Below are 288358 nucleotides of genomic sequence, written 5' to 3'. Positions count from 1 at the left end.
TTACTACGAGGACCGCAGTGAAGGTGGAGGGCAGAAAGGGGTGGGTCCATACGAGTCATATTAAACTATGCAACGAACTGAAACCAGACCCTGACTCGTCCACCCCCACCAAAGACTGTATTAAACCTAGTGACTTCAAAGTACCCGAACGAGAGAAAACTCCCCAAGAGGAGTATAAACAAAAGCTTCGATCTAGCAAGTCAGACAGTTTAATTGTTTAAGTCCTCCCCTAGGTGAATCGGTTAAATAGTTTCTGACATGTATCCCCTAGATCGAGATAGAGAGAGAGAGAGACAATTCAAGAAACGTACATACTGCAAATCACTGCGTAGTCACTGTATAGTGACATTGTTAATAATGTTTTTTCTAAGTATTCTGATTATTGTTGCAAGTATACTACTTCCTATCTATTGCCCTATTTTCAAGCGTGAACAATCTGCTTACAATGTTTCTGCTGAACATTCTTTTAGTGAGTTACCTTCACATGAACTTTCTTACAGACTTGCGCTGCGCAACAACACATTCATTAGTATGCTACATCATTCCCATCAGACTAATAACGCTACAAACTGCTGGATATGTGGCCGACTCCCTCCCTACCAGAATTACAAGGGAGCTCTGCCCCTCTTTCCGTACCCGTTCACTCACAACGGCTCCTGTGGTGCATGGTTTAAAATAATTAATTCCTTAGATCCTGATATTGCTGCTTTCGACGGGAGCTGGGTTTGGGGAAACCTGAACTTAGTCCTGCTCGACGTCTGTTACCCTGATAAGGAGGGACTCCCCATTAGAATAGGAACTGATCTAGAAAATGAAGTATATGGATTACGTAATTACACAATTAACCTTATGATTCTTACTGTTGAATCCGAAGCTGCACCAGTTCTGCCCGCTATGTCAGTATTACCAGTCACTGGTGAATTATGTGTCAGGAAGAAAGGTTCAGTACACTTAGGTCATAGTAAATGTACTACTGTGGTCGAATTCAGTGATCATGGTAAATCGTCCTTTAAAGCTACCCGTCATTCTTATTTTGTTTGTGGTCATACCGCATACATACGTTTACCTCCAGATTGGGATGGTACCTGTTATATTGCATTCCTTCTGCCACCTGTTTTTCTAGCCCCTCCTGATTATCACAGAAACACAAATCTAGTAAAGAATAGACTCCGAAGAGATCTCCCGCTTGTCGACTATACAGAAACGGCATGGGAACAATACACCAATTTTAATAAAGGATTCTTTTTCTTTTTAGGCCCCGTCCAAAACAGTAAATTAATACGTAGGTTAACTAGAACACTTGAAGCCGTAGTACATGAAACTGCCTCCGCCCTAGGTAACTTAACCGAAGAGCAGTCCGCCATGCGGGTTGTTGTCCTTCAGAATCGTCTTGTTATTGACGTCATCTTGGCAGATAGAGGTGGAGCCTGTAAGGTCATCGGGTCAAGTTGCTGTGTTTTCATTCCAGAAAACGCGCCATCTGTATACAAAGCTATTACACGTCTTCACAAAATTGCAAGTTTAATACATCAGAATCCAGGCACCTGGACTTGGTCCTGTTGGTTCTGGACAACGTTGTCCGCTTGGGGATGGAAGATCCTATCCTTCCTAGGCATTGGCCTTGTCATAGTATTCAGTTGCTGCCTGTGCCTACAGTGTGGGCCGGCGATATGTGGACTGTGCGCCACATCGTGCATTGAACATTCCAGTTTTCTCTCAAACAGACAACGGAAGAGAGACGAGCAAATTATGTTACAAGAACAGACTGATCAATTCATGAGGATCAATATATCATGAAGGGTCCGTAGGGAACAAGGAGGGAATGAGGAAATATACATTTTTGGTCAAGTTATGTTCCCTATCGTGTACCCCACCGTCTGCATGTACGAGTTAATGTGCATGTAACTTCCCTCCTGTGCCAGCTATGAAGACGCAAATACATTTGCGTCCAACGTTAACATGTCCTCTTTCAGACCCTCCCTGAATGGGTTGAATAGTCCGTTCCTAAGTATGCCATGCCAACGTCTTTTTGTGGTGTACTTTACACGTTTTCAGCTCTGGCAAAGTAGGCCCTGAATTTCTGCCATCAAGCCTTTTTCTGCCTTCTGACTCTGAGAGCCCAGGCTGCCCCCGTATCTGTGAACTCTGCCTTACTTCCAGCGCGGCCCATCGCGCTTAGCTCAGCCTGCTGCCTGCCAAGACTAACTACAACCTTCGAATTATCTGTTCCGCTCCTCGAAAATACATTCCTGCCTACTAGTTTCAGTAAACATCCCCCAGCTGCAGAGCCGAAGGGCCGGCCTGTCTCCGTGCAAGTAATTCATAGCCTCTGTTACCATGCTCCCATGGAAGGCCCATGCCCCCACGCTTCTCATGCAGACACTCAGGCGCTTATACACGCACTCACAGTCAGTATAGAATAGCTTCTGCCCCAGAGACCTTTCCGCCCAGATAGCTCAGTTCCTAAACATCAGATATCAGATATGATAGAAGCACAAGTTGATCTGACATGCCAGACTTCTGTCTCTTTCCGTCAGTGTAAATGTCAAGCCCCCTGCACCCTCCAGTTTCACGCCAATCACACGTCATGCAGCTGCGCGCGCATCCAAGCCTCCGATTTCTGCTGACATTGCAACATTCCTGTTTAGTGCCACCTACCTGTGACGTTTCTAGAACAAACTTCCAGTTACGCCTAGTCCACGCCTTCTGATTACGTACTAGTAACACGTGGATGCTGTTATCTTGTCTTCTCTCAGCTGTTCCGCCTACTATATTGCTTTCTATGATGTAAATTAAGTATATAAGCTATGTATTGTCAATAAAATATTGCTCTATCCCTTCCTGAACCCTTTGTGGTTGCAGGAACCTGATATCCAGTTCCGGAACGATTCCTTTTTAAGGAATAAAACCCCTAAGAACTCTAACACCACGGACACTGTTTCTTTCTTTCCGATTGAGTTATTATTGATTAAGTACTTACCTGCATAGAAATTAAGATGGTAAATTAAATATTTACGACAGTAGTCTCGGGATATCGGCTTCGGGGGGGGCTCTCCGTTTTCCTTGTATCCAAAGACAATCCACTTGGTTTTCCGGCAATGGAGAGCACCAGATTGAGGAGGGTCACCGTAGGGGACTCCGGAGCGTCCCTTAATATTCTTTCCAGTCCTGGTTTCAACCATACAAAACAGGCACTGAATCAAAGAAAAGTTTTTATTCCATGGATGAACCCTGGACGAGTCCGCCTTGCTCACTACATCTTGCATCTCTCAGGTAAGCTTCTTTTTTTATATTTTTACACTTGTAGCACAAATGAGAATGGTTGTCACAGCAACCGATCAGTGGCATAGGACATAGAAGAGTTGAAAGAAACATGCATGTCATGTTAAAAACTTACAGGCACATGCATCAAGCGATTTGGGAATCGCAAACGGTGCGAATCGCAAAAATCGGCCGTTTGCGATTCCCAAATCACTATTTGGGATGCATCAACTTAAAAGTGAATAAATCGCTATTTTAGCGATTTTTTCAAGTGCGATTGCTTTTAAGGAATCGCAAATTTGCGATTCCTCAAAAGCAATGCATGAAACTAAAAAAAATTGCGAATTCGCAATTAGAGAGAAAAAATTACCATGAGGTTGGACCTCATGGTAATTTTGCGAAATGTCACAAAAATGCAATTTTTTCCATTTTTTTAACTTTCATGTTGTGCACACACATGCCCTTAGGGCATGTGTGTACACAACATATGTGCATTGTTTGATTTCAGGGGTGCAACAGGGTGTCCTTTGGACACCCCTGCACCCTTGAAATCGCAATCTCAATTTGCGATTAGCTAATTGCGAATCGCAAATTGAGATTGTCTTCCCATTTATTCCTATGGCCCTCTAGGCCCATAGGAATGAATGGGAAGGGATTCCTTAATTGCGATTCGCAAAATGCTAATCGCAATTAAGGAATTCTAAGAAATCGCAATTTATTTATCGATTTCTTGATGCATAGGCATTTGCAATTCCTTAATTGCGATTCCTTAAAATTCGCAATTAAGGAATCGCAAATGCCGAGTTTGATGCATGTACCTGATAGTGAATTTCAAAACGAGTCAGAATTCCTCATACCAAATAAAGAATTTAGCACCTTATTTGTTACAACTGCACAAATGTAAGACAAAATGAAAGGAAATATAATGATCATTTTGGTGTATACAGTAAGCATGTTTGAGATCCGTGCTGCGTGAATGAACCACCTCAGCGAAACCAGTGTTTCTCGGTTTACAAAAATGTATGTCAGTGAGGGATTGCATCTGTTTCACTACACGATACTGAATAGTACTTCCTATAATGACTGACAATGTTAAGTCATCAGTGCGTGATCTAATTCTTGGGTATTCAGGCGAGTGTAGGGTGGCGTTCATATATATATAAAAAAAACTCCACTTGTACAAACCCATTCCGTTCGGCATACAAAAAGGAGAGTACTCGCAGGATATTGATCAAAGTGCTGTTTTTAATGTGCTGAAACCCCCGCACTGACAGACGTGTTTCGGCCCTCTGCCTTTATCGATGTTAGTGTGTACATTTCAAAAACACAATTTTAAAGTGCATGACATGCATGACGTGAAACAAAACCATTGACATCAAGTACGGCCTAATAGCATTGATACATAATGTAAAATTCATGGCAGCCATCTTTGAACATGTTCCTGACAATAAGATGTCATCCTTAGTAACAAGTACTCCTCTAAAAAGATATAATTTCAATTAATTTGTAATGATAAAAACTTGATATATACGTACATGATTAGTTATTTGTTATTACTTTGCAAATTCATGTCACAAATTTAAGTCATAATATTAGAATATATTTCATCATTTGGTTCTCATTTATCAAAAACAATGTTTTTGGTTTTAAGGAGTACAAAATGGTTTATACAATTGGGCCCTGAATGGGCAAACCTAGTATACAGAAATAGACAAATATGGATAAACACATATGTGTATTGATATCTTAAACAGATATGACATTAAAAGTGAAAAAGGATCAACGGAACAAATGTAAATCAATCATCATGTGAGAGTCATTCTAGGTGAGCCCATAGTTACTCATCATTGTTCAGGCATAGAGGAGCTTTGGTCTGTAAGTCTATGATGTATTTTGATTCTAGTGCAGTGATTTTTCCCTGCTTAAAATGCAAATCGTGTAAATATACCCACAAGGTAACAGATTACAACATCTCAGAAAGTGGTATGAAAAAAACGAAAAACACTAACCGACTTCTTAATTATAACTCGGAATTTACTGTGTACTGTCTGGAGTGTCCATGCCCAAAAAGGTATGTGGGAAGTACTATCCATCCAGCAAAAAAGTGCATACTCGAACATATGCGCTCCATTTCAAAAACAGATGCCACTTATCCAGTGGCTTGCATTTTGAGAATATGCACAACAGTAACCGCGATCTACTAAAGTGTTTCTATATTGATCAGGTCCCTAAAAATGAAAGAGGTGGATCACTTGAATCCAAATACATCATAGACTTACAGACCAAAGCTCCTCTAGGCCTGAACAATAATGAGGAACTATGGGCTCACCTATAATGAATCTCACACGATGATTGATCCACATTTGTTGCATATAAAGTTCAGTATATCAAGGTTCTGCAGAGCTCATGCAAACGAAAATGGCTGTTGCTCTTTAAGCTCTGGACATACTTGCTCACTGATTTTGGAGTGACAACTGTTTTAGTGACTATCACTTGTCCTAGAGTTTGAGATCAGATCTGGAGGCCCAAAGGTGTATCGCAAAGGTGTGGTGATAATTATTTTTTCTGCTTAGTTTAGCTCCCCAGGCACCTGTATTTCTCGGACATTAGTCACTGCCACTGAACTATGACCATACATCTAACAATAAACCAGTTCCCTCTATCATCAATAAAGCAACTGCATCAACTCTTCCACTTAAATACAAAATGGTTGTACTGCAAAACACATATTTTGGTAAGAGATGCACACAGTTTCTGAAAATACAGACACTATTAGTGCGGACATCAAATCTTTCCAATGAGAAGTAAATGGTTTGTCAATGAAAGTATCTGAAAATCAAATCAAAATTAATGATAACAAAGTATTAAGCAAACCAAATTATACCACTTGTATTCCCATGTTGCTAAAATGAAAAAACTGCTTCTTGACCTTAACAACAGAAAGGCACAATAAAAATCTCCATATTTAAAAAAAAATGTTTATGGTCAAAGTTGCAGATACCATTAAGAATTTACTTGCTAAATATTTGAGCATAAAATCTTTGGAGAAATTTTAAATTTATAAAGTGCACTGTGCAACATCACCTTGCATTCCTAATCAATCTATGTGATTTATATGATCATCAACTAGATAATCATCAAAAACGATGCTAGAGAAATACAGTCGCTGATGGTGGATGGGAATAAGATATGCATTCAGGAAGATTTTTTCCAAAGAAACTGTTGCCATAGAGAGACATCTATTTTCTGTACTGAGGTCCATTGAACCTTGAAAATCATTGGGAAGATCCTCCATTTCTTACCGGTGGGATGGTAGTGTAGACCGGGCGTGAGGTAGTGTGGCTCACTGGTTAGAGGCGGCAGACCCGAGAGCAGAGGACGGCCCGGGACCAGGGTTCGATTCCCGGCGCGGCAGGTTTCTGGACCAGGGTCAGCGGACTCGATAATTCTCTCGCCTCGGTGCCCACTCTGATCAGCAATCACACTCGGCAACTCTGGGCATTAGCTTGCCTCATCCTCACTAACGGCCCCACCAGACCGCCGGGGATGCCTGGTCTCACCCTGGAGATACCCATTAAGGGACCATCTCTCAGGGAAGCCAGGAAGGGTTTCGCAGCGGTCGAAGCGCCTTGGGACCCTCCGGGTAAGTAGTGCGCTATATAAATGCCTATACATACATACATACATACATACAAAAAGACGGTAGTGTCGGCATTATTGCTCTCCCGCCTTGACTATTGCAATATTCTACTCCTGGAGGCCCAACAGGGGCTGCTTAATAAATTACAGGTCCTGCAAAATGCTGCTGCCTGTCTCATTGCTGGACTGCCCAAGTTTGCATTGGTTTCCCAGGAGCTGGAGAAGTTCCACTGGCTACCTGTGCGGAAACGGATTATGTTCAAATCATTGTGCATAGTCTACAAGGCGGTACATGGACAGGGTCCATTGTTTCTCCAGCAGCAGTTCCAATGGTACAAGCCAGGCAGACAACTTAGGTCGGCTAGCTTGCGGCTGATTAAGACAGCCCGCATCAGGTAGGCACGCTGGGGGGGTAGAAGCTTCATTAGAGGGGCGTCGAACGCCTGGAATGCCTTACCCCTGGCCCTAAAACAAAGTACGAACCTGCTGGCATTCCGGAAAAATCTAAAAACATGGCTCTTCACGCTCTAGACGGGAGGCTTGAAACGTAGGGAGTATCATATCAGTGCCAGGACACCGGTTGGTAACAGTGCACTTTATAAATCATATAAATAAATAAATAAAAGATGGTGGCTACAAATCATGTCTCTCTGATCTGTCCATGTTGATAATATCAAAACATTATGTATTCAGATCTTATGTTTTTCTTTCAGATTCAGGGCCCTATTTAGAGTTTTTCAGAAGGGATACCCCATCACAAACATGGTTGATGTCTCATCCACAGTATTAAATGGGTATTATAGCCTATGAATGTTTAATACAGAGGACGGGATATCCTCCAAGTTTTGATAGAGTACCCATCCTCTGAATAATCCTTAGTTGCCATTAGTTACAAATCTTGATCAACATGGCCCTCCTCTGATGGACACTGAACACCTTTGAAAATCCGACCAATAGGGTTGTGTTCACCCAAATATTTTTGAGATTACAACCATTAAATCCACTTATTCCTAAAAGGGAATGTACCTTGTTGGGAGGAAAGGGGGACTGGTAGGTGTCTGTCACTTTTCTTCCTGTGAGAGGTGCTCTTTTATATTGGGGAGTGCTAAGAGTCAAACCGGCCTATCAGAGAATCTTTTATCTCTGGGTACTGATAAATAAAGCACCAAATCATTATGCACATAGAGCGAACAGTATTTTGTAGCTGTACAATTATTTATTATGCAGTATTTATCTAAAAATCCCATTTATCATTATTATTGGAACTATTAATTACAGCTCAGCAGATAGTATGCATATTAGAACATACAATAGGTAGGCCCCATTCATACTGCATACAGTCATTCTGCATCACATACCCTAGCCGGGGAGTGTGTAAAATGTTTCAATGCTCCAACCATCATCATCTTGTGTTTCCTTTGTTCGCCCTATGTTGGCAGGGTATGCCCAGAAGTGGGTAATTTTATCACTTTGCCACTGGTTTCAAGCTAGCCTGGCTGATGAGAGGTGTTACCCCAAAACCACCCTCAGGATGCTTGTTTCTGGTCCAGGGAAGACTTGGCTTAGCAGTTCGGGCTGGACTGTTCCCATGAGGAACAGGGTTAAGACTGATTTGCATATGGCTGGGTCTGAATTAGGGTGGCGAAGTGAGCTAAAGATGAATGATTGATTCAACCCAGATCTGTGGCTGGGGGTGAGTATCTGACAAGTTTCAGCACTCTGTCCATCATCACCTTGTGTTTGCTTTGTTCGCCCAAAAGTTGGCAGGATATGCCCAGACATGGGTCCCTTTGTCACTTTACCGCTTGATTCAATCTAGCCTGGCTGATGAGGGGTGTTACCCTGAAACCGTCCCAGGATGCTTGTTTCCGGTCCATGGAAGACCTGGCTTGGCAGTTCAGGCTGGACTGTTCCGATGAGGAACAGGGTCAAGACTGATTTGCATATGGCTGGGTCTGAACTTGGGTGGCAAAGGGACCTAAATAACAATGATGAATTCAACCCAAATCTCTGACTGGGGGTGTCTGAAAAGTTTCAGCGCTCCATCCATCATCACCTTGTGTTTGCTCTATATTAACATTTTGTCAGACACCTAACTAATGTGACTGTATTAGTTTACTAACCCTAAATTATGCCAACCTAAATATAGTTTGCTCTCATACCTTGCACTATCATTCGGTCAGCAGTCAGAACTTAGGGCCTGGTTTAGATGTTGACTGTCTTCCTGCTGGACCTTCACCGTGGCAGTTGTAGGAAAACTGCCAAGCTCTTTACAGTCCCGCCGCCTGGATTCCAAAAGTAATCCAGGGTGTGTGGTGCGGCAGTGGCAGTGTCATGACGATGCGAAGGTTTGGCTCATAGGAGAGCCTAAAGAGCATCCCGCCGCTATGACAGCAGTTCCAGCACATCCGTGCATGGTGTGGCAAGCACCATGTTGTGCATGCCACACAGTGGTTGCACAACCATGCACTTTTGGGGATGCACATCATGTGCTACCCGCATGCACACCAATGGGCAGATGTGCCCGGAGGCCCTGTTGGGGTCCCCTTTACATGCCTTTTCATCAAGCATTTCATGGAGATGTCCTCGCCATGAAATGCTTGGAGGAAAGGCAGGTCTGAATATGCTCATCAGTGCAGGTATTGGCACTGCCATGATTCCCAGATGCTTTCCCCACCAATGCAGGATCCTGGAAGCGGTGGCGGTCTTGTGGCAGTCCCACTGCCATCATCGTGATCGGGCGAGAGGCCCAACGCAATGGTGGCAGTGAGACCTCCATCCAAAGGTACGGTGGTTTCAGGACCGCCAATATCTTAATAAGGTTCTCAGTTATTAAGCACCTCCAGTCATTCAGAATCTCTTACCAGCAACCCGTTCCAGTGTCTAATATCACTCCTGCATTGTTAAATTATATACCTTTATCACCAACTTGTATTATGGAGTGAAAAGGAGTTTCTCATTCTCTGCTCCAGTTTTGCTACAAAAACTGATAAAAAAGACCCTTTTACAGATGCATACATAAGGTATGCAAGCTAATGCTGCTTTTACCTGCTTCCTTTCAAACAGGCCTCTACAAGGACATCTTTCTTACAGACTCAATTATAACATGTGCACCAGGGAAGTAGTAAGTGTCACTTCTCTGCTTTACTAGTTTAAAGAGTGGCAGAAAACACAGAGGGGTATATTTGCCCCTATCGCCACCACCACCTCACTTTTCACGACGTTGTGGTCACGATAGGGGCTTTGCCTTATTTACAAGGCAGCTTAATGCTGCCTTGTAAATAAGACACCCTATCACGCTATACTTAGCGTGAAAGGGGAGGTCAATGGGCGTTGCGTTGGTCATTCCACCACAACACCCATTGATTTTGATGCTGATTTTGATGCTGATTTTGATGCTGATTTTGATGCTGCCCCATATTTACACGGGTCACGTAACTATGGGGCAGCGCCAAAATTAAGAGCAGGAAAAACCTGGTCTTCCCCTGGGGAAATGAGGAAAACAGTTTATTTTACCCTTGTTTTTGCTGTTTCCATGTGCACTGCGTTGTGCAGCACACATAAAAACAGCAAAAAGCCATTGATTGTTCATGTGCAGGAAGGTGTCCCTTCCTGTGAATAAATAATCATTACAAAAAATGACTATTTGTAACTTCTATGTGTGCTGCACTAAGCAGCACACATACGTGCAGCTCTGCATTTCAGAAGAGGTGTAGCGCTGCATTATGCCAAGGAGGCTAACGCCGCACTCTGCCACTTCCTAGTAAATATGCCCCAGAGTTTCTCAGCAGAAAAAATGGTGATTAAGCACACATTAGTTAGTATCACCATGTATACAGTTAGCCTGCTTCTCTAGGGCCTTAGCCTATCACATGCATTCTATGATACTATGTATTATTATACAAAAGTCATGATTGACAAACGCCTGCCTCTGTCCTGTATGCAGACTATAATCTTTCATAAGGTTAAATTCCCTATCAGTAAAATAGTGTAGTGTAACATATAAATTATATAGTTATGCATGGATTCCCTAGGAAGATTTCATCATTAAACCAGATTCTAAATTTTGTAATTCACTGCAATGACGTTGCAACAGTTGAGAACAATAATATTCTGCACAGTTGTTATGTCATAAAGGCCTTCCAGGCCAGACTGTCTGGTCTCTCTGAGAACCTGTGAGGACAGAGCTACTTGTCTGCTTTGCCTGATAGCAGAAAGCACAGATTCGGCAGGGGGAAGGGAGGCAGAGATAGCAGTGGTTGTTGGTTAAGGATGGCAGATTAAGTATTTTTCCAAATTCAGGGAAGGGAGGAGAGCCTATAATATGTATTTTTACCCCATTACTCATTTGCGTCAGACTACAATTTATAAGCAGGGGTAGATGATTTTGGAGGGCACACATAACACAAAATTATTGATGGGTAACTGAGAAACAGGGATGTTTTTTACCTAGGGGTCCTGATAAACATCGTATACAACTCAAGCTTCACTCTCATTGTCTATTTGATGCCACTCAGAACCCCTCTGTGAAAAACATCCCCATAACTCACACTTGCCCATCTATAATTCAATACTCTTGAGTAGAAAAAGGTGATCCGTATGTATTCAGGACATTGCTCAGTGCTTCAGATCATTATTTCATTACTGTACTATATTTAGTGACTATATGAACTTCTATGGAACAACAACACAGGTTAGAAATGCTCAAATTCACAATGGGTTTCAAGGTATCAGTCTACTTCAGCTGATGCATTTGCACCTTTGCTCATCTTCACTTGTTTCTTGATTCACACTCTAAGCACGTCCTTTGGTCAACTGAGCTTATTTGTTTCTCCAACAGTGACATAATGAAAAGTGTAATTCCACCCACTATTAGAATTGGAGCCAATACATTGAATAAACTAGATGTCAGGTATCCTAGTGTTTGTGAAGCTGATTCTGCTGTATATTTTAATATTCCTTTGCTCTTTGTCTTTTGATGGGAAACTAACCCTGCTGCATTTGAAGGATGAAAAATTGTTTCTAAGCTTTCAATAAAAGCAGAAGAGTAGATTCTTTGTAACAGCTGTGGCATGAGTGCTTCAGTGTGTGCAACCCACAATGCGTAATATTTATTTGTTGATTCTAAACGTATTTCATGTTTTAACCATGTATACTAGCTACTTTGTCAAAGATTGCTTTATTGTCTGGTCAATTAAGTAAGATACCTGCTCCTTGCAGCATTGGATACAATGTATAAGCACAACCTTCAACTATTTCACTCACAGTCACTAGATAGCGGTAGCCTTCATTTTAAAGAATAACATTGTTTTATGAATTTCACTAGTATGAACCATTTCTTACAGTAATATAATACTGTAATTATTTATAACCCTGGGAATACCTTCAGTGTACAAATGCCATTCAGGTTGGTTGTTTTATATTCAGCATAAAAGTAGTTTGTTTACATAGGAGAGAAGTTCCCAATGGACTAAAGCTATCTTTCACATTCAAATAATTCAGCTGTCGTTGTAATAAATAATGCAATTAAAGAGCGCACTTTCCAAGAATAATGTAAAACGAAATTTCCCAACTGTGTGTACCACCCTTCTTTTGTTTTTCAGGAGGTATCTTTCAAAATGTAAAGTATTAATCAGCATTGAAATATTGCCACAAATCAGCCATGTTATATTTGTTTTTCATAAGAAGTAAATGATGCCATTTCAAACAATCCTTGATGTTCATTCTGTTAATAAGGTTTAAAAAATGATTGAGTTGTTGCTACTTTTTTTAGGTACTCTACGTATTTCTAACACCTAGAAATCAGATTGCAAAGCAGACGTTGCTTCATATTTTCCTAGGGCATGATTATAGCTTTCTTACTTCGGCAGCTGACTATAGTCTATAGTGTTCCCTGAATATTCTTAGAATCCATTGTTGATCTCTGCATAAAGATGATGTAGATCCAAGACATCAGATCTCTTTTGGACATGCTCTTTTATTTTGGCTCTCAAGAAATACGTTCTCACCCATCCCTTCATGAAAACTTCAATAAGTTGTATAATGGTGTCAAATGAGCTATCGTTAACCTCTTGTTAGGACAATGTATCAATTCTAGATGTTGCTATAAACATCACCATATCTAGGATCAACTCTGTTAGCAGTGGAACTGTGACTCCTTTCACAAACCTTTGATGTATTTATTTCTGTGCAAATTCCAAACATATGTATCTTTACATTCAGGAGTTACTTCCGTAAAAGTGCCATTAGCAATTAATGCTCATTATCAATATTTTTTCAGTCCTGTAAAAAATCGGATTATCAGTTAAGGGCTGCAACTGCCCACCTTAACCCCTCCCATGCTTGTGATGGAACCGTTCCGTCACGAGCCTCGGGTGGGCTGTGCTGGTGACGGAACGGTTCCGTAACGGCCCGCTCGCCGCGCCTGTGCGGCGCGAATTCCGCACCTGCGCTGGACGTTCTGAAGAGCGGGCGGGGCCGGGACGGAACCGTTCCTTCACAAGCACAGCTCACCCGCGGGCCGTGATGGAGCGGTTCCGTCACGAGCACGGGACCGCCGCGCGGCCCCGCCTGCCCCTTAGCGCTGCGGTGGAATAGCCGCCGCAGCGAAGGGGTTAAGTAATAAACACAATCCTCATCAAGGTGAACCACTAAAGTCACTAAATGAACCTGAACCCAACCCCCTGGTAGCTATGGCATAGAGTAGACATGCTTAACTTAGGTCAATGTGTAAAGCATTTCTGCAGTATCAAAACAGTAATAAAGTCAAAACAATATAAATCCCAAATCGAATAAGAAAAAAATGATACATTTTAGTAAATGAAATGACACCAAAAATTATAAAAATCCACTAAGGGGAACCAGAGATATGAATTATTAAAGTGTTAAAGGAAAATAGCGCCAAAAAGCGCTAAATGCCCACTGTGGTCAGTTGGTCGTGGTATACCAGGACTCTAGATGTGATTCAAAGTTAATTACGATGTTGCTCGGGTCAGATTCTGGAACTAGGTTCAACCTGGTTGGAAGATTTGCCTTGGGACTTAGGGCCTGATTTAGATGTTGGCTGATCGGTTACTCTGTCAGGGATGGATATCCCTTCCACCGAAATGTAATTCCCATTATACCCTATGGGATATCGGTCACCGCTGTGACGGAGTAACCCATCCGCCAAAATCTAAATCAGGCCCTTAGCCTCTGTTAGAAATGGGATCTCTGGGTGGTTAAGGCTTGCGCCAAAGCCAGGCACAGACTACCACTATAGTCAGGGCAAGGGAGTTACACACCAAAGATAACCCCTTGTTCACCCCCTTGGTAGCTTGGCACAAGCAGTCAGGCTTATCTTGGAGGCAATGTGTAAAGCGTTTGCGCAACACCCACACAGCAGCAACACACTAGGCACACCACAAAAGCCCCTCCACACAAGGTTATATCAAAAATAGCTTTTGTATTGTCATAAACACATTAGATCATAATCACACAATGTACACTGTGCCAACTGGCACTAGGCAGTATTTACAGGGGATTATTTACAAATGACAGGGCCAATTGGGCCATTGTCAAAACCAGCACAAATCACAAATTGTAAATGTAGCACAAATAGGAAATGTAGAGCACAACCAGTAACTACTGGCAAAATACTGAACTGAGAACTAGATCCTGTAACATAAAATATAGGATGCCTAAATCATGTCAGGCATGAATCACATTAGCATAGACCACATGAATCACCTTAGCATAGACCACAGTGTGCCCCAGTCGGGGGCACCACACGCTAGAACTGGCCCCAGGCCCACTGGCCTGTCTTAGGGGTTCAAACGCCCCATGTCCAACAATGTCAGGGCTGGCTGAAAAAGCTGTAAAGCAAAGTGCGCAGATGCACAGCCTAAACATGTCAGCTGTCCACTAATTGCTGGGCAGCTGTAACAATGAGCCCGGGCACCAGGGTGCCCCCTGAGCCCTCTCTCTAGGACTCTGGAATTAAACTATGGCCCCACGTTGCAGCTGCCCGCTATGGCGGCGCAGCTGAGGAAAATAGCCACACTTAGGAAAGTCACCCCCCCCCCGGCCCTCTAGACCCCAAAGATCAATGTACTCTGATTGTCCAAATAGCGCTTTTCAGATCACCACAAGAGCACTTTTCAAATCACCCCAAGCGTGCTTTTCAAATCACCACAAGCGAGCTTTTCAAATCAACCCAGCTCTGTCACTTGCAGCTCCCAGTGGCTCTCCACCCGCTCCCACCCTCGCACGAACACAGCGCAGCTGGAAGCATTTACCTGGGCTGCTCTTGCAATGATTCCTCTATCCCTGCGGACCTCTCGATGGGAGTCCTTCTCCTCCTGCGACACAGCTGCGGCGGGACTTCCTGCTTCCGCTCTGCTTCAAGGTGAATAGCCACGAGAGTCCCGGTTGCTAGGCAACCCTCTGGCTTTAGTCCTTCGGCAACGCAGATCCTCTTGGATCATGGACCCGACCTCGGGCAGGCTGCTCAAGTAGCGGCGGAGATTACCAAATCCAATGCAGCACTCCTGGCAATCGCGGGCCGGTGGGGAAGAAATACCAGCCCTCAGTGCACTATTTTGATCTCGGGCCGGCGGCGGTCATTTCATTGCAGAGATGCCGGATGGGTACCTGCTTGTAGAAATTACTTCACAAGGCGGCTATAACACGGGGTGGGCTCCCCCTAGTGAAGCACAGATGCGGGGTGGGCTCCTGCTAAGAGGACATCAAATCGGCATGAATGCGGGGTGGGCTCCCGCCTTTCTACGAAGCCCGGAGAATCCCTATGCTGGGGATTCCCTCCCAAGGAAGTGCAGCTCTGCGCTGTAAAAGCCCCCCCACCCCCCAGGCTCCCATTTCCTTTGGGAATAGGAAAATAAAACCGCTCTCAAAAATGGAAAACAAAGCGCTCACAAGGCGCTAGAGCTTGAGTCCAGGGGGGGGCAGAGGCTGGGCCCAGGCAGGCCAGCACACAGGACCCTCCAGCAGGGAGCCAGTCCCTTGTGGTGATTCCTCCTGGAGCCCAGCCGCAGCAGGCCCCCCTCAGGTCAGGAGAACAACACAACACTTTCATGGGGTCACAGCCCCTTCTTTCATAGGATATTTTCCTTTGTGACACAGCACAGGGCTTGGGAAACCAGATGCAACTGGTTTTGGAGCACTCTGTTTCCCAGGCTCCTCTTCCCTGTTGTTAGGTGGGGACTCAGTAATCAGACACACCACAGGGGGAGGGCGCCAGCATTGTGGAGGGAAGACACAGTCCTATTCAGGTCCGAGGTGCAACTCCTCCCTCCCATCTGCATGCAGATCTCTCTATTTGCCATTGGGCTGACTCCCCCTGTTTTTTGGAGCCACCCACACTATCCAGCCCCTGTCACTCACAAGCCAGACATGCAATTCACATCAGGCAGGCAGACACACAGCACTAAGAAATGCCAACTTCTAAAAGTGGCATTTCTCCACCAGTCATCATAAATCTGCACACACCATTGCACAGCATTTATCCTTAAGAGTTCATACATACTAAACTCGCCGCCTGCACTCCTCTCATACCAGGAATTATCAGGGTCAGACATATCCCCCATGCATTCCTATGGGAGGGTAGACTAATCTCACCCTACGCAGTCAGAGCGCGCACGCACTTTACACTGGGCCACAGTTCTAAGGTGTGCAGAGGCCAAAAACTACCAATACCAGGTCACAGAAAAGACAAAAAGTTTAGGGGTGAACCTGCCAAAAGGGCCAAGTCCAACAGTCTCAAAAATGGAAGTCAAAAGTCTTCATTAGGTGAGTACCAGAGGGGGCAGGCCCAATCCTTCAGGGCTCCTCTCAAGTCTCAGACAGCCGGTTCATTCCTCTTCTGATCATCTTCAGGTCCAGTAATGTTTGGAGGAGGGTCCTAGGTTTGCCACTTTTATACCTTGCACCAGCTTGTGAGCGGATTTGACTCCTGGCTCCCTAACCAATGGGCTAAAAGTTTACAGGTGTTACCCTATTCACTTTAACAGAATTTTCCGTGTGCTCTACTTCTAAGTGAAATCCCACAATGCCAGTCGCTGCCTATATCCAAGATGGCAAAACCCTTTTCCCTTTGTGCAGGTCCTGTGTGCACACACACAGGTCTGGCTAGGTTAATGAGCAAACCATTCTCTTTGGTCACTCCAACCCAGTTATGTGGTAGTTCCTTCCCCACTGGGTTTGGTGCCTGCCTGACTGATGGAACAAATGAATTGGCTTGTCCAGGTGTCATCTGACATCTGCCTGTGACATGGGAAGCCTTTTTGAAGTCATCCTGCCAGAGGAACCAAAACATCTCTACTATGGGAGCATTCAAATCTTGGGGACTCAGAGAGCTGCAGCTGTATGCAAATAAAAATTAGCCTCCAGAGGTTTTAGGCAGAGAAAAGGAAACTTCCTAAAAGTGTCCTTTCCTTAAAAATGAATAAACATCAGACTTCACTGTGAATTAGGCTTTTAATTAATGGTGAGCGGTTAACTCTGCTATGACAGTGGAGTTTGTGTGTTTTAGAACTCCGCCCTCCGTTTGGAGTGTGAAGTTTGAAACAACTTTGCACTCACAGCCAAGGGGAGTTAACCAGTGCCACAGACTAGGACCTACCTCCTAAATGGTGGCTACCCACGGTGGTGCAGCCTGGCTATCAGTCTCTCCTAGCCGCCACTGCCTTCCTGCTGGCTGAATAGGGAGAAGCCTAAGTCTTCGCTGCTCAGACTCGGATTCAATGTGAGAGCCAGCTTAGTGCAGCAGCTAACCCCAACTCAAAGGACAGCAAGAACTACAGTGTGCATGTCTTATTGCGTGAAGGTAAGCCTGTCCCAGTGAAATCCCATGATAGGGTCAGGCATGCCTTTGCGCAATACAACATGCACATTACAGTTCTTGTTGTCATTTGAGTTGGGGTTATTTTTGTTTATTTATTTAACTTTTAAGGCGCACAGCTACCCATACAGGGTTTCCTGGTGCCAAGGGATAGTCTAAAAGGGTGAAAAGAGAACAAAATGCAGATTAAGCTCCCTCGCGTACGTAAGACCAGGATGGGAGGTAGCTCCTTTTGCTTTCTTGCAAGCAAGCACTGGAACAATCTCCCACTAGATCTACGCATGGAGCCCTCTGAAACAAGATTCAGGCTCAAACTTAAAACACACCTTTTCCCAAAGTAATAATGGTCTTGCTCCCCTGTTCCCGCGGGGGCTCCTGATCTCGGCCTCTTGATATACTGCAGCATTTCTTAGCGCGGGGACACACTGTCATAAGTGTAACCAAGCGCTTTATAAGTGTTTTTATTATTATTATTATTATTATTATTATTATTGCAGAAAAAGCCATGTCTTGAGGCCCTTTCGAAAGTTGAAATAGATGGTTTCAGTTTTCAATGAAGTAGGCAAGGAATTCCAAATCTTAGGGCCTAAGTGGGAGAACGAGTGGCCGCCCATTCTCACCAACTTAAATCTGGGAATCACTAAGTCACCCTTGGAGGAAGACCGGAGAGAACATGTAGGGAAATAGCCATGAATGAGCAACACCCTGTAAGATCTTAAAAATATAGCAAAGAGCCTTAACCCCTTCCATGCTCATGACGAGCTCAGTTCGTCATAAGGCACAGTTGAGCTGCACTCATGACGAGCTGAGCTCGTCATGACCACACCCATTTCCATTGACCTTCAGCATGGAAGGAGGATCACTATAGCAGCCAAGGTGTTAAACTTAACTCTACTTTTAATCCTGACCCAATGAAGGTTCAGGAGGGACTGGGATATGGAGACTCTGTGCGGGACATGGCATAGGAGGCGGGCAGCCGCATTCTGCACCACCTGAAGCTTTCTAAGAGCTTCATGACACACCCCAAATAAAGAATGTTGCCATAATCCAGGCGAGAGGTGACCAGGGCCTGGACAACCGTCCTTTTGGTGGAGTCAGGTAGCATCCAGAGGATTTTTTGAAGCCATCTCAAAATGGTGAAGCATGTAACGCCCTCCCTCACCACCTGCTGCCGCATAGAGAGGTTTTCATCAATGAGAAAGCCAAGGTTGCGGACCTGGGCAAATGGTTGGGGGGGGACCCATTACTTGGGGCCAGTGTTGGGGGCCCCATAGGTCCTTGCGTTTGCCCAGGATGACAACCTCTGTCTTGTCCCCGTTCAGCTTCAAAAAGTTGTTACGCATGCATTCTGAGACTTTATACAATCCCTGTTTGAGGGCTGAGATGTTATCATCTTCTGTGGCGGAAAGAGAAAAGATGATTTGTGTGTCATCAGCGTATGAAAATAGAGAAAGACCAGCATCCTCCACGATGGTGGCCAGGGGTCTAATATAGATATTAAAAAATAAGGGACTCAAAATAGACCCCTGTGTCCCTCCTTACGATGAAGAACAGATTTTAGAAGAGGCTTTAGAGGAAAAGACCTGAAAGGTTTGGCCACTAAGGAAGGAGGCAAGCCAGGCCAAGGCGGGACCTTCCACTCCTAAAAACCGGAGTGAGGCAAGAAGAAATGAATGCGACACAGTATCGAATGCGGCACTCAATTCAAGTAATATGAGTGCTGTTGTCTCTCCGCGGTCCATGCAATGACGCAATCTCTCAGTGACTCCATGAAGAGTAGTTTCTGTGGAGTGGTTAGCCCTAAAGCCCGATTGGGACGGATGCAGGAAACCAAATCTCTCCACATGGTGAGTTAATTGATTGTTGACATGTCTTTCCAGGATCTTAGAGAGCACGGGAAGTAAAGAGATTGGCTTAAAATTTGACAGTGTCTAGGGGTCAGCTCCAACCTTTTTTAAGAGTGGAATAACCATTGCGTGTTTCCACTCAGGTGGAATAAAGGCATCTCTCAGTGAGGAATTAAGAAGCTCTTTTAGGACGTTAAGAGAGTCAGGAAGGAGTTGACGCAATATTTTAGTTGGCAACGGGTCACATGATCAAGCTCACTTTCGTGAGTAGGGTCAAAAGTCAGCATAGATCTGACGGGGAGGGAAGAGGAACCCAAAGTACCATAAATAAGTTCAACCTTCTCGATGAAGAAGTCAGCAATTTTATCACATTGAACCTCATCGAGGATCGAGGGAGGCGGAGTAGTGTCAGAGCCTGTCAACTTCTTTACCACTGAGAAGAGGGTGCGTGGGCAATTTTGGGCCTGCGTGACAGTTTCAGCAATGTAAATGGCTCTGGCCATTTTGCATAGTTTATGATAATCTTTAAGGGTTCTTTTATAATCAACTTTGCGGGTAGGAGAGTAGGATTAGCCTCCATTTCCTCTCAAGAGCTTTACACTTGGATTTAATGGCTTTGAGGTTATCCGTGACCCAAGGAGCTGGAGGACAATGGAGGAGGGTATGTTTAGACACAAGAGGCAAACATGTATTTACAGCTGCGGTGAGCCAATTTGATACAGCCGGATCAAGCAAAGGCAGTGGAACATTTATGTCAGGCAAATTCTTGGATAATAAGATGTTAAAGGCCTCTACATTCAGTTTGCCCCAGCGTCTAAAACTCTCATAAGAATCTGGGGAGACCCTGCTCTCAGTCCCAGAGGTCACCAGATTAAATTGAACCGCAAAATAGTCCGACCATTACAAGGGAAAAGCAGGAAGACTACAGTCAAAAGAGAGATTAGCGAGGACGGGGTCAAGTAAATGTCCTGCCACATGTGTGGGCCCCGAATTACATAAGGAGATATTCAGGGCCTTCAAATTAGACAGGAAGACACTGCTGACATTGCGTTGAGAATTTTCTAAATGTAAATTAAAATCCCTGAGAATGGTAAAATTAGCCGCTTTCAACAGGAGAGGGGCGATAAAATCAGAAAAGGAAGCTACCCATAAACCTGAGTTTTCCGGGGGATGGTAGATCAGGAGGCCAGATAGGGTCAGCTGAAGGTTAACTGCTAGTTTGAACTGAGCGGCTTTGCAAACTTGGAGAGGCAGATCCTCAAGTTTGCAGAAATAAATAGCTTTAAAAATCACTGCAATACCTCCACCTTTTCCTATACCTCTGTCCTTCCTGACAATAACATATTCAGGAGGGAGGGCGATAGCAACGTCGGGTCCTGAACTGGCATGCAGCCATGTTTCAGTGAGAAACAGAGCGTCAGGTTTCTACGCGTTGAGAAAGTCAAAAATATTATCTTTATGTTTTGGGAGGGATCTACAGTTAATGCTCCAAAAACGAAGGCAATGGCGAGCAGGAGTCGGTAACATTTTACAACTCATTCCGCCCTGAAGACCCGCTCCAAGAACTGTCTTACTTTTGAGCATTGCCCCTAGTGAAAACCCACAGTGAGGACATTTGAAGCCATAATAATAATAATAATAAAAAACATTTATTAAGCGCCTGAATACACAAAAGACAGTGCTCTAGGATGCGTTCCAACACAGCTAAAAATCAAAGTCAATCCATGGAGAGGAGAGGAGGCAGGGGCAGTGAAACCCTAAGAATATACTAATCTTCATGAAATAGATAAGTCTTCTGTTTCTGCCGGAACCTGGTTTCTGATGGCTCCATCCGCAGCTCCACAGGAAGTTCATTCCATTGTTTGCTGGCCAGGAACCTGAAAGATCACCCTCCCATCCGTGCTTTATAAATGCAGGGTATCGAAAACTGCATACTGCCCATGGATCTCAAAAGACGCCTAGGGCGGTAAATAGTTAGCATCTTGTGAAGGTAGGCCGGGCCCCTGCCATGTGCAATGCGGTGACTAATGCACATGGTCTTGAACCGAATGCGTTCCCGCATGGGGAGCCAGTGCAGGATCTGTAGTGCACGTTTTCCTGAAGACCTCCTCTGCAGCTTTAGAACAAGCCTGGCCGTGGCATTTTGGACGCATTGCAACTGGTTCAATCCCCTTTTACTGAGGCCACAGAGCAAGGCATTCCCATAATCAAGATGGGACGTAACCAGTGCATGGACCAAGGTTTTCCTATCTCTAATAGGTAGAAGATCCAAGATTTTACGCAGGACCTTTAATATGCCATAACCTTTCCCCGCCATCTTGCCTACTTGTTGGGAGTATGTGAGATTGGAGTCCAAAAGTATCAGAGGGGGTGGGTGTAGGACCCAAGTCAGTGGGACACCAGGCTGATGACCAGATAGAGGGAGAGGAGCCAACCACAAGAAGTTCAGTCTTGTTACCGTTGAGGCGAAGGCAGTTACACTTCATCCAATTTGCCAGTGCCACAAGACATGCAGAAAAATTCTCTGCCGACTCAACAGGGTTGTGGGATAGAGTAACCACCAGTTGCGTATTATCCGCATATGATACGATATCCACCCCATATGATTCCACCATCCTGGCCAGGGGTTCCATATATAGGTTAAACAGCACAGGTCTGAGAATGGAACCCTGCGGAACCCCTTAATGTAAAGTTCGAGGCGTGGATCAACAGTTCGAGGTTGGACAGGGTATTTGAAATATTCTACCCGCCAGGAAGGAGACCATCCATTCATGTGCCGGATCGACAACTCCCATCTCGCTCAGGCGGGCAAGCAGTCTAGAGTGCGAAACGGTATCAAATGCCGCACTTAAGTCCAGCAATATCAGGGTGGCAGTCTGTCCTTCATCCACTTTCTGGCGAAGTATTTCTGTGGAAAAAAGAAGGGCAGTTTCGGTCGAATGCTTCGCCCTTAAACCTGATTGGGAGAGGTGTAGAAGCTGGTTATCTTCCACAAATTTGACCAACTGATTAGTGACCAGTTTTTCCACCACTTTTACACAGAACGGTAGGAGAGAAATGGGCCTAAGACTGTCCAACTGAGAGATACTCAGGTTAGCCTTCTTTTTAATCGGGACTACCTGTGCAAGTTTCCATTCCTCCGGCACTTGTCTGTCCTGGAAGGAAAGAAAAGCCAGATTGCCTATATAATTCCATAGAAGGTGGACATGGTTCCTAAGGATTTTAGGGGGAGCAACATCCATAGGGGACCCGGACTGAATGCTCATGATTATCTTTATCAATTTCTCCCTCGGAGGCACCATGAATTCTTTAAGGCATGCCTTCATAGTAGGTCCTTGACCAAAGTCCCTAGCCGAAACTTCTTCAGCTGTCCCCTGCTGAAAAGACACGTATATCTGCTCCACTTTGTTGACAAAGTGATCAGCGATAGATTCGCATATTTCAGTGGAGACAAGGTCTTTGGTCTCTATCCTAGTGAGTGCCGTGAGCTCCTTATAGATGGAAAAGAGCTCCTTAGAGGAGTTTTTAGCAGATTCAATCCTCTCTTTGAAAAATAGTCTTTTTGCCTTATTAATCCACCCATGGTACTCCTTTAGACTATTCTTATATAGCTCTTTCAGAACATCATCGTAGTCTTTGTGCCACAGGCGTTCCAGTTTTTTACATCTGGCTTTAGCTGCACACAGTTCTTCATTGTACCAAGGGGCGGACCTAGTCCTGCGTAAGGGGCTTTAAGGGTCCATGGGGCCACCTTATCTAAAGCCTGAGAAACCCAATCATCATACTCCTTCCGTGCTTCCTTAAAGGTTTTACTGAGAGGAGGTTTTCCCTGCATAGCCATGGATTCAAAAGTCTCCTGACTAAAATTGTTCCATTTCCTGCGTTTAGGTAAGATAGGTTGCTTAAAAATATCCCTTCTGGATCTGCCTGTTATTGTAAATGGAATAAGAGGATGGTCAGACCACGGAATCCTGATGGGGGGAAGCACCCCAATTCAGTTCCAGTTAGAGAATATGGGATCCAGAAGATGACCCGCCTGATGCGTAGGCATCTTACCCGAAAGAGTGAGCATCAGGGATTTCAAAGAGGAAATCATAGATTGGGCCTCTACACATTTCGCATCCTCAAAATGTAGGTTGAGATCACCTAATATTAGGAATTTATTGTAGCGTAAGGCCGGTTGGGTCACCAATTCTAGTAAGCTATCGGCAAACTGTGTTGAGCCCCCAGGGGGGCGATATATGAGATAGCCCATGATAGTACACTCAGGGGAGATTTTGATGGAAAAAAGGCCAGCTTCACAATTACTAATTTTTACTTGCTCAAATGAGCACTCAAACTTAGTATTGTACACCATTGCAATACCTTTGGACCCCTCTGTCGATTCTCAGCAGACTGTATGCTGGTGGAAGGGCCTCCAAAATCTCAGGTGCCGATGATTCATCTAACCACGTCTCCGTTAAAAACATCAAATCTACCTGGCAGTCGATGAGGACATCATAGATGTCTAAGCTATGTTTTTTGAATGAGCGGCAGTTGACTAAGAACCCCATTAGTTGGTCCCCACTATTGGTGTTCGTCAGGGCTAGGGCAGGATTAAAATGACACACCCTGCACATCTGCACCCCATTTCCCGGTAAAATGCTGTGCATACAGACAGCATTAACAATTGGGCAGAGACGCATCAGTTGGTCACCCGTGTACTTTATGTTATTTACCGTTTTCCCGGAGGTGGTAACAGGATTCCTGGCCCCTAGCCGCGTTCGGTCGCGGACGGGCTTGCCTTGTGCGCGCCATTGGCGCGCACTCGGCGCGCCCGCTGCGCGTGTCCGCTGCGCGGTCGTGGACCTGATGTCATTATATGGGGTCCAGAAAGGAAAGACTAGAGCGCTAACCCGAGCGCTGAGTAGGCAGGAAGTGGAGTTTTCCTCACCCTCCGCGCATACGCCCAATGCCATGCATGGGAAAAACACATATCTTACATTTTAGAGAAAGGCTATGTCTAAGTAGCTTTTAATCAGTGGCAGTGTAGCTTATCAATTTAGTGTTACTCACAAGATTTTGAATAGGGTCTCTGGCCGCTGGGCGTGGCAGGGCGCAGACGGGCTTGCATCTGGCGCGCCTCCGACTCGCCATCGGAGCGCGCGCTGCGCACTAGCATCAGGCCTCTTAAATAGCAGGACAGAACAACTATCGTGTCAACAAAAATGGGGCTCACCCGGAGCCTTCAAAAAGCGAAGGATGACCACCGGTGAGACGCGAACCTCACAAGAGTAAGACAGTACAAGTACAAAGTACGCAAATAGCAGCGAGATGGTTAAAAAGCACATTTATAACACTATTAAAAAAAATTGTTAGAACGAAATATCTGGGTAGTGTGTAAAGGGAGATGAAGTACTCCCTATAATTTTTAAAGTGCGAGTATGCGGGCGAAAGGCAGAGCAACCTGAATACAGCAAAATCAACAAGAGCAGCAGTTATAGTCTCTGACGGGCTGCGCCCTAGCATCTGCCCTCTTAAATAGCAGGACAGAACAACTAGCGCGTCAACAAAAATGGCGCTCACCCGGAGCCTTCAAAAAGCGAAGGAGGACTACCGGTGAGACGCGAACCTCACAAGAGTAGGACAGTACAAATACAAGTATGCAAATAGCAGCGAGATGGTTAAAAACACATTTATAACACTATTAAAAAAATTGTTAGAACGAAATATCTGGGTCAGCTGCTGTACTAAGCTGGTTGAGGCTCCCGCATTGAATCTGAGCCAGAGCAGCAGAGGCTCAGGCTTCTCCCTATTCAGCGGAGTGTGTGCAGCCAGCAGGAACAGAAAGGCAGTGGCGGCCAGGAGAGACTGGTGGCGGGGCTGCCCCACCTTGGATAGCCACCAATACCCACAAAGTAAAGGAGGTAAGGTAAGAAGGCCTTACTATGCATGGTTTGCACGCACGGATACACGAAGAGACCAAGCAAGGAAGGTCTCAATTGGTGCACGTTACTCTGGCAGGGCTTGGAACTCCGCAGAGTTTCACAGAGTCCTCCAGTAACTCCAAGCAATTCCGCAGAGTACAACTCAGCAAACTCTGCCCAGTCTTACTTCAGACATATGATCAATGAAGTGCAAAGTATTTTCTTCAATCCGGAAACACAACTGCTGGGCACATTGGACATGGAAGCCCTGTATAGTGATATACCCGTTCAAGCAGTAGATTGGTTCATTTAAGATATGAATATCAGTTGTGCTAGTACCTTCATGACTGTCTGAAATTAGTCCTTGAAGAGAATGTGTTTGAATTTAATGGACAACTGTACAAACAAATGAAGGGCGTCACCATGGGAGCATCATGTGCTCCCACAGTAGCTAACATCTATATGTCCCAATTTGAAAAGAAATTCATCTTTAATGAAGCGCCTCCATTTTTTGAATTAGTGACCAAATGGTCAGGTTATATAGATGATACTTTCTTTACATGGATAGACTCAAATGAGATGTTAGCAGAGTTTCTATCATGGCTGTATCTATGTGACAATAACATCAAGTTCACATCAAACTCAAGTAAGACTCAAGTTGAGTTTCTCAACATCACTATTAAACATGCGACAGGTACATTGGCAGTGGCCCTGTACACTAAGTCCACAGCACTCAATACCCTGTTACTCTATGACAGTTTTCATCCCTCTGTCCAAAAGAACAGCATACCTTTGGTCAATTTTTGCGCCTCCAGCATAACTGTACCAGCATCAACGATTTTGATTAAAAAGCAGTGATCATGAAAAAGATTCTTAGCACGAGGTTATCCATATAAATTAGTGAGAGATTCTTACAAAAGGGCCAGATATTACGATAGACAACATCTACTCACTAACACCACAATCAAAAAGACCTTTGCAGCAGTTTTTGTGACACATCATTTTATGCTCGACGAAAGGATTCGCCAAATAATCTACTCGAATTGGCATATGTTAAACGCCAATACAGAACATAAGGAAAAGATACCTAAACCCCTGTTTGCTTACCGCAGAAATAAAAATCTAAAAGATCATGTAGTCAAATCTAGAATGAGATCACAAAAGAATCTGATACAAAGAAGCATTGATGGGTCACAACTAGTGATTGGAAATTACAAATGTAGCAAGTGCAAAGTATGTCAATTAGCTTTAGAAACATCTAGCATTCAATTCAATGGACACACCATCACAGCAAAAGCGTTTTCCAATTGTAAAACTAAAGATGGTATCTACTTACTCATCTGCCAATGCAATTTTGGTTATGTCGGAGAAACCTCACGTTCTTTGAATACAAGATTAACTAAGCATAGATCAGCCATACGTACAAAAAAAATCATCGCTCCTTTGGTACAACATTATATAGAGATGAACCGTGCTCGAAATGACATAAAATGGTTCATACTCGAGAAAATCAAGCCCACACCAGGCATTACCACAGAGACAGTGAGGAAACATAGGGACGAATATTGGCTTTTCCATTTGGATACCTTAAAAGGGGGACTAAATCAGGAAATCCCTTGGGATCAAGTAATTAAATACAATTACTAAAGAGCAAACTGTGATCCCATCTTTCCCATCTTTCCTTCCCCTAAAGTCACAACTAGCCTGAGCGTGGCCACATCATGATCGATTTACATACTCAGTCCTGCTAAAGTTACGATCAGCTTATTTCAGGCAACATTATGATTGACATACATATTTAAGCCATACCATAGGTCAGTCCATATGTAATAGCTGATTGCACTGAAAATCAGATATAGAATGCAGATCTTCCCTATTTTGTAGCTTGAGAGCGACATGACTTCCAAACGGGTTATATAGGTTAGTATATCATTATTGGCCATATCATAGGCCAGTCCATCTGTAATAGCTGATTGCTCTGAAACCAGGCATGGAATATAGCTATTTCCTGTTTCATAGCTGGGGAGCGACATGACTTCCAACTGAGTCATAGGTTAGTACATCCTTATTGACTGTACCATAGTTCAGTCGATCAATAATAACTGATTGTACTAAACGTCAGACATGGAATATAGCTCTCTCCTATCTCATCGCTTGAGAGTGACACGACTTCCTACAGTGTATATCCTTATTGGGGGGTTGTAATGAAAGTTCTATATTGAAAGTAGCTAGTACTTACCCTACAGTCTCAGAGTCACAATTAACATATGTAGTTCCAGTAAGCTGTAGATTTAAAATAAGTCCTTACTAAGTTCCAGTACGCTAAAACCAAGTCAATCGTTTTAGATCCACCTGGTTAGAACATTATTTTGATTGTCGGTAATACCTTTTTTAAGTTTGCATGCTTGTCTGTTTATTTTCCGTAAAAGACTGACTGAAAGGATACAAAAAGAGCATTCCTTCTTTTGGAATTTTTAGGTATTGCTTTGCAAAGTGATTTGATATCCATTTAAAGATGGCTCATTACATCATAGTCCCCTTTCTCTGTGCATCATTGCATGTAATGACAATTAGACCACAGCCCGGAACATCTGGCGAGACCTTTGTTCCTAAAGAAGCACAACTGGCAGATTCCGGTTGACATGAACGCAAGGAGAGACACGGAAACCACCAATATAACGTAGGTAAGAACAACTGTTTCCTCCCATACCTTATCAGTTCTATTCAGTAGCTTGCCACGATAACCTTTATATCCATCTCTGTTACAGCAACGTGCACTTCATCTCTACAGCTGCGGTCATTCTTGCAGCTTGAAATTTTCCAGTCCACGAACTGTAATATCTTTCAGTGAGTATTTGCAGTCTTATAACCCTTCCACTTGATAACATTCTTTATACTGAGTATATAAGTGCCTGTCGTATTGAAGCTGGCCAAAAATTATTACTGTCCATCTAATAATTTTTAGAGTATACATCGGGCCAATGTAAATTCATCTGTTGGCAAATTATCTAAGGCCTTTTCATTGCCGCATTTATTTAAAGCATACCCATTTGGCACACTGTTTGCAACCATAGATCCAGCATCGAGTTACATATAAAATCACACAAGTAGCTGAGTGGATCTTCAATAATCTGTTGCCTTCTTTTGCCAGCTCCCAGTAACTATAGAACACACATCAAGGAAACCTCCATATGGACACTGTTTAAGGGCACTACTATTAAGGTGCCCCCATCTGCGGGCCGGTTATCAATATTAAGGTATACATCCTCATTAATATGAGGATTTGAACAACCTAACAGGTTTAAAAGGGACCCAGTTCATGATTGCTAGTTTATTTTTTACCACATTTAGGATTTACCAAGATATGACCTAACGTTAGAACTAAAGAATTCCTATGAGGCTACAGATGCCCCCACTGTTAAGCTGTCTGTCTGTTACGATCGCGGAAGTACCGCGAACTACCAATCCCGGCATCCTCCGGGACAAGACTACAACTCCCGGCATCCCTTGCGGCGCATCTCGCTTCCGAGATGCAATAAGAAGGGAATGGCGGCTGGAGCGAGTTGTCGGTAATTCCGGACCAGTAGCCTGGCTCGTTCTTGGAGTTCCTGTGAAGCTGGTGGGGTAAGAGTTGGTGTACCGCGGCGCTGCGTACTTCTATCAGCGGCGGTTTGCTGCTTATCCTTCTCCAGCGGTAAGGCGCATCTAGAGACCTGATTTTGTTCTGGTGTTTTGCTTTGGGGATTCATTTTTGGGATTTGTCCCGGTTGGTATTGTCGGCCAACGGCGGTGATTTGAGTTGTGACTATCGAACGTTGGATAGTTACTCATTTTGGAGTGCTTATTCTTTGTTGACATTATAACTATTTTGGAACCCAGCTAAGAGGCATTAGTTGGGGGTTCCCTCTTTGGAATTCTAAGAAGTCCTCTTGAGATATAACAAACACCTGTGTGAAAGAGCATCGGAGTATAAACGTTTATCCGTACATGTATGTAACTTGTTCTTTGGCTTCTCTATTAACAGGGGATTAGGAGGTGTGGAGTACACTCTACCCCTGTGAGGTTTAGTGGAGTCTTATATAGGTAGGTGCTTAGTGCTGAACTGAGCTGTCATACCGAGCATTGTGTTATCTGTTTCCTTGGAATATGTATTGCTGACATATATCTTCTGTATCTATATAGTTACTGCATCTACAAACCCTACGTGCCTCTTCACATCCTCAAGGCATTCTCTTTTCTTTTACAGGTATGAATTCTTAGAGGAATAGGGATATAAGTTGCCCAACTATTGTGTAGTGATAGTGTCTTATGCTTGTGTTTGTTTGTGTCTTCCAGATCTCCCTCCCTGCTGTCCCCATCCATTCCTTCCTGACTATTCCTTATTTTTTATTACCCCTCACTCAATCCGGTCAACACTCTGTGCTATAAAAGCTCTTCAGGTGTTGGCTAGATTCAGAGGTGGGCTTACCTATCAACAAACCGATCCTGAGGACTACTCGTAACACTGTCTTTGAAAGCACATCTTGAGTAAGCTTTTTGAATTTCTATTGCCCTTTTTTAAGGCTCCATAAGCCTTGGCATTTGCCATATTCTTTCCTTTAAGGTTAGATGCATGCATGATGTCTGTAAAGGGGAATAACATGCCCATCTTCCATTTGTAAATACATTAGATTATTTTCAGACACTACTTTTAGATTATTTTCACATTGTTTTTATTCTTGGGTATAATAAAAAGGCTGTTATTATCACTGGTACTCTACCTTCTCAATCATCACAAAATTTTCCAAAGCAAGGTCACATGGGTTCGAACCTATCCACTAAAAGTATAACCTAAATAAGATCTTCTAATAAGACTTTAGTATAATAATATAAGTGTGGACATACATGAAGAGTGTTTATACATTCCTTTATATTTTATGCAGTGAATTTTGTGACGGTCCCCTGAATAAGGCATTCCAGCCCGAAACACGTGTAGTGTCAACATACCTCTAGTCCACAAATTAATTACAGTCATCCATGCGGTGGAATATATAAAAAAATTGAATCATGTTATGTTGTGAATGACAAATGTTATATATATTTGAAAACAAAAGAAAAACAAAAAAAATGTCAATGGAAGTACAACAAGCAAGTTTTTCTATTTGCTCCCATATAGGACATTGCATTAGATAATGTGAAAGGTTTTTATGTTGAAAACTATTTATTAAAGTCCAATTAGTAATAATTTACAATTCATTTATATTGTTTATTATACTAAATGAAAATAAATATTTTGGGAGAAGCAAAGTAGGTCATGTATGGTACTTTGTTATTTTGTAAGCTAATTACATGTTGTGAGCATGTTATGCACACATATATACATTTACAGCCACTTTCCCAGGTATTTTCTATAGTTGTTATTACTTCCCTGCAACTGGCAAGTTTATCTAGTATGTTGGGGCCCCATTTTTTTCCAAATGTAGTCTTACTTTTAACAAATAGTTGTTTCTAAGTGTTTCCTAACCAAAGATAGCATTATCAAATATAATAGAGCTTTCCAGCGTTTCCCTATGGAACAGCCAGTCTTGCTTCAGTGAAAATGTGTTTTAAGTAGCTAGTCATGTTAAGGACATGCTTAACATTAAATTTCTACATGTTCTTTTAAATTCCATGCAGCCTGTCTTATGGATTACAAGACCTGCTAAGGGGTGATGTACTAACATTTAAAAGGAAGGTTTAGACCTGTCAATATGGTTTATATTGGCAGGTTGGGGTGCAGTTTGTAAACTGCCCCTGCCAGGCTACAATAGTAGGCCTGAAGCCATGTTTGCACTGCCACTGTAGTAGATGGTACAACCAATGCTGTAGTATAGTAGTGGTGATTTTTTACAGGCCCTGTGTACTTTTTCTAAAATATAAATGTTACTTATAGGCAAGTTAAAGATGCTAATTAGGAGTAAGCCAATTCAGCCACGTTAAAAAGGGTGCAGACACTTAACTACTTTCTAGCAGGGGTAAAGTGCACAGAGTTCTAAAGCCAGCAAAAGCAAATAAGCAAAAATATGATACACTATGCAAAAGACGGGCATTTCCTTCAAACCCAATCCAGAGAATACAAATGATTATGTGTAGGACATAGTGATTCTCTAAAAAAATTTACATCATGCCCATTACAAATGACCTTCCTTTAGGTTCCTGCTCTCGCCCCATCTATTGCGTCCCCACGGCCCCAGAGTCCACAGTGCCAGCACTTTTAGCAGTGCAAAGGCTTCTGTGAATGGGCTCCAAGGTTCGGCCTTACATCTTATGAGAACTATTATAAGACCTGACGAAACACCATTGGAGATCATGTGTGCATCATCTCTAGACCCTGCAAATGCAGAAAGTAGGCCTCATCGTTTTCATTCCTTCCTAGAGATATTTGCTGAACTCTCACAGAAGTTCAGCAATTTCTTGCGAAATTTGGCAGCCTTCTTCAGTGTGGTCCTATTTAAACTACATCCAAGGTCCTATTCATTACTCAGTCTACAGAACTTGGATGGAGTTGCTCCTTTGATACAGCTCCCTTGAGACGTCTGCGGGATTCCATTTGTGATGCCACTTGATTTCAGGGTCTTTTGCCTCATCTTCTCATGAGTTTTAATGCAGAACAAGACTGATCCATGTCAGTGAATCCAGCATGTAAGCAGCTGTGCAAGGTTAGGAAACCAGGACAAAAACAGACTTGTGCAAGTTATGGAAAAATATAGATTTTGATGGAAATATTAAAAATGGTCTTGGTTACTAAAACAGAATTAAAAGTAATTTTTTTACAACTTTACAGGTTTGGAGTGTCATGCAGAACAACGTATGTAATCACTTATCATCTAGAGACTCTGGGCCCGATTCACAGAATGAACTTAAGACTCAATCCTAAACTTACTACTATTTTGGTATTCTTAGAATGCACTTACTACTTTTGGCATTCACAGAATTAACTTACTACTTTTGGTATTCACAGAAGTTAGGATTTTGTCTTACATTTGTCTTAAGACAAACTTAAGACAGACTTAAGACAGACTTAAGTTAGGATTTTGTCTTAAGACTATCTTAAGTCTGTCTTAAGTTTGTCTTAAGACAAACTTAAGACAAAATCCTAACTTCTGTGAATACCAAAAGTAGTAAGGTCATTCTGTGAATTCCAAAAGGAGTAAGTGCATTCTGTGAATACCAAAATAGTAGTAAGTTTAGGATTGAGTCTTAAGTTAATTCTGTGAATCGGGCCCATAGTCAAATTAATTACTCTTAATATTCCGGTGGAGGACAACAGGGTTTTTTTTTTAAAAGGAAATCAGGTGTTGCTCGAATATGATTTTACCTCAAATAAATGAAAAGACAACAGTGGTTTGGCAAAACAGGAATACGTTGGTTTAATTAAACCCACCAGCTGGGAGAATATCAACAGTGGCATGTCTGGAGAGTGTCTCAAAGTGCAGAATTTGTGGCCTCCCATATATACATTTTGTGGGTACAATAAAGCACATTGACATTCTTTGGAAAGCATCATAGTCATAAATAACAAGAACAACCATCAGATAAGGAGGACAGAGATGGCTCTTGACCTCGAGGAGAGCCAGTGTGTGAGCCAGTGTGTGCGTGCCTAAATGTCCAGTGTGGTGTGCGCATCATCATGTGTCCTGATTGGCTGAGTGTTCCAAATTTCATGTGCATCTAACCATTTTGGTATTTTGGGAATGTTCGCCTTTGGTCAAAAGTGTTTTTTTGGGACCAATCTCCTGGGTCCATTTGTTGTGTGATTACCTATGTGAGGGATCGATCAGGGTTTTCCTTGAGTGCAGTTTTTTTTTGGGGCTAAGTGTAACCGCACCTGTGATCAGTCAATTGGTAGGCTTGTGTTGCAGGGTCTGTCTGACCACGTATCTCTGACTTGGGTTTGATGTAGAGGTCATCTCGGATAAATCCGACAGCCAATGTATGAGTTTGTGAGTGTGAACACGTGTAACATAGCGGTCATTGATATCATATTGTGGGCATATGTTATGGTGTACATCGACATTGGATTTACTAGTTTTGGCATCAATGTGCGTGCAAAGGTTATAGCGTACATTGGCGTTGTATTCACTGGTATTGCCCTTATTGGGCGGTCATAGATTACAGCGTTCATCGTATTGCATTCATTGGTACTGCGGCTGCTATGCACACATTCATCAGGGTATACATTACTATCATATTCATCAATCTCTTCACAGGAAAGAGGAAATGATTGTCAGGTGAAGAATATTATATAAGTGCTTGTGCAAATACTCTAAAAACCAAGTGCTATGTAAACATCCCTACAAAGAATTCTTGATGTTGATATTATGTTTTCTATTATTGCAGACCATACTTCTGAGAAGAAACGTCATAGATGATTATAGCAGTCCCTGTCTGAGAATATTATGCATAGTCATTGTCTCTCTTGCTCTCTTCTGCTTGTCCTCATCCCCTTTCCCGTTACAACTGTGCTTCTCGAAGTTTGACAGAGTATAGGTAGTAGCTCTCAGAACAAAGAGTTGAGAGGCAGTGCTTTCTCAGTGGGCCAAAACTCAAAGAACATTCATTAAGCACTCAAGTTAGTGACCATCACTCCTTTGCAAAGCCTAAACTTGTGGTATATTGTATAGTTTATTTCAGAAAACAAGAAATATTTAGGAAACTAACATGTAGAAAACAATGTGTCTGATTCCAAAATTTGCCAAACATCATTTCCCCTTACTGATTGTGACAGCACTGTCTTATTCCAAACTCTTGTTCATTATAGTCACACAAAGTATGCTGGAAGGAACAATGTTCTATTTTGTGTAATTTTATTTGTAGATATAATTGTCAGGTCAAACTTATACTTTGATAAATGTTTCAAGTGTGGGACTTTTTGCAACAAATGCTGGTTAACTCCCCCACATTGGCACTGCGCAGGGCTCCCACTAATATTAAGGAACCATCGTCCTTATGGCATTTGATATGTGCAAGAACCAATCAAAATATCGATTATAGCAATATAAATGTTTGCAGTTGCTAACTATGAGATGAGGCACCACAACATACACAGAAGGGTGGGGCTGTAGATCTGGTAACAAGCTTTTTGTAGTGTTTCCATCCTAGTCACTGAAATACAGTCATTTCTTGAATTGGGAGAAATTTTAAGTGCAAAACAAGTTCCATTTTATGAAATTTGTTTGCAGAACATTTTTCGGCACTTTAAATTTCTCCTATAAAAAAATGGTTGTGAAAATGAGCGTGGGGATTTCTGGTAACATTGCACGAGTAGTTCGACCTTTAGTAGCTCACAACGATTTTCACTGATCAGTAGTAGCTCTCACTACAGAAAAGGTTGGAGAGAGAGACTCCAGTTGCTGTCTAGCTCCGACCCCTCATAACTGTGACCCCACTCTCCACACAAAACACCACGGATGTCTCACACCACTTGACTACTCAAGTTGTGTGCAAACCACAAGGAAAGGCTCATTATCTCCACTATTGGCAGGTACTACTTGCAGAGGTGTATCAACTCCAGGGCAGAGGTCGACAGAGCGTAAAAAAGAACAGTGGTACGCTCAGGACAAGGAGAGGACCAGGGGGCATAAACAAAAGAGAGTGGCAAACAGACACATAGCTGAAACATGAACTCAGGCAGACCAGAGGAGTGGCACGGTAACGTGGGCACGAGCACACTCAGCCGCTTCCACAACGTAGTTCTTCCTCAAATGTGCAGTGCCTCCAAATTAGAAACAACCATTACATCGCGGCCATTACCACACATACTGTTACAATGCAAGTACCATTACCACGCTTAACATTTACAACCCAGGATATTACTACACATATGTCTTTACCACGTATGGCTTTACAATTAAATTTGATGTAAAGGCATATGCATATGTATTAGATAAGTATGTATATTAGGGGAATGTTTTTTGTAAAGGGTTTAGACTGGATATTTTTAGGGTTTAGCGTGGGTTTGGGTTGTTTTTTAACTGTAAGTATTGGATAAATATTAAGCGTTATATATATATATATATATATATATATATATATATATATATATATATAATCTTCTTTTATATTTCTACAGAACACCCCTCAGCCCTGACAGACGCATTTTGCCACTCTGGTTTTGTCAATCTCAGTTTCACATTTACAAACCACCATTTCTAAAGTGAACGGTGCATACAACAGGTAATCGACATAAACGGTGGCTCAATTCATGTGTAATACTCAGATTCTATGGCGGCCATCTTAGAAGTCTGTTGTGGCGGCGTTTAAAATAGGAAAACATTTTTTTTAACCAATTTCAAACCACATAAATCATGACATTTCATATTCTTATCCAGGTTTTTCTGCAATATTATTTACAATTAACAGGGAATATGTAGCAACATTTATGCATGAAAGATCTACCCTTGTCATTGTTAGACTTAGCATCTTTTGGCATGTTTCCCCCGAGTTTTTGCTTTCTGTCCTCATAGTTTTTACTTTGTTTTTGCTGGTATAACGTTTCTGCGGACTTTTTGTACTGCTGATCAGTGGTAAGGCGCTGTTATGATTGGATGTACGACTCACTTGTCAGCCCCCAGTAATGGGCACTGCGAGTGCCAGGGTTTGTGAGTCCTCCCCTGCTCGTGGGCCTGCAGCACAGATTGTGCCACGCACGTACGTAGCTCGAAAAAGCTATAAGTGAATGAAGTTTGGTATGCCTAAACTCACCGTCTAAAGACGCAGCCTTTAGCAAGGGTGTCCTTTTCATTCTGAGTTCATAAAGGCAACTTTTAGAAGGTGGGTATTATTTTGCTTGCTCATCCCGTGTGCCTCTGCTAGAATGTGGATTGCCTGTCTGTTTTTTGGGATGACAGATGGCTGGGAAGTGGGGTGGCTCCTGATAGTCTAGGTAGGTCAGAAAAGGGCTCAATAGACCTGGTTTGCGATGGGGGAACAGGGAGGGAATCTCCTTGCACCTCAAAGGGCCTGGTCTGCCTCTTAGAAAGCCATCTCCACCTCCTGCCAGGAATTCACGCCGGAGACGGTCCAACTAGTACTGGCCGGACAAACACACCCTCTGCCTGAAAGATCAAAGGATTTTTGGGTACAAATGCTGGTTCCCGGACGCCTGAATTTTAGAACTCATCTGGATCAAGAAGACTGCCAAGAAGAAGCGCAGGAGAAACTTCGAAAGGAACAACTGCTTTGCTGGGTGCTTTGCTGGACTGACCAGCAGTGGCTGCTTCTGCCTTGGGCAGTGAAAGGCCTGGACTGGACTTTCTGCAACCGAAGTGGTGAGACTCTCCAAGGGCTTGAGGTAGAGCTTGACCTCTGTTCACAAAGTCTCAGGAACAGCAAAGACTTCAGGTTCTTCGACCCGCAGCACTGGGGACTGTCTGTTTTGTGCTGCAGAGCGAAGAACGCCCCTCAACGATGTCTACGATGACCCTGCCGTGTCCTGAAGGCACTGTAGAGGGCACCGGCGCATGACCGCACCGCAACCCTGTTCTCACCGATGACACCTGTGGACGACACCACCGAGCCGCTGCTCGCACCACGACCTATGGGCACCACACCTTGCACCGTCTCACTACACGACGACGACGTGGCCTTCCAGACGCCGCCACTTCCCACTGAAATCAACGCCGCTGCCTACACCGTGGTTCGGGGACACCGCTCATGAGTTAACACGACGCACTGCCCTCATCTCACACCGCAGCCTTGGCCTACCGACACCGGCACCATCGACTTCAGTTCGTCAGCCGATGAAAGCACTTCAGCCGACGACGGCACTTCAGCAACAACAACGCCGCTGCTTGCACAGTGACCTGCTAGCACCGTGACGAGCACCGCCTCCATCTGACACCTCAACCCTGGTCTCTCAGACGATGCCATCTGACACCGCCACCGAGCTGCTGCTTGCACCGCGACCTGGGGACACCGCACGCTGCACCACTGCGCTTCACACCGCAGCACCCAACCGTAGTTGGGCTGCGACCCCGCGGTCAGCCAGAACTGTTTTTGGATTTATTGTTCACGATGCTGCAATAGCCCCGGATGGAGCTATCGACCTTAAGGAACTATTTTTGAAAAGCATATCTTGATAAGTGAAGCTTTTTGAAGTATAGTATTGTGGATTCTTTTTATTGTATTTGTCTTAAGCATATAAAATTGGATATTTTTCTAAACTGGTGTAGTGTCAGTTTGTAGTGCACACACTGTATTACTGTTATGTGCAAATGCTTTACACACTGCCTCTAAGATAAGCCTGACTGCTCATGGCAGGCTACCAAGGGGGTGAGCAGGGGTTATTTTAGAAGTGTAACTCTCTTATCCTGACTAGAGTGGTGTCTCAACTCGCCAGAAATCCAATTTCCAACAGTCATAATTATAAGTATACTTATAACGATCAGTTTTGCTCATTTTATAGCAACAACAACATTTGTTTTCAGTATATGAATAAATATTCACTGAGCGACATACCAGGTACCTTAATTACGTACTTGATGTTTGTGCGATGTGATCTTTCACATCATTCCTTAATCAATATATTTAATCAATTGTAAGTGTAAAATTTTGATATAACCCTTTATTCAGAATAATTCTGATACCAGGAGATAACACATTAATTATATTGCCCTGAATGGGCAAAGTTGATTGGATTTGAAATAGAAGGATATGAAAATGTTTTATGTGTCAGAGCGTTTGGAGGTAAAAAAGATGGGAGGTATATTACCATAAAACCTCTCTTGATAAGGCCCTGGATGGGCTTTACCAAATAGTGTATTAAAACGTTGAACGGACAAGGGATGGTGATGTTAATTCCTTGGTGATATGTGATATCTGAGTATATTGATCCACCCGGGTCCCCGGTGTTTAAATCTAAAATATCATCATTATCAAGCTAAAATGCAGTATATATTTAAAAGCATCAATGATGTAACATTTAACTGGTCACTCTAGGTGAGCCTACAACTCCTCATCATTATTGAGGTCCTGTGGAGCCATGTTCAAGTTCAAGTTCAAGCTCAGTAATTTGTATAGCGCACTACTCACCCAGAGGGTCTCAAGGCGCTTGAGGGAGGGGGTACTTTACTTATTGAATATCCAAGTTTTTAGTTGCTTTCTGAAGGAGAGGTGGTTCTGTGTAAGGCGGAGGTGGGTGGGGAGAGAGTTCCAGGTTTTGGCCGCTAAGTAGGAGAAGGATCTTCCCCCCATGGTGGATCTATGGAAGCGCGGAATTGCGGCGAGGGCTTGATTGGACAATCGTAGTTGGCGGGTGGGGGTGTAAAAGGACAGGCGCGTGTTGAGGCATTCGGGTCCTAGATCGTAGAGGGCTTTGTGTGCGTGGGTGAGGAGACGGAACGTTATTCTCTTGTTGATGGGGAGCCAGTGGAGGTCTTTCAGGTGGTCGGAAATGTGAGCTTGTCGGGGGTGTCTAGTATGAGTCTGGCTGAGGCGTTTTGGATGCGTTGGAGTTTTTTCTATAAGTTTGGCTGTAGTCCAGGCGTACAGGGTGTTTCCGTAATCCAGTCGGCTTGTGACCAGTGTGTGGGTGACCGTCTTTCTTGTTTTGGTGGGGATCCAACGGAAGATTTTTTTGAGCATGCGTAGGATGTTGAAGCATGATGATGAGACGGCGTTGACTTGTCTGGTAATCGAGAGGGAGGAGTCCAGGATGAAGACCAGGTTACATGCGTGGTCCGTAGGTATGGGTGCGGTTCCCAGGGCCGGTGGCCACCATGAGTTGTCCCAGGCAGAGGGGGATGATCCTAAGATGAGGACTTCCGTTTTGTCATGGTTCAGTTTTAAACGGCTGTTCTTCATCCACTCGGCTACTTCTTTCATCCCTTCGTGTAGGTTGGTTTTGGCGGTGTTTGGGTCTTTGGTGAGGGAGAGGATCAGCTGGGTGTCGTCTGCATAGGAGATGATGTTGAGGTTGTGTTGGCGAGCGATGGATGCAAGGGGACTCATGTATACGTTGAAGAGGGTGGGACTGAGTGATGATCCTTGTGGTACACTGCAGATGACTTCGGTGGCCTCTGATCTAAAAGGGGGGAGGCGGACTCTCTGGGTACTTCCGGCGAGGAACGAGATGATCCAGTCCAATGCTTTTCCTTGTATTCCGACGTTGCTGAGGCGTTGTATGAGGGTGCTATGACAGACTGTGTCGAAGGCTGCGGAGAGGTCAAGATTCCATAGAGCATAATTTCCTGACTTTATCTCCCTCTCTTTCATTTATGGGGATTTGATCCAGGCAGTAGAATGTCAGCAAATCACAATTGCTCCTATGAACACTTTCAAAGTGGCGAGCAACAGGAAAGGTGCTATCTTTCTTTGCTATCGCTCGCATGTGTTCTAGCACACGTTTCTTAGCGGGATGTATCGTGCTGCCTATGTATTTTTTCTGGCAAGTACACATTAAACAGCATATTGTGAAATCAGAGTTACAGTTCAAAAGTCGATTGATGGTTCTGGTAGATTTCCCCTTCTTCCCCTGTATGTCACATGTATATTTTTTCGTGGCTGAATTTAGAAGCTTTACATTTTAGACAAGGAAAAAACTTGGTAATGGGCTCCTTCTTTTGTTGGGTGAGTTGATAGTGGCTAGCCACTAGATGGTCTTTAAGGGATTTAGGTATTCCATATGTAATCAATGGTTGAGGTGAAATTATATTTTTCAGGATATTATCTGTTTTCAAGATATGCCAATTTTTCCTGAACATTTGTACAATTTTAGAAGAATGTGTGTTAAAGCCTGTAATTATGTGTACTGGCTCTGATTTTTTACCAGCTTCCGCCCCTCTGGTGGACTTGGGAACCAATAGTTCTTGTCTAGTGATTTTCTCAACTTTTTTACCTGCCACATGGAGAACATTACTAGAGTAGCCCCTTGCTTTAAAACAATTAAGGGCTTCAATTTTAGCTCTTTTATAGTCTTCATCCATGGCACAGTTGCGTTTTATGTGCAAAAGCTCCCCATAAGGGATATTCTTAATCATACTTCTAGGATGGAAGCTTTTGGCATGCAACACAGCATTGCTGGCTGTTGGTTTCCTATAGAGTCGGGTCAGGATACTTGAATTTTCAACATAAACTTCCAAATCCAAATAGATGACCTGGGTATTGCTGATGTGTCCAATAAAATCAAGGTTGAGATCATTTGAACTTAAGAATGTTATATATTTCTCAGCCGAGGAATATGAGCCCTTCCATACGATGAAAAGGTCATCGATGTTACGGGCCCATAATATCACCCTTTCTAGCTATTTTTCGGGCACCTCCCTCCAGACCACCTGCTTTTCCCACCAGCCTATGAAAAGATTTGCATAGCTGGGGCAAAGCACGTGCCCATGGTGGTACTGCGTTGTTGTCTGTACAGTTGCCCTGCAAAACAAAAGATATTATTTTCTAAACAGAATGTTAACGTTTTGAGAAGCATTTCATTATCTTTCTTAAATTTCAATGAACGGTTCTCTAAAAACCATTTGACAGCGTCAACTCCCTGTCTGTCATTAATGCAGGTGTGCAAACTGGTAATATCCAGTGTAATCAACAGCATATCTGATTCCCAATGTATCCCTTCAATAAGCCTTAAAAAGTCTTGCATATCTCTGATGTAAGAGCTTAGCTTCTTCACCCATGGTGCAAGGAATGAGTCCAAATACATGGAACAATTTTCAAGCAGACTGTTTATTGAAGCGACTATAGGTCTTCCCAGTGGCCAGTGAATGTATTTATGCACCTTAGGAAGGTAATAGAACGTGAGTAATGAGGGGTACTCACAAAAAAGAAAACTAAATTCATCCATGTCCAACAACCCCTCATCTTTCCAGGTTCGTAGGTGCCAATAGAAAGTTTCAATACTTGTGGAGTAGCCTCTTCTTGTTGTAGGTAAATAGCAATTTGAATCCTCAGGCTGATTCCAGGCTTCTTTAAGAGATTGTTCCTGGGGAAAACTCACAATATGTCCTCCCTTGTATGAGGGTTTAATAATGATCAAATTGTCTTGCTTGAGAGATTGAATGGCCTGCCATTGTTTTAACAGTATATTGAAAGATTTGTTAGAGACCATTTGCTGTCATAGTTTTTTCAGGTCTTGAATCAGAGCTTCATTAAAGACATCAATAGTGTCATAGGGTATCTGTGGAGTAGTGTGTGACTTTCTTTTTAGTCCACTGATGTCACTTACTTGTTTAATCCCAGCATCTGGAACAATAGCGGATTCTGATTATTCAAAATGTGTAAAGTAATAAGAGTATCCGAGTCGTTGACAGTCAAAAGATCTGTATCTTCTATTGTACCTGCTCCCTCTAACATTGCTCTCTTTTCTGGATGCATAAGATGTATTTTCCGAAAGATTAATTTTCTAATAAATTTAAACAAATCTATCCTAGTTTCCACATAGTTGCCGTCTGCCGTCGGGCAAAAAGTCAGTCTCAATTGGAGTATCTTTAGTTCATCTTCACTGAGTTCTCAGTCAGATAAATTGATAACGCTCTTTTCATTTACCACTTGCCCCTGTTGCCCCTATTGCTCTTGCTGTGTGTGGGCATATCCCCTCCCTCTTTTCCTGCATCTTGTTTGTGGTTTGTCTTTGGTTTGGACTGCATACACAGGAGCACACACAAGGATTTGTGTATAAATCTTCTTTTTCATTTGTGTAGAACCCCCCTCAGCACTGGCAGATGAGTTTCACCACTCCGGCCTTGTCGTTGTCAGTTTCACATTTACAAACTATCATTTTTAAAGTGAAAAAAGGTGCATACAACAGGTAATCAACATAAAAGATGGCTCAATTCATGTGTAATACTCAGATTCTATGGCCCTCATCTTAGAAGTCTGTTGTGGCAGCATTTTAAATAGGATAAACAAATAACTAATTTCAAACCACATAAATCCTGACTTTTCATATCCTTTTCCTGGTTTTTCTGCAATATTATTTTCAATTAACAGGGAATATGCAGCAACATTTATGCATGAAATATCTATTCTTGTCATAATTATAATTATATTTGTAACGATCAGTATTGCTCATTTTATACAAACAACAAAATTAGTTTTCAGTGTATGAATAAATATTTACTGAGCAACATACCGGGTACCTTAATTACGTACCTAATGTTTGGCGATATGATCTTTCACATCATTCATTAATCAATATATTTCATCAATTGTAAGTGTAAAATGTTGATATAACCCTTTATCTATACTACTATAATAAAGGAAGAGCTTTCAGCCTTTGAGGCGGTTAAACTCGGGAACCACAGCGCCAATCCATACACCTGATACACCGTTGGAATCGTCAGGGTGTGTAGATGTTTATAGGTTATATAAATAAAAATAAAAAACGTTATTTAAAAAATGTACAGTAAAAAAAAAGTAGTCCCTCCAAAGTAGCGCCGGCCGCGACATGCGTGCTCACGTCAGCAGCGCGGGGAGTAGCGGCGTCCAGGAGCGCGACGAGGAGCGGCGGACATGGCGCAGGGGAGGAGCGGTGACGTGATGAGCAGCGGACAGGACAGCGGCGGTGCGAGCAGCGGACAGGCGGGAGGAGCGGCGGCTGAGGTAAGGGGACCCATGTCGGGGCAGGCGGAGGACGGGCCGGGCGGGGGCCCGAGCTGCTGGACAATGTCGGGGCGGGCGGGGGGCGGGGAAGCCTGTTGCTCCCGGACAATGTCGGGACAGGCTGCTAGTTCAGAATAATTCTGATACCAGGAGATTACACATTAATTATATCACCCTGAATGGGAAAAGTTGATTGGATTTGAAATAGAAGGATATGAAATTGTTTTATGTGTCACAGCGATTGGGGGTAAAAAAAGATGGGAGGAAAAATACCATTAATAAATACCAACTTATTTAGAAAGAGCACAGCTGGAAATTCCATCCTCCATGCTGCTAGCTCCTACCCACCGAGCTTCAGATGGGGCACACCCTACAGCGAATTACTCAGAGCTAAACGCAATTGCAGCTCTGAGGAAACGTACATACAGGCCAAGCAAGAAATGAAAGCTAGGTTCATAGACAGGGGATACTCCAAGAAAGCCTTACACCAAGCTGAAGCAGAGTTGAGTCACAACATAGAGAGGAAATCCTGAGACCTAATAGAGATATTTCTAGCAAGGATAAGGACAAGCCAGGCACAAGATTCATTACCAAGTTTTGTTGTCAATCAAATCAGATCAGAAAAATCCTAAAAAACAGGTGGGATATCCTGAGACAGGACCCGATACTACGGAACGAGATAGGACTGAGACCCTCCGTTACATACGAAAGAAACAAATCACTAAGGGACATCTTAGTTCAAAGCCACTTTCACCTGAAAGAACAGAATTGGCTCAAACAGAACAGGGGGTTCCGCAAAAGCGGAAAATGTAAAGCATGTAGACACAGCACCAACATCACAGAAACCATCTTAGAGAGAACCAAGACCAAATAGAAAATACCACAAATAATAACATGCAATACAGAATTTGTAGTTTATACCATCGTCTGCCCCTGTGGTCTTTGGTACATTGGTTCTACCACCTTTGCAGTCAATAAATGCGTCCTCGAGCATTGGCGCGCCATAACAAATGGGGATCTTAGTTACAGTACCGTGAGGCACTTTGCTAAAGAACACAAAAGTGATTGGACAAAGGCCAAATTTTTCGGCCTAGATACAGTTAACCCCAACCCGAGAGGAGGCAATCGAATTGCCGCCCTCCGCAAACGCGAATCACGCTTTATTCTCTTAGCTGGTACTAAGTTCCCGAATGGCCTTAACCAGGACGAAGAAAAGTACAGTCACTTGTAAATTGTTTTTCTTTTTTCCAAGACAAAGTCATATGCAGTTTATTGATAACCTGTGTGCTTAGTGGAAACCTCCACCCCTAATCTCTTTACCCTTTCCCGATACCCCACCTCCCACATCCCCACCTTTGTTGAAAGAACGTAATTGCTGCGGAACTTAGGTCTTATTAATGTTCGTGTAAATTTCGATGGATTATGTTGTATATAATGACTTATGCCTGTAACATTGCCATATTCATGTACCTAAATTTCACTGCTCTAAACGCATATGTTTCTTGTTGTAGGACTATGGTGACACACTACGCACCGGAATAACATATCAGAGTTACCAGTATGAGCACCGGAGTCCTGGATGGCATCCTTACAAGACTTCAGTCACTTTTAAAAATTATGGTACTTGACCTTCACCTCTGTTTAATCCACACAGAAACGCTGGCATCTCTGAACACAAGACTCCAGTCACCTTTAAAACATTATGGTATTTAACCTTCACCTCTGTTTAGTCCTCATAGAAACGCTGGCATCTCTGATTACATGTAACTTGGCACACACAGGGCACTAGACCCACGAAAAACAGCTAAACCACACAAGCCAATCGGTCAGACATGACATTTATTAACATACTACATGTTAAATCCCTGTCTCACTTCCATACAAACATGACTTGTTCAATCTGCAGCAAAGATGTATTATTGCACTGTATTGTAATACACTTTCATTTTGTTTATTTTCACAAAAAGTCAATTTAAAAATATGTGACGTTTTCAACATACCAAAAACATTTAATTTTCTATGTCTATGATGATGTATCAATACTTTTCCTTTAAAAGATGTAACATGGAGGTGTGGGTCATGTAACTAAGACTACGGCTGTAGTCGAAATGCGTCGTCCTTAGCAGCTAAAAAATAAAGACATTACCTGCTAAATCAGTCTGTGGGCTCACCTGATATCTGTTCCAGCGGATTTCCCTCGTGGCAATATATATATATATCTCTTCAAAACAACTTTGCTTTTACACTTGACGAAAGTTCCACAGCAAAAAGTCCAAAGGTTCTTTTACCATAAAGTGCTTTATTTAATACACCATTAGTGCCAAGCGTGGACGGTCAACGTGTTTCGGCTCCTGCCTTCAACTGGACCATAGAGTCCCACTGTCTAGAACATCCATTTAAAGTGACACTGTGCACAATATCCCTTGTTTGTTTCCATTAAAAAAAAGACTAGCCTGTTGACCCTCATTAATATTACTTTTGCAGGCTACTTATAGCTGCCATTTTCGTAACTTTATTCCTGTGTTCCTTATGGTGAAGTAACATTACTCAAAGGTAGTCAAGAGCAGTGTTTATCTGAGCTTTTTTGTTTTTACCAAATTAAAGAAATACAACCCAAAAGGAGATATATATGAAGAAACCAAACTCCTGGTTTCCCAAATGCTCGGCGAGAAAGCAAAAACGGACCACAGTGCATTCGTTGAGGTGAGATTTTATTGCAGATATATTAAAGCAGCAACCGTAGTGCAGACATAAATATAGTGAAATCAACAAGTAAAGCCACTCCCTTGAGTTATAGCAAAAGTAAAAAGACTAGATGTAAAAACTGAACAACCCCGTTCATTCGGAACACAAAACCTTGTTATAATCAACGTTTGTGTCCATGCCACGACAAATTTGTTAACACAGCTACAGAAAATGTATATTATTATGCAATTAATACCAACAAATAGTATTGTATATACATTATAAAGCTGTGAGACAATGAGGAGCAAAAAGGCATATCCTTTGTAACGACTGCTGCTAATACAGCTGAGATGTGCCATAAAATCAAATAACATAGTCCAGTCCCCTCAATAAAGTTACAACAGTTGTGCACCAAGTCGGGGTGTCCCCAATAATATTATCGCCATCTTACTCTTAAAAAAAACTAAATTGCAAGTGCAAAAAAGTGGCAGATTGGCACATGTGTAAAAAATGCTGATTAAAATATATATATATATATATATATATATATATATATATATATATATATATATATATATATATATATATATATATATATATATATATAGTACGGGCCGTGTCAGTAGCTAAATTCATTCCTACTGTGCTATAAAATAAACTGCAAGTGCACAATCACAGGGTGAAGAGTACAAACTCGGCATAAAAATATGGTTCAAACTTGATAAGCTATCTTTAGATGTTAAAAATAGTTACACAATATTAGTCAAAACAACCATGGAAAAACATAGAAATCTCAGTTATGGGTAGTTAAAACAGCTGTCAACTCAAAATCTTCCGCTGTAAGAGTTATATGAGGTACATTTGATGGTGCAAGTCCATTGATAAACTGCACATTAGTACCATTTAAAGATGTTAGTTAGGGAATCTAAACTAGAACTAGGACTATAATCACACAGGGGGTACCAGATGCCTATTAAGTTAATATATCATAAATCTCATATAAAAATTCATAAATAAGTCTTAAAAACATTTCATAAATAATTTAAAAATAATGATACAAAATTAAGGAAACAGTTGTTAATGAGTTAATTAGTGTGGACAAAAACGTTATACCTGAGAAACACCCCATTATAAGAAGGTATATAACTCCTCTCCTGTATTTAAGCCATTCAGCATCATGGGGCCCAATAGTACAATAAAGTGGGATTCCAGCTGACGCAGTAATTTTTCTCTGTTCCCTCCTCGAATTGACTTTGGTACTGATCCAATTACAAAGTAACATAACTCATTTAGGTTGTTGTTATGCACAAGTTTAAAGTGATGGGCCACTGGGTAGTTTGGGTCAGAAATGACCACCGCCCTCAAATGATGGAGGATACTCTTAAACACCTGAAGCTTCATGCTTCCCACGTATCTGAGTTGGCATGTGCACTTTAATACGTATACTGCATACTCCTTGCGACACGTGAGGTGACCCTGAATCTTAACCATCAATTCCTCGAAGGCAGTGATATATTCAGTGACGTTTCTCCCAAACCTACAAGACCTACAACTTGTGCATTTAAATAAACTTGACCTCAGTGAAAACTATGTATTAGAAACTGCTACCTCTGGGCTGGTTCTGACCAGCGCATCCCTCATCGAGGGAGAGCGTCTGAATGTAATAGTAGAACGATTAGGCATGATCTGTGATAATGTGAGGTCAGATAATATCATCGGCCAGTGTCTATAAATAATCTTCCTTACATGTTTATCTTGGCAGTTGTATGTGGTAATTAACCTAATTGAGTCTGTGGTATTGGGTAACTGACCAGAGGATATTTTGGTGGCTTTTGTTGCAGCTGTTTGGCCCTACAGGAATTCTTGTCTTTCAATGCTATTGGCCCTAACCCGGGCCTTTTCTAAATCATTTGTCTTGTAACCTCTTGCCAAAAATCTCTTAAAAGCTTCTGTTTGACAGAAGGTAAGGTCACTCTCAGTACTGCAAATCCTTCTAATACGCAGGAATTCACCATAGGGAATACTGCAAATGAGATGAGAAGGATGAGCACTGCTGGCACGCAGAATGGAATTGCCTGCAGTGCTCTTTCTGTACAGCTTGGTTTCTATACTGTTGTTGTTAACATAAAGCTCCACATCTAAAAATTGGACACAGCTGGCACTGATGTGTGCAGTAAATGGTAAATTCAAATTGTTGTTATTGATTTCACTAACAAATTTGCGAGCGTACACCTCTGACCCCTTCTAAATGACACACACTTCATCAATAAATCTCCACCAATGGAGAACAAGTGAATCATATGCAGTTTTGTGGAGGGTTTTGCGGACCCGCTCCTCTCAACAGTCAATGTGGAGACACTCATAGCTGTGGGAGATGCACCCATCGCCACCCCCGTAGCTGCTGATAGGTCAACTTGTTGAACATAAAAGAAATTGTTGGCTAGACATTTCTCAATCATAGTACACAACATCTTATTGTGCTCATAAAATCTAAGCATGGGCGGAAAATCCGTTCCGCTCGCGAGAGTTCGCGGATTGCGAATTTACAGAAAATCCGCAAATTCGCACGCAGCGGATTTTTTTGCTTGGTGATACAATATTGCGGCGTGCGGCGTTCACTTACCGTCATTCAGCGTTTGCCGAGTTGTTTTTCTCGATATTTTGCGAGTGCTGCGCCATTTTGAATCTTGCTGCGAGATCCCGCGGGAGTTTGGCGACGCATCGCGAGAGTTTGCAATTGCGAACATGTACGGCGGGCAGCAACAATCTCGCACTCGCGAAATTACAAAATTTGCAATTCTGCACAAGAAATCCACCAGCAAGCAGCATAAACCTTCTGAAAATGATGATTTTTATCAGAATAACTCCCCAGGTTGACATTTGCCTGCACATTTTTTTGCAAGGAGTCCCTTTTGTGGGGGGCGGGGGGGGGAGGAAGGAAGTGCCCCATAGAAAAACAAGTTTTGCAAAACTGAAAGCACTCATCAGGTGCAAAAGTTCAAACTCATCATTAGTAACCATTCCCTGTAGTGCTTCCTGAGGGGCCCCTCCAGAGTTCAGTTGCCTACTTGCAACTATTATATGACCCTGCTCTGACCCTCACAGTAGGCTCATAGAATAGCTACAAGTAGGCCACAAAGGTCCTGGGAAAAAAAATTGCACTGCTACAGAAAGCAAATTACAGATAAGGAAGCAGGTGCCAGACAGGAAGTTTAAATTCAGTGACACATTAATTAACCCCAAATTAATTCATGTCAGTTGAAGCAGGGCAGGTGTGCTTGCTTTCCCCCCCCATAATCTACAGTGATGAACCAGAAATTAATTCATGTCAGTTGAAGCAGGGCAGGTGTGCTTGCTTTTCCCCCCCCATAATCTACAGTGGTGAATCAGAGGGTGGCAGTGATGTACCAGAGGGTGGCATGGGTGAACCAGAGGATGGCAGTGGTGAAACAGAGGGTGCTGTGAACCTGTGATGATGAACCAGACGTAGAAACAACAAAGTCGCGACCGTTGCGAGCCGACAAGTACGTTTGCAATTGCGAACTGGTACAAAACCCTCGCGAACTGGCAGAAACCATTGCGAACACAAAAAAAAAATATCCGCAAATTCGCGAGAGTTCGCGGATTTTGCGGATTGCGAATTCGCAAATACGCAAATTCGCGAATGCCAGATTCGCAAAATTCACCCATGCTTAATAAAATCCAACATTACGATTGCCCAAATAGTGCCTGACTGCATTAATGCCATCTGCATGATTGATGCTGGTATACAGGGCACTGATGTCCATTACAATGAAACAATAATCCTCATGCCATACAACATCCTGTAGTTTTGATAAAAATGTCCTGTGTCCTTAATAAATGATGGCAGAACCTCCACAAATTCACAAATATAGTTGTCTACGTGTTTAGACATCGGTTCTAAGAGACTACGTTGGGCTGAAATGATGGGTCTGCCAGGTACTGGGGTAGTGTTCTTGTGTACTTTTACGATAAAATGCAAAATTGGTGTTGTGGGATGCTCATCTTTACTTAGAAGCCCCAGACTTTTCCACTGTGCTAGATCTTTAAAAAATTTGTCCTTCACTTGAGCCAATTCAATAGGAGATGCTTTCCTGTAACATAGAGTGTCACTCAGATGTCACTTAGCTTCTTGCATGTATTGGTCCCTCGGCCATACAACTAAGTTGCCCCCTTTGTCTGACTGGTTGATTATCAGATCCCTTTTGCTTTTAAGTTTGCGCATGAGTTTGGAGTATTGTACATCCGATAGCTCCTGCGTTGATTTTTGCGCACAACATTTTTGTTTAGATTTTCTGGTCCTCAGTCACACGATCATTAAAAATGTTAATAGCGTCTTTGGGCATCATAGGGTCAAATTTTGATGGTGGACGAAAGGGAATTTCTGTGGCACTGCTACCACTGATTCCTATTGACAAAAGATTAGTTTGTGTGGAGTTGGAAGTAATATCCTCATCTGAGGATAAAGAATGCAAAGTTCTTAACATGCTGACATCATAAACCTGTAAAGTAGATGCAGGTACAGGAGGTTGGTTTGCATCATGTATTAAATCTATTGTATTTTTAAGCTTATAAAAATTTAACAATTTCAGCTTCCTAATAAAATTGTATAAATCCACCCTGGCAGAGGTAGAGTGAGCAAGGGACACATGTTTGGCATGCACCAACAATGGGCACTGATTAAAACTAGAATGTTTCGATTTTGTTTACTAAATTGTACTCAGGTCATTACTCCTGTGTCAAAGAGGGCTGCCAACATGAGTGATAAAAAGGTCTCTCATCCACCCTGGACAGCACATATTTAAAATCGGTGGGTGGGCAGTACGAAAGCCCTAATGATAATAGTTAATCACCACAGTAGTTAAGGTGATTGCGGAGAGGTTGATAACTGTATTGCCAGTATTGCCAGTACCACTTATTGTTGGGGCTACTTCTTCCTGTTCCTCCCTCCTCTGCCACTATTTCGTTTTCCTCATTTATACGATCTTCATGGTTATGGCAACAGGGTCTTAATCGTGCACGGAGGAACGCCCAAGGAGACCATGTCATAAGAACCAGCAAATTCCATTGAGTTTTGAGACAGCAGTGTGCCGCCATGAAGAAACTCAAGAACTTGCTTGATCGTGTTGTTTTAAATTATTGGACAACCCTTTCTACCCTACCACTCAGCTCTATCCCAGAGTTCCCAATATTTTGTGCGTTTGCTGTTACCTCTCAGTTCATCCAGGTTTCTAAACTTGTTCACTGCTCTGACCCAATCGTCACTTTAGGCGGTGATGGAAGACTACAACTTTTACACACCTCACATCTACCTAGTAACATAGCAGTAAATAGAAAATGATTCTGATTTTTACTTAAATTAATTCTAGAATCATCGTTGTCTAAAGTGCCAAATATAATAGTAAAAGCGCTTACCTTGATATTGGCATCTAAGACTTTATCAACAATCTTACCAACTGCGTGCCAATAAGCATTAAGGCAAACGCATGTGTGGAACATATGTATGTCGTTAGCCTTCATCTCGCTGCATTTGGGACACTTTTTCATCACCTGTGTATTCATCTTTGACAATTTTTTAGGTGTTCAGTACGACCTGTGCAAAGTAAAAAAGATGATTTCTCCTAAGAGGTGCAGAAACAATATTGTGCCATAAAAAAGTGCAGGATACTTGCCAAAAATATTGAAAGTCTATTTTTCTGTATATCTTCCTCCAGCTTCCAGCAAGAGTACGGTGATGTAACTTGTCCTCTAGCCCAGCTGGCCATCTGGTAATATTTAAATCTCTATATTTCATTATTGGTTCTTTCCACTGAAAACATCCCAATGCTTAAGATTTCCATTTTAAAGAAGGTCACCCCACTTCTCTATTCCTGCTTTTTTCAGAGGGCCTGCTAGGGAGTCTTTCAGACAATCTGGTGTACCCGGCGAGTTCCATATTGAAGCCAGAGGACTATAATACGGAAAGTTCCAAATTTTCCTTATCTCGAACCAAGTTTTATATGCTAATCCTAATACCTTCATTCTGGTCTTTTTGAAGTATTTAGGGTGGCCGAACTTGTAAAGACATTGATTATAGTCAGTTACAGATTTCCAGTAGGCAGGATAGAACCCATGGGCACGAAAAAGAATCCTAATATTTTTTAGTTGAAAGGCTTTGTTGTACATGGCTAAGTTTGGGCTGGCGATCCCCCCCGCCCCACCCCCCCCAGGCTTTTCTTTTGGCAGAGCTTTCTCCAGGCTATTCTTACCCCTTTAGATGCCCAAATAAAGCTATTGTTTTCGCTCTGTATCTTTCTTATACCCACTGAATTGAACAACAGGGGAAAAGAGTTAAATATAAAAGTGAACTTTGGTAGAATGGCCATTTTGATGACATTTGCTCTCCCCATGAAGGTGAGATGTAGACAGCTCCATGATTTTAACATTTTCCTCATTTTTTTCGTTTTAAGGTCCAGAATGACTTGAGCAGTTTCTTCAATATTTCTTGGGACTTCGATCCCCAATTATTTGATTTTATTTTTAGATTCTATCAGGAGGGTCATTATATTCCAGTGCATAACCTCAGTTTTTTTATGGTTAATCTGGTAGACGGAAATCCTCCCAAATTCGGATAATAAGCAGTTTATGCTAACAAGAGATTCATTCAGGCTACTCGTATAAATCATTAAATCGTCACCGTATAACGCCACTTTCAGGACCCAACCTTTAAGACTAAAAGGTGTAATTTCTTCAGAAGACCTTATCATGTTGGCTAAAGGTTCTATATATAGGTTGAAGAGATGTGGGGAGAGTGGGCAACCCTGCCTAGTGCCTTGTCTGATTTGAAAGCCTTTTGATTCCTCCCTAGATCAAGGTGATGGATAACCTTCTGCAGGTATGACCAGTTTACGCGGTCGAATGTTTATGCTGCGTCGAATGTGAAAACCGCGAGGGGGACTTTTTCTTGTGCTGCAATAAGTTGGTGCAAAAGATTGTGTAACTGTCTCCCCCTCATGAAGCCCTTCGGGTCTTGGTTGGATTAAATTATTAGAGAGAGACCCAAGCCTTTGTGCCAGAATCTGGGTGAATATTTTATAGTCATTGTTGAGGAGTGATATGGTCCTGTATGACTCGCATTTTAAAGGGTCTTTCCCAGGTTTTAAAATCAGACTGATGGTTTCCTCAGTCCAGGTTTTTGGGATCAGGGAGCCCTCTGGTTAAATAGAATTAAAAAGATCTGCTAATTTAGGGGCCAGTGATTCCTTCAAAACTAGGTAGATCTCATTGGGAATTGCATCATGTCCAGACGCTTTTCCTCTTTTCAAGCTCTTAATTACTTGCAAGACCTCCTCCACGGTGATTGCAGCATTTAATAATTAACGGGAATCGAAGTCCAGCTTCAGAGGTTGTGACTTCTTTAAATATGAGTCTACTAAGGAAAGTAGACTCGTAGCTGTTAGCCTTATAGACTGCCATAATCTTGTTTCTGTTGGACTCAATTTTCAGCTTCCACGCTAAGAGTTTGGCGCTATTTTCTTCAAATTCGTAATTCGATAGGGAACTAGCCTGACATTCTTCCCAGCCCTATCCTACAGATAAGAAGCTAATTCTTGTTTCTTTTTTAATATATCTTCCTTTATTTTATTCTGATCTTCATCATTAAGAACGGCCTCCAAACTCCTTTGTTTCCCTAATATGTAAGCCTCTAGCTGTGCTAGTTTAATTTTTTTCGCTTTGTTCCTAAATGCTGCGAGGCTAATTAAGGCTCCTCTGAGAACTGCTTTAAATGTGTCCCAAATTACCATCTTAAAGAATTCCCCATCGATATTATCTATAAAGTAATTTAACGTGATAGCATTTAACTTATCTATTACTTGATGGTCCAGTAAAAGTGTATGCTCCAAAGTCCATCTTTTCTCTCCCTGCATGTAGTTTGTGACTAATTCAAGGTGTGCTAGGGAGTGGTCTGAGAGATTAGCAGGCATATGGGATACCTTTTTAACGTTGTTGCTTAAAGTCTTATCAATTAGGAAGAAATCAATCCTCGATGCGTGACTGTACTTGTAATTCCTATAAGTAAAGTTATTAATCATGTCTCCTTTAACTCTCCAAATGTCAGTAAGCCCCAAGTCATCTTTGAGTCTATTCAGACATTCTCTCATTTTAGGGAGGTTCAGGGCCTTACCAGGGGGATACCTATCCTTTTTGGGGTCAAATAAGATATTAAAATCTCCACCTAGTTAAATTGGACAAGGCAAAGTTATCAAATGACCATAGAGGGGTTGAAGGGGCGCTGGGTCATCTGTGTTCGGACTGTAGTACCCAACCACCGATAAAGAGATGTCGCCCGACTTTATGTTGGCTATGGCCCACCTACCTCTTGAGTCCAAACTCTCCCCTAATAATGTTAAGTTTGCAGACTTTCTATAATCATTGCTACTCCTTTGATATTGCAAGATTGATTTGTACAAACGCCCTCTCCAACCCATTTTTCGCATTTTATGATTTCGAGCCACTCTTCTTTAATAAGACGAGTTTCTTGTAATATAATTATGTCGCAATTTTTTAACTACTCAAAAATCTTTTGTCGCCTAGCCCTTGTTCTTAGCCCGTTCCCATTCCATGTTACTATTTTAAGATTACTCTTCTAGCGAAAAGGTTTATCACTCCACCTTTCACATTGACCCTGATTGCTATTAATTTTGTATATCAGATTATTATTTTTTTGGTTTTTTCCCGAATGCTCCCCACCCCACCCACAAAAGTGTTTAAAGTGCACAAGAAAAAAAGTGGAGCCCCTCAAACCACCCCTAGCCCTATACTGGAGAACCCTCCCTAGCATCATTTGGGCAGGATTGGTTGCCCTATTTGAGGTCCTCAGTTGGAGACTATTTTCCTACAGGTTACCCGTCATGGCTCTATATTTTGTACTATTTGCTACTTTTGACTATATATTCTCCTCTGCCACTATTGTTGTTTCCGGAGTTTGGTCTTTGCTTTCTCTGCTGGTTTCTCTGTTGCCTTGAATTTATATACATATAAATATATATACAATATATATATATTATCTACTGGCAGTCGCCAGTAGATAGTTATAGTTAGGACCTAGTTTTCATAGGAAAATCGCAACATTCTAATCCCAATAACTTTGGCGCCGTTTGACGAATCTTTGCAACATTTTCAAAACTCATGGCCCGCTCCGGTCCAAAACGTGTTTTCCCCATGCAATTTCCCATAGGAAACTTTAAATTTCCCATAGGAAACTTTAGACACAGCTACAGCCCGAAATGCTGAACGAATTACACCAAATTTGGCAAAAAGGTAGCCCTTGGTTCAGAAAGATCCCTTTTTTTTGTTAAATGGTTTAAATCCGTTCAGCAGTTTCTGAGAAAAACAAAATTAAAAAAGTTTCGATATTTATGGCCACAGAGGATCCATGCACCCTCCCGACCATGAGCTGTATTCTAATTGGCTGCCAACACTCCACACCAGGAAGTGTTGCCAGCCATCTTGTGCCTCTGTAGAACTGAGGCACAATAAATCAGTCAAACAAATGCCAAAAAACAGAAAAGGGGGCAGAGTAGAAACACCCTGACCCCCTAGCCCTGCTTAGGGGGTCCCAGAAGGACCCCCAGGGCCCAACATTTTATTTATTTTATTAAACGGTGCAATGCGCAACTAATCTTCAGATCCGGCCGTGGAAGAAAAAAAAACAAGCGCGGGCTCCCTCACTTTGTTAATAATTAGCACCCGGTGGGCCAAGTCCCGGGGACAATATTTGTAATGTCATGGGGGGCCCAGAGGGACTCCCCAGCCCCGGGAACCGCCACCCATGGGGCTTTTCTAAAATATGTGCTGAGGGCTCACAGCCCCCCAACCCCAGGGACTGCCACCCCCAGGGCTTAAAAAAAAAAAGGGGTGGGGGGGGGCCCAAAGGCCCCCCAAGTCCTCAAAGCCCCCCCGGCCCGGGGACTGCCACCCCCCGGGGCTTTGAGAACACATGGGTGGGGAACTCAAATACCCCCCAAGCCCCGGGGACCGCCACCCCCTGGGGCTTTAAGAAAATATTTGTGGGGGGCTCATGGCCCCCCACAGCCCCGGGATCTGCCACCCCCGGGGCTTGTGTTTTGTTTTTTCAAATAACCTGTGTGGGATGCTCGAACCCCCCCACACGCCCGGGGACTCTAAATAATCAAATTTGGCGGTCCGTGACTGACCTCCAGCCACGGGGACCACCTCCTCCCAGGGCTTTGGTAATGTTGGGAGGGGGGCCACACAGCCCCCCTCCTGGAGCCTGTAATGGCCCTGGTAACCACCACCACCCAGGGCCGGCTCCTGCAGTGTCCCGGGGTGCCCACCCTGGGACACTGCTATTGCTATGGCAGGGTGGGAGCCTCGTGGCTCCCGCTCTGCGATAGCAAACTGCTTTGGTTTTTGGAAGAAAGAGCAGGAAACCTGCTCTCTCTTCCAAAAACCAAAGACGATTGCTTTTCCACACGGGGAGCTGCATCTTAGCAGCTCCCCAATGTGGAAAAACAATGATGGCTCCCTAAAGACGCTGGGAGCCGGTGGGACCGTGGGGGGATTGGGGACCCCAACGGTCCCCAACAGAGAGGACCAGCCCCGGGGATGGGGTCCTCCGGACTAGAAGTGGCCCAGGAGGCGGCCCACGCGGCCCCCTCCTTAAAATTAAATTTTTTTTAAAAAAAGGTTGGGTCCCCGTGGCCATGAGTGGCCTGAGGAGGGGGGCAACACAGCCCCCCTCAACATCAATAAAAAAAATGGCCATGCCCCGGGGGATGGCGTTCCCGGGGCCGATTATGACCTCGGGTGGGGTGCCACATGGCCCCTTTCCAAAGTAAAAAATTTAAATGAGGAGGCAGGCCCCGGGGATGGGGTCTCCAGGGCAAATTAATTTGGAAAAGAAGGGGGGCCACACAGCACCCCTTCCTGAAAAGTTTTTTTTTAAAAGACCGGCATCACGACGGAGGCCCCGCACCCTCCTTGAAGCACTCTGTAAACACGCCCCCTGGCGCGTTTGCAGATGGGGAACTAATTCCCATTGAATACTGGAGGTCCCTGGGGGCCAACTAGCCCACCAGTAACCTACCGTATGTGCCAAGGAGCTGCTTTGCAGAGAGGTGTTCTGAGGCCACACCCCTTTTTACACCTCTCTGCAACACAGCTCTGTGGCGCTTAATGGAGGTACCTGGCGGGCTAGTTGCACCCCAGGGACCATCAGGATTCAAGGGGAGTTAATCCCCCAACTGAAAACGTGCCACAGGCGCGTTTGCACAGTGGTGAAGGGAGGGGGCAGGACCTGAGTTGACATGTGTGGAAACACACACTGTGGCACGGTTTAAGTTGGGGAATTAATTCCTCTTCAATCCTGAGGGTCATTTGAGATGGCATCAGTGATGTCATGAGTGATGTCACTGACCATGTCATGAGTGATGTAATATGTGACGTCATCAGCAGTGCATTGCGGGCGCGCGAGTTATAGTTAGCTGAACTAACTATAACGGGGAAATTTCAATGGTTTTGTACGAGTGAAATGTCCAACTAACTATAACTCCCCTGAAACCCATGATTTTTTCAGTGACGTGTTGCTCAAGTATTCTCTGCCCCTCCTTAGCGAGAGTTGCGTCGTCTTTATAGACTCCTTGAACCGAGTCTAAGAAATACAGCCAAAAGAGGACGACGCTGTGTGTAGTTATATATATATATATATATATATAAATATACAGTTTATACTTACATGTAAAATACTTATATTTACTGGTGAAACCCTTAGCACGCATACACCTTTTTACCATTCATGCTTTTACAATGAAATTCGTTGTAAAGGCATGCAGAGGCATCTAAGGAGTTTGGGTGCCTTGGGTGAAAAGAATTTCAGGGCCCTTTTTCGGATTATCTTTGAATTGATAATCCAGTTTCAGCTCTTTCATGCCCCCTTTTGCCAGGTCACTGAGTCCAAATTCTAAGTGTGTTTACATCTAATATGCAAGGACAGTGACAATATTATAACACAGCAGCAGGTCATATTACTGCAAATAACCTCTGACACATCCCATTTCTCATAGGAGAGGTCCTGTTTTGAACGCAGAGAAACGTTTTTATGGATGTTGTATGAAACATGAACACAACATTTGTCTGCAAACTGTTGGATCGGAGTCTCACACATTACCCACATTTAAAATAAATTAAAGGTGAACGCTATGTACAACAATCTTTTAGGAATTATCCAAGGTCATCAGGACAAGACTCTCTGCAGAACAGAGCTGGCTCTATCAGGGGACACTCTGAAAGGCTGGGGTCCTGGGCCAGAGCCCACTTTGCCCATGCCTTAAAACCTCTGCAAGCATGGTAAAGGCATAATCATTGTAAAACATGTTTGGTAAAGATTATGTGTGGTAATGCCATGCATTACAACAGAATTAAGCATGGGCGGAAAATCCGTTCCACTCGCGGATTTTGCGGAGTTTCGGTAAATTCGCAATCCGCGAACGCTCGCGAATTTACCGAAAATCCGTAAATTCGCAGGCAGCGGATTTTTTTTCTTGGTGATACAATTTTGCGGCGTGCGGTGTAAGTTCGCAATTGCGAACATGTAGGTGCGGCGGGCAGCAGCAATCTCGCACTCGCGAAATTACAAAATTTGCAATTCTGCACAAGAAATCCACTAGCAAGCAGCATAGACCTTCTGAAAATGATGATTTTTATCAGAATAACTCCTCGGGTTGGCATTTGCCTGCCCTTTTTTGGATTTGAGGCCTTTTGACTTTCTTTGGATCACTTTTGGATTAGAAATAAACTTTCACAAGTAAGTTTGTTGGCATTACATTTGCTGTTCTGCAGAAAAACGAGTTTTGCTAAACTGAAAGCACTCAGCAGCAGGTGCAAAAGTTCAAATTCATCATTAGTAACCATTCCCTGTAGTGCTTCCTGACTGGGGCCCCTCCAGAGTTCAGTTGCTAGTTGCAACAATTGTATGACCCTGCTCTGAACCTCACAGCCGGATCATAGAATAGCTACAAGTAGGCCACAAAGGTCCTGGAAAAAAAAATTGCACTGCAACAGAAAGCAAATTACATATAAGGAAGCAGGTGCAGACTGGAATTTTAAAACAGTGACACATTAATAAATCAACCCCAAATTAATTAATGTCAGTTGAAGCAGGGCAGTTGTGCTTGATTTGTCCCCCCATAATCTACAGTGATGATGTACCAGAGGGTGGCATGGGTGAAACAGAGGGTGGCAGTGGTGAAACAGAGGGTGCTGGGAACCTGTGATGATGAACCAGACGTAGAAACAACATAATCGAGACCATTGCGAGCCAACATGTAAGTTCGCAATTGCGAACTGGTACAAAACCCTCGCGAACTGGCAGAAATCCTTGCGAACACAAAAAAATAAAAATCTGCAAATTTGCGAGAATTCGCGGATTTTGCGGATTGCGAGTTCGCAAATCCGCAAATTCGCGAACGCCAGATTCGCAAAATTCGCCCATGCTTAAACAGAATGTGTGGTTCCATCATACATCCCTCCAAATGCCTTACCTTCATTATAATATAAAAACATCTTAAGTAAAGTAACAAACACCACCTTGTCACAGATGGAATTCAAGTGACTTACCTACCATCCAGTTATGACTTCCTGTGATCATAAAAGAAGATTTTACACATATTTTCCTCGACTTCCATGCACAAAGGAAGCATTTCCTGGGCTGATTTTCCAGCCCTTGGTTCTGTGATGCAGTCACAGTTAAAAGACTAGGAAAAAAAGGAAACACAACTACACTTTTCCTTCATGTTTTCCCCTAGAAAACAACATTTTCCACAATTATATATTATGCTTATGGTGTATTCCCACTAACCATCCACTTGGCCTGTTGCCTACTGGTAATCTTCAACACTCAGAGCTCAGGTCTTCTCTATCACAGTCATAACACTGTGTGGCCTCTGCCTTCACCACAGAACACATCTACCAGCCTAAAACACCTAAAAACGGAAAGTTAAAGTACCATTATCCCCCTACCAGGAAGTCACTTCATTTATATATGTATAAAAGATTACATTAATATTGCTCCTGAATAAACCAAGCTGAAAAAGAAAATAACCGTCGAAACTTAGAAATCTGAACAAACAAAAGAACTCCTGGGCATGAGCTGAGGACTGTAAATAGGAGGACCTGGACTAATGAAAATTACCAGTAACCAGGCCATTACTACCTTTTCTGTCTTCCTCAGCACAGTCTTAATTCTATAAGGTTAAAGGAGATTAGAAATGCCAAGTAGAGTGCAATCATTCTGAAAATATGTGCATTCAGTTATTGAAAATTAGGAATAAAGAATGTATTCTTTCCAGTGGACTCAAAATATTTGAACCATATTCAGATTATAAAGAAAGTCCAACTTGTAAGTATTAATGAAAAATAATTGTATTGGGAGATTCCCACATGACTGCATTAAACATGTGTCTAATTAATACTTCATTAAATGCTGCCCATGAACATACAATTGCACAGTAGAATGGGCCTAAACAGACTTTGGCAATCCAACCCACACTGGTTGATAGGCCAGAGGGACTGCAAATCTAATCTAACACCTCAAGAGTGCAGAAGATGGGCACAGGTCTTCACTCATTGAACCAAATGTGGCAAACCAAAAAATTACCTACCAAAATGGTGCAGTCCTTTCACCATAAATTAAACAAAAATCTATGGACATAAAGAGTTTGGAGAGATTTATCCTTCTCTAATGGGGAAGAGTGATACAAAGAGGAAGAACTAGAGCTTGAGAAAATGGAAGACGATGGATCTTTTGATATAAATGAAGAACTTGGTCTTTGAACAACTTTGTCAGACAAAACATGTAAATACATTGAGGAATACAAAAATGAGGGTACATCATCTATCCTCTAACCAGAATACAAGTCAACTAAATAAACTAACATTAAACAATGTGAGATCTATTGAATCCAGAGGTTTAAAAGGAGCGTTCAGAAGCCCCGCAATAGTAGGGGGAGGATCTCAAGAAGGAATTACAGAATAAAGCTCTGGATGGCACAAACATTCACATAACATCAGACCCTCTGAAGATCCTGATGGCAGCCCACTGGCTTCTAAATATAGAGACAACATGCCCAACATAAATCCATGTCCCAGGGAAACAAGAATCATTACCAACTCACAGGAAAGTGGCTGCAGACCTTTAGATAAACACAATGACTCAAAGCTTCTAAATGACTGTAACAGGCCTTACGTTTACTAGGGTGACAGGATTGCTGAATGCAACAGGCCACTTCTAGCAAACAATCTTTGCAGAGCTAAACTTTCAATGTCTAAACCCCCAGTCAGAGGATGATCAGCATCAGCGCTGGTGGTGAATGGAGCTGGTGTTATTGGAAATCTACAATATTGGGAGACTGAAAACTGAAGTAGCAGAGGATACCAAATCTCGCATGGCTAGAATGGGGCTACTAAGAGAACATCGATTTTCTCTGACTGAATCTTTGAATTTGCCTGGGAATTACCCTGAAGAGAAGGAAGACATACAAAAGACTTCTGGGCCAAAGAATGGATAGGGTATCTATTCCTAATGCTCTGCGACTCGGAGAAAGAAAACGAACCTAAGAAGGAAGAGCAACCTGACTTTTGAACCCCTTTTAAACGGGAACTCTAACTTTTATGATGTTGAAGATGGGTTATGGAGGATCCTAAAATTAGATCTAATTCCAGTGAAAAAATTGACAGATGCCATAATACAGATGAATTCCCTCTGCATGGAAAAAGGCTTGAGGGCTACAAACAGCAGAACACAGTCAGACAGAGATGGTGCATGTACCTTTGATAATGGCTCTAGCCAAAGCCGTATTGACTTTGTTTTAATTAATTGTCAGTTTTGGCACGCACTAAGGGATATGAGGGTAGTTGCTCGTATTGAGAGTGATCATAACCCATTTTCTGTGGACTTTGAAATAAGGGCAGAAAAATGTACTTCTCATTCCGAAGGGGATCTGATAACCCTAGATCTAATTCCTACAACTAATATGAGGCGTCTGAAATGGGCAAACCTGCTAGTAAAGCCTGAAGTTCTAGTTATGATGTCAGTAGATGTAAACAACGCAACATTAGATCTGGAAGAACTCTTGTTTAACAGGGCATCTTCTGAGGAGGTTATTGGATTTCATGCAGAGTTTTTTAGATGCCTTCACACTTATTTCTTCAAGACTGCTAAAAACAAGGGTATCAATCATAAGAAGGGAAGTAAATGGTTTAATAAGGAATGTAAGGAGGCCCGTAGTTCCCTGGGGAAAGCAATAAAGGGTGATGATATGCCTATGGTTCGGTCTGCTAGGCAGAAATATAAGAAAGCCCAGGAAGCCCAGGAAGTGGCAAAGAAATCCTGGGATGATAACAGATGGCAGGAACTTAAAAGGGCCTGTGAAAATAAAAACCAGAAAGTATTTTGGGATGTAGTGAAATGGGACAGAGATCGCTGCCATGTATATAGATAACTTTATACATGACTATGGTACCCAAATGAATTATATTGTTCGCTGTACCTTCTTTATTTGTACTAAGAGTTGGGTTTATATGAGCTGTACATGAATTTTAACACTGATGTTTCATAATCTTTTTAAATGGATTGTTTTTACATCTAAGAGATAATACTTATTTTATCTGTTTTTACTGGATATTTTATGTATTGGATTCTGCTTTTATGACAATTTGTCGAATAAAGCTTTGATGATGATGATGAAGATGATGATAGGGCATCTATTCCTCATGCTCTGCGACTCGGAGAAAGAAATCGAACCTAAGAAGGAAGAGAATTCGCTTACAAAATGAACAGATCCAAAGATGAATGTCTGAACGGCCTCTCTATCTCCTGAAAAAGGTCCAGTCTCAGTGAAATCGATGACGGTAAAGGCCGACTCATGATTCACAAATGTATTCCCCCTCCCCAGCAGATAGATATCTGTCAAATTATGTAGATTTTCTCAGCCCAGGTCCTCACCTTGCAAGCTACTGCAGCAGGGCTGGGGACTGGAGAACCTCCCTGATCTTTTATATTCACTGAAAAAAACAGAGGTTACAGGGACGTTATAGTTTGGCTGACATTTCACTTGTACAAAACCATAGAAATTCAGATGTTATAGTTACCTGAGTTAACTATAACTTGTGACCACGCAATTCACTGTTTATGCCCTCAAATATTATATCACTGATGACATGGTCAGTGACATCACTGATGACATCTCAAATGACACTGGTGGTCTCCGGGCCCGCAACAGATCCTTGCCTTTGCTTAATTTGTGCCCCAGGGAGGTGGCGGTACCCAGGGCTGCATGGGGGGACTGTAGCCCTTCCACGCATTATATTCTAATGCAGCCCCCACATTATTAATAAAATTTACCCCCGGTGACCTGGCCCACACTGGCTTAATGAAACGAAGCGCAGGAGACCGGAGAAAATTAAAAACAAAAATGCTTTTTGGGCCTAGAGGGTCAGGTCTAGGGGGTCAGGGTGTTTCAAACCTTGACCCCTTTTCTTGTTTTTAAAGTTTTTTCTTGTGACTCGGTTCAACCAAACCACAAGAAGGCTGTCAATACTTCCTGGTTTAAAGTGTTGACAGCCAATCAGATCTCAGGCACGTGATCAGGAGGATTTGCAGATCCACCGCTGCCAAAGTTGTGTATCTGAGAAATGTTTACATTTCACAGGAACTACTGAACGGATCTACACCATTTAACAAAGGGGTGCTTTCTGGACCAAGAGCTACCTTTTTGCTAAATGTGGTGTAATTCGTTCAGCAGTTTGGGCTGTAGCCGTGTCTAAAGTTTCCTACAGAAATTAACATGGAGAAAACGAGTTTTGGGACCCTCCTATTCCCTGGCCCCCGCTTGACGAATCACCCCGGAATTGTCAACACAGCAGCTGAAGTGAGTGGCGTATTAGTTTTAAAAATTTTGGGCCGATTTGTCAAACGGCGCCAAAGTTATTTACAATAGAAAAATGCTTTTCCTATGGAAGCTAGGTCCTAAATATAACTACCTACTGGTGACCGCCTGTAGGTAATAACTCAGGGCAACCTGGCTGCCCGTCCGAGCACACACATCCCTGCCCTTTATGAACTGTAAAAAATGAAGAAGGGCACGTAAAATTGATGACATTTGGAAGAGTTCTTTGCTTCCTAAGTCTTCCACTGACTCTGAACAGTTGTGCTATCCTAAATTGCATGTACCAAGTGTGCGAATATAATCATATAGACGCATCCCTATAGTTGGGCACTCTCCTTGGGTTCGTCCAAAAATGACAGATTCCGCTGTTTAGTGATATTTCTTTCTTGATTTTATTATTTGAATATTTCTTCTTGCATATTCAAAGTACTTGATCAAATCATCGCATATTTTGTGATATATTCAATTGTATTCAATGAACTCAATAAACTGCTCCAATGCATTTCGGGCACGAATGCCCTTTTTCAAGGAGCCCTGAAATAAACATAAATAACGCACTTTTACAAACATAGCCCATATTGATAATGAAGAGAAACTATATATACATGCTGTTTTCTCACGTTTTTAACATGCAAATGTTATGTGCTCTGATGTGAAATCCCAGTGTGTACTAAAAGAGGTGAATGGGGTCGTGAATGAAGAGAAAACTCGAAAAAAATGCTCACATGTCCGAAGGAAACCGAACAAGCGGTGTAAGGAAGATGGAAACAAAAAGTCAGATAACGTCAGAGGTTTGTTCACAGTGAGCAGAAATGCTCAGTGTGCGGGTAAACAGCGAGATGTCACTCGACTTACTTGAGTTCAAACAGTGCCAGGTCTTCACAGTGCCGGAGGTTCTGCGCGCGACGCGAGGCGTCTGCGAGTGGATTGTGATGTTTACTGAAAAACGTCATAAAAACCGGCCAAGTCGGGAATTGATGTGACGGAGGTGTCACGTGATTAAAAGAGTGGAATGCGGACCGAATAAGATGTCAGTCGTGCGAAAGTAACGGGGTGGAACTGGATGACGGACTAGATGGTCAAAAGAAAACAGACTGAGATGGTGAAAAAAGAGATGTGTGTCAGACATAATAGGGGTACATTGGTGTTTCACAGATGGAATATATAAAACGTTACCAAACAGCAGCACAATGGATACATGAGCCAATGCGTTCACAAACTGTGATTAAAGAAAGCAACTTAGTTCAATTCGGTCATTCAATCCGAATGGTTTCTGTGATTGCATGCGATAAATGCAATCTCACACTGTAGGAGGGTCTTGTTGTTATCTCTTCCCTCCTTCTTTTCAATAATTTCCAAGACCATGAATTTGATTTGCGCCACAGTGTGCTTTTGTTCTGTGAAATGTAAAGCTACGCTGGATTTCTCATTTTTAGTTCGGATGTTAGATTTGTGTTCGTTGAGACGAACTTTGATTTTTCTTTCTGTCTTCCCTATATAAATCTTCCCGCAGGGACATTTGAGTAGATAAATCAAATTGTTGGAGTCACAAGTGGCATTGACATTTATTTTTATGTTGTAGCCTTTCATTGGGTGGTTTATGACATTGCCTTTGATTATGTTATTGCAGCTGTTGCAGTTCAAACAAGGTCTTGTACCTTTATATGTCATTTGTTCAACTGGTTCCTTGAATAAGATTTCTCTGAAGTTGTTGGCGCGGGTGTATGCGAAGATAGGGGGGTGTTTGAATAGGTCCTTGAACTCTGGTTCTGATGATAGAATTCGCCAATGGTGTAATATAATCTTTTTATATTTCCCGCTGAGTGTTGAATATTTTGAGACAACCACCATACGTGTCTCTTCTCCTTTTTCAACTCTGCTAAGTGCCTTTTCCCTTGTGGTATTGAGGGCTCTATTGGGCTCTATTGGTTGCTTCAGTGATGGTGCTTTGTGGGTACCCCCTTTCCAGGAATCTTTCGCTCATTTCTTCCATACGTTTTCTACATGTCTCTGGGTTTGAAGTAATGCGTTTAATCCTTAGCATCTGACTATAAGATAAATGACGTTTTAGTGAGTTTTGGTGAAAGCTTGAATGGTGAAGTGTATTGTTACGATCGGTGTCTTTTCTGAAGAGATCAGTCTCTAATCCTGTATTGGTATGTTTTACGCAAACGTCCAAAAAAGTTATCATTTTGTCACTTAATTGCCATGTGAGTTGGATTCTACTGTCTTTCTCATTTAGTTCTTTCAGGGCTGAAACTAAGTTTTCTTTTGTGTCATTCCAAAGAAAAAATAAGTTGTCAATGTATCTAGCATACATTTTCAAGTTGTTCATCCAATTCGGGTTGTCATAGATGTAAGTGGCCTCAAATTCTGCCATGTATAGATTGGCAAACGTTGGCGCAGCGCAATTGCCCATGGCCATCCCGGATAGTTGTTGATACCATCGGTTGTCATGCACAAAGTAGCTGTGATATAATGTAAATATCATTAATTCCATAAGGAACACCTGCATGGGTTCTGGAATCTCACTGTTCAAAATCGTCTTTTCAATAGCCTCAATTCCTCCATCATGTGGGATCGATGTATACAAACTTTTAACATCGGCTGTGCATAAAATTATGTTCTCCCCTTTTGCAATGGTGACCTCTGATAATTTTTTGAGGAATTCCGTGGTGTCTTTGACATAACTTTGGAGTTTCTTGGCCTGAGGTTGTAGATACCGGTCCAAGAAATTTCCCACGGGTTCGTGAAGAGAACCCCTGGTAGAAACTATTGGCCGGAATGGGGGGTCCATTAGATTCTTGTGAATTTTGGGTAACATTGTTATTGTTGGGCTCTTGGGGTGATCCACCACAAGATATTTTCTAGTACGGTCATCTATGGTTTTAGAATCCAGAGCTTTTGAGATGATATCCATTAACACTGTTTGATATTCCTTAGTAGGATTTTCTTCAAGCAACCTGTAAGTGTTGGGGTCTGAAATGTGTTCGATTGTTTTTGTGTGGTACATACTGGTGTTGACGATCACCAGTGCACCACCCTTATCGGCTTTGATACATTTGATCGCTGGGTTCGCTGCTAATTTCGTTAGAGTGTCTTTGTCTTTCTGAGTGATGTTATTGACTTTGCTTTTTCGGTAGTTGATTTTTTGCAGGTCTTGCTTGAGTAAGGTCTCAAAGGTATCGATACTTTTGTGACTGTTAGGTGGTATGTACGAACTAGACGGGCGGAGCCCAAGAAGTAGGTCCTGTTTTTGCTCAATGGGGGGTGGAAGTATATTTTCAAAGAAATGTCGTAGACGTAGCTTACGGGTCAATTTAAAAGTGCTTGTTTCTAGTTCCAAAAGATTTGTTGAAGTTGTGGGAACGAAGGATGTTCCTTTCTGTAAAAGTTTGATCTCATGTGGGGATAACTGAGTGTCTGAGATGTTTATGACTAATGATTCACCTTCTTTTTGTTGTCCTTCTTTGTGCTTCTTGTCGATGGAACTTCTTTTTCTTTTCCCTTTGCCCCGCCTGGGTCTTCTGTTGTGTTTTGGCCTTCCTCTAAAAAAGGATCAGATGTAGATGGGCTATCCTCAGTTGATAGGTTGGGTTTGTCTTTATCTCTGTTGTTTCCCATTGTAGTCAAATCGAATGTAGTTTTTTTTTGGTGGACGGTTAGAAGACTCACTCCCTGAGAAAGATGTATCCGTCTGTTGGCTGTAAGGTTTATTTCGTCGACGTTGGGCGTACACCTCAGGAAAATGACCCACTAATGGTGCAAGGATCATCCTGAAAATCATCAGAGCTAAGGTCAAGAGGAAGGGCAAGACTTATAACTGATAGTGTAGATCCAGAACACAGAATCAAAGAAATTCCTGAGAGTCCTTGTGAATTGGAACATGTGTGTAGGCATCTTGAAAATGCATGGGGACATAAACAGGAATATTGTCCCTAGTGTCACCATCTTAAAAGTATGTCTGGGCAAATGCACATTAGGGAGGCATAATTTGCATAATTTGGGGAATTTCACATTATGCTTATTATGCAATGTAGCAAATGAGTTCCATCCATTGAGTGCCCCAGGATTTCTTCTATTGACTACCTGGTTTTATGGATTTTACTATAAGTGAGTCTCACCGCCTGTGTGTCACCCATAGTAAATTCATGGTGATTAGACAGTGTGCTAATTGTCAGTATCTGCCTTTTATGATAAGGACTTGGCTGTCTATCGAGGGTAGATGGCTCTAGGCTGGTCACATGCAAACACATGACCACAAACATGTGCCCTCTATATGTGTGTGAGACTATCTTCTAGTGTAGCCTGATATCTGCACACAGGAAGTTTGTCATAGAAACGACTCCTCAGGGATAGGTCTTATAATGTCAGTGGACATTCACAGTGTAGGTCTGTAGTGCTTACTGAAGCTTTGTGTTGCTTACACTGTATTACACATTATAAGTTAAATATACACTAATGTACCGTTTCACTCTACATAAGCCTACAAGGTCCAGAGATGTGCCAATGTAAGCTTAATCATGCACCCTGAGTGTAGATTCACTGTTCTTACCATCATACACATAACATATACAAGGGAGACAGCCTGAGAAGGCATAGGGGAAGGTGATCTCCTGGGGGACTTGCTCACAAAAGTCTGGGAGGTACCGCTGTGAACGGGGAAATGTGGATGGGCGTTTTTTAAGATCCATTCAGAAATTGGATCTGGACCAAAACTTTAGGATGCAGTTATAATCCCCTCCTCATCTTGTCAAGAGAACAACCCAAAAGGACCCTTACCCATTGCAAATTCATAGAATACTAGACTCAAGGAGGGAGCACAGGATAAGGGGCTAGATTGCTTAGTTCACTTCCCCGATAAATCCAGTTTTGTACCCAGTCTCTGGGGACTCCCTACACATTGGGGTCTACACAAGAGACCACTGCTGGCTGCAATTGAGGGATTTCAATGACCTGAGCTGCACAACTGTGCCTACTGCTCAAGACCGGGGTAGAGGAGCCTGGGGGTTCACAGTTTTTATAGGACAACTATGTGTTTCTAGTTGTTCTAAATTGATCTATACACCGCTAATCTGCGTCCAACAGGTCCACACTTTGAGGCACAGAGTTGGGGCATTTCCTTCTCTGTACTAGTAACACAAATAACATTATCAAACTACTGGCTGCTCTTTTTCTGAAACATAAAGTTTACTGAGATATTCCAATAGATGTCAATTCACCAAAATGTCAGGAGTAGCGGAGGTGTTATTACACACCCTTTGATCCTTGATGACAGCACAGGGAAGGATGTCAGTTGAACTTTGACCGTGATGACCTCACAGAAAGTGAGAACGCCTTCTGGTGTTTTATGAAATGTACAATAACTGCAAGATTAATAAAATAGAAATTAATTGCTAAGACAGTTAAAACATAGTTTAGTTACCACCCGTACATTTACTAGGATGCTGCCATGATGTGTTTAGGCACAGTCATTGCATGTGGGCAGCTCGTGAAGCTTTTAACACATAGGACATATATTTGTGAACTGTCCATATAGCTGTAGCATATTCACAAGAAAATCAATTTTCAAAGCAGGAAAATAATTGTTTCGAAAATGAGTAAGCCTCTGACTTTACTACCTAAGTAAATGGTACTCATGGTATTGACCTAAGCCCAACTCACATGTGCAAATAGCTATAACAATAAGATCCAACATTTTCCTACATAAAAAAAACATTGTGAATAGATGCGCATGCTATTTGGGAACCACAGCTCCTTTCTGCCTACGAACCATTAAACACTTTGGGGGTGTATTTCTTACACCAGAAGGGAGTAGGACCATCTCTTTCTGAGACCATATTTATTTTTGCTCTACATCTTATCCCTGACTGGATAGCACCTTTTTGTGAGTGCTATTTCCTTGCATTTTACTGAATCAGATTTCAAAACTCACCTCTCCCTAGACTAAACCTTTAATACATAGAGCCATATAGGAACAGGAGTAGCCCGTGCAGGTAAGGGCGGTGGGTCGAGGGGGGGTGGGGGGATATTCAAAAGACGAAGCAAAGGGGAAAAATGCGTCTTCTGTCGAATCGTCCCGCCCAACCGTTCTTACTTGCATATGCCGCTCCTGTGTAGGAATACTTGTCATTCGTTGTGCAGTGCAATATGACACAATATCACACAAGACACTTAGGGCCTGATTTAGAGTTTGGCAGATGGGATACACCTTCACAAGTGTGACGGATATCTTGCCTGACTTATGATATAATGCGCTTGTACTACAGTGGACAGAATAACGAGTTTGTGATGGAGTACCCTATCTGTCAAACTTTAAATAAGCTTCCTAGACACAAGATGTAAACATTAATTGCTCACTATTAACTGCCCCGTAACAACTGACTGCCTCAGGAACTGAATAAGAAGCCATACATGGTTCCAAATACCCTGCCATCCTACAGCCCCCCCTGTAACACACACAGTGCTCCCCTTGCACTACAACAATGTATTTTAACACCCCTGATTTTTAAACACTGGGTGCACATAACATTACATATGCACCTCTAGAGATAAAATATACATTTTTCCATGTGAAAAGGGCACTGTGATCCATATTTACTAAAATGTTGTGCCTGGTTTGTGTCACAAAGGCGCAAACGGTTGTGGTGTGATTTAGGTTCCAATGCAGAACATGATTTGCGGTGGAATGTTGTTCAAAGTAACACAAAGGAGCACTATGCAGGACTTTACAGCAAAGAGGCATGCTATAGGTGGTACATGGACAATCGATTGCAACTACCCAAAGATAGTTATCAAATCCCTATCTACTAACACTTGTAGACAGGTATTTTAGGAAAACAATTATGCCACCTGGAGGCGTAACAATGAAGCAACTTTTACAAGTTTTCAAATTTTTCAACCTTTTGCATGTGTGATCCTCTGTACAGCAAACATAAAAATGAGGGAAGTATTAAAGCATGGGTTTTGTACTTGAAGGATTCCCTTCCAAGGCAAACTCTATGCATAGCAGAAGGCACACATCCTTGCATTATGACCTGACATTGACACATGGAAGCATAAAGTGCGCTGGTGCTAGATGAGAGAAAAACAGCGCCATGTCTTTGTGGACATGTTGCTGTGTTTCTCAAACCCTTTGACGCATTGCAGCACAGCTACTTTGGCTGCTGCTTGCACCAAAACGTGGCAAATCTGCCCCCATTGTTACAAGCCCTAGGCTTTGGTTTGCCACTATAATGCATTCTGTGATATATAGCAGTGATATCGTTCAAGACATCCCATTAAACTGTCCCTCCTAGAACAAATGATTTGTGAAAAGAAAATCTAGGACCGGAAAATGTATGCATTTCCAATTTGGAATCACTTGGTTACCCTATGCACCTTATTCATGATCTACAGCAATTCATGCCATTCCAATACTGACATAAGACAGAGCTGTCTGGGGTTGCTTCAGTCCTAATCAATTGCATTACCTTATATTCCAGAACTGAGGCTTACACATAGCTCTTGTCGTGTAATTTGGATCATATTTATACTTTCCCTGAAATCACTACACAGTTTGTCATATTGTTCTAACATAACACGTTTCCTTATGCCATTACTTGCACATTTTCTCTGTACCCATGCCCTGCTGCACGTACCTTGCCCACCAGCTCTGAAAAAAGGAGAAGCCTCTCCTGTCACACTTTTACCTAAAGCATTAAGTGCAGGAAGGCTTCGGGTGCCTTTCAAATCAGAAGTGTTATGTGATGTAACACAAGGCCCTAAAACTCATCCCACCGGAGCCTGGAATACATGTTTGCTTCAGATTGTGTGAAAACTTGAACAAGGTCCTCAATCATGCCTGGGGCCTGCCCTGGTAACTGTATCTTTGTTTTTAATGATACACAGCTTCCTCCTGGCATCTCCAGGTCAAAAGTATACTGTTGCTGTTCACCTGTTCATCATGATTAGGAGCGTGCCTCTCTGAAATCCAGTGGGGGAGCTGTAGGGAGACTGTACAAGGTAAACAGATCTCTGGCAGCTACTGTTGCCACCTGAACGGGTTTCTATCAGCACCACTGGCATTTTAACGTCCCAGTTGGTACAAAAATAAGCAAAATCTCCAAAGGCCAGCCTTTTTAGCCCTTATCTGTACATACTTGAACAGCAAATATAAATAGAAAACACTTTTAAATGTGTTCTAGGTCTGCATAATGATAAATGACTAATAAGTACAGTAAACAAAGCCAGAAAAGTTCCGCTATGATCCAGCGCTGCTCCAAACCAAACCTCCAAACCATCATTATATATCCTAGAAGCTATCACACTTTAATAATTAGTGGGGCCCATAACACCGCAAGTCATTCATTAACACAAATCACCCTGCTCCCAAGATCAGTGAAAACCAGAGGAGGAGATGCTAGATTAGCGGAGTGTCTTACTTCATCTATTTAATCTAAATTTTATACACTATATACATCTGCAGCTTATTAGGTTTTACCATGGTTTTTCTCTTAAGAAACATTAAAACACCCCACTGTTTGGTCAATGGATCAGCTGGTAAAAGTTAACTAATGGACAACAAGACCCGCTTAATTCTCCATTTATTTAATTTTTAGTTGAAAGGTTTAATCTCCTAGCATGACCTTATTTTATTTAACCTTAATTCGAAAACCAATAAAAATTTAAATTCACCTAAAGAAAAAGAAGATTACATTCAAACAGTTTACATGTATTAGCAGAATAGATCAGAAAAATAATTTAAAGACATATTACCAATGATATCGGCAATGGAAATCAGAGTTAGCTTAGAGTGGTTCTCAAATACAGCCTCTCTATTCTTTCTCGATGTTAACCTCCTATCAGGACTCCGTCCCCATCAAAAGTTAAAGTCTAGAATATTTCAAAGTGTTTGCACCATGGAAAAATCAATTAGTCCAACAGCATGTCGTGGAGCTCTTTTCTTTCCTCCAAACGACCTCTTTTATATCCTTTTTCCCTAACTATCTATCCAAAATGTGAACCTTTAGGGTCCACACTCAATTTTTATTGGTCCATTCAAGGGGTGGATGAGGATCACCTCATCTCCTCATTGCCCATATTTCCGCCAAGTCATCGTTCTGATCATAATAAAGTTCTGATTGTTTGTTATTGCATTTTTTCACTCGTGTCCTTTAACTTGTCCCTTCACCAAACTTTCCCAGGCTCATGACTAGGACATCTCAATCTTGGCCCCATTCTGATCTTCAGACCACGCTGACCTTGACCCACGCTGCACAGGCACAGACTGCTTGCAGATTTCGCGAGCATAGTCGCGCATCCGTAGAAAACCATTATCTCGGAGTCTCGCAAACCCTCAATTTTTATTTAGGCCGCATGGGCCATAACAGGAACTATTATAGAAACAAACACAATTAAACATTAGATTTCAAAGTATAGCCCTTCTGTTTACCTCCCTGCATTCTATGTTCACCCAGTTTGTGGTTACCTAGCCTTTTAAGCAACAATTATGCATTGTTTTCTTACCATTCGCCATTATTTCTGCCACAATAATACATTAAAAATGCATTCATGCAAAGCCTTTCATTAGATTATAGCATTTCCGCACTATTATGGTCATTAGGATGGCGGAAGGAAACGGGTCCCGTCCGCCATGGTCACGGCAAAAATACTCCCGACCGCACCGCGGATATTTCGCGGTTGTGATTAGGATATTTCTGTCATCACACACCGACCGCGGCGGACGGATCACATCAAAGACCGCCGCAAGCGTATGGTTCCACAGAAACACCGTCCGCCGTGGACGCATTGACCGCGGAAACAGGCCCAACCACCGCCAGACCTGCGGAGGGTCCGGCCGCACGATTAGGATAACCCCGCCATCCCAACGGAACTCACCACTTTCCTTGACCGCCGCGGAAAATAAGCTCCGACAAACAGAGCTTGACTGCGGAAGGACCAAACGAACATCACCCCTGCCGTCAAACCGATTAAAAATTGACGGACGGAAGTAAATATAAAACACAAAAACAGGACACACACCCACCTGAAACAACCACCACCAACAACTACATGCCTCAATGACACCCCACCACCACAAACAAGAGCACCCAAGTCACCACAATCACAGAACACCTGACTGGCAACAACCATTGGGACTCAACCACCACACAGAGTATAAAAAAAATCCCTCCCATTACCACAATCCTTTGTATTCCAGCACAGCTGGAAGAAAAAGGCAGAATAGCACAAACAACAGGCACACACAAACACACATACAACCTGCACACATAACACACCCTCCACAAAACCCCCCACAACACCATCCCTACATACCACACACCTGCATACCCCACCACACCCAACCAACACCTTGCACATCACACACCATGGCGCCCAAGAAAAACCCCAAGTTCACAGAGAGTGAGTTGAAGGTCATGGTGGATGAAATCATCTGTGTAGAACCACATCTGTTCGGTACCCTAGTCCAGCAGACCACCTTGGCAACCAAAACCACCATGTGGGACAGGATAGTGACCAGAGTCAATGCTTCAGGGACCATGCCACGCATCAAACACGACATCCAGAGGCGGTGGCACGACCTCAAGGCAAGGGTGAAAGGCAGAAGGGCCAAGAACCACCTGCGGGCACAACACACTGTGGAGTGGAGTGGTGTGGCTCACTGGTTAGAGGCAGCAGACCCGGAAGCAGAGGATGGCCCGGGAGCAGGGTTCAATTCCCGACGCGGCAGGGTCGTGAACCAGGGTCAGCGGACTCGATAATTCTCGCCTCGGTGCCTACTCTAACCAGGGATCACACTCGGCAACTCTGGGCATTAGCTTGCCTCATCTCCACAACGGCCAACCACAAACGCCGGGGATGCCTGGTTTCACCTTAGAGATACCCAGGAGGGAACTTCTCACAGGCAAAGCCAGGACGGGTTCCCCAGCGGTCTATAGCGCCAGGACGCCTCCGGGTAGCAGTGCGCTTTACAAGACACACACATTTACATTTACATTTACACTGGCGGTGGCACTCCCCCGGAGCCTATACCATTTTCAGAATGGAAGGAGAAGGTGCTGGGCATACTGCACCCTGAGAGCCTGGAAGGAATAGAAGAGGGACTAGAGGTTGGTAAGTACAAACCAATGACCACTATCACACTGCCATGGTCTGCCTTGCACAACTGCCAGGACACATCTCCCAGGCTCCAATCCATTCATGTGGACCACACAGTCACCCAAATGTGAAGTCCAGGGCTCAAATGCACCCACCAGGATCAACCACAAATGTTGACTCCTACGTTCCCAGGCTTGCATGTTCACAAAGCAGCTAACACCACAACTCCTAACAGGCCCCCATTTCCACAGGGAGGGTGGTGGTGGGTGGGTGTCTGGGGGGTCCAGCACTACAACTCCCAACAGGCCCCCATGCCCACAGGGAGGGTGGTGGTGGGTGGGTGTGTGTGGGGGTCCAGCACTACAACTCCTAAAAGGCCCCCATGTCCACAGGGAGGGTGGGGGTGGGTTGTGAGTCCAGCACTACAACTCCCAACAGGCCCTCATGTCCACAGGGAGGGTGGTGGTGGGGGGTGCATGAGGGGGTCCAGCACTACAACTCCCAACAGGCCCCCATGTCAACAGGGAGGGTGGTGGTGTGTGGGTGTGTGGGGGGTCCAGCCCTACAACTCCCAACAGGCCCCCATGCCCACAGAGATGGTGGGGGTGGGTGGGTGTCAGTCCAGCACTACAACTCCCACCAGGCCCCCATGTCCACAGGGAGGGTGGTGGTGGGTGGGTATGTGGGGGGGGGTCCAGCACTACAACTCCCAACAGTCCCCATGTCCACAGGGAGGGTGGTGGTGGGTGTGTGTGTGTGGGGGTCCAGCACTACAACTCCGAACAGGCCCCCATGTCCACAGGGAGGGTGGGGGTTGGGTGTGAGTCCAGCACCACAACTCCTAACAGGCCCCCATTTCCACAGGGAGGGTGGTGGTGGGTGGGTGTCTGGGGGGGTCCAGCACTACAACTCCCAACAGGCCCCCATGCCCACAGGGAGGGTGGTGGTGGGTGGGTGTGTGTGGGGGTCCAGCACTACAACTCCTAACAGGCCCCCATGTCCACAGGGAGGGTGGGGGTGGGTTGTGAGTCCAGCACTACAACTCCCAACAGGCCCCCATGTCAACAGGGAGGGTGGTGGTGGGTGGGTGTGTGGGGGGTCCAGCCCTACAACTCCCAACAGGCCCCCATGCCCACAGGGATGGTGGGGGTGGGTGGGTGTCAGTCCAGCACTACAACTCCCACCAGGCCCCCATGTCCACAGGGAGGGTGGTGGTGGGCGGGTATGTGAGGGGGTCCAGCACTACAACTCCCAACAGGCCCCCATGTCCACAGGGAGGGTGGGGGTTGGGTGTGAGTCCAGCACTACAACTCCCAACAGGCCCCCATGTCCACTGGGAGGGTGATGGTAGGTGGGTGTGTGGGGGGTCCAGCACAACAACTCCCAACAGGCCCCCATGTCCACAGGAAGGGTGGTGGTGGGTGGGTGTGTGGGGGTCCAGCACTACAACTTCCAACAGGCCCCCATGTCCACAGGGAGGGTGGTGGTGGGTGTGTGTATGGGGGGTCCAGCACTACAACTCCCAACAGGCCCCCATGTCCACAGGGAGGGTGGGGGTGGGTGGGGGTGAGTCCAGCACTACAACTCCCAACAGGCCCCTATGTCCACAGGGAGGGTGGTGATGTGTGTGTGTGTGGTGGGGTCCAGCACTACAACTCCCAACAGGCCCCCATGTCCACGGGGAGGGTGGGGGTGGCTGGGTGTGAGTCCAGCACTACAACTCCCAACAGGCCCCCATGTCCACAGGGAGGGTGGTGGTGGGTGGGTGTGTGGGGGTCCAGCACTACAACTCCCAACAGGCCCCCATGTCCACAGGGAGGGTGGTGGTGGGTGTGTGTGTGTGGGGGGGGGGGGGGTCCAGCACTACAACTCCCAACAGGCCCCCATGTCCAAAGGGAGGGTGGGGGTGGGTGGGGGTGAGTCCAGCACTACAACTCCCAACAGGCCCCCATTTCCACAGGAAGGGTGGTGGTGGGTGAGTGGGTATGTGTGGGGGTCCAGCACTACAACTCCTAGCAGGCCCCCATATCCACAGGGAGGGTGGGGGAGGGTGGGTGTGAATCCAGCACTACAACTCCCAACAGGCCCCCATGTCCACAGGGAGGGTGGTGGTGGGTGGGTGTGTGTGGGGGTCCAGCACTACAACTCCTAACAGGCCCCCATGTCCACAGGGAGGGTGGGGGTGGGTGGGTGTGAGTCCAGCACTGCAACTCCCAACAGGCCCACATGTCCACAGGGAGGGTGGTGGTGGGTGGGTGTGTGGGGGGTCCAGCACCACAACTCCCAACAGGCCCTCATGTCCACAGGGAGGGTGGTGGTGAGGGGTGCATGGGGGGTCCAGCACTACAACTCCAAACAGGCCCCCATGTCAACAGGGAGAGTGGTGGTGGGTGGGTGTCTGGGGGGGTCCAGCCCTACAACTCCCAACAGGCCCCCATGCCCACAGGGAGTGTGGGGGTGGGTGGGTGTGAGTTCAGCACTACAACTCCCACCAGGCCCCCATGTCCACAGGGAGGGTGGTGGTGGGTGGGTATGTGGGGGGTCCAGCACTACAACTCCCAACAGGCCCCCATGTCCACAGGGAAGGTGGTGGTGGGTGTGTGTGTGGGGGGGTCCAGCACTACAACTCCCAACAGGCCCCCATGTACACAGGGAGGGTGGGGGTTGGTGGGTGTGAGTCCAGCACTACAACTCCCAACAGGCCCCCATGTCCACAGGGAGGGAGGTGGTAGGTGGGTGTGGGGGGGTCCAGCACTACAACTCCCAACAGGCCCCCATGTCCACAGGAAGGGTGGTGGTGGGTGGTTGTGTGGGGGGTCCAGCACTACAACTCCCAACAGGCCCCCATGTCAACAGGGAGGGTGGTGGTGGGTGGGTGTATGGGGGGGTTCCAGCACTACAACTCCCAACAGGCCCCCATGCCCACAGGGATGGTGGGGGTGGGTGGGTGTCAGTCCAGCACTACAACTCCCACCAGGCCCCCATGTCCACAGGGAGGGTGGTGGTGGGCGGGTATGTGAGGGGGTCCAGCACTACAACTCCCAACAGGCCCCCATGTCCACAGGGAGGGTGGGGGTTGGGTGTGAGTCCAGCACTACAACTCCCAACAGGCCCCCATGTCCACTGGGAGGGTGATGGTAGGTGGGTGTGTGGGGGGTCCAGCACAACAACTCCCAACAGGCCCCCATGTCCACAGGAAGGGTGGTGGTGGGTGGGTGTGTGGGGGTCCAGCACTACAACTTCCAACAGGCCCCCATGTCCACAGGGAGGGTGGTGGTGGGTGTGTGTATGGGGGGTCCAGCACTACAACTCCCAACAGGCCCCCATGTCCACAGGGAGGGTGGGGGTGGGTGGGGGTGAGTCCAGCACTACAACTCCCAACAGGCCCCTATGTCCACAGGGAGGGTGGTGATGTGTGTGTGTGTGGTGGGGTCCAGCACTACAACTCCCAACAGGCCCCCATGTCCACGGGGAGGGTGGGGGTGGCTGGGTGTGAGTCCAGCACTACAACTCCCAACAGGCCCCCATGTCCACAGGGAGGGTGGTGGTGGGTGGGTGTGTGGGGGTCCAGCACTACAACTCCCAACAGGCCCCCATGTCCACAGGGAGGGTGGTGGTGGGTGTGTGTGTGTGGGGGGGGGGGGGGGTCCAGCACTACAACTCCCAACAGGCCCCCATGTCCAAAGGGAGGGTGGGGGTGGGTGGGGGTGAGTCCAGCACTACAACTCCCAACAGGCCCCCATTTCCACAGGAAGGGTGGTGGTGGGTGAGTGGGTATGTGTGGGGGTCCAGCACTACAACTCCTAGCAGGCCCCCATATCCACAGGGAGGGTGGGGGAGGGTGGGTGTGAATCCAGCACTACAACTCCCAACAGGCCCCCATGTCCACAGGGAGGGTGGTGGTGGGTGGGTGTGTGTGGGGGTCCAGCACTACAACTCCTAACAGGCCCCCATGTCCACAGGGAGGGTGGGGGTGGGTGGGTGTGAGTCCAGCACTGCAACTCCCAACAGGCCCACATGTCCACAGGGAGGGTGGTGGTGGGTGGGTGTGTGGGGGGTCCAGCACCACAACTCCCAACAGGCCCTCATGTCCACAGGGAGGGTGGTGGTGAGGGGTGCATGGGGGGTCCAGCACTACAACTCCAAACAGGCCCCCATGTCAACAGGGAGAGTGGTGGTGGGTGGGTGTCTGGGGGGGTCCAGCCCTACAACTCCCAACAGGCCCCCATGCCCACAGGGAGTGTGGGGGTGGGTGGGTGTGAGTTCAGCACTACAACTCCCACCAGGCCCCCATGTCCACAGGGAGGGTGGTGGTGGGTGGGTATGTGGGGGGTCCAGCACTACAACTCCCAACAGGCCCCCATGTCCACAGGGAAGGTGGTGGTGGGTGTGTGTGTGGGGGGGTCCAGCACTACAACTCCCAACAGGCCCCCATGTACACAGGGAGGGTGGGGGTTGGTGGGTGTGAGTCCAGCACTACAACTCCCAACAGGCCCCCATGTCCACAGGGAGGGAGGTGGTAGGTGGGTGTGGGGGGGTCCAGCACTACAACTCCCAACAGGCCCCCATGTCCACAGGAAGGGTGGTGGTGGGTGGTTGTGTGGGGGGTCCAGCACTACAACTCCCAACAGGCCCCCATGTCAACAGGGAGGGTGGTGGTGGGTGGGTGTATGGGGGGGTTCCAGCACTACAACTACCAACAGGCCCCCATGTCCACAGGGAGGGTGGGGGTGGGTGGGTGTGAGTCCAGCACTACAACTCCCAACAGGCCCCTATGTCCACAGGGAGGGTGGTGGTGTGTGTGTGTGTGGTGGGGGCCAGCACTACAACTCCCAACAGGCCCCCATGTCCACAGGGAGGGTGGAGGTGGGTGGGGGGTCCAGCACTACAGCTCCCAACAGGCCCCCATGTCCACAGGGAGGGTGGTGGTGGGTGGGTGTGTGGGGGGTCCAGCACCACAACTCCCAACAGGCCCTCATGTCCACAGGGAGGGTGGTGGTGAGGGGTGCATGGGGGGTCCAGCACTACAACTCCAAACAGGCCCCCATATCCACAGGGAGGGTGGGGGAGGGTGGGTGTGAATCCAGCACTACAACTCCCAACAGGCCCCCATGTCCACGGCGAGGGTGGGGGAGGGTGGTTCGGGGTCCAGCACTACAGCTCCCACCAGGCCCCTATGTCCACAGAGAGGGTGGGGGTGGCTGGGTGTGAGTCCAGCACTACAACTCCCAACAGGCCCCCATGTCAACAGGGAGGGTGGTGGTGGGTGGGTGTGTGGGGGTCCAGCACTACAACTCCCAACAGGCCCCCATGTCCACAGGGAGGGTGGTGGTGGGTGTGTGTGTGGGGGGGGGTCCAGCACTACAACTCCCAACAGGCCCCCATGTCCAAAGGGAGGGTGGGGGTGGGTGGGGGTGAGTCCAGCACTACAACTCCCAACAGGCCCCCATGTCCACAGGAAGGGTGGTGGTGGGTGAGTGGGTATGTGTGGGGGTCCAGCCCTACAACTCCTAGCAGGCCCCCATATCCACAGGGAGGGTGGGGGAGGGTGGGTGTGAATCCAGCACTACAACTCCCAACAGGCCCCCATGTCCACAGGGAGGGTGGTGGTGGGTGGGTGTGTGTGGGGGTCCAGCACTACAACTCCTAACAGGCCCCCATTTCCACAGGGAGGGTGGGGGTGGGTGGGTGTGAGTCCAGCACTGCAACTCCCAACAGGACCACATGTCCACAGGGAGGGTGGTGGTGGGTGGGTGTGTGGGGGGTCCAGCACCACAACTCCCAACAGGCCCTCATGTCCACAGGGAGGGTGGTGGTGAGGGGTGCATGGGGGGTCCAGCACTACAACTCCAAACAGGCCCCCATGTCAACAGGGAGAGTGGTGGTGGGTGGGTGTCTGGGGGGTCCAGCCCTACAACTCCCAACAGGCCCCCATGCCCACAGGGAGTGTGGGGGTGGGTGGGTGTGAGTTCAGCACTACAACTCCCACCAGGCCCCCATGTTCACAGGGAGGGTGGTGGTGGGTGGGTATGTGGGGGGGTCCAGCACTACAACTCCCAACAGGCCCCCATGTCCACAGGGAAGGTGGTGGTGGGTGTGTGTGTGGGGGGTCCAGCACTACAACTCCCAACAGGCCCCCATGTACACAGGGAGGGTGGGGGTTGGTGGGTGTGAGTCCAGCACTACAACTCCCAACAGGCCCCCATGTCCACAGGGAGGGAGGGGGTAGGTGGGTGTGGGGGGCCATCACTACAACTCCCAACAGGCCCCCATGTCCACAGGAAGGGTGGTGGTGGGTGGTTGTGTGGGGGGTCCAGCACTACAACTCCCAACAGGCCCCCATGTCAACAGGGAGGGTGGTGGTGGGTGGGTGTATGGGGGGGTTCCAGCACTACAACTACCAACAGGCCCCCATGTCCACAGGGAGGGTGGGGGTGGGTGGGTGTGAGTCCAGCACTACAACTCCCAACAGGCCCCTATGTCCACAGGGAGGGTGGTGGTTTGTGTGTGTGTGATGGGGGCCAGCACTACAACTCCCAACAGGCCCCCATGTCCACAGGGAGGGTGGAGGTGGGTGGGGCGGTCCAGCACTACAGCTCCCAACAGGCCCCCATGTCCACAGGGAGGGTGGTGGTGGGTGGGTGTGTGGGGGGTCCAGCACCACAACTCCCAACAGGCCCTCATGTCCACAGGGAGGGTGGTGGTGAGGGGTGCATGGGGGGTCCAGAACTACAACTCCAAACAGGGCCCCATGTCAACAGGGAGAGTGGTGGTGGGTGGGTGTCTGGGGGGTCCAGCCCTACAACTCCCAACAGGCCCCCATGCCCACAGGGAGTGTGGGGATGGGTGGGTGTGAGTTCAGCACTACAACTCCCACCAGGCCCCCATGTCCACAGGGAGGGTGGTGGTGGGTGGGTATGTGGGGGGGTCCAGCACTACAACTCCCAACAGGCCCCCATGTCCACAGGGAAGGTGGTGGTGGGTGTGTGTGTGGGGGGTCCAGCACTACAACTCCCAACAGGCCCCCATGTACACAGGGAGGGTGGGGGTTGGTGGGTGTGAGTCCGGCACTACAACTCCCAACAGGCCCCCATGTCCACAGGGAGGGAGGTGGTAGGTGGGTGTGGGGGGGTCCAGCACTACAACTCCCAACAGGCCCCCATGTCCACAGGAAGGGTGGTGGTGGGTGGTTGTGTGGGGGGTCCAGCACTACAACTCCCAACAGGCCCCCATGTCAACAGGGAGGGTGGTGGTGGGTGGGTGTATGGGGGGGTTCCAGCACTACAACTACCAACCGGCCCCCATGTACACAGGGAGGGTGGGGGTGGGTGGGTGTGAGTCCAGCACTACAACTCCCAACAGGCCCCTATGTCCACAGGGAGGGTGGTGGTGTGTGTGTGTGTGGTGGGGGCCAGCACTACAACTCCCAACAGGCCCCCATGTCCACAGGGAGGGTGGAGGTGGGTGGGGGGGTCCAGCACTACAGCTCCCAACAGGCCCCCATGTCCACAGGGAGGGTGGGGGTGGCTGGGTTTGAGTCCAGCACTACAACTCCCAATAGGCCCCCATGTCCACAGGGAGGGTGGTGGTGGGTGGGTGTGTGGGGGGTCCAGCAATAAAACTTCCAACAGGCCCCCATGTCCACAGGGAGGGTGGTGATGGTTCGGTGTGTGGGGGGGGCAGCACTGCAACTCCCAACAGGCCCCCATGTCCACAGGGAGGTTGGGGGTGGATGGGGTTGTGGGGAGGTCCAGCACTACAACTCCCAACAGGCCCCCATGTCCACAGGGAGGGTGGTGGTGGGTGGTTGTGTGGGGGCGGCAGCACTACAACTCCCAACAGGCCCCCATGACCACAGTGAGGTTGGTGGTCTGTGGGTGTGTGGGGGGTCCAGCACTACAACTCCCTAGAGGCCACCATGTCCCATCACAGAGCAAGATGGAGTCCGCCCATCAATTGCTGACCAGTGCATCTCCCCCGTCAAACTCAGAGGTAGTTAGCCATCTTCACAGGGGCACCATCCAATAGCAGGACCGGAACACACAACAAGTTTTGTCTCCCCACCTCCATACCACCATAATGCACAGTACTGTCTACCACACCAACATGATGACATCAACAACCATGTCCTGATTCCCTAGAAATGTGTAATGTAACAACAACAAACCTGTCATGTCCACAGAATTGATCATTAAAATCTTGTCCCTCAGGTGATCGCAACTTGACAGGCGAAACCAGCAACCGCCAGCACCAGTCGCCCCCCTCACAGCCAGGACTCTCCGGTGAAGATTCCATGGACACCTCGGGTGCAGAGGATGATGCTGGCCCAAGCACACTCCCAGGGCCATCAGGCTCCCAGGACATCCCTGCCTCCACCACCTTGGCCAGTGTCACAACACCAACACCTGCCATTGTGAGCTGTGCAGCTACCACCACCACCACCACTCCTGCTAGTGCCACCCTGCCTGACCCATCGTCCGATGATGGTCCATCAACATCTCAGGCTAGCAGGGAGAGTGGAGGGGGGAGGGCACAGGTGAGGCCACAGCTCACAAACAGGAGTGCAGGTGCAAGGCGAGGTCGGGAACAACACCCAGCCCATCCTGGAACCGAGACCCTGGATGCCATTGCCAGAGTGGAAGCCTCCTACGAGCGGTCGCAGGCACAGGCGGATCGGCCACACCAAGGCTCGCTACAGACCTGCCAGCTGTTGCGGTCCATGGACATCCGAATGGGACAAATTGTTGACCCCATGGGGCAGCAAACAGCTCTCTGGAGGGAGTGGTTGTCTCGCGCCACACCACCTCCCCCTCCCCTAAGTGGCCAGCGGGACAGGGCACCAACACCACCTCCCCCTCCCCCAAGTGGCCAGCGGGACAGGGCACCAACACCACCTCCCCCTCCCCCAAGTGGCCAGCAGGACAGGGCACCAACACCACCGCCACCATCACCTGAGGCCACTGACAGGGAGGTGGTCTCAGAACAACCTGCCCCCACAGCTGGCTCCGCTCCGGCTCCAAGACGGAGGGGCCGCCCAAGGCTGGATCCAGCACAGAGCAGTGGCAATGCACGATCCACCCGCTCAAAGAGGGGCCGCCACTGACTTCACCCTTCCTTGAGCCTGGCAATGGCATTCACTCTGCAAACTATCTTGCCCCACAATGCCAAGCATTGGCACACGTCTGTTGGACTAGGTGTTCATCACACAATGTGGTGTCCCCAATGTGTTGTCATCTGACATGACCTTCAACTCACACTTCTCCCCAACACCTATTTGTAAATATGCACTAACAGTAATCCACACCCTGTAAATAAAATTCACGGAAACACTGAAGGCTGTGTGATCTCCATGTTGAAACACAGGTTTGTCACAGTTGTTGTCATCACCAGGTGCAGGGATTAATGTTGTTTGGAATAATGGCTCTGTGTGAGAGACCTATGGACAATCAGAGAACAACAAGCACAGGTCAGGAGCCTGAATCACACCCATCACACAACAACGTACTGCAACATCCCACATCCCACAATCATCTCAAAGTAAGCGGATCACTGGACACACATCAGAGAGCATTGCTTATACACCATGTCCCACACACATGTGCAAACAGAACATAACAGGTAGCATTCACACACCACATCCACCCATCACCAGCAGACATACGTCACGCATTGAACAGCAACACAAGAGGTAGTTACTCACAGTCAAGGAAAGTAGCGATCAATGAGCTGACGCCTCTAGTCCACACCTTCTTCCTCCCACTATCCTCATCACTGGACATGGGTGGTATGGGAGGCGGAGCAACCTGTTGGTCTGCAGGGTCCATGATCAGTTCAATGTTCTTGCGTAAGGCCAGGTTGTGGAGCATGCAGCAGGCAATCACTATTTTGCATACTTTGCCGGGTGAGTATTGTAGGGCCCCTCCGGTTTTATCCAGGCAGCGAAACCTAGGCTTCAGGAGTCCAAATGTACGTTCCACCACCCGACGTCTATTCCCATGTGCCTCATTATAGCGCATTTCAGCTGGGGTAGTTGGATTCCGAAGGGGGCTTAGCAGCCACGGGTCGTTTGGGTACGCAGAGGCGCCTACGTGGGGGGATGACAGACGCATACATCATTGCCAGGATTGGTGTGAACAGCATGGCACACATACAACACAGTAGTCATCACAGCACACTCACCTACAAGCCACGCACATTCTTGATGCAGATTAGCCATCAGTTGGGGGACAATGCTGCTCCGCAGGATGTGGGAGTCATGTGCGGACCCAGGAAATCTGGCACACACATGGGAGATGATATTGTCAGCCAGGCACACCACTTGCACATTGATAGAATGGTAGTGCTTCCGATTGTGATAGACAGGTTCACGTGCCTGGGGTGGAACCAGACCAATATGTGTGCCATCAATGGAACCCACTACGTGTGGGATCTGGCCCAGGGCATAGAAGTCACCTTTCACTGCAGCCAGCTCCGCCGGACATGGGAAATGGATGCAATCATCCTTGTAATGCATCATGGCTTGCAGCACATCCCGCAGTACCATGCTGAACATGGATTGTGACATCCCCCCGGCATGACCAACTGTGTACTAGAAAGTGCCAGTCGTGAAGAAGTGAAGTGCCGCCATCACCTTTGCTGTGGGTGTAATTGTTCTGGATATGGCCTGCGTGGCTGCAGATGAGGTGACAATTGGGCTACAAGGTCCTGCAATGTCGTTCCGTCAAACCGGAATTTGCGGATGACCTCCTCTTAAACCATGTCTCCCAGCACAGTGTATGGTCGATGCACATTTGGAGCCTTCCTGTGTGGTAGAAGATGGGAGCAGATGTCAATACACCAACACCGCACCGCGGTGACACACTATCACATCTTGACCAACACAATACAAATAATACATGTTGCAGACACTGATTGTATGTGTGACGTGAAAGAAATATAAGGCACTACAGCTAACTACACACACAATGTTCACCCACAAACAACGATTCAGAAAAGGGGGTGGTGATGAACAGAGTGTCTGAATTAAGCAGACCACTCTTACCCAGTCCAAAGATCAGGGCTTGATCCATCACCGTTATTTATCTCGCTGCACCATCCCAGCTCAGAACCTGGCTATATGCAAATAAGTCTGTCCCTGGCCCAGTGCATCATGGGAACAGGGCAGACTAAACTACCAAGCCAATTCTTCACCAGAAAGGAGACAAGCTACCGGGGACCGGTTTCTGGCATTTCAGCCTTCTTCGGCCCGGCTTGCTTGAATCCTGATGGTGCAGTGAGAAAGGGACTCATGTCTGAGTATACCCTGCCACACCTATAGTGGCCAAAAACGATTCAGAAAAGGGGGTGGTGATGAACAGAGTGTCTGAATTAAGCAGACCACTCTTACCCAGTCCAAAGATCAGGGCTTGATCCATCACCGTTATTTATCTCACTGCACCATCCCAGCTCAGAACCTGGCTATATGCAAATCAGTCTGTCCCTGGCCCAGTGCATCATGGGAACAGGGCAGACTAAACTACCAAGCCAATTCTTCACCAGAAAGGAGACAAGCTACCGGGGACCGGTTTCTGGCATTTCAGCCTTCTTCGGCCCGGCTTGCTTGAATCCTGATGGTGCAGTGAGAAAGGGACTCATGTCTGAGTATACCCTGCCACACCTATAGTGGCCAAAAACGATTCAGAAAAGGGGGTGGTGATGAACAGAGTGTCTGAATTAAGCAGACCACTCTTACCCAGTCCAAAGATCAGGGCTTGATCCATCACCGTTATTTATCTCACTGCACCATCCCAGCTCAGAACCTGGCTATATGCAAATCAGTCTGTCCCTGGCCCAGTGCATCATGGGAACAGGGCAGACTAAACTACCAAGCCAATTCTTCACCAGAAAGGAGACAAGCTACCGGGGACCGGTTTCTGGCATTTCAGCCTTCTTCGGCCCGGCTTGCTTGAATCCTGATGGTGCAGTGAGAAAGGGACTCATGTCTGAGTATACCCTGCCACACCTATAGTGGCCAAAAACGATTCAGAAAAGGGGGTGGTGATGAACAGAGTGTCTGAATTAAGCAGACCACTCTTACCCAGTCCAAAGATCAGGGCTTGATCCATCACCGTTATTTATCTCACTGCACCATCCCAGCTCAGAACCTGGCTATATGCAAATCAGTCTGTCCCTGGCCCAGTGCATCATGGGAACAGGGCAGACTAAACTACCAAGCCAATTCTTCACCGGAAAGGAGACAAGCTACCGGGGACCGGTTTCTGGCATTTCAGCCTTCTTCGGCCCGGCTTGCTTGAATCCTGATGGTGCAGTGAGAAAGGGACTCATGTCTGAGTATACCCTGCCACACCTATAGTGGCCAAAAACGATTCAGAAAAGGGGGTGGTGATGAACAGAGTGTCTGAATTAAGCAGACCACTCTTACCCAGTCCAAAGATCAGGGCTTGATCCATCACCGTTATTTATCTCACTGCACCATCCCAGCTCAGAACCTGGCTATATGCAAATCAGTCTGTCCCTGGCCCAGTGCATCATGGGAACAGGGCAGACTAAACTACCAAGCCAATTCTTCACCAGAAAGGAGACAAGCTACCGGGGACCGGTTTCTGGCATTTCAGCCTTCTTCGGCCCGGCTTGCTTGAATCCTGATGGTGCAGTGAGAAAGGGACTCATGTCTGAGTATACCCTGCCACACCTATAGTGGCCAAAAACGATTCAGAAAAGGGGGTGGTGATGAACAGAGTGTCTGAATTAAGCAGACCACTCTTACCCAGTCCAAAGATCAGGGCTTGATCCATCACCGTTATTTATCTCACTGCACCATCCCAGCTCAGAACCTGGCTATATGCAAATCAGTCTGTCCCTGGCCCAGTGCATCATGGGAACAGGGCAGACTAAACTACCAAGCCAATTCTTCACCAGAAAGGAGACAAGCTACCGGGGACCGGTTTCTGGCATTTCAGCCTTCTTCGGCCCGGCTTGCTTGAATCCTGATGGTGCAGTGAGAAAGGGACTCATGTCTGAGTATACCCTGCCACACCTATAGTGGCCAAAAACGATTCAGAAAAGGGGGTGGTGATGAACAGAGTGTCTGAATTAAGCAGACCACTCTTACCCAGTCCAAAGATCAGGGCTTGATCCATCACCGTTATTTATCTCACTGCACCATCCCAGCTCAGAACCTGGCTATATGCAAATCAGTCTGTCCCTGGCCCAGTGCATCATGGGAACAGGGCAGACTAAACTACCAAGCCAATTCTTCACCAGAAAGGAGACAAGCTACCGGGGACCGGTTTCTGGCATTTCAGCCTTCTTCGGCCCGGCTTGCTTGAATCCTGATGGTGCAGTGAGAAAGGGACTCATGTCTGAGTATACCCTGCCACACCTATAGTGGCCAAAAACGATTCAGAAAAGGGGGTGGTGATGAACAGAGTGTCTGAATTAAGCAGACCACTCTTACCCAGTCCAAAGATCAGGGCTTGATCCATCACCGTTATTTATCTCACTGCACCATCCCAGCTCAGAACCTGGCTATATGCAAATCAGTCTGTCCCTGGCCCAGTGCATCATGGGAACAGGGCAGACTAAACTACCAAGCCAATTCTTCACCAGAAAGGAGACAAGCTACCGGGGACCGGTTTCTGGCATTTCAGCCTTCTTCGGCCCGGCTTGCTTGAATCCTGATGGTGCAGTGAGAAAGGGACTCATGTCTGAGTATACCCTGCCACACCTATAGTGGCCAAAAACGATTCAGAAAAGGGGGTGGTGATGAACAGAGTGTCTGAATTAAGCAGACCACTCTTACCCAGTCCAAAGATCAGGGCTTGATCCATCACCGTTATTTATCTCACTGCACCATCCCAGCTCAGAACCTGGCTATATGCAAATCAGTCTGTCCCTGGCCCAGTGCATCATGGGAACAGGGCAGACTAAACTACCAAGCCAATTCTTCACCAGAAAGGAGACCCTTGCTCATTGCACCATCAGGATTCAAGCAAACCGGGCCGAAGACGGCTGTAATGCCAGAAACCGGTCCCCGGGAGCTTGTTTCCTTCCCAGTGTAAGAATTGGCTTTTGTAGTTTGGTGTGCCCTGTTCCCATCATGCACTGGGACAGGAACAGACTAATTTGCATACAGCCAGGTTCTGAAACTGGGATGGTGCAGTGAGCTAAAAAATGGTGTTGGATCTAGCCCTGATCTCTTGACTGGGTGAGAGCTTTCTGCTTAATTCAGAGACTCTGTCCCTCACCACCCCTTGTTGTAAATATTTTTGTCCACCCTAAGCGTGGAAGGGTATTCTCAGATGTGAGACCCTTGCTCATTGCACCATCAGGATTCAAGCAAACCGGGCCGAAGACGGCTGTAATGCCAGAAACCGGTCCCCGGGAGCTTGTTTCCTTCCCAGTGTAAGAATTGGCTTTTGTAGTTTGGTGTGCCCTGTTCCCATCATGCACTGGGACAGGAACAGACTAATTTGCATACAGCCAGGTTCTGAAACTGGGATGGTGCAGTGAGCTAAAAAATGGTGTTGGATCTAGCCCTGATCTCTTGACTGGGTGAGAGCTTTCTGCTTAATTCAGAGACTCTGTCCCTCACCACCCCTTGTTGTAAATATTTTTGTCCACCCTAAGCGTGGAAGGGTATTCTCAGATGTGAGACCCTTGCTCATTGCACCATCAGGATTCAAGCAAACCGGGCCGAAGACGGCTGTAATGCCAGAAACCGGTCCCCGGGAGCTTGTTTCCTTCCCAGTGTAAGAATTGGCTTTTGTAGTTTGGTGTGCCCTGTTCCCATCATGCACTGGGACAGGAACAGACTAATTTGCATACAGCCAGGTTCTGAAACTGGGATGGTGCAGTGAGCTAAAAAATGGTGTTGGATCTAGCCCTGATCTCTTGACTGGGTGAGAGCTTTCTGCTTAATTCAGAGACTCTGTCCCTCACCACCCCTTGTTGTAAATATTTTTGTCCACCCTAAGCGTGGAAGGGTATTCTCAGATGTGAGACCCTTGCTCATTGCACCATCAGGATTCAAGCAAACCGGGCCGAAGACGGCTGTAATGCCAGAAACCGGTCCCCGGGAGCTTGTTTCCTTCCCAGTGTAAGAATCGGCTTTTGTAGTTTGGTGTGCCCTGTTCCCATCATGCACTGGGACAGGAACAGACTAATTTGCATACAGCCAGGTTCTGAAACTGGGATGGTGCAGTGAGCTAAAAAATGGTGTTGGATCTAGCCCTGATCTCTTGACTGGGTGAGAGCTTTCTGCTTAATTCAGAGACTCTGTCCCTCACCACCCCTTGTTGTAAATATTTTTGTCCACCCTAAGCGTGGAAGGGTATTCTCAGATGTGAGACCCTTGCTCATTGCACCATCAGGATTCAAGCAAACCGGGCCGAAGACGGCTGTAATGCCAGAAACCGGTCCCCGGGAGCTTGTTTCCTTCCCAGTGTAAGAATTGGCTTTTGTAGTTTGGTGTGCCCTGTTCCCATCATGCACTGGGACAGGAACAGACTAATTTGCATACAGCCAGGTTCTGAAACTGGGATGGTGCAGTGAGCTAAAAAATGGTGTTGGATCTAGCCCTGATCTCTTGACTGGGTGAGAGCTTTCTGCTTAATTCAGAGACTCTGTCCCTCACCACCCCTTGTTGTAAATATTTTTGTCCACCCTAAGCGTGGAAGGGTATTCTCAGATGTGAGACCCTTGCTCATTGCACCATCAGGATTCAAGCAAACCGGGCCGAAGACGGCTGTAATGCCAGAAACCGGTCCCCGGGAGCTTGTTTCCTTCCCAGTGTAAGAATTGGCTTTTGTAGTTTGGTGTGCCCTGTTCCCATCATGCACTGGGACAGGAACAGACTAATTTGCATACAGCCAGGTTCTGAAACTGGGATGGTGCAGTGAGCTAAAATATGGTGTTGGATCTAGCCCTGATCTCTTGACTGGGTGAGAGCTTTCTGCTTAATTCAGAGACTCTGTCCCTCACCACCCCTTGTTGTAAATATTTTTGTCCACCCTAAGCGTGGAAGGGTATTCTCAGATGTGAGACCCTTGCTCATTGCACCATCAGGATTCAAGCAAACCGGGCCGAAGACGGCTGTAATGCCAGAAACCGGTCCCCGGGAGCTTGTTTCCTTCCCAGTGTAAGAATCGGCTTTTGTAGTTTGGTGTGCCCTGTTCCCATCATGCACTGGGACAGGAACAGACTAATTTGCATACAGCCAGGTTCTGAAACTGGGATGGTGCAGTGAGCTAAAAAATGGTGTTGGATCTAGCCCTGATCTCTTGACTGGGTGAGAGCTTTCTGCTTAATTCAGAGACTCTGTCCCTCACCACCCCTTGTTGTAAATATTTTTGTCCACCCTAAGCGTGGAAGGGTATTCTCAGATGTGAGACCCTTGCTCATTGCACCATCAGGATTCAAGCAAACCGGGCCGAAGACGGCTGTAATGCCAGAAACCGGTCCCCGGGAGCTTGTTTCCTTCCCAGTGTAAGAATTGGCTTTTGTAGTTTGGTGTGCCCTGTTCCCATCATGCACTGGGACAGGAACAGACTAATTTGCATACAGCCAGGTTCTGAAACTGGGATGGTGCAGTGAGCTAAAAAATGGTGTTGGATCTAGCCCTGATCTCTTGACTGGGTGAGAGCTTTCTGCTTAATTCAGAGACTCTGTCCCTCACCACCCCTTGTTGTAAATATTTTTGTCCACCCTAAGCGTGGAAGGGTATTCTCAGATGTGAGACCCTTGCTCATTGCACCATCAGGATTCAAGCAAACCGGGCCGAAGACGGCTGTAATGCCAGAAACCGGTCCCCGGGAGCTTGTTTCCTTCCCAGTGTAAGAATTGGCTTTTGTAGTTTGGTGTGCCCTGTTCCCATCATGCACTGGGACAGGAACAGACTAATTTGCATACAGCCAGGTTCTGAAACTGGGATGGTGCAGTGAGCTAAAAAATGGTGTTGGATCTAGCCCTGATCTCTTGACTGGGTGAGAGCTTTCTGCTTAATTCAGAGACTCTGTCCCTCACCACCCCTTGTTGTAAATATTTTTGTCCACCCTAAGCGTGGAAGGGTATTCTCAGATGTGAGACCCTTGCTCATTGCACCATCAGGATTCAAGCAAACCGGGCCGAAGACGGCTGTAATGCCAGAAACCGGTCCCCGGGAGCTTGTTTCCTTCCCAGTGTAAGAATTGGCTTTTGTAGTTTGGTGTGCCCTGTTCCCATCATGCACTGGGACAGGAACAGACTAATTTGCATACAGCCAGGTTCTGAAACTGGGATGGTGCAGTGAGCTAAAATATGGTGTTGGATCTAGCCCTGATCTCTTGACTGGGTGAGAGCTTTCTGCTTAATTCAGAGACTCTGTCCCTCACCACCCCTTGTTGTAAATATTTTTGTCCACCCTAAGCGTGGAAGGGTATTCTCAGATGTGAGACCCTTGCTCATTGCACCATCAGGATTCAAGCAAACCGGGCCGAAGACGGCTGTAATGCCAGAAACCGGTCCCCGGGAGCTTGTTTCCTTCCCAGTGTAAGAATTGGCTTTTGTAGTTTGGTGTGCCCTGTTCCCATCATGCACTGGGACAGGAACAGACTAATTTGCATACAGCCAGGTTCTGAAACTGGGATGGTGCAGTGAGCTAAAAAATGGTGTTGGATCTAGCCCTGATCTCTTGACTGGGTGAGAGCTTTCTGCTTAATTCAGAGACTCTGTCCCTCACCACCCCTTGTTGTAAATATTTTTGTCCACCCTAAGCGTGGAAGGGTATTCTCAGATGTGAGACCCTTGCTCATTGCACCATCAGGATTCAAGCAAACCGGGCCGAAGACGGCTGTAATGCCAGAAACCGGTCCCCGGGAGCTTGTTTCCTTCCCAGTGTAAGAATTGGCTTTTGTAGTTTGGTGTGCCCTGTTCCCATCATGCACTGGGACAGGAACAGACTAATTTGCATACAGCCAGGTTCTGAAACTGGGATGGTGCAGTGAGCTAAAAAATGGTGTTGGATCTAGCCCTGATCTCTTGACTGGGTGAGAGCTTTCTGCTTAATTCAGAGACTCTGTCCCTCACCACCCCTTGTTGTAAATATTTTTGTCCACCCTAAGCGTGGAAGGGTATTCTCAGATGTGAGACCCTTGCTCATTGCACCATCAGGATTCAAGCAAACCGGGCCGAAGACGGCTGTAATGCCAGAAACCGGTCCCCGGGAGCTTGTTTCCTTCCCAGTGTAAGAATTGGCTTTTGTAGTTTGGTGTGCCCTGTTCCCATCATGCACTGGGACAGGAACAGACTAATTTGCATACAGCCAGGTTCTGAAACTGGGATGGTGCAGTGAGCTAAAAAATGGTGTTGGATCTAGCCCTGATCTCTTGACTGGGTGAGAGCTTTCTGCTTAATTCAGAGACTCTGTCCCTCATCACCCCTTGTTGTAAATATTTTTGTCCACCCTAAGCGTGGAAGGGTATTCTCAGATGTGAGACCCTTGCTCATTGCACCATCAGGATTCAAGCAAACCGGGCCGAAGACGGCTGTACTGCCAGAAACCGGTCCCCGGGAGCTTGTTTCCTTCCCAGTGTAAGAATTGGCTTTTGTAGTTTGGTGTGCCCTGTTCCCATCATGCACTGGGACAGGAACAGACTAATTTGCATACAGCCAGGTTCTGAAACTGGGATGGTGCAGTGAGCTAAAAAATGGTGTTGGATCTAGCCCTGATCTCTTGACTGGGTGAGAGCTTTCTGCTTAATTCAGAGACTCTGTCCCTCACCACCCCTTGTTGTAAATATTTTTGTCCACCCTAAGCGTGGAAGGGTATTCTCAGATGTGAGACCCTTGCTCATTGCACCATCAGGATTCAAGCAAACCGGGCCGAAGACGGCTGTAATGCCAGAAACCGGTCCCCGGGAGCTTGTTTCCTTCCCAGTGTAAGAATTGGCTTTTGTAGTTTGGTGTGCCCTGTTCCCATCATGCACTGGGACAGGAACAGACTAATTTGCATACAGCCAGGTTCTGAAACTGGGATGGTGCAGTGAGCTAAAAAATGGTGTTGGATCTAGCCCTGATCTCTTGACTGGGTGAGAGCTTTCTGCTTAATTCAGAGACTCTGTCCCTCACCACCCCTTGTTGTAAATATTTTTGTCCACCCTAAGCGTGGAAGGGTATTCTCAGATGTGAGACCCTTGCTCATTGCACCATCAGGATTCAAGCAAACCGGGCCGAAGACGGCTGTAATGCCAGAAACCGGTCCCCGGGAGCTTGTTTCCTTCCCAGTGTAAGAATTGGCTTTTGTAGTTTGGTGTGCCCTGTTCCCATCATGCACTGGGACAGGAACAGACTAATTTGCATACAGCCAGGTTCTGAAACTGGGATGGTGCAGTGAGCTAAAAAATGGTGTTGGATCTAGCCCTGATCTCTTGACTGGGTGAGAGCTTTCTGCTTAATTCAGAGACTCTGTCCCTCACCACCCCTTGTTGTAAATATTTTTGTCCACCCTAAGCGTGGAAGGGTATTCTCAGATGTGAGACCCTTGCTCATTGCACCATCAGGATTCAAGCAAACCGGGCCGAAGACGGCTGTAATGCCAGAAACCAGTCCCCGGGAGCTTGTTTCCTTCCCAGTGTAAGAATTGGCTTTTGTAGTTTGGTGTGCCCTGTTCCCATCATGCACTGGGACAGGAACAGACTAATTTGCATACAGCCAGGTTCTGAAACTGGGATGGTGCAGTGAGCTAAAAAATGGTGTTGGATCTAGCCCTGATCTCTTGACTGGGTGAGAGCTTTCTGCTTAATTCAGAGACTCTGTCCCTCACCACCCCTTGTTGTAAATATTTTTGTCCACCCTAAGCGTGGAAGGGTATTCTCAGATGTGAGACCCTTGCTCATTGCACCATCAGGATTCAAGCAAACCGGGCCGAAGACGGCTGTAATGCCAGAAACCGGTCCCCGGGAGCTTGTTTCCTTCCCAGTGTAAGAATTGGCTTTTGTAGTTTGGTGTGCCCTGTTCCCATCATGCACTGGGACAGGAACAGACTAATTTGCATACAGCCAGGTTCTGAAACTGGGATGGTGCAGTGAGCTAAAAAATGGTGTTGGATCTAGCCCTGATCTCTTGACTGGGTGAGAGCTTTCTGCTTAATTCAGAGACTCTGTCCCTCACCACCCCTTGTTGTAAATATTTTTGTCCACCCTAAGCGTGGAAGGGTATTCTCAGATGTGAGACCCTTGCTCATTGCACCATCAGGATTCAAGCAAACCGGGCCGAAGACGGCTGTAATGCCAGAAACCGGTCCCCGGGAGCTTGTTTCCTTCCCAGTGTAAGAATTGGCTTTTGTAGTTTGGTGTGCCCTGTTTCCATCATGCACTGGGACAGGAACAGACTAATTTGCATACAGCCAGGTTCTGAAACTGGGATGGTGCAGTGAGCTAAAAAATGGTGTTGGATCTAGCCCTGATCTCTTGACTGGGTGAGAGCTTTCTGCTTAATTCAGAGACTCTGTCCCTCACCACCCCTTGTTGTAAATATTTTTGTCCACCCTAAGCGTGGAAGGGTATTCTCAGATGTGAGACCCTTGCTCATTGCACCATCAGGATTCAAGCAAACCGGGCCGAAGACGGCTGTAATGCCAGAAACCGGTCCCCGGGAGCTTGTTTCCTTCCCAGTGTAAGAATTGGCTTTTGTAGTTTGGTGTGCCCTGTTCCCAACATGCACTGGGACAGGAACAGACTAATTTGCATACAGCCAGGTTCTGAAACTGGGATGGTGCAGTGAGCTAAAAAATGGTGTTGGATCTAGCCCTGATCTCTTGACTGGGTGAGAGCTTTCTGCTTAATTCAGAGACTCTGTCCCTCACCACCCCTTGTTGTAAATATTTTTGTCCACCCTAAGCGTGGAAGGGTATTCTCAGATGTGAGACCCTTGCTCATTGCACCATCAGGATTCAAGCAAACCGGGCCGAAGACGGCTGTAATGCCAGAAACCGGTCCCCGGGAGCTTGTTTCCTTCCCAGTGTAAGAATTGGCTTTTGTAGTTTGGTGTGCCCTGTTCCCATCATGCACTGGGACAGGAACAGACTAATTTGCATACAGCCAGGTTCTGAAACTGGGATGGTGCAGTGAGCTAAAAAATGGTGTTGGATCTAGCCCTGATCTCTTGACTGGGTGAGAGCTTTCTGCTTAATTCAGAGACTCTGTCCCTCACCACCCCTTGTTGTAAATATTTTTGTCCACCCTAAGCGTGGAAGGGTATTCTCAGATGTGAGACCCTTGCTCATTGCACCATCAGGATTCAAGCAAACCGGGCCGAAGACGGCTGTAATGCCAGAAACCGGTCCCCGGGAGCTTGTTTCCTTCCCAGTGTAAGAATTGGCTTTTGTAGTTTGGTGTGCCCTGTTCCCATCATGCACTGGGACAGGAACAGACTAATTTGCATACAGCCAGGTTCTGAAACTGGGATGGTGCAGTGAGCTAAAAAATGGTGTTGGATCTAGCCCTGATCTCTTGACTGGGTGAGAGCTTTCTGCTTAATTCAGAGACTCTGTCCCTCACCACCCCTTGTTGTAAATATTTTTGTCCACCCTAAGCGTGGAAGGGTATTCTCAGATGTGAGACCCTTGCTCATTGCACCATCAGGATTCAAGCAAACCGGGCCGAAGACGGCTGTAATGCCAGAAACCGGTCCCCGGGAGCTTGTTTCCTTCCCAGTGTAAGAATTGGCTTTTGTAGTTTGGTGTGCCCTGTTCCCATCATGCACTGGGACAGGAACAGACTAATTTGCATACAGCCAGGTTCTGAAACTGGGATGGTGCAGTGAGCTAAAAAATGGTGTTGGATCTAGCCCTGATCTCTTGACTGGGTGAGAGCTTTCTGCTTAATTCAGAGACTCTGTCCCTCACCACCCCTTGTTGTAAATATTTTTGTCCACCCTAAGCGTGGAAGGGTATTCTCAGATGTGAGACCCTTGCTCATTGCACCATCAGGATTCAAGCAAACCGGGCCGAAGACGGCTGTAATGCCAGAAACCGGTCCCCGGGAGCTTGTTTCCTTCCCAGTGTAAGAATTGGCTTTTGTAGTTTGGTGTGCCCTGTTCCCATCATGCACTGGGACAGGAACAGACTAATTTGCATACAGCCAGGTTCTGAAACTGGGATGGTGCAGTGAGCTAAAAAATGGTGTTGGATCTAGCCCTGATCTCTTGACTGGGTGAGAGCTTTCTGCTTAATTCAGAGACTCTGTCCCTCACCACCCCTTGTTGTAAATATTTTTGTCCACCCTAAGCGTGGAAGGGTATTCTCAGATGTGAGACCCTTGCTCATTGCACCATCAGGATTCAAGCAAACCGGGCCGAAGACGGCTGTAATGCCAGAAACCGGTCCCCGGGAGCTTGTTTCCTTCCCAGTGTAAGAATTGGCTTTTGTAGTTTGGTGTGCCCTGTTCCCATCATGCACTGGGACAGGAACAGACTAATTTGCATACAGCCAGGTTCTGAAACTGGGATGGTGCAGTGAGCTAAAAAATGGTGTTGGATCTAGCCCTGATCTCTTGACTGGGTGAGAGCTTTCTGCTTAATTCAGAGACTCTGTCCCTCACCACCCCTTGTTGTAAATATTTTTGTCCACCCTAAGCGTGGAAGGGTATTCTCAGATGTGAGACCCTTGCTCATTGCACCATCAGGATTCAAGCAAACCGGGCCGAAGACGGCTGTAATGCCAGAAACCGGTCCCCGGGAGCTTGTTTCCTTCCCAGTGTAAGAATTGGCTTTTGTAGTTTGGTGTGCCCTGTTCCCATCATGCACTGGGACAGGAACAGACTAATTTGCATACAGCCAGGTTCTGAAACTGGGATGGTGCAGTGAGCTAAAAAATGGTGTTGGATCTAGCCCTGATCTCTTGACTGGGTGAGAGCTTTCTGCTTAATTCAGAGACTCTGTCCCTCACCACCCCTTGTTGTAAATATTTTTGTCCACCCTAAGCGTGGAAGGGTATTCTCAGATGTGAGACCCTTGCTCATTGCACCATCAGGATTCAAGCAAACCGGGCCGAAGACAGCTGTAATGCCAGAAACCGGTCCCCGGGAGCTTGTTTCCTTCCCAGTGTAAGAATTGGCTTTTGTAGTTTGGTCTGCCCTGTTCCCATCATGCACTGGGACAGGAACAGACTAATTTGCATACAGCCAGGTTCTGAAACTGGGATGGTGCAGTGAGCTAAAAAATGGTGTTGGATCTAGCCCTGATCTCTTGACTGGGTGAGAGCTTTCTGCTTAATTCAGAGACTCTGTCCCTCATCACCCCTTGTTGTAAATATTTTTGTCCACCCTAAGCGTGGAAGGGTATTCTCAGATGTGAGACCCTTGCTCATTGCACCATCAGGATTCAAGCAAACCGGGCCGAAGACGGCTGTACTGCCAGAAACCGGTCCCCGGGAGCTTGTTTCCTTCCCAGTGTAAGAATTGGCTTTTGTAGTTTGGTGTGCCCTGTTCCCATCATGCACTGGGACAGGAACAGACTAATTTGCATACAGCCAGGTTCTGAAACTGGGATGGTGCAGTGAGCTAAAAAATGGTGTTGGATCTAGCCCTGATCTCTTGACTGGGTGAGAGCTTTCTGCTTAATTCAGAGACTCTGTCCCTCACCACCCCTTGTTGTAAATATTTTTGTCCACCCTAAGCGTGGAAGGGTATTCTCAGATGTGAGACCCTTGCTCATTGCACCATCAGGATTCAAGCAAACCGGGCCGAAGACGGCTGTAATGCCAGAAACCGGTCCCCGGGAGCTTGTTTCCTTCCCAGTGTAAGAATTGGCTTTTGTAGTTTGGTGTGCCCTGTTCCCATCATGCACTGGGACAGGAACAGACTAATTTGCATACAGCCAGGTTCTGAAACTGGGATGGTGCAGTGAGCTAAAAAATGGTGTTGGATCTAGCCCTGATCTCTTGACTGGGTGAGAGCTTTCTGCTTAATTCAGAGACTCTGTCCCTCACCACCCCTTGTTGTAAATATTTTTGTCCACCCTAAGCGTGGAAGGGTATTCTCAGATGTGAGACCCTTGCTCATTGCACCATCAGGATTCAAGCAAACCGGGCCGAAGACGGCTGTAATGCCAGAAACCGGTCCCCGGGAGCTTGTTTCCTTCCCAGTGTAAGAATTGGCTTTTGTAGTTTGGTGTGCCCTGTTCCCATCATGCACTGGGACAGGAACAGACTAATTTGCATACAGCCAGGTTCTGAAACTGGGATGGTGCAGTGAGCTAAAAAATGGTGTTGGATCTAGCCCTGATCTCTTGACTGGGTGAGAGCTTTCTGCTTAATTCAGAGACTCTGTCCCTCACCACCCCTTGTTGTAAATATTTTTGTCCACCCTAAGCGTGGAAGGGTATTCTCAGATGTGAGACCCTTGCTCATTGCACCATCAGGATTCAAGCAAACCGGGCCGAAGACGGCTGTAATGCCAGAAACCGGTCCCCGGGAGCTTGTTTCCTTCCCAGTGTAAGAATTGGCTTTTGTAGTTTGGTGTGCCCTGTTCCCATCATGCACTGGGACAGGAACAGACTAATTTGCATACAGCCAGGTTCTGAAACTGGGATGGTGCAGTGAGCTAAAAAATGGTGTTGGATCTAGCCCTGATCTCTTGACTGGGTGAGAGCTTTCTGCTTAATTCAGAGACTCTGTCCCTCACCACCCCTTGTTGTAAATATTTTTGTCCACCCTAAGCGTGGAAGGGTATTCTCAGATGTGAGACCCTTGCTCATTGCACCATCAGGATTCAAGCAAACCGGGCCGAAGACGGCTGTAATGCCAGAAACCGGTCCCCGGGAGCTTGTTTCCTTCCCAGTGTAAGAATTGGCTTTTGTAGTTTGGTGTGCCCTGTTCCCATCATGCACTGGGACAGGAACAGACTAATTTGCATACAGCCAGGTTCTGAAACTGGGATGGTGCAGTGAGCTAAAAAATGGTGTTGGATCTAGCCCTGATCTCTTGACTGGGTGAGAGCTTTCTGCTTAATTCAGAGACTCTGTCCCTCACCACCCCTTGTTGTAAATATTTTTGTCCACCCTAAGCGTGGAAGGGTATTCTCAGATGTGAGACCCTTGCTCATTGCACCATCAGGATTCAAGCAAACCGGGCCGAAGACGGCTGTAATGCCAGAAACCGGTCCCCGGGAGCTTGTTTCCTTCCCAGTGTAAGAATTGGCTTTTGTAGTTTGGTGTGCCCTGTTCCCATCATGCACTGGGACAGGAACAGACTAATTTGCATACAGCCAGGTTCTGAAACTGGGATGGTGCAGTGAGCTAAAAAATGGTGTTGGATCTAGCCCTGATCTCTTGACTGGGTGAGAGCTTTCTGCTTAATTCAGAGACTCTGTCCCTCACCACCCCTTGTTGTAAATATTTTTGTCCACCCTAAGCGTGGAAGGGTATTCTCAGATGTGAGACCCTTGCTCATTGCACCATCAGGATTCAAGCAAACCTGGCCGAAGACGGCTGTAATGCCAGAAACCGGTCCCCGGGAGCTTGTTTCCTTCCCAGTGTAAGAATTGGCTTTTGTAGTTTGGTGTGCCCTGTTCCCATCATGCACTGGGACAGGAACAGACTAATTTGCATACAGCCAGGTTCTGAAACTGGGATGGTGCAGTGAGCTAAAAAATGGTGTTGGATCTAGCCCTGATCTCTTGACTGGGTGAGAGCTTTCTGCTTAATTCAGAGACTCTGTCCCTCACCACCCCTTGTTGTAAATATTTTTGTCCACCCTAAGCGTGGAAGGGTATTCTCAGATGTGAGACCCTTGCTCATTGCACCATCAGGATTCAAGCAAACCGGGCCGAAGACGGCTGTAATGCCAGAAACCGGTCCCCGGGAGCTTGTTTCCTTCCCAGTGTAAGAATTGGCTTTTGTAGTTTGGTGTGCCCTGTTCCCATCATGCACTGGGACAGGAACAGACTAATTTGCATACAGCCAGGTTCTGAAACTGGGATGGTGCAGTGAGCTAAAAAATGGTGTTGGATCTAGCCCTGATCTCTTGACTGGGTGAGAGCTTTCTGCTTAATTCAGAGACTCTGTCCCTCACCACCCCTTGTTGTAAATATTTTTGTCCACCCTAAGCGTGGAAGGGTATTCTCAGATGTGAGACCCTTGCTCATTGCACCATCAGGATTCAAGCAAACCGGGCCGAAGACGGCTGTAATGCCAGAAACCGGTCCCCGGGAGCTTGTTTCCTTCCCAGTGTAAGAATTGGCTTTTGTAGTTTGGTGTGCCCTGTTCCCATCATGCACTGGGACAGGAACAGACTAATTTGCATACAGCCAGGTTCTGAAACTGGGATGGTGCAGTGAGCTAAAAAATGGTGTTGGATCTAGCCCTGATCTCTTGACTGGGTGAGAGCTTTCTGCTTAATTCAGAGACTCTGTCCCTCACCACCCCTTGTTGTAAATATTTTTGTCCACCCTAAGCGTGGAAGGGTATTCTCAGATGTGAGACCCTTGCTCATTGCACCATCAGGATTCAAGCAAACCGGGCCGAAGACGGCTGTAATGCCAGAAACCGGTCCCCGGGAGCTTGTTTCCTTCCCAGTGTAAGAATTGGCTTTTGTAGTTTGGTGTGCCCTGTTCCCATCATGCACTGGGACAGGAACAGACTAATTTGCATACAGCCAGGTTCTGAAACTGGGATGGTGCAGTGAGCTAAAAAATGGTGTTGGATCTAGCCCTGATCTCTTGACTGGGTGAGAGCTTTCTGCTTAATTCAGAGACTCTGTCCCTCACCACCCCTTGTTGTAAATATTTTTGTCCACCCTAAGCGTGGAAGGGTATTCTCAGATGTGAGACCCTTGCTCATTGCACCATCAGGATTCAAGCAAACCGGGCCGAAGACGGCTGTAATGCCAGAAACTGGTCCCCGGGAGCTTGTTTCCTTCCCAGTGTAAGAATTGGCTTTTGTAGTTTGGTGTGCCCTGTTCCCATCATGCACTGGGACAGGAACAGACTAATTTGCATACAGCCAGGTTCTGAAACTGGGATGGTGCAGTGAGCTAAAAAATGGTGTTGGATCTAGCCCTGATCTCTTGACTGGGTGAGAGCTTTCTGCTTAATTCAGAGACTCTGTCCCTCACCACCCCTTGTTGTAAATATTTTTGTCCACCCTAAGCGTGGAAGGGTATTCTCAGATGTGAGACCCTTGCTCATTGCACCATCAGGATTCAAGCAAACCGGGCCGAAGACGGCTGTAATGCCAGAAACCGGTCCCCGGGAGCTTGTTTCCTTCCCAGTGTAAGAATTGGCTTTTGTAGTTTGGTGTGCCCTGTTCCCATCATGCACTGGGACAGGAACAGACTAATTTGCATACAGCCAGGTTCTGAAACTGGGATGGTGCAGTGAGCTAAAAAATGGTGTTGGATCTAGCCCTGATCTCTTGACTGGGTGAGAGCTTTCTGCTTAATTCAGAGACTCTGTCCCTCACCACCCCTTGTTGTAAATATTTTTGTCCACCCTAAGCGTGGAAGGGTATTCTCAGATGTGAGACCCTTGCTCATTGCACCATCAGGATTCAAGCAAACCGGGCCGAAGACGGCTGTAATGCCAGAAACCGGTCCCCGGGAGCTTGTTTCCTTCCCAGTGTAAGAATTGGCTTTTGTAGTTTGGTGTGCCCTGTTCCCATCATGCACTGGGACAGGAACAGACTAATTTGCATACAGCCAGGTTCTGAAACTGGGATGGTGCAGTGAGCTAAAAAATGGTGTTGGATCTAGCCCTGATCTCTTGACTGGGTGAGAGCTTTCTGCTTAATTCAGAGACTCTGTCCCTCACCACCCCTTGTTGTAAATACACCCACAAACAACATCCTGTGTGCAAACATGTCCAATGGTACGTGCACACATGTTGAAAGAACAGTCAATATCACATGACTGAGGAACCATGTGTGGACAAGCATCCCCACAGACACACATGGACGTGCACACACAACACGAACATGGAACACACCCTCCTTGTCTTCATGCACCCATGCCCCACCTACAATGCTGTGCATCCTCACATGACAGGCATGGACATACAACAGGCGACACACAGAGGCATACACAGAATGCATGTATACCCCCCTCATTGCTACTTGCACACACAAACCACACACTCACGACTGCTTCAAAATGTGGGTACACAGCCTTAATGGACTGCGTCGATGTGTACAATTCAAAACGTGTGACCTCAAAACCAAGACGTCACCACATAGCCATGCACATATAACGCAACTTGGGCTCACATCAGTGGCCTTTGTTAACCACTGGCAAGGTCAATAGTATGACCACACATGCAACTAATGTACATCAATGAGACACTTGGACACGGGCCATTGCCATGACATAATGATTCTTGACGCATTCCGTACATAGCCTGACACACATGTACACCTACAAACATTACATGTGTGCGGACACATGCAGTGTGTGTACACACGGCATCCGGGTACGCCTTCCGCCAACATAGATGATCCTTGATACTGCAATTGTGCATAACAATTGCTGCATGGGCAAGGACCATCACGGTCACACCCCGCCAACCGCATGTGCGCGCTTACGCGGTGGTGCATCTTTTGAAAATCATCACTCAGTAGCATTGCAATGGCGGAGCACGCATTCCGCGGGGGCGGGGCAGGCTAACACATACACTTGAATGTGCAAGTGGAAATGGCAGTTGGTATCCCCCCTTTCAGTCACATAGCAGCACCCACCGCAGACCGCCGGGTGCGGGCAGTGGGTAACCACCCTGTGCATTGATGTCACCCTGGCATGGATGGCCATGGCCGGTCACCCACCACCGGGGGCAGGCGGTCACCCATCGCCGGATGCGGGCGGTCACCCACCGCTGGGTGCGGGCGGTCACCCACCACCAGGTGCGGGTGGTCACCCACCGCTAGGTGTGGGCGGTCACCCGGCGCCAGGTGCGGGCGGTCACCCACTGCCTGGTGCGGGCGGTCACCCACTGCCGGGTGCGGGCAGTCACCCACTGCCGGGTGCGGGTGGTGGGTGACCGCCCTGTGCATTGATGTCACCCTGGCATGGATGGCCATGGCCAGTCGCCCACCGCCGGGTGCGGGTGGTCACCCACCGCTGGGTGCGGACGGTCACCCACCGCCTTGTGCAGCCTATCACCCACCGCCGGGTGCAAGCGGTCACCCACTGCCGGGTGCGGGCGGTGGGTGACCATCCTGTGTATTGATGTCACCCTGGCATGGATGGCCATGGCCGGTCGCCCACCGCCGGGTGCGGGCGGTCACCCACCGCTGGGTGCAGCCGGTCACCCACCGCCCGCACCAGGCGGTGGGTTACCGACCATGGCCATCCATTATTATTATTATTATTATTATATAGCGCCAGAATCGACCCCCGAAGGGGTATCTCCGCGCTTGCCTTGGGAACCCGTCCTGGCTTTTCCCTGTGAGATAGCCCCTACAGGGCATCCCCAAGGTGAAAGCCAGGCATCCCGCCGCGGGGGGCCATTATGGAGATTAAGCAAGCTTAATGCCTAGAGTTGCAGAGTGTGAACCCATGATTAGGTCAGGCACCGAAGCGAGAATTATCGAGTCCATGGACATTTGAGCTCAAGACCCTGCCGCGTCGGGAATTGAACCCTGGTCCCGGGTCTGACCTCTGCTTCAGGGTCTGCCTGCTCTAACCAGTGAGCCACACTTCTCCACATGCCAGGGTGACATCAATTCACAGGGCGGTCACCCACCGCCCGCACCCGGCGGTGGGTGACCACCATGGCCATCCATGCCAGGGTGACATCAATACACAGGGCGGTCACCCACCGCCCGCATCTGGCGGTGAGTGACCGGCCATGGCCATCCATGCCAGGGTGACATCAATACACAGGGCAGCCCCCCAACGCCCACACCCGGCGGTCTGCGATGGGTGCTGCTATGTGACTGAAAGGGGGATACCAACTGCCATTTCCATTTGCACATTCAAGTGTATGTGTTAGCCTGCCCCGCCCCTGCGGAATGCGTGCTCCGCCATTGCAACGGCAATGAGTGATGATTCTCAAAAGATGCACCACCACGGTAGGGCGCACATGCGGTTGGCGGAATGTGACCGTGATGGTCCTTGCACATGTAGCCAATGGAAACAGGTAACGCGGGACGCGTAAGCGATTTTGAAAATAGTGGAAGCCGTGCACTGCCACAGCAGGGCCAGTCACTGGCTCATTTTGAATGAGGCAGCAAGGGGAAACCAATTGCTGCAGACGTGTGCCACTGATATGAGCTCAGGGCCCTATAAATGTGTGAATTTCAGCAGCACACACCCACTGCTTCCAGCCACTGCTGCCTGCACCCATCACTTCTACCTGCTGCTGCTGAGCAATCTACCAACTGCTGCCTGCACCCATCACCTCTACCTGCTGCTGCTGAGCTATCCACCAACTGCTGCTGTTGTGCCACAGTCGTGAACCTTGCCATGCCGAGAGTTCGAGAGATCCGGTCTCGTTCCTTCACTGCAGCGGAGCTGGATGTCCTTGTGGACGGTGTGCCCTGCCACTATGAACGGCTCTACGGTGCCCCCGGACAGGTGGTAAGTGCAGTGGGGGACATGTTGGTGTGCATGAGGTGGTCACTGACTCCTGGCTTCTGCAATCTTGGCGGTGTGCTGTGTGACCTTCCCATGTGTTGTACTGTGCATGGCTGCTGAAAGATACGTGTTGCTCCTATCTGTGTGAATGGCCAACTGTCCACTGACTTGCCCCCTCTTGTCTCCCATCATGGTAGGTCAAGCTGCACCTTCGCAAGGCCATGTGGAGGACCATAGCATGTGATGTACGGGCAGTGGGGGTGTGCAATAGGCGACACGCACACTGCCACAAGAGGTGGGACGACAACTCCAGGCTCAGCAAGAATGTGGTAGAGATGACACTGGGGATGATTCCAAGATCAGGCCGGCTTGCACGATGTACCATCACCCCTCTAATGCTACTATCATAGCTGAGACACATCCTGACCTGTCCGCCCGGTTGAGAGGGGAGCAGCAGCAAACTGGCGGTAAGCAGACTGAATGGGTTTGTGACCTGTGCGTGCATGCATGTATTGCTGCTCAGACACAGTAGTGACATCCATGGTGTGTATGTTGTGCTGCAATTGCATGTTGGTGCCATTAGCGGTGTGAGCGTTAGCATCCATGTCAGCCAGGTGGACATACCAGTTGCATTGTAGTGCAGGGTCCCAGGACATGCCGTTGAGGTCTGTGGTCTCATGGCATCACATGTGTGGTGGTCAGCATGCACTTGCCCTGTTTGTGTGATGTACATGTTTCACAGGCAACCCCGGTTCAATGACATGAGGATGTCTGGTAAGGGCGGTTCATGTGCATGATGGGTGCTACATGTTGGTCAGCAGTCAAGGAAGTTTTGATTTTGGAATTTGCAGTATGTGAGTGTGGCACTTAGGTATACCTCTTTTCACTCTCTTTCAGCTTAGGTCGAGGGCACTGACCCACGAATGACGGAGCTGAGTGGTGGAAATGCATCTGGATCAGAGATCACACACACGCAGAATGAGACTGAAGAGAGCAGCCCCGGAGAGGGGGACAGAACTGTTCCTGAGGACTCACTTGTGGAAACACCATCGTCCTCACCTTCACACAGTGTTGGTGAGTCAGCACTGTTGGTAGACATAGGGAGTGGGCAATCTTCACCTTCAGTCGGTACACAGCACACTGTGCCCACACTGCCACCAAATGCAAAGTACTGCTTGTGCTTGCCAGAGTAGGGGGAGCAGATTGGCCTTCGGTGCAGGCACCGCTGCCCCTGCCCCTGTCACACAAACTGCCCTTTGTGCTGAGTCAGTTGATCTGCTGCGACAGCTGTGTGTAGGGCAACCCAACATGATCAATGCATTCCAAGACCACGATAGGAAGTTGGGACAGGTGGTTGCATTCATGGAGGGGATGCATGGCGATGTTGCTGGTCTCCACAAAACAGTTCAGTAATTAGCCAACACAGTGTCTGCAGCCATTCAACAGTCGCATGGACAAGGTTCCACTTCAGTTCCCCCATCCACACCACTTGAGGTCTCAGGGCAGAGTGACATTTCAGACCAGGCCTCATTTTCGGGGTATTGCACTAGAAGCAGCCACAGGCAGAAAGGCAGGGCACGTAGGCCACAGACACAATCCCCTAGGACAGGGAAATCTTTCACAGAACACGACATCAGCTACCCTTGAGTGGACACACACGATCCTCAAGGGGTGTTAGGGGACAGGGATTCACATGTGACATAGGCATCCTCCTCAAAAGGTACCGCCAAGGCAAGGGTACCTCCCAAGGCCAGGGACACTCCCAAGGACAAGGACACTACAAGGGACAGGGAACCTCCCAAGGCCAGGGACACTCCCAAGGACAAGGATACTACAAAGAACAGGGCACCTCCCAAGGCCAGGGACATTCCCAAGGACAAGGCCACTACAAAGGACAGGGCACCTCCCAAGGCCAGGGACACTCCCAAGGACAAGGACACTACAAAGGACAGGGAAACTCACAAGGCCAGGGAAACTCCCAAGGACAAGGACACTACAAAGGACAGGGAAACTCACAAGGCCATGGACACTCCCAAGGGCACTACAAAGGACAGGGAAACTCACAGGGCCAGAGTATCGCCCACAGATAAGGACACTACAACGGACAGGGCAACTCCCAGGGCCAGAGCACCGCCCATGGATCAGGCACATTCCAAAGACAGGAAACCTCCCAGGGCCAAGGCTTCTCCCATTCACAGGACATCCACCAAGGACAGGCATACATCACCCATGCGTCCCCTGAAGATGGTGTTGTTGAAGGAACGTACACCACATGTGTCAGAGGTGGAGTCCCCCATACCTCTACTCCCATCCACACCCCGGTGAAGCAGAGGAAGGAGTACACTGTTGTTGCATCCCCCATTACACATGATTCAGAGGGCAGAAGGCAGGGCCATAGCACGCGTTAAGCAGGGTCCAGCACGTCACCAAAGACCAGACCACCACCAGCACACGAACCACCTTTGATGGGTGATGTTTCAGATGAGCCCACACCACTTACCAGTCCAGTTATGTCCAGGGTGCCCTTCCATATCCCAAAGAAATGGAGACACACACCAGTGACACCTGGCCACCCCAATGTCGCTCCAGTAAAGCTGTCCCCAGCTCCCAGAGCCACCCTGCCTCCTGGCCAATACAGCCCTGTGGCTCATCATTTCAGTGGTCCTAGTGGGTCAGATGCAGTTCACTCTCATGTGTCAGATAGTGGCACTGTGTCTGTTGTTCGCTGTCATGCCTCATGTAGTAGCACTGTGTCAGTTGTGCCCTCTCCTGTTTCAGGTACTGCTGCTGTGTGTGTCCGCCACTCTCATGTCTCAGATGTTGGCAAGGTAATTGTTGGTCACTGTACATGGACATGTCCTGGCAGTGTGTCTGGGTCTATGGCTCATGTGTCAGTCAGTAGATCTGTGGCTGTGTCTCACACTCCTGTATCTGGTGCTGGCAGTGTGTCTGGGCCTATGGATTATGTGTCAGCCGGTAGATCTGTGGCTGTGTCTCACACTCCTGTATCTGGTGCTGGCAGTGTGTCTAGGTCTATGGCTCATGTGTCGGTCAGTAGATCTGTGGCTGTGTCTCACACTCCTGTATCTGGTGCTGGCAGTGTGTCTGGGTCTATGGCTCATGTGTCAGTCACTAGAGCTGTGGCTGTGTCTCACACTCCTGTATCTGGTGCTGCGCTTGTTTCTGGGTCTATGGCTCATGTGTCAGTCACTACATCTGTGGCTGTGTCTCACACTCCTGTTTCTGGTGCTGCCAGTGGGTCTGGGTCTCTGGCTCATGTGTCAGTCACTAGAGCTGTGGCTGTGTCTCACACTCCTGTTTCTGGTGCTGGCAGTGTGTCTGGGTCTATGGCTCATGTGTCAGTCACTGGTACTGTGGCTGTATCTCCCAATCTTGTATCAGGTTCTGCCACTGTGTCCGAAGCTACTAGGTCAATCAGTCCACCTGATTCTGTGCTGTGAGGTGCAGTTCCCATCACTCACATGTCATTGTGCTTGGTGTCTGGTTTGTCCATTGTGACCACCTTTCCATTATTTATGTCCATGGGATGAGGCGCATGACACATGTCCTTGTGCTGCCTCAGATGTACCTGTTCTGTACCATGGCCTGCTGCTGTTAGGATGCTGCATTGTGCCCTCTCATGTGCTGCCTCAGATGTACCTGTTCTTTGCCATTGCATGTTGATGCTCTGTGCCCCTCTCATGTGCTGCCTCAGATGTACCTGCTCTGTTCTGTACCATGGCCTGTTGCTGTTAGGATGCTGCATTGTGCCCTCTCGTGTGCTGCCTCAGATGTACCTGTTCTTTGCCATGGCCTGTTGATGCTCTGTGCCCCTCTCATGTGCTGCCTCAGATGTACCTGTTCTTTGCCATGGACTGTTGATGCACTTATCCCCTCTCATGTGCTGCCTCAGATGTACCTGCTCTGTTCTGTACCATGGCCTGTTGATGCTTGTTGCCCCTCTCATGTGCTGCCTCAGATGTACCTGTTCTTTGCCATGGACTGTTGATGCATCTATCCCCTCTCATGTGCTGCCTCAGATGTACCTGTTCTTTGCCATTGACTGTTGATGCACTTATCCCCTCTCATGTGCTGTCTCAGATGTACCTGTTATTTGCCATTGACTGTTGATGCACTTATCCCCTCTCATGTGCTGTCTCAGATGTACCTGTTATTTTCCATTGCCTGTTTATGCTCTGTGCCCCTCTCATGTGCTGCATCAGACGTACCTGCTCTGTTGTGAACACTGCCCTGTTGCTGTTATGATGCTGCATTGTGCCCTCTCATGTGCTGCCTCAGATGTACCTGCTCTGTTCTGTACCATGGCCTGTTGCTGTTAGAATGCTGCACTGTGCCCTCTCATGTGCTGCCTCAGATGTACCTGTTCTTTGCCATGGCCTGTTGATGCTCTGTGCCCTTCTCATGTGCTGCCTCAGATGGACCTGTTCTTTGCCATGGACTGTTGATGCTCGTTGCCCCTCCAATGTGCTGCCTCAGATATACCTGTTCTTTGCCATGGACTGTTGATGCACTTATCCCCTCTCATGTGCTGCCTCAGATGTACCTGTTCTTTGCCATGGACTGTTGATTCCCTGTGCCCCTCGCATGTGCTGCATCAGATGTACCTGCTCTGTTGTGAACACTGCCCTGTTGCTGTTAGGATGCTGCATTGTGCCCTCTCATGTGCTGCCTCAGATGTACCTGTTCTTTGCCATGGCCTGTTGATGCTCTCTGCCCCTCTCATGTGCTGCTTCAGATGGACCTGCTCTGTTCTATCCAGTGTCCATGCTCCTGGCTACTCTGGGAGTGAACCCCTATTTTGTGCAATAAAGTTAGTTATTCCTGTGTACTGGTTTCGCTGTGTCATTCCTGGTATATTGGTGCTATTGTAAATGCTGTGTCCCCAACATGCCCTTCCCCCTCCCCACGTCACAGCCCCAGCAGTTACTCCCCTTCCGACAGTGATTGGTGTTTGCGTACCTGCGTCGGCGGCGGCGACGGTCCATGACTTGCTGGTGGTGGAGCACGAAGAGGAGCGGAAATGCGTGCAGAGCTGGGTCCATGGTGGCGATCTGCCTGTGGTGGGTATCTCTCTGCAATGTTTTGCCTCTACGCTGTGGTGAATTCGCCGTGTTCAGGCTGTTGGTCTTTCTGCTGTGATTTGCTGTGTCTTATCCGCCATTGTGATTACGTGGACGGTCGGAGACGTCATTCCGTACGGGGGTGTCTCTGGTTAGTTACGTCCACCGCAGGGTCAGGTGTATATACGCGGCGGTGCTTGTTCTTCCGCTGCGTACGGAAATTTGACAGTGCTTCCCATCCTAATATGGCGGACGGACTGGCCGCGGCTGGGGGACTGAAAAAAGGCATTTTCCGCCTACTCCAGGCCGACAGTTGTCCTTCCGTCCGCCATCCTAATCGACCCCTATATTAGTAAGAAGACTTCATATAATTAATGGATTAAGTTTGCAACACAAGCATATTAGTATCCCACGTGTATTTGTGTGTGTGCTTTCTATTCTACGTTGGTTAATTTTAAAACCACACGATTAATACATATTACAGTTATGGGAAGCCAACTTACCAAGGGGTATACAACAATTTTTGTTTTCACCCTTGCTCCATCAACTCCCCCCTTTTGTGATTTATCCCCAAATAACACCCAAAATGTACATAACGTTTTCAAAACATGTTTCAAATTATTTTTAAATAGTCTGAGTTATACTGTGGTATCTTCTATATCCTTTTTGTCTTGATAGAGTTTCTCCTTAAACTCTTCCATTTCAATGTCCCCCTTTTCACGTTCTCTTTCTTGTCTCTCTTCAAATTCCTTTTTTATACACTTTTTAATGTTTCTTCTTTTTCTAAGTTTACAACCTAATCTTAAGACAAAAAATATCACTATTATTTGTGTTACTGGAATTAATACCTTCCCTATTATGGATCAACCTATTTCTTAAAACCATTTCTTAATGGCTGAAACACTTCTACCAAGTCTCTCAAGAACACCATCAACCTCCAGTGGTACAATTTCTTTACTCAATTCTGTAAGATTTGTAATATATCTTTCAATGTTTTGACTTTTATCAGGCTGTAGGTACAACAGTGCTGTACATTCAATATTTCACAGACTCCTCCCTCTTTTGCCAAAATGATATCAAGAGCAAGTCAATTTTGCATCACCATAGCTCTCATCAATCAATCAATCAGAATACTTGTAAAGCGCGCTATTAACCCGTGAGGGTCTCAAGGCGCAGGGGGGGGGGGTGGAGCTGCTACTGTTCAAAGAGCCAGTTCTTAAGGAGTCTTCTGAATGCGAGTAGGTCTTAGGTCTGTCATATGTGGGTAGGGAGGGTGTTCAAGGTCTTTGCAGTGAGATAGGAGAAGGATATGCTGCCGGAGGTAGAACAATGGATGCGGAGGACAGCGGCGAGGGCGAGGCTGGTGGAACGGAGCTGGTGAGTGGGGGTGTGGAAGCTGAGTCTGCTGTTCAGGTAGGCTGATCCGGCGTTGTGGAGTGCCTTGTGTGCGTGTGTGAGGAGCTTGAAGGTGATCCTCTTGTCGACGGGGAGCCAGTGTAGGTTTCTTAGTTGGGGGGTGATGTGGTTGTGGTGGGGATGTTGACGATCAGTCAGGCGCAAGCATTTTCGATGCGTTGTAGTCGGTGTAGATGTTTGGCTGGGATTCCTGCATAGAGTGCATTCCCGTAGTCCAGTCTGCTGCTGACGAGGGCATGTGTAACAGTTCTTCTTGTTTCTCATAGCCCCAATTTCTGTGTATACCATTAAAAATCCCCCTGCAGTATCTGTTGACAAACAATCTACTATTGTTGACAATTTCTGAATCCTGTTTGCATTAAACTAACATTTGCTGCACATGCAAACTCTATCGTCTCAACCTTGTTCTACAAGCTTAAATCCATCAAGAAAATCCTTCCCTTCCTTCCCCCCAACTCAGGTAAAACATTGGTCACTGCTTTTGTCATGTTATCTCTTGACTATTGCAATGGACTTTTCATCAATGCCCAGCACAAAGTTATTCATAAGCTACAGCCTGTATAAAACGCAGCTGCAAGAATGCTTTCTGGTACCCCAAAGTTCAAACCAATCGCCCAAGTGATCAAAGACCACCACTGGTTGGCGGTAAAAAATCGAATTAAATTTAAGGCACTCTGCATAGCCTATAAAGCCTCCGCAAACTAGGGCCCCATTTTCTCTTGAAATCCTTGCCATTCTATGCCCCCAATAGAGCACTACGATCTATGAATGCCTTGCTGATGACCGTGCCCCGGACTAAAACAGCTTTGTGGGGTGACCACCGTTTTACTGTCGCTACAGCGAAACTGTGGAACTCCCTTGATATGGACATCAGATCTTGCCCCACTCTCACTGTTTTCAGAAGAAAAATAAAAACCTGGTTATTTAACCAATAATTTTCACTGCCATTTCTCTGGTCTGCCACCGTTCACAGCACTGAGACGCCCTTGGGCATTTGCTTGCGCTTAATAAATTTAATAAATAAATAAATACATTAATTAATTAATTAAAAGATATACCCACTGCTGGTATCAATTCTCCAAAAACATCACCTATCATTTATATTACACTTTCTCTTCTCCTACGACTTAAAGGTTTACCTATCTCATGAATTCCATTAGTTCCTCTATCTACATGGAACATTTTAGGAAAGACCAGACCTACATAACAGGACCCATACCAATGATCAGGTATTTTGTTCCCACATAGGAAATATATGCCAGGGAAAACTGGAGCATCACCTCCTTTAAATCCCCAACCCCCTTTTATAATGTATGTATCTTCATATTGTCTTGCTCCCACAAAATAATGATCATACACAGTGTTCTCTCTTCGAGTACATAATTTCCCTAACAATGGTGTATCTATATTTATAGCCACCTTCACATTATGTCCCTCTATATTATGATCCTCAAATGTCCACATTGTAGATTTAGATTTCTTTGCTTGTTCCTTCCTCCTGTATTGATTCCTTCTTTCCTCTACCATATCCAAGAAGGCGTTCTCCTCATTTCTCATTTTACAAGTCAAATTATGTTTGAACGCATAGTCATAGGTCAGTTCTTGTGTTTCCAAAAAATATTCTCCAAAAAAATTTGCGGGTTTAATTTGATTCAATTCAGCCACAACTTTCAATTTTGCAAACACATCATCAGAATTGGAATAATAATACTCTAATTTACCTGTTCTGTAAAACAAACTAGCTAATACACTACAAGTAACCCCATATATTAATGGAAGGTGGTGGTACGTCACACCCTCTGATACCGATGCTGGTAATTTCACACAGACGTAGCAATCACTAGCGTCCATTGTTCTCACATATTCAGATAATAACTTCAAAAATATATTCTTGGAGTAATCACTAATCGAATTATCTTGATGTACGTCTGGACTATACACATGCATTATGTCACCCTTTGATTCATAGGCCTTTTCTCTCATACTCTCATTTGCCTTTGCTTTTTCAAAATTTTGCCTAAAAGTAATTACAATAGCTAATATCAACCATGCCAACATCAATAGCCCTGTACATATTAATCACATTCTACACCATTTTCTAAAAATAGTACATTTCGATCTTGTTACATAATTAGTAGCTTTTTTTTTACACAGCGCTCTCCACAATCTTCTCTGTCTTTATATTGTCTCTTTTGATCTCTTTTGCACTTAATAGTGTCCTTACCACCAATAAATTCAATAATCTTGTTCCTTCACCTTTCCCTCTCTTTTGTTTCCCAGTTTAGGTACTCCTTTTTCCCTCTTTTGAGTTTCAGTTCACTCACTTTCGTTTTCTCCACTTTGATAATTCAAAGTTTATTGCCTGCTATTTACTTCCTTTATTGGAGGCAAAGCGATGTACGACCATTCAGGTGACTTGTATTTTTGATTTGGTCTTCTTACTCTTTTTGGCCTTTGCACAATTTCTATCTTTTCTCCCAACAACTCCTTTTGACTGGTTATTTCATTTATTTGGTCTCCTTGGATTTTTGCTTTATTAACCAGTTTGAATCTCAGACCATCATTTTCCTTAAGCCAATTATCTCCTTTATGTGGTTTCTTGGTTTCAGGTCCGACAGTGTTACGTTCCACTCTCCAAGCTCTCTTTCTTGAGCTTCTCCTCAAGTGAGTTTCATCCTCACTGTCATCAGACTCAGTTTCAGATTTCTCTTCAGTTTCCTTTAAGGTGAACTTTATAATGTCTGTTTTCTTTACTGAATATGTTTTCTCCTTGGCCAGTTCTTTCACTCTCTTAGGAACCTCTTCATAGCTGGTAATTGGAAGCTCATTCTTATCGTTAGTTATTTCCTTTTCACAAGTTTCGAGATTTCTGTTCCTGCTTTCATAGCATTCAGAGTGTCCTTCAGTACTTATCTGACTACCAGTTTTGTCTTAACTTTGGTCAATGTCCACACTGGTATCAGACCTTACCAAATCTCGACTCTCAGGTCGATCGTCAGAATTTGGTATTTTGATGACTTCACTTTCTCCTTCAGATGCAGTGCTTGCATCTGATATTTCCAGATGTCGACTAACAGGTCGAGCTTCAGTATATGGATTTTTTATCTGGTTCACCTTCGGAATCTGAGTCAGTTGTGCTTTCTGCTTCTTCCTGTGGATTCTCAGCCTCAGGCACACGGATGGTATGGCCGGCATGTAGCCATCTCTTTACACCAGCACATTTAACTGCAGTTGTGCGAACCAGAATGACTTGTCTGGGCTTCTGTCAATGAAGAAATAGGCAGTTTCTTCTCCTGTGTACCTTTATCCAAACCCAATCTCCAGGGACTAGATCATGAGCTGAATGTTTCTCTTTCTAGTTTGCCTCAGTTCCCACCTGATTGAACACAGAAGTTACCACGTCAGACAGGTTTTTGCAGTAATCTAGTATGACATCATCATTAATAGTCAATAGTTTATCAACTGGCACAAATGCTTGTCTCATTACTCTTCCCATCAGAAACTCATGTGGACTCAATCCTGTTTTTTTATCAGGTATGCTCCTTAGGGTCATCAGAACAAGTGGCAAAACATCAGGCCATTTCAGTCCAGGGGCCAAGCATATTTTTGCAATTCTGTTCTTCATGGTTCCATTTACTTGCTCAACTACCCCTGAGGCCTCTGGTCTGTAAGCACAATGTAATTTCTGATGAATGTTAAGTGCTTCACAAATCATTTTCATTAACTCGTTGTGAAAATGCGTTCCACGGTCAGTCTCAATTGTTACTGGGAAACCAAAACGCGGAATGATTTCTCTCAACAATAGTTTTGCAACAGTCACTCCATCATTCCGTCTGGTAGGAAAGGCCCCCACCTACCGGGAAAATAGGCAAATGATCACAAGTACATATCGAAACCGATTACAGGGTGGCAACTCGACAAAATCCAATTGCGTTTGTTTAAATGGACCTTCCTCCCGTCCTATGGTTCCCAAACTCACAACTGTTTTTCTTCTTGGGTTTAACTACTGACAAACAAGACATCGCTGACAAAGGCTCTCAGCGATCATCCTGAACTGGGGATTATACCATGTTTGTCTAAACATCCTGATCATGGCATCCCTCCCAATATGGGCTTGACCATAGTACATTCGGGCCATATTAGAGATCATGCTATTAGGCATTACTGGTCTTTCATCTTTATACACCCAAATGTTATCCTCTTCTCTTTGTCTACAACCTTATTTTAACCAAATGTCCTTCTCTTCCTCACTTGCTTCCTCCTGCATCTGTTTTACTTCATGCAAAGCCTCAACTACTGTGGTTAGCATTAAAGGACTTGAAACATGTTCAGCTTTTCTGTCCCGATTTAAGATGCATGATTTTTAGCACAGTACTTAGCAATAAAGTCAACAAAGCGGTTGCCTCTGGTGACATAGACATCTCCTTTCTTGTGAGCTGCACATTTTACAACAGCAATTTTCTCAGGTAACTGGATTGCACCAATCAGCATTTTCCCAAACTCAGCATTTCTGATGGGGGATCCTGCAGAAGTTGAATAACCTCTTTGGGACCACCGTTGACCATAATCATGGACAACCCCAAAACCATACTTACTGTCAGTCACTATGGTGACTCATTTCTTTTCCCAGTTGACATGCTCGAATCAAAGCAATCAAATCTGCTATTTGAGCAGAGCGAATTCCTTTCAGACAAGATGCTTCGAGAACGTCTGCCACTGTACATACAGCATATGCAGCACTCAGAACACCCTCATCTGTTCTCAAACATGAACTATTTACAAACATTACATAATCAGATTCAGAAAATGGCTCATCTTTATTTCATGTCTTAGTTTGGTACAATATTCAAGAACATCCAAACATCAACTTCATTTTTCACCTCCCACATCCATGGCATCAGGTAACAAAGTAGATAGATTTACATTCACACATCATGCGATTTTCACATTATCTGCACCCAGAATTACTTTTTCAAACCTTGTCATCCTGTTATTGGTAAGGAACTGTGTTCTGGTCATAGTGAGGAGAATTTCCACTGAATGAGGTACATATACCCTCAAGGGATATACCATCATCATACCTTCACTCTGTTTCAAACGCACACTTGTAGCAGCTAATGCTTTCAAACTTCCTGGCAATGCTTTGGCAACTGGATCTGAAACAGCTGAGAAATATGTAATTGGCTTTCTCAGTTTTCCATGTCTTTGAATTAGAACTGATAATGCACATCCCTCTCGTTCACTGCAATACAGTTCAAACTCTTTCTCATAATCAGGCATTCCCAATGCTGGTTCTTCACACAGACTGGTTGTTAGTATTTCAAAAGCCTCCACTTCTGTTTTGCACTATGGGGTCTCTTACATCTGCTCTTGTCAGTCTCTGCAATGGTTTTGCTATCAGGGAAAATCCACTGATCCATTGTCGACAGTAACCCACCATTCCTAGGAACATTCTCACCTGTTTCTGAGTTTTAGGAGGTTTCATTCCCTGTATCATTCGGATTCTTTCTATGGTAACTTGTCTAACTCCTTTGGCAATCTTGTGACCTAAATACTGTACTTTTTTCGGACAGAACTGTAACTTTGATGGTGACACCTTATGTCCTAATTCTGCCAAATGATTCAATAATGCAATGGTATCTGAAACACATGCATCCTTGGTTCTTGATGCCACTAACAGGTCATCAATATATTGAACCAGTACTGAATTTACAGGCATGTTCAAACTCTCCAATTACTTCTTTAGCAGCTGATTAAAGATAGAGGGACTCTCAGTATACCCCTGAGTAATTCGGCACCATGCCAAAATACGGTCTGGGTGCAATAGAACTGTGAAGAACGCATTACATAGGTCAATGACTGTATACCATTCTGTGTCATGTGGAATTTGGTTCGGGATCACTGCTGGGTTTGGCACAACAGGACAGCATGGGACAACAATTGTATTAATTCTTCGTAAATCCTGCACTATCCTAAATGTTCCATTAGGCTTCTTCAATCCCATTATAGGTGAATTACATGGACTACTTATTATTTCTCTTAAATTCCTTGTTCAATCATTTATTTATCACTGGAGTTATTCCTTCGATTATTTCTGCTGTCAATTTATATTGGGGAATATTTGGGTAACTCAATCCTTTTTTTATAGAACTTTTACAGGATCCACACCTTTCATCAATCCAAAATCCTCTGCTGTGAAATCACACACTTTTTCTTTGACTGACTCTTTTAACTCACCAGGTATCATTTTTATGTCAAATTCAGGAAACATGCCATTTTGTTCTGAGTCTATCAGTGACATAGTCATTTTTTACAATCTATATTCATCTGGAATTTGGAGTTCAATGCCATCTGGTGAACAGTAAATGGCACAATTCATTTTACACAGTATGTCCCTTCCAAGAAGGTTAACAGGACTACTGTCACAAACTACAAATCAATGCATGTTCTGTCAGGGATGTTTTAATCTGTCTATTTGTTATGCCTACTACTTGGATGCTGTCTCCTGAGAGAGGAAGATTTTGAACTTCACCTGATCTAACAGTAGAACGGGTAGCACCTGTGTCCACTAGGAAAGTCACATTTACATCATTCACCTTTCCATTCACAAACGGACCTCTCTTAGGCACCGTCAGTAGCTATCATCAGACTCACTCCCATCTTCCTTCAGCCAATACTGCGAACTCATATTCACTCTTGGTGATCTCGTTACCTGTTCTCCCCTGAAGAATCCTGTCTCTGCACTGTATTTCTGTAGATTTACACTGTGTGGAAGTGGTGGCTGTGGCACCTAACTCTGTAGGGTAACTACCTGTTGCTGTGGCGATGACTGCTGAATTACCTCATTCTGCACCTGCGGAGTCAATGATGTATTTTCGGGATTACCTCTTGGTGGCAACTTACACTCGTTTTTCCAATTCCCTAACCTGCCACAACTGTGACATGGAAACTTTTTCTTTACTTCTTCCAATTACCCATTCCCTTTCTTTTATTTAAATTTCCCTTCTTTTTCATCTGACCTCCTTCAGGACTTTTATTCCCTAATTGAGCTACTTGATGTTCAGCCACTTTCACCTGTGCCCACATGGCTTTCTCTTTAAGCTTTCTTTGCTTAACCTCAATCTTATCACTGCAATATTTCGCATGCCTCAACACTTCGTCGACAGAACATGACTGCCAACCCATCAAGTTGTGTTTGATCATATCTCCTATCTCTGATCCTAATCCAAAGACAAAACGATACACAAAATGGCTCATGTCCTTTTCACTCAATTCCTCATATCCACTGTATTGCTTAAACACTAGCAACAATCTCTCATAAAATGAATGTACTGATTCTTTAGGTTCTTGCAATGTCCTGTCAATATTTACCCAATCTGTTTCTTTCTGAGGGATTTTATTCTTAAAGAATACTATTACCTGTTCATACTTCCGCATCACCTCAGGTCCAGGAGCACCTGTTTTGGGATCTCTTGGATATTCGGCTTTTGGCCAGTCCACAGTTACCTTACATTCGGACCATAGGTCTGCTGGTACTACTATGTCAAACAACCCATCTAAATCTTCCCATAGTACTTTTGAGACTTTTACAAATTGATCCACTTGTCGATACCATTCCACTGGTTTGTCTCGCAACCTGGTGAAATCATTTGTAAATGACAATATATCCTGTCTAGTCCAAGCAACATGCACATACCCTCCTCCTGGTATTTCTGTCATAGGAAATTCATTGGCTACAGGCTCCTTTTCTCTAACTGGAAACGCTAATGATGTTTTTTCCCTTTTCTTTGTCCATTTATTCTTCCACCGTTCTACATCTTCCCATTTCCTCAACAGCACAATCAAATACTTTATCTAGGTTAATCTTCCGGCAGTATTCATGGTAAGTAATTGCTTTATTTGATGATTAATATAAATCATTTTAAGCAGAGATAAAAACACAGTATGTAAACAAAAAACAAATTTAAAATGATTTTTTTTTAGCAGCATTAATAGGGGCAACAATAAATGAGATGCATTTGTGCAAAGTTGCTAGAAGTAAATTTCCAAACCCTATCATAAAATTTTATAAAACGCTTTATCTTCAGTCTTAAAATTAGTAAATCCTGTAACAGTTATAATATAAAATTTGGGCATGGCTTATTAAAAGTAGATTTTAAAAACAAGTTTTTCATTTTCATCACCATTTTGCATGAAAAACATATAACGGATCTAGCAATTAGATTTGTTTTGGCTAGTAGTTTTTTTTCGGCTATAAAGATGAACTTTACAAATTGGGAGATCAGGTGAAGCGTTGACCCAGTGAGAACCTAACAGCTAGGGCGCTCGACCTCGGACCTGAGGATCTGGGTTCGAGTCTCAGTAACGACGCCAAAACCTCCTGTGATTCTGGGCAAATCACTTAATCTCCCCGTGCCTAAAATGGATGTGTGTCCTCATGTAACGTAACTGGTGCTATGTAAAGCACTCTGATACCCGATTCATTCGGGTCTAGATCGCGCTATATAAAACTCTGCAAAAAAATAAAAAATAATGGCGTGTCGACATGTTCTCAACCCTAATTCGTTAAAAATAGGTCCTAAAAGAGTCTTCCGCTTTTCTAGCAAATGGAGCATGTAGGCACAATGTGTATTAAAGTTTCATCATAGGAACCACATAACCTACAAACGTTAGAGGACCAGTTTTTTTCCCATTTAGATATTTCGTCCTTAGTGGGGTATCTCCCAAACCGCAGTAACATACATTTTTCCAGTAAGAATGATTTTAGGTGGGTCAACAAATATAATTGGGGTTTGAATTTAATGAATGAGTTAGCAATTGACCAAGAGTGATACTTTATTCTAAGCTCATATTTATCTAAAATAATCGATAATAGGTTGGCTGATCTATTTAATGTTTGTTTATAAACAGATTTGCTCCTCCCCTCTTCTTTAAATGTTGCACAATTCAAATTATTTAAACTCTCGTTTAAAAAGGATCTCCAGCTGCAAGCATGCTCATACTTTGTTATCTCTTGCCAACATTGGTTGCCAAGGGTATCTTGATCTGAGTGATATAATGAGTATAGCATTTTTAAAAAGGTAGATTGTCGTACCAGACTTTGCCTTTTCAAACCAAATTCTAATCTAACATTAGAATGTCCTATGTGCTTCGGAGTCCTAAAAACTGATTTAAAAACTTTTATTTGCAGGGCATCAAGATTTTTTACGTCTTTACCACAAAAAATCATTGAGCCATATGTCAAGGATGGAATCAACTTTGCTTTCATGACCTTCAATAAATGCTCGTGATTTGGACTTGACAACTTATCCCTCAACTTTCTAAAAGCAAAAGACAATGCTGTTGCCTTTGCTTTGAGATTAGTAAAGTGCTGTTTAAATAACATATTCTCATCAAATGTTATTCCTAAATATTTATAACATTTTACAGTTTCAATATGTAACCCATTAATGTTCCATTCTTTCTTATCTGCTTTTTTACCACCTATAATCATTATTTTTGTCTTTTTGGTATTCATTTTCAAACCATTAAGGGTAATATAATGATTAAAAGAATCAATTAATCTTCTTAGTCCTATAACGAAATGACGTAATATTATGGTGTCATCTGCATATTGTAAATACCTAATCTCATTGCCAAAGAGTGAGGGCGAGTGGGCATTAACTTCTTTGAAGTGTCTACGGAGATCGGCCATAAATAAATTAAAAAGACATGGAGCAAGACTGGTCTGAAACAGCCTTGTTTTAGACCAGTCTTAGTATCAAGACGGCGGGTATACTTCTGCCATCTCCAATTTTGATCTCAACCCATGTATTGGAACAATTTCATCATATCCAGCAATTGTTTTGGGATACCCCAATCCAAAAGTTTAGCCCATAGTAAATTTCGAGGAACAGAATCGAAAGCAGCTTTAAGGTTGACACAAAAAATATATAACTTTTGCTTTCATCGCCTAGTAAATACAGTAAAATCAAGTTTGTGCTGGTTGATTCTCCTCTTTTAAAACCGGTTCTGGAAAGCTGGAATTAGTTTGCTTCTCAAAACCCAGTCTTCCAGATCTTGAAGGAGGCAATTGCAAACATTTTTGCCTCCACATCAGTCAATGCAATGGGTCGATAATTTGCAGGATTGTCTTGAGGGCCTCTTTTATATATTGGCTGGATTATGCTTCCTTGCCATGAGTCAGGAACTGATCCAGATTAATGACGTCAATAAATAAAATCGTTAGAACCTCAGGCCAATATTTAGGATTGGCTTTTAAAATGTCATTTGGAATCCCATTGGGGCCATGCGCTCCGTTTTAATCTGATCCTGCTCATTGCTTTTTTGACTTGCCAAAACTCAGTTTCTTGAGGTTCCGTTTGGGCAATGAGCGGGACATGCTCCTTAGACCGCAAGCCCTCAATATGTGACCCTGATTGATCATTGGCCTGGTCAGAAGTGTATTTTTTGGCTTCATCTCTACTTGATATGTTTGTCTTCTGGCAGAGAATGTTGGAGTAGAGCTGTAAGGCTGAAGGTGCAACATAAAGAATATAGATAAAAGAAGCCCAACAAAATTTGTCTACATTTGCACTGTTCCCCTTATCACTGCCATTTTCCAGATTGTTAATTATGCCCCAGAATAGTTTTGGATTTCGAGTTTTACATGAAAAATGTAATTTGGCCCATAATTTTTTGGCTTTCCATAGCTCATATTTGTATTGTTTTCTATAATTTTTTAATTTAAGGATATCCCAAGTTTTTTTTGCTCCATTCGGTTTTCTAAAAACTGCCCTTGTAGCTCTCTTTTTAAGCTCTCTTTTTAAGTGAAGCAACCGGCTATTCTACCATCCTGATTTTTTTGTCCTCATAATGAAGCCTTTTGATGATGAGGATGGGGAAAGTGATCTAAAAGTGAAGCACACAGAATGGGTCAGAAATCAACCATCGACTTCCCTTCTTTTTTTTCCACCAGAGCTTTATTAATTGAAAGTTCGAGAAAGTCCAATATTTCCTTTTTTATTTTTCGGATGCCATATTAGCCTTTTAAGGCTGAAGACTACTGGAACGACTTGCAATAATCTTGCTTCTGGTAGATAATCCAGTGGTAATGCCAAGGAAATAGATTGTGGGTTGTGATCACTTTCTATCCTGGGTATTACTTGATATTTATGAAGGATGTTTACCAACTCAGATGTTATAATGGAGTAATCAATGACGGAGAAATTGCCTGATTTTTATATGTGGGTATTTGGCCATCATCCTCTAATAACACAGGATTAAATTTGTCTAACTGAGTTCCGCAGATCTGTGTTAATGCCTTTGTTGGTTTGTTAATGCAGTTTTGGTTAAGGAAATGAATATTAAAATCCCCTGACATTATTATCGTTGAGTCTGGATGGTTGTGATACAACACTAACTATTTCCCATAAGATAGTAAATTGAGATAATTTCTCAATTTTGTTAGACATAAGTAGACATTTAGGAGTATTGTAGGGTGAATAAATGCTAATTTAATACATATAAGCCAAGCCAATTGGAAGTTAATTTCAAAATGTTTGACGTCCAAACTTAAAGAAATGTAAATGGAAAGGCCTCCGCTAGCTCGACCAAAAACTGTCATGCGCAAGGCAACATTCAAATACTCATAATAGCCAATTAGAGGTTCCTTCTCCATCGTCCATGTTTCCTGTAACATTAAAACATCAAAGTCCTTAAGGAAGCTTATTGTGTGGGGATCTTCTATTAACATTTTTTGTCCATTTATGTTCCATGATCAAATACTGAATGATTTTAAGACTTTGTTATAATTCTTTGGGCTTCATTTGTGCTTGTCGATACTCCCTTTTGATAGTATTTTGGGGGGCCAAGTCCAGTTGTCAATAAGAGCTGTATCTGTCCTTAACTCTTTACATACACAAGTACCTGATTTACAGCTCGTAATCTTGATCTTAGATGTCAGATGTCAGATCTGATTTAATTGTCGACCCTGTGGCTCCTTTCAGGATTTCAAATGACATGTTAGAATTGAGTTAGTTACAGGATCCCCTAGAACAGGACTATTAGATCTGAGCATCGGAATAAGCAAAGTGGGATATTGATTTTCAAAGATTCTCCATATTTTGATACCCCATTTTTCAAATTGGGTTTTGTTTTCTAAGATGATACTAATTATGTCTGCTCGGTGCCAGTTTGTAACAGTTATCTCTTTGTTAATGTTGTTAACATCTTGCTTGAATTCGACTGAATCTAAGTCATCCAATGTTAAATCTTTGAGCTCAGGAATAGCGTTCAGCAGTTTCAAAATATTCCCTTGGTTCAAGATATCATATGATCCTCTGGTGGTGTACTGTTGATAAAATACTAATTGCATTGCTGGATCTAATGATTCATCAGTCTTTAATTTCTCCTTTTTTGTATTGTAATTTTTCTCCAATATCAGCTGCAAACCAGGAGTGACGCCTTTGCGAAACACTGAATAATTCACTTTAATTAGTTTGGGGGGGGGGGGGGTACTGTGTACTTGATATTAATTGTGCTATTTTCTGGAAACGCAACATTATTGGCAGAGTTCCCTATGACCGCTTGTTGCTCTCAACAGGGTTGTTCAATTCCTCTGTGAGCATTGTCTTGACCCCTCACTTGTAAGCTAGATGTTACAGTGATTTTAGAGCATATACTGTTGTGAAGTGCTTCGGAAAGATGGTCATGTTGGTGTTTACTGGATACTTTGCATATGCCGGCTATCGTTTTGCCACCACGGGATTCCAGGGGTCTAAAGATTGGATGCATTTCTTTCTCAGTGTGCTCGATTAGCAAGCAACTTTTCGATTTATTGTGAGCTTTCCTCAGTCTTTTTCTTGCCCTTTTAGTTAATCCCTCTGAATTTGTTTTAGGAATTGAAGTATGGATCGAGGTAGTTTGCTGAGCAATAACATCATCTACTGAAGTTTGATCCATAGATTCGTTTCCTTCGTTCAGATCCTGGGATTTCAATGGCGTTTTTGATTTGTGTTGTTGTTTGGGGGTTGGTCGTCTCTTATTTCAACTTTCGTGTTAGTTGCTGCTATATTATAATGTTTATTTTTATTTTTATTAAGACTGTGGTTATATATTGATGTTGAGTTTCTTCTTATAACTTTTTTTGCCTGTGCGTTCCCAATTTCGTCTGGGGGTCCCAAAGTTAAAGCTTTTATTTCCAAAAGAGTGCCATAGTTATGTTCAGTTGGGGCTGATTTATTTTGTACAATTCTGTCTGACATCGTCTTTACCTCTTACACCATGGATCTCACGATGGTCGGTAGCTCTGAGACCTTATTGATTAGTTGCGCACAGGTACACGTTAACAATTAATCTTCTTTAACTGTTTCTACTTTGGTTCCCTGGTTTGAAATGTGAAGCAGTTTGGCATTGATTCCAGATACATAGATTGCAAGCGTGTTTAGTAAGTCAACTTGAATGTTCAATTTATCTGAGTGAAAGTTAAGAGCGCTAGGAATATTGTCCATTGTGTTGAGTAAACTACCCCAAATTCCACAATCCCGGCTAATTTGTTTATTTTCTGAGGCACAAGATTTGTCCCGAAAGTTTTCGTCATATTTGGCAAGTAATGATAGATCCGCTGAACTAAGCGGATTAATCATAGAGTCAGCTTGCACAGTTTTATTGTGTTCTTTTGAGGTTGGCGCCTTCTCAACGGAGGCTTTGCCTGGAACCAGAGTTGACTTATTATCTCTTTTGATGATACTAGTTTCCAAAATTAAACTTGCTTGAGCTATATTGGATAACTTTTCACTGCCATTTGGACTGGAAGATGACTCTGGAATCAAGGATTGGCAGCCCTCATGATTTTTTATTTGGGTACAGTAAATGAGGACAAAAAGACCTCATCACTTGAGTTTTGATCTGTGGTATTGAAATTATTGAATCTTTACGCCCATCAGATACTGCAATAGGGGACGTAGAAGCCTTAAAAGCTATGAAAGTGTGAACCTGAGCTTGGACCTGGGTCAGGCGAGTAGATTGTACGATGGCTGAAGGCGAACAGTTCCCAGTGTAGTAGTTTGCTAATTGGGAATCACTACTGACTTTCTTTAACTCTAATTACGACTCTGGTAAAAAAAGGGCATCATCCAACCTTTGCCCTATGACTGGGCCTAAGCCATGCGAGACGACTGTATTAGTCTTTGGTATCTCAGATGTTTGATCCCCATTATCACATACCGACTCTGGCGATGCTCCATTCTCGATTGCCTTGTTTTCAGATTTTTTCTGCTTAAGGTATCCTATAATTGAAGATTGGCGACTACTGGGCCTATTACGAACTCATGAGAATTGGACATCTACAGGAGAATTTGTGTTTGGAGAAAATGCTACTGATTTAGGTTGCTTACTGGGTGTGTCTCCCTTAGGGCTGCTTTGACTAAGCAGGAGATCGTCCCCAAAATCTGAACTACCCTTATTCTTTCGCCGCCGTTTTAATTGGGGTCGAGGCAAGGTCCCACGCTGACAACCGGACCTGATTATTGACAATCTTTGTTGGCAATATTTCTCTTATTATGTTTTTAAGTCTATTGCTGGACGTTACTGGGTATGTGGTGTAAAAAGAATGCTCCCTGTTAAATTTGAGGATGGCAGGGCAAGGGAAACAGGGCACAAAGCTTGTTTCAGAGAGATCTCCACTCTCCTCTGTTCGCCCCCTCTGTGTTCCCTCTTTATCAAACCTTCTCTTTATCCCTCCTTCTCACAGCAGATCCATGTAGTGCTGATTTATGTGTGCTGTGTGCTGTATGCTGTATGATCTGTAAATTAAAAGATATAATGGAGGTTGAATGCTTTACCATAAAGACGACCAGCTGCTCACCTGTGCGGACCTCCACACAGCCTCACTGCTCTAAATCTGTTTCTTCGGCGCTGTACTGATGCATGCACAGGAAGTGCTAATAGATCTGAAGCTAGTGCCAGAGTCAGTACAGGACTGTGGGGGCTCACAATGAACCTTTGGCTCAACCAGACTCGGGATCACACTGCAAACGAGTTGGATTTTCTGAGCTCCACCAACCGTTAGATACTTTCCTGCACCCTCCTTCACTGACCAGGACTGAAACAAGCCTAGCCAGACAGCCTACCAGCCACAGCCAGCTCTCTTGCCGTGCCCTCCTCCAATTGTCTCCACCTGGCGCCGCTTGTCTCCACTTCTCCACTTCTCCACTTGTTTGCTGTGTCAAAGCCTCTGGTGATACAATCGCCTCTGACACCTAGTCGCTGCCTCCGCAGCTACCGCTGAAAAACTGCTGCTGCAGCCCACAGAACACAATCCTCAACAGCAACCCCTGGCCACAGCCACAGCCCCCTTGCCGACCGCTAATGAGGGCAGGAGGCGGGTGGGGCGGGTGAGGCAGGCGGGCGTGTGCGCGGGCAGAAAAATGAATAACTGCTACCACAGTCACCAGTACACAGTCCTCCGCAGCAGCCCCTAGCCACAGCCCCCTTGCAGATCGCTAATGAGGATAAAGGTGGGCAGGGCGGGCGGGCGTGGCAAGGGTAGAAGTGAGCAGAAGCTGCTGTGATACCTTGGAGTCTGCAGATAATTGGGGGTACTCTATTTTTTAGAATGTGGGACGTGGAACAATGCGGGTGCAGGAGAGCGGCCGGCCGGCGTCTTCCTAGGCATCCACCTCGTTCGTCCTCCTCGTTCGTCGCACTCCTCTCTGCTACCACGAAATCAAGGATTGCTGTATTCATATTGTCAATATCTTTTTCAGTAAAATCTACTCTGTAAGGCATTTGTAATATTTTAGTCTTTGCAAAGTCTATATTGAGCTCACTTGCCAATCCTTCTAGTCGATGATGCAGGTTTTTAGCTCTCCATGTAATGCTTTTACACATGAACATTAATTCATCATTTTGGTATGCTTTTAACCTATCTGTTCCAGTTGTTCCAATTATTAATTCTTCCATGTCAATTTTCAATCTGACCACATCTAATGCTTTTGGTTCATTTGGTTTGTTTTAAACCAATCACTTAATACCGGTTCTGTTGGTCCTACAGGAGTTTGTGACAAATCTATTTTCTCTATACTTCTTTCAGGTGTTGCAGAATCTGACTCCACACCAGTTGGTAACTTATATGGGAGACTTTGATTGAAGGTCAAGTCAGGCGGAGTCATCTGATTAGTATGCCTAACTTCAGATAAGTCTGGATAAACCTTTTCTCTTACTTTTTGCAAACTTTGATTCAAAGGGATAGTTAACAATTGTTCTTTTATTTTCTGGCTTTCGAACACTGGAATCACAGGACCTATTGTTAATGGGACAGTCACAGCTTCAGCTCTATATTTTTAGTGAGTTCCTGTATCTTTTCAGTCAATTCATTAGTAGACCACACATATTCGGACGTACTTGGGTTTTCTTCAAATCTCCTCTCTGCTCTATCCATGCTACCTCTAATTTCACAATTTTGTCTGGGAGTACCAGTAAGTCTGGTTTCCATTAATGTGGCTTTAGAATCATATCATAATTCCTCTCTCTCTGTACTGTCTTTAATTTCAGAAAATCGTCTTGGGGTACCAGTAAATCTGGTCTCCATTGGCGGAGCATTTGGAGTCACTGTTACAGAAATCGGTTGATATGGAGGGGGTCTTCTATTTAATGTCTCCTCCAGCACTTCATCCTATGTCTCACAATCCCCATAACTCTTCCTTTCGGGCTCCACATTATTTCTCTTTTCCGTACACTTCCGTCATACCATTTCATCAACTGTCCTTACCGGATACATTCCATCACACATATCAGCGTTTCTGCATCTCCGCATTCTACTCTCATGAGTCCCCAATAAACCTTGCAATCTACTTCTAGTTCCTCTGAACTCCTCAAACCTTTTTCGCTCCAATTCATGCATTTCATCTTCTCACTCTGTCAATGCCTCAAATTGAGTTGGTCTAGGTCTTGGTTCAAGCTTAGTCATCTTTTCTCTCAAATGTCTTAGTACAGCAGTGCTAAAAGAACCTACTTATGGAAATGCTAATACGCCATCATTTTTGAGGTATCTAGCCCAAATATCTAGCCAATCAATCAATCAATCAATCAATCATTGCATTTCTAAAGCACGCTACATACCCGTTAGGGTATCAAGACGCTGGGGGGGAGGGGGCGGGGGCTGCTACTGATCAAAAAGCTAGGTCTTAAGAATTTTCCTAAAGGCCAGCAGGTCCTGAGTCTGTCGTAGGCTGGTAGGGAGAGTGTTCCAGGTCTTGGCGGCGAGGTAGGAGAAGGATCTGTCGCCGGCAGTGGCTTTCCGGCTACGAGGAATTGTGGCGAGGGTGGCTGAGCGGAGGCTTCGAGTGGGGGTGTAGAAGCTGGTTGTTGAGGTATGTGGGTCCGGTGTTGTGTAGTGCTTTGTGTGCGTGAATGAGGAGTTTGAAGGTGATTCTCTTGTTGATGGGGAGCCAGTGCAGGCCTCTTAGGTGGGGTGTGATGTGGCTGCATCGGGGGACGTTGAGAATCAGTCGTGCTGAGGCGTTCTGGATTCGTTGTTGTCGTCTCAGGAGCCTGGTTGTTGTTCCTGAGTAGAGGGCGTTCCCGTAGTCGAGTCTGCTGGTGATGAGGGCCTGGGTGAAGTTTTTTCTCGTGTCGGCGGGATCCATTTGAAGATCCTGCCGAGCATTCAGAGGGTGTTGAAGCAGGACCCGGAGACGGCGTTGACTTGCATGGTCATGGAGAGGGTGGAGTCGAGGATCACCCCCAGGTTGCGTGCGTGGTCTGCGGGTTCCGAGGCTGTGCCTGGCGATGTGGGCCACCAGGAGTCATCCCGGGATGATGGGGTGGGTCCGAGGATGAGGACCTCCATCTTGTCTGAATTCAACTTCAGTCTGCTGTCCTTCATCCAGTCGGCAACGGCCTTCATTCCTCTGTGGAGGTTGGCTTTGGCGGTGTGGGGGTCTTCGGTGAGGGATATGATCAGCTGGGTGTCGTTGGCATAGGAGATGATGTTGAGGTTATGTTGTCGTGCGACGTGGGCGAGCGGTGCCATGTAGATATTGAACAGCGTCAGGCTGAGGGAGGATCCCTGTGGGATGAGGCAGGTGATCTCGGTGGTTTTTGAGCAGAATGGTGGTAGGCGGACGCTCTGGGTTCTGCCAGAGAGGAAGGATGTGGTCCAGGCCAGGGCTTTTGCTTGAATTCCAGCATCATGGAGGCGTGCTGATAGAGTTCGGTGGCAGACTGTGTCAAAGGCTGCTGATAGGTCCAGGAGGGTGAGGGGGGTTGTTTCTCCTTTGTCCATCAGGATCCTGGTGTCGTCAGTGGTGGCGATGAGGGCAGTCTCGGTGCTGTGGTTGCTGTGGAATCCGGATTGGGAAGGGTCCAGGATGTTGTTGTCTTCGAGGTAGCGGGTTAGGTGTTTGTTGACAATCTTCTCTGTCACTGTTGCCGGGAGCAGGGAGATGGGCCGGAAGTTCTTGAGGTCCTAGGGGTCCATCTTGGGCTTCTTCAGAAGGGCGTTGATCTCGGCGTGCTTCCAGCTTTCCAGGAAGGTTGCTGTCTCGAAGGAACTGTTGATTGTTTTCCGGAGGTGGGGTGCGATGGTTGTGCTGGCTTTGTTGAAGACGTGGTGAGGGCAGGGGTCGGATGAGGATCTGGAGTGGATGGAGGTTTTGATGGTATCTTCATCGCTGACGTGGGACCAGGCGGTCAGGTGGCTGGTGCGGGTGGTGATCGCAGGGGTGATGGACTCGGTGGTGGGTGCGGGGGTGTCGGAGTTAAAGCTTTTGTGGATGTCGGCGATCTTGCGGTGAAAGAAGGTGGCCAGGGAGTCGCACAGGTCTTGCAAAGGTGGGATGTCGTTGGTGTTGGAGCTGTTGTTGTAGAGTTCTTTCATGATGCTGAAGAGCTCTTTGGTGTTGTGTGCGTTGTTGTCTAGGCTGTCTTTGAATGCGGTCCTCTTGGCGGTCCTGATGAGTTTGTGGTGTCTGCGGGTGGCGCTTTTGTGGGCTGTGTGGTTGTCTGGTGTTCGGTCGTGGAGCCATTTCTTCTCCAGCTTCCGACAGGTGCGCTTGGAGATCCGGAGGTCTTCAGTGAACCAGGTGGCTTTCTTGTATGTATGTATGTATAGGCATTTATATAGCGCACTACTTACCCGGAGGGTCCCAAGGCGCTTCGACCGCTGCGAAACCCTTCCTGGCTTCCCTGAGAGATGGTCCCTTAATGGGTATCTCCAGGGTGAGACCAGGCATCCCTGGCAGTCTGGTGGGGCTGTTAGTGAAGATGAGGCAAGCTAATGCCCAGAGTTGCCGAGTGTGATCGCTGATCAGAGTGGGCACCGAGGCGAGAGAATTATCGAGTCCGCTGACCCTGGTCCAGAAACTTGCTGCGCCGGGAATCGAACCCTGGTCCCGGGCCGTCCTCTGCTCTCGGGTCTGCTGCCTCTAACCAGTGAGCCACACTACTTCACTGTTGTTGGTGTGCTTGGTTGTGGAGGTCTTGAGAGGGGCGAGGGTGTAGGCGCAGTTGTTGATTCACTGTTTGAGGTTGGTCACGGCGGTGTCTGGGTAGGTGGGGTCGGCGGGTGGTCTCAGGGCAAGGGTGGTAGTCAGTTGGTCCTTGGTGACCTTGCCCCAGCAACGGCGTGGTAGCTGTTGGGTTCGGTGGTGTGTGGCGGGTTTCCTGAACGTGAAGTGGACGCATCTGTGGTCGGTCCAGTGGGGTTTGGTGGTGTCGTTGAAGGAGATGTGGGGGCTTGTGGAGAAGATGGGGTCCAGCGTGTGTCCAACGGCATGGGTGTGTGTCGTCACGAGCTGTTTGAGTCCGAGGTTGGCGAGGTTGGCGATCAGGGCGGTGGAGTTGGAGTTGTTGTTGTTCTCGAGGTGGAAGTTCAGGTCCCCGAGAAGGAGGTAGTCTGTGGAGGCGAAGGTGTGGGTGCTGACGAGGTCGGCGATGGTGTCGCAGAACTGTGGTCATGGTCCGGGTGGTCTGTAGACGAGTGTTCCTCTGAGGGTGGTGTTGGGGTCGGTGTGGATCTGGAAGTGCATGTGCTCGGCAATGGTGAGGGTGTCGTCGGTGTTGGTCGAGACTCTGAGGGTATCCTTGTGGATAATGGCGATTCCCCCTCCAACTCCGTTGGTGCGGTCTCTGCGGGAGATCTTGTAGCCCTGTGGGATGGCTGTGGCGATGTCTGGTACTGAGGTGGCCAGGTCTCCGCCAGGATGGCGACGTCGGGAGCGGTGGAGTCTAGGAGGTCCCAGAGTTCGATAGCATGCTTGTGAGAGGAGCGGTGTTGAGGAGGATGCAGCAGAGGTGGTTGGGTTCTCTTGCTGGTGGCTTGGAGGTCTGGATGCTGGTGAATCTGCAGTTCCGGCAGGCGAAGAGCCCTTGGGTGCGCTTCGGGGTGTCCCGGTAGCAGGGGTGGTCTTGTCCGGTGTTGAGTGCGTGGAGGGTGCTGGAGTCGTAGTGCCGTCTGGTGTTGCGGGGGTGTGTGGTCCATGGGTTCTGGCACTAGGCCCGATCCAGGCACTGACTGGCGCAGACGGGCTTGCCTTTGGCGTGCCTTTGGCACACCAGAGGCGGGCCGAAGGCGGGCGGCCTCCATAAGAGGGGTTGTGGGAGGGCGAAGCAGCTGGGAGGCGGGAGCGGGAATGCGAATGGCACAGCGGGGCGGGGCCGCAGGGACGCAGCAGCGGGAAGATGCCAGGGAGGGAGAGGGGGGCAGAAATGGGACACAGAAGGCAAAACGGGGGAAGGGGCCACAAAGAGGAAGAACGGCAGAAAAACAAGGGGGTGAAACCAGGCAATAAGTGGGAGAAGGGGCACAGGGAGCAAACAAGGGAAGGGGCACAAGGCCACAAGGGTCAGCAGTGGAGAAAACAAGGAGGGGGCAGGTTACCAAAGGAGACCAGAAGGACTCACTCAGCAGGAGGCAGGCAGCGGGAGCAAGGCGACAGCATCATGGCGTCGCAGGAGGACCATGTAGCGGCTGGGAGGGCGACCTACCTGCAGGCAGGGTCATACACATGTATGATAGCCATATTTTGTCATCATGTACGATGCAGGCGTTTTAGGTGGAGGAAGCAATTTTCCCTCTATTGTCACTATTTCCTTATCCTTCTTAAACACATTCGTTAATTTCTTAAACCATGTAGGTTTTTCCCTTTCTTCTCCATAATAAAACTCCATTTTTCGACGGTTTCCTGACTTTCAAACAATTGCACACTCTTCCGCAAACTGCTTTGCTGCACCAACCTTTCACAGCGCGGTTCACTCTAACGCACCAATCAGAATAGAATACGTTCCAATCGCTCTCAACCACTGCTTACACAACTTTTGCTAGCCAACCAATCAGCACTCAGTCCCTTCTAGTCATGCGGACCAATCCCAGCGCAACACTTCTGACGTCAGCCCTGCTCCAGCTTCTGCAGCTTCGGCTGACCCCTCGCTACAAAAATTATCAGCACACTGTATTTACACCTTTATACAACTAAAACCAGTTAGTAACCACATAAAACATCTCCATTCGTCTTTTTCGCTAAAACCAAATTGATAGTTTCCTCAAACTCACAAGTTTTCTGTATTTCCAGTAGACAGCACTTACCTCTTCTCTACCAAAGAATTTTTGTTTCGCCGATAAAGTAGCACTTCCCTCTACCTTACCGTTCTCTCAAGCTCCGGTATCAACTCTGTTACTCTCTAGGGGCTAAGTTTTACGCAGAGTACATTTGACTACTGTGCTTAGAGCCAAGATTTTACAGGTGTCCTTCGCTTTACATTCACCACCACTTTTACATGTAAAATTTCCCTAACTTGTAACACACGACAATGTTACCACTTTGAAACAGACTATGTGATGTGCGACTTACTTGCCACACTCTCCCCTTCCTAGGCAGTGTAACAAGCTTCCTACTTCCCAAAAGCATCAAAATTCCGACTACACATAACGTAATACAGACTCAACATATAGTGTTAGTCATCATTTCTATACATCAAAACTCTATATACATTACCCTACTAATTCTATACATTACTTATTCAAGTTAACCTATAGCAACCAGACTCCTGCTACCAAGAAAAACTGATCCAGCGCTGCTCCAAACCAAACCTCCAAACTATCATTATGTATCCTAGGAGCTATCACACTTTACTCGTCGGTGGGACCCATAACACTGCGAGTCATTCATTCACACAAATCACCCTGCTCCCAAGATCAGTGAAAACCAGAGAAGTCAAAGACATATTACCAATGATATGGGCAATGGAAATCAGAGTTAGCGTAGAATGGTTCCTAAATACAGCCTCTCTATTCTTTCTCGATGTTCCCCTCCCATCAGGACTCCGTTCCCATAAAAAGTTAATGTCAAAGTCTTTGCATGTTGTGGTGCAGAAAAATAAATTCAAAAGCACGCTCTTTTCTTTCCTCCAAATGACCTCTTTTATACCCTTTATCCCTAACTATCCATCTAAAATTTGAAACTTTTAGGGTCCACACTCAATTCTTATTGGTCCATTCAAGGGGTGGATGAGGATCACCTCATCTCCTCATTGTCTATATTTCCGCCAAGTCATTGTTCTGATCACAATAAAGTTCCGATTGTTTGTTATTACATTTTTTCACTCGTGTCCTTTAACTTTCACTTCACCAAACTTTCCCAGGCTTATGACTCGGACATCTCAATCTTGGCACCATCCTGCTCTTCAGGCCACGCTGGACTTGACCCACGCTGCACAGGCACAGACTGCTTGCACATCTCTCGAGCATAGTCGCACATGCGTAGAAAACCATTATCTAGGAGTTTAGCAAACCCTCCATTTTTATTTAGGCCGCATGGGCCATAACGGGAACTATTATAGAAACTAACACAAATAAACGTTAGATTTCGAAGTATAGCCCTTCTGTTTATCTCCCCCCATTCTATGTTCACCCGGTTAGTGGTTACCCAGCCTTTTAAGCAACAATTATGCATTGTTTTCTTACCATTCTCCATCATTTCTGCCACAATAATACATTTAAAAGGCATTCATGCAAAGCCTTTCATTAGATTATAGCATTTCTGCACTATATTAGTAAGACGACTTCACATAATTAATGGACTAAGTTTGCAACACAAGCATATTAGTATATCCATGTGTATTTGTGTGTGTGCTTTTTATTCTATGTTGGTTAATTTTAAAACCACACGATTAATACATATTACAGTTATGGAAAGCTAACTTAACAAGGAGTATACAAAAATGTTTGTTTTCACCCTCGCTCCATCAGCTGCAAATTAATATATAGATGTTTAGGTCGAGCCTTGAGCCAGCGCGCAAGCGCTGCTCTGGGGTTGATCTGTGGTAGTAGCGTATGGGGGAGAAGCCACGCCCACTCCCCCGCCAATCTTTTCATTGGCTTGTGTCTTTGTCATTCCTAAATGCTGCCTTCGGATTGGTTTATGGGTTTGTTAGTCCCTCCTTATGATGGCCATGTCATAATTTGTATCCATCCAAGGCTACTGGCCCCTTTACTTCGAGTGTTGCACCGCACTATTTTCTTCCCGTGCCTTTCCCCCCTCCTGAAATCCGTGCCTTCTCACCCTTCCCATAATTTGTGCCTTCTCGACCCCCCCGCCCGCATTCTTGTTTGCAATGCAATAGGTCTCACGCAAATGTGAGTCCTATTGCATTGCAAATGCTTGTTTTTATTTTAAATGTTTATGCGGAACATGCAAGGACAGGACACAACATTTCACGCGGCCCGCTCCCTTCCACGTGCGAGGCAATGTGAGGGATAGTGAAGGAATCGAGAGGTAAATGAAGCCACAGAGAGGCCTCTGCGACTTCTGCAATAAGGGTTGTGTGAGAGGAGTGAGTCTGGCAGGAGGTCAGTGTGTAAACAGACTCTGGGCCTTACGGAGACGGCGGAGCCCGTCGGAGCGGTTTGTGTTTTGTGCTGGGAGAGAGTCAGTGTTTCTGTGGCAGTTTCCGGGTTACAACGTACCAGCGGAGCTCGGTTCTTTCGGATCCATCTCTGGAAACCGCGTCCATAAGAGATGGAGCCAGGGACAGTGACTTCTGCCCCCTCCTGTGAGGCATCGACAGCCTATACACCCGGCAGCGGCCCCCGATTTCACTTTCAGCCGGGCACACAAGAGGGGGAAACCCCCCAACCCCTGACATGGTCTTGCGCTCCGCCCAGCGCTGCCTGACGATGCTGCTTTGCTTCTGCATGCTACAGGCTGAGCTCCAGCAACCCGCAGGTGAGTGTCAGGGGGAGAGACCCCTCTGGAGAGTGTGGGTGGGTGCTCAGGATGGAAGAGTGCATATCAACATTCTTGTGTAACCCCACGTCAGGCATGCATTTGTCTCCCCTGTTGTAGCGCCTCACAGGACTGATGAGTGATACACAGGGCTGGAGGGAGTTTGCAGGGGATTAGCTACAAAGGTTCATGCACATCAGTGCAACAAGTATCATGTGAGAATCAGTGTGACACGTGATAAGACGGCTGTGTGCAGAGGACTCCATGGAGCACTTGCGGGCAGAGTGACTGTAGCAACATGGCACCCACTCTAATTTGGCACGGTCTGATTTCAGTTCCACATACATGTGCTCCCATAATAGAGTTCCTTTTACCACTGTTTGTGAATTTGTCTTGGGGTCTCTAGGCACTGAAACCACAGCGTCAAAGCCAACATGGCAACATTATTCATCGACAGACATACGTGCTCTTATATACATTCCTTCTTAGTTTTGGGTGAGTCTAAAAGAAAGGGCTGGATTTCTGAGCAATCGATTGTCCCACTCAGAATAAGAAGCTACTTACCACAGCACAGGCGTTGTGCAAAGGTCCTATGATCTATTTGCAAGCAATTCATAATGACCACAAATTACATAAAACAGTCTCCACCTCTACTACAATGATCAAATTAGACAAAGCCTATCGGGCTGGTGCTCATAACCAAGTGCCTTTTGGTAGTTGTAGTCATTTTTGGCTTCAGTGGCCCAATTGAGCTAACACACCTGAGAACATGATGCACCTCTCTTTAAAGTGTTATTGGAGTGATGTGCGCGTTGCTTTCAGGGGGCCCCCTGCAAAGCACGTGGAGGGGGCCCCCGTCCTCTAGGCACACCACCTACCACTTTGCCCTACCACCCAGACATCTAGGCAAGGAGGCAGGAGCTAAAGGACAAAGCCAAGAAGACAGGGGATGGAGCAGTCTTGAATGTATCGTATTGTAATTTTAAATGAGAAAGTCAACTACCCCTATGTGGAGCACTGAAGCACTTGACTAGATGAATAGCAAGCTACAATATGTGTAGGGTGTTTGGTTGGAGGGTGTTTGGTTGGAATGGCGTTGTATTTGTTTTAATGCCATGTTGGAAGTGTTCCTATTCCATGTTGTGCATGAGGACCACTGACTGGGGTGTATGCAGCTTATTGTGCAATAGGAAGCAGCGCTTAGCATTGGCTTACGAGGTGAGAGATATGCACACTATTTTGTTTTTCATCTCTCTGCAGGTATTTATTTTGTTCAAATCCTACCTTAGTAATTACTACACAGAGTCGTCCATTTTGAAAATACTGTGCCTACTGTTTAAAGTTAATGGGCCCGAGTAGGTATAGATTAAAGAGTGTACAATGAGTGATGCAACAGTGTGAGAGTAGTGTAAGAGGAGCCGGGGAGTGAGCTGACCATATGTAAGTGCTGAGTTGAACAAAAGAATGCATTGTTAGTGAAGGGCTTTGTTTAAGTGAGATTGCAGATTGAGCAGTGAGGGGGACGGGTGGGTGAAGTGTGACATGACTGTAGGGTGAGTAGTGTGCTCGTGTGACTGCAGGGTGAGGTACAGGGTAAACAGTGCAAATCACAAGTGCCCTGCGAGTGCAGATTGATGACTGAGTGAAGGGTGAGTGGGTGACTGGTGTGACTGCATGGTCGTCAGTGTGAGTGCATTGTGATTGCTGTGAGTGCAGGGTGAGCATAAAAGTAAAGGGCAAGAATGAGGAGTGACTTGTGTGAATGCAGGGTGCATTCCCGGACACTTGAAGCAACTCAGCATGTTATTGACACCGGCGTAGGGTTTCAGGTTTAAGTTAAACTATTGGTATTTTGGCATTAATAGGGATAGAGGGCGAAGGAAATAATGTGCTGATCGTGCAAAAAAACTTCCAGTCTTATGATTAGGGTTGCCAGCTCATTATTTTGATGCCCCTAGAGGACAAAAATAAACATCACCTAAAGCCGTATTTTCAGCACTTATCTGTTCATACTTTGAACAGCAAATATAAATAGAAAAAACTTTTAATTGTGTTCTAGGGCTGCCTGAATGATCCATGACTGATAATTAAAGGGACCAAAGACAGAAAAGCCACATTACAAATGAATACATACATTTTTGTTATAACCCTATTTAGTGTCAAGAGGAGGTCTTTCAGTGTCTTTAAACAACACATGGCTGACATTTTTCTTTTGGCAACCCTACTTTATATTCCTTTTCATGAAATGCATTCTCCCAGCAGTAAATTTAAATTTCAAATGTAAGGAATAGGCAGAGCAGGGGCCCAGCGGGTACTGGAACCAGAAACAAACTACGCCTAGATAAGCAGTTTACAAAGGTATGTAAATATGCAAATGGTCTCTAGGCAGTTGCCTTCAATCCCCTTGCTTCTTGGCCTGGCATCTTTACACTAATCAACAACCTTTGATACTGTCTATCATAGGACACTACTACTGTGACTTGAGAAGCTGGACCTATAAATAAATGATCACCTCCCACCTCAGCAACAGATAAAGCTTTGTATCTAAATCAATATTTACATCACCTGCTAACGTCCTACTCTGCGGAATCCAACAATGGTCTCTTGTTTCATCAGTCTTGTTCAGCCTCTACCATACCTGATCAGATCAATCAACCTCACTTGCTACAACTATGCAGATGACACGTAGATTATTCTAAAACTAGGAGACCCTACAAGCATCAATAGTCTGATGTTCTGTCTTTAAGGCACTTTACAGTTCCATAGAGACCTTCAAAGGGAAGGCACACAGTAGCTACAAGTGAAATTCCAATGATACAGAAAAGAACACTACTGTTGAAACTACCATCTCAGCTCATCACATCTGCTAATTAAAAAAATACCACTGGTGGAGCTACATTCTCAGTACAGGTGGAAAACACTCGACCTCCTTGCCAGCAAAGATACGAACTCTACAAGTCCACCGTAATTTCAGGAAGGGAGTAAAAACCTGTTTCTTCCAAAGATGAATACCACAATAAATAGGTCCCCTGACTTCAAAACTAATTAACAGAACAGAAGAAAACACTTTAGTCAAGCATTCCGAAAGTCACAGAAACACCACCATCAGATTGCATGAGAGGTGGCTGCACACCGCACAGGGTAAGTGGGAAAGGGATATTCGATCAAACCCCACCCTACAACAGGATTTCACGAAGGTATCGATGTGGCTGAGGTACATCGATGACCTCTTTATTGTATGGAAGGGCACCATTGAAGAAGCAGACAATTTTGTATCGAAATTAAACTGCAACTCCTTGAACATGGTTCTCAGCGGTATTAAAAGTCCCACAACCACTGAATATCTAGATGTTAAAATCGATATTGTTAACAATGAAATACATACTTCACTCTTTCGCAAGGCCACTGCCGGCAACAGTGTTTTACATGCCCTCAGCAGTCATCCAGAGAATCTGAAATGGAGTATTCCATTTGGGGAACTGTTGAGGGCCAAACGTAACTGCAACACTGTTGCGGCATATACTGAAGAAAGTGTCATCATTCTTAACAGGTTTAAAGAGAGAGGCTATCCGAATTGGGTTCTTAAAAGGGCCAGAGACAGAGTCAATTCAATCCAAAGATCAGATACCCTCTTAGATAAGAGTGAAGAAAACAAAGAAGCTGAGGTACCTGCTAGACCCAGCATAACATATAGATGGGGCAGGAGCATCCGAGACATGTTGGTCCTGAGCGATATTACAGTGTACCCACCCAGTAACATACAGGGATTAGATGGTTTTTTCCCATGTGGGCACTGCAAAGCCAGTGCCAACAGCAAATCTGTCAAGGAGGTCAATTACAATGGTGTCCATAAAAAGATTGTGCCCTTTCTCACATGCAGCTCAACTTTTGTTGTATATGCCATTGCGTGCACATGCAACAAATAGTATATAGGCAGCACGACGTGTATGGCTAAGAAAAGAATATTAGAACATACAAGAGCCCTTAATAATTTTGACCCAAAATACCCGGTGGTACGAAATTTTAGAGATAAACACTTCTCTAATGTCAAAGATCTGAGTTTTTTCATTCTGGAACAGATAGAAAAAAATCCCAGAGGGGGCAATAGAGTTTTGAAACTACGCCAGAGGGAGTCTAAACTTATCATTGATTTCCAAACTAAGACCCCTGGGGGTCTTAACCAGGATGAAGAGTTAGCCGTACACCTCAAAGACTAGATTTTGAAGCGTTCATAATATTCTTCCTTTGTCCTAGAGATTATTTTAGCTTCATGTTAAATATCAATTTATATGTAACTGTATTTTAACTGTTGTGTACATTTGTTTCTGTTTCAGGACCGGGATAAGGGGCCCAGCTCACCGTCACCTCACTTCACGGGATTCTTCCCCTTTGTCCGGTTCCTTTCTCACATGGGCACTTTTCTGCTATGAATCTTTTCTTTTGATACCTGGACGCATTTTGGACTGAGTCACTACAGTATAGTGTATGTCTTTGGGCACTTGCCATTACTTCTTTCCCTTTAAAATTGATAGGCGTCTGACACTTGTCAGTAGTTGGATAATCAGTTCTGTACTCCGAGCTATGCCTACTTTTTCACAGCATTCTCCGCCTGCTTGTCACGTTTCTATCCAGCTTTTGTGACATGCATGGGCACGGGTCTTTCCTAATTAAGCCGGCATTGTTATATACGACGCTCCTCACGCATTTTGCGTGTTTGGGTGGAGCTACGCCTTACACGGGGACGGACCCACTGCTTCAGTATGATTCTATTATAGTTTGGGTTTTTCCTTGTTGCCTTGTATTATAATCATGTACATGCACAATTATGAATATGAATTGCAATGTTTTTTCGCCCCAACGGAGAGATTTACGTTGGTTTAATTTGTGCGTTATTTTGTGCATTTATGCGTATGAGAATTCGATACATTGTCACGAGGTCAATTTACATACAAAGATAGTGAATGAACACATCTAATCTAACAACTTTGTTTAAATATCATGTTTTACTGAATGATGTGCCAAGTCCTCTTTTGCTGTCCATGTTTATTATGTAACATATGCCATTGATTCGATAGCGGTAATTCACGTGATCAAGCCGTTTGTCGGCGAAACGCGTTGCGGATTAAACAGCACTGGCCATACTTTGGTGTCTCCTCGTTGCTTCCTGAGAGCGTGGGTTATGGACTTAATATTTGTTTGCCTTTGAGCGGATTATCGTCGGAAGTACTCCGCCGACGTCCACGCCACCTTTCATGGGTCAAGGGACCCGGAAGGAGTTCTGTTGGGAAGCTAATATATATATATATATATATATATATATATATATATATATATATATATATATATATATATATATATATATATATATATATATATATATATATATATATATATATATATATATATATATACCCACACAAACATTTAAGCATACCAATATTTTGGAACAGAAAAGAGCCAACATTTTGGACCTGGACGGTGGAGGATTTTGAAAATAAAATCATGGTAACTGATTATCTCCTCTGACTACTGATGAAGCAGAACCAATTTTAGGAGTGAGACAGGTGAAATAAAGTCTTTTTGGCTTTAAAATCTAGAGCCTCTCTTCTGAATCGGGTCGATTCTGAAGCATGGGTTTAGCAGTTAATTCCATAACTATCTCTTCAGTCCATGTTCGCTAGACAATCCACATAAACAAATCACAGAATTCCCCCGTGTATTATCTTAAATTCGTGTACTCTCGAGAGTGTTTTGCTAGTTGCAATTTGCTTTAAACTTGATGATAAAAACCTTTTTGTAAGGATGAAAGGATAGCTGCTGAGGATGCTGCTCTGCTAATGCAGCCTCTTACAAACAGGAGGTGGCACTCCAAGTTATGTGCGTGTTAAACACAAAACAAATATCACCTTACTGGTGCAGGTCCAGAGTACTGCATTGCTCATCCTGTAGTAGACCCTGTGCTCCTCAGACTGTAAAGCATTGCCAGATGGACGTCCTCTATTCATGAGGGACCCAGGGCCCTTATCCTCCACTGGCTCCGAATGTTCCCCTATGTGATTGGTTGAAAGTACTCTTACTTTTGGAGAGGCTTTGCTTGTTGCTGTTCCTTGTTTGCACACTGGTCCAGACTCTCTTGGGGGCAGGACAGCAGTATTCAGCAGGGCTGTCATAGGTTGCGCTCTCGCGCTATTGATGATTGACAGCCCTGCTCTGCTGAGTTTGGGAGCTACAATCAGTTGATTGGTGGCGCCGCCGCAGCCTAAATTTTGCGCGCACAGGGCATAATAAAGCCCAAGTTTCTGCACTCGGTCAGGAGAGTTATTTCTTCGCACAAATGGGCAAAAGATCGTCCATTTGTGCATGAAATAGCCTAGTCTGGCAACACTGTCAGAGGCCGGGTGGGCTGATGGCCAAGACAGCAAGGCCCAGGCTTGGGAGACCAATGATTCATTAAGAGGCCGGGGCACCATTTAGGCTTGCTGGCTCTGCTCAGATTGAGGAGCCCCCTGGAGCATGAGGCTTCCCTACACCGCGGGGGCTGCGGGGGCTGCGGGGGCCTGTGTTACGCCCCTGGTTGCCTTGCAGCACTGATGTATGGACTAAGACCCTCGGGGTCCAGGCCTGAGGCGGACCAGGCAGGCTGCCCTGAGACTTTCTCCTCATTGAATCCAATGCAAGGCTCTGGGGAAAGCAGCCCCATTACAATCACCAGTTAAAAGCAGGTCAGGCTTGTGCTCAGTCCGGCAAATGAGGGTAAGTGCTTTAAACGCCTTTCACTACTCCCTGCTTCACGCTTCTTTCATTCCTCAGGAGTCACATTTCATTCTTATTCATTTAAACATATTTTTTCCCCGTGAGTTGTTTATCTTAAAATGCCACAGTAATTTGCTTAATTGCCAATTTTTAAAGACATGCAAGAGGGACTTTTCAATAAATTAAAAATCCGCAGGCTTGCCTGTAAAAATACATATTATGACAATTTATGTGGTATTCTCACCGACAGGGGGTGCTGTTATAACACACGTAGGTGGCAGAGGAGAAAACGGGCCTGATTTAGACATTTGCAAACCTAATTTAAAACATTATTTAGCATTACAAAGAACATTACTACAATGCGCGCCCCACTTCCAGCCCGCTTGCCCCCAACAAAAACATCTCCTAGTATTGCACTGGTTAGAACATTTGTTTACATGCTTCTTGTAATAAAAGTTGAGTCGCTTTAATTCAGCTCATGCAAGAGGTTTGAAAAACTGTGGGGTTTATAAATCAAAAAAACTATTTTAAGATGCTTGACCGTGATTGCCGCATTTCTAAAAGCCCTGCTAAGCACTGGTAACTCCTCAGCTTTGTTTCTTGATTTTATACAAGTCTGGCACAGCTCCGTTGCCAGGGCTTGGGCGGGTTACCTGCATCTCCCTCGTAAATTAACCTGCTTACTTTATTTTATTTCTCTTTTTTTTCATGCTACTATCAGCTTTGCCCACAGATACCCGTTTATACTAACCTCTTGGCACAGCACAACGCTACGCTCGCGTAGTTTGCGCTACTTCGCCCTACGTGAATTGCACGTAGCACAGTGCAAACACCTGTAGAGTAGCACAGTGCAGCGGTCATTTTATTTTGTTGCTTGCTCGCGGTCCTCAACATCAAGTTGGCGACCGCGAGCAAGCAAAATGACATCCCCGCGAGAGTTTTTCCTCGTTTGCGATCAGCACCATCAAGTTGCTGATCGTGGAAAATAAACCTCCCAGCAAGATTCTCAATGCGGGGAGGTCAGATTTGTCATTGCGAGTGGTCGCGTATGCTCGCGACCGCTCACGATGAGAAACTACCGGTCCGCGTTGAGAAAGCTGCTGCTCGAGTAAAAATCTGCTCGAGCGGCAGAAAACTACAGCTCGCACTGTGCAAGATGCCGTTTTCAATGATTGCACAGTGCCGGATGCTTGTCCGCACTGTGCAATCATTGAAAATGGCATCTTGCACAGTGCGAACAGGCTACTACGAAGTTCGCGTAGTGCTGCACGTAACTCGCGAAGTGAACTTCACGTAGCTACGCGTAGTGCTGCTTCACGAACTACGCCCAGGGTTAGTTTATACACGCCTACGGGGCAAGTTAGTCGTAGCCTCCTGTACCCTGGTGCCCAGACTCTGTACGCATCTGTGCCCTCTGCCTGTACCTGTGTTCACCAGGATCAGATTGGCAGGGCGGGTAATCAGCGGGTGCCCGTGGGGCCTGTGGCAGAGGCCATCCTGTGCGCCAATTTTTTTACATCTGTGAATCAAGCAACTCCATATACCTGGGCGGATTTTTCCAGTAGAGCTGCAACTTCAAGTGAGAGGTAGTCTCTGCTAGTGACATATTACGCCCATCAATAGTTATTTGCAGAATGACATTTGGGTAGCCGTAGGACACACATCATTTGGTATACCTCCTTCTACCCAGGGCCCCAGAAGAGTCAGTGAGTCTTTGAGGGAAGTACGTCTTTTGAGCAGCGCGATTAAGAATTCTTTGGTGTGGGGAGGAGCCTTAAATTGTCCCCCACAGCAGGTCACAACAATCAGACATACAAGCTGTAGGTGCCTGCTGCCAGTTTTTAGGTTGAGCCTAGCGGCAGCATGCATGCGCTGCTTGCTCTGAGAGGCATGCAGTAGTCGAGTATGCTGTGGAAGCCTCGCCTTCTCTCCACCCATATTTTTGATTGGCTGGTGTCATTGTCCTTGGTAAATGCTGGCTTCTGATTGATAATGAGGCTTGTTAGTCCCTCCTTGTTATTGCCCTGTCGCCATTTGTTACCTCCCATGAGGACTGGATCTTTGTGGCGTTTCACAGTCTCCTTCATAAGTCGGTAAGCACTTTTTAAAATTTATTTGCAGCACAGTCCGATTTCACTTTAGCGGCCGTGCTTGTTTATTTAATCAATTTGCTGTGTGTGCCAAAAGGGTGCATTTCTACTCAATTATCTAACAAGCATTTGCAATGCAATCGGTCTCGCATTTACGCAAATTTCAGCTATTGACATTGCAAGTAACAATGCCTTTTATTTTTGTTTTTGTTTTTAAAACATTAATAAAGGGCATCGTCATTTACAATGCCAATAGCTTAAACTTGCGTAAATGCGAGGCCTATTGCATTACAAATGCTTGTTTAAAGCTGTGTTTAGTATCAAGTCCCAGCATTTGCAAGCTCTGAAAACAACAACAAAAGGTAGGTATTTTCCTCTTCAAAACATGGCAACCATGGTGGCAGCCCTGTTTCTCCTCTTCTTCTAGCACTGCTCTTCCGCCTCTAAGGCCAGGGTTCACAAAGAAAGTAGCAGGGGTAGCAAGGAGCATGCCAGGAGTCGCATCTGTGACCCCTGGTAAACCTTAAATGAAGTCAATGGATGTGCAATCTGAGCTAGACTCGCTAGTTAGGTTCACCATTCGGCCTTCATTTCTCTTTTTGCTCCTCACAGCATGTTCATGTGGGGTCTTACTTTTGGTTTCGGTTTGAGGTAGGTTATTTGTTTTATTTTATGAGCCCTGCACACTGCCAAAGCTTTTTAGGTTACTAAGAAGCTCTAGGTTATGAAAATCTTAGGTTTGAGAGCAGGTTGAAATTGTACACAATGGATCTGCTAGGGGTTCACAATACCAACAGTGATCCATAGAGCACCTTTACTGAACACTGCTAGACATACTTCTCACTGTGAAGTCCCACCAGATACCAGTGGATGACAAAGTTATCATATGGATTCAGTCCCTAACGCCTTGTGTTTAGCAGAATGCCAAAAAACATCTTGGTGTCACCAGTGATAACAGTGACGCTCACATAGATATGTGGCATATTGTTGCTCTCAATATTCAACTGGATAAGACCTACAAGAGACCCAAATTCACTAAGTGGAACAAACTACCCTTGTCAAGAGACAGATTCTTCTCAACAGTTGCTACCACCATCAAAAGTACGAGATAGTGGATTCATAACATTCAGACAACCTGGTAATATATAAAATCCAGGATATTTCAGTGTCCAAACATTTCATGGAGGATTGATGATCCTCCACCACAAGATCCAACTGAATGGTTAATTGCTACTCCTGCTTCAGTTGGAGTCAAATACATCAACTTTCACAGGAGGGTATAATCTCTATAAATTCCCCATCTCTGAACACTAACCCTTACAGTCAGACTAAGAAGCATGAGTTTGTTACATTGCATGTTATGTGCCGATTTCATAGGCAGGTTCCTCTCCATCAGCCCTGGAGAAAATTAAGAACTCACTGACTCCACCCCAACCATGCAAAGATCACAGCTAGTCACCTCTGAGCCACCCGATCACATATACTCAACTTCTGCCACAGAAAGTTCAGAGCTTGGCATTCCAGAAGCAAAGCCCACACCCATGAGGAAGTTGGAAACAAAGCCTATGAATTCCATTACCAAATACCTGACACCTGAAGGGGTGTTCCAATGCTTGAGTTACACAGATCTGTCATTCAGCTTTTATAATTATATATTGTGGTTCCTGATTAAGACATTTACTAGATTATGCAACCCACTCACACTGCACTTTATGGAACACTTAGTACTACAAAAGTACAAATCCATATTACAAAAAGCTGTTCACCAACCTAAGAACAAGATCTGCTCCCCGGTTGCAGCGATATCAGCACACATACACAATTGTTTCTGTAGTAAATGTAGTAGGGATGGGGGAGTGGCTGGAAAATGTTGATGATAACTACTAAATAGGACGAGTTAAGAGTAGTGTATACGGAGGGGCTTAGGGGGGGATAACCCCAACCCACAAAAGAGTGAGCACATTGATATTAACAAACTACACTTCTAAATTTACTATAGCCAGTAAGGAATCAAAGTAACAATAAATATATACCAGCTCAGCCTTGAAGTAAGTAGTGTATCACATATGGCCAACCACTGTTGCTCCAACACACTCCCATAGAAAAGAATGGAGCAAGCAAATAGCAATACAAATATACTGGGAAATAAAGTAACATCATTTTTTGGGTAAGATCTAATAATTTTCTATAAAGCAAATCCTGTTTAACTTTATAACAGGGATTATTTTTTTTAAAAGATAGTTTTTGGCTTTGAAGCAAATTCTGTTGAAAGTGTCACTTGCAACACACCTGGCAATACAAAAAGTGATTGTTCTGAACTGCAACACCAATGTACAGGTGAAACAGATTTCAACTCCAACACCAACCAATCAGATCCACGCTGGTCACATAAGAAATTAACTTACACACCACACATTTTTTCTTCCTTTGTTATGTTGGTGTATGTGTTTGTTGATTTGCTCCTTTTGTTTAAAGAATAAATATTTAAGGAGGAGAAAGAGAGGGTTTACAACAAACCATCGATAACAGATTGTGATGACCCATTAAGGAGCAACAAGATTGACAGGATGAAAGGAGTTATATCAATAGACTCTTAAATAAATATTGATTTTATCATTTTTATCTTTAGGTCATGCTCTTCAATATTCAGATTTATGTTCCCTCCCATAACTTTATTTTCCCATGCACTTTTATTCCACCCGGCAGTAAATGTATCAATATCAATAACATTATATTATAAATGTGTACAATCCAGCTTCCTCTTGTGGGGTTGAGAGGTCAGCTTACCAGGCGCATCTTCTACCAAGTCAAGACTTGGCCGGGTTTCAATGTCAGTGCTTCAGGAATTTGAGCTTCTCTGCAAAGGCGCAGTTCCTCCAAAGATGGAGTTCAGAAGTACATTTCAGGCCAAAAATACGATACATGTAAAAGTAGAAAAGAAACAGTTTAAGAACAAGAAATAAATGAATGCACTGTGCACCACTTATCTCTACTCTATTCCCTTTACTTTATTTTAACTACAGCGTTAGGAATTAAGCAGAATGAACAACTTAGTAAAAGCAGCACTGCAAGCTTTAGCACATTAGAACATAGAGCAGCCCTCTTAGTTCTAGTGCGCAGAAGCAAGCATTTCCCACCAAGCAGTAAGTATGTCATGTCACGTGAATGAGACAGACGCATGCGCAGAAAAGTTCCTGCGTTGCCACGGCCATTTTTGGACACTCGAGTTACTGTTAGTAGAAAGCACATTGATAAGCTTCCCCTAGATACTAAAAATGTCGTGTTTTGCATTGTTAATAAGACTAAACATGTTTATTAGTATTTTACAGTTTATTTTGAGAAGGCTGAGTACAAGCAAGGCGCTTTACGTGCAAAACCTTGCTCCATCAATCCCCTTATCACATATTACAGAAACAGATGCCAACTTTTCAACATTTACTCATTTCCATCTCTTCAAACACTCTTTTAGGTTTTTCCCCATTATTCATATGGAAGTTTTTCATTTTCTTATACAAATGCCCATTTAATTCTTCAAGCTCAATTTCACTGAAGTTTCTTTTCTTTGCTTTCAGATTTACTTAATATGTTTTCTTGTGTTTACGACACTTGCAACAAATTATTATCCCTAAAATCATTAGGGCTACTCCCAACATTGGCATAAGTATTTTACCTACAAAACTTTTCCCCACGTTAGTGAACCAACTACCTACTCAGGAGAGACCACTAATTAGTCTCTTCCATGCACTGTCAACCTCCAGTGGTTTCAGTTCTTCTCTTAAATTTGTAATATTTCTTGTATACCTTTTAATTTCCACACTTTCGTCTGGAATGTAAGTGCAACAATGTTGCATCTTCAGCATTCTACAGACTCCGCCGTATTTTGCCAATAATATGTCAAGAGCAAGTCGATTTTGTAAAACCATTGATCTTACCGCAACCAATTTGGTATTGATCATCAAAACTCCACTAGCAGTATCAGTCGATAAGTGATCCACCACTGTTGACAATTTTCAAATTCTTTGAGTGTTGAAGGTATTATTGCAGTAAATATGTCACCTACAATTTCAGCAAATGATGCTCTTTTACTACGAGTTAGTCCATTAGTTTCTTCAATACTTCCAGTGATTTTCTCCACATGGTACACCTTTGGGAATACTATTCCAAAATAGCAACTCCTGTACCAATAATCAGGCAATTTAAAATAGGCTTTGTTCCCACAAATGTAATAAATTCCAGGGAATACTGGTTCAGGTCCATCTTTGAAACCCCAACCCCCAATAACTTTGTAATTGTGTTCACATTCACTGAAACCAATGAATATACTGTTATAGTAATCTGTTTTCTCTCGATGGAGACAGAGTTTCCCTTTCTTTTCGAAATCCAGCAACATAGCAGCTTGAGTCTTGCCATTAGAGGTAAACTCTTTATTTTCAGCCCATTTAGGAATCTTTCATTTATGATCAGATGCTTTCTCATGGAAATCCTGTCTCCTTTTCTCGACTAAATCTAAAACCATTTTTTCTTTCTCTTGTAATGTGCATGTTAGATTTTCTTTGTGAGCCTTAGCTATATCTATTGATCCTACTGTTAGAAAATAATCTCCCATGAAGTGAGTGGAGTCTCTAGTACTAGAAATACGATTTAAATTTCTACATAAAAGGACCTCAGAAAAGACTACATCAAAATTAGAATATTAATATTTTAATTTTTCAGTTCTAAAAAAAAGAGTAGCTAAAATACTACATGAAATACCATAGGTCAGAGGTAAATGATGGTGAGTGACCCCCTCAGCTACTGATGTGGGCAACTTCATGCACACATAGCAGTCACTGATTTCCATAGCTTCTTCAGAATGTACTAACAGGTTAGCAAATACATTTAAATGAGTTCTATTTCTAGCTCGTCTATATTATAATTCTCCCTCATCTGATGCTCCTAAATCTACTCCAGGTGGCTTAAGACTAGCTGCTTTGTCATGTATATGTGTATCTACTGCTTCAGGTGAATCTACTTGCTCAGGAATATTAGTGTTATTTTGTATTTCTTTGCTCATTAGGTAAGGTATAGCTAATGTCAATCCAAACCCTACTATAACTAGCATTACTATACTACATGTACATATTTTACAGCATGTCTTTAACCAATTTCTTTTCGGTCTTCCGTTAACATAATAATCAGCCATTTTCGACTAAGGAGATTTTAATCTCTCTTTGTAACTTTTCACAGACCTTTAACCTGTGATTCTTTTCTCAAGTTGCTCTCACTTCTTCGTCAGTCTGATCGACAATCAGTTCGTCATCACTCAACTCTAGATTTTCGAAATCTTCAAGTATAACATACGTCACTTCAGGTCCTTTAAACCTATTATTCAGTCTTTTCAAATGTGGACTTTTCCTTCTGGGTTGCTCTGTGGACGGTCCAGCTTGGCTTGATATTTCGTTTACTTGCTCTAGTTCTTCATTTATTGTTTTAAGGCAAAATGTTAGTCTTTTGACAAAACCAGGCCACTTATCTCCCAGTCTGAGTCTTTTAGCTGACACTGTGCTTTGACTTTCTTCAGATGCTCTTTTATTTTCGTTCAGTTGTGGCACTACTTGTTCTTTATTAACTTCTGGATTCCTCTCTATCTGACTTGGTCCAGGGGTTACTTTGGTTTCCTCTGCCTGAATACTAATCTGGCCTTGTTCAGGATTTTGCTGTATTTGACTTTGACTTTGATTTTGTTTGCCTTCCTCTTCATGAACACACTTTTCTACACCTATCTGGTCCTGCTCAGGTCTTTGGGTGTCTTGATTGTCCTCTACCTGAGCTTTCACCCTAATACCTATCTTTCCCTCCTCAGGCTCTGGAGTACTGACTGGATTTTCAAATGTCTGAGTACACCAACCTTTCCCTATCTGGCCTCCTCAGAATCACTTTTGACTTGGATTTCTATGATCTGAGTACCTACTTCTATTCCTGTCTCATCCTCACTATCACTCTGTCTATCTAGATAGGCTTGACTTATGGTTCTCACATAGTCTGCAGGTATGTCAACTACTGGTATCCATTCATCCTGACTGGTGCGCAGTTGTTCCTCATCAACTACTTCGAGATCAACTTCTTGAAACCCCTCAGCTGCATAACCTTCAGCTCCTACGTTATCAGGTTCAGTCACCCTTTTAGTGTGACTCGCATGGACCCAGTTGGGAATTCCCCTGCACTTAACAGCTGTGGTAGTAACCAATATCACTTGATGTGGCTCTCCCCACCTTGGTGGTAGGCAAGATTCTCAAGTATGTTCTTTTATCACTACCCAGTCACCTGGATTCAGGTCATGTGGTGGAGTTGATTGTCTGGAGACAGCGTCTTCCCCAACCTGGTAAGAGATAGAACACACTTAGTCAGCCAGTTCTTTGCAGTATTCCAGCACTAAATCATCAGATATATTTATCAGCTTGTGTCCTGTTACCCATGCCTGCCTCATTGCTCTTCCCATGGGTATTTCATGGGGACTCAAGCCTGTGTTTCTGTCTGGAATGCTTCTGAGTCCCATCAGAACAAGAGGTAAAGCATCAGGCCACTCCAATTGGGTAGATTCATACATCTTTCCCAATCGTGACTTGATGGTGCCATTCAGTTGTTCTACCACTCCAGAAGCCTCTGGGCGGTATGCACAGTGCAGCTTTTGCTCAATTTGGAATGCTTCACGAATCAGACAAATTATTTCATTATTAAAATGAGACCCTCGGTCTCAATCAATCGGTACTGGAAAACCAAAACGTGGTATGAGTTCTCTCAGTAGTAACTTAGCTACAGTGATGCTATCATTCCTGCGTGTAGGGTAGGCTTTCACCCATTTTGAGAACAGGCAAACAATGACAAGGACATACTTCAGTCCTCGGCAATGGGGTAATTGGATGAAATCAATCTGGAGTCGTATGAAGGGACCTTCTGCCTTTCCAATCTTTCCTGGCAACACTACAGTTCTCTTACCAGGATTCATTCTTTGGCATGTTATATACCTTTGGCAAAGACTCTCTACTACATTCCTGAACCTCGCGTTGAACCAACTCTGACTGAACAGTCTAATCATAGCGTCTCTACCTACATGTGTATTTCCATGATTCATCCTAGCCATAGGAGCAAGCATACAATCTGGTAACAAAGGTCTCCCATCAATGTAAACAATAACATTATCCTCAGCCCTTCTCAGATATCCTATTTATTCCCACTCTTCCTTTTCCTTCATTTCTGCCTCATTTTGCAAATCTTTCACTTCTTCCCATGCTTTCACTCTTCCAAGCAACATAAGTCAGCAGCTGTTTCCATGTGCATCAATTGTCTTATTTATTGCCATCTTATGTTTGGCACAATGCTGGGATAGTTGGTCAGCATATCGGTTACCTGCTGTCACTTTGCCATTCCCAGATTGGTGAGCAGCACACTTGACCAGAGCCACTTCTTTTGGTAATTGAATCGCTTTTAGTAAGTCTTTTACATAATGTCCATTCTTAATAGGAGTACCTGAAGAAGTCAGAAACTCCCGTTGCATCCAAAGTTGGCCAAAGTCATGCACAACCTTGTAACCAAACTGACTGTCAGTGTATATGGTTACTCTCAAATGTTTCCCAAATTTGCAGGCTCTTGCCAATGCAACTAATTTGTCTACTTGTGCAGACGTGACTCCAGGTAAATAGGATGCTTCCACTGGACCCCACAAAGTACACACAGCATAAGCAGCACTTAATCCTCCTTCCTCATGTCTCATGCATGTGCCATCCACCAACAGCTCATATTCAAATGTCAACAATGGCTCTTCTCTTATATCTGGTCGGGGCTTTGTACTGTATTCTGAGAGGTCGATGCAATCATGCTCGACTTCCCCTTTCACTTCTGCAAAGTGTGATTCAGGTAACAGTGTGGCTGGATTTAAGACAGTGCATCTGGCAATGGTATGTTCCCTGCACCTAGAAGAATTCGCTCATACTTAGTCAGCTGAATAGGAGTCAAATACTGAGTACATGTTCTGGTTAACAGAATCACCACTGAATGTGGAACATACACAGTTAGAGTGTCCCATAATGATGGATTCACTTTGCTCGAGACTCATGCAGGTTGCAGCTACTGCTTTCAGACATCCTGGCAACGCAGATGCTACTGGATCTAGTGTGGATGAAAAATATGATACAGGACGTCTCATTAAACCATGAGTCTGGGTCAGAACAGACAATGCAAAATTGTCGCATGCATCACAAAATAATGCAAATTATTTTGAATAGTCAGGCATCCCTAAGGCTGGAGCTAAACAGAGGCAGTCTTGCAGCTTCAAGAAGCCAGTCATGCTTTCGTCATCCCACTCTACTGGGTCTTTTGCTCTTTTCGTTGTCATTTGTATCAGGGGTTTAGCTAGGACTGAAAATCCCACAATCCACTGTCTGCAGTAACCTACAACTTTAAGAAACATTCTGATTTCTTTTTGTGTCTGAGGTAAATTTATGTTTCTGATTATTTTGATTCTTTAAGAGGTAACTCGTCTGACACCTCTTTCTATCTGGGAGCCCGGATACTTTACCGATGTGGTGCAGAATTGCAGCTTCTCAAGTGACACTTTATGCCCTCCTTCTGCCAAATGATTCAGCAATGCAATGGTATCAACAACACAGTCATTTCGAGTTTTAAACGCCACCAACAGGTCGTCTATACTTTGCACCAGGACAGACTGTCCGGGCAAGAACAGAGATTCAAGGCATTTTTTCAATATCTGATTGAAAATTGATGGACTTTCTGTGTACCCCTGAGGAACGCAGTACCGAACATAGACATGGTCGTCAAATTTGAATGAGAAAAGATATTTGCTATCTGGATGTAATGGTATTGAGAAAAATGCATTGCACAGATCTATTACCCTGAACCATTCGGCTCCCCACGGTATCTGATACAAAATCACTGCAGGATTTGGCACAACTGGATAACATAGGACAGCAATTTTATTAATTTTGCCATTGTCTTGTACGACCCTATATTTCCCACTCGGTTTCTTTAAGCAAAAGATGGGTGAATTACAGGGACTGCTCATTATTTCCTGTAAAATGCCTTGTTCAACCAAGCATTTTATTTCTACTGCACACCTGCTATTATTTCCGGGCTCATGTTGTATTGTCGAATGTTTGGGTAAACTGCACCTTCTTTCACAGTCACTATTACCTGGTCAACATTTGCCATTCATCCTACATCTTTTCCAGTGAAATCCCACATTTCAGGATTCACTGTATACTGCAATTCTTTTGGAAAGTCTGTCACCAGCATCTTTCTATTTTCAGTTTCTTGTTTGGCCAACATCAATTTATATATTCCATCTTCGTCTGGGGTTTGAATTTCAACACCACTTGGGGTGCAAAAGATTGTGCAATTCATTTTGCACAGCAAATACCCTTCCTAACAGGTTCACTGGACTAGAGTAGTACACCACAAATGTGTGCATTTCTTTAAAATTCCCTATTCTAATCTCCATAGGTTCTGTAACAGGGGTACTAATTTGTTTATTAGAAACTACTTGCATCGCTTGTACCGAGAGGGGGAGGTTTGGAACGTCTACTGTTCTCACAGTAGAACGGGTAGCGCCAGTATCCAACAAAAAGGTAGTATCATTTCCCTCAACTTTTCCCTCAATGTATGGACCTGACTGATCTACCGGCAAGGATGCACCAAGCACGCACTCCTCGTCCTCCCCTCTCAGGCACCGTCAGTAACTATCTTCTTCAAAAAATGCGCCACTTTCCTCCCAATTTGTGGTATCCACCTTGTAATTTGCTTGGCTCCCAGAATCTGGCATAGGTGCAAGGGGTAAGTGGTTCTGTATTAACTGTTGCTTGGCTTCCTAGACACCCCATTCTGCATCTGTGGATTCAAATTGTCATTTTGTACAGGGTTACTCAATACAGCTTTACACTTGTTCCTCCTATGCCCCATTTTTCCACACCCATGACAAGGAAATTTCTTCTTGACCTCCTCCCTGTTCATTCTACCTCTTGGTTTACCCCCATTTCCATCTCCATGATTCTGTTCAATTGGCTTAACTGAAGTTCCTGTTGCTCTGCTAATTTTACTTGTACCCACATTACCTTTTCTTCTAAATTCTTTCGTTTATTGTCAATTTCATCCCCACAATATTTTGCGTACTTAACCCCTTCGATGCTCATGACGAGCTCAGCTCGTCATGAGGCACGGTTGAGCTGTGCTGATGACGAGCTCAGCTCGTCATGAACAATGGAAAATCTGGGAATGCAGCACCGGGGGAGAATACCTCTAGCAGCCAAGGTGTTAAGTATTTCATCTATCGGCTTGGCCTGCCAACAGATTTTATGGTCTTTAATCATTTGCGAAATTTCTGGTTTTAACCCTGACACAAATCGATAAATAAAATGGGTCATGTCTTTCGTGTCAATGCTTTCCAACCCACTGTACTGCTTGAATACCTGTAAAAGGCATTCATAATATGCATGGACTGATTCATCTTTATTTAAGGGTAGTTCTGTCTATTCTTGTCCAGTCAGTTTCTTTTGGGGGTACCTTTTCTTTCAAGTATAGTATTACTTGGTTATATTTCTTCATAACGTCATCTGATGAGGGCTCCTGTGTTCGGGTCTCTAGGGTACTCATCATTATGCCAATCAACCGCTATTTTACATTCCGGTCATAGATCCACAGGAACCACAATGTCAAATAACCCATCTAAATCTTTTAGCAGTACTTTTGAAATTTTTACAAATCTCTCAACTTGTCTGTACCACTCTACAGGTTTCTCTCTGAGTTTCAGGAAATCGTTCGTAAATGACAAAATATCCTGTCGGGACCGTGGGACATGCACATAACCTCCTCCAGGCACTTCTCTCATTGGGCACAACCTTTCCACTTTTTCTGGTTCTTTTAATGAATATTCATTTGCAGCAGTTTTTTTCGCTTGGGCCTCCTCCTTTTTCTTTGCCCATCTAGCTTTCCATTTGTCTAAATCATCCCACTTCTGCAATAATGATAGTAACTCCTTGATTTGCACTTTACGTCCTGACTCATTCATGTATTTTAAATCTTTGTCAGAAAATTCAGCTTGGTAACGTTTTTGTAAGACTTTAGATTTTCCAATATCAATTCCCATTTTAGAAGCCAAACTCATGAACTTTTCATTAAATGTTTTAGTATTTCGAGTGATACTTCAACATATAAACAACAATTCATCCTCACTGAGAGTGTTTAACCTGTCTAATCCCACATTTCCAGCCTTCAGCTCCTCTAATTTGACTCTTAATTTAAAAATATCCAATACCTTCAGCTCGGATTTTGGTTTATTCTATTTCTCTGCACCATCTCTCTATTTCTTCTTGGGTTACTACAGTAGCACTTCTTGTACCTGAGGATGTTTCCATCCGTACCTTTCCAGAAGTTCCAGGAGTGTTTTTCCTGACAGAATCACCCATCGGTTCCCTTATAGGTAAATCCATCAGGGAAATCACTGACTCACATTCACTTGCTTGATCATCAACTATCAAGGGTTCTTTTCTAGGTTGCACTACAGATGTAGTTAAAACAGGAGGTCTAGGACAGGACTGTTTGTCTCCGTATAATGGAACAACAGGACCTATGGTTACCAGAATGATCAAGGCTTATGGACCTATATTTAGCTGTGAGATTTTCTGAATTAATTCACTTCCCTGTTTATTTATGGCATCTCGTTCCCTTTCCTGTAACACCTTTTCTAATGAGGTTTCATGCACTACTTGCGGAACCAAAGGTGGATTTAAAAACGGGGCGCTAGGGTTAACTCTATTTGCTTCTTCATGGTAAGGTGGCGGTCTTTTCATTAACAAATCCTCCAAATAGTCATCATTTGACACACCACTAATCATTACATTTTCGTTTTCTCTGTGCATTTGCTTCCTGGCGCTTCTTCTAAAGTCCTTACAGGATATAATCCTTCTACTAACATAGACTGTCTCCATTTCTTCATTTGTTTATCTCTTGTCTCTTTTGGAAATCTGGGATAAAATAAACTCCAATGTCTGTCGCTTCTGAATCTATCTCGCTTGAAAGCCTCAGTCTGGGATCTAATTCATTAATGCGTGTTCTCAAATTGTACAAAACTCTGCCATTAAAGGTATCATGTTCTGGAAATGCCAAAATACCATCATCTTTGGTATACTCAGTCTAGTTCTCTAACCACACACAGGTGTGGTAGCCCCTTTCTACCATCATGTATGATGCGGGCGTATTTGGTGGAGGAATAATAATCCCTTCTCTAGTTTTAATTGTTTTGTCCTTTTAAAAGAAATTCTTAATCTTTTTAAATAGCGACATATTTCTCTCTCCTCCGTACGTGATATAAGGTCTTCCCCTTATGTACTGCTTGTGTGCAAAACCTAAGTACCTCCTATCGGGTCTATTTCCTATAACTTTTAGATCTAAATGCCAAATATAATTCGCAATAAATAAATTTAATACGCAGCTACACTCAAGTGTTTACTAAATGTTTCACCAATACCAGCACGTTTCTTATTTTCGAGAACTAATCAGTGATTTGAATTCAATTTACTTTTGACCAATAATTGAGCGGCTTTTCTCGTGAGACAAGTTCTCACGATCCTGCACTCACCCCTCCTTTACAATTATTATCTCAGCTACACACCCGCTGTCTCATCCAATAACAGCGCAGCATTGAGTGACGTCAGCGCGGCTCTGCAACTGACTCCCTTTTTTTGCAAGGTAATACGAGAACTTAGTTCTTTTCACTTTTAAAATACAATATTAATTAACAATGTTAAAACATTCGCCACTGTGCCTAAGTGACAAATTTCAAAGGAAAGATGATTTCTTTTACTGCGAGTAAATCCCTTTCGCTTACTCTTCATACACTGCAAGTAGATCCCTTCCACCTACTCTTCATACAAGCATTAGAGAACCTGTTACTCCCTCGAGCTTACCCTTTCTAGGTGATATAAGGTCAAAGTTTCACCAGCGAACTCCTTTCCTTTCATTTATTCACACATTTCTACAGAAAATACCTAATCAGTGCTTTCAGTTTTACCTAACCATGCACTTACTTTCTTAGGCAATTGACCTCAAAGCAAAGTGGCTTCCATTTACCACCCGCTAGTCTGCCCCCGGAGATTACAAACAAACATAGAACAATACAAACAGGTTTTGGTTAATACAAAGTATTAATGCACTTTCATAAATAATTTAATAAATAATCAATACACGACTAACTACCTATCTTAACTAAATCCTAACCATACTACTGCTACCAAAAATACTGATAGAGCGCGGGTTCACCAGCCCAGAATTTTACCATACTCACCTGGGCCCTTAAACACATACATACTTTGAACAGGTAAACCTACGCTTTAAACCAGTAATATTTACTTTTTAGGACCTATACCATTTGACTTACCAATTCTTGTCACTGGTACCTAAAGTCCTAAGGGATCAAGGGAGCTAGAATAATAAGCAGTATATAATCATTTGCACTCTTTAAATAACCACAGACTCAGGTAAGATTTAAACGCTTTATCTAAATAATGTTTTAAAGGATAATGTCCATACTAAATTAATCAGAGCTTGATCTATCAAGAATAAAATCAAAGCAAAGATGATGTGAGAATATCATGAGGCGTTCTTTAAGCGTTGAAATATAGGAAGGGTAAGAAAGGGAAACAGCACAATGACATACCCTTACGACTTTTATATTTACCTAGAATGGTGTGAAGACCAACCCTGGCCACAGGCTGGGATAAAAGATAGGACCCCGGAAGTGCAAGTGCCAACAGGATAGAACAGGTGCAGACCAGAATCAGGATAAGTACGGACCAAATTGGATCAGGACAGGACCACCGCAGGTCAAGACAGGCACCCACAGCTAAAGTGCAAAGCCTGCGTCACACCCCTCTCTACAGCTAACGGTCGGACCCCAATTGGGTTATCGATCTCCTTCCAAGAATCCCGATTGGGTTATCGAACTCCTTCCCAGAACCCCAATTGGGTTATCGAATTTTCTGACAGAGTGCTCTACCAGCACCTCTGCTCCCGGATCTTCTGACAGAGTGATACGTCAGCACCTCTGTTCTTGATCGCCTATTGAGTGCGTTGGGTCAGTGACAGGTCAGCAATTTGGACAAGTCGGACAAACTAACTAGCTCAGCCTACCGTAGATATACCATTTTCCAGCGCAGTGTACCATCCCCCAATGTTGAAAATGTGTGAATTACCTCAAAATGATTGGTCAAAAGACGAGGAGAGGTCATCACACCATACCAGTTATCAGGTCATGCTCTTCAATATTCAGATTTATATTCCCTCCCATAACTTTATTTTCCCATGCACTTTTATTCCACCCCGCATTGAATGTATCAATATCAATAACATTGTATTATAAATTTGTACAATCCAGCTTCCTCTTGTGGGGTTGAGAGGTCAGCTTACCAGGCGCTTCTTCTACCAAGTCAAGACTTGGCCGGGTTTCAATGTCAGTGCTCCAGGAATTTGAGCTTCTCTGCACAGGCGCAGTTCATCCAAAGATGGAGTTCAGAAGTACATTTCTGGCCCAAAATACAATACATGTAAAAGTAGAAAAGAAACAGTTTTAGAACAAGAAATAAATGAATGCACTGTATACCACTTATCTCTACTCTATTCACTTTACTTTATTTTAATTACAGCGTTAGGAATTAAGCAGAACGAACAACTTAGTAAAAGCAGCATTTCAAGCTTTAGCACATGAGAACATAGAGCAGCCATTTTAGTTCTAGTGCGCAGAAGCAAGAATTTCCCACCAAGCAGTAAGTAGGTCATGTCACGTGAATGTGACAGACACATGCGCAGAAAAGTTCCCGCGTTGCAACGGCCATTTTAGGACACTCGAGTTACGGTTAGTAGAAAGCACATTGATAAGCATCCCCTAGATGCTAGAAATGTCATGTATTGCATTGTTAATAAGACTAAACACGTTTATTAGTATATTACAGTTTATTCCGAGAAGGCCGAGTCCAAGCAAGGCGCTTTACAAGCGAAACCTTGCTCCATCAGCAGGAGGGGGATGGTGTCAGAGGATACCTGCAAGTCTCATTGTAAATGCTTATCTGTTTGATATATTTCTGTTTACTCAAACTTCAAATAAAATACTAAACAAAACAACATATGAATTAATCACTACAACACAATATACATACATTTACCTCACTGAGTGTATGCAGACAGGATGTATTGCACTTAGAATAGAGTCCCTGTTTCAGAAATAACACGTCTTTGTTGCAGTTGATGTCAGGTTTTCTCCCTCTAGATCTCCTCACAACCTACAGACATCCAATCACACTGCCTCAACAAAGTTACAATAAGACACACAAATGCACACATGCCATTATTGATTGTACTTTGGTATCATTAGCTTGTGATTCTGATACCCTGGCCATAAAAGAGGGATGCTTGTGTACCTCACAGAAGGTGTGTTCAAGACTGGTGTAGCCTGTTATGTGTTGCACAACATCGTAATGTGACAGAGCTTACATATAGACCTTCGCCCACATCCAGGACCCTAGAATGGAGTACACAATAGAGTTATGGGTAAAATGGTGTGGGTTTGACTAGTTACTAGTTTCTTTCTTGAACGCTAGTTTGGTTGCTGCTTTTATATGGGTGGACAGTTTCTTGTCAATGATGATTGGTGGATGACCACACTGTCCTTGCATACCACCCTTAGGCAATGCTGTTTAAATTATTTAATGTCATCAACAAACATGCTGTTCTCTTGCAAACAATAAAAGGCCCATTCTATTTTGATAACATTCAGACGATTTTCCTTAACAACAGTTAAGTACAAACTCTCACATAGTACAATCAAACATACATACTAATAACAAACTTGGTTTAGACAGATACATTCAGGATGAATTAAGGAATTTGTCTAATTATTTAAGAGCACACACGTTTTGAGAGTGGTATCCAGTCATGTGTGCAATCTAAACAATCAAAGTTGTGTTTAACCTGTATTATTTGTGTGTTGTGAATGGAATTAACGTTTATTATTATGCATATGATGCAGTATTTTTGGTAGGGTTTATTAATCAACTTATTATGACAAACTGGAAATTATTTTCATATTTTATATTTTGTGACAACATAACAATGCAAGTACAACTTTAATGTTTGGGATATGTAACTTTAATTTTTGTCTAAGGGCCTTATCACGAGTACGGCGGTCCTCGTACGAGTAAGGTGGCCTGACCACCGCCACCACTGCGTGTCTTCCTGCAGTACGGTAGGACCGCTACTTGACCGTCTCCGCTGCTGGGATCCATGATTCCACGGTGGTGGCGCAGTGGAAAAGGGCAGCAATATGCTCCTGGAGCCTCTGCGGCACCTCCGAGCATATTATGAGTTGCCTGTCCACCTCCCATTTCAAGCCTGTGAGTCCACCATAAAAAGGGTGCTGGAGAGGCAACTAAGGCTTTGAGGTGCATGTGAGGGGGTACAAGTTGAGGACCCCTGGAGGTGCACCCCTGTTCCTGCAGGTGCTGTGTCACTGTGGTGTTCTACTGTTAAGGCTTTTCTTTGAGCCTAACTGCACGGCAGGCAGAAGCACCATGTACTTAGTGGTCCTCCTGTGGGCACAGCAGTGGCAGTGCCACAGGAGGACTGCCAAACTCTTAATCAGGCCTCAAGTTTGTTTATGTGATTCTGAAATTGAGTACCTTTTACCTTCTCTTTCAAACCATTATATTTTTTTAACTACAAATATATAGAATAACACAATTAGTGAGACATTTTCCTAAATGTTTATACAAAGACTAAAACTAATATATAATCCTTTTGAAACCATTTTTTTCTTGTTAAGATAGCCTCAAATCTATGAAAGGCAATGTTTTCATGATGTTGCAAAAATCTTTTAAAACTTTAATCACAGGATTATGCAAAAAACCTGCTTTGCACAAACCATTCTCCCCTTTTGGATGTCTGATTCAAACTTTCTTTTATATAAAACATGTTTTACAAATTAAAAATGTGTAAATAAGCATCTGCATGCTAAGAGGTCACTATAAGTGCACAATGTAATTTCTTCTTTTTTTTGTCTTCCATGGCAGTGCACGGGCCTAGCCAACTACCATCAGTATAGGACCATGGGCACAGAAGAAGATCCTCAACTACAAGGTGGGCACAAGAGCTATCCACTACCAGCGAGGAGGAGGAAGCACACACTCGCTGGGAAAGTGCGCCTTCCCAGAGACAAAACAAGGTCAATCACCAAAAGACTCTGGGTAGAGACTGTAGAAAGGAATGGATGATGTTTATACCACCACTCAGGAGGTGGCAGGTTTTAGGGTTCCTTCTAGCCTTGAGAAATAACTGCCTGTGGTGTCTGAAGGGTAGGCCCTAATGTTATCTGGGTGTGCACGTACCCCCTCCTTAACTTTTAGAGGCCTCCAATTGCACCTACTGAACAGCCTTCATCTCCTCCTACGAGTGCCCACCCAGAACAAGAACAGTTGTGGATGGACACTTTCGTCCCGAGCATCTCAGCGCCCTCAAGTATAGGCCACTACCTTCCCCCACAATATGTCACTGTCTGCTCTCAAGGAGTTCCTGAGGCCAAAAGATTCAGGTATCAATCATTTGAGGTATCCAAACGTATGTAGAGAACTCTAGATACTCGGAGAGTCAGTCACTAAAAAGTTCAAAAATGTATGTGACCTATGACCTTAGTAGAAGATCTAAAATCTTATCTGCCTTCTCAGCCCTCCCCAACTCCTTTTATCCCATCCCCAGTTTGTCTACTATACCTGTTTCTTTGCTACCCCTGTATGTTATGTTATGTTATGTTATAATTTATTTCTATAGCACTCGGCTACTCAAGAAGAGTGTCCCGGCACTTTAATTGGGCAGCTCAGTGTGACAACATAACACCAGTAAAAACAAAGACAGAGGGGAAAGAGAAAAAAACAGACATCCTAAAGGTTAAAAAGCCATGTTTTAAGGCTCTTCCTAAACAGGAACAAATTAGGGATGCGCCGCAAGGCCAGGGGCAAAGTATTCCACAACTGAGAGGCCCTTAAGCCAAAAGAGCGGCCACCAGAACGGGCCTTCCTTACTCGGGGAACCACGGCCAAGAACAACGATTCCGACCGCAGTGATCGCACCGGGCGATGAAAGACCAGCCTGCGCTGTAAGTACCGAGCTCCCGAGCCAAAAAGCGCTTTGTGAGCCAAAATCAACGCTTTGAACATAATCCGCTTCCGGATGGGCAGCCAGTGAAGCGACTGTACCAACCCAGAAGCTCTCACTCTCTTATGGAGACCAAAGATGGCACGGGCCGCAGAGTTCTGCACCACCTGCAGCCGCTGAACAAGATAGTCCGGAAGACCTAAGTAAAGGACGTTGGCATAGTCCAATCTCGAGCCGATTAAGGCTTGCACAGTAATCTTTCTATGCTCCTCTGTGAGCAGAGGTAGGAACTTCCAGAGCATCTTTAGAATGCCAAAGCACGTGCCCGTCAAGCCAAGAATATGTGATCTCCTTCCAGTGGAGTATCTAGTTCTGTCATGGCCAGTCATTTAAATCTATCTCAGAAGAGTACTTTAATATTTTAGTGAAGTCTGAAACAGAGTATGGCCAGTAGTCTTTGCACCCAAACCAGAAACTTGACTCTGGCGCCACCTCTGGCTTGGGGGTGTGACTTTATTACTGTTTTAAAAAGTGGACTTTGTTTATGAACTTTGACTTTTTTTACGAATTTATAATTGTTTTTATGGAATAACTTTGGTGTCTTTATGGCTATTTTGTTTTAAATCACCCCTGTTGTTTATAAAGTCACTCCCATGATATTTCTTCATGTCTTTTTATAATGTGCCCATCCACTCCAATATACTCTCCCCTCTGAAAGAAGACTCCCTTTTATTTCATTCTGCTCATTCCCAAGGAAAGTCCTATTTTTCACATTAATTTTTACATAAACTTAAAATTCATTAATTATATATTAAAACTTTTAAAAATGTCAGACATTAATGTGTTTCTTATTTTGTACAAATAAATTGTAGAACTATGCATTGTATGTCAAGCAAAAGAAATGTTTAGTTATTTTGAAGATCCTTTCAACATCATCAAATAAACATTGTGGGACTCATTAGAAATATTTTTTTGTGAAAATATCAAAATTATGGAAACTAATCTGCATATATAAACAAATTTTCAACAATAAAATACAAGCAAATGTATTCAAGAGCCTATCTTTGTGGAAAGAATTTTTTTTAGTTTTAAAGCTAGCAATTGTCCAAGGTACTGGGGGGCATAGGCACAGTACTAGATGAACTCCCGGTTGTAAAGAAACAAATCAAAGATCTTGAAGAGAAAATCTGTAATGACAATGCAAACAAAAATGCTGATGCAGCTCTTGATCACCTATGGAAGCCATAGATGATTTCCAGTGGATCAACCTGGGCAAGAAGATAAATAATGTCGAGAAAGACACTGCCTTCAACAGTACATTAAAGAGACAGTATAACAATATTTAAGGAATTACTTTTATGCTCCATACAACACTGAGAGTTCAAACCTAGGGGAAGCCGGCAGTGAGTGGTGGAAAACAGTAATATTTTCCGACTCCAGCATTTGCTCAGATGAACTGGAAGAGCCAGGACTAAGTATATCTTATTCCATATTCACAGACATTACTGCCCACAACCTTGAATTAGAATATAACAGCCTCCAGAGGGGGAAGTCCCATCCAAGAGGCAGGAGAAGAGGGAGATGGTGGCAGAGAGGTCAGTACCAACCAGAGGAGAGACAGACTCACAACCAATTCTACTATTGGTGAGGATGGACATAAGATGGTGACTTCAACAGCCAATTTTTAATATCTCATCACATACACTGAATCATGGCATACACTGAAATATGATGAGAACAACATTCTTGGCAGAGGATTAGGATTTTGATTACCCAAAAACCTTATTTTTTAATTAGGACAGAGATGTTACAATTGTGTAGGGAGATCAAACTTCCACATTTTTTTCAAAGGACCGGCTGCCATGATGGCGAAGGGTACTGAATTACCCATCCCCTTATCTTTATAAACTCCCTCAAATCTCATGCCTGGTACAATCCTGGCATTTGAAAATATAATTCTTAAATGAGACCATGAACTAGAAAAACTGATTATGTTTCATTCAACAGCTGAAGGTCAGAAAAACAGCTTTATTTTCATTGAGGCACAATGTTAACATCAACATTAAGCCTGCAGACCAGGGCAGGGTGATGGTGATCCAAGACACTGAGAAATATTATAATGAAATTCTGAGACAGCTAAAAATAATCCACATTACAGAAAGCTACTGAGGGATCCTTTACTTGAAATACCGGAGTAAATTCTAAGTGTCACAGGCATAGGATTGGGTGCAGGATACATTAGAGAAAAAGAACGTGCATTCCTGAATAGACCACACCCCAGAAAACCTATGATATATACTCTCCCAAAGGTACAGAAGAATGTTCATGAACCACTAGGGAGACCCATTATCTCAGGTTGTAACGTGGTTCATTCGTAGCATGAGTCCTAAAGATTTATGCTAATGTCCAAGATAGTGTGAGAAAGTGGATTATTAACTGGGGTGGAAGGTAGTTCACCACAATCAATAATGTCACTAATCTTGCTAGGTGCAGAAAAGGTTTCTGTGATTTAAACCTGAGCTCAGTCCCTGTAGCAAGGGCACAGAGCAGACAGAATTAACTTAAGAAAATGTGTAAATAATTTAGAAGTGCTAAAAAAGCAAAAAGGTTACAAACACAACACAATACAAATCCCACTCCATCTCCACAATTTAGAGAATATTTCAATGAACAAAATGACACCAAAACAACAAACCTACAAGGGGGACCTGAGATATGAATTTTTATCAGTTTTAAATAAAAAAATATCTACAAACAGCGCAACGCGCCAATCACAGGGAACTGATTGCAGTATGAATGAATGAATGAATGAATTTATTTGTTTGGTTACTAAAAACCATTACATAGAACCAAAATACAAAGGTAACAACATTACAAAAGTTGAAATCAAGGAAATTGCAAAGGTCCATAGCCGCAGAGCAAGCAGGGCAAAGCTTCATAGGCCGACAGAAGACTCTGGAGTCCGGCCTGTGGAAGCCATCAACCCAGCCCGAGCTTGAAAGATGAACTTTCCAAAGGCCGCCATGTGCTTTACCGTTTGCAGTAGGCTTTGGCAAGGATAAGGTTTAAGTCTGACAGCGATAGAGCACAGGTCAGATACACAGGTTGGATTGATCCCAATAGATAGGTTACCTTGGCACTTATAAAACTTTCAAGAAGTTTGAATCCTCAGCTATTCAAGCATTTAGGTTGGATTCGAAGACAGGCTAGTAGATAAAGAGTTGACAAAGGACAAGGTCACAGTGAAGGTGTTGATGAAGGCCAGGAAAGCTCCAAATGAGAAAAGTCTGGATTTTGGGCCCAGGAAGTTCTTGATCAGATGCTGCTCGATGTTGATACTGGGAAAGATTTCAAGACTCTTTTCTATGAGAAATTGGCCTGGCATGTGCTTTCCACTATTCTAGTGGGCACCTTGCACCAGTCCAAACGACCCCTTATTGATGGTAGGTCAAAGACAACCTTTATAGAAAGCTATACTAGTGGTAGCTGTGGAGAGCAGCCTTCAGGCTAAGCATTGGAGGAATGTAAAGCAGCTTGTTTTACCAGTCTATAATCTCGTGAATGACCAAATGAAAGGAGAACTACACCAGGGATATATACAAAATATATGTATGTATTCTAAACACATCCCTCTAGTCTCTTTATGAGGCTAGTGGCAAAAGTACATAAGAAAAACTTAATAGCATACAGTAAATTTGCACTATATACGGTGAGCCCTTGGGGCGTACCAAACCATATATTAAGAAAGTGGTATAAGAACTACAACTTGAATAGACACAAGGCCTAGAGCCTAAAGAATCGCCGGGGCCACCAGGAACCACCCAAGGTAATGACACAGGGGACCCACGGGGGACGCGTGCAGTGCGAGAACACAGCCACGAATCACCTTTAACTTCTATGGGGAAAGTTGCGGTTCAAGGAATTCATCCAGGAACCGAGGAGTGACAACTGATCCTTTCATCATGAAATATTGAATAGAAATGCCTGATCATTAATTAGGATATGTGCGGATTCATTGTTGAAATTACGATGTGGGAATGTAAATAACTAGCCTTGAGAAAGCCCTGGCCTCATTAGCCATATAGGGAGAAACATGTGTCGGCTGTTCGCTTTTTCCAATATTTGTCTACTGAGAAACAAAAAACGAGTGAAATGGATGAAACAATGTGGTGAATGAAAACTACTACTGTCACTCAAATCACCCAGGATCTATGAGTGTTTTTTGAATAAGGAATTATTCTGTAAACAACACACAATCCTTTTGGAAAGGAGGAACACCTGCTCACAACCCTACCCTCAAGATGCTTCATTGATGCCTGCCAAGAAGGGGAGTCACTCCTTGACCCAAAGGGAGATTCTTCCGTCTTTAGTAGAGCACCGAAGTTCCAGGTTTCAGTTTCAGAGTTTCGTCCAGGTGTAATCTAAAGTCCTGTTGCCAGGGTTTCCTTACTTATACTAAAGAAAGGGGTTGGATATACTCTGGGGACCCACCTATGGGAGGGTCTGGAAAGAGGGGTGGCTACAACCATTTCCAGTGTCCAGTTTCGCGCCAGAACAGGGGCTGGTAGCCCCTGCAACCGGTTTGAATTAGGCTATGCACAGGGACACCACATGTGCCCCAAGTGCAGACTTTCAAAGCACTCATGGAGCCACCCAGCCCCAATACACTAAAGCTTGTCTGGGAGGTGGTTACACCTCCCTGTGACAGGAAACCTATTGTCCAGGCCCCCCCTTCCAGATTCGAGTCTGTGGCTGCAGCATCCATTTTGTGATGCCAGGACTCTTTTAAGCTATTACCCGGTCGACCAGTTTGTACATGTCTCTCCCTCTAGAAGGGTGGAATTCTACCCCCACCGCCAGGACTGGCAGGGGGGGTAGGATTCCAAAGTGTTTCAACACCAAACACAACATTTTTCCATGCAGCCATTCCAAAGATAGCATTTACCACGAGGTTATAATGCACTTAAGAGTATATGGTCTGGCTGCATCACAGAAACAACCTCAGAGAATAGATTCCGAAAGCTGCAGAGGGGTCCTGCTCATGCATGGTAACCCTCTCACATGAACACAAGCACTCTGCCTTCAGGATTGATAAGGCCTGCCATAGGTAACCTATATCTTAGTAAGGGGTGCATGCACCACCTTACCCAGGCTGCAGTAGCAGTCCTGTGGTGTCATTTTAGAAGGCTTCCCAGGGGTGGCATAATACATGCTGCAGCCCCTGGTTGGCCTCTGGGGTACCTATGCCCTTAGTATCTAGTGTACCATATACTAGGGACACACAAGGGTACCCCAGTAACCAAACTTGAGTTTACCTAAAGTACGTGCTATCAATTTAGAGAGGAATCAGCTAGGCTGGGGTCCTGGATAGAAGGTCACCAGCCAGACTAAAGTCGAAAAACAGTGAAACACCAGCAAAAAGTGGGGGTCACCATAGTAAGCAGATCCTACTTTCCTACATTTTCTGTAAGTTGGATTTCTTCAGTTGGGCAAGACTGCAGGCTGTAGCCAAAGAGTGTTCAACATTATCAAATGCCTGTTAGCATCCGGCCTACCCAAACGGATATGCTGCTGTAGAAAAGCAGGAGCTGCGGTCAAGTAATGCCTACCAGTGATGTACCCTCATTGGATCAGCTGGCAGGTAGGTTTTGTTCCCTCAACGCTTCTCCGAGCAAAAAGTTTGTAAGTCCCAGATATCTAGGTTTAGGCTGGGGGAGTACACTCTGGCACCAACCAGTGGTTCCAGGACCTCAGGAACAACATTTGCACCAACAGGACCCAGGGTAGGTCCGGTTGCAACTGGTCATCTCGGCTCCTCCAGGAAAGTGTTCTTCTGGGACTTTAGTTCCCTGCTGCTTATTAGGGACTCAGCCACCTGACATTTGGAATCCACTTCTTTGTCCTGGGAACAAGTGGGAGCAGGTCCAATCCTTAGAGTTCTCCTTAAAGGTCTGAACAGCAGATGTATTACTTCTTCTGTCTTTCCACTGGTCGGGTATTGTACCGAAGACGGTACCCAGGGGTGCCACATTTATGCCTGGCACTAGCCTGTGGGTAAGTGCGACGCCTGTTCTCTCCCAAACCAATAGGCAATCAGCCCAAGGGAGCCCACTTTTGCAGAAGTTCATGTGTGCCCTCCTGCAAACAATCCCACATTGCCCTTATCTACCTATAACAAGATGGCAGAACATTTCTTAGCTTCTGCAGAGCTTCTGTGCTCACCATAAAGGTGTGTCAGGGAAATGAGCAACCCTTTCTCTGTGGTCACTCAAAACCAGTTCTTGGGAAGCTCCTGAACTGAAGAAATTAATGACTGTCTAGCTAGAAGGACAAAAAAGAGGGCAGACCCAGGTATTACATAGACCAGGTTAAGATAATTAATTTCCTAGGGACAGACAAGTTGGTGATCCTGTAAGAGTAACAGAACACCTCCTCACACCCAAGGTCCTTGTCTCAGCTCTCGCAATAAGGAGCCTTTCAGCACCTGGGTGGCAGTTGGATGCTCACACAATATGTGCTGCACTCCGGTAGTGACTTTCTAACTTATGGGCCCTGGGCACACCTTTGTACCATATTCTAAGGGTCAGGTCACAAGCACTGGAGTCTACTCATCAGATTCCCAGTCCACAGAGTTAAAACACAGCATAATCAATCCAAAGAAATGGGGGTGATCATGCAAAAAGGTGGCTTTTTTTTTACAGATAGTACTGTTTGAAACTGCTGATACATATACAGTAATGATGAAGGAATAGGTGGTTCCTTCCTCTTCACAGTAGACTTTACGCTTGTTTGTTTGTTTCAGTCAGACGTTGAGATTGATGACAACTGAGACAGACGATTGTTCTACAACTTTCACCATAAGTTTCCGGTTTTAGATTCGTAGTAATTAAAGTTGAAATTGATTCTCTCCTTGAAACACTTTGATGGCCCTATTCTACTCATTTCCCTTTTCTTCCCACAAAGAGAGGCTCTTGTGTACATTTGGTTGTGTCATGTTTATACATGAGTACTTCATATAGGTTTTACATTTTGACACAAAGAATTGTTTCTTGGAACCACTGCACCAGGTTCCTATTATTTACCCTGGTTCGGTATGAGCATATGGTTTAGTCCAGTTTTTTATGTTCAATATCATCCTGACAGTGGAGGAGCTTAGCGGGCATCCAAGATGGTCGCGTGAGCACAGAGCTCCCCGGACCCTCTCCACTCCTCGCAATTTATCCTGAGGATATCCTGATTTATTGTACAGCTCTGCGAAGATGAACCTTAACTGAGTCCATAACTCTTCTTAGAATTGAAATCAGACATCGGCGACCAAAGTTATGGCACTTTGAACTTTTCGGGCCCACCTGGAGGCTGTACCGGGGTCTTGTCTACTTGCGGATCCGGGACAGAGTTGAACAACAATGTCAGTGGGGCCTCCCTGGTGGCCGCATCTCTACTTTCGGTTTCGTTTCCGGATCCCCGCATAGTCTGATTGAGAGACCGTTTCGCCCGGCTGGGGACCAGTCAAGCCCCCACTTAGTGGCTGAACTGTCTCCTCATTTCATCTCTTTTGAATTACATCGTGACTTTTTCTTGGTCATACGAGCCAGCTCTTGTGGTCTTGTTGGCGCCCGGATTGTCGGCGGCCATTTTCACCAGGTCGTGTCGGCCTCTCCGGGGAGCAGTTTCCAGTATGGCGGGCAGGGGTGACGCCGAGAAGCGGAAGACCAAGACGTCTCTTCGTGGTGGACCGGTCCAGACAAATGTTATGGATCGGTATACCCAAGCCAAAGGCTCCCCTGGGCTTTCCATTCGTACCCCGGAACCGTCCGAGACGACCCTTCTGTTCCTGCTGAGTTGTCCCTGCAGGACATTATGGGCGCCATCAACGGCATGAGGGAAACCATCGGCCAGCAGTACGAGGCCCTGGCTAGCAAAATTGACACGGTTGCCGTGGATGTCACTCTGATCAGGGCCAACCTGTCTAAAACAAACGAAAAAGTCAAATCACTCGATCTGAAGACCTCCAGCCTCACGGCCGATGTGGCGGAACTCCAAACCGAACTTGGAAATCTAAAATCGGTGAATAACCAAATGTCCCATCGGCTGGAGGATTATGAGAACAGGGCAAGACGCAATAACATCCGCGTCATTGGGGTCCCAGAAAACCCCGAGACTCACTAGGTGGATCTCCTGGTCGAGGATCTGATCCTCACCCATCTTGCCCCTTCTGGCCTGAGTAAATTCTTCGCGGTCGAGCGTGCACATAGAGTCCCGGGCGGTCAACCCAAGCCGGGCGCCCCTCCGCGGCCTATCATTGCGAGACTTTTTCATTTTAGAGACTGTGATGCGATTTTGCAGGCATCGAGAGTGCATGGCCCGGTGAAATATAAAACTCCTCGATTAACTTTTTCCCGGACTTCACGCAACTTGCACAAAGACAAAGGATGGGCTTTCTTGGAGTAAAGCGACGTCTCCGGGACCTGGGCCTCAAGTACGCCATGCTTTTCCCTACCAGGCTTCGAGTGGAATATGAGGAATGGACCTTCTTTTTTGATCGACCGGACAGTGTGAGTGACTGGTTGGATTCCCTACCGGGCTGAGGCGATCGTACGAAGCACCCTGGCGGTGCCGAGGGTGGTGAGCCTACGCATAAGTGACTCTTCGGTCCCTGATTTCTGAACATTGGACTTTGCTCAGCTGGGTACTATCTTTCTTGTTTATGTTGCCCTGTAGTAGTCCACATTTGGATGGTGGGTGGGGATGGGCCTCTTTCCTCCTCGGGGGTCTTTTTGTAGAATGGGATTGTTAGGGCGACAGGCACACTGCATTTTGGGGTGGCTTTTTAGTCTTCTGCAGAGGTGCAGGGAAGGGGGAGTTGTAACAGGTTTTAGTTGGGGGTTTGGGGGGTGTTTGTGTTTGTTTTTTCTTTCTCAAGGCGGCGTATTGGTTCTTTCTCTGATTCTGATGTCCTGCTCTTCATGGGGAACCCCATGCAACATGTTTGGGAATGGGGGTTAGTGGGCTGAAACTTTTATCTTGGAACGTCAATGGTTTGGGTGATCGTTTAAAACGGGGTGTTGTTCTGCAATATTTACGACGTTTCTCCCCTGATGTGGTACTCCTGCAGGAGACGCACCTGGTTGGCAATGTGTGTCACGCGATGAATAGATGGGGTTACCGATTGGTTGCACATTCCGGATTCACCACTGGTTCTAGAGGTGTGGGTATTCTGATCCAGTCTTCCCTCCCTCTTGAGATCGATAACGTCACCCTTGGCGACAGAGGGCACTACGCCGCCCTCACTGGTAGGTGGGAGGGAAAGACTCTCTCTTCGGTTTCTGTTTATGTACCCCCAGGCATCTAGACCTCTACTTTCTCAGATGTTGGTCGGCTGATGCTGGGGCTCCCTGATGGTCTTCTCCTTGTGGGCGGGGACCTCAATTCGGTACTTTCTGGCGTATGCCCGCTGTCCAGTCCTCCTACATTGGGGAAATTAGCCACTTGGCCCGGGGTATCTCGGATCATTCTCCTGTATTGCTTCTTTTTGATATGGGTCTACATACTGCGGGACGAGTCGCCCCTATCAACCCCTGGCATTTGCGCAACCCCAAGACCCGCGCCAGCCTCACGAAGTCACTTGACCACTACTTCCTGGAGAATGAGGCGGCTGTCTCGTCCTCGGTGTCCCTGTGGAAAGCCTTTAAGGCTGTTATTCGCGGACACGCCCTATCCTTAATAGCAGAGACTAAGAAAGCGAGGGATGGGGAGGTCGAGAGTCTAGAGGCTGAACTCTTGGATTTAGAAGATGACCTGGACACGGGTGTTACCCGGGACAAACTCCACGCCCTTAGCTTGAAACAGTTTGATTATAAATCCCTTGTGACAGAGGCCGCCAAAACGATGTACAGAGAACAGCAAGGCAGATTGTATGACGTTGGTGACAAGGCGGGTAAGCTGATTGCCTTGCTCGATAAGAAGGAGAGAGCGAATTGTGTTGTCCCTGTGATTCAGAATCCTGATGGTGTGGAGGTGACTGACCCTGGTGAGATTGTGGAATGTTTTGCTGACTATTTTCGTGTGGTCTACTCCCCGGTGTCCGACAGGGACGAGGATGACTCTCGCTTTTTGTTGAGAGACATCGCGCTGCCCTGCCTGTCTGAAGAGGATTGGGAGAGTATGGAGGCATCGTTGTCGGTCGACGACATAGCGATTGACATTCGTTCCCTCTGTTCCGGCAAAGCCATGGGGCCAAATGGCCTGCCCATTGAATTGTACAAACTACGCCCGGACAAGGTCGCACCATATCTTCGTGATATGTTTACGGAGTCGCGTGATCTTGGCTTTCTCCCTATTGATCAGTGCTTGGCCACTATAGTGGTAATTCCTAAGGAGGGTACCTCTGTACGTACTAGCTAATTTTCTAAGCAAGAATTTGTGATAGGAACCCCTTGGTTTTGGGGGATGAGCAAAAGATTTCGAGCTTTCCTTGATGCTAAAAGTGATGCTGTCTGACTCTTTCTTGCTGTTGCTGCATATTTGAGATGAGAATGATTTATTGAGTTTTGACAATTTTGTATAACTCTGCATTCCTGAGAATAAAATGATTTATTGAGTTTTGACAATTTTGTATAACTCTGCATTCCTGAGCCTTTATGGCATTTATTTCTATACAGCTTTATTTTGAGACTTTTGTAAGTCAAGTCAGAATTGACTTTACTCGGCCATAATAAATAGCCCACAAAAGCTTATAAAACAGTACATCAAGCAATAAAATAAAATTAAACAGCCCCCCCCCCCTCCCCAAGGGAAATCATGTTACACAGAAGGAAAACAAGATTCCGGAGAAGTTGATTCCACATACAGTTTTACAAAGATCAAGCATCTATCATAAAAGTGTAACAATACATGGGATTCAAACAAATTCTACTCAGAAGTTGTGCAGTCATGAGCAAGAGGTTGGTTAAAGGGAGAAAAAAAGGTCACAGGTGGAATTACACTAAAATGTTATTACGATTGACCATAACATTTCCTTGTTTTAACACCAGGCTCAAGAAGGAGTACACAGTAAAAGCAATTTCCTCAGAACCCACAGGTTGTTAATGCTGCATGGCTTTCATACAACGATATAGGGAGTGCTTAATTAAAAAAGATTTAAGCATGGCAGTCTGTGAGCAGCATAAAAAGTATGAAAAAACAGGACGTTTAAGTTACTTTGAACTGACTCCTGATCGTATGATCAGGGCACTAAGTGACATGACAAGGCATTACACGTAGGAAACGTGACCAGTTTGTGGAATATGTTAAGGTGATACCTAAGGAGAATAAAGTGCATCTAGTGCGGTGTGTCAGGTGTTAAGAAAGGTTGCATACAACCTTGAGGGAACGAGGATCTGTTATTGTCCCTCAGAGTTAGTAGCATGTGTCCCTCAGGAATCGAAGGGGCTCTTCAAATAAATCCTGCCTGCCCAGGGCCAATGTCAAATACCTGATACCTCTCAACCAGGGAATCTCCAAATATTGTGAGAGAGACAGGCAATCCCTAATTAGCAGTCTCTTAAGGGAGAGAGCCCCATTTACCCAAAAACTACACCACAATAACAGTGGGAGGGAGTGCTGCGGGGCAATTGGCGCGGGGAGGGTGGGGGCTAGTAAACTACGGCTCACAGCAGACCGGAGTAATGTAAAGAAACAAAGAAATATAACGTACTTCATTGCACGCAATGAAATTCGTTTTATCTATTTATTTACATTACTCCGGTCAGCCGTGAGCCAGAGTTTACTACCCCCCACCCTGCCCCTCCCCCGCGCCACCCCAGCACTCCGCAGCACTTCCTCCACGAGCCGCTACCAGTGGACAAGTCCTTTAAATATCCTCAAGGTAGATGAGCCCTAACTCCCTATGTGAAATAAATGGGGAGGTAGACGGTAGCAGACCCAGAAGGCGATGTGTGAATTTATTTTGGTGATCTGTAGTGGCGTTAGCACCTGAGATCCCCACACCCAAGCGCCATAGGTGGTCAGGCCTACACATTTGGATCGATAAATAGCCATCATGTGGTTGGATAATCTTTTGCCTAGTTTTGGCCAATACTCCTTGCAATCTGGACATTTCTCTTAACTGTCTGTGGACACCAATACTCTCTGCAGTCAAAAGTTACCCCCAAGTAGGTAAAGTTAGACACCTCTGTAACGGGGGTTGCTTGGAGCTTAAAAACTAGCCTCGGCCCAGACCTATATCTGCAGGACATAAGAAAAACGTAAGAAAATTGGATATCCTTTGTCAGATTTGATACAAAGACAAGGTGGTTTCAGGCATCCAATTGCATATTTTTCAGCTGTATTTGATCCACTAGCTGTTTCAAATTGGTTGCAGCTGTTTGTGTTGTATTTGAACAAAGTGAAGGAATGGTAATAGGACTTAGGTTAATTGTAAATATTCCTCATTCAGTTGAGATTGTTTTGCCACACCCATGTCACAGCATTTGTCAAACAGCAGATTGACTCTTTATGAGGATGTATGACGTTAGCACGCATACTATTACCACGCATACCTTTACAACGCTGTATTTACAACGAATACCGTTACAACGCATAGCGCTTTGAGGTGCTGGATAGGGGTAAGTGTAATTTTATATTCCAATTCCAGTCCCCGTGGACACTAGGGAAGGTGTTGGATATAAAATTAAACTTATTCCCTATCCTAGAGCGCCCCCCAGCGCAATGCGTTGTAATGGTATGCGTGGTAATGCCTGCGTTGTAATGGTAGTGCGTTGTAACAAATGCGTGCTAAACGTTGTATACCCTTTATGATCAAGTGATTGTTTCTGCTGAGGATATTCGGTTAGATAGGCAACAGACCGAATCAAAAAAGAGACTCCCTTAGAAGTGGCTGATCTAACATTGTTTGTTGATGGCTCTTGTTTAAGAGACCAATATGAAGCATTGAAAGCTGCCTGTGCAGTATATTGCATTTCTGAAACTCTCGAAGCATCCTATATACCAAATGTAACTTCAGCATAAGTGGCAGAGATAGTAGCGTTGACAAGAGCTTGCTCATTATGAACTGACTTGAAAGTGACTATCTATGCAGACAGCCAATATGGTTTTTGAGTTGTGCATGACTACGGTCAACTGTGGTCCCAAAGTGGTTTTATGACATCTTCTGGAGCCCCAATAAAGAACAGTGCTTACATTTTGGATTTGTTGGAAGCAATACAGCAACACGAAGAAATTGCGGTAGTCAAGTGTATTCCTATAAAGAGGTTGATCCAAACGGAGCTACAGGAAGCTCTCGGACATTGGGACCAGCCCTGTTCAGCCTTGTGACAGGCTTTGCTGCTGGGTGCGCGGCATTTTGTCTCTGGGAGCCGACTAAAGAAGAAGCCTGTGACCCCGGCGGGGAAGTCCAACTGCTACAGGGGTGTTGCGCTGCAGGGACTCGCTCTACCAGGAGTCCCTGCGTGACCCGGATCACCTGCTCGGCGCCCCCTGTTAGCCCCGCCCCTAGCTGCCACACATAGTATAAATCTGGGCCACACTCCCGCAGCGCGGTTGAGCGCCGGGAGAAGCCCGGGACAAGGGCGGGGCCATCTGTGGCCATCAGGGGCCAGAAGAGGCCAGGCCGGGCCACCCCTCTTGGTTGGATGATAAAAAGTTCAAAATGGCTACAGGTACGCGTTCTAATAAATCCCGCAAAGGTGGAGGGGACCAAGTGACCGGCACCATGGGCCAATTCATTACTCGGGCCTTCTCCATCGTGGAAAAGGAGATCGCCTTGACTGAGCGCAGACTTTCAAGGGAATCACCCCGTCTTGCAGATAAGCGCTCATCCATGGGAAGCTTGGCCCTGGTTCCTTCCCCAAGCCACGTCCCAAGTTCCCTACTGTCTGTGGCCTCATCCTCTGACATAGATGAATGTGTTATCAGGATTAGGGCGAGTCTTGATAGGCTGTCCATGACCTCACATAGCAGGGCCACACCTCCCACTCCTGACCCTTTGGCATCTAGTGCTGTGCATATTGTCCCTTCCTCCATTGTCTCTGTAGATGCTCCTCCGACGCCAGAGGAAATTGCGCTGGATGACACAGGGCCTGTTCCCTCAGCCATGGGTGAGGCCCATTCTGGGAACGCGCCGTCTGCCATCCCACGCAAAAGAAAGCGGCCAATTAGCCCACGCAGGGGAATGGTATTAAAACCATTTAATAAGGTCAGAAGAAAAAATGCATCTAGGGGGGGCCTTACTAAGATTGGTACCTGTCAGGGGAAAGACCATTTAATGAGTGCTGCAAATAAAGGGCTGTTCAGTACCCAACAGCCCTTTGTGTTTGGAACCTCCCACAAGCCAGCCCAGGAAGCTGCTCCGGGTGATCCCTCCTTACTTCTTAACATAGAGTGCCTAATGAAGTCAATGGTCTTGCCATTAATTGGCAAACTCGAGGGGTTATCAAAACGTGTTGATTCATTAGAACAAAACATGTTGGATAACTTCTTCTCTGTCAAATCACTGATAAAGCTGCACTCAAAACTTCGAGTTGAGGATAAGTCTGGGAAATAATTTAGTGCTCCTCCTCAGGGGTCCACCCCTTCCACTTTATCCCCAGCTGCTAACTCATGCCAACAAGGGCAACCCCCTGGGCCACCCTCTGCTATTTCGGCAGGTGTGCGGGAACGTATTGTTACAGCTGCAACAATTCATTCACAGCCAAATGCCAAGAGCTCCCTTACTAGATCCTTCCAACAGGCCCCAAAAGCCAAAAACCCCCCTAAACCCAGCACTTCAGGAACCCCTAGTAGTATTCCCACTGAGAATAGCACCCTTGTAGCTAGTCCTAGAGTAGCTAGTATATCATCCTCCACTAAGCAGGTACCTGCTCCATCCCCACTAACACAAGTACGAGCAAAAAAAGGCAAGCAGGCCCCTCACGCCAGCCTTCCGCTTGGGTGCCAGCCTTTTGTTGTGATCCTGACTGGGGTTCCAGTCCTTAAGCCAGGGACACATGAGTCCTTCTCTGACCTCAAAAACAAAACCATCTTCTGGCTTAGGGAAAACAGGCCTCTACCAGGCTATATAGATAGGAGGATTACTCATGTCAGACAAGTAGGGTGGGTTGGTAACAGACACAAAAATCTTAGAGGAGATTGTGTACTGGTTAACTTCAATGACCCAAGAGCAGCAGGCATTATTTGTAGCCAGACTTCTAATAGTGACCCACATGGCATTCAGACTAGGGACTTGGGATACTTTTATCGCCCTTTGCCATCTCCCTGGCCAAACCAGTCGTTCTATGGTGAGGGCAGTGGTGCTTTGTGCCCTCGCCATGAAACTCTTGATGCAAGTGCCATGGCTCTGAATTTCTCCCAAGTACAAGGCTCCCATGGTTGGGGTCGTTGACTTAGTGGGCAGGATTCACTGTTAGCAACCCCGTTATCTAGCAGTAGGCTCACATTGGATAGGTGTTCTGGGTACTGTGCGATCTTCCCTCTCCTAGTCTTCCAATCCCAATTACTCCTAATACTGCTCCCTGGCCAAATTTCTCCGATCCAGATGGGCTGAGCTGCGTGCAGACCCCCAAGAGAGACTTGGGGCCCTCCAACGATATTCCGGGTCTTGTACCTGGCGCCCATCGTTCTGGACTGCCTGCATTGAATACCTTGGTTGCTCAGGATACTCTCTATCCTACTCTGAAAGTAGTCAGTTGGAATGTTGCGGGGCTTAGTCGCAACTTAGATTTGCCTGACTGGAATTCTTTCATTGAGCCATACGGAATTTGTGCCTTCCAAGAAACTTGGTGTTTAGAGCCACGTCATAGAGTAGGTTTCACATCTTTTTTTGTTCTTGCTTGTCCTCCTGTAGCAGGTAAAGGCAGGCCCTCGGGTGGGTTGCTTGTGTGGGTTGATGTCTCCCTTGGTCTTCGGGTGAAGCAGCACACCCTCAAAATCCCGGATTTGCAGAGGCTTTCCATAAGGAGCCCTGCGAGAGGCTCCTCACTGGAAATCTTTAACATCTACACCAGAGGGGTTACGGGGAGCTGTATTTCTCCGACCCTGTCGGAATTAGAGGCAGAATTGAGAGGGTGTCCAGTTAACTCACTCATCCTTTTGATGGGTGATTTTAACTGTCCCTTCGAGCCACTATCGGCCGATGACATCCTGGACCTAAACGAAGAGGACTCAAGGAGAGGCATACCCTCTCTTAACTTGCCTCCGGTGAAAAGATGGTCACAGAGGGTCGTGCAATTGAATGCACTAACGCTGAAATTTGGGCTAAGGGCGACAAATGGAAGAACCACATCTGATACAAATGGGGCCCACACATATAATAGGGTGGGACACACCTCTAGAATTGATTATATATTTCTTAATTTCAACCTTTGGGCCCATCTAGCTGACATGACGGTTGTTGCATCTACCGACAGCGACCACAACCCCCTCTCCCTATCCCTGACCCCCTTGTGGAGGTCTAATGGACCCACTGCAGCTGTACCATCAACAATCACCATAAGGGAAACCGGGGAAGTGGTACCAACAAACTGCCTTAGACGCTTAAAATGGGATAAGGTGGTTATTGACCCCGAGAAGGTTAGCAGCATTGGGGGGATTATTGCCAATGCTATGCTGAAGTTAGAACATGGGAAACTGTGTCCAGAGGATACCTCTTCCCTATTTTGTGAGACCTTAAGGTCCATTGGGGACATGTTCACTGTAAGGAGCAACCAGAGAAGGGCGCATGGGCAAGTTCGCGCAAAAAAGAAGTTGGGCTGGTATTCTCCTGCATGCCGGACAGCGAAGAGAGCAGTCATTATGGCAGTCAAACGCGGGGACGGGGCCGAGGTCTCATCCAAGCGCAAACTCTATAAGGCTGCCCTAATTTCTGCAAAAAAGGACTGGGAGGACATCTTTTGGAATGAGTTAAAAGTAGCCAGTGGGGATAGGAATTCCAGAGGTTTCTGGAATCTCATTAGGGAGAAACACAGACCCATTGATACCCTCTTCACTTGCAACATTCCTGAGGCAGCCTGGTACAATCATTTCTCTAATTTGTACAATGTAGCAGCGGAGGAGGAGGGGGATTTTGCCCTCTTGCCAATCCATTTTGGCCCTTTACTTGGTGTGGGCACCATCTTCACCCCAAAAGAAGTTGAGAATGCAGTGAATAGTCTTGTGCCACGAAAAGCAGCTGAACCTGACGGCTTGCCGGGGGACCTGCTCCGCATGAATCCCAAGGGGTGGGGAACTATTATTGCTTCCCTGCTCAATGCATCCGCTGAGGGCGCTGCCCTACCGGATTCATGGATGGGCGCCGAGGTTGTTCCGATCTATAAAAAAGGTAGCCGGGACGACCCAGCCAACTACCGGCCCATTAGTCTAATTGACTCTTCCCAAAAAGTGGCTGGTAAGGTTGTGCTGGGTCGGGTTTTAGACTGGGTTGAAGATAACAATATTTTATCTGACTTTCAAGCCGGGTTTAGGGCAGGAACTGGAACAATCGAGCAGTCATTGTGACTACTCATGATATACTGGAAAGTTGTACTGTTGGGGAAAGGCAGCTTGTATCTAGCATTCATCGATCTCCGAACTGCTTTTGATCTTGTGCCCCGGAATCAATTGTGGAGGGTTTTATTAGAATTGGGAATGCCCGTATATCTGTTGTCTCTGATTATGAGGCTCCATGAATCCAACTATGCGCAAGTGCGCTGGGGGACCCAGGGGCAAAAGACAGGTCGCATCGAGGTTAACAGAGGTGTCTGCCAGGGGTGTGTACTGGCCCCCACCCTTTTTTCACTCTATGTAAACGGGGTAGTCGATCACCTTTTGTCATCTCCGGCTGACGCTCCCCGTTTGGCAGTGCGGCTAGTACCTACACTCTTATTTGCGGACGACACCCTGTTACTCTCGAAATCTCCTGTGGGTCTCCAGCGTCTGTTAACTAGCTTCGAGCAATTCTGTGCATCCAGGGGTCTCAAGATCAACACAGATAAAACTAAATACCTCATCTTGAACCCCCCCAAAAAACCTGGTCCACCTCCCTTGCTGGGCACTGTCCCCTTAGAGAGAACGAGGGAGTTTGATTACTTGGGTATTCGACTTGTGGACACAATGAGCTGGGACAGTCATCTGAATAAAATGCTCCTGAGCCACAAAAGGGTAACGGGGGCTCTGCTGAAGGAGCAGAGAGCCTCGACAATGAAGCCAATAGCGGCGGTGCTTGAGATTTACAATGCCAGAGGCGTCGGCCCTGCGCTTTATGGTGCGGAGCTCTGGGGTGCATTGAATATGAGTCAGCTGACCATCTCTGAAAACACTTTCCTCAGAAACCTCATGTGTCTCCAAGCTTCCACTCCTATCACTCCCCTCCAATTGGACATGGGTTGTCGCTCTATAGAAGATCACGCGAGGCTCCGCCCCCTCCTCCTATGGGCTCGCATTTGGAGGGTGAAGGAACTTAGTAGCTATGCGGAGGGCTTGCGAGAAATCCTGGATTCCCCAAGTTGGGCGAAAGAGAAATGGCTTAGAGACATTAAAGCTCTATTGTTGAACTTAGGGCTGGGAGAGGCTTGGCACCAGCGGACTGCCCCTACCAAGCTAGAACTCAAAAAACTTTATTGGTCTTGGATTACGGTCAAAAGGAACACCAACACCAACTTGTGCAGATCATCCAGGTCTTTTTTGTTGATTAAAGATGTCCCACTGTGCGAGATCTACTTGGATATTATCACAACCCCTTGGGACAGAGCCCTCTTTTTCAAATTTAGAACTGGCATGCTCCCGGTAAGGGAGTTCACTTCCCGGTGGAAACCACCATACCAAACTGTTTCCTCTTGTCCCTTTTGTCCCACCAGGCCTGAATCCATTTCTCATCTGCTCTTCGAATGCCCTGCCTACAAGACACCTCGTGGACGCTGGATTAAACCCGTGTGCCTGGTTTTGGGCACCAGGCAGTGCTGTGTTGCCCTAAGAATTCTACAGATGGACACTCGTTCGATATATGTATGTGCCATAGCCAAGTTTTTAGGCTGGGCTTGGCGCATAAGGTCAAACTGGCTTCGCCAAATTGTTTAATTAAGGTCTGTATACTCAGACCGTCTTAGTTAATTTATTACCCCACCGTACTGCAGTTAGGATTGTGCTGTTGATGCATACTGTGGGTTTCTTAACTCTTTATATGTGCGGGATGGTTCTTTTTTAACAATGTGTTTTTAACAATGTTTTTATGCTGTATGTTTATTAAGATATTTCGTATATCGAAATAAAGCCTCTTTGACTTGACTATAAAGAGGGGTGTGGCTTGCTCAAGTGAAATGGCGGTGCATTGAAGAGGCTCCCACACTCGCCACCAAATTCCGGTATATCCTGGAGTCTGGAGCCGCACTTGTTGGCACAAAGGTCCATCTGAAGACCTTGGTAGGTGCCTGCCGAACAGTTTGCAAGGAGGAGACAGGCAGAAATAGTCACACAGGAGGTGCCCTTGCTGCTGCCGTGCAGCTCCAAAGATGGCTGCCTCAGGCTTAACAGCTAGGCCTGGCCTCATCAGTTGCAATGGGGCTCGTACTCTAGAAAACCCATTCCAAGAGAATGACTGACATAGATGGCCCCAGGGTATTGACAGTGAAGTTCCCGGCAACAGACTGACCCAGGCTGTGGACTACACGTGGTTATTACAGAAAAGTGCATTGCATATGGCTAGGCACCTGGGGGCCTTTTATACACTGATGGCAGTACCTGGGGAAGAGGTTGGAGACTTTTTGCAGGGTGAGCCCAAACTTGCGAGGAGCGGAACTCCACCTGGTGGGGGGAAGGTCCAGACTCCAGAGCAGTGGAGAGGAACACTTTCAGGCTGCCCCAGAGAGAAACAGAATTGGGGCTCTCTCCAAGTTGTGAAGCAGGGTGATGGGTGCTGTCCTACTATGATAAGGAATAGGCGTCAACTAACCAGAAATGACTTCCTGGGCATCTTTGCCCCATTTTTGCTTAGTTGAGTCCTGCGCCTCCTGCCCTTGTAGACTGCTACAAGGAGCCCAGGAGGGGAACAGTAAGGTGTCATGGAACACACAAAGGTTCTCAGAGAGGATGTGCTGGATGTGCACCCCAGAACCTCCCTGGTGGAGCAAGGGGTGGTGTTGCAGCAGCAACCTCGCACTCATAATAAGTTGGACTTTATTTTGAACTCTGTAAACCCTACCTGGGAGGTGATGGAGCCGAAAATCGACAGGGTCTCTATTGACTTAGGCAAACTGTATCATTATCTCCATGAGCTTGCAGACAAAGTGAAGGGGAATGCCTTGAGGAGGTGGACCCCACTGTCAAGGGTCTACAGAATAAGGTGCAGAGGGAAGCTCCTGGATCTTGAAGCTGACGATTTGGAGGAGTGCAGCCATCACAATAACGTGTGGGTATAAGTTGAGGGAACCAACATGATAACCTTCCATGAGTCCTGGCTGATGAAATATGTGGCATCCCAGGGGCTGTTGCCATTCTTTGCCCTTGAGAGGGCACATAGGGGGGGTCCCTGTGAAGCCACCGCTGCCTGGGGAGTCTCCTTGGCCCATCTGTCACATTACAGCGACTTGATACTGCAAAAAGCCAGAGACGGATAAATATTTCAAATTTGACCAGGCCTCAGTAGCGATCTTCCCAGGCTATAATATGATGGCCCAACAACAGTACTCCTCTTTCATTGCTGTGAAGAAAGGAGCTGAGAGGCCAAATCTGGTATATGGTTTTGTTCCCTTCCTACCTGAAAGTCATGATTGGGGTAAAACGCTGTTCTTTAATGACCTGCATACGATGTGGCACTGTATGGAGTCTTTCAAGGCTGGATTGGATGGAGGACAGAGCATGAACCACCAAAACCTGAAACAAGGTTGAAGGGGACGCCGGGCAGGGGCCAGGACCTTGTGCCCAGTTTGCCCACAGGTGGAGATAGAAAGAGCGGTGGTGATTGATGCGGCGTCCTCTCTGAGAGCTTTGGTAGGGTAATGCTCAGAGGATGGACTATCTCTGAGCATATGGACTCTGTCTGATTCTTTACTGGTGGAACTTGAAGATGGCCCACAAATAACTCCTAGGATGGCGGATGATGTTTAAAGTGATGGTCGCTTCCTCATCATGCCGTGCCTCAAACCTGCTCCTACTGCATACATGGGAAAGGTTCACTGTCCAAGAGGCCACCTGGTAGGTTACTTCCTAAAGTGCCTATCGGCTGGGCCCTTTAGGAAGTTGATCCTGTGCTCTACATATATAGGGGGGGGGGTCGTAGGTGAAGAAGCTTCCCAGTTAAATTACCATGGCGACCACCTCCTCCCTGGAAACCCCAAGACGTCATACTGCTACTGGGAGTTTGGGTTTTACCGCTGTGTTTGATTACTGGTTTGGCCAGAGCACCATTGCGATTCTGATCTGGTGATAGGGAGTTGGGAACTGTTTTATTATTTATGCTCAATGTGCACCCATGGATGTGCTGTTGTGTTTCGTGGGAGGGTGTGTGGTGGGGTAGCGAATCACAGTAGGTTAGGCCTGTCATGACTAGCGTATCAATGCGCTACACATTCCTTAGATGGTATGTTCGGGTATGGGCTCTGCCAGTAAACAATGTAAAATCCTATCCTAACTGAATCAAAGAGTTGTCAAAGTCTCCCTCCTCCAGGAGACCCACCTAATGGGACCCAAAATTCTTAAGTTACAAAGAAGATGAAGGGGACACATTTATGTGACAGGATACTCTGCTTTCTCAATGGGAGGCGAGGGAGTCAATATATGGGTCAGAATGGGAACTACTTTGGAGGTCCTGCAAACACATGTTGATGAGAATGATTGCTATGTGATTGTGGTGGGGAAGCTCAATGGTTTTCTGATAGTGCTAATGGGATTTCTGGTTGGCTAAGGCTTGCGCCAAAGCCAGGCAGAAACCACCACTCTAGTCAGGGCAAGGGAGTTACACGCCAAGATAACCCCTGCTTACCCCCTTGGTAGCTTGGCACGAGCAGTCAGGCTTTACCCGGAGGCAATATTGAAAGCATTTGCGCACGTACACAGCAACAACATCCCAGGCACACTACAACAGGAACTCCACACAAGTAAGGTTGGGCGTAGTGGGCGTAGTGGGGCTTTGTGAAGCTACGCAAAGTGGGCAAAACACTACGCCCACCCAAGCACTTTGCGAAGCCAGCGGCGCAATGACGAGCGGGAGCCCCAGGGACGCGGCAGGACAAGGTAAGTGGTTTTATAATTATTTTATAAATTATTGTAAGCATTTAGGGAGGGCGGGAGGGAGGCGGGTGGCAGGCAACTTCGCTACGCCCACTTCGTGGGCGTAGTGTTGCCTGCTTCGCCTACTTTGCAAAGGGCGAAGCAGGCAACACTACACCCACTTCGTGGGCGTAGCGAAGTTGCCCGCCCACCCTTACACACAAGGTTATATAAAAATAGCCTTTGTATTCTCAAAACATATCAGATCATAATCACACAATTACACTGTGCCAACTGGCACTGGGCAGTATTTACAGGGGAATATATACACAGGACAGGGCCACGTGGACCACTCTCAGAATCAGCACTTAGTAGAAATAGCACACAGAATAACTGTAGTACACAATAAAAATTATAGAACACAACCAGTAACCACTGATAAAAGGTAGATACACACTACGCAATACTAATCACCCTAAGCATAGGTCACGCAGGGACACATAAACTCGGTAGTATAAACTACACTAGGCACAACAACCTCTTAAGCATGAAAACACATTTAGAAGTATCACAGGCATAACGGCATTGCACATTGTGCATAAATTACATTAGGCCTGACCAGTATAAATACAGTAGGCAATCTCCTCACTAGTAAAAACACATTAGACCCTACTTCCCAAGTATAACTCACATTTAGGGCTGTCAATCACAGTGAAGTACAATCTCAGTAACACAAACCTCCCTAGGTAAAAGCATCTCTAAAGGTATCAACACAGGGTGCATAAAACATACTAGATGCATTACATTTCCTAGCACCACATTTAAAGCACATATCAATCACATTAGGGCTTTGTGCCCTATACCTCTACCAGTATCCCTGGCCAATTGGCCATCAAGAAGGGGCTCAAATGCCCTGTTTCCAGAATGCCAGGATGCGCTGCCAATGCAGCACCAGTCAGGGGTGCGCCATCTGCGCAAACCTAAACATTGCATCTGTCCACTACTTGTTGGGCAGCTGAGAACAAGCAGAGGGCCTTAACGCTGCAGCTGGCACTAAGTGCTGTGCAGCTGGGGAGGCCAAAGTAGGGCGAAGGAGTGCGACTCACTCCTAGATTCCAAAGACCATATCCCCAAAGAATTACACCTAAACGGTGCAGCTGCCCACTACTTGCTAGGCAGCTTGGAATCAGAAAACGGTGGTAGTGGCTCTCCCTGGCCCTCAGGACAAAACTGCGCCAAATGCTGGAGCCTCATGGGGCTTAGTAAATATCTACTGTGCCCAGGGAAGCCATCTAGGCTCTGAAATCAACTGTGGCCTTGTTGGAACCTGCAGGCTCTATAAATAATGGGGCCAAAAAATGAGGGAGAGACCACGGGGCCCTCTGGACCCTTTAAACACTGCCCCCCAAAGATTTCAGCGGCCCACGACTGCAGTGCCGCTGTGAAGAGCAGCCCCACACTGGAGCACTGAAATAGGGGTCACAGGCCCCTCTGGACCATTGAAACAATTATGGCCACACCGTTGGAGCGGCCCGCTATCACGTGGGGCCGCTCAAAGAACAAATAGGGACAGCCCAAGCCCCCTTCTTACTGGGCTCCGGTGGTCTGTTCTCTGTGGCGCGGCGGTGCCGTCCCCTCACCGGGGACAGCTAAGGACTCTGCCTCCGGGGCTCCTCTAACTCCTGGGAGCCCCACCACGTGACATCAGGCGCCAGGAGAGGGCGCATCTTCACCAGGTCCCCCGTCTCGTGACCGGGACTTTGGAAATAGAGCCCGCGGAGCTCTGCATGGCTTCTCCCTGGCCACGGGGGGAAGCAGAAATGACACGCCCTGGGCCCGACCCGAGTCAGGCCAGGCCGCCTGGCTTCGGGGTTGGGCCGGGGCAGCATCTGCAGCCCAGCGGGGGTTTCGAGTGCGGCTCGGGCCGCGGCAGTGATTATCGGTGGCAGAATGAGGGGTGGGCACCCTCGAAGTCAAAATTAGAATTAGTATGCGGGGTGGGCACCCGCGAGGACACTAATAAGTGGGGTGGGCAACCGCCTTCGGCACACAAAGGGCAGGAGCGCTTCCCTCAGTGGAAATGACAGCGCTCTGCCCATGAATCAAGATAAAATGCTCACAAGGTGCTGGGAGCACAGAAACCACCAAAGGCCCCAGAAATGACCCCTACAGCAAGGAGGGTCCCAGCAACAAGCAGGGCAACACAGGACAAGGCTTCCAGGGCAAGGAAAGTTTCCCAGCCATCCTCAAGCCAGGCAGAAGGGGCCCCAGAAAAAAGTCCTCCAGCAATCCAGGGGCTGCGCAGGGCCCAAGGAGGCAAGCCTTCCCCTGGGCCCCAGTAGCATCACGCCCCTGGTAGATTCAAGTCAGGAAACAAGAACATTTTTATGGGGTCACAGCCCCTCTTGTATACAGCTAAATCCTTTGTTTCCAAAGGTGCAGGCAAGGGGCGAACCAGATGCAACTGGTTCCTGAGCACTTTGTTTTGCTCAGCCCCTCTGCCTATTCACAGGGTGGGTCAGGGACATCAGACACACCAAAGAGGGTGGAGCCAGCATTGTGGAGGGAAGGCCCAGCCCTACTCAGGTCCCAGGTGCACTCCTACCTCCCATCAGCATGCAGATCTCTCCATTCACCACCGGGGCAGACTCATCCTGACTCCTGGAGCCAGGCACACCACCCAGCTCCAGCCAATCACAAGCCAGACAGTCAATTCACATTCACTGCACAGGCATGCCAACTTCTAGAAGTGACACTTCCACACTAGACACAATGAAGCCGCTCACATCATCGCGCAGCATTTAATCTCCCGAATTCTCACATACCAAACTCGACCCTGCACTCCCCACACATCCGGAACTACCATGGACACACATATTACTAATGCATTCTCATGGGAGGGCAGGCCACTCTCACCACACATATGCAGAGAGCGCACACACTTTACACCTGGAAGACAGGGAAAAGTGCGCAGAGGCCTAAAATCACCAACACCAGGTTACAGAAATAGGCTAGTCAAATGCAAAAAGTTTCTGGGTGAACCTGCCAAAAGGGCCAAGTCCAACAGTGCTCCTAACGAGGTCACTATGTCTAGCAGGAAACTGATGTGCCGATGCTTGTGGTGGGTGATTACACGTGTGGTGAGGATACAATACTCCCCCAGCAGACTTTCCTGTAGTAAGATAGCATAAAACATACATGACTGGCTGAAATGATAGACCTTGAGAGATGCATGGCAAGACCAGAATCATTGGCTGAGTGAGTATTCCTTCTACTCCCTAGTGCACGACTTGCATGTCTGTTTAGATACCATGTTGTGTATTGCAGTGCAGGTTGACAGTGCTAAGTATCTAAGCACTGTCTGATCATAATCCTTTAAGTGTGGAAATATATTGAGAACAATGCATGGCGCCCATACCTACCTGGAGGTTTATGCCTAGTTATCTCCAAACCCACTTTTGGGGATGCACTAGCCATGGCACTAACTATTGTGCAACGTCCCTGTAGGGGTGTAATGAGTAGGCCAGGGCGGTAAATTCTGTTCCGCTCGTGGAATTTGCGGAATTTAAGGTAATTTGGGTAATTTTGCATTTCAAAGAGAATGCGAAATTGCCCAAAATTCTGCGTTCCGCGACTTAGCGAAATTTTTTGCTTGTTCACGTTCTCAAAATGCGTGTTTGTGAGATAGTTCCCCCCGAGCACCAAGCAGCAATTGCGAACATGAAAAAGGCATAGTGAACAAGCAATTCCGCATGTTGGCGGAATTTCTGCGTGTTCGCTGAGATTTTTTACCGTTTCGCGGAGATTTGCGTAACGCGATTACGCAAATTCCATCCACCCCTAGTAATTAGGTTCCCTCCAAAGAGTTATAGGTGTGGTACAGACTGGTACACGTGGTGAAGGATAATCAAAGTGCCTTGGCAAATAGGGCGCAGTTAATTATGGCTGCCAGGCCACTTAATCAAGACCTGTGTCCGTGTATTATTCTGCGTAGCGCCGAATGTACAAGAGTGAAGGCCTCAAGTAATTACAGTGGCATGTAGGACGAGTCGAGCTGCTGTCACAAGCACCGACATAACACTGGTGATGAGGATGGTGAGCGTCCGTCGTCCAGGACATCCCGGCGGTTCTGTGGCAGCCGCATGGGTGTGAGTGACGCATGCAGTTCCATGATGTGGGGAGAGGACGCAGCTGCGCTGCACTGGCAGGAGCGACGCTGTCTGTAGCGACCGGAACAAGTGAGCTGCTGAGACATGCTGAGAGGCTGGTGTTCCAGCAACCGCCCGCATCTGGAGAGACAAGGCGCCCCCTGCAGGCTGACTGTTGGAGAGGGCATTTCCACACTCTGCAGTAGCCTGGTGACAGTCCCACGAGGCACGTTGGCCCAGATGGTGCTGAGACATAGGAGTGTGCTTCATAAGCTGAAAAGATCCCAGCCTGTGTTATTAAAGTCAGTGGTGGCCTCCTGGGAGGAAATAATAAAACAATACTTAATAAAGGAAGACAGACGAACACAGGGAGGAGTACTACTCAATCAATCACTGAAAAGTACAGTAAAGGGACAGGTGGAACTTCTCCATCAGGCAGCTAGCATGAGTATCATCATGGCAACCCCACCGCTCATGAAGCCATTTACAGCGGAGGGATCTCCCTCAGCACAAGTCCCCAGAAGGAGGTAATGGGTGGAGAGGGTGGCACTATTCATTGAAGCCACCAAGGTTGAAGATGAACAAAAGAGAATGATACTCCCGTACCTAGGGGGAAGGGATATATATAAACTATCCAAGTCTCTCAATGAGGCAGCTTCAGGACACAACTTACCCTCATAACTGCTCTCAGGGCATACTTTGAACCCATGGCAAATCAGGACTTCAAAAGGTTTGTGTTTCGCCAAGCACGCCAACAAGCTGAGGAGTCCATCAACACCTTCCATGCTCACCTCAAAGAGCTTGCAAGCAATGTGGTTTCAACAATAAAAATGAGGAAATACGAGGCCAGATCATACAATGGTGTGCCTCAGCTAAGCTAAGAGAAATGATACTTGACGAATTGGGAAAGTCCCTAGCGGACATTTTAACTTACCCTGGGCATAGTGGGCGCAGTGGGGCTACGAAAGGTAAGTGCTTTTTTTTACCTTTTAACCTATTAAAAATCCAAATTAGGGGTGTAGAAGAGGGCGGGAGGGAGGCGGGCGGCGGGCAACTTCGCTCCGTCCACGGGTTTGCGTAGTGTTGCCTACTACGCCTACTTTGCAAATCGCGTAGTAGGCAACACTACGTGCACTCCGTGGGCGGAGCGAAGTGCTCTGCCCAGGGTTAATTTTAACATTGCGTTGAACAAAAGAGTTGTCCTGCTCCAGAACTGCTCACATGGAGGCTGCCCTGCAAGCCCCAGTGAAAACAGAACTGGTCAATGCTGTCACTGCCACCCCCACGAACAAGCCAAGTCAGAGAGAGTACCCGAGGACATGAACATGCGGATATTGTGGCGGGAATAGCCATAGTCCCACTGAATGCCAAACTTGTGGAAAGAAATGTGCAGGCTGTGGCAAAGTCACCCACTTTGTGCGAGGATATTGATCTGGAAAAGGTCAAGGACAGCGACCCACCTTAAACCTGATCCCGGAAGTGAGAGGTGGAACCAGTGACATGGACGATGATGACTCAGAAGCACATACTTTCCATTCAGTCTTCCCATTAGGCAGGGCTGCTCAGATGGCGGGCCGGCCGCCGCAATGCCACATACGAATTGGGAAGCAGGTAAGTAGTGCTGTTGTTGAAATTGGAGCCCACATGAACATCATGTAAGCAGAGACCTATGAAATATTGCAGCCGGTCCTGCCTCTACAGTTAGTAAATATCAAGGTATTCGCATATGGTCACATGAAACCACTGGTGATGAGAGGAAAGTTCAGAACGACCATTTTCTATGGATCCCACTCCATCACCTCACAAATATATGTGGCGGAGGAAGGTCAGGGCATGCTTTTGGGGTGCAAGGCAGCTGAAGACCTAGGCATTGTCTCACCCGCATTTGGAATTCACCAGGAAGCCATTCCACACCTATTAGCTGAATTTCCAGCAGTATTCAAAGGAATCAGTGCGTAAAAGGAAAAAAAATTCACCTTCACATTGATGAATCCGTGCAGCCCATTGCCTTGCGTCACCTGCGGATAGCGTTCCACCTAAGACTTCTGGTAGAGAAAGAATTGGCAAAGCTGGAGGAGGCCGGCATCATTGAGAAGGTGACGGGGCCCAGCCCTGGGACTCTCCCATTGTGGTTACTAGAAAGTCTATGCAACCGGGAGAGGTGAGAATCTTCATAGATATGCGCATGCCCAACGTGGCAATAAAACAAGAACAACGTCTCACACCTACAACTGACGATCTTGTTGGAGAGTTGAGTGGAGCATGTTGGTTCTCCAAACTTGACACAAGATCTAGATACTACCAGTTGGTTTTGGATTAAGAGTCACGATACATAACAACTTTCTCTACCCATGTCGGCCTTCGGCATTGTAAACATCTACATTTCGGAATTTCCAGCGCGGCTGAGGTGTTTCAGCACACCATTCAGGAACTACTGGCAGGAATCCCGGGAGTTGTAAATGTCAGCAATGCCATTCTTATCCATGTGAAACCTGTTCCCGAAGACAATGCGAGGCTCACCAGAGTACTGGGGAAAATTCAAGAATCAGGCCTGAAATTTCAATAAACATGTGAATTCTTGCAGCAGAGACTACTATTCTTCGCATATGTCTTTTCCTCAGCATGAGTAACACCAGATCCCGAAAAGGTCAAAGACATCAAAGAAGCACCAGCGCTGGCCATGGTCATGCAAGTGAGACTACCATTCTTCGCATATGTCTTTTCCTCAGCATGAGTAACACCAGATCCCGAAAAGGTCAAAGACATCAAAGAAGCACCAGCGCTGGCCATGGTCATGCAAGTGAGAATTCTTTTAGGAATGAATACCTATTGTAGTCGTTTCATCAGGGACCTCACCACACTCACCCAACCTATGCGCAAGCTTACCAAGGGGTCAGTTCTTTGGTCCTGGAGACCGGAGCAAGAAGATGCATTTCAAGCAACCAAGGATGCTCTTTCAGCCAAGACCACAGTGGCATATTTTCACCCCCAGAAGAACACTATGATAGCTGTCGATGCCGGCCCAAAAGGATTGGGTGCTGTCTGGATGCAGTGATGTGCAGAGGAGGAGGATTGGAGTCCGGTGTCATTTTCCAGTCGATCGCTGACTAACACGGAACAGAAATATTCCCAAAGTGAGAAGGAAGCAATCGCAATATATTGTGGATGCCTTCACTTTAACCTGTATGTGTATGGACACTCTTTTAAAGGGGCCACTGATCATAAGCCGCTCATTCTGCTGTTTGCTGGCATGGCTGCCAAGTGGCCACCGCAAATTAAAATATGGATGCTCCAACTGCAGGAGTATAATTGTCATGTGGAATATCGTCCAGGATCTCACAACCTGGCTGATTATCTGTTTCGCCATACTCATGCAGCGACACTGAAAGAGGAAGCTGAGGCAGATGAAACGGAGAATATTGTTCGCTATGTGGCAGCTTAATAATGCCGTTTGTCAAAAGGAGGGAGAGCGATCGGTAGATCAATTGGGCACCATTTACCACTAAGGAAAGTGGAAGGTCCAGTGTCAGCTTGTGCCCTCAAGTATGGATCAACAAAAGTGGGTTGCTGAACTGTTCCTTAGATAAGGGAGTGTGTGTATCTGGCGTGACCGGAGGTGAAGATGTAATACCTTTGGGCATCCATTTTGTTGGAAGGATTTGCCTCACACACCCATGCGGGTGTCATGCTTCATCATCGGCGTTGCTCCTCGTCGGGGAGGGGCTCTTTGGCGGAGATCTTTTAAATCCAACAGCCTTTTGGTGAAGTGTGGGTATGCGAGTAGTGCAGTGTGTAGCCTAAGTGGTGATTTAAAATGAAGTATGGGGTACCGGAAACTACTTTATTAAGGGGGTCCCCTACTCCAATTAAAAACGTGAATCTAACCGTCCAGGTGCCAACAGGTTAGGTGTAGTGGCCCTAGATTAGATTTGAAACGAAATTGGTCAACATGTTTCTCGCATGGGTGAAGTACCCGCGATTCATCAGGACCTATAGTGGGTAAAAGCAAGGTCTACAAACGTGAAACAGCATGCTAATGTCATGTGTCTAGTACCGAATTTGTGAGATATTTTATGTTTACCTCTGTAGCTATGTCCTATACCTGTATGGGAAATAAGAGTACAGGGTTAGTAGCATGAATAATCGCCAGAATAAGTACATGGTGCTAAACCAAAACAACACACAGTGTCATGCTAGTGATGATGTAATTCTACTAGCCTAAATTCAGCTTGACTGTAATGTGACAAGGTGGATTCATACTGTCACACCAACTTATTATAAGTGAAAGCATTAAAACAAGGAGTATTAAAAAACAGCAGCAGTCTAACAGGAGAAACACCCTCCTAATCGTTTTATCAGTGGGAGCAATTCATGGTGGCAGAACATGGTGAAATTATCCCCACTCGGTGTATATAATGCATGTCTCATGCCAGGTGTGGAAACATGCCAGGTGTGGAAACCCGACTCACCTAATAGTCAGGAGCTAAGGGCCACAGCAATACTCGGCGGGTTTGTACTGCAGGATGGAGCCTCTAGGTTTAGCTGGGGATGTAAAAGGAAGGTGTGTGTGCCGTCAGAACACGACTTCGAGCAAGAAGAATTAAACCACCTGAGGTTTCAGATTAAAAACCCCCAGTTTGCCGTGGTAGCAAAAAGATCCAAACTCGGGTCCTACAGGCATCCCCAGAATAGCCTCCTTACCTCTCAGTCTCCGCGTACTGGTAATATCACCTACCCATCGCCGCCGAGCTCGGGAAGATGCTAGAGCTCGGCGGCGAGCGCCATTTCTACCCGCATAACATCACTGATCGTTACGTGACTCCGCCCCCTCCGTCGGATGTCTAGCTCCGCCACCAACATCAGGTGGTGATGTCGGTAAACGAGGCGGCCATTGCAGAGAGGGGTTGTGGACATAACATCACACAAGCCAAGTGGGGTGGTAGCTATATTGAAGGAAGGGATGTGTCTTACTTATGTTTGCCTCGGCAATAAGTGTAAAGTATTAGAGTATCAGTATACCTAATGCGCTGTGTGCGTGGGGGTGTGGCGGACCGGAATACCAAGCGCGGAGGCCGTATATAGTGGGCAATGATTGATTTATTTCGGTAAGTCTGTGCACCACAGGGTATTTATCAAGAGTCAAAGTTCCAGAAATTAAAGGTACAGTTCCTCGGGTGGAAGATGGGTCCGGGTTCGGTAACGTTGTCAGCGGGCTCTCCGGGTCTTCTGCTCTTGGGGATGTCCTCGGAGGTACCGGGAGGAAAACAAAGAAAAGAAAGGAGCCGTTAGTCCTGCCGGACTTCTCTCGTCGGATCCCTGATACCAACACCGGGGAGTGTGGGTTAGGAAGTCGAAAGTGAGGAGGGGACGGTAGGGTCGAGGTAGGTACAGACGCAAGCGGGGTATGAGAGCAGTAGGGGTGTTGGGTGGTGGGACGTGAGGGTTGGAGAGGTTATTTACAAAGTGGAGGAGTGCTTCACAATATTTACACAGTGCTACGGGTGACGACGTGAGCCTAAAGGGTTTTACAGTATACAGAAGGAGTTATTTACACTGCACCTAACGTGCTATCGGAGGGGTTCTGTTTCACTCACCCGCTCCGCCGCAACTCTCCAAGTTGAGTTGCGGCCGCTCCCCAGCAACCTCCGGTGGACTCCACCAATCTTCGGACCAGTCTTCTTCCTCTTCGGTCGTCTTCTCCTTCGCCGCTCCGGTCGGGGTCTCCTGCCACAAGTTCACTCCGACGCCGGACTGTTTCCTGGTTCCGGTCTTTCTAGTGTCCGGATCACGTGAGGGGGAGGTACTTCCGGGGTCGGGAGGTAGTGCTTCCGTGTTTTCGTCGTTCCGGATTGGGTCCTGGAACAGAGGACAGAGGGTTGGACATTTGGTGGGTGGGGCTGTTACTATGGACGCTCTGGCCGGGTTCTCTGTCGTATGCGAAGGACTGCAATAACGTGGAGCAGGACGGGTATGTGAGGACGCCGTATCACATCCCCTTCCCCTAGCTGTCTTTCTAGTACGGGTTTGGGCCATGGGATAACGGGAGAGGTAATCGGCATTGCCTTGTTCAGTCCCTTTACGGTGCAATGTCCGAAATCTGTATGGTTGTAGGGCTAAGAACCAACGGAGGACCCGATCATTATGTCCTTTATTACGGGCCATCCACTCCAAAGGGGCGTGGTCAGTATAGATGATAAACTCTCTCCCTTCCAGATAATACCTTAGGCTTTCCACCGCCCATTTAATGGCCAATGCTTCTTTCTCAACGACAGCATAACTGGTTTCACGGGGATACAGTTTGCGGCTCAGGTACAATATGGGGTTCTCGTTCCCATGTTCGTCTTTCTGTGAAAGGACTGCCCCTGGTCCCTGGTCTGAGGCGTCTGTCTGGAGGAGGAAGGTCCGTGAATAATCCGGACTGATCAATACAGGTTCGGAGGTTAAGGCTGCTTTGAGTCGAGAGAAGGCTAACCGTAGAACAGGAGAGGGATCCTTTAGGAGGGTTTCTGTTTTTGTGGATTTCTTTAAGAGGTCAGTGAGGGGGGCTGCAGTCTGGGAAAAATTGGGTATAAACCTGCGGTAATACCCTAGTAGGCCTAGGAAAGCCCGGAGGTCTTTTCGTGACTGGGGGAATGGAATGGACTGAATGGCCTCGACCTTCTTGGCCTGCGGACGTATCACTCCCTCACCTAAGAGGTAACCCAAGTACTTCACCGATGTAGCTGCTAGAGTGGTCTTTGCAGGATTGATGGTGAACCCAAAAGAGCCCAATGACCTAACAACTTTACTGAGGTGATCGAGGTGTTCTGCCCAGCTATTGCTATAGATAACAATATCGTCGAGGTAGGCCCCGGCATACCCTGAATGAGGTCTTAATACATGGTTCATCGCCCTTTGGAAAGTGGCGGGTGCCCCGTGTAACCCGAATGGTAACACCGTGAATTGGAATAAACCGTCTGGGGTGGAAAAGGCAGTTTTCTTTCGGTCCTGTGCTCTTAGTGGGATCTGCCAGTAGCCTTTGCAGAGGTCTAATGTGGATATATATCGGGCCTTCCCTATGCTTTCAACCATCTCATCAACCCGCGGAAGGGGATAAGTATCAAAGGTAGATATTTTATTTACCTCTCGAAAATCTATGCAAAACCTGACGGACCCGTCAGGTTTAGGCACTAGAACTATGGGGGAATTCCATTCACTGATGGAAGGCTCAATGATCCCCATACCCAGCATCAGTTCGGTTTCTTGTCTTATTACGTTCCTACGGGCTTCAGGGACCCTGTAGGGTCGCAGCCTTACAATCTTCCCGGGTACTGTGTGTATGCTGTGTTCTGTGATAGTCGTGTGACCTGGTGAGGAGGAAAACACTCTCTGTAAGGGTTGTAATGCCTCCCGAAGACTCTGCCTCTGTTCTCTGGTCATCTCGGGGTCGAAACATGTTTCAAATAAGAGAGGGGGTGGTATATCAGTGGTGGTGAGAACGGGTCGGGGTCCCTCCCATTTTTTTAGAAGGTTAATATGGTACACCTGTGTGGTGCCTCGAGTAGGGTCGAGTTCTACTTCGTAGGTGACAGGAGTCACTTGGCGAAGAACCACATAGGGTCCTTGCCATTGCCCTAATAGTTTGTGGTCAGATGACGGCCTCATCAGTGGAACTAGATCCCCATTGTTGAAAGAGCGGGGCTTGGTACCCTTATCATATTGCCGTTTCTGGCTGGCTTGTGCGTTCTCCATATTCTGGCGGACAATATCGCGCAGCTGGGAGAGATGGGTTTTTAGGTTTTCGACATATTCTGGCAGGGGTCGGGTTCTGTCGGGCTCGGCCTCCCATGCTTCTTGGGCCATGTCAAGTAGGGTGCGGGGTGGTCGACCGTACAGCAATTCATATGGAGAATATCCTGTGCTACTCTGGGTTTTACAGCGAATGGCAAACAAGGCCAACGGCAACATCTCCTCCCACCTCTTTGCCTCCAAGGCCAACATTTTCTTCAGAGTCAACTTAAGGGTAGTGTTGTATCGCTCTACCAGCCCGTCTGTCTGGGGGTGGTAGGCGGAAGTGCGAATCTGTTTTATGCCTAGGTTCGAACACACTTGTTTCATTAGGGATGAAACGAATGGGGTGCCTTGATCCGTAAGGATCTCCCTGGGAAACCCTACTCTCGAGAATATGGAGATGAGGGCTTTAGCTATGGCCTGTGTTGTAGGTTGGCGTAAGGGCACTGCCTCAGGGAAGCGGGTGGCGTAGTCCACCAAAACTAGGGCATATCGGCAACCACTGCGGGAGGGGAGTAGGGGGCCTATAATATCCATTCCCACCCGGGTGAAGGGAATGTCAATGAGGGGTAGAGGGAGTAAGGGAGCCCTGGGAGGACGGTATCTACTGTTCCTCTGACATACCGGGCACTCTCTACAAAACTGTCTGACTTGTTGATGTACTCCCGGCCAGTAAAACTTCTCCAGGATGGACAGACTGGTTTTTTCGTCGCTGAAGTGACCCCCTAGGAGATGGCTGTGGGCAAGGAAGAGCACCTTCTCTCTAAAGGGCCCTGGGATCAATAACTGGGGTGGTTGGTTTGGATTCCCTTTTCTATACAGTAGTCCGTTCTTTTTGAAAAAATAGGGACATACGTGAAGGGGGTCTTCCTGATCTAAGGCCTTTCCCCAGGACTCTTGCAGGATAGGATCTTCTTGTTGTGACGCCCGGAATTCTCTATCCGTTTGCCAGGGATGGACATCAGGTACCACCGGGTAGGCGGTGGCGTGGTTTCGCTTCTCTTTTCTCTTCTGGTTACGTGATTTCCGGGGTCTGGTCGGGTCTTCAACAAGCGGTTGTTCCCTGGAAAAGGGTGCTTCTTCCCACCATTGGTTCAGGGAGTCTGTAGTGTCCTGCACTAGTTTAGGAAGGCCAGCATAGTCACTCCCTAAGATCACTTGTTCCGGAAGGTTCGGTATCAGACCCACAGTGAGTTCAGTTCCTGGATCAGCTGGGTGCCGTACATGCACCTGGGTGGTTGGGTACTTTTTAGTGTCTCCGTGTACACACTGGATGGCGACCACACCCGTGGGTGATCTTGGTGGGGTCGGTAGGTCCTGGGGACGTAGAACACTCTGGCGACAGCCCGTGTCCGCCAAAGCCATGAGGGGATGTCCGTCTACATATACGGGACAGCGGAACGGTGGGGGCGTCTTTCCGGGTGTTGCACACACATAGTTCTGTACCAGGCCTACCTCCATGGGCTCGTCCTTCTGTGGCCGTACACGCGCTATGTGTCCATAGCCGCCGCAGTTGTAACACTGTGGACCCGGATTGGGTGGTCTGTATATGAGCGGCGGTGGCAGCAGGGGAGGCGGCTCCGTTTTCCTTAGAGGGGGGGGTCGGTGTGGTCGGACTGTATTTATATGTGCTCTGTGGGGGTGCTCATCTCTACCCCTGGGTATTTCTTGAGCTCGACTGTATGCACTTGCGATCTCCACCGCACTGTCAAGGGTGAGACGGGCGTGTTGTCGTACCCATTTTTGAGTGGCCGGATGTAGGGATGCCAGGAACTGCTCCAAGTATACTTTTGCCAGGATGTCGTCTTTGGTGGAGGTGTCCGGGCGTAACCAGCGATTGGCGAGATCTTTAATGCAGAAGGACAGGGCCCTAGGGGTTTCCTGTGGCCCTTCCTTGGCCTGGCGCAGCTTCACTCTATAGGTCTCATCATCTATGCCCAGTCGCTCGAGGATACACTTCTTGATGTCATCATAGGGTGTGTTGCCCTGTATGTTGGCTTGCTGATACGCCGCATGGAGGTCTCCGGTCAGTAGCGGTCCCAAATATTGCCCCCATCGATCTGCTGGCCATGAGGCAGCCTGCGCTAGTCTTTCAAAGTTCGTAAAAAAGTAGTCCGGATCGTCGCCAGGAACATACTTTTGTAGGACCACTGATGGTAGGGAGGTTATGGGTCGTTGTTGCTGCTGGCCGAGGACGTCCGTTAATTTACCCATGGCCTGGTCGTGGGCATCCCCTTGGCCTTTGAGGACGTCATGCAGTTGCCCCCTGTCTTCCTCAGCGGTTTTCAAAAACCGTTCCATTAGCTTTCCCAACATCTCCTGGGCCTCGGCCATTTTCTGTACGACGGCCTCCATGCCTCCGGATCCCACTTCTGACACCAACTGTGTGCGTGGGGGTGTGGCGGACCGGAATACCAAGCGCGGAGGCCGTATATAGTGGGCAATGATTGATTTATTTCGGTAAGTCTGTGCACCACAGGGTATTTATCAAGAGTCAAAGTTCCAGAAATTAAAGGTACAGTTCCTCGGGTGGAAGATGGGTCCGGGTTCGGTAACGTTGTCAGCGGGCTCTCCGGGTCTTCTGCTCTTGGGGATGTCCTCGGAGGTACCGGGAGGAAAACAAAGAAAAGAAAGGAGCCGTTAGTCCTGCCGGACTTCTCTCGTCGGATCCCTGATACCAACACCGGGGAGTGTGGGTTAGGAAGTCGAAAGTGAGGAGGGGACGGTAGGGTCGGGGTAGGTACAGACGCAAGCGGGGTATGAGAGCAGTAGGGGTGTTGGGTGGTGGGACGTGAGGGTTGGAGAGGTTATTTACAAAGTGGAGGAGTGCTTCACAATATTTACACAGTGCTACGGGTGACGACGTGAGCCTAAAGGGTTTTACAGTATACAGAAGGAGTTATTTACACTGCACCTAACGTGCTATCGGAGGGGTTCTGTTTCACTCACCCGCTCCGCCGCAACTCTCCAAGTTGAGTTGCGGCCGCTCCCCAGCAACCTCCGGTGGACTCCACCAATCTTCGGACCAGTCTTCTTCCTCTTCGGTCGTCTTCTCCTTCGCCGCTCCGGTCGGGGTCTCCTGCCACAAGTTCACTCCGACGCCGGACTGTTTCCTGGTTCCGGTCTTTCTAGTGTCCGGATCACGTGAGGGGGAGGTACTTCCGGGGTCGGGAGGTAGTGCTTCCGTGTTTTCGTCGTTCCGGATTGGGTCCTGGAACAGAGGACAGAGGGTTGGACATTTGGTGGGTGGGGCTGTTACTATGGACGCTCTGGCCGGGTTCTCTGTCGTATGCGAAGGACTGCAATAACGTGGAGCAGGACGGGTATGTGAGGACGCCGTATCACATGCGCCCCTTGTGAAGGGAAGATAAATTATCGCCTATGGTCAGTCATGGCTAATATAAAAAAATATATGCCCGAATGCTAGGGGTGGTTAAACGCAAGTCATGTAAGTGCAGCATGAATAAATAAATAAGAATTTACAGCCATGTTATAACGTGTGCCCCTCAGTTGGTCACGGCTAATGTTTGAAAAAATCAGAAAGCTAATGGTTGGTTAACACACTAGATGTATGTGCCCATTAGTCACGTTAAGTGCAGCATGGATGATCAGTGTACCTTATTCGCCCCTAATAAAGGGAGAATAAATCAACGCCTGTGGTTGGTCAAGGCTAATATAGAGATGAGAATATGCCCGGATGCTAGGGGTTGGTAAACAACAAGATGTATACCTCAGCTAGTCATGTAGGTGCAGCATGAATACATATATCAAAATTACAGCCATGTGATAATGTAACGCGTGGCCCTCAGTTGGTCAAGGCTAATGTTTGAAATAATTCAAAAAGCTAATGGTTGCTTAACGCACTGGATGTATGGCCCTGCTAGTCCCGTTAACTGCAGAATGAATGGATATATCAGGATTAACAGCAGAGTGGTATTATAATGCATGCCACGGAATATCCTCATTCAGGCCCGACTATCAGACGATAAACGGTGGATCCACCTCTGTTCTTTGTGGAACAGGGCTTGTTTAGGGCAATTAGGGCTAGATTCAAGGACAAGCCATTTGAGTGAGTCAGTGGTATGGTTAGCCTCCATATAATGTTTGCACATCTTAGTGTTGGTTTTTCTGCAGCGGAAATTACTGCGGTGTTCAGTGATGCGGGTTTTGATAGGACGTGCCGTCATTCCTATGTATTTTAGTTCGCATGGGCAGGTAAGCATGTAGATACAATGTGAGGTATTACAATTAGTATGCCTTCTGAGTTCCCACGTGAAGGTGTCAGTGAGTTGTATTGTTTTGTGTACAGCTGTGAAGCTTAATAATGCCGCCTTCCACTATCCGTGGAGGTGCTAAGTGAGGTGACCCATAGGGATTAATGTCTCCAGAGAGCACTCAATGCCACGAAAAGCAACCAGTGGCAGAGGATGAAGAAGGAATGGGGTCTGCTCACTCCCGAAGCAAGACGGATCATGGAAATCGTCTATCACGTCAGCCAGGAACTGAGTGCTGATTTCATAGGATATTTGTTTAAAGAACATTGCCTGGTCATGCCCACCGCTTTTATGGATTGAGTGATCCAATTAGCCCATGCTGGACACCAAGGTTTGGTGAAGATGAAAAATAGGCTGCGAAGCAAGGTATGGTCCCCCATCATGGACGAGAAGGTGAAGCAGGTGATCCGAATCTGTAAGTGGTGCCAGTCGGCCGGTGAGGCCAGTCGGCCTTTCAGTGTAATCACGGAAAAGGGACTGGAGCGCCCTTGGGCCTGCGTCAGCTTAGACTTTCAGAGCCTGCCAGAAGGAAGATACACTTTCATATTAATTGACAATTACTCTAAGCATCCAGAGGTGGAGGGTATTCCAACATTGAGGGACAGCGAGGTAATCCCTAAATTGGAAAAGGTGATTGCCACTCCTAGTCTGATTCAAGAGCTAAGAATGGATAATGGTCCTCTGGTCCTCTGTTTCACGGGCAGGAATTAGCAGCTTATCTATCCTCCCTTGGCATCACCCACATTTCTGAGATGGGGGTTATGGGGTTCAAAGAGGGAGGTCAAAGATGAGGCTGCGGTGTTCTGTATGCTCTGTAGAAGGTGGGTGGAGGGCCTGTGTGACGGTGAGTCTTGTGTTCTGCGGTAACCACTTGAAGATTCTTGCTATCAAAAAGAGTGAGGAAGCAGGCGGAGGAGACCGTGTTAATCTGGGACTTCATGCTCAGTTTGCTGTCCAGAATGAAGCCAAGGTGTCTGCCATGTGTCGCCGGTGTGTGTGTGTGATGGTCCTAGAGCTGAGGGCCACCTGAAGTCATACCAGGGTGTGCCATCATTGCTGAAGATGAGTACTATCATTTCTTTTTTCTTTTTTTCTTTTTATCAAAAAGTACCCAACCATTCCTCGCATGGAGCCTAAACTGTTATTTACTTTATCTCTCATGTATTTTCTCATGCCATATTGTTTCCCAGCCCTGAAGAGTCACAGGCATTGACCTGCTGACGAAACATGTGTCGTCTGGCGTTGTTGTTTATACATGAGAATCTTCATATAATCATCCCTATAGAAAACCACCGGTGTTGACCACTTCATTTTCTACAAATGTATCAAATAATTTTGATCATACATGTGTACCCAGGACTGTGTTAATTGTATTGAGTTAAGAGCTTTGCTCTTTCTCCTGTTTCAGGGGTTTTGGGTCTAACTCTGACCTGGCAGCACCACATACTCCTACTTTCCGCATGTCCACATTCGACAAGGTTACCTGTATGAGCGCCATTTCACCTGCTACCTCAAAACCCATCGCAGAAGTAACTTATATCAAAAAAACTGTCCTGCAAAAATGTTCCCCTAAATTACATACTTTTAGTATATACTTTAAGTAGGCCCAGTTTACTCAGTCAAAAGCCTTTGTGGCATCTAAAGTTATTATAGCCAGTGGTGTTTTTTAGAGGGTTGCTATATCAATTGCCCCAACCGATTATAGGTGAGTGCCCGGATTCCCCCCCCCCAGAACAAAGCCTTTTTGATCCCTATGGAGTAGGCCCTCTATCACTTCATTCAACCTCTCTGCCAACATTTGTGCGAAGATCTTGTAATCAATATTTAGCAGAGAGATTGGCCAGTATGAATCACGTGAACGTGGTGACTTTGAGCGTTTAAGAATTAATGCTAGTGTTGCTTCATTCCAAGATGGCAGTATATTACCCCTTCCTCAAAAATATGAGAAAATAACTTTGTCATAACAGGGATGAGTACTTCCATTATGCTTTATATAATTCCGCAGGCAAACCATCTGGATTTGCGGCCTTCCCAGCTTTACCAGTTGCTAGAACTTTTTTAATCTCGATACTTGTTATCGGCATAATCATATTATGGGATTGATCATCAGCAATTTTGTTTCAGAAGTCTTGACCCGCCGCGTCCCTAATTTCTTCTTCCTGGACAGCTAAATCATCTCGATATACTTCTTCAAAATGCTTTTAAAAAGCCTCTTTGATTTCAGCTGGGGTCTTGAATAAGCTCCCTGGGACGTCGGAGTTTAGCTCGTTGATGGTATTCTCTGACAAGAGCTTATTTGGTCTTCTATGCCAAGAGCTTTCCACAGCCCTCTCCATACTCGAAGTGAGCTAACTTGCCACCTTCTTCTCAGCCTTGAATCAATCACCTCGGCTAGGTCTGACTTAAGAGACTGGAGGTTTGATAAGATATCTTCATCCAAGCGGTTACCCCCATAAATGGTGAGGTATTGCTCTGGCTTTTGTATTTCCTTCTCTGTCCCCTCCACTTCAGCTCTGTACTTTTTCTGTGTGGCAATTTGTATAAGGATGTTATGAATCCTCTTAAGAAAGCTTTGTATGCATCCCAGACAACTTGGATCGGGGCAGTATCTATGTTTGTAAAAAAAAAAAGGCTTTTGTCTCGAGAGTTAGCTTTTCAATTACGTCCTCCTCCAAAAGAATAGCATGATCAAATGTCCATCTTCTGTTTATCGATTTTGTTGTCTGTAGCGACCGGAACAAGTGAGCTGCTGAGACATGCTGAGAGGCTGGTGTTCCAGCAACCGCCCGCATCTGGAGAGACAAGGCGCCCCCTGCAGGCTGACTGTTGGAGAGGGCATTTCCACACTCTGCAGTAGCCTGGTGACAGTCCCACGAGGCACGTTGGCCCAGATGGTGCTGAGACATAGGAGTGTGCTTCATAAGCTGAAAAGATCCCAGCCTGTGTTATTAAAGTCAGTGGTGGCCTCCTGGGAGGAAATAATAAAACAATACTTAATAAAGGAAGACAGACGAACACAGGGAGGAGTACTACTCAATCAATCACTGAAAAGTACAGTAAAGGGACAGGTGGAACTTCTCCATCAGGCAGCTAGCATGAGTATCATCATGGCAACCCCACCGCTCATGAAGCCATTTACAGCGGAGGGATCTCCCTCAGCACAAGTCCCCAGAAGGAGGTAATGGGTGGAGAGGGTGGCACTATTCATTGAAGCCACCAAGGTTGAAGATGAACAAAAGAGAATGATACTCCCGTACCTAGGGGGAAGGGATATATATAAACTATCCAAGTCTCTCAATGAGGCAGCTTCAGGACACAACTTACCCTCATAACTGTTCTCAGGGCATACTTTGAACCCATGGCAAATCAGGACTTCAAAAGGTTTGTGTTTCGCCAAGCACGCCAACAAGCTGAGGAGTCCATCAACACCTTCCATGCTCACCTCAAAGAGCTTGCAAGCAATGTGGTTTCAACAATAAAAATGAGGAAATACGAGGCCAGATCATACAATGGTGTGCCTCAGCTAAGCTAAGAGAAAGGATACTTGACGAATTGGGAAAGTCCCTAGCGGACATTTTAACTTACCCTGGGCATAGTGGGCGCAGTGGGGCTACGCGAAGCTTCGTGAAGTGGGCATGAATCTACGCCCACCCACGTGCTTCGCGTAGCCCCACTATGCGCCGCCCGCCTCCCTCCCGCCCTCTTTTACACCCCTAATTTGGATTTTTAATAAGTTAAAAAGTAAAGAAAAACACCTACCTTTTATGCGACGTCCTGGAGCTCCATCTTCTTCTTTGCGCCGACTTCTTCCAAACCAAATGCGCTTGCGCTGGCGCCTGCGCCTGCGCATTTCTCGCAAGAAATGCGCATGCGCGGCCGCCCGCGCATGCGCATTTGGTTGGAGGAAGTCGGCGCAAAGAAGAAATGAAGCCCCGGGACGCCGCATAAAAGGTAAGTGCTTTTTTTTACCTTTTAACCTATTAAAAATCCAAATTAGGGGTGTAGAAGAGGGCGGGAGGGAGGCGGGCGGCGGGCAACTTCGCTCCGTCCACGGGTTTGCGTAGTGTTGCCTACTACGCCTACTTTGCAAATCGCGTAGTAGGCAACACTACATGCACTCCGTGGGCGGAGCGAAGTGCTCTGCCCAGGGTTAATTTTAACATTGCGTTGAACAAAAGAGTTGTCCTGCTCCAGAACTGCTCACATGGAGGCTGCCCTGCAAGCCCCAGTGAAAACAGAACTGGTCAATGCTGTCACTGCCACCCCCACGAACAAGCCAAGTCAGAGAGAGTACCCGAGGACATGAACATGCGGATATTGTGGCGGGAATAGCCATAGTCCCACTGAATGCCAAACTTGTGGAAAGAAATGTGCAGGCTGTGGCAAAGTCACCCACTTTGTGCGAGGATATTGATCTGGAAAAGGTCAAGGACAGCGACCCACCTTAAACCTGATCCCGGAAGTGAGAGGTGGAACCAGTGACATGGACGATGATGACTCAGAAGCACATACTTTCCATTCAGTCTTCCCATTAGGCAGGGCTGCTCAGATGGCGGGCCGGCCGCCGCAATGCCACATACGAATTGGGAAGCAGGTAACTAGTGCTGTTGTTGAAATTGGAGCCCACATGAACATCATGTAAGCAGAGACTATGAAATATTGCAGCCGGTCCTGCCTCTACAGTTAGTAAATATCAAGGTATTCGCATATGGTCACATGAAACCACTGGTGATGAGAGGAAAGTTCAGAACGACCATTTTCTATGGATCCCACTCCATCACCTCACAAATATATGTGGCGGAGGAAGGTCAGGGCATGCTTTTGGGATGCAAGGCAGCTGAAGACCTAGGCATTGTCTCACCCGCATTTGGAATTCACCAGGAAGCCATTCCACACCTATTAGCTGAATTTCCAGCAGTATTCAAAGGAATCAGTGCGTAAAAGGAAAAAAAATTCACCTTCACATTGATGAATCCGTGCAGCCCATTGCCTTGCGTCACCTGCGGATAGCGTTCCACCTAAGACTTCTGGTAGAGAAAGAATTGGCAAAGCTGGAGGAGGCCGGCATCATTGAGAAGGTGACGGGGCCCAGCCCTGGGACTCTCCCATTGTGGTTACTAGAAAGTCTATGCAACCGGGAGAGGTGAGAATCTTCATAGATATGCGCATGCCCAACGTGGCAATAAAACAAGAACAACGTCTCACACCTACAACTGACGATCTTGTTGGAGAGTTGAGTGGAGCATGTTGGTTCTCCAAACTTGACACAAGATCTAGATACTACCAGTTGGTTTTGGATTAAGAGTCACGATACATAACAACTTTCTCTACCCATGTCGGCCTTCGGCATTGTAAACATCTACATTTCGGAATTTCCAGCGCGGCTGAGGTGTTTCAGCACACCATTCAGGAACTACTGGCAGGAATCCCGGGAGTTGTAAATGTCAGCAATACCATTCTTATTCATGTGAAACCTGTTCCCGAAGACAATGCGAGGCTCACCAGAGTACTGGGGAAAATTCAAGAATCAGGCCTGAAATTTCAATAAACATGTGAATTCTTGCAGCAGAGACTACTATTCTTCGCATATGTCTTTTCCTCAGCATGAGTAACACCAGATCCCGAAAAGGTCAAAGACATCAAAGAAGCACCAGCGCTGGCCATGGTCATGCAAGTGAGACTACCATTCTTCGCATATGTCTTTTCCTCAGCATGAGTAACACCAGATCCCGAAAAGGTCAAAGACATCAAAGAAGCACCAGCGCTGGCCATGGTCATGCAAGTGAGAATTCTTTTAGGAATGAATACCTATTGTAGTCGTTTCATCAGGGACCTCACCACACTCACCCAACCTATGCGCAAGCTTACCAAGGGGTCAGTTCTTTGGTCCTGGAGACCGGAGCAAGAAGATGCATTTCAAGCAACCAAGGATGCTCTTTCAGCCAAGACCACAGTGGCATATTTTCACCCCCAGAAGAACACTATGATAGCTGTCGATGCCGGCCCAAAAGGATTGGGTGCTGTCTGGATGCAGTGATGTGCAGAGGAGGAGGATTGGAGTCCGGTGTCATTTTTCAGTCGATCGCTGACTAACACGGAACAGAAATATTCCCAAAGTGAGAAGGAAGCGATCGCAATATATTGTGGATGCCTTCACTTTAACCTGTATGTGTATGGACACTCTTTTAAAGGGGCCACTGATCATAAGCCGCTCATTCTGCTGTTTGCTGGCATGGCTGCCAAGTGGCCACCGCAAATTAAAATATGGATGCTCCAACTGCAGGAGTATAACTGTCATGTGGAATATCGTCCAGGATCTCACAACCTGGCTGATTATCTGTTTCGCCATACTCATGCAGCGACACTGAAAGAGGAAGCTGAGGCAGATGAAACGGAGAATATTGTTCGCTATGTGGCAGCTTAATAATGCCGTTTGTCAAAAGGAGGGAGAGCGATCGGTAGATCAATTGGGCACCATTTACCACTAAGGAAAGTGGAAGGTCCAGTGTCAGCTTGTGCCCTCAAGTATGGATCAACAAAAGTGGGTTGCTGAACTGTTCCTTAGATAAGGGAGTGTGTGTATCTGGCGTGACCGGAGGTGAAGATGTAATACCTTTGGGCATCCATTTTGTTGGAAGTATTTGCCTCACACACCCATGCGGGTGTCATGCTTCATCATCGGCGTTGCTCCTCGTCGGGGAGGGGCTCTTTGGCGGAGATCTTTTAAATCCAACAGCCTTTTGGTGAAGTGTGGGTATGCGAGTAGTGCAGTGTGTAGCCTAAGTGGTGATTTAAAATGAAGTATGGGGTACCGGAAACTACTTTATTAAGGGGGTCCCCTACTCCAATTAAAAACGTGAATCTAACCGTCCAGGTGCCAACAGGTTAGGTGTAGTGGCCCTAGATTAGATTTGAAACGAAATTGGTCAACATGTTTCTCGCATGGGTGGAGTACCCGCGATTCATCAGGACCTATAGTGGGTAAAAGCAAGGTCTACAAACATGAAACAGCATGCTAATGTCATGTGTCTAGTACCGAATTTGTGGGATATTTTATGTTTACCTCTGTAGCTATGTCCTATACCTGGATGGGAAATAAGAGTACAGGGTTAGTAGCATGAATAATCGCCAGAATAAGTACATGGTGCTAAACCAAAACAACACACAGTGTCATGCTAGTGATGATGTAATTCTACTAGCCTAAATTCAGCTTGACTGTAATGTGACAAGGTGGATTCATACTGTCACACCAACTTATTATAAGTGAAAGCATTAAAACAAGGAGTATTAAAAAACAGCAGCAGTCTAACAGGAGAAACACCCTCCTAATCGTTTTATCAGTGGGAGCAATTCATGGTGGCAGAACATGGTGAAATTATCCCCACTCGGTGTATATAATGCATGTCTCATGCCAGGTGTGGAAACATGCCAGGTGTGGAAACCCGACTCACCTAATAGTCAGGAGCTAAGGGCCACAGCAATACTCGGCGGGTTTGTACTGCAGGATGGAGCCTCTAGGTTTAGCTGGGGATGTAAAAGGAAGGTGTGTGTGCCGTCAGAACACGACTTCGAGCAAGAAGAATTAAACCACCTGAGGTTTCAGATTAAAAACCCCCAGTTTGCCGTGGTAGCAAAAAGATCCAAACTCGGGTCCTACAGGCATCCCCAGAATAGCCTCCTTACCTCTCAGTCTCCGCGTACTGGTAATATCACCTACCCATCGCCGCCGAGCTCGGGAAGATGCTAGAGCTCGGCGGCGAGCGCCATTTCTACCCGCATAACGTCACTGATCGTTACGTGACTCCGCCCCCTCCGTCGGATGTCTAGCTCCGCCACCAACATCAGGTGGTGATGTCGGTAAACGAGGCGGCCATTGCAGAGAGGGGTTGTGGACATAACATCACACAAGCCAAGTGGGGTGGTAGCTATATTGAAGGAAGGGATGTGTCTTACTTATGTTTGCCTCGGCAATAAGTGTAAAGTATTAGAGTATCAGTATACCTAATGCGCCCCTTGTGAAGGGAAGATAAATTATCGCCTATGGTCAGTCATGGCTAATATAAAAAAATATATGCCCGAATGCTAGGGGTGGTTAAATGCAAGTCATGTAAGTGCAGCATGAATAAATAAATAAGAATTTACAGCCATGTCATAACGTGTGCCCCTCAGTTGGTCACGGCTAATGTTTGAAAAAAATCAGAAAGCTAATGGTTGGTTAACACACTAGATGTATGTGCCCATTAGTCACGTTAAGTGCAGCATGGATGATCAGTGTACCTTATTCGCCCCTAATAAAGGGAGAATAAATCAACGCCTGTGGTTGGTCAAGGCTAATATAGAGATGAGAATATGCCCGGATGCTAGGGGTTGGTAAACAACAAGATGTATACCTCAGCTAGTCATGTAGGTGCAGCATGAATACATATATCAAAATTACAGCCATGTGATAATGTAACGCGTGGCCCTCAGTTGGTCAAGGCTAATGTTTGAAATAATTCAAAAAGCTAATGGTTGCTTAACGCACTGGATGTATGGCCCTGCTAGTCCCGTTAAGTGCAGAATGAATGGATATATCAGGATTAACAGCAGAGTGGTATTATAATGCATGCCACGGAATATCCTCATTCAGGCCCGACTATCAGACGATAAACGGTGGATCCACCTCTGTTCTTTGTGGAACAGGGCTTGTTTAGGGCAATTAGGGCTAGATTCAAGGACAAGCCATTTGAGTGAGTCAGTGGTATGGTTAGCCTCCATATAATGTTTGCACATCTTAGTGTTGGTTTTTCTGCAGCGGAAATTACTGCGGTGTTCAGTGATGCGGGTTTTGATAGGACGTGCCGTCATTCCTATGTATTTTAGTTCGCATGGGCAGGTAAGCATGTAGATACAATGTGAGGTATTACAATTAGTATGCCTTCTGAGTTCCCACGTGAAGATGTCAGTGAGTTGTATTGTTTTGTGTACAGCTGTGAAGCTTAATAATGCCGCCTTCCACTATCCGTGGAGGTGCTAAGTGAGGTGACCCATAGGGATTAATGTCTCCAGAGAGCACTCAATGCCACGAAAAGCAACCAGTGGCAGAGGATGAAGAAGGAATGGGGTCTGCTCACTCCCGAAGCAAGACGGATCATGGAAATCGTCTATCACGTCAGCCAGGAACTGAGTGCTGATTTCATAGGATGTTTGTTTAAAGAACATTGCCTGGTCATGCCCACCGCTTTTATGGATTGAGTGATCCAATTAGCCCATGCTGGACACCAAGGTTTGGTGAAGATGAAAAATAGGCTGCGAAGCAAGGTATGGTCCCCCATCATGGACGAGAAGGTGAAGCAGGTGATCCGAATCTGTAAGTGGTGCCAGTCGGCCGGTGAGGCCAGTCGGCCTTTCAGTGTAATCACGGAAAAGGGACTGGAGCGCCCTTGGGCCTGCGTCAGCTTAGACTTTCAGAGCCTGCCAGAAGGAAGATACACTTTCATATTAATTGACAATTACTCTAAGCACCCAGAGGTGGAGGGTATTCCAACATTGAGGGACAGCGAGGTAATCCCTAAATTGGAAAAGGTGATTGCCACTCCTAGTCTGATTCAAGAGCTAAGAATGGATAATGGTCCTCTGGTCCTCTGTTTCACGGGCAGGAATTAGCAGCTTATCTATCCTCCCTTGGCATCACCCACATTTCTGAGATGGGGGTTAAGGGGTTCAAAGAGGGAGGTCAAAGATGAGGCTGCGGGGTTCTGTATGCTCTGTAGAAGGTGGGTGGAGGGCCTGTGTGACGGTGAGTCTTGTGTTCTGCGGTAACCACTTGAAGATTCTTGCTATCAAAAAGAGTGAGGAAGCAGGCGGAGGAGACCGTGTTAATCTGGGACTTCATGCTCAGTTTGCTGTCCAGAATGAAGCCAAGGTGTCTGCCATGTGTCGCCGGTGTGTGTGTGTGATGGTCCTAGAGCTGAGGGCCACCTGAAGTCATACCAGGGTGTGCCATCATTGCTGAAGATGAGTACTATCATTTCTTTTTTCTTTTTTTCTTTTTATCAAAAAGTACCCAACCATTCCTCGCATGGAGCCTAAACTGTTATTTACTTTATCTCTCATGTATTTTCTCATGCCATATTGTTTCCCAGCCCTGAAGAGTCACAGGCATTGACCTGCTGACGAAACATGTGTCGTCTGGCGTTGTTGTTTATACATGAGAATCTTCATATAATCATCCCTATAGAAAACCACCGGTGTTGACCACTTCATTTTCTACAAATGTATCAAATAATTTTGATCATACATGTGTACCCAGGACTGTGTTAATTGTATTGAGTTAAGAGCTTTGCTCTTTCTCCTGTTTCAGGGGTTTTGGGTCTAACTCTGACCTGGCAGCACCACATACTCCTACTTTCCGCATGTCCACATTCGACAAGGTTACCTGTATGAGCGCCATTTCACCTGCTACCTCAAAACCCATCGCAGAAGTAACTTATATCAAAAAAACTGTCCTGCAAAAATGTTCCCCTAAATTACATACTTTTAGTATATACTTTAAGTAGGCCCAGTTTACTCAGTCAAAAGCCTTTGTGGCATCTAAAGTTATTATAGCCAGTGGTGTTTTTTAGAGGGTTGCTATATCAATTGCCCCAACCGATTATAGGTGAGTGCCCGGATTCCCCCCCCCAGAACAAAGCCTTTTTGATCCCTATGGAGTAGGCCCTCTATCACTCCATTCAACCTCTCTGCCAACATTTGTGCGAAGATCTTGTAATCAATATTTAGCAGAGAGATTGGCCAGTATGAATCACGTGAACGTGGTGACTTTGAGCGTTTAAGAATTAATGCTAGTGTTGCTTCATTCCAAGATGGCAGTATATTACCCCTTCCTCAAAAATATGAGAAAATAACTTTGTCATAACAGGGATGAGTACTTCCATTATGCTTTATATAATTCCGCAGGCAAACCATCTGGATTTGCGGCCTTCCCAGCTTTACCAGTTGCTAGAACTTTTTTAATCTCGATACTTGTTATCGGCATAATCATATTATGGGATTGATCATCAGCAATTTTGTTTCAGAAGTCTTGACCCGCCGCGTCCCTAATTTCTTCTTCCTGGACAGCTAAATCATCTCGATATACTTCTTCAAAATGCTTTTGAAAAGCCTCTTTGATTTCAGCTGGGGTCTTGAATAAGCTCCCTGGGACGTCGGAGTTTAGCTCGTTGATGGTATTCTCTGACAAGAGCTTAGTTGGTCTTCTATGCCAAGAGCTTTCCACAGCCCTCTCCATACTCGAAGTGAGCTAACTTGCCACCTTCTTCTCAGCCTTGAATCAATCACCTCGGCTAGGTCTGACTTAAGAGACTGGAGGTTTGATAAGATATCTTCATCCAAGCGGTTACCCCCATAAATGGTGAGGTATTGCTCTGGCTTTTGTATTTCCTTCTCTGTCCCCTCCACTTCAGCTCTGTACTTTTTCTGTGTGGCGATTTGTATAAGGATGTTATGAATCCTCTTAAGAAAGCTTTGTATGTATCCCAGACAACTTGGATCGGGGCAGTATCTATGTTTGTAAAAAAAAAAAGGCTTTTGTCTCGAGAGTTAGCTTTTCAATTACGTCCTCCTCCAAAAGAATAGCATGATCAAATGTCCATCTTCTGTTTATCGATTTTGTTGGCACCTTGAGAGATAGTGTTACTGCTGAGTGATCAGAGAGGTGTTCCCCCAAGTGGTTTATATCCTGCACCCATCCTTTAAAGTCCATACTCAACAGAAAAAAGTCTAGTCTGGACTAGTGACCATAGTTTTTTATTATGGAAAGTATACCCTCACCTGTTCCCTATTTTACTTCTCCAAGCTTCATCTAACAAACTAACTGCTTCATCGCATTTTTGATCATTGCACTCATTTAAAGATTTTGGGTTGCTCTACTTTCCTGTGATCTATCCAGCAGCGGTCCAGGACCACAATAAAATCTCCATTCAACATTAGCGGGTCTGCATAATTGAACAGTTCAGAAAGTAGATTCCTAATGGGAGCAGGATCGTCTGTGTTTCGGCCATAGTACCCTGCCACTGTAAACTTATATGCATGACATTTAATTTTGGCTATGACCCACCTCCCCATCTTGTCCACAGTACTAGACTCTAGAGAGATTGCTGGATTTCTCTTGATAACAATAGCAACTCCTTTAGTTCAAAATTGTTGAGTGGTACAAACCGCTTCTTGAATCCACTTTCTAGATTTACACAGTTTTTAACTTGCTTTCTGTTAAATGAGTGTCTTGCAGTACGAGAATCTGTTCCGGAGCCTCTCTAAAATATTGAAAACTTTTCTCCATCCTATACTTTGTTCTTAAACCATTCAGGTTCTAAGACAGTACCCTTAAACACATATTTTGATCTTCTAATGGATGGACCATCTCTCCAATGGCTTTTCTATTTTAAGTGCTCTATCCAGGCGAATTGGACATATTTTTGTTTTTTTTCCCACTACACCCCACCCTGTGCTCCCCCCTTTCCCTCCCCTCCCTCCCTCGTGACCCTTGCCCTGGAGAAACCCCACTTTCTACTGCCATGGCCTCTACCCTGGCCTTTTGGAGATCTCCCCCTTGAGTCAGGAGCTTAAACACTAAATAAAAAGTTCTTATCCTGGGAGATTTCTCTATGTCATTGGCTTTTAGGCTATTTTACTATAGTCAAGTCAAGTCAAGTCATGAAATTTATATAGCGCACTACATACCCAGAGGGTTTCAAGGCGCTTAGGAAGGGGAGGAGGATTATTTGTCAAATATCCACGTTTTAAGCTGCTTTCTGAACTCTAGGTGATTCTGGGTGAGGCGAAGGTAAGCGGGGAGTGAGTTCCATGTTTTGGCAGCCAGGTATGAGAAGGATCTGCCTCCCATGGTGGTCTTGTTGATGCGAGGTACAGTGGCGAGGGCTTGGCTGGAAGAGCGGAGTTGGCGGGAGGGGGTGTAGAAGGACAGTCGAGAGTTGAGGCAATCTGGTCCGATGTCGTAGAGTGATTTGTGTGCGTGGGTAAGCAGACGGAAAGTAATCCTCTTATTGACGGGTAGCCAATGGAGGTCTTTAAGGTGGCCAGAGATGTGTTCGTTGCGTGGGATGTTTAATATGAGCCTGGCTGAGGCGTTTTGGATTCGTTGTAGTTTCTTCTGGAGTTTAGCGGTGGTACCTGCGTAGAGGGTGTTTCCGTAGTCCAGTCGGCTCGTGACTAGAGCGTGGGTGACTGTTTTCCTTGTTTCGGAGGGGATCCAGCGAAATGTTTTTCTGAGCATGCGAAGAATGTTAAAGCAGGAAGAGGATACGGCGCTGACATGTCTGTTCATTGAGAGTGAAGAATCCAGGATGACGCCAAGGTTCCGTGCGTGGTCTGTCGGGATGGGTGCGTTTCCGAGGGCTTCCGGCCACCAGGAGTCGTCCCATGCGGAGGGGGATTTACCTAAGATGAGGACTTCTGTTTTGTCTGAGTTCAGTTTCAGACGGCTTTGTTTCATCCATTCGGCGACTTCTTTCATTCCTTCGTGTAGGTTAGTTTTGGCGGTGCTGGGGTCATTGGTGAGAGATAGGATCAGTTGAGTGTCATCCGCGTAAGAGATGATGTTGAAGTTGTGTTGGCGGGCGATGGCCGCGAGGGGGCTCATGTATACGTTGAAGAGGGTGGGACTGAGTGAGGATCCTTGTGGTACGCCGCAGATGATTTCAGAGGCCTCGGACTTGAATGGTGGGAGGCGGACTCTCTGGGTTCTTCCGGTGAGGAACGAGGTGATCCATTCCAGTGCCTTACCTTGGATTCCGATGTTTCTGAGGCGTTGTAAAAGGGTGCTGTGGCAGACTGTGTCGAAGGCTGCAGAGAGGTCGAGGAGGATGAGGGCGACTGTGTCTCCATTGTCCAGTAGAGTTCGAATGTCGTCTGTTGCTGCGATGAGGGCGGTCTCAGTGCTGTGTTTGGATCGGAAGCCAGATTGTGAGGGGTCGAGTGATTTGTTGGCTTCGAGGAAGGCGGCGAGCTGGTTGTTGACAGCTTTCTCGATGACTTTGGCCGGGAATGGAAGAAGCGAGATGGGGCGGTAGTTTTTGAGTTCGGTGGGGTCTGCTGTTGGTTTTTTCAGAAGGGCGGTGAGTTCAGCGTGTTTCCAGTCCTCTGGGAAGGTAGCGGAGTTGAAGGAGCAGTTGATGACGTCTCGGAGGTGCAGAGCTATGATGGAGTCTGCTTTGTTGAAAATGTGGTGAGGGCATGGGTCTGTGGGGGATCCAGAGTGGATGGAATTCATCAGGCGGATGGTGTCCTCAGTGGAGATTGGGTTCCAGGCGTTAAGGGTGTTAACGAGGGGAAGATGGTCAGCTGATGGTAGGGTGGGTTGGCTTCCGGGTTGGTTGTCAAAGCTGTTGTGGATGTCAGCAATCTTGTTGTGGAAAAAAGAGGCTAGGGAATCGCAGAGGGTTTGAGAGGGGGTGATGTCGTTGGAGTTGGCCGAGGGGTTGGAAAATTCCTTGACGATGTTGAAAAGTTCCTTGCTGTTGTGGGCGTTGTTGTCAAGTCGATCCTTGAATGCTGTTTTCTTGGCTTTTCGGATCAGTTGGTGGTGAGTACGGATGGCGCTTTTGAAGGCCTCCTTGGTGCTGGTGGATCGGTCTTTTTTCCAGGCCTTTTCAAGGGAGCGGCACAGTTTCTTGGACTTCTTGAGGTCATCGTTGAACCATGAGGCCTTCTTGATGCCAAGTTTGTGTTGACGTTTTTTCAGTGGTGCTAAGGTGTCGGCGGTGTTGGATAACCAAAGGGTGAGGTTGGAGGCGGCTTCGTTGGCGTTAGAAGAGAGGGCTGGGGAGGTTTGAAGGAGCGATGTGGAGATCTGCTCCGTGGTGATTTTGTTCCAGTTTCTTTGTAGAGTTGGTTGGAGGTGGATGATGGGTTTCGGCTTGTTGTAGGTGAAGTGAACGCAGCTGTGGTCAGTCCAGAGGAGATTCGTAGTGTGGCTGAAGGAGACATGGTTGCTGGAGGTGAAGATGGGGTCGAGTGTGTGACCTGCGATGTGGGTGGGGGAAGTGACCAGTTGTTTAAGTCCGAGGTTGGCGAGGTTGTCCAAGAGGGTGGCGGTGTTGCGGTCGTTGATCTTTTCAAGGTGGAAGTTGAGGTCTCCCAGAAGGATGTAGTCTTTGGAGGGGAGCGCGTGTGGGGTGATGAAGTCCGTGATGTCTTCACTGAAATTTGCGCGGGGTCCTGGTGGTCTGTAGAGGAGGGTGCCTCGGAGTGTGGTTTTGGGGTCGATGTGGATCTGGAAGTGAAGGTGTTCGGAGTTAGCGAGGTTGGCGTCAGAGCTGGTTGAGATGCGGATTGATTTCTTATGGGCGATAGCGATTCCTCCTCCTGTCTGGTCGGTGCGGTCCTTGCGTGTGATCTTATAGTCATCAGGGATAGCGATGGCGATGTCAGGGGCAGAGGAAGCGTTCATCCATGTTTCCGTTAGGAAGGCGACGTCGGGAGAGATGGTGTCTAGTAGGTTCCAAAGGTCAATGGCGTGCCTGTGGACCAAGCGGGTGTTGAGAAGGATGCATTCTAGGTGGTTGGGGTCGGGAATCTGTGTTGTGGTCGCAGCGGAGATGTTGTCGGTGCCGCTAAATTTGCAGGAGAGGCAGGAGAACGGTCCATGGGTGCGTCCAGGAGCGGCTTGGACGCAGTTGGGGGCGCGACCGGGGTTAAGGGCTAGGAGGGTGGCGGCATCGTAGGTAACGCGGGGGGGCTGGGCAGCGCGAGGGGCAGGGGGTCTGGCGCTGGGCGCGGTCCTGGCGCGGACGGGCGTAGACGGGCTTACCTTTGGCGCACCTTCGGCGCGGGTTGGGCGCGATCGCTGCGCGTGGACGCTGCGCGCGGGAACAACTGTCATATATGGATAGTGGAGGGGGAGGGGCGAGGGCGTCTCAGCTGGGAGGCGGGGCGGGCACACGAGGACGGCGAGCACAACAAATAAACAAAATGGAGGCGGAGGGGGGGAACAGAGCGGAGCACAACGCGCAAACCACGTAAACAACAGCAGAAATTAAGAACACAGCGCCAATGAGTCCTAAAGCAACTGGGCACAAGCAGGCAATATAAAAGTCAACTTTGCAGGCAATAAGCGGAGCGCTGAAGGCTGATGCGCTAAACACGTTAAAATACAGTGCAGTCAAAAAGATATACAGCGACAATGATTTTTAGCGCTAGCTGGGCACAGGCAGGCAGGCGAGCAGCAGCTTATGAGGCAATGCAGCGAGAGGCAGCTTGTGAGCAAAGCAATACAGCGCTACGATACCAGGTCTCAGCAGAGGCACTGGGAGCGACCACTCGGCTCGTTAGAGAGGAGCGAGTCATATAGACTTCATCTGACAATGTTTAGACAGCAGTAACATTTATACCGAGCTCCTCCTTAATGTGCCTATCTTCCCACTTCCCCTGTACCGCCAGAAATTCTCAGCATCCTCAACTAGTGTTAATGATTACATTCTATTATTGTGCATACCTTTGAGCATAGCAGGGAATTTAAGATGTGCTGTTGCACCCAGCTTTCTCTGGGCCTCAAGTAACTTTCCCAACTCCTGTAGAAAAGCAGATTTTGGGTTCTAATTTTTCACATGATACCTTAATATCAGCTTGGGTGCTGTCTGAGACCACAAATCTATCCCTTACTTCTTTAGCTAGTTATTGCAGTAAGCCAAACACTGATACCGATTGGGAGTGATCTACAGTGTTTCTTCTATGTGCTTCCACTGTCTCAGACTCTAAAGAGGTGCCCCCAGGCAGACCCGCCATGGATACTTGGGGTGCAGTTATTTCAGAATGAACCATCAATGCCTCTCTGAGAGTACACAAGTCTCTCTGCTCTGCCATTTCTGCAACTCTGTCTGCTTCCTCAGACATTACCGAACCCTTTGTGTCCTCCACTTTTTGCAAGCTTGACTTGTCCGTGAGTAGTTGGAACCTGTTTGAGGTTGGTATACCTTCCAAAGAGTCAGATGTCTCACTGGGGTTGCCGACAGATTTTACGCCTGTTGGTTTTGCCTGTGCAGTGAATGTGAATTGACTGTCTGGCTTGTGATTGGCTGGAGCTGGCTGGTGTGCCTGGCTCCAGGAGTCAGGATGAGTCTGCCCCGGTGGTAGTAAGTGCTTTTCTTTACCTTTTAACCTATTAAAAATCCAAATTAGGGGTGTAGAAGAGGGCGGGAGGGAGGCGGGCGGCGGGCAACTTCGCTCCGTCCACGGGTTTGCGTAGTGTTGCCTACTACGCCTACTTTGAAAATCGCGTAGTAGGCAACACTACGTGCACTCCGTGGGCGGAGCGAAGTGCTCTGCCCAGGGTTAATTTTAACATTGCGTTGGACAAAAGAGTTGTCCTGCTCCAGAACTGCTCACATGGAGGCTGCCCTGCAAGCCCAAGTGAAAACAGAACTGGTCAATGCTGTCACTGCCACCCCCACGAACAAGCCAAGTCAGAGAGAGTACCCGAGGACATGAACATGCGGATATTGTGGCGGGAATAGCCATAGTCCCACTGAATGCCAAACTTGTGGAAAGAAATGTGCAGGCTGTGGCAAAGTCAACCACTTTGTGCGAGGATATTGATCTGGAAAAGGTCAAGGACAGCGACCCACCTTAAACCTGATCCCGGAAGTGAGAGGTGGAACCAGTGACATGGACGATGATGACTCAGAAGCACATACTTTCCATTCAGTCTTCCCATTAGGCAGGGCTTCTCAGATGGCGGGCCGGCCGCCGCAATGCCACATACGAATTGGGAAGCAGGTAACTAGTGCTGTTGTTGAAATTGGAGCCCACATGAACATCATGTAAGCAGAGACCTATGAAATATTGCAGCCGGTCCTGCCTCTACAGTTAGTAAATATCAAGGTATTCGCATATGGTCACATGAAACCACTGGTGATGAGAGGAAAGTTCAGAACGACCATTTTCTATGGATCCCACTCCATCACCTCACAAATATATGTGGCGGAGGAAGGTCAGGGCATGCTTTTGGGGTGCAAGGCAGCTGAAGACCTAGGCATTGTCTCACCCGCATTTGGAATTCACCAGGAAGCCATTCCACACCTATTAGCTGAATTTCCAGCAGTATTCAAAGGAATCAGTGCCTAAAAGGAAAAAAAATTCACCTTCACATTGATGAATCCGTGCAGCCCATTGCCTTGCGTCACCTGCGGATAGCGTTCCACCTAAGACTTCTGGTAGAGAAAGAATTGGCAAAGCTGGAGGAGGCCGGCATCATTGAGAAGGTGACGGGGCCCAGCCCCTGGGACTCTCCCATTGTGGTTACTAGACAGTCTATGCAACCGGGAGAGGTGAGAATCTTCATAGATATGCGCATGCCCAACGTGGCAATAAAACAAGAACAACGTCTCACACCTACAACTGACGATCTTATTGGAGAGTTGAGTGGAGCATGTTGGTTCTCCAAACTTGACACAAGATCTAGATACTACCAGTTGGTTTTGGATTAAGAGTCACGATACATAACAACTTTCTCTACCCATGTCGGCCTTCGGCATTGTAAACATCTACATTTCGGAATTTCCAGCGCGGCTGAGGTGTTTCAGCACACCATTCAGGAACTACTGGCAGGAATCCCGGGAGTTGTAAATGTCAGCAATGCCATTCTTATCCATGTGAAACCTGTTCCCGAAGACAATGCGAGGCTCACCAGAGTACTGGGGAAAATTCAAGAATCAGGCCTGAAATGTCAATAAACATGTGAATTCTTGCAGCAGAGACTACCATTCTTCGCATATGTCTTTTGCTCAGCATGAGTAACACCAGATCCCGAAAAGGTCAAAGACATCAAAGAAGCACCAGCGCTGGCCATGGTCATGCAAGTGAGACTACCATTCTTCGCATATGTCTTTTCCTCAGCATGAGTAACACCAGATCCCGAAAAGGTCAAAGACATCAAAGAAGCACCAGCGCTGGCCATGGTCATGCAAGTGAGAATTCTTTTAGGAATGAATACCTATTGTAGTCGTTTCATCAGGGACCTCACCACACTCACCCAACCTATGCGCAAGCTTACCAAGGGGTCAGTTCTTTGGTCCTGGAGACCGGAGCAAGAAGATGCATTTCAAGCAACCAAGGATGCTCTTTCAGCCAAGACCACAGTGGCATATTTTCACCCCCAGAAGAAAACTATGATAGCTGTCGATGCCGGCCCAAAAGGATTGGGTGCTGTCTGGATGCAGTGATGTGCAGAGGAGGAGGATTGGAGTCCGGTGTCATTTTCCAGTCGATCGCTGACTAACACGGAACAGAAATATTCCCAAAGTGAGAAGGAAGCGATCGCAATATATTGTGGATGCCTTCACTTTAACCTGTATGTGTATGGACACTGATCATAAGCCACTCATTCTGCTGTTTGCTGGCACGGCTGCCAAGTGGCCACCGCAAATTAAAATATGGATGCTCCAACTGCAGGAGTATAACTGTCATGTGGAATATCGTCCAGGATCTCACAACCTGGCTGATTATCTGTTTCGCCATACTCATGCAGCGACACTGAAAGAGGAAGCTGAGGCAGATGAAATGGAGAATATTGTTCGCTATGTGGCAGCTTAATAATGCCGTTTGTCAAAAGGAGGGAGAGCGATCGGTAGATCAATTGGGCACCATTTACCACTAAGGAAAGTGGAAGGTCCAGTGTCAGCTTGTGCCCTCAAGTATGGATCAACAAAAGTGGGTTGCTGAACTGTTCCTTAGATAAGGGAGTGTGTGTATCTGGCGTGACCGGAGGTGAAGATGTAATACCTTTGGGCATCCATTTTGTTGGAAGTATTTGCCTCACACACCCATGCGGGTGTCATGCTTCATCATCGGCGTTGCTCCTCGTCGGGGAGGGGCTCTTTGGCGGAGATCTTTTAAATCCAACAGCCTTTTGGTGAAGTGTGGGTATGCGAGTAGTGCAGTGTGTAGCCTAAGTGGTGATTTAAAATGAAGTATGGGGTACCGGAAACTACTTTATTAAGGTTGTAACGCAGGAGCGGCAACAGTGCTGTCCCTACCTCTCCCACCCTGGAAAAGGAGCCTAGTGACAGCCTTTCATCCGTGGCCCAGCTCACAGACTGAAGAGGACCAGAGTGACTCCTGCCTCTCCTGATCTTCAGTAGACCGCAACTTCGCAGCTGCCGGCCTCTCCAGTCCACTCCGCCAACTCCAACTCCGCCACCTCCGTGTCGACACCACCAGTACTGCCGTTTTGTCAGAGTTCAGCTTCAAGCAGTTGTCCTTCAACCATGTCGCGATGCTCGTCCTGCACCTGTGGGAGTTGGTTCTGGTGGTAATGAGGTCTTCAGAGAGTGAGAGGATGAGTTAGGTGTCATCTGTGTATGCTATGATGTTGAGTCAGTGGGATCGGACAATGGCAGCCAGGGGGCAAAATAATTCTTTGGGTTTGGAGGTGAATGGTGGTGAGGAACCATTTGAGTTCTTCTGGTAAAAGGAGGTGATCTATTTAAGTATGTCTCCTTGTATTCCTATGAGGTGTAGTCTTGTGATCAGTGTGTGATGGGATACGGTGTTAAAAGCCACCGAGAGGTCAAGGAGGATCAGAGTGGCCGTTTCTCCCAGGTCGAAAAGGGCATGGATGCCACTGGTTGCTATGAATGTGGTCTCAGTGCTGTGGTTGCTGTGGAATCCAGACTTAGAGGTGCCTAAGAGGTGGTTCTGTCCCATATGGTTTACGAGCTGCCTATTGGTGGCTTTCTCCAAGACCTTGGCTAGTAAGAGGAGCAGGGTGATAGGGCAGTAGTTTTTGATTTATTGGGTTCAGCTGATGGCTTCTTGAGTAGTGGTTTGACCTTGGTGTGTTTCCAGTCTTCAGGGAAAGTGCCCGTGGTTAAAGATGTGTTAAACAGAGTGGTGAGTTTGTGGTGGATCCTGTGGCTTCCGAGATTTTAGATGTGGTGTGGACAAGGAGCTGTGGGAGCTCTTGAGTGGGCAGTACTCATGATGTTAGTGGTGTCCTGGGGTTCAATGCGGTCAGCAGGTGGCTGAAGCTGGTAGCAGTGAAGGGGGAGAGTAGAGTGAGTCTGTTGGCATGGGCTGAGATTCAATGTTTCTGTAGAAGATGATGATTTTGTAATGGAGGAAGTTGGTGAGGTTGTCGCAGAGTTCTTGAGATATGGGTTATGCTGTTTTCAGTGGCAGTGGAATTGGAGAACTCCCTGGCAATCTTGAAGAGTTCTTTGTGGTTTGAGCTGGAGTTTAAAAGGCGGGCGTGTCTGCGCCCGTCCGCGCTAGTCCGTTGCCAGAACCTCTGGTTGAGTTCTACAGCACATGGCTCCCTACGCCAGGGAGGAGTTACTCGCTCTCCGATGTGAGGCAGTATGTGCGACTCACCTATTGCATCCAGGCGCACACTGCCTACAATGCTCACACTGTGGTTTCACGGCCACCGAAGTCCCACTGACTTCACCACCTGGAAAGGTCATGAAATTAAATCTACTGAGCCTGAACTGTAGATCTCTAGTTAGGCACCATGAGGATGTCCATGATCTGTTGGTAGATCAATCCCCCGATCTACTTTTCTTAACAGAAACATGGCTAACAAATGATTCCTCTGCCATTTTGACTCTGACACTACCTCCTGGCTATTTGATACATACCCAGAACAGACCCAAGAAAAGAGGGGGCGGACAAGCTGTGATTTTTAAATCCATCTATTCCTGCTCGCTCTCCCCCATTAACATAGTTAACTGCGAATGTGCCCTTTTTAAGATAAAGGTCTCGGATATCTTCACCTTCACAGGGCTCCTGATCTATCACCCCCCGGGCCCCGCAAGCACCTTCCAGGAATCTCTGGTCTCTACTATTTCTACGCTAGCGTTACAGTCTGCGAACTTCAGCATACTGGGGGATCTGAATCTCCATCTTGACTGCTGTGAATCCCTTGCTGTAAGTGAGCTTCTGGGCGATCTTGAGGCCTGCCAACTCATTCAGCTAGTCAAAGGGCCATCTCACTTGGCAGGCTATCTGCTTGACCCGGTATTTTCAAACATTCCTGGTATCTCGGCCTCTATTCCCAGTCCCCTCAGTTGGTCGGATCATTTCCTGGTTCACATTTTTATTAAGATCCCAGTTAGTTCCAGAAAAACAGCCCCTCCCGCCTCTCTGGAGGCGCCCATGGGACAAACTAGATGGTGCTCTGTTCGAGACTAGACTGAAAAACTCCCGCCCAGATTGGCCAGAGAATCTGGAGGAAGCTGACATAGTATACAGAGAGTGGGTTAATTCGTCACTTGACTACCTCATCCTCAAGAAACTGTCCAGGCCCAAGCGCGAGCAATCCCACCCCTGGTACTCTGTGGCATTGGCTGATCAGAAGAAGCAATGTAAGCTACTAGAGCGTACCTGGAGACGATCCTATGACCCTCTGGCGAAAGCAAACTTTAGATTGGCTACCAAAGCTTATCATAAACTCATAAAGAAAGTCAAGGCTAATTACTATACTGAACTGATCAGTTCTAGTATAAATCGATCCAAAACCATCCTCTCTTTAGTGAAGGACATGACTAAGTCACTGGAGGGACTTAACTGTACAATAACATCTGACCTGCAATGTGAAGAGATTGCATATAATTCTTTTAAATCTGATACGTCTGTCTTGACCTTACACCAAGTCTCATATTTACCGGAACCCCCTTATTCCCTTCTTACCCTCCCTCTCATCTCACAGACTAATATGGAACTTCTGGCTGTAAAAGTTAAGTCCAGGTCCCCGGAGGACCCTGTTAACCCTGAAATGTTTAATCTATTTCAAGATTCCATTTTGGCGGAGGGTCGGGAGCTGATTAATAGATCCATTCAGTCTTCCACCATCACTAAATCGTGGAAACACGCTAAGGTTATTCCTTTACTAAAAAAGCCCACCTTGGATCCCTCCAAGCCTGAAAGCTTTAGACCCATCTCCTTGCTTCCTTACTTGGCCAAGGTGGCAGAAGCGCACGTGAATGGCATCTTGACCAACTACTTAGAGAGCAATGGGATTCTAGATGATTCACAAAACGGATTCCGGCCTAATCATAGCATGGAATCCGCCCTGCTGGCCGTCACTGAGCAACTGAGGGCGACCCAAGATCTGGGCGGCACGTCGGCTCTGGTCCTGCTGGATTTGAGTGCGGCATTCGACACGGTCTCCCATGGGATTCTACTTAGAAGACTATGGGAGATCAGAGTCCGAGATGGAGCCCTGGATAGGTTCGCGTCTTTTCTTTCAGACCGTTCCTTCCAGGTCTATGCTCCACCGTTCTCATCCAGCAGGTTTCCATTGAGTTGCGGTGTCCCGCAGGGGTCGGCTCTCAGCCCCACGTTGTTTAACATATACGTCCACCCTCCGGCAGTATTGGCCAGAGAACGTAAGATCAAATTAATTTCATACGCGGACGATACGCAGCTCATTTTCTCCTTCTCCAATGACATCGAAACGGACCAAGCCAAATTTCAAGAGGACATTCTGGCCATCTCTAGTTGGATGACCACTAACTGCCTGCAGTTAAATTCATCAAAGACTGAGGTACTTCTGATTGGCAAGGAACACACAAGTGGGATGATCACTGGTGGCCCTCCACCTTAGGTCCTCCCCCCATCCCCAAGAAGGAAATAAAAAACCTGGGAGTGACTATGGACGACTCACTCGCCCTAGAGTCCCACGCAAAAAGAGTGGCTGGCGTGTGCTATGGTCGCCTACGGTCGCTTAAACCTATTTTGGGCTCTTTTGAACCATCTGTATGCCAGACAATTGTCCAAGCCCTTGTTCTATCGCATATAGACTACTGTAACGTATTAATGCTGGGCTCTAATCGGACAGCTATCAACAGACTCCAAAGGGCCCAAAATGCAGCTGCCCGCATTTTGTTTGCCCTGCTCAAACACTGTCATACGTCCCATATTCTGCGACGCTTACACTAGCTACCGGTGACACAACGTATCCAATTTAAGGCCCTCTGTCTATTTCATAAAAACCTTCATTGCTCTGGTCCCCTAATCTTGCGAGGTTTGTGTGCCTTTTATGTTCCCACACGGGCCCTCCGTTCAGCGGATCTTCACCTTGCCTGTACCATTAAAATCCGAAGGAGCAGAGCGGGTGGCCGTTCACTCAGGTATTTGGCACCGAAATTGTGGAATGCGATCCCCCCGGGGGTGCGTGCTACAACTAACTATCTCTCATTTACAAAGCAAATTAAAACCTGGCTGTTTCCTTCTACCTAGGGTTTCTATGTATTGCTACATGCTATCTCCTGGGGCTAGGTTGCTTTGTATTCAAACTGTCTGCAAGCGCTGGGATGCCCCGTTGCTGGGGTAGCCATGCGCTATATAAGAATTTTTACCGTAACTTAACTTATCCAATCGGCTATGGCACTCTTCTTTTCTCTCAGTATCCAGTGATAAGGGGAGAGGGAGGTTTTGAAGGTGGTCCTGCTTGCACGCAATCTTCTCTCCAGTCATTTACAGTCGCATTTTGCTTTTCTCAGTTCTTCAGTGTACCATCTTCCTTGCTTGGTGGATCTGATGTGTTTGCTGATCTTGATGGGTGCGATTCTGTTGGTGCTGTTGGTTGTCCAGGTGTTGACACACTGGTAAACGTATGTGGCGGTGTCTGGGTTGGATGTGTTTAGGGTGTTGGTCCATTGGTCTGTGTGACTTTCCTCCAGCTGCGGTGTAGGGCATTGGGTGGTGTGATGGGGGCGGTAAACTGGCTGGAGATGTTGAAGTGGATTATGGAGTAGTCGGTCCAGGTGAGTTTGATGACGTGACTGTATTTGACTCATTTGCAGGAGTTGAAGATGGGGTACAGCATCTGTCCTGTGGTGTGAGTGGGGTCGCTGATTAGTTGGGTGAGGCCAATGTTGTTCATGCTTTCGAGGAGGTTGGCAGTGTTGTGGTCACTGGGCTCATTGAGGTGGAAGTTTAGGTCGTTGAGGAAGATGTAGTTGTTTGAGTGTATGGCGAGGGGGGCAATGAAGTCCTCGATGATGTTGCCGATGTCCTGTGTGGTGTGGTCCAGGGGGTCTGTAGGCGATGATACCCCTGATGGTGGATTTTCAATCAGTTTGGAGAGTAAAATTGAGGTGTTCCAAGATACCAAGCATTTAAGGCTGCTTAGCAAAATGCTGGTGACTGGCAATCTTCAGAACTATTTTTGGAGGAAGACTGCTTTTCGGTCACGAAGTGGTCATTGAGTATTCTCCTCCTCATCCAGGTCTTCCTCCTCTCAATCAGCTCCTGCTCATCTTCCTCCTCTTTTTGCTTTTGCATTGTCAACCACTGCAATAGTTGCTTTGAGGAGGATTGGGTTCACTCCTTGGATTACTCGCCAACCTCCACTGGTAAATGGCTCTTCACAATCCAGGGTGGTGTCCCTAGTACCTGCAAGATCATGTAAATAATTGAAATACATTAAATAGTGTATGTGTCTAAATTTCTCACAGTACTTTAAATTGACATTGTTCTGAACAAACATAATAAAATTAGTGCTATGTGAACATTAAGTAATAGGAAATTAAGGGTTGATTCATGCATAGAAATATTATATCTTGACAATGTCAACTCACTCAACCAAGCCACAGATGTTTCATGTCTGAATGACCCCAGTGATGTTGGCTGCTGAACCAGTGTTCTTGCAGTTGGTGTTGCCAAGATATCCACTGATCTAACAGCTGTTGAAAACATAATTACATTAAATGATTATTGACAAACTATAAAGTGAGCTTGATCATAAATGCTTATACAGTAGAGATAAATGAAAGGAAACCAATAAACAACAATAAAAACTCTTTGACATGTTTACATAAAATAAACAGTTGAAAAAATAGGTTGATGAATTGAGTACTGATAAGTAGTAGAAATAAAGATCATTGGTTTCCAGACTTACGTGACTGATGGATGGTAGAGGGCTTAATTGCTGTAACCAGGATGTCTCTCATGATGTCATCAGAGTGGATGTTTGAAAGGTGGACACCAGGTGCTGTTGTACAACAGAAACTGACATTATTGAGAGAGACATATGTGAAAGATTAAGCCATCCTTAATCAGACGTGAAGATAATATTTTGATGGTTTGAATACAAGGTAAGATTTGAGAACCACAAAGATTCCTCTACAGCAAGGTAAGACGAGGTCTAACAGATATCTTATGGGGCAATTTCATCAGACAAAATATAACTTACTCAACAAGAGCATTATGAACCGACCTGGGTAGAAATAGGGATGTGTGACAATATACATAGATATACCTGTTAGGTTACAATTAAAGACATATGTTAGACTCAAACCCAGGAGCACAGATATCAAATTATCAGTCTCTATCATCTGTGTACTCTGTAGTGCGAATCTGGGTTTTGATGCAGTCCTAAGAGCAGAAGTGTCTGTCGCAGCTGGTAGATGGGACAAGAACACAGCCTCAACAGTGAAAAAAGTGTCTCAGTATATAATGGTTTAACAATAGGAATGTCTAGGTTGCACTTGACTACAAATATGTCATTGAAATATATGGTAAAATATATTGTTAAAGAATAAACACCAAGTGATAGAAATCCCCTGTAGTCTGGTAGTAATATTGATAGCTTAAGCAGATATCTGTGTGTGCAGTTGGGTTGCAGTGAGAGACCTGCCATGTGTGTTGTCCTGCTGCGCTTTCATTTACGCATTCCCCAGCTGAAACAGCCAACATAATCGATTTATGAAAAAAGTACAAATAAAAGAAATGTAATCAAAACATCTAGGTATTTCTAGAGTATGTTCAAGAGAGTCTTTAACGATGTAATCATAAAGAAATGGTAGATGAGGATTATTCAATGTAGGTTATCTGTTAGGTAGACAGAGGGGAATACAATATTGAATGAATTAAACAGGATTCATACAGCACGCAGCTACTACTAGGAGTGTCCATGCACTGAGCTTACAGGTAGTGTCACATGGGTTTGACAAGACTTCTGTTCTTATGCAAACAGCCATGGTTTTTTTGTCTTTTTCTGAACATGGAAATTGATTCCACAGCATGGAGCTCAATAGGGAGAGTATTCCATGATGATGATCCTAAATAGGAAAAGGCCTAGCACTCTGCTCTGGCATTGCGAATCATGGGAATCTTGGCCTGTAGGCTGTTTGTGGATCTCAGGTTTCTGGTGGGGAGATAGACGCTAATTCTGTCCCTCAGGCAGCCTGCCCCTGTGTGGTGAAAAACTTGGTGGACTGAGATCAGCACTTTAAACAAAATCCTCTTCCTAACTGGAAGCCAGTGGAGGGTGCAGAGATGGATGGACACATGCGTTCTCAGAGAAAAATTGAGAAAAATGTGAGCTGTCGTATTCTGGACCACCTGGTTTTTATTGGTGATGGAATCGGTTAGTCACAGATACAGAGCATTTGCATAGTCCAGCTTCAATGTGATGAGTGCATTGACAACTGATTTTCTGGTGGAAAATGAGAGGGAGTGAAGACACTTCATCAGAATGCGAAGCAGTTTGAAGCAGGATCCTACCACAATATTAATTTGTGGTTGAAAAGTGAGAAGACTGCCAAATTTGAAAGCAAGAATCTTGACTACTCTCCCATAAGTGCCTGGAGTGAAGGCGTCATCCGAACAAAAGATCTGCCATGTGGCCCGGGAATTTTGACCAAAAAAACAGAATCTTAGTTCTGTCTGCATTGCACTTTAATTGAATGATTGTCATTCAGTGGAAAACAGCAGCTGGACAAGATTGGAAAGATTTGCCTGCAATCTCTTCTTCCTTCTCACAAGAAAAAAGCAGCTGTGTATCGTCAGCATAAGAGATCACTTGTGCCTCCAAAGCTTCCGCCAACTACTGGCGGGCTATGGGGGGCGGGCGGACTTTGCCCTCCCGCCATCTCTGCGGAAAACTGGACCGTCCGCGACGTGAGCGGTGGTCCCGCCATGCCAATTATGATGCGCCTGCCACACTAGCGGACACATCATGCATTTTTAACATTGCGGTGGGCGGTGCTGAAAGCACCGCCCGCGCAATGTTAAAAATGCAGGCATGCATTTGCATACACAAAGCGGCAGGCACCGCGCGGTGCCTGCCGCTTTGTGTATGCAAATGCAGGTACCCCCCTATGTGCAACCCCCTCTCGCCTTCACCATGGGGGCCCGCAGGGGGCCCCCAAATTAAAGACGGCATGCCTTTCTGGCATCTGCATGAGGCCATCCTAATATGGTTGGCGGTGTCTGGAAGACACTGCCAGCCATATGAACCCTTTTCCGCCCCGGCCGCACGGCGACCGGGCGGAGAAGCGGCGGACGGTCTTTCCGTTCGCCACGGTACCCCCGCCATTGTAATTTGGTGGGGGGAAAAAAGTGGCGGACCGGGTCGGATGTCAGGCGGATCGCCATCGCCTGCATGGCGGTGGCGATCCGCCCGACATACTAATGGGACACTAAGTTTCTTTTCTTTTTGGACCGTGGCATAATATTTTCTTAGTGATGACTTGTATAAGATTTTGTTATTGCTGGTTCTGTAGTCTTTCTGCAACTGTCTCTCCAAATCTCACAGCGTTTCTAATCTTCGCTGAGACTGCTCTATAAACCAGAGACCTGATGGTTTATTTCTACAGGATGCACATCGTGAGACGGGTGCAAACCTACTGGTCATGTTCCAGATCCAGCTGTTTACCAAGCTGGAGTTTTCTTCCACTAAACCTGGGAGTTTGGGTACCCTCTCTTCCAGAGAATGAATAAACTCTGATTAGTTGGACCCTACGGAACGCCCTTGACGCATAAGGAGGCCTGGGAGACAGATCCGGAGCTTCCAGTGAAATGGGTGATCTGAACGTAATCAAATAATGATCAGCCCAGCCTTGTGGAACAGGTTCATCTGTCTGCAGATTAACATTAGAGAAGACTTGGTCCAGCACATGGCCTGCTTGATGTGTTGGTTTAAACAATTGTTGGGTCAACTTAAAGGATACCATAGTATCTAATAATGCAGTCACCTGGCACATTAGTGATGTCTGAAAAAAGGCAGTCTAAATAGCAGGCTGGGGTGCATTATGGTGAGGATAGCCTTCTTGAGGGGAAGAGACAGAAAAAGGAGCCAGATGCCCCTCAAGGAAGATTGTGCTATTTGAATCCTGGAGAACATCTCCACCCACCTCCTCCCATCTTTCCACTTCTTTTCAATATCCTCCATGGTGTGTGCCTTCTCCCCAATGCATTGCCAGAGTCCATCACCTCCTGAAATAAAGTGGTCTTCTGTGTTCCAATGCGGATAAATAATGGCAGCCAATATAGCTGTTTGAAGTGTTTTACCACCAATGCAACTTCAAAACTTTCTCCTCTTCAGAGAAGTCTGTCTTCCTCTTCAAAATTGTGGTCTGCATTATTTTAAAAGTATGTAGTAGCACAGGATCTGAAACACAAAGAGAAAAAACGCAGTCTATGGAGTGAACAGTATTTATGTTATTGGATGGGAATGTGTGTCAGGTGTAAGTGATTTGGTTTGGGTGTATGTTAGTCTCTTAGTTTTCTCTATGTGGAGGTCTCCCTCCTGCAAGTAGAGAGTTCCAGGCAATTTCTGGCATTCTCCGCCAAGTGTCTGGAACATAAAATACGGTTGTAAAGTTACTACTAGTAACAATAAGGTTGTAAATTACATATATACAGACTTCACCACCTAAACTAAGGGGGTGGAGAAATGTAAGTCTATACTTAGGAGTAACTTTACACTTGAAAATGGTGAACAGCAAAAAGTGATCAAGTCACACTCGGAAATGGTGAACTTCAAAAAGTAGTTAAGTTACTCTTAAATGTAAGATTACATTTACACGAGTAACTCTGCATGGGAAAATGTATCTTTTTAAATAGGACCCCATGTATTTATGCCTTTTGTTATTACGAATGCTTTTCTTTAGTAATAAAATTAACTAGCCACTTTGGGACTGAATTTTCCTTGCTAGCATTGCGTATACGCGATATTTCTCACGAGAATCAGAGAACCAAGGGGCATATTACCAAGCAGGGCGATAGGCAATTATCGTCGCTTTAGCTGCAGTTTTCGGCCGTTAAGCAGCAATAATTCTATTGCTCTATTAGCAAGCTGTCGCTAACAACCTTTAGCGACAGCTTTAGGCAATAGCGAGCGGTGTGGGTCCCGCTTTGCCTGTCAGCGATATTTATCCCTAATGACATGCAAAGTGGGCGTACCCAACCTGTTAGCGACTGAAAGCTGGCGCTAACGTCGCTATCGCCTATTAGCAAGGCAGGCGTAGCGAAGGAAATATTCCCGCTATCGCCAAAAAGGAACGCCTGCTCGGACCAGTTCTTAGCCATGTTATCCAATGGGAGGTGGATAACCTGGCTACGAGCATTTTGTCGCTAATGCGTGAATATCGCTGTATTCTCTGCGATATTCACGCTATTGCTGGAAAATGTATCGCTTTGGAGATAAACGTTGCTAATAGCACGTTACCTCAGCGATAATTTCCGGCGATGCTTAGCAATATAAAATTTGTTGCTAAGCCTAGTTAGCGATAAATATCGCTAATCGTTGGTAATATGCCCCCAAGAGATTTCTGTTGATACATTTTTCCGAATTTCAAAATAGTCGCCTGCTTTTTAGTTGCAATCTTGAAAGGAAAATTCAATGCTGAGAGGACACTCCACAGGAAGAATGTGAGATGCACCCGTTGTTAACTTGGACCTCTGACAAAGTAAAGAAGCTCACAATCCAAACAACTGAGAAGTATGGGAACTGGGTACACCTCCTCAGAAATGCAGACAATAATGTATTATCTGTTAAACTTTTTTGATTAAGTTAGGTATTTTCTTTCAATGTAGCTTTTTATTATTTGCTTTTGCTAAATCTCCTATTATAATTGCAATATTAGCTTACCATTTTTGTAAATCAGAATAACATATTATTAAGATTAGGAGACAAATCATTCTTTTATACAGTGTTCAGTTAGAGTTAATCCTGTTCAAAATGGCCACCACATTTTACTGACCTCTCTTTCCTTGATGGCTAATATCACCGATCCAACCCTTCTGGGTTGATGATCCTACTCTTCAAAGTAAAAAGGTTTTCTGCCTGTATGAAGGAAAGTGCTGCTTCCTAGCCTGCACCTGCCAAAAACTGAATTGTTTTACCTGTGGACTAGCTCGGCCACTCAGCCTCTTTCCTTCATGTGCACCTTCTTTGTGGTTTCAGATCCCCTTTTGGGTTCTTGTTTTACTGCTTCCTACTTAATTCTCCCCAGTTGCTTTTGTGGCCTTTCAAGTATGAATCAGTGGCCTTACACGTTTGAATCAGTCTCCACTTTTCACCTGTTCCAAGAGGACCTCAGGAATAATGGTGGTAACCATTTTGGGTTACCTGATGGTATTAATTAATTGTTCTTCCTTTAAAGGAAGTGATGTGCTTACTTAACCTCATAGCTGCTATTACACATTCCTCCCCAGTGCTGCGCTGTCCATTAGAACTAGTGCTGAATGGACGTTCAATGGTCGTGCGCAGCACTGGGGAGGTAGTGCTGCCGTCGGCCAATGCACCGAGGCAGCACTTAAGGGGTTAAGCTTCTATACCTACGTTGTTTTCTCTGCCTACCTAACCTAGTTTTCCCTGATCCTACATCCCCAGCTTCTGCAGTACGAATAGCGTTGAGGGCATTGGGAAATTCTGAGGATGATGGTTATTCTGCACAGTCCTCTACTCTTGTTATGACAGATTGCCACAATGGACGACTAAGAAGATCCATTTTATGCCTTGTCCCGAGTTACAGAAGGCATACAAAGGGCACTAAAAACAGCAAGGGCAGGAGGGAAATACCTTGATAGTATGAACCAGTTGCAAAACTGAACAACTCTGCCACCTTCTAACTCACAGGCACTATTCCCTTTGGTACAGTTATACCATCACAGCCTGACTCAGCGAGTCAGTAACTCCAAAGACATACATTAAGATCCAAAAGACCATTTTCTCTTTTTCGATACACTGCCAATTACATTTTATGGCTATGCTCCAACACTTATGACAGGCTACTTCTGAGGTCTCCTTCATACTGCCATTTATCTCAGTAAGGGTGAGGAGAAAGGTTTGGGTCCTATCTCTGAACTGGCTTGGACCACTCAAATATACTCAACAGACAAAATAGCCAGACAGATTTATTTTTTGTATTTTTGATCCCACCCAGCCAATTAGTTCTGGAGGGTCATCTGTTTTATTTTAGTGTTTTTTGTATTTTTAGAAAAGCATTTAGACATTAAATTTAAATATGTCATCAAACAGACAGTCAGCGAACAGTGAAAAAATACATACAAACAAATGAAGTGTGCATAAATGTACAAGTGCTATACAAGTGCTAAAAATCAATACTGTCAGTTCATACAAGCAACACCAGGAACAATAAATCAAATACCCAACAATAAATTAACATTAGGAACCAGTCCTTTATATTAAGTACAAGAAGACAGGTGGACAAACAGTTCAAAAAGCACTGCCTGCCTGTCTTACTAAACCAGGGATAGGAAAAGAAATCATAGGGTTACAAAGACTAGGGAAACACTGTATAGATTTCAACGGCCCTAGTTGCACCCTTTATTCTTTTTCCCGGGTTTATCTCAGTAAGGACATTCCCACATGAGGAGCTTAGTCGGTCCTAAGTGATGTCCCTGTGTGCAGTCTAATGATACAGTTTTAGCTCAGTTTTATTCTATTTTGTAGAAGAAACACACGTCTGAGGAAGCACATTTAGGGCCGTTAACCTTACATCATGAGAATCAATATTTAATCCAAGATGCAGCACACTTTCTGAGAGTGTGCTGAGAGGCAGAATAGACCATTGAGGCAACTGCTGCTGCCTTGTATCAAGGATTGCGTGAAGATCTGAAAAGGCAGTGTCTTAGGTACCAAACTTTAATTGAATGATTGTCATTCAGTGGAAAACAGGCGCTGGACAAGATTGGAAAGATTTGCCTGCAATCTCTTCCCCTTCTCACAAGAAAAAAAGCAGCTGTGAATCAACAGCATAGGAAATCACGTTGGCCCCCAAAGCTTCCACCGCTCCCTACTTCCAGTTGATCCTGGATGTCTAGTTCTATTAGCTTCATATTGGACTTACCCAAATCAGATAAGAACTGTGTCATTGTGGTGGTTGCCTCTTTTATTAAGGTGGATCTCTGCAGACATCTGCCTACTAAGCCCTCTATTCCTCATTAGGCTAACATCTTTTTAAAATAAATTGTGAGACTGCACTTTCTGCCTTCTGTTATTATTACAGAGAAACGATTTTAAATTAGTTTTCACTTTTGGGCTAGTCTTCTTGCCAGCCATGAGGTTATTAGTAAAAAGTCCACCACTTATCATCTTCATCCAGATAGGCAAACTGCGAGGGTTAATCAGCCTTTGGAAGAATACCTTCACTTGTTTTTGAACCGAACATCTTTAGGATTGAGGTGCTGACTCCCTCTCCAGATTCATGCACAACACTTCCCTACCCAGCTCTTTGTTTTGTTCTCCTTTTTATTGACCTTATGGTTAATGCACCTTCTCGCTACCCTCTGTTTCTTTTTACATTTTCTCACCTATAGATTAAGATCTGTTTTCACACCTCGTACATGCCAACTCTACATACAGCGATTTGCAGGCAATCAATGGTTCGGGGAACCAGTGTCTTTTGTGCATACTGCTCAGCTGGTTTGTGCTGTCCATCTGAAGCTCCTTTCCTAACCGGTGGAGACCTTTCAGATATGGTGTGCTGTCAGGACTAACAAAGGGGTCCTGGGTGGAACAGGGTTGGCAAAAAGTTGTAGCCTGATTCTCCAGCTCTATAAGAGAGTGTTTGTGGCTCTCATTGTCGTCACCAGGACAAGGATGAAGATTGTTTGGGAAAAAATTGAATTCAAGATTTTGTGCGTATCATACTTTCTCTGTTGTACATAGTTAGAGGTCTGCCTGATTCAAAATAGCCACAACCTTATTTTTACATGGGTTCCCTAAATGGCTGATTTCTCAATCCAAGATGGCTTTCATTGACTTCCAAGTTGATTATCCTTTACTGCTGGGTTGAAAGGGGTTCTGACATTACATAAGCCACCAATGCGTTCTACTCTATGCATGGCGATGCCCATAGTAAATGGGTTCATCTGTGTCCGACTAGTTTGCTAAACCCTTATCCTTCCTTCGAGTGCACCTTTTTTGTGTTTTCGGGTTCACATGTAACTGCTTGCTACTTAACTCTCCAAGTTGCCCTCAGGAGAAATGGTAGTAAGTCTATCTGATTTTGGCTTACCTTGAATACTGTTAGTGTATACTGCCGTAATAATGAATTTCTTCCTTTAAAGGAAGCTACTGACATACCTCCTCAAGTTGTTGTGTCTTGTTGTTTATTTTGTCTACCCTAACCCTGTTCCTCCTATTTCCCTTTATTCTACTAAGGTCACTAAGCTATTTCAAATTAGAGATCATGGTTCAGAAAATAGTAAGTTAGTATCTATATACAAGACACAAATATACGCAATTGATGACAATTTATGATGAAGCAGAGCAAAGTTTGGAAATATGAAAGGTAAGAAACAAAAAAGCAGAGTGAGGGGAGAGGATGAGGTGGATTAAGGGTGTACTAAAGTGGATTATTAGTAGGTGGGGGAATTCACATTCGGCCAGTAATAATACCACAATCACTAATAGGCCCAGTCAAGTCTCAATAAATGAATCCTCATTCAACCCCTGATAGCTTGTCATATGAGCAGTCACGATTCAGCGTTGTACCAGAACCTCGCACACTCCTGAGGCGGAAGCCGGGAGCTGAACTTGCTTTTAAAATTTGTTATTTCTTGTGTCACTTATAACTTGAATGCTAGATTTTTAACCTTCACTCACCCTTCTGGCACCACCAAAGCTTGACCTTGAACCGCCTCCACAGCGGAATTATCGCTGTAGCGAGCACCCACAAAAACAAACAAATCCAGTCGCCATTGACGGCGAGGGAAGAGGCCACGCCTACCCTTAGGCCACGCCCACACGTCCCTTTTCCACCCCACAAAAGATGTGCAACCACCGGACGCGCAGTGGACGGGCGCAGCGGGCGCGCCGTCAGCGCGCCAAAGGCAAGCCCGTCTGGGCCCGTCCGGGCCCAGACGGCCTCAGGCCTAGACACTATGCCCGATTCTCAAAGGCGCATAACCTACACCCAAGATACGCTTCGAGCTTGGAATACGAATAAACATCCCAAGTGTAAGTACACCCTTAAGGAAGCCACCCCTTTCACGGGCTGATCCCTCTGCAATCCGACAGAGGAAAAGGAACGTGCTCAAGCACTTCGACTCGGCCTTCTTAATTGCAGGTCTCTTGTAAAACACGCTCATGAGATAAATATCCTCGTCCAGAATTCTATGCTGGACATACTGTTTCTGACAGAAACATGGATGACACCGAACAGCGACTTCGACATGGTCAATGCAGTCCCACCAGGCTATCAAATTCGCTCTCTGAACAGACCGGTCGGCAGAGGCGGGGGGCTAGCCATACTCTACAAAGACTACATCACCTGCAGGATCGACAATGGCAATGTCAAAGACTGTGAAAATTGCAATTTCTTTCTCCAGATCTCGCCAGCAATCTCACTGTCGGGACTTTTAGTCTACCGACCGCCAGGCCCAATAGGAGAATTCGCCAGTACCCTGATGGATCACATCACACTAAAAGCAATCACTGCTTCTAATTTTCTCCTCCTAGGGGATCTTAACCTGCATTTTCTGGACCCTGTGGATAACGCCGCAGCTAACCTACTAGCAGATCTTGCTTCAGTCGACCTACGTCTCCTAAACTCAAAAGCTACCCATGAAAAAGGCCAGCTTTTAGACCCGATCTTTACGAACATTAGGAATTTTAAAACCCAGGATCCCACCCCTCTCCCTTGGATGGACCACTTATTGGTCCCCATGCACTGGTACCTCCAAATCACCCCGGCTCAAACACAGAAAACCAAGACACTCGGGAGACGGTGGCACAAGCTGATACCAGAGGAATGGGAAGCTAAGTTAGGAGAATCCATTGCGCCTCTCTCCTCGGATCCCCACATGGCGGACAGAGAATTTAATGGTTGGCTTACCCACTCCCTAGATAGTCTCATCCCACTAACCAGCACCCTTAAACACATCAAAAGGATTAACCCAGCTCCTTGGTACACCCCTTCACTGAACGCATTAAGGAAGGAGTGCAAAAGGACAGAACGCATTTGGAGGAAAGATAAGTCTGTGAAGGAAAAAGACGCTTTTCAGTCATCCATGAAAGCGTACAAACTAGCACTTCGGAATGCCAAAAGTGCCATCTCCTCAAGAACTCCCAGACGGGTTTTCGACCAGGTCAGGGCACTGACACCGCTCTCCTTGCAGCAGTGGAGAAGACCAGAGAAATTCTCCATACAGGAGGATCAGTGGCAGTGGTCCTCCTGGATCTGAGTGCGGCATTCGACACTGTCAGCCACCAGGTCTTAACCCAACGTCTAGAAAACATCGGAGTGAAAGATAAGGCGCTGAAATGGCTCTCGTCTTTTCTTTGCCAACGCTCCTTCCAAGTCTGGGAATGTGAAGGCCGCTCCCCCGCCATCCCCCTCTGGTGTGGTGTGCCACAGGGCTCATCACTAAGCCCCACGTTGTTTAACGTGTACATGGCCCCACTGGAGGGGTTAGTCTCCCCATTTGGAGTCACTATCGTCAGTTATGCTGATGATACACAGCTGGTGGTAACTCTTTCTCACCCCAAGCAAGAGCCCTCCAACCTTCATGACTGCCTCTCCAATATACATCAATGGATGAGTGACTCAGACCTGAAATTAAATGGGTAAAAAACGGAGATTCTTCTCCTAGGTCAAAAAACACTGAATTTACCCCCAAACATCTGGCCCGTCTGTATGGGTGAACCTCCTACCCCTAAGACGGAATTTAAGAGTTTAGGAGTATGGTTAGAGAAAGATCTCACCTTCAGAACACAGGCAAGGAAAACGGCCGGCATCTGTTATGGCCTATTAAGATCATGCAGGAAGGTGCTCCCCCTACTCCCTTTCCACTCCCGGTTACTGCTGATCCAAGGCCTAATTGTGTCCAGGTTGGACTACAGCAACGCCATTTACTTGGGAGCCCCGGAAACCACTCTTCAAATACTACAGAAAACCCAGAATGCCGCTGCCCGGATGCTCACGAATACCCCAGCCAGAACATCGGCTAAACCTGCACTGAAAAAGCTGCACTGGCTTCCGATCAGGGAAAGAGTGATATTCAAGGCCCTCTGCCTGACCCACAAAGTACTCCACAACGCAGGTCCACCAATCCTTAATAACTGTGTCACACCCTACAGACCCACTAGAGCGCTTCGGTCGGACCATGAAAACCTTATTGTGGTTCCCAGGGTGAAAAAGGCCCGTGCAGGAGGCCGCCGCTTCTCGGTCCACACAGCGAAACAATGGAACGCGCTCCCCCTGAAACTTAGATCAGAACCAAACCTCCTGCGTTTCAGGAAATCCCTTAAAACCTTCCTTTTCCCTTAATCCACTTTCACCCCCGCACTTCCTTCCATCAGGACCACGAGGTTTAGCACTGGGATACTCTTGGGTGACTATGCGCTCTATAAAAACCTAAAATAAATAATAAAATAAATAAAAGGGGGTGGTGATGAACAGAGTGTCTGAATTAAGCAGACCACTCTTACCCAGTCCAAAGATCCGGGCTTGATCCATCACCGTTATTTATCTCACTGCACCATCCCAGCTCAGAACCTGGCTATATGCAAATCAGTCTGTCCCTGGGCCAGTGCATCATGGGAACAGGGCAGACTAAACTACCAAGCCAATTCTTCACCAGAAAGGAGACAAGCTACCGGGGACCGGTTTCTGGCATTTCAGCCTTCTTCGGCCCGGCTTGCTTGAATCCTGATGGTGCAGTGAGAAAGGGACTCATGTCTGAGTTTACCCTGCCACACCTATAGTGGCCAAAAACGATTCAGAAAAGGGGGTGGTGATGAACAGAGTGTCTGAATTAAGCAGACCACTCTTACCCAGTCCAAAGATCCGGGCTTGATCCATCACTGTTATTTATCTCATTGCACCATCCCAGCTCAAGACCTGGCTATATGCAAATCAGTCTGTCCCTGGCCCAGTGCATCATGGGAACAGGGCAGACTAAACTACCAAGCCAATTCTTCACCAGAAAGGAGACAAGCTACCGGGGACCGGTTTCTGGCATTTCAGCCTTCTTCGGCCCGGCTTGCTTGAATCCTGATGGTGCAGTGAGAAAGGGACTCATGTCTGAGTATCCCCTGCCACACCTATAGTGGCCAAAAACGATTCAGAAAAGGGGGTGGTGATGAACAGAGTGTCTGAATTAAGCAGACCACTCTTACCCAGTCCAAAGATCCGGTCTTGATCCATCACCGTTATTTATCTCACTGCACCATCCCAGCTCAGAACCTGGCTATATGCAAATCAGTCTGTCCCTGGCCCAGTGCATCATGGGAACAGGGCAGACTAAACTACCAAGCCAATTCTTCACCAGAAAGGAGACAAACTACCGGGGACCAGTTTCTGGCATTTCAGCCTTCTTCGTCCCGGCTTGCTTGAATCCTGATGGTGCAGTGAGAAAGGGACTCATGTCTGAGTATACCCTGCCACACCTATAGTGGCAGAAAACGATTCAGAAAAGGGGGTGGTGATGAACAGAGTGTCTGAATTAAGCAGACCACTCTTACCCAGTCCAAAGATCCGGGCTTGATCCATCACCGTTATTTATCTCACTGTACCATCGCAGCTCAGAACCTGGCTATATGCAAATCAGTCTGTCCCTGGCCCAGTGCATCATGGGAACAGGGCAGACTAAACTACCAAGCCAATTCTTCACCAGAAAGGAGACAAGCTACCAGGGACCGGTTTCTGGCATTTCAGCCTTCTTCGGCCCGGCGTGCTTGAATCCTGATGGTGCAGAGAGAAAGGGACTCATGTCTGAGTATACCCTGCCACACCTATAGTGGCCAAAAACGATACAGAAAAGGGGGTGGTGATGAACAGAGTGTCTGAATTAAGCAGACCACTCTTACCCAGTCCAAAGATCCGGGCTTGATCCATCACCGTTATTTATCTCACTGCACCATCCCAGCTCAGAACCTGGCTATATGCAAATCAGTCTGTCTCTGGCCCAGTGCATCATGGGAACAGGGCAGACTAAACTACCAAGCCAATTCTTCACCAGAAAGGAGACAAGCTACCGGGGACCGGTTTCTGGCATTTCAGCCTTCTTCGGCCCGGCTTGCTTGAATCCTGATGGTGCAGTGAGAAAGGGACTCATGTCTGAGTATACCCTGCCACACCTATAGTGGTCAAAAACGATTCAGAAAAGGGGGTGGTGATGAACAGAGTGTCTGAATTAAGCAGACCACTCTTACCCAGTCCAAAGATCCGGGCTTGATCCATCACTGTTATTTATCTCATTGCACCATCCCAGCTCAAGACCTGGCTATATGCAAATCAGTCTGTCCCTGGCCCAGTGCATCATGGGAACAGGGCAGACTAAACTACCAAGCCAATTCTTCACCAGAAAGGAGACAAGCTACCGGGGACCGGTTTCTGGCATTTCAGCCTTCTTCGGCCCGGCTTGCTTGAATCCTGATGGTGCAGTGAGAAAGGGACTCATGTCTGAGTATACCCTGCCACACCTATAGTGGCCAAAAACGATTCAGAAAAGGGGGTGGTGATGAACAGAGTGTCTGAATTAAGCAGACCACTCTTACCCAGTCCAAAGATCAGGGCTTGATCCATCACCGTTATTTATCTCACTGCACCATCCCAGCTCAGAACCTGGCTATATGCAAATCAGTCTGTCCCTGGCCCAGTGCATCATAGGAACAGGGCAGACTAAACTACCAAGCCAATTCTTCACCAGAAAGGAGACAAGCTACCGGGGACCAGTTTCTGGCATTTCAGCCTTCTTCGGCCCGGCTTGCTTGAATCCTGATGGTGCAGTGAGAAAGGGACTCATGTCTGAGTATACCCTGCCACACCTATAGTGGCCAAAAACGATTCAGAAAAGGGGGTGGTGATGAACAGAGTGTCTGAATTAAGCAGACCACTCTTACCCAGTCCAAAGATCAGGTCTTGATCCATCACCGTTATTTATCTCACTGCACCATCCCAGCTCAGAACCTGGCTATATGCAAATCAGTCTGTCCCTGGCCCAGTGCATCATGGGAACAGGGCAGACTAAACTACCAAGCCAATTCTTCACCAGAAAGGAGACAAGCTACCGGGGACCGGTTTCTGGCATTTCAGCCTTCTTCGGCCCGGCTTGCTTGAATCCTGATGGTGCAGTGAGAAAGAGACTCATGTCTGAGTATACCCTGCCACACCTATAGTGGCCAAAAACGATTCAGAAAAGGGGGTGGTGATGAACAGAGTGTCTGAATTAAGCAGACCACTCTTACCCAGTCCAAAGATCCGGGCTTGATCCATCACCGTTATTTATCTCACTGCACCATCCCAGCTCAGAACCTGGCTATATGCAAATCAGTCTGTCTCTGGCCCAGTGCATCATGGGAACAGGGCAGACTAAACTACCAAGCCAATTCTTCACCAGAAAGGAGACAAGCTACCGGGGACCGGTTTCTGGCATTTCAGCCTTCTTCGGCCCGGCTTGCTTGAATCCTGATGGTGCAGTGAGAAAGGGACTCATGTCTGAGTATACCCTGCCACACCTATAGTGGCCAAAAACGATTCAGAAAAGGGGGTGGTGATGAAAAGAGTGTCTGAATTAAGCAGACCACTCTTACCCAGTCCAAAGATCCGGGCTTGATCCATCACCGTTATTTATCTCACTGCACCATCCCAGCTCAGAACCTGGCTATATGCAAATCAGTCTGTCCCTGGGCCAGTGCATCATGGGAACAGGACAGACTAAACTACCAAGCCAATTCTTCACCAGAAAGGAGACAAGCTGCCGGGGACCGGTTTCTGGCATTTCAGCCTTCTTCGGCCCGGCTTGCTTGAATCCTGATGGTGCAGTGAGAAAGGGACTCATGTCTGAGTATACCCTGCCACACCTATAGTGGCCAAAAACGATTCAGAAAAGGGGGTGGTGATGAACAGAGTGTCTGAATTAAGCAGACCACTCTTACCCAGTCCAAAGATCCGGGCTTGATCCATCACTGGTATTTATCTCATTGCACCATCCCAGCTCAAGACCTGGCTAAATGCAAATCAGTCTGTCCCTGGCCCAGTGCATCATGGGAACAGGGCAGACTAAACTACCAAGCCAATTCTTCACCAGAAAGGAGACAAGCTACCGGGGACCGGTTTCTGGCATTTCAGCCTTCTTCGGCCCGGCTTGCTTGAATCCTGATGGTGCAGTGAGAAAGGGACTCATGTCTGAGTATACCCTGCCACACCTATAGTGGCCAAAAACGATTCAGAAAAGGGGGTGGTGATGAACAGAGTTTCTGAATTAAGCAGACCACTCTTACCCAGTCCAAAGATCCGGTCTTGATCCATCACCGTTATTTATCTCACTGCACCATCCCAGCTCAGAACCTGGCTATATGCAAATCAGTCTGTCCCTGGCCCAGTGCATCATGGGAACAGGGCAGACTAAACTACCAAGCCAATTCTTCACCAGAAAGGAGACAAGCTACCAGGGACCGGTTTCTGGCATTTCAGCCTTCTTCGGCCCGGCTTGCTTGAATCCTGATGGTGCAGTGAGAAAGGGACTCATGTCTGAGTATACCCTGCCACACCTATAGTGGCCAAAAACGATTCAGAAAAGGGGGTGGTGATGAACAGAGTATCTGAATTAAGCAGACCACACTTACCCAGTCCAAAGATCCGGGCTTGATCCATCACCGTTATTTATCTCACTGCACCATCCCAGCTCAGAACCTGGCTATATGCAAATCAGTCTGTCCCTGGCCCAGTGCATCATGGGAACAGGGCAGACTAAACTACCAAGCCAATTCTTCACCAGAAAGGAGACAAGCTACCGGGGACCGGTTTCTGGCATTTCAGCCTTCTTCGGCCCGGCTTGCTTGAATCCTGATGGTGCAGTGAGAAAGGGACTCATGTCTGAGTATACCCTGCCACACCTATAGTGGCCAAAAACGATTCAGAAAAGGGGGTGGTGATGAACAGAGTGTCTGAATTAAGCAGACCACTCTTACCCAGTCCAAAGATCCGGGCTTGATCCATCACCGTTATTTATCTCACTGCACCATCCCAGCTCAGAACCTGGCTATATGCAAATCTGTCTGTCTCTGGCCCAGTGCATCATGGGAACAGGGCAGACTAAACTACCAAGCCAATTCTTCACCAGAAAGGAGACAAGCTACCGGGGACCGGTTTCTGGCATTTCAGCCTTCTTCGGCCCGGCTTGCTTGAATCCTGATGGTGCAGCGAGAAAGGGACTCATGTCTGAGTATACCCTGCCACACCTATAGTGGCCAAAAACGATTCAGAAAAGGGGGTGGTGATGAACAGAGTGTCTGAATTAAGCAGACCACTCTTACCCAGTCCAAAGATCCGGGCTTGATCCATCACCGTTATTTATCTCACTGCACCATCCCAGCTCAGAACCTGGCTATATGCAAATCAGTCTGTCCCTGGCCCAGTGCATCATGGGAACAGGGCAGACTAAACTACCAAGCCAATTCTTCACCAGAAAGGAGACAAGCTACCGGGGACCGGTTTCTGGCATTTCAGCCTTCTTCGGCCCGGCTTGCTTGAATCCTGATGGTGCAGTGAGAAAGGGACTCATGTCTGAGTATACCCTGCCACACCTATAGTGGCCAAAAACGATTCAGAAAAGGGGGTGGTGATGAACAGAGTGTCTGAATTAAGCAGACCACTCTTACCCAGTCCAAAGATCCGGGCTTGATCCATCACCGTTATTTATCTCACTGCACCATCCCAGCTCAGAACGGTGATGGATCCAGCCCTGATCTTTTGACTGGGTAGGAGTGGTCTGCTTAATTCAGACACTCTGTCCATCACCACCCCCTTTTCTGAATCATATGAGCAGTCAGGCATAACTTAGGAGGCAAGTATGTGTAAAGCACGTAATATCACCAAAACAGCCACAAAACAAAAAAATCTAACAGCAATTTACAAACATAGAGAATATTTTCATCTTTAAAAGAATACCAAAATGACAAAAATTGAATGTAGGGAACGGAAGATATGAATTTTTAAAGAACTAATAAAATATTGTGTATTCTAGTGCAAAAAGCTTAAAACACCACTCACCGCTATCTGGTCGCCCTGGATAGGGATAGAGTGACATTTTTAGGTGGACCACAAAGGAGCGTGGGTTGGATAGGGCTAGGTCCCGGTGAAAGGTTTACCTTCAGGTTTAGTCTTTACTCTTGGAGCTTACTCTCAACATCGAGTTCCCAGGATCCTCAGATCCAGAGTTTTTATTCGACCACAGCAGCCTGCTGCAGTGCAATGCCTCGGTGAGCATCCGGAAGTCTTTGTACTCGACGGCGAGGAGCTCTGGAGCTTTCACCGGGACACACAAGCAGGGTCAGGCCTATTCGCAAGTTGATAATGGCGGCTTGTCTCTTGTAGGCGAGCCAGTCTTCTCCTGAAGTTTTTTCAGCAAAACGTTTTAGAAAGTTTCCAAACTTTCACATCTTGTTCCTTGTTGGTTGCTTTGGGGAGAGAAGTGTCTAGTAGCACCAGCCAAGGCTTCAAAGACTCTGGACTGCCTTTTGTGGGCTAGGACTCAATTTACCACAAAGCACCTGCACAGTCCACAAATAATTCTGTTGCAACTGATCAGCTGGGGTGAACCTCTCTTTGGACTTGCAGGTGACTTCCTCCATCTCTGTTATACCTGTTGCTGATCAGAGAGTCCACTCTTTTTCCTTTGAGTCAGACACAGTCCTTTCTTTGTGGAGCCTTGAGAGTGCAGCAGGTGTGGTCCTTTTGAGTGCAATCATTCTGTTGTGCCGTTTAAGGGTCTAGTAGGGCAATCTGTCTTCTTCTTTTGTTCAAGGAAGAGTTCTGAGGAGCACCTGCTGCTGTCCCATATTTATCCTCCATTCTGGGCCAGCAAGAGGGGGGGCCCAACCAATAGGGTTAAAGTTACCTCCTTCTGCTATAACCACTCCCTATGAAGTATGGAAAATTTGTGACCCAGAATGCACTGTTCTCCAAAAATCAAGATGGAGAAAATCTCTCCTTGGTGTGTGTTTTTGTGTAACCCAACCCAAAGGTGTGACTAACAACTCACTGCACTCCCCATCCAGACCTTCTCCTAATCTAATTATCGGGGCTCCTACCTGGCTTGGGATCAAAGAAGTGGGGGCTGGCCCAAGTCCTCTAACATCTGTTCTCCTATCTTTAAAGTCCAGATTATCCCCCTTCCTCTCCCTGGTTTCTCCAATTCTTGAGGAAGCAAATCTCCTCCCACCAAACATATTGTTTCAGTCCTTGGCATCTTCATACCAACTCAGGTGGCTGCTTGGCCCAGGCTATCAATGGCTGGTCAGCCAGAAGAGGCTGCTACAGGACTTTTTTATGCAACTTCAGGATAGTAAGTTCTAAAACAACTTTCCTCTAATAATTATAATAAATCCAACCTTGGCAGGTTGTTGGATGCATTGTAACCATCATTTTAATATTTTATTGGGAGGGCAATAATATTGCTAGATAGCTCCAATAAAAATTTTGACTTTATTAAAATTAATAAAACTTTCCATGTTAGCCTATGGGGCTAGAAGCAAAACAGTAAGGAAAAAAAACATTGTCATTTTTCTCCACCAGGATATACAAAACATCTTTTATATTCTCTCTCCTTTTTATAACAATGCACCCTACCCTTGGGGTACGTAGGGCAGACCTTAGGGTTGACTTTTAAATCATAAAAAGTTAGTTTTGGTGTTGGGACGTACTTTTAATTCCATAGTCAGATTTGCACATAGTTTTATTTTAAAACCAGCCTGCAAGGAAGCCCTGGCTTTCAAAAGACATCAAAAACCACAGCAGTGCACACGTAAGTGCATTAAGTCCACTGGGGTCTCTAAACCTACATACCCTACCATGTATGAGGGACTTACAGGTAAGTAGTCTTGGCCAAATAGAATTCTACCAATTACCATATACCCTTAGAGGACAGAGCACTGTCCCTGGACCTGGTTAGCAGAGCCCAGGGCACTTTCAGGGATAGTAACCATCTGTGTCAGTTAAAAAACTGGGGGTGACCAGGTGTCACAGCAGAGGCTGGTTAAACTAACCTTACAAAGCCGGATACAGCAGGAGCGATGACGTTGCTAGATTCTCCTTTCCTCATTAGTGGCACCACATGGGAGCTTGTAAACACACACTCTCCAGATGAGACCCCCAAAGGGGAAGGGAAAAAATGGAGAAATAAACCAAAACACTGTGGCAGCCAGAAACCATCTACAGCTTGGGTTGAGGGAGTCGTGGACTTTACTCTGCTGTCTGTATCTGGTACCTTTAATGAAGAAACACAATAGACAACCGTGAGACTCCCCGCTATGTCCCCCCTCTATGAGGAAAATAGATATACAAGTTCTATGTATGCACTTACATATACATACTGCCACTTGCGTCCAAAGAGCAAAGACAAAGAAGGAAAAAATAAAGAAAAAAGAATAGAGGTGTCCAGCAGTCCTACACGGAATGTCATGTGGAAGGAAACACCATTAACTGGCTAACAGCAAGGAACATTTACTTATCTGGCCGTAGACTCCTAATCCGGATATGCTGGAGTCCCAAAATGTCTTGCTTTATGTACATCTGATTGTGAAATAAATCGAGCTTCTCAACAGCTCTGTGTAAGAATACAACTCGTACCCTCGTGAAAAAGCAAAACCTCTCCAGGAGACGATCGCTAGTTCCTTCACTAGCGCTTTCCCAGAGTACGTGGTTAGGTTGAATAGAATCCTTGATAAAATGTCCTGCCTTTCCACAGTACATACAAAGCTTTTGGATGCGTCTTCTGTTCCTCTCCTCTGAACTCAGAGGGCCACGCACACCTCCTATTTGCATAGATTCGGTACCATCATTGGAAGAGGCTCCTTCTGTGTACCCCTTTGGTCTGGGAAAGGGATATCTTGCTTCAGACCGATGTTTATCACCCTTACGCTCCTGTAGCCGGTGGTCCAGTTGCACCATCAGATCGATTACCTCATCGCATGTAGTGGGCATGTGTACCACCTGGGCAAGGACGTCCTTTAACTCTCCTCTTAAGCCTTGATAATACAAAGAAATTCTTTTCTCTGCCGGCCAATCAGTTTCAATAAAAAGACGATTGAAGTTCGTGATATAAGTCAGAAGGTCTTGCGACCCCTGTTTGAGGGTAATGAGTTCCTTGTCCAATGAGAGCATATGCGCCTTGCGATCGAATAGCTTATGCATTTCGTCACAAAAGTTTGCGAAGTTAGATAACACTGGATCGTTCTTCTCGATTAGAGGGAAGGACCAGCTCGCCGCATTGCCTCCTAAATAGGACATCATGAATGCTGTTTTTGCTTGGTCATCATGAAAGACTGTGGGTTTGCACATAAAGTGCAACTACATTGCCCCAAAAAGGTACTGAACTTTTTAGGATCACCTAAGAATCTCTCGGGAGGGGCTAACGGTAATTGTACTGGCTGAATGACCTGAATAGTAGAGGGACCTATCCCCTCTTGTTGTGTAGTGGAACTCTGTTGGGTAGGGGGAGGCACGGTGTAGTCTCTTATATAGCTGGCCCCTCTAGAACTTGTAGGGCCCGCCCTAACTACCCCTGCAACTTCACGTCTCAGAGTGCCCATCTCGTCTCTCATTAGCTGATTTTCTCCTCCAAAGGCGTCTACTTCCATTCTAAACGCCGTTAGGGTCTCTAACACTGAAGTCAATACGGTATTAGTGTCCATCGCTCGGGCTGTGTTTTTCCGTGGGCTTGTCACTCTGTCACAGCAGAGGCTGGTTAAACTAACCTTACAAAGCCGGATACAGCAGGAGCGATGACGTTGCTAGATTCTCCCTTCCTCCTTAGTGGCACCACCCGGGAGCTTGTAAACACACACTCTCGAGATGAGACCCCCACAGGGGAAGGGAAAAAATGGAGGAATAAACCAAAACACTGTGGCAGCCAGAAATCATCTACAGCTTGGGTTGAGGGAGTTATGGACTTTACTCTGCTGTCTGTATCTGGTACCTTTAATGAAGAAACACAATAGACAACCGTGAGACTCCCCGCTATGTCCCCCCTCTATGTGGAAAATAGATGTACAAGTTCTATGTATGCACTTACATATACATACTGCCACTTGCGTCCAAAGAACAAAGACAAAAAAGGAAAAATAAAGAAAAAAGAATAGAGGTGTCCAGCAGTCCTACACGGAATGTCATGCGGAAGGAAACACCATTAACTGACTAACAGCAAGGAACATTTACTTATCTGGCCGTAGACTCTTAATCCGGATATGCTGGAGTCCCAAAATGTCTTGCTTTATGTACATCTGATTGTGAAATAAATCGAGCTTCTCAACAGCTCTGTGTAAGAATACAACTCGTACCCTCGTGAAAAAACAAAAGCACTCCAGGGGCCGATCGCTAGTTCCTTCACTAGCGCTTTCCCAGAGTACGTGGTTAGGTTAAATAGAACGGGACTAAGATCCCGAGGTTCACCAGGCAGGAGCTCTCACCGTCCCACTTAGAGCTGATGTCTGCCTTCTGGCAGCGCAGCAATCCGGTGCCGCGTTGGGGGTCAGAGCTCACGTATGCGCTCCAGCGTGTTCGCGGCTTGCTGCAGGAAAAGTCTCTCAGAGAACGAGACTACGGGAGTTTGGTATCAGGCATTAAAGGTCGATGGGTGCAGCGGAATGCCTACACGTCCGAGGCAGGCTAACAAGAGGAATTCAGGCTCGGCTGATTTTCCGTAGTGGAATTCACCATAGACATCAGGTGACAAGCACCGGCTATAAGGTAGGAGGAGCCTATATAGGAAATAGGTAGCTAGGGAGAGGAAAAGGGAAGACAGACCAAGGGATAGGTGTTCTGGGAGATGTAGTACCATGTATCCGATCTCACATTCATTTCTCCCCCTATCTCGCTTTGATCGTGACAGAACCCCCTCTCCACGTCCGACGTCTCGGTGGACCGCCTGGCTTTGAAGGGAAAGATGCATGGAACCGGGGGGCGCTAGAGGGCGCACTGCAGCATGGCCGCACTGCTGTGAGGCTCCTGCAGCCCGGAGCTCTCATCCGTCCATTTATCCTGCTGATCGTCACCATTCCCTGCCCTGACCCTGGATTCTGCCTTGGTTAGCTGCTGACCGCACTCGGTCCAACTCCTGCGCCGATCGGAGCTTGCTGGCCGGAGTTAGAGGTCCCGGAAGATTCACCGCCGGGCGCCCTGGAGGACAGGTGCTCCGCGGTCCGGCGTCTCAGCTCACTCTAGTCCGCTGCTTCACACCTGGGGTGGAGGCCCGATCCCCTCCCCCTCAGGGACTCTTCGTGGCTGCCCGCTTGGCCGCGGCCGGCGGCTGTGCCTGGGGCTCGTATCCAGTGGAGCCGTGTATGCAGTGCCGTTACAGGTGTCACCTTGGACTGCGGCGGAGGAGCTGCGGCGGGGACGCCGATCTGCCCCCTGACTTGAGTGACGGCCATTGCGCAGAGGGGAGTGGCAGGGCATCCGCGCCTGCTCGTGCCCCCGTCTGTGGTGCTTTCCTGACCGCCTGGACTCTGGCAGATACGAGCGGCGGTGGATTGTAGTGGGGAAGGCAGCTGCTGGAAGGGATTGCTGGCCGCACTGCTCGTAAGCCTCCTTTACACCATTTGGCGCCATTTTCGGCGCAGCGGTTGATGTATGGCGGAGCCTGCCGTGCTGGATACTGCGGCAGGGTGCTCCATTGGCTATAATAGCGCCAGACCCATCTGAATGCGCTGTCAACTGTTACCTCCTGCTGTGCATCATTTGCCACGCTGTCTTTGCTTGTACTGCCCTGCTCTTTGGAAGACGTCGTCGGTGCTGGTATCTGCGCACTACCCCTGTCGCAATTCGTAAGTGGCGCTACCCTTTCTGCTCTGTGATGTGCTATGTTGGGCCACTGTTGTGCCCTTTCAGACTCCTTTTGCCTGCTGTCATAGAGGCTGCCCACTGCCACCCCGGAGGCGGCTGCGAGCTGTGACTGTTGGAGGGGGCTGGTCACAGAAAAACGCGTCGATATTGTGTGGATATAAGAACAATACGCCCCAATCTTGGATTTTGATGTGCTGCGTGTTCTGTTTGGTGCATAACATTGGTTGACGACCGTGGACTTGTACCCAGGGATCCCATCGCTGCTCCTTGTACATTGCTGTGGGAGCTGCTACGATCTGTGTGTGTGTAACTATGGGGAAACCGGACAATAAACAGCCTACGCTCTCATTTGACTCTACAGCTTCTAGGAGGGGCGCTCGCCTGGTACAGGAGGCAGGGAGTTTGCGATCCCCCCTCACCCCCCGCCTGTCGCTGATGCTAGTCCGCAGCCCACCACCCCGGATTTCCAGCAGATGATGCAAGAAATGCGGCAAGGCTTCGCCACCATTGTGGACAAAGTGGACAAATTATCCTCGCGCATGGACGCAGTGGTGCAAAAACTTGATGTCCATGAGGAGCGCCTGACCACGGCGGAGCAGCGCATCTCGGATCATGACGACACTGCGGCCACCCATACCCCTCAGCTGGCGAGGATGGACAATATCCTGAGGGTAATAGCCGCTAAGAATGAGGAGTTGGAGGCGAGAAGTCGGCGTAATAACGTACGCGTGGTAGGTGTGCCGGAAACGACGAACGTGGGGAAAATGGAGACGTATGTGGAAAGGCTACTGGTTGGTGCGATTGGAGCGGAAGCGTTCTCCACGCAGTTTATTGTGGAATGGGCACACCGATCCCTTGGGCCGCGGCCGGCCTCAGGCGCTGCACCGCGTCCTATCATTGCACGCCTCCTGAACTATCGGGATTGTGACGCGGCTCTTCGTGCGGCTCGCACTGCCTGCTCGCTTTCCTTTGAGGGGGTCAATTTCACTATATATCCGGACTTCACTCCGATGGTGCAGGAGCAACGACGCAAATTGCGATTCTCCTATTATCATGCCTAGAGAATCTAGATTTCATTAAAGACACGGAGGCTCACATTATGCAATGACTTTTAATTGCAGATCCAAGCCAGTCGCATCACAATAAAAAGGTTCCAATAAGAACATTGAGATAAAGTAAGACATTACACATAGCAATCATCAGCCTCTTTTAAATTTGGCGAAAGTAGATCCAGTAGATTCTAGAAGATTCTAAGTGAATGGAAGCAAAATTGAAGAAGAAGACAGTCAATCGACCTCCTGATGATGACACGTCAAAAGTAGATTAAGTAGAAGGGTTATCTGAAAGAAAGAGGACAATAAAATTGTATCCTAAAAACAAAGGAATCAGACTCATATCCAGATGAACAATTGAACAATAAATAATAAACATTTTGAAATACATAACATGATGTTATTTATCATCTTGATGTTAAGTTATACCCAATACCATGGGATGGGTTGGGTGGGATAATGTGAGCCTCCGTGTCTTTAATGAAATCTAGATTCTCTAGGCATGATAATAGGAGAATCGCAATTTCATTACAAGAACGGAGGCTACATTATGCATGTTGGTAGCCCTGTAAAATTACATTAGACATGTGTTCAATTGGTTTACAATAATGTCTTGCGAAGGTACTTGCATTAGACCAGTCAGCAGCTTTAAGGATATCATCCAACTTACCTCCGGACCAAAGAGACTTACTTGCCATGGCACCTCTAAGAGAATGAGCTTGAAATTTGGAAATATCAATACCAGCTAAAGACATCGCAGACTTAACTCATCTGGCAATAGAAGTGGAGGAAATAGCCTTATGAGGCTTAACGAAGGAAATGAGAATTTGATTCTCATTAAGCGCTTTCATACATCGACTACACAAAGTTTCGGAGAAGGATCGAAACGAGGATAGAAGATTGAATCAGACATGGTCTTGGTTCTTCTATAGACCTCAAATTTAACTTCAAATAAATTATATGACCTATTAGAAATCTCCAGAGCTTTAACATCAGAAACTCTACGACAGGAGATAAGGCAAAGAAGAGTTGCGAGTTTAAAAGAAAGAAACTTTCTGCTTGAAAATGAATTATCTGGCCAGGAAGTGAAGAGATCTAGAATCAAATTCACATCCCAGAGCGTATCATATTTCGGCCTTGGGGGTCTCTTTAGACGAATGCTCTTCATTACCCTATAAACAATCACATTTTTAACGATTGACTTGCCGTTAATGAGGACATGACTAGAAGAGATCGCCGATCTATAACAGTTGATTGATCTATAACTCAATCCCTTGTCGAAGAGCTCAGCGAGGAAATTCACTATATCAACGATAGGTGCTTGAGTGGGATCCAAATCCCTCTCCATGCACCAACAAAGCCAGCATTTCCAGATATTGTTGTATCTGTAGTTAGTTCCCGGTGCCCATGACTCTCTGAGGAGAGTTTTGTGTTCTAAACAGAACATCCAGAGTTTCCTTGCTAGGTTTGAAAGGTCGGCAGACTTCGTACCTCCTAACCGATTGATGTAGGCCACTGCCGAAACATTGTCCATTTTCAGAACAACCGATCTCCCTTGAATTGAGTGTTTGAAACTCATAAGGGCGTATAGGCCACCAGTAAGTTCTAGGAAATTGATGTGGTGAGATGACTCCTCCTGAGACCAAACACCACCTGTATTCTGGTCTAGGAAACAAGCACGCCAACCATGAAGGGAAGCGTCTGATTCCAGCACAAAGTCCGGTTCTGACCCGAAAATTGCTTTACCATTCCAAGCTTCCAGGTTTTCTAACCACCAGTTCAGTTCTGTTTTGGCCTCCAAATCTACGGTGATTCGATCTTCGTACCAAAGACCAGACCTCAGCGCCCTTCCTTTTATCCTTTGTAAGGCCGGGTAATTCAGAGGGCCTGGGAAGATCGCTTGAATGGAAGAAGATAAGAGGCCTAGAAGTCTTGCCAGTTCCCTTAAAGGGATGTCTTCGGAGGCTACATTATGCAATGACTTTTAATTGCAGATCCAAGCCAGTCGCATCACAATAAAAAGGTTCCAATAAGAACATTGAGATAAAGTAAGACATTACACATAGCAATCATCAGCCTCTTTTAAATGCGGCTCCAAGCAGATAAGTAGCTCATTATCTTCTCTTAACCTACTTTCTCTAATATTGTGTTTTTGGTAACAATTTGGATTTATATTGGGGTTTATGTGAACGGTGGCTTTATCCCCTCCCTCCCCCCCCTCCTTCATGATCTGCAATTTATGGAGATCATCCACTCCCTCTGTTTGGATAACCTCTATTTACCAGGTTGTTGTTTAATAATGTGCATTTGCTCAGTGATTTCGTTCAGTATGCCTTAGCCCAGGTAGTTTACTTTACTTTCCTTATTTTATTGTACATCCCGCTGTTGTTTGCCTTTTTTTTTCTGTCCAAAACCATGTTTGAATAATGTACAGATATCAAACGCTGTATTCCTCATACCGTCAGCTCTCACAACGAACTGGCGTTTATGTAGATTAAACCAGCGTTGGTCTACTCACCCTGTTTCAGCCTGAAACTCCGCTCTTAATCTATCGGTTTTGTAACGCTTTTGCGTGCTTAGGACAAGCACTACCCTTCTCGCGCTCCCACCGAGTGATCCCACGCTCACCTTTTATCTTTGAACAAGCATTCAAAAGACAAGCGTTGTTCCGAGTTACTTGAACCTCTCCCCCATTTGGCCCGCAGTCTCCGAAAAAGCTTAGAGACCTGCAGGTGGACTGCGCCTTGCTGTACCCTGCGAAGCTGAGGGTGACTCATCAGGCGAAGCAGACTTTCTTCACGAATCCGCAACAGGCGGAGGACTTTGTGAAGCGCCTCCGGAGGGAACGGGCTGCTGCTGGCCGGCAAGACGAGATGGGACAGGATGGCCACCGCTCGGCGGGGGAGGAGGAGGACGTCTGAACAGGTTTCTAGCCGCATGGAGGCTGTGTTACACACTTTGCACTGACACTTGTATGGCTGCCCTTGGAGCCTGGGCTTCCCCAGGCATGTACTGTTGAGGGTAGATGTGTGGGTCCCCGGTCTGGTCCGGGAGTCCGCTATTTGAGGTTGTCGTGGGGGCGATGGTTGATGGTAATACTTTGCTCCGGGCACCCACTCCCACACTGCGCCTGAGTCGGATCTTCGCCCTGTGGTTGGAGGATCGGCGTAGTGTGAGAGGGTGGTAATGTGCACCTCTGGTGGGCACCCCACCGGGAATACCCCACTATTGTTGAGTTTCTTTGTACGACTGACTTTTTGGATGGATGGATGGATGAATGGCGTGAGGGGAGGGGGGGTGGTAGGGGGTCCTGACAGTTCAGGGTTGGTCAGGTGGGCGGGGGGAGGGGAAACTGCGCTGACTGTTTATCTTTCACTTGATGCTTGTACTGGACGCGCGTTGTTATTTGGGTGTAATGCGTGCCTGTTGCACGGTTGTTCTTATTTGTATTGGGGAGGGGGGGGTTTGGTTCTGTGGATGGAAGACGGCATGGATGAATGTGGTGTGCGGTACGCAGGGGGGAAGGTGTATGCAGCGGTAACGTTCCACTGCTTCGACTCGGGGACATTGCCTGGTGCAATGCTTCAGCATGCCCTTTCGCACATTCCTTATGAGTGATGTCAGTCGAGGTGTTAGATAGGATATCGATCTTGTCTTGGAATGTGCGTGGGCTTAATGATGCCAGGAAATGTCGTAATGTACTGCACTATCTGGATAGACATGCTATACAGGTGGCGTTGCTGCAGGAAACGCATCTGCGCCAAGCGCCTGCACATGCGTTTGGAGGGAGGTGGGCCACAGTGAGGAAATTCTCATCATACTCCTCTTACGCACGTGGGGTTGTTATACTGATCAAGAAATCACTTTCATTCCAGGAGCTGGGGTCACGCGTAGACTCAGACGGGAGATATGTGCTATTGTGGGGGAGGATTGGGCAGGTCACTGTGCTTTTTGTGAATTGTTATGCACCGAATGTTGATACACCTGCTTTTTTTCTTACACTATGGGGCCATGTTCTTGCAGTAGAAGCCTCACACATTGTATGGGGGGGTGATTTCAATTTGGCAATGCGGGCTCTTGAGGATAGATCGGAGGGGAGCTCTCAGTACAATGTCCAAGCCAGGGATGTCTTGCGGGGCATTGTGGAGGAGGCAGGCTTGATTGATAGTTGGAGATATGCACATCCTACGGGGAGGGAGGGCACGCATTTCACAGCACAGGCCCGTACCTGGGCGAGACTGGACTATGTCTTCCTCTCCAGGGGACTTGTGGCGGGATTGCATGGTGTGGCACACCTCCCCAGGACGTACTCAGACCACTGTCCAGTTAGGGTTATGTTATCGGTGCCTGGACTGCACAGACCACGGCCACCTTGGAGACTTTTCCCTTCTGCCCTGTTGGATCCCATCTTTAAGGTGGAGCTAGGCGAGGAAGTGGAGGCTTTTTTCCCGAGGAATAGGGGTTCTGTAGATAGTGTGGAAGTGATATGGGAGGCATTTAAAGTTACAATTCGGGGGGTCACTATCTCCAAGAGCTGTGGGGTACTTAGGACTTTTGTTCGTACGCTCGCAAGCTTAGAGGCTGATTTACAACTGCTGGAACGCGGGATGCTGGATGGCCCTGATCCTGACCTCATGCATCAGTTTAGGGGTAAACTCTCAGAGTATGAGGAGGAAGCAGCCAGGGAGGCGAAGCATAGGGGGAAATACTGGACGGCGAGGAGGTACTGCGAGGGTGAGAGACCTGGGAAGGTACTTGCCGCACTTACGAGACATCAGAGGCATAGTTCAGATGTGTTGGAACTGGTTTAACGGATGGCACGCGCTGTAGAGACACTAAGGAAATTCAGGACACGTTTATACATCATTACACACACTTATACACTTCACAGCAATCGGGAGATGTAAGGTATGGGGGTTTTCTGGACGATCTGGCGCTCTGTTGGCTATCTGACGATCACAGGGCGTTTCTGGGTAGACCCCTTGAGGTGGAAGAAATCAGAAGTGCCATTATGTCTCTTAATAACGGGAAGGCTACAGGGCTGGATGGTCTCCCCGCCGAATTCTATAAATGCTACGTGGATATTATGGCTCCGGTGCTCCGGGAGGTATTCGAGGATGCGCCCCACACCATTTATGCCTCAGGTAGCTGCTGAACAGTGGGTTGTTCATCCTCTCCCATTGGAGGGCATGATACTGGGGAATGTTGGGGACATAGATACTCCCCAGACAACGGTGACGTGTACGATTGATGCTTGGAAACGAGTTACAAAGGCCCTGGATCTTGCATTCCTCTACTCACCTGCGCTGCCTCTGGTGTATCACCCTGCTCTGTCCTTGTTGCAGGAGACAGGGTTCCAACGCCTGTGCAAACGTCTTGTGATACTTACTTGGGGGGACCTTTTTCGAGAAGGCACCTTCCGTACCCGTGAGCAATTTTTTGGTGGTGGGGAATACTCCCCGTTGGAGATGTTTTATTATGTCCGGTTACGGCAAGGCCTGAGGACGCTGCTACCTGAGTTCCCCAGGGAACCAGGCGTGGCTTTACCGCTCCACGTGATGTTACTCTCCGATGGGCGACATTTGGTTTCTAGGTTGTATGGTGCCATCAGGAAACAGCGGGTTACATCGTCTAGTCGGGTACGCGAACAGTGGAATGTTGAGCTCGGAATTTCTATCTCTGATGAACAATGGACATACTGTTGTGGTGTGACTGCCAATATCTCCTCTAGTTGCCGTTTAAAAATCATACACTATAAAATCATACAACGATTCTATTACACTCCAGCTAGGAAACTCAGGTTCCGGTTAGCGGAAGACGATAGATGTGCTCGTTGTCATGCGACGGGTGCCGATTTCCTTCACCTGGCATGGGAGTGTGGGGCCATTTCAGAGTACTGGGTGCAGGTTCATGACGCCCTTCAGGTCATGACTGAGGATGGGGTATTGTTCGACCCTATGGTACTATTATTAGGATATACTAAGGAGGTGCCGGCACTCTATCGTAGATTTGTGGATGTGGCTTTACTGTTGGCAAAACGGCGAGTGGCCTGTTGTTGGGGGCGGGGCAGGGTACCGCGGTTCAGGGACTGGCTGAAGGATGTCCTTTATTGTCAGGACCAATATAATGTATACGCAGAAATGATGCCTGTGCGCTGTAGGCCTAAGGACTTTTGGAGCCCGCTGCAGGTGTACCTACTTACCAGGGCTGTGCAGGATTCTGATTCGGACAGTGAAGATCGGGTTGGGGTAGGCTGACGGGGTAACGTTTGATGGGAATCCACTTCTGTCTACCAAACGCCATATGACACAGCGACTGGGGAGATCTCTCTATACTACTGCTTGGTTACTTGCGTGGGCTACACTGTATGGTCATTGGGGAGGGAGCGGGGGATCACTGCCTACTCCTCTGTTGTGATGCTTAGAATACCTCAATTCAGTGACTGTTGAACTATGGGTGTGAACCCACTGTACTGATGCTGTTCTCGTTAATGGAAGGGTATATGCTTTGTATCCACACTACTGATGTACTTGTATGCTCTGTACAGATGTGTTGCACTTCATTTGCTTGCTGATATCGTGATCCCATAACTGTCTACCTTGTTATACGTTTGGACTTGTCACCTGGACTTTCCATGTACGCTGCTGCATTGCATTGTCCCTGAATCTTCGTATGCTTTGTATATGCGTCACTACTGTCTTTTGCTTGTCTTCCAATAAAAAAAAGGTTTAAAAAAAAAAGATGCATGGAACCTCCGCAGGACCACTGGACAGTGAAGATTACAACTCGGCTCCCACGAGTGTTCTTCCGGCCCAAACCCCTTCCAATCAATCAAGTAGAACACTCGGCCCCGCAAGCATTTGGAATCCAGCACCGCCCGGACCTCGTACTCCTTCTCCCCCTCCACTTCTATCGGATTAGGAGGCACAGACGCCCTGGTTCCATGGAGATACGGTTTCAACAGGGACACATGGAACACCGGGTGTATGTACCATGTGGTTGGGAGTCTCAATTTCATGGCCACTGGGTTGATCACCTCGGAAATGGGATAGGGCCCCACGTATTTAGGCTGCAATCTTGTGTTACCCTTAAACTTTAGATGTTTAGTGCTCAACCATACCTTGTCCCCAATCTTGTATACTGGCTCAGGGGTACGCTTCCTATCAGCGTATGATTTATCCCTGTTTCTGGCTGCCTCTAAGTGCACCTTGGCGTTTTGGAGGACTACTCTGAGGTGTACGTGATGTTGCTGAATGGTGGGATGGTTGGAAAGTCCCGGATGCTAAAACGGGAGCAGGTTGGGATTGTATCCCAACAGGCAGAAGAAAGGGGAACATCCTAACGACGAATGTGTTGCACTGTTGTATGCGAACTCCGCCGTCCACAACAACGTCCGCCATTCCTCGCCTTGCTCTAAGGAAAAACACCTCAAATATTGCTCAAGCGTTTGGTTGAGCCTCTCTGTCTTATCATCTGTCTGAGGGTGATAGCTTGATGACAGACGAGCGTCTATCTTCAGTATGTCACATAAAGCCTTCCAAAATCTAGAGGTGAACTGGGATCCCCTATCTGTAATGAAGATAGAGGGAATACCGTGCAACCTTACAATATGTTGCAAGAATATCGTAGCCAGTTCACCGGATGAAGGCAGCTTGGTTAGGGCTATAAAATGACCCATTTTGGTCAAGTGATCAATTACCACGAGTATAGTGTTGTTACCGAAACTGAGAGGCATTTCAACAATAAAGTCCATGGACACTGTATGCCAGGGGGAAGGAGGTATTGGTATAGATCGCAGTAGCCCACTACTTCTTTGGTGCTGGGTTTTCGCCTGTGAGCAGATAGGACATTTCGCCACGTATTCTTCTGTGTCTTTGCTCATTGATTCCCACCAGAAATATCTGGATATAACTTGAAATGTTTTTAATTTGGCCATGTGACCACTCAGCGTCGAATCATGAGTCCATCGCAAGGCTTGTGTTTGTAAGACAATGTCAGGTACGTATAGCTGTTTATCATGAAATAGCAGATGTTCCTTCATTGATCGCTGTGATGCGTCCTGTGCTATCCAAGCCTTTCCATCCAAGGAATCTGTTTTTTCCTTCACTAGGTTCATAAACTCTGTTGAACTCGTTATGGCCATGACGTTTAACGAGAAGGAAGTCTTTGGGAGAATATTGGGTGGTTCTTCGGACATGGAGGAGCTAGGCAAAGGAAAAGGCAGCGGCCTAGAAAGAGCGTCGCTTTACCGTTTTGAGGCCCAGGACGGTATTTGATTACGAAATCAAAGTCCGAAAAGAACAGAGACCATCGTAACTGCCTTGGAGTTAAAGCTCTTGCACTTTTTAAGAACAGTAGATTGCGATGGTCCGTGTATATTTCTACTGTATGTCTGGCCCCCAATAGATGATGTCTCCATTCCTCGTAGGCTCTCTTTATTGCCAGCAGTTCCTTGTCGGTGATGCTGTAGTTCATTTCACAGGCTGATAGTTTCCGATAGAAAAAGGCGACAGGATGCAGCTGTCCAGTGTCTGGGTGTCTCTGTGAAAGAATGCCTCCAATGGCATAGTAAGAAGCATCTGTTTCCATCACAAAGGCCTGACTTGCTTCAGGATGCCTTAGGATAGGTGCCGTGGTGAAGCAATTCTTCAAGGTCCGAAAAGCCTGTTCTGCAGAGTCAGACCACCTGAAAACCGCTCCTTTCTTCAGTAAATGCATCAGAGGTTGTATAATCGGGGAGAAATCCCTGATGAATCTCCTCTAGAAATTCGCAAAGCCCAGAAAACTCTGCAAGGCTTTTACACATGATGGTGACTTCCACTGGATGATGGCTTGTATTTTCTTTTGATCTATACACAAGCCATCAGGCCCGATAACGTAGCCCAAAAACTCCACTTCTGTCACGTGAAACAAACACTTCTCCAGTTTGGCGTACAATGCGTGTTTTTGCAAGCGTTCCAACACCACCTCTACATGCTGGACGTGCTCGTTCTGTGTGGACGAGTATATTAAAATATCGTCGATGTACACGATGCATGAAACGTCCAACAGACCTCTTAGTACCTCATCCATAAAAAACTGGAATGCGGCGGGGGCGTTGCATAGGCCAAAAGGCATCACTTGGTATTCGTAGAGGCCGAATTTCGTGTGAAAGGTGGTTTTCCACACGTCCTTCCGCCGCACTCTCACCAAATGATATGCTCCACGAAGGTCGAGTTTGGTTTATATGCGAGCATTCTTCCACTGGTCCAAAAGCACAGGGATGAGAGGAAGGGGGTATCGGTTCTTCTTTGTGACCCTATTGATTGCTCTGTAGTCAATACATACCCTTAAACACCCTTCTCGTTTGGGAATAAAGAATAGAGGCGACGAGCCAGGGAAAGTAGATGGGCGGATGAAACCCGTCTCCAAAAGCTTCTTCAAATACTGTTGCAAGTAGGTAGTTTCAGCCTCGGTGAGGGCATATATCCTGCTACAGGGAATGCTTGCACCAGGTTCCAGCTCTATAACACAATCGTAATCCCTATGGGGAGGTAGTTTGTTAGCCTCTTGTTCACTAAAGACCTCCTGGTATTGTGAATAGGCCTCTGGTAAGGTGGAGATCATGCAGACTTTAAACTCCCTGCCTCCACTGGCCAGTAAGGGCGCAGGTTTCTCCTCTACTGATGGTGCGTGTATTGTCTCCCAAGTACAATGATCTGAACAATAATCAGAGTTGAGGGTCACTGTACGCGCTGCCCACTGAACTACTGGGTCGTGTTGTGTTAGCCATGGCATACCCAATATCAGTTTGAATTGTGGTGCATCTATGAGATCAAAACTTATATGCTCATAATGATTTTTTCCGCCTTGCATTATGAGTATTCTTGTATGGAAACGCACAGGCCTGACGTTAACTCGGAACCGTCTACAGCCTTCACCGGCTCAGGGTTCTCTTTTCTTATACACTGTACTCCCAATCTCTGCGTGTAGTGTTGATCAATAAAATTGTCCGTAGCCCTGGAATCCAACAGTGCATGCACCATCACAGGGTGTACTCCTGGCCACTCAAGTGTGATGCACAGGTTCATATGGGGCACGGAATGTTGCATGGTATTAGCTACTGCATGGAAGACTGCTTCGCCATCCTCAGTGCTCAGACAAGGGGTCTCTACCTTCTCTGAGCAAGGTCGTTTCCCGACTCACTTGAAGGGTACTCCACTGCAGGAATTGTTTTGGCACTTCTGTCTTCTTTGTATGCAGCCTTGGTTTTGGACTTGCAATCCTTGATAAAATGTCCTGCCTTTCCACAGTACATACAAAGCTTTTGGCTGCATCTTCTGCTCCTCTCCTCTGAACTCAGAGGGCCACGTACACCTCCTATTTGCATAGATTCGGTACCATCATTGGAAGAGGCTCCTTCTGTGTACCCCTTCGGTCTGGGAAAGGGATATCTTGCTTCAGACCGATGTTTATCACCCTTATGCTCCTGTAGCCGGTGGTCCAGTTGCACCGTCAGATTGATTACCTCATCGCATATAGTGGGCATGTGTACCACCTGGGCAAGGACGTCCTTTAACTCTCCTCTTAAGCCTTGATAATACAAAGAAATTATTTTCTCTGCTGGCCAATCAGTTTCAATAAAAAGACGATTGAAGTTCGTGATAAAAGTCAGAAGGTCTTAATTTAATTTAATTGCGGGTTTATATAGCGCTACTAATCTACTCCCGGAGGAGTATCTCTGCGCTTCGACCGCTGGGGAACCCGTCCTGGCTCACCCTGAGAGATGGTCCCTAATGGGTATCTCTAAGGTGTGACCAAACATCCCCGGTGGTCTGGGGGGGCCGTTGTGAAGATGAGGCAAGCTAATGCCCAGAGTTGCCGAGTGTGGTCCCTGACTGGAGTAGGCACCGAGGCGAGAATTATCGAGCCCGCTGACCCTGGTCACGACCCTGCCGCGTCGGGAATCGAACCCTGGTCCCGGGCCGTCCTCTGCTTACGGGTCTGCCGCCTCTAACCAGTGAGCCACACCACTCCACTCTTGCGACCCCTGTTTGAGGGTAATGAGTTCCTTGTCCAATGAGAGCATATGCGCCTTGCAATCGAATAGCTTATGCATTTCGTCACAAAAGTTTGCGAAGTTAGATAACACTGGATCGTTCTTCTCTATTAGAGGGAAGGACCAGCTTGCCGCATTGCCTCCTAAATAGGACATCATGAATGCTGTTTTTGCTTGGTCATCATGAAAGACTGTGGGTTTGCACATAAAGTGCAACTACATTGCCCCAAAAAGGGACTGAACTTTTTAGGATCACCTAAGAATCTCTCGGGAGGGGCTAACGGTAATTGTACTGGCTGAATGACCTGAATAGTAGAGGGACCTATCCCCACTTGTTGTGTAGTGGAACTCTGTTGGGTAGGGGGAGGCAAGGTGTAGTCTCTTATATAGCTGGCCCCTCTAGAACTTGTAGGGCCCGCCCTAACTACCCCTGCAACTTCACATCTCAGAGTGCCCTTCTCGTCTCTCATTAGCTGATTTTCTCCTCTAAAGGTGTCTACTTCCATTCTAAACGCCATTAGGGTCTCTAACACTGAAGTCAATACGGTATTAGTGTCCATCGCTCGGGCTGTGTTTTTCCGTGGGCTTGTCACTCTGTCACAGCAGAGGCTGGTTAAACTAACCTTACAAAGCCGGATACAGCAGGAGCGATGACGTTGCTAGATTCTCCCTTCCTCCTTAGTGGCACCACCCGGGAGCTTGTAAACACACACTCTCGAGATGAGACCCCCACAGGGGAAGGGAAAAAATGGAGGAATAAACCAAAACACTGTGGCAGCCAGAAATCATCTACAGCTTGGGTTGAGGGAGTTATGGACTTTACTCTGCTGTCTGTATCTGGTACCTTTAATGAAGAAACACAATAGACAACCGTGAGACTCCCCGCTATGTCCCCCCTCTATGTGGAAAATAGATGTACAAGTTCTATATATGCACTTACATATACATACTGCCACTTGCGTCCAAAGAACAAAGACAAAAAAGGAAAAATAAAGAAAAAAGAATAGAGGTGTCCAGCAGTCCTACACGGAATGTCATGCGGAAGGAAACACCATTAACTGACTAACAGCAAGGAACATTTACTTATCTGGCCGTAGACTCTTAATCCGGATATGCTGGAGTCCCAAAATGTCTTGCTTTATGTACATCTGATTGTCAAATAAATACGAGCTTCTCAACAGCTCTGTGTAAGAATACAACTCGTACCCTCGTGAAAAAACAAAAGCACTCCAGGGGCCGATTGCTAGTTCCTTCACTAGCGCTTTCCCAGAGTACGTGGTTAGGTTGAATAGAACGGGACTAAGATCCCGAGGTTCACCAGGCAGGAGCTCTCACCGTCCTACTTAGCGCTGATGTCTGCCTTCTGGCAGCGCAGCAATCCGGTGCCGCCTTGGGGGCCAGAGGTCACGTATGCGCTCCAGCGTGTTCGCGGCTTGCTGCAGGAAAAGTCTCTCAGAGAACAAGACTAGGGGAGTTTGGTTTCAGGCATTAAAGGTCGACGGGTGCAGCGGAATGCCTACACGTCCGAGGCAGGCTACCAAGAGGAATTCAGGCTCGGCTGATTCTCCGTGGTGGAATTCACAATAGACATCAGGTGACAAGCACCGGCTATAAGGTAAGAGGAGCCTATATAGGAAATAGGTAGCTAGGGAGAGGAAAAGGGAAGACAGACCAAGGGATAGGGGTTCTGAGAGATGTAGTACCATGTATCCGATCCCACATTCATTCCTCCCCCCTACCTCGCTGTGATCGTGACACCAGGGCAAAAAGGGTGCCCTTCTGACAGAGGGAAAGAGAGGGAGATGCAGAAGAGGAGGGAGGGAAGTTAAACAAAGTGGTCAGTAGCATTGAAACCAGAATATTGTTACGTTCAGGTCAATATCTCAATGGAGCCCAGGCTGGGAAATAGAGCAAACCACCAGATGCAACTGAGTTGTGACACTTGACCACAGGGTAAGGATAAAAAGACAAAGATGGATTTGTGGACAGGGAGTGTCAATGGATGGATAAACCCCTTAAGGTAAAACAGAAGTGTTGTGTAGCATTTTAGAATCCAAGCGTAATTTACCGATTCATGCCCTTATATAGGAATAATTCACATTGCCCTTATATAGACATAGAAATCATACCCATATTTAGACATACCCCATCCAGTCCAAATACAGGCACGACTACTTCCACTTGTTCCAAAAAGCCACAATGATTTCTTGGAAAACTCAGCTTCATCAGTCAGCAGTCAGGGACATCCCTTTGCTTGAATATTGATTTGTCCTAGAAATCATGGAGTTTTCAAAGAACTACCACTACTTGGGGTTCTTTGATGACGTTATTATATCCGACTTTACGTCAAACTAGGCACCTTCAAGGTATAAATATGCCTACACTTGCCCTAGCAAACACACAGTGGTTCAGAGCAGCTCGACTATCTACTTGCCCTACGCATATCGCTACCGCAAGTGCCGAAGGAAGCCGACCCTCCAGCATATTGACTGATCGAGAAGCTGTCCTTTCTCTTGCTGAGAATCCAGCTCCAGTGTTTCCAAGCTCACCTCGCGGAATGTTGGGAAATCGAGTCCGAGACAGAGATACCAGACCTCCGACATTCTAAAACCAAGGTACGGAGCTGATTAGAACCTAAGAGAAATCTTGGTTAGATTTTTGGCAAAGAAAAACTAAACCTGTGCTACACCTCACTTATTTCTTCCCCCGTACTAGACTTAGGTTAGGTACATTGGGGTAGGCGTATTTTAGAAGCACCAGTTGAGTACTTTTAGCCTTTGTTACTTATGTATGTATTTATCTATGGTTTAGAAACCATACAATGCTTTTACAGTATTTTTTCATAATACTCTTGCTGTACGCATTATACTTTGCAACCAGTATTACGATTGTAGCAGTTCACTTACTTGCTTGAGAAAGAAGACTGTTCAATAAAACCCTTTTTATTGAAAACGCTCGTCTTCCTATTTCTCTGCACCTCTGATGAAACGAAGCATGCACGATTGACTGAGTAAAATATCTATCTATTGTTTTCACGGCTCTGAAGATACGTTTTATCTTGGGGAAACAAAGTTGTCATGTTTATGCGGTTGTCAGAAACTAATCCCTTCTTGTTTATTCAAAAATGTTTCTAGTGACCTCTGAGTTAGCTGGCACTCACAATTAAGTCTAATATATTCGATAGAGACCTTAGTCCTACGTCAAATCTATAGGATATATTATTCCAATGTGCAGAGCCTATTGGGAATATAGGAACTACACTACAAAAGATAAAAAGGGACTAGGTTTAGTAGAAGCAGCAGATTATAAAAGCAATTGGCCACACCTAATTGGTACATTTAATGTACGGGTAAGTCACCAGTAAATGGTTCTATCTGGCTCTGTAAACCGTTCGCCATGCCTAAACCTTCCTTTTTGAAACTTATAAGTCAGCGCTAAGGTAGGTACGAACCACCACTAGAGTAAGGTGCATGGTATTTAAATAGTAGGACTTGTGGTTTTACTTTTTATGTCATGGCACTGAAAAACCTCTAAAGTCGTTTTTCCCTGTTAGAATGCTATCTCTTCCATAGACTAACACAGGGTTGCTTATTACACGTAATAAGTGCTAACTTCAGATTGAGAGCAGATAGAGAAATTATTTTTACACTCAAACGAATTGTCATTTAAAATCTTTTTTAATGGTGTAGTTCGATTTTAAGTAACAATTTTGAAAATGCTACTTTTAGGAAGTTACAGAATACTAGAAAATTTGCTATAATTGTTCAAATTTCCTCTTTGGAAAAAAAAAGTTCAAGTAATTGCATGTGTCTTGGCCTGTGTATTTATTTCACAGTTCACTTACTATTATTTTCAATATGCTTACTTTAAACTCTCTGTGTCACTGTTCAACCTTTTCTTAGATCAAATACTCCACAGACCTAGACATTTCAATCATAATACCATATATAAAACAATGTGAAAAATCAATGTAAAAAATCAAATAAATGTGAGTTTGTGCATCTGAACAAATAAAATCAACCTAAGCAGTGATTGCATATTGAATGAAACATAATCATCAAAAACGTAGTAAAAATAATCAAAAACAAGTAAAGTACTCACAACCTGTGGTGCCTATCACAGATGTTCACGCTGTTGTGACCCTCTGGGAAAACCCTTGGAGTTTTCAAAATTATTTAGCAAAGGCCTCCCTGCAACTACCCAGCTGAGTAATACCAGCTGGACCTGCCTGAACATGCCTATACCTTGCTGTTGGTCTCTGCAGGAGTAAGCGGTGACCCCCAAGAGTCGCCACACAGGTTCAGGAACCTTGGGTGGCATTAATGAGACTTCCTCCAAGAAAAGGTGAAAGTCTTAAAGTTTGGGCTGATTGTGACCTCTTCGGACCGGAAATTCACCACCTGTGATTGCTGCCAATGCAAAGCTCCAGTGGAACCTACTGTTCACACCAACAGTGATACTCTGTGATGATCAGCAATGCAATAACCTGCTCAATCATATGCAACAATTAATCAACATGAAGCGACAACTGCCTCTTCGCACTACAACAAGAACCAACCAGGACACTCGACCTACTCTTTCTTCTGAAAACCTTCTCCTCACAGCCCCCTCCAACATGAACAAAACTTTTCATTCATGACATTTGCGCCAGACTGGAGAAAGTAATTCTTCAGCGAGTCCTAACCTGATCCCAGTATCCGACCCACATTCCATCGTGGTCGGCCTGAACTTGTGACCTTTCCCTCGGTCTAGCACAACCAGACAACCACAAGTGTTGCTTTGTGCTTCATGACACTAGTTTTATCTACAACATAAAAAACTGATATCTACGGTTCTACTGATTTTGTTTTTGTTGTTGTGGCTGAGACATGTCATTGCAGTCACTGTTTACTGGAAGGAGCCAGTAACACAGAAATGTAACACTGCCATAGTCTTCATAATAAGTGAGATTGCACTCTGAATTCTGATGTGTGGCAAAAGTTCAGATTGTAATTGTTGTGCCAAAGCCACAAAGGTGTTATGGTTCAGCCTGTTCTTCTTAAGGATGCATCTTTCCTGCACGATCTCTAGGTCTGGATGTAGTTTTTACACACAGTCATTAGGTTGATGTCTCTTTCTCCATTTTCTATAGGAGGCACTCCTTAAATGTTCATAGAAATGATTCCAAAGTTCAAAGATTTATTAATCAATCTTCATTCATAAAGGTTTGTATTTCAATGATATTGTCATCATATCACTGCAGTAAGAAACAGTGTAACATGTGCATGGTAAACACGAACTCCAATGCATTTCGGGCTGCACGCCCTTTGTCAAGGAGAGCTAGAAAAAAGAAGAAGGAAGAAGAAATAAGCCCAAATCAGGGAGGGGGGAATATACGGATGCGCTAATAGCGGGTAATTATTTTTAAAGTGCCGATCAATATTGTGCTGAGGTCGTGTCCCTAGATTTAAAAAGATGAGGGCATGTCCTGAAATCGTGTGCCGAAATTAAAGAATGGGATGTGCGGCATGCGAGTCGTTGAATATGTGCACGAGAGGTTAGCCGGATAAACACAGGTGAACGAAGGTAAGTCGCCAGTGTTGGGGGCCGTGGGTAGACGTGATAAGGAGAAATGACAGCAGTGCATTGAGCAGGTCGTGAGATTGCGAAGTCGCGGTTCCCGAGTGAGAACCTGCGTGTGGTTACAGCACTTACTTCATGGCAATTGTCGTGTGGGTCTCTGCGTCAATGCGGCGGTCCAAGTGTGGAGGGTCGGTTCATGCGGCCAACGTGAAGGTGTGTAAATAGGGGCCCGAAATGCATTGGAGTTCGTGTTTACCATGCCTCCTATAGGGGATGTATTTGCAAATCCTTGCGTACAACTACTAGTCTCATATCTCTAGGCGCTTGACGGAAACGCCACCCTGGAATGCACCCATCCTTGTTTCAAAACATACATTCAAACCATACTCTACCGTGTTGTGCACCTCCCACTCTCTCATTCTTTCTCCATTTTCCCTGGGGTGATTGTAGGACATTTCTGCAACATTTGAATACAATGTTTACATGTTATAATACACACAAGTTTGACTAACATATTAATATCATAATATATTTAGCCACGTGTAAATACAGATACATATAACATGGCAAAAATTAGAATAACTTATAGGATGTTTGTTACATACACCAAACAAATGTTGTCATTTACATACACATATCTCACTTAGAAAAATATTTGAAACCTTGGATAAAAAATGCACCCAAAAAATATATAGCAATTACGTACATATTTTATTTAAAAAATACAATGTAAGTATTGCCAAATATTGCATTTCAGTATTTGTATTACATGTTTCCTTTATTTTTGGAGAAATCCATCAAAGATGATACATATTACATGGCAGACTGTGAACATTATTGATTGTAATGGGGACGTTCTAAGTTATTATTGATAATAACAACATCAAGGATGATGGATGCTTCTGTCAATAACATACTACTGGTCCTCCAAATTAATTTCAGGCATACCCTGTGCTGACAATGTTGGTTTTTGATGGTTGACCAAAGATGGCAGATGCCTGAAGTGTTCGGCATGAATGATGGACTAGAAAGAGTAGTCTGTGCATACTTTTTTCCAGTTGCCGGAGTCCCGCATTGGTTAGACTGGTCTGTAGTTGATGGAATCCATTGTCTGCAGTGTAAGTGTCTGTAGACGGAAATCCATCTAGTTGGCATACACATTTTTTAAGCCTTTGAAGTCACTTGCCTCCTAACCACCATCTGTAATAGGCCTCCTCCACTGTTTCAGCTCCGTAAAGTCAGCTGTGGCTCAGCATGGCTGAAGCTGCAGTTGAAAGGGCACACCTTTACTTCTGATAATTTGGCCATCCTTGTGGAGAGGAATCTAGATAACTATAATAATAATTTGCAGATTTATATAGCACAACTTATCACCCGTGAGGGTATCCAGGGCCTGTCCATGGGCACGAGGGAGATTACATGATTTTGCCCAGAATCACGCTATGTTGAGCCGACATCGAGATGCAAACCCAGATCCCCAGCTCCTGATTGGCAGCTCTTGCCGCTGCAGCACATCCTGTCTAGAAAGCTATATGGATCAAAAGAAAGACATGTAAGCTACATACATAAATATATCACGTGAAGTTATATATAATGTATTAAGATCTTGTTAGTGGCGAAGCACTCTAATACTAATGTATGAAATGTCACATCTGCAATAGTAAAATTTTTGCAAACCCTCAGATCCCCCAATTTGCACTTTACACACAAGATACTGCAAAATAAATGAAAATTGCTGTACCTTTTGTGTTCAACTTGCTTGCTTTTGATTTGCCTTGGAATATTCAAAAACATGTGCTCTAGAGGACCGCACAGTTTTCACAGGTAAAAGACAATTCCTGACCAAAGATACACACATATATATTTTTAGGCAATAGGGATCTGTTTTCGACAAAAATCAGGACCTGATCTATATTTTGTAGACAACTGTCAATCAGGATTTGGGATATCGTATAGTCCCCAACCATTACTGATTGTACAACAGCCACAAAACTAAAAATCAGACTTGCAGTACTTACCCAGTATGTTGACAACAGATGTAGTCTGTCAGACATTGGTCAGGGCATGGAGTGCCTCAATGTGGCATGGAGGGCAACAACAAGTTGTGGGACAAATTGAGTAACCACAATGGTGTCATAAAGGATGTTATGTTTTGCACTGAATGGTTTTGGTATGCCTTTATTGATTTATGCCATGTCATTCTCTGAGCCAAAGATGGCCCTGACTGTGGAAGTAATCATTCGGACAGCCAAGCCAATGGGGACCTTGCTATTGAATATGTGTCAGTGCATTTAACTTTAAATATTATGTTGATGCAGTTATTTCTGTGGCTAGGGTCCTCCCTGATGTTTTTGGTGGAGTACCTCCATTATAAAACACAAAGGTCCAGATTTTCAGTTTGCAATAAGAGTTACTCCATCACATTATGACAGATATCCCATTTACAAAATTAGAAGTCCAATACTATATATTGCACTTGTATAAGATAGACTCCCTGCCTATCACGTTGTGATGGATTTACTTGTCCAAAAAACTACAAAATTGTCCCCAGAGTATGGTACTTACTGGCGTCACACAATATTGAGTAATGGCCTTCTTAAAACAAAAATATGCATTTGACAGTAATCTTAAATCAGAACAATGGGACTGATATAGAGCTTGTTTGACTTATTACTTCCTCACAGACGGACGAATATCCCTTTAGCCTTATTAGAAGTGACAGAGTATGTAATGCATTTGTAATAGTGAGGACGGGATAGCCATCACATTTATGACAGAGTAACTCTAAGCAAGGACAAATGTATGTTAAATCAAATTCAGATCATATATACATAATGAAGTTATACACATTTTGATGTTTACTATGTCATTGTTATTAATGGCATATTTTTCTTTTCTCCCTCTGTGTAGGTTAGGCCTCATCAAAAGAAAAATATCTAGAAGGCCATTGGTAGACAAGTGGGCCAAGAGGGAGCCTTCAGGCCCAGAAGCATCCGCTGCCACAAACGTTGGAAAGACCTTCTGCAGTGGACACACCTCATCACTAAACAGAGACATTTTAAGGCATGGACAAAGTGAGCTCTGGCCCAGGGCCCCAGCCTTTCATGGGGCCCCCTGATAGATCTGGCTCTGTTCTCCACACAGTCCTGCCCAGATGACCATGTATGATTTTTAAACGCAGATTATGTGCAATAACATTAGTGAGCTGCTGCTATATTACAATATTGAAAAGACAAATCACTATCTCTGAATATTAGATGGAAACACGTTTAGCATTTGGGCCGAGGTGCCTGTGCGGTGTCAGTGACCTGGCCAAAAAGGGCATATAAAAGCTAGAATTGGATCATAAATTCAGAGCTGTTCTGAATAGTGGCCCCAAAATATGTTTGGCCCAGAGCCCCCAAAATCCTTAAGATGTCCTTAACATTAAACCAACTGGAAAGATCCTCCCAGCAGAAATGTTGTGCCTAGCGGTTGCTGGCCCCCATGATGTGTCACATGCTGTCAGTAGTCTACCCTGACCCTGAATAAGGAACTATGGGGCATATGTACAAGCCCCTATTGCCACGGGAACGTCACTTTTTATGGCGATAGGGACCTTGTCTTATGTACAAGGCAGCGTTAAGCCACTTAACGTGGTTTAACGCTGCCTTGTAAATAAGGCACCCTTTCACACTATGTTTAGCATGAAATGGGCTTGCAGTGGATGTTGTGGTGGGCGTTCCACCGCAACACCCAATGTATTTGATGCTGCCCCCTATGTACAAGGGTGGCATACATAGAAGGCAGCGCCAAAATTAAGACCAGGAAAATCATGGTCTATGCATTATTTCTCCTCGTTCTTGCTTTTTCCATGTGTGATTCCTTGTGCAGCACACATGGAAAAAGCAAAAGGCCACGGTTAATTTATGTACAGGGAGGTGCAGCTTCCTGTACATGAACAAACCTTTTTAAAAAATGCCATCTTGTAACTTTCAAGTGTGCTGCATGAAGCAGCACACAAGAAAGTTACAAATTTGCATTTTAGGATTGTTTATGTGCAGGAAGGGACACTTTCCTACACATAACCATTCCTCCCCTGCACTCAGACACCCTTGCACTCTGGTGCAAGGGTGCCTGCGTTGGCGCTAAGTTGTTAAACTTATCGCCATCACAGAGGAAAACCAAGGCTACACCACATTCTTGTAAATATGGTGCAGCCTTGCGTTTCCGAAGTGAAGGAGTGTGTCATTAAGCCCAGGAGGCTAACAACAAGCTCCACCACTTCATTGTACATATCCCCCTAGGGGTCATAAAACAGGCGACAAGGAGGTGCATTTAATAAGTTGAAAAAATATGTATGTTGCTTTTAACCCTTTTTTACACTTTTCAGATTACAACAGTATTTCACAAACTTGTGACAAGACACTATTTTTTGTGCACCACCATGGAATTTGTTTTTTTTAATTTTTCATTGAAAAACTTTTATTACTCTAGAAGATGACGATTTTTGTTGTTCCTTTTATTTTGAATTATAAACAGTTAAAGTTCAACCTATTGTGTCTGTTGTTTGTCTGTAGATATAGTTATTTTTTAACATGTCATAGTGTTTGCCATATTTGACTGCCTATTTCAATATCTTGCGTATATAAATCATTTACTGTCATTTCCATATCGTCTGATTTTCTCTGTATTGCATTGTGGGAAACGTAGTTCTTTTCCTTTCCCATGTGTGTTAACAGAACTGGTAATGGTGTTGTGAGAGGCTAGTGTGTGTGGCATTCAGAGTGGGTGTGTATCTATATTTTATTTTATTATTCTTTTCTCAAAGATATTGGGCTTTACAGAGATTACATGACATACATTATATATACCTACACCTAGGTTGAGCATACGATTACATTGTCTGGCATGTGAGTGCATACGCAGCCCTTAGTTTTATGTGCCAGACTGAAAGATGTAACATAGCAATGGTGGGTTGTGGAAATATCTACTTGGCTTATGTGGTCGTGTCGTATGTTTGTGGAGTGTGTGGTAAATGGGTAAAGTGGAATTATGGGTAGGCTCAAAAGTATGATTTTTTGTACACACCAGTTTAGTGTTATTAAGAGTATACATACATTTAATAAATACATAAACTTTTTAGTTATAGAGAGTTGGCATTATATGTTTGTCTGAAAAAGTACATTTCTAAACAATGTGCATTCACTTACTGATTTGAGTTTAGAGGGTTCGATAATTGTGTATGGTGATTATATTTTATAGGAAGGTATAAGGCATGTGCTGGATAGGGAGACAGGGTAAATTGATGATGGTTATGGTTTGGTGTACAGAAAGTTAAATGTAACGCCATTGGTTGTTAACATAGCACATTTGAAATACTTAAACATGTGTTCTTGCCTTCTATTTTGATGTACATGGTGCTGCTGTTCATGCACCCCTGCCAGATACAATCCGAGGGCCTGAAGTACCAAGGATATACATGTTGTTTGAGTAGGTTTTGTGGTTGTCGTGGACAGGGTTTGTTTATTTATGCTCATTCTCCTCCAACACAGGTGTAGAGGATGAACTGCCATGTTTCCCTCGAAGGAAATTATACTCAAAATATGGCGAACAAAGAATTGGTTTTCCGTCGTTTCTGCTGTCCTATTTAGAGCATACCACCATCAACGAAATACAGGAAAGGCGGCGGAGGTGGTAGACCAATGACAAGAATTTCGAGGCATATTACCAACAACTAGCGATAATTATCGCTATGTTGGTTTAGCGGCGATTTTTTTATCGCAGAGCTGCGGCGATTTTTATCGCTTAGGAACCTTGCTATTATCAAGGTATATCTCCTAAGCGATAAAAATCGGCCGAAATGCATGAATATCGCTGAAAAGTCAGCGATATTCATGCATTACCGAGCTAATGCTCTTAGCCATGTTATCCACCTCCCATTGGATAACATGGCTAAGAACTGCTCAGGGCAGGAGTTAGCTTTTGGAGATATTCACGCTTAGCGCGAATATCTCCACAAGTTGGTAATAGGAGATAGCGAAAACAGTCGCTAACATCTTGGCACGCCCAATTTGCATGTCATTAGTGATAAATATCACTGACATGCAAAGCGGGGCCCAAGATGGTCGCTATCTCCTACTAGCTGTCGCTAACTGTTGTTAGCGACAGCTAGGTAATAGGGAGATAATTTTATCTCCGCTTTCTTGGCTTTTAAAGCCAAAAAAGCGGAGATAAACGCCCTTGATAATATGCCCCTACATCCGTCAAATCGCCATACTCTGAAGAGGACAGGCAGACCTCCGAGAGGTCAGATGGGTCAACAGTGTTCTCCTGCCCTGCTGCATCCACCACACTAAAATGGGCTCTAATTCAAAACAGTGCAGCAGCGCTTGGAAGCGCGCCCTTTTCTAGGCACTGCATGCGTGTCACTGCTTTCAGCCAGTGCTATTCCACTGCTGCGCATACTATCGAAGGAGCCGCAGTTCGGCCTCTGGCTGCAGAACTGGAGAGCGCTCCGCACCGTCCATCACGCGTGGCAGCTGTTTAGAAATGCATAATCTAATGAACGAGGCACTTCTCCGCGGCCTGTGAATCTCACTTTAATACATTTACGCGTCATTTTGCTGACAATGGCACTTCAAGAGCCGCATCAGGGTTTTCCCTTCTGTTGTCGCCAACCTGTCCCAAACATCTTCATCTGGTGGACTTCAAAAATAGAATAGAATAAAAAGATAGCCAGCGAGGTAGCCTTCCAGGAAGGAGTGAAAGCCTAAACGGCCAATAAGCCGCCTTATTTTATTCAGTTTCTCTTTATCATTTGTGCTGGGCCGTCATGAATATTCAGCCTGGAATATTTACAGTCTGCCTCCTCTTCTCTGACTGCCCATAGTTATCTCTTGAGGCGACGTGTCATTTGTCTGCTCACTCCCAGTTCTTTTTTCCCTTATTCTATTTTATAGGCCTCGTGTTGGTAAATCCTGCTCTGTGCACTCTCTTTACCGCAATTCGAATGGCGATCAGTTATGTGGTGTTATTTGTGAAATGTAGAATGCTATCACTCTTGCTGCAAGCCGGGTTGTGTTCACTTCCCAAATGTCCTTTCTTTGCATCTATTCCTTAACACTCCCACATGCATTTTTCCCACATAAATGAATGTGTGTACTCCTTTATACTCTCACATGCACATATCTATTCCTTTCCACTCATCTGTGTGTCTGTATACTTCTTCCTACACACGTGTGTGACGACTCCTTCTCAACCACGAAAATTTACTCATTTCCACCCACATGTGTGCCCCTACTCTTTCCAAAAGATATACATGTGACTATTCCTTTCTTGTCACACATACATTTTTACTCCTTTCCACTCACTGGTACAACCCCTTTCCAAACATACTTGATTCTACTCCTTCCTACGCACATTCGTCTGACTGCTCCTTTCTTCTCGCTTACACGTATTTACTCCTTTCCACTCACAAGCACATATCTACTCCCTTCATTCATACATGTGCATCAATGTTTTCCCACTGACATGTGCACTTAATCATTTACTCCTTTCCAGTCAAAAGCACATTTCCCTCATACTTGTGCATCTACTCCGGCTCACTCACACATGTGAAGCTACTCCTTTCTTCTCACCCATGCGTGTTTTCATTTACATGCACACATCTTCTCTTTTACACTTACACTCATGTACGCTCCTTTGCACTTACAGGTACGTGTCTACTACTTTCCAATGACATTGTAGTGTATTGTATCTTGGTCATTCTGTTCTCGTGCTAGTTATTCTATTTCGTGTGCACATGCCTGAGCATGTGCACAGAATGTATTCATGTATTTGTTTAAATGTGGAGTCGCTTTCTGAAGCCAGGTGTCCGTTGTGCTGCTCAGTTACCGCTTGGACTCCTGGCTGATGAGGCGCTCCTCCTGTGATTGGAAACCTGCAAATAAACTTCATTTTGGAATACATTCCTTTTCTCAGGAATCTTATTAAAGACTTATTGTCTTCTACATATTGGCGACGATCGGGATTTGTTTCCATCACCGACCCACGCAAAGAATTTATTTTTTGGCTGATTTTTATTTTGTCAAAATTGGATTACTTTGTCACCTCGACACATTTTTCTCGTGTTCCGATTCAACGATTCATTGGATTATTTGGTCGAGTTTTGTACTTTGGAGGAGCGAGTTCGAGAGTGCTTTCTCGACATTTCTATTTTTCTGAGTGCGAATCGCAACTTGAAGACGTTTTGCTGAGTGCTGAATTGGAAATGAAAGACACCATTCAAAGACTTAAACTTATGGTTGAAGTTTAAGTCAGTCTTCAAATTTTCGAAATCTTCAAAACTTAACATTTCCAGGGTATATTTTTAAATTACGCGCTTACCGGTCTACCTGGAACACCGGCATCGCGTCTTCGGAACGTCGTCAGCACACTCTTCTCATGGAACTCTGGGATACCTCGGCATACACGTTTACGGCGCTACGCACGGCGGCCATCTTAGTGAAGTCTGAAGCTTCAGCTGTTGACGTTTGTGCTTTATCGGTGATTTACGCGTCTGGCTTATCTGCGTGTGACCTCGGCGATTCACACGCCTCACTAACAAGCGATTAACTGCCGTTGTTGGAAGCTGTATTTAAGCTGTATTTAAGCTGTACTGTAAGCCTTTAACGAAATTTTCTTTTACAGCAATTCGAATTATACAGGTTTCATATTTACTTATGCAAAGTTTTGACGCATTTATAACTTGATTGTATATTACCTGTATGAAATAACTTGCTATTTTTTTATCGTATTTATTAATAATATGGCTTCTGTTAGGGAGGTCACACAACCCCCTCCTTTTCTAGAGAAACCTGGAAAACCTACTTTGTTATGGTCTGAGTGGTTTGGCTTATTTGAAAACCACATTTTAGCAATTGATGCATCTGACTATTCTCCTCCTAGGAAGTTTGCTCTTCTTTTTGGCAGTCTTGGGTTAGCTGCACAACGCATTTTTAAGAGTTTGGTACCCATTCCTCCTCCAGCAGCTGATTCAGGAGATAGTGAATGGAATGTTTACATAGAGGCTATTGCCAGATTAAAAAAGCAATTTGAAGAATCTCCTAACATCATGCTGGAGAGACACAATTTCTATAAAAGAAAGCAAAAGGAGGATGAAAAAATTGACGAATATATTTCAGCATTAAGGGTATTAGCTATTACCTGTGATTTTGGCCCTTTGCTTGACAATTATATTCGTGATCAATTTGTGTTTAATTGTTCTTCTACCAAAGTGAAAGAAAGAATTCTTAGTTGTAAGAATCCATCACTGTCCGAAGTTATTGACCTTAGCCTTAGTATTGAAAGATCAGTAACCTCTACTAAAGCCATGGCACTAGATACCGTCACTAAAGTTAATTTTATTTCAGATGATGTGTCTGAGGATGGTCTATATGCTATTTCTAGCAAAGAAGCTAAAGAAAAGTGGCAAAGTAAGACTAGTGGTAATACGAATAAACAAAATTTTTGTTTTAGATGTGGGTCCAAATTCCACATTGGGAATTTTAAAGGGTGTCCCGCCATGAACAAACGTTGTGTTTTGTGCAAAAAAGTAGGTCACTTCCAAAAGGTTTGCAGATTCCAAAAGAAATCTGTCAAGGTCAACTATGTAGATATGAATGAATGTTGTGACACCTTTGATAATCTAATGTTGATGGTAGAGTGTGATGATTCTGAACCTATTAAGGGACCTTTGTGTGAAGCCATAATTGACAATATTAAATTACAGGTAATGGCTGATTCTGGAGCTCCCATTACTATACTCAGGGACTCTACATTTTTTGATAAATGGGGAAAGGATGTGAAATTAAGCCAATCTGATGTTAATTCTAAAGCTTTCGGGGAGAAAGATATTGACATGTTAGGCTTTTTCTTAACGAGTGTAGAGGTCCTGGGAAGGTCCATTATTACAAAAGTCTACGTGGCGATTAAAGGAAAAGATATCGTAGTTTGGAAAGACCTCGCTAAAATGGGTCTATATCTTGTCCCAGGAGATGAAAACCCAATTAAAGTACGTGACTTTCCTATTTGCTTTATTGAGGATGCAAAAATTGATAGAACTGAATTGCTAAGTGAGTTTAAAAATGTGTTTAGTAATAAAATTGGTTTGGTGAGTGGCGCAGAACACAAAATTAGACTCTTTCCCGGAGCATCACCTGTTTTTCATAAGGTTCGCCCTGTTCCCCTTAGTGTCAGGGCGGAACTTAAAAAGATGCTTGAGGATCTAGTTAAGGACAAGATTATAGAACCTTCAGAATCCTCCCAATGGGTTGCGCCCATCGTCGTAGCACGCAAGAAAAATAATGAGATCAGGCTATGCGCAGACCTCAGGGGTCTCAATAAAAACATCAAAATTGATTGTCATCCTCTCCCCAAAATTCAAGAGCTGTTAGCAAATCTGGGCGGCGCCAGGTGGTTTTCATTGTTGGACTTAAAGTCCGCTTAGCACCAGATTCCCTTGTCCAAGGATTCTCAAGAGTTAACAACCTTTGTGACCCCGTTTGGAGCTTTTAAGTTTCTGAGGCTCCCATTCGGGTTAGCTTCAGCAGCTAGCGTTTTTCAAAGGTTAATGGACTCTTTGTTTGGGGATCTGGTGGGGGTGCAAGCATATTTAGATGACATTTTGGTTTTCGCAAAAACAATGGATGAACATAATGTTCTACTTAAAAAGGTTTTGTCCATTCTGGGTAGTAGGGGTATGACAGTCAGGGAAGACAAATGCAAGTTCGGGGTGTCTGAATTAGAGTATTTGGGTCATTCAATTTCGAAATCTGGCATTAGACCGAAATTTTCTGTCGTTAGGGCTTTAATGGAAGCAAAACCTCCAAGTGATAAAGATGCTCTACGTTCGTTTCTGGGCCTAGCCGAGTACTATGCCAGATTTGTAGAAGGGTACGCTCAAGTGGTGGAACCTCTGAGGTTACTTCTTAAGAAAGGACAAAAGTTTGTTTGGACAAAAGATTTGGATGAGACTTTTGCTAAAATCAAGGATTTAATTGTCTCTGCACGTTCCCTTCAGGCGTTTAGGGATGATTCCATGTGCATTATTGCAGTAGATGCGAGCATGAAAGGGCTTGGAGCCGTGCTTTGTCAGCAGGTGGAGGGCAAGGAACACACGGTAGCTTTTGCCTCTAGATCTTTGAAGGACTTTGAAAAGCACTACAGCACAATTGAAAGGGAGGCGTTAGCCTGTGTGTGGGCGGCCCAAAAGTTTAAAATGTACATCTGGGGCCGTAAGTTTGTAATGCTATCTGACCACAAACCTCTTTCATTTATTTTTAGCAAAGTTTCAGGTACCAATAGTCTTTCTCCTAGGTTGACTAGACTGGTTTCTAAACTGCAGGAATTCAATTTCGAATTAAGGCACATCACTGGAGGTAAAAACTTCAGAGCAGATTGCTTGTCCAGGATGTTGATGGACAAAGATGATGAGGATGACTTGGTTGAGGAAGATGTGGAATGTGTCTCTATGGTGGATGCTGTTGAGGAGTGGAATTCAGTCATTTCTGAAAAGGATTGGAAAGAGGCTAGTGAAATGGATGGTGTTTTGTCACAGGCTTTGGAGTTTTCGGCTAAGACTTGGCCAGATGTTAGGAATCTGTCTGGGGATCTAAGGAATTTCGCTCAGGTGGCAGAGGAACTCTCAGTCAAAGATGGAGTTTTATTAAGAGGCGATAAGTTCGTTCCGCCCAGTGGTTTAAGGAACACGATTATCAAGTTAGCACACGAGGGTCACCTTGGTGTGACCAAGACTTGTATGAGAATCAAAGCTCATTATTGGTGGCCGGGTATTGACTCGCAGGTAAGGGCTACTGTGGACAATTGCGAAGAATGTCTATTGTCTGATAAACATTGGAAGACTCACCAGGCCCCATTACAACCTTCTCAATTTCCGGGGATGGCTTGGGAGAAGGTTGCCTTAGATTTCTCCGGCCCATATAAAGTTCTTCCAGAAGGGAAGAGGTACCTTATCTTAGCAATCGATTACTTCTCTAAATGGATGTATTATAGGTTTGTAGAGGCTCCGGATTCAAATAATACCATTGCTTTCCTTGAAAGACTGTTCTTGTTGGAAGGTGCCCTTCGAACCTTGGTAACTGACAATGGGACCCATTTTGTCTCTGACAAGATGTGTAAATTTTTGAAAACACACGATGTGAAACAATTGAAGGTGGCACTTTATTCGCCCTCATCTAATGGTTTAGTGGAGCGTGGCAATAAAGTTTTGAAAGAGGGAATACAAACAGCCATAGCATCTGGTGTGGATGTTTTTAAATTTTTGGAGAAGAAAATTTGGAATTATAATGTCTCACCCCATTGTACGACTCAAATGTCCCCTTTTCAATTGTTGCGGGGAAGGGAATTCCATTCTCCTTTGTTTCCTGCTTGGTTAAGGAAAGTGGAGGGCATTCAATTTCCTCCTGTTAGGGATAATGTGGAGTTTTCAGTCAAACAGAAACAGGCTGTAATGAAGGAAAATTATGACAGGTCAAAATGTGTAAAAGACATTCAAATGTTGGTGGGGGATTGGGTTATGATCAAGAAACCCTATAAAGTTGCAAAAGGCTTGTCTATGTTTTCAAGTCCTGTTCAAATCCTTAAAGTCAGTAAAAATGCAGTTTTTCTGGGGGACAAGGGTTGGTGGAACGTGAGACAATTGGCGAAGTTGACTGCAGATCAAGCTGCCCTCATTTCTAGGAGGAAAAATGTATCCACTCAAGAGGGTTGTGATTGGTCTCATTGGCTCCAACCAAAAATAATTCAAGCTTGTGAAGAGTTGCCTTCTACGGCGCCTGTTACATCTAATAATTCCTCCCCTGTTCATGATACTGTAGTTTCCCCTGCAGTTCCGTTTTGCAGTCGTAGTGGTCGTATTAGAAGACCTCCTGCAAGATACAACGAGTTTATATCCTTTTAGTTGTTTAATTATTTCTTTGTTCCTCTTTTCTGTATATTTGCATAAGGGGGAAGGTGATGTAGTGTATTGTATCTTGGTCATTCTGTTCTCGTGCTAGTTATTCTATTTCGTGTGCACATGCCTGAGCATGTGCACAGAATGTATTCATGTATTCGTTTAAATGTGGAGTCGCTTTCTGAAGCCAGGTGTCCGTTGTGCTGCTCAGTTACCGCTTGGACTCCTGGCTGATGAGGCGCTCCTCCTGTGATTGGAAACCTGGAAATAAACTTCATTTTGGAATACATTCCTTTTCTCAGGAATCTTATTAAAGACTTATTGTCTTCTACAGACATGCTTATGTGAACACTGTTGCAACTGGCATTTTCTGGTTGTCTGAGGGATGCCCCTAGCCAGGCAGAACCTATCACTCCTGTCATAACCGGTGCTCACCCTTGGGTAGCTTGGCACTGATTAGTCAGGCTAATCTTAGAGGCAATGTGTAAAGCAAAGGCACTACAGTCACATGCGATAAGTATGCTGAGTGTCACAAAGGAGACATTAAACAGGATGTATGTAAAAACATTTGTATTCAACACACATATCCCATCACAATAACATGAACATTACTTTTGGGCATAAACACATTTGGTAATATTACTAGCAGTACTAGGCCCACTCGAATTGTTATGATTTCAATAGTATGCACACTGTGAAAAATTCCCAATCTAACCAACCCACAGAGAGAGATAGCATCCTTATGTGGTGCGACACGCTGTCCACCTAAGATCTACGATAGAAGTAAAAGAGTAAGCGCACAGCTTTGGGTATTATGTATTTGGGTGTGCAGGTTAACTTAAATTTTTTTACGTTTAAGGGTGCCGCCCGGGCGACGTCTCTTGTCAACGGCGTCAACAATATGAATTCAAAGTAGTGCTTCTAACGGATCGTTAGAAGCATCCCCCGGCGCTCCACTTTAATTTTCTGGGAATTTACCAGAATTCCTTACAACAGATTATTAGTGAAAAGATACGAATATTCATCCATATTTACCGCCTTATTTTATTCAGAAGTTCATTTTTCAAGTGCAAATTATCTTCATTTTTTACTTATTTTTTAAGCATGATCAAATGTTAATCAACGTCCAATGCATTTCGGGCTATTTAGCCCTTCATCGGGGACCAAGAAGCTGAAACAAGGTATATTAACAAAAAGTTGTAAATATAACATAAACGTAATCAAAAACCTATCACAATATCTAAACATTATAGAATTCATGCACACCAGTGTGACCTCAAAGTTTGAAAAAGCTGTCATAATCCAAAAACGCCGTTCGGCACTCACATTTCATGTTGTCAGCGTGATCAAGTAACATGATGGTAAAATGAATGGTAAGTGACGCTGTAAAAAACAGCCAATATTAAGTACACGGGTAAGCATCATATGCGTCACTTTCTGAGCCACATGAACAGTCAACAATCAGTTCTTAAAGTGTAAACTTACTTAAAAGCTCGCAACAGCGTTTCACAAGATAGATATTCACCTCGGCGTTACTCGTAAATGATTTTTAAGCAGCCAGCGCTGTTAGCCTATCAATGTATTAGTATGAGTTAAAGGGTGAAACGAGCAATGTTTCAAGTGTTCCTATTGGTCTAAAGTCCGATCATGTGTCCAAAATCTGGCCAATGGCAGAGTGAGCTTATAGTTGCATAGATTTTGACTGTTTAAAGCATGTCAATAAAGTTGTATGCAAACAAAAATATGTATAAACAAATAAACTTAAAATAGAACAATTATTTACAATGAGCAAACTGAAATTCAGTAACATAAATGTCTACTTGCGTGTCAATAGACCTGGAGTCTCCACTGGCCAGGTTCAAGGTAGAAAAAACAGCACGGAGAGCTTGATACACTCTGATAATTTACAGATAACACATAAATTCTGTCCGATCATTCAAACCAAATGGTTTGTTCGAATTCAACAGATACATCCAGTTATTTTCACATTGTAATAGGAAGCGATTGTTCTCGCGACCTTCTTTTTTCTCTACAGTTTCCAGTACCAGAAATTTTAGTTGGGAAATGTTCTGATGTTTTTCTGCAAAATGTACCGCTATTGTAGACTTGGTGTTTTTGGTTCTAATGTTTGATTTGTGCTGGTTGAGCCTTGTTTTGATCTTGCATTCCATTTTCCCCACGTATACCATGCCGCAGGGACACTTGAGCATGTATATTACATTTGCCGTATCACAAGTGGCATTCACTCTTAGTTTTATCTTGTGCCCTTTCATGGGATGAGTTAGATAGTTTCCTCTGATGATATTGTTGCAGTTCCCACATTGTAGACATGGACGTGTTCCACGATATGTTTCAGGTGAGTCAGGTTTAGTTTTTAGTAATTCCCCCCAATTTTTGCTTCTGGTGTAGGCAAAAATAGGTTGTTGATCAAATACGTTTTTGAAATCTGGCTCTGCTTTCAAGATTTTCCAATGGTTCTGAATAATTCTTTTGAAGTTCAGACTTGAGGTAGAATACTTAGACACTATGGTCATTCTATTTTCTTTTATTCTACTTCGTGTTTGTAGTAGTTCTGTTCTTTGTATGGTTTTCACTTTCTGTTCAGCCTGATCGATCAATTTGTCTGGATAGCCTCTCACTCGAAATCTGTGTTCCATTTGCTTTATTTGGATTCTGCTTTTACTGGATCCGATGTGATTCTTTTAACACGCATCATTTGAGACAGAGTTAGATTCTGTTTAAGTGATTCCTGATGAAAGCTTTGGTAGTGGGTGGTGATGGACGGAGCATCTGAATCAATCAAACACTCACACCCAGTCAAAAGATCTGGGTTTAATCCATCACCGTTCTTTAACCCACTCTGCCACCCCAGTTCAGACATGGCTATATGCAAATCAGTCTGACCCTGTGCCTCATGGGAACAGTCCAGCCCGAACTGCCAAGCCATGTCTTCCCTGGACCGGAAACAAGCTTCCGAGGACCGGTTTCTGGCATTCCAGCCGTCTTCAGCCCGGCTTGCTTGAATCCAGTGGCAAAGTGAGCAAGGGACTCACGTCTGAGAATACCCTGCCACACTTATGGCGGCCAAAAGCGGTTCAAAAGGGGGTGGTGATGGACGGAGCATCTGAATCAATCAAACACACACATCCAGTCAATAGGGTGGGAGAGTGGGCTAAAGAACAGAAGCTTGTTTCCGGTCCAGGGAAGACATGGCTTGGCAGTTCGGGCTGGACTGTTCCCATGAGGCACAGGGTCAGACTGATTTGCATATAGCCATGTCTGAACTGGGGTGGCAGAGTGGGCTAAAGAACGGTGATGGATTAAACCCGGATCTTTTGACTGGGTGTGAGTGTTTGATTGATTCAGATGCTCGGTCCATCACTACCTCCTTTTGTACCCCTCCCTGGAAATGAGGCACAGCGTTCGGTGTACAATGATATAGGTTGAATCAGACCAGTACGGTCGCACACACTGTCCAAGTTCAGCAGAGCTACATGAGGTAGAATGAGGCGCTACTACAGGTACGGTAACACCCCCACCTCTGCGGGTCGCACCCTGTGAATCGGACACTGAATGCAATGAAGATGCAGTCGGCGAGTTGGATGGGAGAGATGCGGCAGAATCAATGAAACAGGCCACATGGGGTCCCACAAACAATTAAACCACTCACCACCAACTAGACGCTTATGATTGTTAGGGTCCCCAAAGTACAGGAACCACAAGCCTTAGGTGCGGGCAAGATTTCTGGGGCTCCGCTCTAGGCAATGCAGTCTCGAAACACAAGTCTTAATTCCACGCTCACATTGTACTACCCGTTGGGATTCACTAGCCGACGTGGGCACTTGAGAGGACAATGTTCTCCAGATATCACAGGTATATGGTGCAGGTCCTTCGCAAGAGATCTTTGATGTCCCTGATATCTCCAGGAGAACAGGAGACCCACCAATGGGCCTTTGGAGCTCACAGTTCAGGGTGCCACACTTAGCATGTCTTCAGCCCAGGTCAGCCACTATTGAGAATGGGCAGTAGTTCTCCATGTGCGCAACAGAGTCATATAGCTGGGTGCACCACAGTCTGGGGTCTCCGGTCTTGCATCCCTATGCTGAAGAATGGCACCAACAGTTATATTGTTGTGGGTCTTTGAAGGTAGGGGTAGTTTAAGGGGCTTCCCTTTGAACCACAGACATCTCCCTTAAATTGTAGGCCTTTCCACCATGGGGCCATGGAATGCAGATCTTAATCTTTAGTGGAGCCATGGTCTGGCCCCCAGAGGCTAAGTGTCACAATCTCGCCATCCAATCTATCCCTTCCGACCCTAAAATGCTGGAGGTCTTGTTGTTCTAGTGGTATGCCCTTGGTTTATGAATGTTGCTGTGGAATGCACAGATGTGCTCCCCTGACCCCTGGTGTCCACTGAAGACAGGCACCATGACACACAAGACTCTTAGATCAAGAATTGTCCATATTCTTTAAGCTAGTTATTTTAAAACCCCCATTAACCATTGGAAAGGGTTTCGCATGCCAAATCCATTGATAAGAAACACCATGAGGCTGCTCCACTGCAATCCTCTATTGCAACCAGAAGTAATGTCAACCACATCCCCATTTTAACCTATCGGAAGAGAAAACCTTGCAGGTAGTGAAAACACATACAGGTATTCCTCACTACCTGGGCGCATGTGCGCTAGTGTGCACAGAGACCTGCAATGGCTGGTTGGACACACAGTCCCCTACACCAGAGGTGCAAGTGTGCTCACTCCAATCTGCAAAAGCAGATTGGACACAAGTTTAACTAATATTTATGTCAGTACACATGTACAAGCCTGTGATGACAGGCTACATACACAATCATGGACACCATCGGTGTGGGTCATACATACAGCACCCTGCAATGGCAGGCTGCTCGTGAGTTTACTCACGAAAAATGCCAGTGCGCACCTACCGGTCTTTGATGATAGACTGGCCCATGTTTCAGAACTTTGAGTCAGTGCCACTTCCCAACATAGGTAAGAAGGTGCATACACTTCCACACTGCCTTGACAGTGAGAGGACGTGCTCAGGGCCCTGAGGCCATACAAGAGAGTTCAGCAACACCCCAGGAGTATCCCCTGGGATGAGCTGAACTCCAAGGCAGGAGAAGCTCCACATGAGGGATTCCTCACTACTCTGGCAGGAAACCTCCATATGCACCCGCCTGGCACTCAGCCTACCAGCCTTCCTGCACCCATCAGGGCTTCCCTGGGGAGTGCCCTCATAGTATGGGATAACCTACTAAGGGTTGACTGAGGCATAAGTGATGCCAACCTAGGCAAGAGCGAAATGGTGGCCCACTGGCCTGCAATGACAGGCCCGGTACAGGGTTGACAGGCTATCTGGTGGGTGGCACTTCCAGTGCTACGTCCCACTACTAGCCAGTGCTGTACCCACCCCGGGTATGTGGTGTACCTGATTACGAGGCGCACAGAGGTCTGGCACCTAAACTCATTGTATGAGCACCCCCTGCCCAATGTGGGTGAGGCAGGCGAATACGCCTTCCCTCTGCAGTACAGTGGTAAGGTGCCCAGATTCCTAAAGTCTTGTGGAGAAAGGCAGCAAAAACTAGATGGAAAAGCAAAAAGTTTGGGTGTAAATTCCCCTAAAAGGGCCCTGTCCAACAAACACTTTTACACGAGCACATGTGTTTCTATTAATTTCTATTCACATACATGCACCTACTCTTTTCATCACATGCATGTGTACTCCTTTTGTGGGCATCTACACTTCACACTCACTCGCATGTGTCTACTATTTTACTCTCACATGCATGCATAAACTCATTTCCGCTACACATATGTTATGTTATGTTATGTTATGTTATGTTATGTTATGTTATGTTATGTTATGTTACAGGGTATTTGTAGAGTGCGCTGCTACTCCTGGGAGTCTCCTAGCACTAGCGTAACCCCTTGACAGAGCAGTAAAACACAACAGCAGGCCCCTCCTCTACTGTTGGAAGAGCCAAGTTTTTAAGATTCTCCTGAAACTAAGGAGGTCCTGTACCTGTCTCAGGGAAGGTGGTATGCTATTCCATAGCTTCAAGGCTGCCACCTGAAGCTATGGACCTAAAGGACTTTGGCACGATCGTCAGGCACTGGGTGGAAGACCGCAAGGTTCTGGATGGTGTATAGGGCTGAATTCTATTCTTAATATAAGGGGCCCCAATATTGTAAAAGGCTTTGAAGGCCAGCACCAGGGCTTTAAAATGTACCCTTTTTCACACTGAGAGCCAGTGCAGGGACTTCAAGTAAGGGTTCATGTGTGTCCTGGGTCCGACCACAAGTAGGGCCCTTGTCGCCGCGTTTTGTACCACCTGCAGGCGGCCTAGTAAGTAATCAGGGATACCCAAGTACAGCACGTTGACATAGTCCAACCTTGACTAAATCAGGGCTTGGACCACAGTTTTCCTATGCCACATTGGAAACAAGGAGAGGAAGTTCCTCATCGTTTTTAATAGCCCAAAACAAGTGCCGGACACTGATTGGACCTGGGACTTCATGGACATATCAGCGCCCAGTTTCACCCCCAAGTTTTTTACAGTGGTGACTGGGCTTGCTGGAGAGGACACATTTTGGGGCCACTATTGGCGCCATTCATCACCTGGAGTATAAAGAAAATAATTTCAGACTTTTCTGAGTTGCATAGCAGTTGATTTTGCCTAAACCAGGTGAACACCTTTGCCAAGCATGTGTTGATTATATTTCCTCTTAGCGCCTCATCCTTCTTGCAGGTAAACAACAACTGAGTATAGTTGGTGTAGGATATTACTTTTGCCCCATTGTTCCTCTGCCAGAGGTTCAAGGGGGGGCATATATATGTTGCACAAGGTTGGGCTTAGAACAGAGCCCTGTGGCACGCCTACTATCAGCGGAGAGATGAGGGACGAAAAAGGGGGGACCAAACTGGTTGGAGGGATCCAAACTGTTTGGATGGATCCAAGATGGCCGCCCGATGAACAGCTCCGGCTGGGGGCTCCCGGACAGACACAGCCTTTTTGGCTAAAATCTCTGGACGAAAAAGGGGGGGGGCAAACTGGTTGGAGGGATCCAAACTGTTTGGATGGATCCAAGATGGCCGCTCGATGAACAGATCCAGCTGGGGGCCCCCGGACAGACACAGCCTTTTTGGCTAAAATCTCTGGATTCACACCTCCCCGGGGATAAACCCACTCACCTGGGTTTCCGTCCTCAATCTGCAGTCCTTGATGCTCCTCGATGCTCCATTCCAGGGCTTGTGAGCCTGAGATACTCATCAGAGTTGGTGCTTG

Source organism: Lissotriton vulgaris, chromosome 8 (assembly GCF_964263255.1).
Source record: "Lissotriton vulgaris chromosome 8, aLisVul1.2, whole genome shotgun sequence".
In the NCBI taxonomy this organism is placed as follows: domain Eukaryota; kingdom Metazoa; phylum Chordata; class Amphibia; order Caudata; family Salamandridae; genus Lissotriton; species Lissotriton vulgaris.
The sequence above is the reverse complement of the archived record's forward strand: the minus strand, read 5'-3'. Positions refer to the sequence as shown.